Here is a 286,620-nt window from a genome sequence, read left to right on the forward strand (position 1 = left end):
ACTACCAAATCCATGCGTCGACCATTCAAGATGAGGTCGTTAACGCTGCTGGTTAGTGTTTCAATATGGGCCTGGTTGGGGTTTAAGGTTTACGGTGTACAGCGCGTACTGGTCAATAATCATAACAGTGTGTGATAGTGTAAATTGTGTGCATAATACGTGCTATGAAATTGGATAACGAATGTAGTTGCTCGTCTAATTACTACATCTGCGAAAAACAAAACAAAAAAATGCATCAACAACATCGAACTACACTTACGATTACCTACTACGGACAGTTCAAAGATAGTCATTTTGGTGTCAAGATGGTGTACTCAGTTACGGTTATCCATTAGTGCGAAATGCCCAATGGGTACACAGAATGTGAAAATTTGCTAGGGTGCGCAGCTAACTTCAGTGATGTGCGACGATCATCTGATTCTAGGATGTTTGCCTTGTGATGCCCATAAGGATGTTCGAACGATCATTAAAACCAAATGCATCAAATTCTAGTTCTCGTTCGCGATCACCTTACAATGAACACGTGACTCGTTAAATTCGCAATGCGCAGAAAAACATATCAAATCAAAGAGTGGCGTGTTGCACTGTGAATAAAAGAAAGCAACTTATTTTAAGTGTCGTTAAAAGAATTAACATTCAAAAATTGTTACATTGAAAACGAGGCCAATGTTATAATGAATTAAATGCAATGTAGTTGCTCCAGTTCTATTGGTTTAATTTTGTTGTAAAACTCAACAACTCTGACTGCAACACACGAGTTGAACAGCACTGTTTTATTTTGCGTTCGATAAAATAGTTTTCTGAAAAACTTGTAATCTTGTAGAATCATCGCTGTACTGTAATCCGTACATTTGATTAACCAAATTGTACCATTTTTCTTCCTTTCCCATGCAACTTCAACAGGCCTTCTTGGGCTGCCTCTGTGTGTCTTTGGTTCTAGCGGATGACTCGGTTGCCATTCGACAAAAGCGAAGCCCTGCTCCGTTCTTCTTCAACAAGGGTCACGACCACCACGAGCCAAAGTGTGTCTGGGAGAAAAAGTTGGCCTGGAAGGAGGATTGGAAGAAGGTCTGGGAGTCGAAAAAGGTAGAAGTGTGGAAGTCCGAGTGGAAAAAGCAACAGATCCCGGTCTGGAAGGTGGTGGAAGTTCCGATCTGGCGCGAAGTAAAGGTGCCAGACTGGAAGATCATCAAGAAACCGTACTGGAAGGAAACGGAAATACCAGCCTGGAAGGAGGTACAAGTGCCGGACTGGAAAAAGGTCAACAAGCCCGTCTGGCGCGAGGTGCAGGTCCCGGTTTGGAAGGAAGTGCAGGTACCGGAATGGAAACAGATTTGGGTGCCGGATACGGTCAAGGTCGGCATTCCTGGCGAGAAGTATCTGGGCAAGGATGAACACGGTTGGGAGTACACGAGCCATGATCTGTGGAAGAAGAAAATGGTCTGGAAGCCCCTGTGGAAGAAGGTCTGGAAGACGGTGAAGAAGGAGGAATGGAAGACGGAGAAGAAGCTTGAATGGAAGGAAGAGTGGGTGCAGATATGGCGCACCGAGAAGAAGCAGATCTGGGTGAAGAAGAAGGAGGAACTGTGGAAGGAGGAGAAGGTGGAGATTTGGCGCATCGAGAAAAAACAGGAGTGGGCGACCGAGAAGAAGCTCGAATGGAAGGAAGAATGGAAAGAGATCAAGGTCCCAGCCTGGAAGGAGATTCAGGTCCCTGCCTGGAAGAAGGTGTGGAAACCGGTTTGGGAGAAGGCCTGCGTACCAGTCAGCCACGGATGGCATTAGTCGGAAAAGCGCCCTAGATGTAGTAAGCACCCAGTAGAACACTTTCTACTGGTTAGAATGATAGATTGTTTTGTTTTCTATCGTTTTTCCCCTGTCCTTTATCTTCCCGTAATAGTTTGTTATGATTTCAACTTTTGTTTTGCGTCGTTTGCGTCGAGCGCCTATCTCAAATCGATCGTGCTACCGTCCATGCATTCTGTTTTTTTCATCCACAATCCGCTCTGTCTTTCACTTTTCATCATCTCCTTACTAACTACTATCGTTTTCCGACGCAGAAACGTCACAAAAGGTATTTTCATCTTCCATACGTTTGCGCTCATCTTCAACTGCGCTCGCACTTTTTTTTCCCGTGGGCAAATTATTACATCATCGCCCGTATGAAGCAGTTCCCACAGCTGCTTCCAACTCATTTGCAGACACGCGGGGGTTTCCCGATCTACGCGGTCCAACTTCCGACCTAGCTCAATTGTCCATCGTGCTGCCACCACCAGAAGGATGTACCGTGTACGACGTTGTACATGAGTTTTGTGGAAGAGGCGAGATTCGCTTCTTCCCATTGCAAAAGTTCAATTTTCATGTTCCAATCCAAGCCAAGGAGAGAAAAAACGAGAGAGAGAGAGAGAGAGAGAGAGAGAGTGGAGATCATTTTGCACAAACATGAGGGCAGACAAAAGGGTTTCTGGGTCTGGGAGTTGAAAAATAATGATTTCCTCCCTTTGTTTAAGAAGAAATGAAGACAAACGTCTTCATCGCGAATCAAGTACGGGAGCACAGCCATAACCGTGATGATGTTTTTCTTCATCTTTCATCGTGGACCACAGACAAAATGGTGAAGCTGTCTGGAATCATTGTTTTGCCACTTGCTCCAATCATCTGGTTGGTGTGTTGGAAGGCAGATGGGTAAGATAAAAGAGCCACAGTGTACGCTACCGTGCTCAAATCTCACACTCGACCTCTCACTTATGTCATCCGGTGTGTCTAGCGTGTGCTTTTTTGTTGCGTTAGCGATCGATAAATGATCGATTCATTGCAATTTGCAAGGTAATTTAACGTGTAACATGATAAGTTCGGATGCGCTTTTTTCGATCAACATGTTACTTCTCCGTGCCGATGAGATCACCGACGAACGGTTTGCACGAGCGAATGCTGTTTGTTATTTTTGAATTTATGGAATCGATGAGCGATTGAGGGGCTTACGAATCAAATCTGATTTTTACGCTCAACGTTGATGAGCATTTTTTTTTTTTACTTTTTCCTACCATTTGTCGATCTTACGTCGCTCAAGACGTTGAATTGCATTAGCGATAGCTACTTTTCTGCTCAAACGAATGCACTACGAATGCGGAAGTAGTGTTGCGAAATTGTACCCGCGGACAACACAGCGTTATTTTGATTGGACTGAAATGATCAAACGCTTTCTTTAATATTCTTTCTTCTTCCTACTTTTGCTACACGATCGATCGACTGACCCCCTTACTGTATGAAACGACAAAATGTAACGACCCGATGCTGTTCGTTTTCAGTCAATCAATTTAGTCAAAACATGAAAAACGATTGTTGAAAACTCAGAACAACTATCCCACCTGGTAGGCGATAAAAAAAAATCATACACTGAAGAAAAAAGGGGGGAAAAAAGTTTGTTTTTAGAATATAAAGTAAAGACTGTTTGTTGCAGGTAAATTCGAAGAAAATCATTGGGTTTTTTCAAAGCAGGACGCGATCAGGACAAAACGTACGACTGTTTGTGTATCTTCTTCTGCCATATCAAACAAAGTTACCGAACTCAAAATGCCTAACAAAGAACTATCGTAGAGCAATGAACTAACTGAAAGTTATTTGCAAATATGTTCAGAATCTTACACATTGCACACAGTAGTAGCGAGAACGAACGAAGACGTTCAAAACAGAAGTACCTCATGCAAACTATCACACTCATCGTACCTTTGTAAATAATTGTGTAAATAGTTGTTATCTCATTGATCAAGCGAATGCTCCATTTGTCAAATTAAAAATGAACTGTGAAACAAGAAACAACATTTCCGATGTCATCTTTTTTTGGTGGGGGGGGGGGAGGGGTTGGGGGGAAAGGTTGTATTTTGTGCCTGAAGTGTGAAAAAGGTTTAGCTGAAGTACCACCAACATGGTAAAGGCATCGATCTCCGCTGTGCGCTACAAAACAAATAAAAAAAAAACACGAAAGAAATTGAGTGAGAAACAGCTGGTATGTGAACCCGACATAAATCCACCCCATCGCATGAGCTTCCGGTTCCGGTAGATTCCGCATCGAGCATCGTTCGTTACGAATGGAAAGTTAAGAGATGAAAAATTTTATAAAGTAAGTAAGCAAAAAAGAAGTAAATGGACACAAAAGGCGAAGCATGAGGCTTTTTTTTTTTGTTTTTCTCGGGCTGCCCAAATGCGTATGAGCAGAAAGTGGAATTTCTATTAGATGCTCCATTAACAAAACCCATCCAAAAGGGTAAAGACGGCTGCCGGCTCTTTGGCGATGGCTGGTGCGTGTATGCGGCAACGATCACAAATCATTATCGCGTTTTGTGATACGCCGCAGCGGTGGCCTTCAGTGACGACGACAGCAACAGCCAATGCAATGCGCTTTGGCACGTTTATAGTAAATGGGGAAATGCACTGAGTTTTCTTTCCGCAAGCCGCAAATAGTCGCTCTTGATCTTCATTTGCGCGCAGTTGGCATTCACTCTGGAGTCGCGTTTACGCGTTTTCCCACGTCCCTTGCAGCTCGTTCGCAGGGAAGCGTGGAAAGCGTGGAGATGAGAAACGAACATAAAAAACGGCGCATTTTACGCCGTCCCGTATGGTATCGGTGGATAAGAAAACTGTGAGCGTTTTTCTACACCCTTTTTTTCGTCGCAGCTTCTACACTTTCATCTTGGGATGATCCAATGCGGGATGAGTAATGGAAAAACTGAAAGAAAAACGTGAAGTGTGACGTAAAAATGTTACATGCAATATCTCCATAAACCGTAATCAACGGAGTGAAAATTTCCGAAAAGGCAGTGAAAAGGTTTTCAGCACCCAAAATACAGACAACCGAATTTACATGGCACTTACACAATCGCTAAGCTGGATCGTAGTGTAGCAATGCTGGATAAGATGGCACGATTAATCGAAGTACAACAAGTGAGTAATATCATCATTCGGAAAATATAATTGTTTCAGAAAAACATAACTGTAGTGATCTGCCTTGTAAAAAAACGTAATGACTAAAATAGAAGTATCAAATAGCAGCAAAATACATTCCCACTGACGATTGACTGGAAGCCAGGTGATCGAATCTCACCGAACCGGGTTTCCGCACATATGACTCACTATCCATCTACGGGTGTATTGAAATCAAGGAAGTTAGGAAATGAAAGGCCAAGACCTTCCGAGGATGTAGTGCCAAATAAGAAGACCTGGTAGGAAACTAGTAATATATTTATCGGGCAAATCAATCTTCATCTATGACGATTTACAATACGCAATCATATCATACAAATTGTTCTTTGCTATGGTCTGCAAACTTTCATAGTATCATTTAAATACAAAATTGATACCAAAAATGTACAAAGCTGTGATATGGCACACTTTTCATTATTTCGTTTCATTATTCTTTCACAAATTGTTATTGGTCGGTAGGCTATCTAGTTTATAAGAGACTTTCTTCATTCATACAAGAGAGACACTTTATTCGCCTCTTCCCGTCATCCCGGTGGTGTAGGCGACAGGGGTGTCGGTTTTCAAACGGCTGGACCGGGGTTTCAAATTCCATCCGGACCGTCCCTCCGCATTGAGAACTATTCATCTACGTGCTATCGACAAGTCTAGTAAGCCATTCGATGCCTGGCGTGATCTGAGAAGGTCGTTAAGCCAAGAAGAAGACTTTTAAAGGCATGTTTAATATCACTTAGTCAACATTTATATTGAACACGAAAATCACTAGTCAAAACGAAAACAGAATTAAATGTATCGTTAAATTTCACCCTAGACGAGCGACTCGAGAAAAGCGTGAAATATTTCAACTTGTTGGCTCCATAAATTGCATGCAACGTTTTCTCACATGCTGAAATATGGCATTTTCTTGTTCGTTCAGACAAATTAATTACAAATTTTAACGAAGCTTTGTGCAGCTGAAGATTTTTAATTGATTTTTAGATACTTTTTCTGATAGAACTGGGCCAGGCCGCTGTTCTTTCAGACGTATTGCTGCTTTGTAAAGGTACAGCGGGTTAAATATGTATTTACTAAACTGTCGGTGCTCGGCGGTGATCGGGATGAAGCTCGACTGAATTATGTATCTAATGAAAAATCAACCATAGCCAATCAAACAACCAAATTGTAAATTAACAAAAGTCAACAAAAATCAAATTTGCTACCAACTCGACAAACTGCTACTAAACGCAGTGAAACAAATAAAGTTATTATGAACTTAATATACTTTGCAAATTCAGTTTGCAATAATCTAAAATAGAAACAAAACCTTTAACGTCGTTACTATCAAAAAGATGATTTTCAATTCAAACCAATGCGCCAAAAGTTCTGCAATTCGCATACATCAACACAGTGGGAAAAGTTTAAGTAATGGTGGACGGAAACCCATTGCTTGATAAAGCATCGAGAAACGAAAGAAAATAAATATTGGATTATTTTCATTTATTTTTAAATTTATTTCCTGTATTACCCGGGCATCCCGGTTGGAAAAAATATTTCATTATATGAACTAAAAATCACTAGACAGGAACTGTTATCAAACCTCTTGGTCCATCCAGGACCAGGACTGATTATAGGCCTGATTGTGGAACCCAACCGTCTTCTCAAACGTCACGTAATTGTCACTTTGGTATTATGACTTTTCGTTTGGCTATCCGTTTGGCTAAATCAGACGTTTGAAAGTCGATGAAAGATTGCCTGAACCAAACGGAAACGCGCGTTAAACCAAAAGTTTTCTGTCAGTCAAGTGCAACGGAAAGTAGAGTTTGCATTCATAAAAACCATGTTTAAGCGTAAATCGCTAGAAAAGTGTATATATTTTACTTGGATATGTTATGACAATCATTTTGAAGTCGTTTTAGTGATATTTGGTGGTTTACAGGAATTATTCTGAAGCAAAAACCACGACAGTCTGCTACGAAAAAATGTCCACCACAAAAAGTATATTATTAAACCAAACTGATTCATTAGTTAATAATTCTAGTCAAAATTTGCATTTAAGGATAGGTTTAATTCGAATGAAATCATCTGCGAATGTATTAATGAGTTCATTAGGATTTAATCCAGGATTAGTTGAGCTGCTTCGATTAATTGGCAATCGGTCTACATCTCGTCTACTAGTGAATGGACAACTATCCAACCCTTTTCCCATCCAGCATTCGGTAAGACAAGGGGATCCCTTGTCAATGCATCTTTTTATCCTATACCTACATCCACTCATCACTGAGCTCCAAGGAATTTGCAACGATCAGGATGACCTGATCAATGCATATGCCGACGATATCTCAACCTCGACAAAACAGTAGCACTGGACGTAGGACACATAACGCCAGCCAACCAGATGCAAATTCCTTTGCTTCGCACCGAAGAACGTCTTCGACTGCTGGGAATTTTGTTTTCGAACGATGTACGCAAAGCTATGAACAGCAATTGGGATATAGTTATCCAAATGTTTCGGCAGCTGATACGCTACCACATGATTAGAAACCTTAACCTGTGCCAAAAAATAACCCTTTTAAACAAGTTCCTCTTACGCAAAGTCGCTCGATGGATATCGCTACGATCACCTCACTCATCGGCAGCATCCTTTGGGATGGAAGTGGAGGAATAAGAGTACCCCTACAACAGCTGGTCACTGCCCTTCTATGCAATCGCTACGTGACACATAGGGAAAGCTTGTGTTTTGGAGCTAAATTCATCATGGACCCAAGTCAATCTCCCTTACCATCAAACTACCCATGTTTAAAAATTGTGGTCCAACACCTGGCAACTCTTCCAACCAAACATCGAACAGCAACATCATCCAAAGCTCTAATAGCTGAAGTAACGAAAGGTTTACCTGATTCTAAGGTTGCGTTGGAAACCCCTTCCAAACCGTGGAAAAAGGTTTGGAAAAACGTCAGTTGCAGAAGGCTTTCTTCCGAGCAAAGATCATGCCTGTTGCTGCTCATAAACAAAAAAATAACACATGCAGTTCACTTATACAACACGCAAAGAATACCGTCTCCGAAGTGCGCGTACTGTCCTTTGGATGAGACTTTGGAGCATAAATTCGCCTCATGTCCTAGGGTCGCTCCGGCATGGACGATGATGCAGCAAGCAATAAAAACCGTAATTCCCAATGTGATACTTAGCTTCAACGATTTGCATGTTCCTATTCTAGACGGAATAAGACCAGCGCATAGAACAATAGTTTTAAAGATTTTTGCAAATTATATCATCCACATCGCTGGAAACAACGATGCTGTGATTGATGTAACTATACTAGATTGTTATTTGTAATAATGTTTTTCCTGTTATATTTATAACACACAAACACACGAAATAAACGTTTTAAAAAAAATGTATGAACTGAGCAACCTGTACCTGTATGAAGGTATGCAAAAAGTCGACGAAACATTCGTCGACTCTAACGGGGGACCATAATACAAATTTGCTTTCCGCTTGGTTAGAGTCTTTCCGTCGGAAAGTTGTCCGTTTGGGTTTGACAATCAGGCCTATAGTCTTTTTTTCTTCTCCTTTGTGGTTCATTAGTTTGAATGCAAAGACCGGCTAGATCATGCCGGCCATCTAATGGATTACTAGACTTATTGATATCACTTAGTTGGATAGTCAGCCCTCAATACGGAAGAATGGTCAGGATGGAATTTAAACTTGCCGGCCATGCCGTGTAAAGACCGGCGCCGCTGTTACCTTTACTACCGGACTATACAATTATTCAGGTAGGGTTAAAACGAAAACAACGAAGCGAAAAATGGTGGCCCGAAATTTATTGGGGTTGCCATGCCAAAGGACAAAAAGAAGGAAAACTCCTAACCTCTTTAACACGAAACGAAGTAGTAATGCCAATTTACTCGATTTGTGGTTAGGCATGGTTTGTTGGAAATAATTTATGATTAATAAAATAAATAACTAAATAATTTCCAATGAATGCTATCTCCTCAGTACTTGATCGTCTTACATTCGTTCTCCTCTTTATTGGCCAAAGTTGTCAGCTTAGGAACTACACTTTCAGCAGTACTACTAGCCGCAATAAAATCAACCTGTTTTTCTCTTTCTGTGCGCTTCCCTCGGGCATATTTGTACATAAAAATTGTTTCACTCCATTCCGGTATGCGGTACCTTGGAAATAACTACCTTCAGCTAAACGTACAGCATCAAAACACAGTCGTAAAAGCTAACGCACAGCGTCTATCAGTAAACCTCCTGTCACCGACACCGAAGTGTGTGCACGCAGCTGACACCATGTAGAAAAGCGAACCCATTAAATAATAGTTTTCCAAAAACTCGTTTTTCTGCACGGCCGACTTATCTTGCCCGTAGCTTCCCGTAGGAAGAAGGAAACCTCCTATCCGTTCAACATTTCTCTACGTTCTCTACGGAGAACCCTCATATGTTTCGCGACGCGAGAGATTCAAACTAATGTTACGTGTTCACACGGCCAATGGAAAAAGGAGCGTACTATTTGCCGTTTCACCAATGTATGTTTCTGCACGTGTTTCTGCCCCCCCCCCTCCCCCCCCCCCCATCTACAGATTACTTCAATCACATATACTTCCTAATCAGATAAATGTGATTCGAATTCACGTATATGACCAGTTTACTTCCACCTAAAAAAAAAAGCAACACTCACATGCACATGAAAGAGTCATAGCTAGCGAAGGTAAAAGTAAGTCTCGGCGACACCTTTTCCCATTAGCTAACGGTCAATAATTTTTCGTTTATCACTGAGTGCTGACGCAACAAAAAAAAAACAAAAAATTAAAAGAAAACTAGATAAATACATAAGTGAAAATCGTGTCAGTCAGAAACAATGAAAGAATTAATAACAAAGATATTACGCAATTTTTTTTAAAAATGTTTGGTATGTTTGCAAACGGAACGCAAATAACTAAAGAAATTTAATAAAATAAAATAATAATTTATTAAATTTAATTTATTTAAATTAATTTTTAGTAATTTAATAAAATTGCTATTCACTTGAACCCCACTAAAACGTATCGCTATGAAACGAGTTATGCATTCCTCATCTTACATCCGCAGTTTTCTTTTCAATGTCAGGGTTACAATCCTCCGCTACGCATGATTATGCATTAACAAACTGCCGGTGTTGATAGATTAAAGTTCAATTATGTAAATTAATGTAGAGTTCAACGTAGCAAATTACTTACCGCTCTACGATTAATACCTAATGTGTAAACAACATTAGCCAATAATCAAGTAGTCAGGAATTTTATGCAAAAATAATTACAGCCTTTCCGACAGTTAATTTATTAAGTACTGTGTAAAGTTCTTACCGAATGAGAATTGATAAAGATTTCCTGTAACTTGGTTGTTTACTGAATGTAACAAATTTGTTGCGTAATTTATTTCATTTACAATTAATTATGACGGTTTAGGTGCCGTATTGTCAACATCGCTTGTGTTGAATAAATTTTGTGAACAAATTGATAAGGCATTTGCTCCTTATTCTTTGCTTCATCCCGGGCATACGCGGTTGTGGAGGGGTGGAGATGATGATGATGAGGATCGAGGTCGAGGATGTGCGTTCTGATGGTCCGGTACTATTGCTGTGGCTATTGTATTGATGGTAGTTGGTTATATCCGAATTCCGGCTATTGTGGTGTTGTGGCCGTTCTATTATTGACCTTTGTGTTTTGGTCTGGACTGCAAAAATTTGTTGCATAAATTATCGTGCAATTTTTATTCGAGTTATTTTTGTTTTTGATAAATATGTATTCTATTAAAAATACCATTTTCATGTGTTTATTTTTCATTTGTTCATTTCATTAGTCGCTCAATGTTGATTTTACTACGCTAAAGTATCTGTTTTAAGGATAGTGACGTAATTTACTTAAATTTAGAAATTTTCAAAAAATCAAATTTTTATAAAGAGCACCTTGACTGGTCTGAGTTTATTTTTATTTACTTGCTTAACTGATTGATGCTCGGTCAGATAGTACGGAGAAAGTATTAACGCTCTTGTCCATCTACGGGTAATACGTAAAAAGTGAGAAACTGGATATTGTTGTTGAATGTAGGTGAGGGTGTTATGCAATAGAATGCAAGATTAAATGTCCCTCATGACCCAATTATTTTGCTAAACACACACACACAACTAAAACAATAAAACTTTCGAAAAAGAAAAAAAAATATCAACACCTTTCAGCTTGCCAGTAGGCTTTGATTTACAAAAAAAAGTCATTTATTTAGATCATTCGTTACATTTGTGATAACACTAGGTAAAAGTAGCTAGAGCAGGAAGCGGTGATAATTTCATAACAGCACAACCCTCCAGGTATCTACTGCAGGAGCTGTGTCATCTATCACACTTCCCCACCCATAGTGCTGCGCTTTTCAAATGCTCCGTTTGCATTCATCGTACATCGAAAGTGAAAGTGTTTTTTTGCGGAGACACATTTTCCGCTCCTTTTAAAGAATCTGGTAGCGGATGAAATTTAAAAGTCAGGAACATAGGATGTCTTTTGCCCTTCCGTAGGAATGTCACGAACCATCGGTAACGAGCTTTTGCAGACGAAAGACTGAAAGCCTGTATAAGTTAATCAAACCAACCTTGGTAACGAGCTCAGTAACCCAGGCTTCCGTGCCGTGATGCATCTCCACGATGTGTTTGTGGTCTTTCGTTGGTGTTGGTGTATTTATGTTTGCAATTCATGTTTCTTCTATTACCTTTCTTCCGTCATTCGATTCCACTTGTATGGCACCGGTTGCACGATCCCGCAGGAGAGCTAACCAGTTATGAATGTCTGATCGAGCCTATGCAGTAGATTGTGGCCTATTTTGAGCCTTCTGACATCATGCAGCCAGTTCCTTTTTCCATTCGATTTTGTATCCGCTACCTGCGAATGCAGAGACTATTGCGTAATGCTTCCTTTTTTGCACTTTGCATTTGGCGAATTACGCTTTCCGTACAACTCTATCGCTTTGATTGGACTAGAAAACCACGCGGTAAATATTTTATTTTTATATTTTATTTTGTATTCAACTTTTTATAACTGTTAGAGGAGATTCCGTTCAAAGACTGAAAACAATAAAGCCAGAACCAAAACCAAACCCATTCTAGGTTGTTTAAAACATGATGAAATGACCAACATTATCGTATCATATTTGTACTTTGTATTTTATATAACCTTTTTGGTTATTATTTGGTTATACCAAAAGAAAAGACCCAAATCAAACCAACAAATTTGCTCTAGCTCTGGAGCGCGCGAGTCTCAGTCCTGTGAATTGTCATACTGCTGTGTGTGAAAAATAAAATGACTGCGCTTTTTCTTAAATGGTTTTTATCATTAGGCCAAATGAAGTTCATCTCCTTCCAAGTAATCCCCTTCCAATGCAATGCACTTCTTCCACCTCTTCTCCCACTCCTCGAAGCAGGTGGAAAACGCGGATGCTGGGATTTTTTTTAGTTCAGCCGTCGCTGCGGCTTCTATCTCCTCGATAGTGTCAAAACGGGATCCTCGAAGCGGCCGTTTTAGCTTGTCGAACAGCCAGAAGTCGGCTGGTGCCAAATCTGGCGGGTAACAGGTTGGCTGATAAGTCCCCGGTCTGACACATAGAATGCGCCGCTAGTATTAAATGCATATTATTTTTATATAGCACCAACCTTCAAATGATTCGTGTCAAAATTTGACGTCTGTATGTCAATTAGTTTGTGAGACAGAGCGTCTTTTGTCAAGCAACTTTTGGTTGCTTGACGAACGAAAAAAGAACAAGGAAAAAAAAGTGTTGTTCCACCAAGACAACGCACCGTGCTACAAGTCATTGAGAACGATGGCAAAAATTCATGAATTGGGCTTCGAATTGCTTCCCCACCCACCGTATTCTCCAGATCTGGCCCCCAGCGACTTTTTCTTGTTCTCAGACCTCAAAAGGATGCTCGCAGGGAAAAAATTTGGCTGCAATGAAGAGGTGGTCGCCGATACTGAGGCCTATTTTGAGGCAAAACCGAAGGAGTACTACCAAAATGGTATCAAAAAATTGGAAGGTCGTTATAATCGTTGTATCGCTCTTGAAGGGAACTATGTTGAATAATAAAAACGAATTTTGACAAAGAATGTGTTTTTCTTTGTAAGACCGGGGACTTATCAGCCAACCTGTTACGGCGGTTGCGGAACAATATGGGTGCCAGTTGTTGCGAAAAACTCACTCAAAATGATGGCCGTATGGAAGGGCACATTATCGTGGTGCGAAAACCAGCTGTTGTTTTTTCACAAATCTGTTGACTGAGGCTCTGGAAATCCCAACACTTTCCGAAAGGTCTCCTATCGTCAACCGACGATTGTTGACAACCAAATCCTTGATTTGGACGGCTTAGCGTCGTCGGTCGGGCCATCCACCACCTGGTGGACGGTCCTCGTCTTCGACCTTCTCAGGGTCATTCTTGAAAACACTGTACCATTTGGTGGTCTCCCTGGACAACATAGTCACTCCTAGTCGGGTTGATGTTGTGACTTGACGCGTGGCAGAACTGTCAAAAACATACATATTGACAAACGGAAAATAAAACCAAGGGCCTTCCTTTGGCGCGCGAAATTTGACATCTAATGTCATCTTACTTTTCGGACACCGTAGTACTTTATTTTAGTGAAAGCAATCGATTATTTTTTTAAGTTTTTCTATATAAAAATCAGCTGCCTGTATATCAGTTATCAGTGTACATAATTTAAAAAATGCAGGGATATAAACATACAGAGTCCATGTAAGACTTATCTAACTAGCCATTGTTTGGTTTTTACAATGTTTTTTACCCATCAACAATCAATGGATTGATAAGCCCACCAAATCCGTTTCTATTCATGTTTTGCAATATAGCATGCACTTCACTCAAAACATCAAAACTCATCATCTAATCAACTGGCAGTTATTAAATTCATACATGTGTGTATGCAGATTGGCCAAAACTGGCAAAAATTTTATTCCTTTTTGTGCCGAAACTAGAACTAATCTACCCACCTATTTTTACACTACACAAACTGTTGGTTTAATATGCATTTTTTTGCTATTGTATCAGGTGCGCAAATTAATAACGGCCGTTTTTTCATAAGTTTAATTTTACTCGTGGCTTTTTATTTGTAGAAATTGGGTCACTCAAAGTATTGACCATTATTATTTATTACTTTCTTTCACCTTTCGGGTAGATCGTGGATTCCTTTTCGGAAAAATGATACGTTTTTCGACGGATTCCATGTATCCAACCAATTCTAGATCTATTCATAGAAGGAGAACTGCTGGTTCTCCTCCTATGAACAGAATCATGCAGCAGAATAACTTTCTCGTGGCGTGATGAGTATTCTGGTCGTTTTTCACACACGGCTTAAACTCATCAATTGTTTCCGGTACCGTTCACCAGTCATTGTTTCTCCCGGTTTCAGAAGTTCGTAGTAGATGACGCCGAGCTGGTCCCACCAAATACTCAGCATAACTTTCGAGCTATGGATGTTTGGCCGAGCTGATGATGTTGGGGTATGGCCAGGGGATACCCATGATTTTTTGCGCTTAGGATTACTAAACAAAAGCGACTTTTCGTCTCCCGCCACGATTCTGTGCAGGAACCTCTTTCTGTTGTCCCGCTGGACCAGCCATTCACACATGAAGAATCTGCTTTCAATGTTCTGCGGCTACAACTCGTGTGGTATCCACTTGCTCTCCTTCTGTACCATGCATAACGCGTTCATATGGCCTGACGAGTTACGGCTGATAGCTTGTCTTGCGTTTGGCAATGATTTTACTCCAGTAAAGCCTTCAATTCTTCGTCAGCGAACGTTTTGGGCCTTCCTTCACGTTGAGCAACCTGCACGGCGAAATCACTGCTTCGAATTTCGAATCACTGCTTGAACCCTGGTCCTACCGTTTGAAGACCGGCACCGATGTCGCCTATACCACCGGGCAACTTAAAGCTATTTGTTATTGTATTACAACCGGAATTTTCTGCATATACTGCATACTATATGATGTATGCCATGCACTATTGATAATCAAGCAAACAATATATTTTTTATCTCGCGCACTACTTATTGCATTTGCGATATGTTAAAAAACAGAAATACATGATATTGTAGATATGTTTTGGCTGATACAACAAAGACAATCAATCCATACAGTACACTATGGCGTAACTGCTATATTATTTAACATATTATGTTTCAAGTGGACGTGTTGAATCGTGGAATGAAATAAGTCTGAAATAGGAACAAGGCTATGCAACCCGATAAAGTACATCATAATTCATAGTAAACTAGCACAATTTTAACGACTGGCACATGAATCGCTTTGATACTGACTATCTACTGTCCATATTCTGCTGTTTATTGCACTCAACCGATCCATATTGATTCAAATTGCAGTGTAAACCGTAATTTCACATTTTACTGACCTCCGATAACAGTTAGCGCACGTTTCGATAACGCCACTTGCATACATTGAAGACGTTAAACCTAATTACTTTATGATGCATTCAACGCTTTCCTTTAAACCGGGCTAACTGATGAACGTTATGAGCCGACCGATAATTTTTACTTTCGATTTGTGGATTCATCAAGCTACAGAAGTGTAGAAAAGCGCGCATTGGAGTTTAGCACTAATTTAGATTTCATATACTTCTCAAACGCTACCACGCTTAACCCGTTGATTTAGGCGCCGGTCTTCACACGGCTGGACCGGTGTTCAAATCCAATCCGAACCGTTCCCCCCTTAGTGAGGTCTGACTAACCAACTACGTGGTATCGGAGAGACTAGTAAGCCATCCGATGTCCGGTCTGACCTGTGAGAAGAACTTTATTATATGACGAACAACAAGCTTAAGCTATCATTGATTGCTTTTCATTTAATATAAGTACCTTGTATAATGTCATACTATTACTCCTAACATCACCGTTTGACCATTTATAGTGTAATCGATAACGCATGACTCAACAATACACGCGGTTCGGGTTCAAATCTGGCCTGGATTACGTTCTCCATGCAAAGCAGTGTCTATTTGAGGACATAATGGTAGATAGCTAACCTCTAGACAAAAATGGCAATAGAGACCAAAGCTGCGTAAAACTACTAAATTTATTTTTTTTTTAATTCCTAAATCTCTAAAATAAGAAGCTAAAATTACAAGCGTAAAATAATTCCCAAACATTGCCTAACAACTCGCCCGCCAACAGAAGACGCCCATAAGTGTAACATTTTGCGTTCATTTTGGAACCAAAACGAAAGTAAAAATCACGATCTTCGATACACAATTCTCTAATAACGGCCTTGAGGCACCATTTCTCCGTTTCACGTATTGTTGACATGCTCGAAGACAGGAGGAAAGCGGAGAGAGAAAACGGCTGCGTCACCGGCGCGGGCACATGTCACTTTTCACCCCCGAGTAGTGGTCAGTGCTCCTGCTTCCTTACTTGGTCACCACCGTACGTCAAGCAAGGCGTCTGAACTGGTCCCGTACAGTTGTCTGGATCAGTGTGTTTCGAGCGACGCCCCGATGATATAATATGTGTCCGTGGCAAAAAAAAAGAGTCGCGAATCGATTACGCAAACGACGGGTAGGAATCTGTACGTACGAGTGCGCGGGAACAACCTTGTTCCGATACCGGTACTTCAGCCAAGCTTCGAGAAGAAAGTACATATAAAACAAATGAAACTGCTGCACGGCAATGGAGAGAAAGGTGGAAATACTGTAACTGACACAGTTCAACACAGTTCCACAGAGAAAGAGTCTGGGCCGCAGAGAAGTGCACCATCATCTCATGGATGAGAATTGAGTGTCTTTATGAAGGCGGTCACATGTGAAATGTGTTTGAAGTTGCTGGTTCAAGATACCGGTTTACAGTGAAACTGAAAGTAAACTATAACGCTGTTGAAGTTCTGGTTTGATTCTTCATTTGAACATGATGATGCATGATTTTAATGTTACTATTTAAGAAGTAATAATATAATGTAATTATTTGTCGTTTTTCGACGAACCTGACATTATGTATCTATTTGTTTCATTTAATTTTCTTCTTGGTTTAACAATTTACTCAAGCCTCACTCACGGTCACGCCAAACGTCGTTTGGTTTGCTAAACATACTGATGCCACTTAATTTTATTTATGGAGAAAATGACACGATTGGAATTCGAGCAACGGTCCTATTTTTTATTTTAATTTAAAGCAACAAAATCAACTTTATTTACAGCAAAACCCCGATTCTTGTTTGACATATTTTACATTCTTTCATATAGTTTGTGATTAAGCTTTCCTGTACTGCATGCACGGGTACGTCTCTAATTGTGACTCCGGGTTCCTATGTTTCCGGTACATGTATGTAGAGTGTAGAGCGAATGTAGAGCACGCAGAAAAGACGATGTAAAAATAATATACATAACTTTGTTTTGAATCCCTACCAAAGCTACAGATAGAGTCTCCCAAGCATCACTCACAGCGCGGTGAACGAAAGCTCTTTCTCCAACGTGATCCAATGTCGCTGCGCTTGGGCGAACCAATACGCGCCAAAATTATTCAATCCCTACTCCCATAGCCATGAGGCTGAGATCACTCTGGGTGAGACTACCGGCAGTAGTATTTTCCCCATTTCTCCCACGACGCTCGACTGATTTCCGGTGGGGTGAACGATTGTTTATATATATTAAACGATCTGGCGGATGTAAACAATTGTCAGTCAGTTTCGAGCGGCTCCTACGAGAGGACTTCTTCGGGAAGGATGAAATCCCGCTGGAACAGAGTGGTTAGTGTAATATTTTTTTGAATTTTTTTACGCTTGTTTAATACAAAGTTTTCTTTGCTATCGGCACACACTGTCAATCGCTATCGAGAGTGAATAGTTCCAGTTGACGTAACTGACCAAGAAGATTAAAGTACAGATCATTCGAGTGCGTGATAAGTTCATTTGCATCCCTCTGTGATGTTTGGTTTGAATATGGTGTCATATTTGATTGAGTGAATGTCCGTTTGGTGTAAACCCACTTCCTACGCTCATGGCCACGGCTTGTTAATCAGTGAAAGTGTAAACAAAAACAAATGATTCATTCATTCACTTTGGATTTTACTTTAATTTACTAAAGAGTGATGAAGTTTTCCGTTGCCAATGCTTACATTGGTATATGGAAAAAGTTTGGTTAATTTATTTACTGCTGTGATTTCGCTATGCTGGAGATGCAGCAAATTAATTTACGATTTTGTTTGTACTTCACCTTCAAACAGTGTAGATTGAGATAAAAGTGGCACATTAAACTAGTTAATTTATTAAATATTTATCTGTTCATCTACATCATCTATTCTTCTTCTTGGCGAAACGACCTCTAAGGTCATGCCGGCCATCGAAATGGCTTTCTAGACTGCCGATACCACGTAGTTGGATAGTCAGTCCGCACTAAGGGGGGACGGTTCGAATTGGATTTGAACCCTGATCCTACCGTTTTGAAGATCGGCACCGCTGTCGCCTATACCACCGTCGGCCCGGTCATCAATCAGGGTGTAGAATAATTCTAAAATAATGTGGTATCTGAATAGTTAAACTAGAAATAGCTCAAGCTTGTGAATGCTGCACATATAGCACTTCATCATTGTACGTTAAACTTAATATACCAGAATGTTGATCAATTTAAATCCGCCAACTAAGGCACTTCTAAGGCAAATTTGTATTGAAAAAAAAAACCCTTAGTAGTGGTTATTAAGGCAATTTTATCAATAGGGATACATAAACTTAGACATCGTTCTACATAACATAAAACAAAACACAATTAGAATTTTACGAGTGACTTGAGTAAGGCAAACTTAGTAGATTTTCTTGTTATATTTTTTTAATGTGTTTTAACTCGTTTCATCATTAAAATAATAAAACACAAATTCAATAACGGTAATGATACCAACTTGGGTGCATATTTGACTTTCACTATCTCTTCAGAGGCGGTTAGACAAGTGTTATTACCCAAAATTAAATGATTAATCGACTCAAACGCTATGAATTTCGATACACTTCCTCGATGAACATCATCAAAATGAAAGCAAACGTGAGCGTCAGTGTTAATTATGAAAAATGTAAAGTTATAGTCTTGTTGGTATAAAAACGATGCAAAAACTAAGGAAATGCAACATTTTAATTAACAGAACCAACAACAGTATAAGCGATGATGTATTTAACAATAAGGAGCATCCCTTGGTTATTTATTTACTTTTTTGTGGTGCTGGAACAATCAAGATTAACCTTAAGATACGTTACGTAAGCAGCTTCTTTAATGTCGTAACTGGTAACAGACAATCTTTCCGTGATCTATCTATGATGCAAAGAGTTCTCACGTGTTTCTTATACCGTGCGTTTTTCTTTTTATTTTGCACGATACAAAACAACACACAAGCAATTGCCCTCTTCCGACTGTTCAGCGGAATCAGTGAATATAGCCTTTCACTGCTTTCAAAAGGCATTATGGATCGCTACAACATGGAAGCATGAATGATCCCATACCGCTTTGGCTCTTCATTCACGGCATTCGTTGGAACCAATATTACTGAAGTCATCAACTCCCACCACCCCCCTTCTATCAGTGAGCAACCTATTGTTTGCTGCTAAACGTGGTGCTACATTGATGGCGGTAAATGACGGCACGCTTCTCCCAGCACCGAAAGGATTGAAGCGTTGAATATATGTTGTGAAGTGCGTCGGTTTCATGCAACTCTAAACGGTAATATGGCTCGCTGTTTTCGATTCATCCACCACAGCTGTCGGATGTTTGCTAGTCGTTAAACTTTTAACATACAAACACACCTTTCGTTTACGATGTGGTTACGGCGTTGGTACGATAGGGGTAGTAGATTAAAAAGGAACACAAAACCGGTTTCGGTTATATAGAGCTAAGTACTGGCAACAATTTTTGAAAATAATATATACATCCAAAGCTCAAAGCTCATCTACCGGGGCGGCCCGGTGGTGATGGGACAATGGCGCCGGTCTTCGCCGGGGCTCAAATCCCAGTTGGACCGTTTGCTCCGTAATGAGAACTGATTATCCAACTACGTGGTCAGCAAGCATTGTAAGCCATTAAATGGCCATCGTGACCTAGAAGATCGCTAAGCCAGGAAGATGAAGAAGAATACATCCAAAGCTCCTGAACCAGTCATATTATGTAATACAAGACAGACATTCTAGTACAGAAAACATCCTCAACCGCGTGGGTGTAATGAGGATGAGGTAATACTCTCTTCGGTCAGTTTTACATTTTTCTCGCTATTTAAATGAGGCCCACTTGTGTGCAACTTACGAAATGAGTGCTTACAAACGTATTAAGTATCTTTGAATTGACGGTGACAAATTGAAAACTATTTCAAAGTTCAAACTAAAATTTACAAATTTTTATAACCCAAACTCGGCTATATTTAAACATGATATGAATCTATTATTTTCTTAAATTATTAATTTTTTTTATTTTTTCACGTACAGGCCGGCCTTACAGCTAGTTAAAAAATAATGCTTCCAAGGAAAAACAAATATTATCAGTCATGAGTGAGAAACCAATTTAAAAAATTTGCTTCTCCTACACATCTATTCAAACACACACTAAATTGTCTAATACGTCGCTAGAAAAAAAGGTGTCATATGTATGTAAAAATCGAGCAAAATGTGGGATATACTGCTAATTGAGCGTGCACGATTTCATGGATCGGTAAAAGAAACGCTCTATGATTTGCTTCCGCATTCGATGTTTGTTGTCACATCTATGATAACACTTTCTTCTTGTGTTGGCGTAACTAAACTGAAAGCACAAACAAAGACAACTTGCCTTTATCATTACACAACGGCAACGAACTGAGTACGGCCCTTGAGCTATGTATCACCTTTAATTGATGAGAACCATTGATAAAAAAATAGTGCTTTATCGTTAACTACTGCATTCACTACACTGCATGCTGTGGCTGATTCTTAATCTAATCTCATCCCACAAGCTCACTCACTCATCACTCTTGTTGGCCTGCTCTTTTAAAGAGCACGTCGTCGTGACATGAACCGGTCAACAATAGATTTCCAGGAAACTCGATCCCTGACTGCAGCTTCCCATCCGTGTGGGCACCCGATCTCCGATAGGTCACCATTCACCTGATCCAGCCAACGAACTCGCTGTGATCCCCGACGCCTCGTGACGAACTGGGGGTTCACTGACGAATACCTTCTTGGCGGGGCATTAGTCCGGCATCCTCATAACATGCCCCATCCATCGTATCCTGCCGGTCTTTGCTACCGTCAGGATGTCCAGTTCTCCGTATAGCTCAGCAAGATCGTGGTTCATCCTTCTCCTCCACACTCCATCACTCAAACACTCCAAGCGCGATTGCATCCTCCGCTCGGATGGTCCAAGACTCGTGGCCATATAGGACCACCGCGCGAATCAGTGTGCAATATATCTAAGTTAGGACAGTTCCAAGATAGCAGAACTCCTCTACTACCTCGAGGTTGTCGCCGTCGTCTAAAACGCTGCTTCCCACTCGGGCTCTATCGCGATCAGAGCCTCCGGCTGGCAGTTATTTCGTCTTCGTCGCATTGATCATCAATCCAATTCTTGCTGCTTCACGTTTCAGTCGGGTGTACGCCTCCCACAAACATTGAAAAACGATACTCTTTTGCTTCCTTTGCTTTTTATGTGTAGCTTATTTAATTGATAAGCTCTTAGAAATAACCAAAATAATTAGTCCGCTGTTCGCGCGCGCTTTCGAGATTCGTTTTTTCCGATCTTTGTCCGCTCGTGATTGATTTTCGACTGCTCGAAACTCGTTCCCTAACTGATCCCAGAGCAGGTTCGTCCGTCCCCTTTTTTGATCCTTTTTTATCTCTCCTTTTCTTCTTTGCGCCTCCTAACTTACAGGGCGTTGGGAACCTTTTAAAGTTTCCAACAATGGCAATGAGTTTTTAACGAATTAACTGGACAAGCATAACATAATGACGATTTGTCTTATTATTTTTTTTTAATTTCAGATAACTATCCTCCTGATAGTTCAGTTCCAAACTTTTGTAATCGATGCAAAAGCTGTTATCGATCAAAAGGCAGAAGAAACGCTTAATATAAACATACCAGAACAAGTGCAAAAGCGTATCGGTTATGACTACCCGGCTCCAGAAGCACCTGTAACGTTTGACGAGCATCATCATCATGTCGCTGAACCTCTGCCACTGTTACAACATGAAACTTTGCCTGAAGAACACCATCACGACCACGAAGAACATCTCCATTACGATGAACACCATCACCACGAAGAACACCACGACCCAGGGTATTGGAAAAAGAAACTGATTTGGAAGGAAGGCTGGAAAAAGATATGGAAACCCGGAAAGAAACAAATTTGGAAGCCCGACTGGAAAAAGATATGGAAACCAATCTGGGTCCCGACGGAAATACCAGTCTGGAAAGATATTCAGGTTCCTGCATGGAAACAAATCTGGAAACCAGTATGGAACGAGATACAGGTGCCAGCATGGAAAGAAATACAGGTGCCTGATTGGAAAAAAATTTGGAAACCAATCTGGGTACCGATCAAGGTGCCGGCATGGAAGGAAATACAGGTCCCTGCCTGGAAACAGATTTGGAAGCCAGTGTGGAAGGAGATACAGGTGCCGGACTGGAAGGAAGTGCATGTTCCCGCTTGGAAGCAGTACTGGTATCCCGAATGGATCAAAGTAGGCGTTCCTGGAGAGAAGTACCTCGGCAAAGACCACGACGGCTGGGAATATACCAGCCACGATCTATGGAAGAAAAAGCTAGTGTGGAAATCTGGTTGGAAGAAAATTTGGAAAACTGAACAGAAACAAATCTGGCGTACCGATAAAAAATTGGAATGGAAATCGGCCTGGAAACAGATATGGCATTCAGCCAAGAAGCAAGTGTGGGTTGAGGACAAAAAGCTTGGGTGGAAGGAAGCATGGAAGCAAATATGGCGCACGGAGAAGAAACAAATTTGGGTGCCGGAAAAGAAACTGGACTGGAAATCCGCCTGGGTGCAGATTTGGAAACCCAGCAAAAAACTAGTATGGGTGCCGGACAAGAAACTCGAATGGAAGGAAGCATGGAAACAAATATGGGTACCCGATTGGAAGGAAATTTGGTTACCGGCGTGGAAGAAGATCTGGAAGCCGGTCTGGATATCCGAGTGGTTCCCTTCACCCGATCACCACGATCACCATCATCACGAAGAACTAGAGCACGGTTGGGATCGAAAGGATGGTTCGAATCCGAAGGTGTTGTTCAAGCGTAGTGAGGCAGAGACTGCACAACCGAAGACTGTGGAAGGTCAACTTCCAAAGGTTTCTGCAACCATTACACCAGCAGTGGTCAAAACAGATAACACAGAAAACAAATCCGATTTTCGGTTTCCTTCCTAACTTATGCAATCTGCTTCTAAACGGATTGAAATACTATGATTAGGCTAATGAAACACAAAGTCAGTTTACTTGTCGATAAGATGTTATACTACCGAGTATTTAATTTTTAATTCAATATCTTTTAGGAATACGACGATGAATTAGTTTCACTCCGCAGTACGGAAATTGATGTTACTTTGGATTTGTTATCGTTATCTGCCATTTTAGTAAAATATCTGGAATGCATACGTTTGATACTTCTTGATACCGGTAAGCCGGGATGAACATGATCGCTTCAAACGCGCAAATGTAGGTGTTATTGCAAGGCACACGATAAAAGTATTTAAGAGAAAATAACAAATGTTGAAATTATTTTCAGTATTCATTGTTTTATCTATTTCATTGTTAACATCCCAAATATTCCTTAAGTGTTTTGTGGTGGACTAGAATAGGACACCGCGACACGAAATCGTGTACCACGTTTGTAGTGATGGGAACTCCAGAGTGGATTATTGAAACCACTCCTACTCCGACGTGTAAAAACCGGAGTTACTGTGGAAAAAATCCGAAGTAACTCCGGAGTGATTCCGGAGTAACATCAGAATTATTCCGGTGTTAATCCGATGTTATCCGGCGTGCACTGTGAAATCAGTTGCCGATAGCTGTTTTTACACCGGATTCAGGAGTGTTAAACGCTGACCCCTGCGTCGTGTGTACGACACATGGCAAAGATCCTTATTCAACGCATGCTTCATCGTGTTTGGGGTGAAGCATGCCACACCAATTTCACGCGAAAGAGCCCGAAGGCTGACCCGCAGATCCTGCTGCACTCGCCCCTACAATTCATGCAAGAACTCGTCGTTCCGTAAGCAATCCGACTGCATGCTATGATTCCTCCGTTGTACAACTGCCTCGAAATCTCCGTTGCAGGTTTCAACCTGCATGCATCATCATGATACACGTAATTCGCTTCCATAGTTCCAGCGTGTTCCACTGATTAAGTTCACTATAATTTTTTTCCACTGTTTCCAAATACTTGTGGTTTTCGAATGACGTACCGTTTGTTTTAATACGATAACTCAATCACGAACTATAAAAGAAATAGCCAAGTGTAAAATCTTGCATACTGTGTACAAGCGAGAGATGGAAAAGAATCAAGAAAAAATTTAGTTCTGTTATCCAGGAGATGATATTTCAGTTTTGATAGAAGAGTTCAAACTGGGTTCTGTGCCGACAGATCAGATTCGGAACAGAGTTGAAGCTGAATAAGCGAAATGGGAGAATATGTTTCCTACAATTTTTGGTGGCACCGAATTGTGCACTAAGGTAAATATTCGATTTCGGCTGAAGCTAAATCTCCCTTCTGTTTTTTGTCCAAAGCGCCCTGTAGCATACGCGATGCAGGCGTTCAAGTGTTATGAATACCTACTCCCGCTGCCTGAAGTTATTTTCGCCAAGTCAGCTCAGTGTTCAGTAAAATCGACTTGTTGCATATGTTTTTTACAAGTCGAAATAAAGGAGCGATATTGTTAGTTTTTGACAAGAAACACACATCGTGATTTATATCATTGCAATCGTTTACCACCGGATACAAAGATCGCTCCAGTCGCGTTCCAACAACTGATACATGCTATGCTCAACGGATTAACGGGTACATACAGCTCCCATGGACGACGTAGCTGTTGGTGGAAAAACGGAACGTGAGCACGATGAAAACCTTCTAAAGCTTTTCCGGCGCATAAAAGACTACGGGTATATGATCTGCGCGGAAAAATGTTTGTTTAAAATGGCGCAGATCGAATACTGGGGATTCAAAGTCGACATATAGGGTCTGAGGCCGTACCCGCCTTAAATTGAGGTTATTCGTGATATGCCGGCACCTACGAATGTGAGTGAGGTTCGGTCATTCTTGGGAACCGTGAACTACTAGGGAAAGTTTGTACGGAAGATAGGACAAATGCGATATCCAGTGGATGTATTGCTGAAGAACGAAAGCAGTTTTGTATGAACACGTGAGTGCGAAAAGTCTTTCATCAAGTTTAAAGAGTTGTTACTCTTCTGACTTGCGGACGCGTGTACGGAAGTAGTTGTTTCCGCAGATGCATCATCGGTGGGTCTAGGCGCGACCATAAGTCCGATACCGATGAGGATGGTCGATCTGCAGACCGGCCTTTGACCCTTGCTGCGAATTTTCTGGTCTAATAAAAGAATATACAGGAGATGTTTCAAAACGGTATTACCACGCATTCTAAGTCTCCGTGGAATGCCCCAATATGGGAAGTCCCTAAAAAGGAAGATTCGATGGGAAAAGAAAACTTTCGAATCGTTATAAACAATAGAAAATTAAATGAGTATAATATAGATGATAGTTTCCCAATCCCACAAGTGGAAGACATTCTCGATAATCGTGGTTGTGCCGAGTACTTTTCAATATCATATCTAAAGAGAGGATTCCATCAAATTGAAATGGAATCATAATCACAAGAAAAAACTGCATTTAGTACCGAATATAGCCATTATGAGTTTTTGCGAATGCCATTCGGATTAGAAAATGCGCCTTCGACGTTTCATAAGGTGAAATGAATCCGATTCTAGTGGAGACCTAATAGGGAAAATATGCTGCATACTACTGTGTCCGAAAAATAAAGTGACGTGACGTGTGACGTTTTTTCCATATTACATAAGTGACGTTTTTTTCTTAAATTGTTTTTTTTATTAGGCAAAATGAAGGTCACCCCTTCGAAGTAATCCCCTTCCGATGCAATGCACCTCTTCCACTTCTTCTCCCACTTCTCGAAGCAGGTGGAACAAGCGGATGCTGGAATGTCCTTTAGTTCAGCCGTCTCTGCAGCTTCTATCTCCTCGATATCGGTGGAAACGGTGTCCCCGAAGCGGCCGTTTTAGCTTGTCAGCTAAACAGCCAGAACAGCCATTTCGGCTGGTGCCAAATTTGATGAATACGGCGGTTACGAAACGATATGAGTGCCAGTTGTTACGAAAAACTCCCTCAAAACGATGGCCGTTGGGGTGGGCGCTTTATCGTGGTGCAAAAACCAGCTGTTGTTTTTCCAAAAATCCGACAGCTTTCGCCGGATGGATCACCTTGATTTTCGACCGGCTTTGGCGCGAAAATCAAAGATTTTTTTTCTTGGGCCTCGAGACTTCACCCGCTTCAACCCCAAGACATTTTTCAGGATGGTGCCTCGGTCAAGGCTTAGGATATCCCAACACTTTCCGAAAGGTCTCGTGTATCATCAACCGACGATTGTTGACCACCAAATCCTTGATTTGTGGATGCTCTCCCCAGACGGTCCTCGTCTTCGACCTTCTCACGGCCATTCTTTGTATCACTGTACCGTTTGTACACATCTTTCTTCGACATAGATTCTTCCCCAAAGGGTTTTTGTAACATCCGCAATGTTTCCGCAGCTCCACGCAGCATGCGCGCTGCTCCACAAACTTGGACATGGTCAATATGGATAAAAACACTAGGCATACATATTGACAAATGAAAAATAAAAACAAGGAGCTTCTTTGGCACCCAATGTCACCTTACTTTTCGGACACTGTAGTAAATATAGCAAGAAGTAAGAAATCTGTTTCTTTTTGTTTATTTATTGTTTAATATTTGCTATATAATATTTATTTACGAACTTTAAATACTTTCTTCAAGTTTTTTTCTTTTAAACGCATTTTCCTATAGTGTACTTTACTAGATACAATTAGCCTACAATTACAATTGTGCTGTCCATGTCTTGTACGCGGGATTAGCTAGATTGTTAATGATCCAAACTAGAGAATTTGTTTACTTTTGGAGGAGCTAATCCACTAGTTACTCGTACTGGATTACCAAATGGATATTCTGCTACATACCATGCATATATTCGACCACGAGCATCGCCTGTTTTTAGTAAATTAGAAGCAATATATAATTTTAATTCCGTTTCACAAAAAAAAAAAACATGTGTAGCGCCTTACGTTACTTACCAACATACAACGTGTGATGATCCTTCGATATGGCAAGTGCCGTGATACTTGCTGGCTCCACATTATTTTTATGATCGTACGCAGTGTGCAAAGTTAATTCAGTTCTAAAAACAAGTTTTCGTTCCCATTCCGCACCTAAAATAGCAGATGTTGTGTGTTAAACAAAGTAAGCATTAGTTTTCCTTTGACAATACTACTTTTTTAACATAAAATATTGAAAACGATAGTACGAACTGTGAAACTGCGCAGTATTGAAATAAAAAAGGTCATTGATGTTCTCAAATGGGGCGACCCGGTGGTGTACGCAACAAATGTGCCGGTCTTCAAATGGCAGGACCGGGGTGCAAATCCGAACCATCCCCCCGTAGTGAGTACTGACTATCTAAATACGTGGTATCGAAGAGTCTTTCTTAAGCCATTCGATGGCCGGCGTGACCTTTAGAAGTCGTTAAGCCAAGTAGACGATGTTCTTGAATAGTCCAGGGTAGTAGGACGTTGTGGTAATAACAGCGATTTCGCGCGAAGTGTCACCCTTTTCTGAAGCGTCACCCATAAAAATAAGGGTAATCAACCTTTGCCCGTAAAATTGAAACGACGTAAGTGTTCGGATGTTGCTCTTTGCTATGGGCAGCATTTCTTTTACTTTAACTTATAACTTAGACAATGTACGGGTATTACACATTAACAGATAACGCCCCGGCACGTCTGTTCCACGGCTGCTCCTGGACCCCAAGACAAAAAGTGGTTCATCGAGTGTCACACGCGAGAGAGACCCGTCAGATGATCGTGCTAACCAAAGTGTGTCACACTCCCCTGCAGACATTTTGAGCAGTTGCATACAACTGATTAGCTGCTGGGAATCGCCCTTTCTTGTTTACAGGGATAGATTACTTCGGCCCTATCATGGTATCGATGGGTCGAAGATCCGAAAAGAGATGGGGGTTCCTGTTAACCTGCCTTACCGTACGAGCCATACACATAGAGGTAGTGGGCTCCCTCTCGACTGAGGAATGCATACGCGAGTATGCGTAGCGAATTTCATCGCACATCGAGGCACCAATAAAGAGCACATCAGTAATCGGGGAACCAACTTCGTAGGAGCAAGCCGGGAGCTACTTGAGGCCATAAAGCAGGTGGACATGAACCAGCTGATCGAAGAAAAGGACTTGCCCAATACCAAATGGAAGTTGATTCCTCCAGCAGCTTAGCACTTCGGAGTTGCAAGGGAGAGAGAATGGTAGAAAGCATACCATTCGATCGTTTACCCACATTTGGCATCCTGAGCAGCATGCTCTTAGCAGTAGAGAGCATCATAAACAACCATCCGCTGACCCACGTTCCTCTCGGTACCGACGATGAGGCGCCTTGAATACCCTATATTACATTACATTGAACCACAACAAAGAAAAAACAATGCATTATAATGCTTAACTTATTCATATACTTACTTTCTAGTGATTCCTCGTTATTGTCTTTCATGTCAGTTTTATAATTCAAAGCCTTCTTTGATAGATCCTCCGCTGATAGCTGCGAATGCTTTGAAGAAAACTCTATTGACCATAGCTGCATAAAAGATTAATCGAAGCATTAATATAGGGCAGTAGTATTAAAATGGATTGTAAAGAAAGGAAATATGTTTAACAAATTAATTCAGAATCAAAATTATACAACCAAATCTAACATTCGCCGGTAAATACTAACTGCCAAACTGCATGTAAATTATGTGAGCTTTATATTGTAAATCTCAATGGAACTTGCTGTAAAGAAGTTGCGAACTTGCCGTGAACTTTTAACAGTACAATACATCATTCAAGCTACGGTACATGAAACGTAAACATAAAATATGACCAAAAACCATGTCAAAAAGTTTGCGCTTCATGTATCGATGGCTAGTGAAACGAATCTATTTTATAGGAGCTGTTTGTAATTTTATGGGTGAGATTTGTCGTCAAAGAATCGTGCCGTGTACTGGAGCCTACTCAGTTCGGACCAAAGTTTGCAACTAGTTCGCGCAATCTATAACCTAAGCAAAACTGAATGATTTTTCTAACGGAGTTGTTGTGTATGTCGTTCACTTTCATATCTTACTATTCAACTCCGGATAAAATCAACTCAATGAAGCTAGAAATTAAAGTCCTCTCGTGTTACTAATGCGGGCAGAGGAATGGTCCGGATGTTACTTGATAAGGATTCTTTGGCATAACAGCTACCAAGCTACCCCTATAATGTCTTACTGCATTAAATTTCAATAGTTAAACCTAAAAAGAACGGCCAGGACCTATTGCTAAAATGTTTTCATAAGATATACAATACAATAAGATAAAACTTTCTGGTAAAGAAGTAAAAATCTTTCTGCATGGTTAAGGAAAGAAATTTATTCATAATTACCCGCACTACACCGTCAGTCGATCCAGTGATGATGACATTTTTTGTATCCCATTCGCGAATACTTGAAAATGTTACACAAAGAATTTGCTGCATTCGATCAGAACTACCCATGCTTGTATTTACAACAGCTAATTGATGGCCATTGATAGACCATATGTGTAGCCAAGTGCCAGAGCATGTTGCAATATCACCCTATAAAACAAGTATAGCCTTGAATTAGATTATATTTTCTACTAACTTTGCCCCTAGTACAACGTATACAGCAAGCAACGTTTTGATATGCAATAAGCAAAGTTGCATACTGGTTACGAAGTACTGCGGGATTAGGACACGTTGAAGAGTGTTTTAACTAATAAAAGCAAAAATACTCATATAACTGTACACTTACCGTCAGTTCATTTATGCTTACTGCAGAAATTACTCCCATGTGTCCAACTAATTGACGAACGTATGTCAATCGCGCCAGATCCCATATTATCGCGGTTTGGTCGCGAGAACCACTCAAAATGATATTGTAGGCTGTGCTCGACGTCAGCGCAGTAACAGCATCCGAGTGGCCAAATAAGGTTTGTTTCAGGGATATTTTTTTCATCTTTGCGTCCATATTATACACAGATAAGACAGAACTAGTGCCAGCTATGATTAACAATTTTACACTTGGACATGTGCAGCATATTATATCGCCACAATTATCTACATTTTCCCACGTATGATAGGTTCGATCTGAATCATAACAACCAACACGCAAAGAATGATCAGCGCAACCCCAAGCTATATATCGGTTATATGATTTGGGTATCAACATTTTGTTTTGTTCAACTGATAATATATTTTTTTCGTGTTGTATTATCTGTCCAACCGGACCTTTTAGCTCTGAAATGAAAGGTGAAATCCATTGTTTACTGATAAGGATACATTTGATGCAGCTTACGCTCTTATTCCGTATTGAAATGTGAGAGTTTTGAAAGACAAACTACGTTTGAAACATGCTTCGAGCGTAATAACTTACCTTTGATGGGTTGTTGAGAGGATTTCAAATTGTTAAGGTGATAGAAAAATATTTTCTCGTAGTTTATCGCTGGTGTACCTCCGATTGGAGACTGTGGTGGTATCAGTGGGCTCACATCAACTAACATAGAAAACTGTTTAGTTGGAGTCATTCGCTTCGCTGGATGCTGCTTGCGGAATAATTGCTTAGGAATTTGACCAAAGTTATTTATGAAACCGATTGCAGCATTTTTCTGAAGAGGATCTTCGATGCTGCAAAACAACACCAAACAATGATGCATTACTATTTGCTTACAAAATTACATCGAATTAAAGAAACATACTTGTAAATATCGACATTTCCTTCGTAAAACAAATGATGGAATACGTTAACAGCATTAACTGCAGCCTGTCCTTGCTGCTTATACCCGAAGATAAGATCGATCCACTGTAAAGCAAAAGGTATTCTATTAGTAAAACAATTGATCTATCTTCCAATCACTACGCTTCCAACAATTATCATTATAGAGGAGGAAGTGCACTTACTAAATGTAGGTGACGGCTAACATAATCGCATTCAAGGGCTTCACGATGCATACGTATAAACTCGCGAGGATCATTTTTTGCCCATGGTGGCAGTACGACATGATTCAAAACTTCACCATTTTGTTTTGTCCCAAGATCAAAACTGTTTGAATTTTCTAAAAACTCCGGAAGGTAGAAAAACTCAGGTATTAATTCTTTTACGTCAGCCATGTTTTGTTTGGAAGCCGAGTACCAAGCTTCTTTAATACTGTGAAACATTCGATCGGCCAGATCGAAGTGTCCTCCTTGTAAACGTAGAAAATGTTGTGTAAATGGTTCTAGTCTTATTAAGTAAGAGCAGACTATCATGGCTGAGCTGTAATGGGTTCCGTAGTGATATGGAGGTGTGTCGCCTTGGGGATCGTCCCAATCTTTATAACGTTTGAGAAACTGTTCCAAACGTTCCTTAGTTTGAGCTCCCATAGGTTTTGATAAGTCTCGAAAATTTGCCGGTTCATTGAGGTCTAAAACGGCGGAATCATAATTTGCCAATATCCAAGGAAATACTGGATATTGCATCAAATCATTATACGAACGACCCGCTAGAGAGTTCAGGTGCATGAGGTATTGGAAGTTGGATATTTCACCACGCTAAATAGAAATAAAAAAAGGAAGAAAAAATTAATTAGCCTTGCTTAGCAGTGGTCAGTAAAAAAAAAGGTTTAAATTAGATTTTATGCCATGTGCAGTAACGGGTAGTGACAATAATAGAACAAAATAATGTAATTACAGTTAGCAAAAATCTATCCAATAAATAATGATTCGATTAATCAATTCCTAGAATATGCTCGAATAAAGAAATCAATTTATATTCCGTTTTCACTTTTGAATACACTTCACGAAAAAGCGGGTAAAATACAACACGCATCTCTACTTGTATTAAACGTGAAGGCTCGTCTACAAGAAAGCCTTTTCGAGAGCTAGGGTTTGCGTTCCCCTGTAATCGGACCAAATTACCTAGTATATATAGAAACTTTCGTTATAAGCATTATTGGATGATGTGTCTATCGATGCTTAACAGGATTAGACATTCTTGCAAGCATGCTAGACCCAAAATTAAATGATAAAACTCATACAAAGTAAGTAACTTAAATGTAATAAACAAAGCTCAGGTTTGCAAATTTGAACATTTTTTAAATATACACAAACTTACCACCCAGCGTTGAGTCACAGATGTTTCTCCAATCAAACTGCTTAAAAGGCCAGTATTTTGTTCTACATTTGCAGTTCTTTTCTGTCCTGCGACAGATTGTTGCGCATTATCTGCAATGTGTGTTGCCATGGTTGTCACTTTTTGAAATACTTTGTTACGCACTTTTTGAGGAAAACTCAACAAATAGTTTTGTCCGCTACCACAAAAAATTTCCAGTGCAATCGGCTGTAACAAATAACGTCGTTTGTGTATTTCACGGATATCTTCATAAAATATTTTGGAGGATTGTCTAATGTTGCGAGATCTGAAATATAAATCAAAAGTGGAAGGTGTTAAGGTATAGCATGCATGCTAAAGATTTGAAACATATTTTATAAGAAGATATATTTCTTAATAACATAGAAACAACCAATACTAATTTCAGACAGTTACTCTTTCAAGTAACCTACATTTCACTAAGCAGGCAAGAGTTGCCTATTTAACTATTATGAGCCTGAAAACGGGGCATTCCGGTGGTGTAGACGACAGTGGCGCCGGTCTTCAAACGGCATGACCGGGGTTCAAATCCCATCCGGACCTTCCCTCCGTAGTGAGGCCTGACTAACCAACTACGTGGTATCGGCAGTCTGGTAAGCCATTTCGATGGCCGGCATGACCTTAGAGGTCGTTAAGCCAAGAAGAAGAAGAACTAGCGGTTCAGAAATGACAGTCACCTTAATTTGGTTGCAGTTTTTTCATTTCACGCTGTACATTTAGAAACATCGCCAAAATAACATCTTCACGAAGGGAATGTATAGAAAAGCAAAGTCAGGTTTGTAATTACAACAGGAATTATTATTAAAGATTGGGAGTTAATTTTTTTTTTCGTAGGAACGGCCTGGCCTTATTACTTGACTAATGAATACTAAGTAGTGAGGTTAAGATTGTTTAGAAATTGCATTAGGCAAAATTATAAGTATGTTTAGATATATTTTTTATTTGACTCTTTTAATGTTGGGATTTAGAGAATTTACACAAGGATTATTTATGTGACAATAAGGCGGTGAGCCGTCAAATATAAATAAATCAGATTATTCATGCATCGCTGAAAAGTCGTTTTTTGAGGCGTTCAAGACACACAGTGTAAAAAGGGGATTACGAGAAGGTAGCCCACAAAATAAACCAACTTCCCTCACAACCAAAGGCATAGGCGAATTGCCATTGATTGGCTGCGGTGCTCGTTGGGTTAGTCATCTACCTATCACGCTCGGTCGAAGAATCATATTTCGGTCCGAGATCTCAAAAAGGATTAAATGGACGCTTCGGGCACTCATACTATATTCAAATAGAAAACGTAAAGAACTTACAAAGAACAGTTTGCTGAAGTAGTGCTGGGTAAAATAGGATCGAAGCTCTCCGGAGGCAATGAATCGATATCGTGTATTTCACGATTACAAAGCAAAGTAAATCCATCAACAATATAGCAGCAATCTTTTCCAAACAGCATCAAACCTTCGAATGTGTCTAGGCCTTGTATACGTGCTGTCCGAAAAATGTTAGATACCTATAAAAAAAACTAACGCATTAGAATCACATGATCAGGACTTTTACCCTGGGCAGTTTAATTTGCATTCAGTACGTCACCTTTTCTTTGTCTTCCAGCAGCCTCAACAATATTTGATTATCCGGCAATGAGAACGACAAATCCTCCTCATTTTCTATACAATATCCTTTCTCGTCTCCTTGTATTCTGAAATAAAGAAGCAAAATAAAAGGTAGTAAAACATAAGTAAGAAAAGTGTCATTATAGACCGATAGCGTTATTAATTACTGTTTTAATGTTTGGGTAACACTATACACTCTCAGCTATACTATTCGTTTCATCTTCGTAAACAAACTTACCGGCTGGTTTTTGAGTATTCCGATTTTTTGGCTGTGTTGCTACGCGATGATCCATTGCCTCCAGTGACATCACGCTCGAACTGCTCAGGAAACATGTTTTGATATAATCGCACAAACTTATTGTACTTCGCGCTGTCATAACTAACTGCTACACGGCTCTTGGGTTGTTTTTGATGAGCATGATCTTCGGTATCGACTACATCTACTTGATCAGTTGGCGGTGGGTAGTGTACATAAAACAACAAATTCTTCAACATCTTCTTTCGCATTCGATATGGCCCTTCCGTACTATCGAGGGTCCATTTGGTGAAATCAGCACAACATTCCGGACCCCATATACCTCGTTCTCGTATTAGCTCAGCTTCAACTTGTAACCAATCTTGATGAACGTACCGTTTGTTGTGCATATAACTATTTCCTTGCTGGGTCGAGCAAAAGTTCCAAAATTCCTTCACAAGTGCAATTTTTCCGTTCAGAATCTGTTTGTTGGTTTCATTGCCAAAGTCTTCGTTTAGCAATCCCTGTCTTTTGCAAGCTTCCTTCTTTAATTTTGTACGACTTGTGAGCCGTGTCAGACCACCAGTCACTTTTTGAATTTTAGATTGTATGCTATTATGCACGTCCCAAGGGTTTCGTGAGGTAGTATGCCGCTCCCTTTCAACGTATGTCAGCCAATGTTTGAAAGCTGAATCAAAAATTTGTTCATGCGTACACTCCATGTTCGGAGCACGAGAATTGTGAAACGGTTGTGTTAACGTCACTTTGAATATCTCTTCGATTACAGGTTTTTTGCAAACGTATAGTTCTTCCCAAACTCTGAAAGATATATTTTCCAACTTGGATGATGGGCCAACCGTCATTTCATCATCTGACATTTTTCGAGAATCGTATTCTTCATTTTCATTCTGTAACAGTGATTTCACATGCCACGTTGTCGTTCTTTCTTGGTCGAATTGAGCTGTACTGGATAAACTTATGTTTTCCCCCTTATAAAACTGCAGTATGCAGTAAGTTAAACACCCAATGAAATCTGGATCATGATTCCCAGCTCCAAAAACCAATAAACGATTACTCATTAGATTTTGTAAAATATCGACTAAACTTTCATTCACCGGAGGGGACGGGTATGCCAGAAGATAAAGTATGCAACGATTCAAGGAACGGTACAAGGAATCTAAAGAGCTCGCGCTTGTAATGTTCGTTCCACTACCACCTATACTGCTTACAGTATGTGCCGAGGCAGATGTAGATCCGCCATGCCGTTTCGCTTGTTTTAATAAACAAACGCAGTATTCAAAAATTTCTCGACCATCAATCAATAGCATTTGTTGCCACAGCTTATCGACAAAGCGAGCCGTTACATAAAAAACATTCGCTACCACATGTTCCTGCCCGCCAAACTTAACGAAAGTACTACTGACTGGAGCAGAAATTTGCCCTTCAACAGCAATATTTACCATGGACTCATTTTTCATCAGCAATAGAATAATATTTGTTAGGAAAATTTTTCGCTGATGTTCGGAAATATGGTTGCCCATTATAAAAAAGTCTAATACCATGTCTATTACGGGTGGGGATTTGGCGGAGTGCACCAAAACGAGTGAATCAATCACTAGGGTCTGTAAAATATTCATGACATGTGCAGTTATTTCTTCATCGATCCCCATTTTCACGAATATATGTTCATTTTCGAACGTATTTTTCTTAATTGTTTCGGGCGTATATGATGAACTCGTGTTTATTAACGCTGTTGGAGAACGTTCCACGGATGATGATATATCGTTATCAATATCAAACGTAGTTGAAGGTGTAAACAGTATAGCAATAAGTGAAGTAATAACTTCTCCACTCATAACAATTGGAGCAAAATCGGGAAGATGTTTGTAGAACGACATGAACAATGTCAATATTTCGCCGGGATGCGACTGTAACCAGTGATCTGCTATTTCCGGCGTTTTTTCTGCCAAATTTACGTCAGGTTTTTTGCAATGAACAATTGACCTTGTCAAGCTGAGCAAAATGCATATTGCTTCTGTGCAGAATGTTATTTTTTCTGTTGTGCAATTGGCACTCGTATGAGTGTTTGATGACCATAGAAAGGACCAGATTGATTCAAGATTATTATCTTTGGAGGGCATGATTGACGATTTTACCGGATATCCAATAATTAATGCGACTAGCAATGAAAACACCTCGGGCACATTGGTACGATGCAGTAGTAACCATTCCAGATAAGCGAATCCCATTGACTGCAGCGATGCTTGGTTTAGAATAAAACTATCCTCTAAACTTGAAATATTACCCGTTGCTCCTACAACTTGTGAAGGAAATTTTGATGAAAGCAAGATAGCATTTCGAGATTGCATGATTATTTCTGTGTGTTTCAAATATCCTTCATCGCCATTGGCACACTTTCCTTCTCGAAAGCGAGCAAGTATGGCATCACGTGTTAGCATTGTAACTAACATTCGAAAAGCCCAAACTGTCGTTGTAAAATGTAAATGTGGTTGCATGAACAATAGTACCCAATCCAGTCCTAGAACTCGGAACATTTCATCGCAAAATTTCCAATTGATGACATTATTTGCGCCATAAAATAAGTAGTGTAATACTTTTAGGCCTCGATTCCTTAGATGAACATGTCGATCCGTTAGATTTTCTGTGTCCTGTTCAGTACAACTTTCCATCTGCAAATACATGTGTAATAATCAAAGCATTATAATAAGCAAATGTATGATAACATAACATCAATGATGGTGCATGATGACTGATGCTGGCTTATATGTATGAGTTTTATATGAAAAAGAGGACAAGTTCAACTTTGTAATAAGGAACATAAATTAAAATGCATAGAAAAAATCTAAAATCATATTTGCAACCTTCAGAAGACAACTTTTTTTTTAAATATATAAATAAAACAAAATAAACATGTAAAGAACTATAACGAATAAAAGTAGTATCTAGAGTCTGCCTCCAACTCCCGTTGCAAGAGGACGTATTTCGCTCGAAAGCACCTTTGCGTATTTTTTATACGGCATATAGTTGTCATTGTTCTTCAGTGCGTTTGAGCAACCGGTGTTTCTTTGTTTCTCCATTATTCGTACGGAAAGTATGCTGTTAATCTTATCGATCGAGTAGCGATCGACGTGCGTTTCTAGTGTTGTGAGTGTGTCTATCGAACATTACGATAAGCGAGCGTATCGACGCTGCGCTTTCGCATCGATCGGCATGTATAGTCTAGTGTGTGTCTGTGAGTGTTTACTACGCGTGTAACGTGCATTTTGTAAGTGTTCTTAACATTACCGTTTTCTCCGGCGCAAAACCAAACTCGTTATCAAAACTGTCGTAATCAAGGCAAAAATTGGCGATCTTCACGTGACCATTGCATCCATTTATATCCCCCCGATATCCAACAATGAAAAGTTCAAAGAAGATCTTGGAAATTTAGCAGCGGTTTTGCCTGGACCGCTTTTGATCGTGGGAGATTTTAACTCCCAAGGAGTCTACTTGGGGTGTCCCGCAGCTGGAATTCCCGTTAAATATGACTTAACGAGGGACATCAACTGGACAAGATACGGCCAATAAGTAGCCACTTCGTTTTCTCTTGACTTAAAAGATTTGTCTCCAGTTCAGAAATACGAAAAACTAGTTTTAATTATAAACAAGTGTGCTCTTGAGGCCCAAACAAGACGCTCGCACCAAGCAAAAACATTCAAAAACCTCCCACTCCTTGGTGGGTCAAGGATTGCTTTGGAAAACGGCTAGAAGAATGGTTAGAGTCAAACAACCTTATCTCAAATACTCAGTTTGGTTTACGTAAAGCCGTAAAGTTCTGGTGGCTGCTTAGCGCTTTTGGTGACAGAAATAGAGCTTGCCCGAGCAAGCAAGCAGAATATGGGGTCTATCTTCCTAGACACACAAGGGGCATTTGACTCAGTTTCACCATAAAAGCTGTGTCAAAAGTTAGAAAGTGTGGGCATGGGACCAAATTTGAATAACCTCTTATTCAACCTTTAGTCTGTAAAAGTTATGAACTTCAACAATGGTCACGTGCAATTAATACGCACCAGTTTTCATGGACCAGCACAAGGGTCCTGCTTGAGCCCTTTGTTATATAACTTTTATGTTAGTGAGATAGACTCTTTATACAAATCGGTAAACTAAACTTTTTAAAATGCAGTTTGAAGTTGTGCTCCAATGCACAGTAGTAACTATCGATTTACGAAATTTTATAATAAAAAAAAATTAAAAAAAAAAACAATGGCAGCCTAATCGACCTTACACAATAAGCAAATCAACAAACCGATAACTCTTAAATTAAAAAATACCATTTAAGTATGAAGGTACTTACTGTAGGAATACTTTTCGCCATATATTGTCCAAACAGCAGTAAATCGTTGGATCTGGACTGATGAGACAGCAAAATTTGTACTATAGAATACAACGCTCTTTCTGCACCGTCGTCAGTTATATCTTCAATTATATGGAGAAGCTTTGTCATGCACTGAAAAGTAGAAAAAAAATATAATTTTTAAATTCAAACATTTCCCAAATTTTTCTATCCTTCCTTCTTTTTGGTTTCTCAATTTTCTACTAGTATTCTTTCCCAACGCATTTGGCTATTTGGCTTTTTTTGTAAAGATAACCAGAATATAAACATGCGTAACGGCAATATTAAAACAGCTTCAAAAATATTCTGCATGAACACGAAGGCACACGCGAACGCGTACGAGCTAAAAAACTAGGCCTATGTTTTTTATCCATTTGTTTGTCACAAGTCACAAACAGAATAACCACAAGGTCCACTCGATAGAGTAAACGTATGTTGAAAATAACGAATAAACTTACAGCTCTGACAGCGACCCACGCAGGACATTTACATTGTTCACAAACTCTAAGTTAGACATGCCAGGTTCTAACGTATCACAAACATCATTAAAATTACAGCACATAAAAAGGAACGAACAGGAAGATCCGAAAGCTATGCGCCGATCATTCACAGAGAGCAAGGACCGCGCTCGTAAAACGCGGGCAGGCGAGTAGCCACGCCACGAACAATCACCTGGCGTTCAACATCCTTTCCTCGAGGGGCTGGAGCCCAAGCAGCAGACAGCTGGTCCGGTAGTCAGGTCAATTCTTCTAAGCGCAGTCATAATACTCATCATAATACCCGGCGCCGCTGTTGCCTACAACACAGGGCCACTTACTCCGGAGCCAATTCCAGAATAAGTATTGATTCCAGAAGCGGAATCGGATTCGGAATCGATGTATTTCCGATTCTGCGTTTACTACAAGCAGAGGCTTCAATACAAGGTCTTTGATACGAAACTCTTTAACAGGTTGGCTGATAAGTCCACGGTCTGACACATAGATGGCGCCGCTAGTATTAAATGCATATTATTTTTATATAGCACCAACCTTCAAATGATTCGTGTCAAAATTTGACGTCTGTATGTCAATTAGTTTGTGAGATAGAGCGTCTTTTGTCAAACAACTTTTGGTTGCTTGACGAACGAAAAAAGAACGAAGAAGAAAAAAGTGTTGTTCCACCAAGACAACGCACCGTGCCACAAGTCATGGAGAACGATGACAAAAATTCATGAATTGGGCTTCGAATTGCTTCCCCACCCACCGTATTCTCCAGATCTGGCCACCAGCGACTTTTTTTTGTTCTCAGACCTCAAAAGGATGCTCGCAGGGAAAAAATTTGGCTGCAATGAAGAGGTGGTCGCCGAAACTGAGGCCTATTTTGAGGCAAAACCGAAGGAGTACTACCGAAATGGTATCAAAAAATTGAAAGGTCGTTATAATCGTTGTATCGCTCTTGAAGGGAACTATGTTGAATAATAAAAACGAATTTTGACAAAAAAATTTGTTTTTCTTTGTTAGACCGGGGACTCATCAGCCAACATGTTATACGAGGCAGCTGTCTGTCAGCTGCCTCGTTTATCAGTATTTACCACAAACGATTTATTTTGGCCTTTAGTTCGGTGACCTTTTCGTGGGAATCCACGCGGCTACTCAATCCGCTTATAGGAAGATTCGTTTCCGCATATTTTAACGTATTCTCAAGTTTATAACACGACAATCACCACCACCACCAACGCTTTGAAACACGTTATGGCCAAACAGTCAAACCAGCTTCCAACACAAAACTCGCAGATACAAAAGGTTAAACATCTTTTGAAACAGCAAATATAAGGCATTAAAAATTTCCACATGATATATACCCCAAACCAATTTCCACATGATAATATACGATACAACGTTTATGCTAACTTCAAAATTGCTCTTAAGCTACATACCTGCGATTCCTGCAGAATTCGAATATTGGCGAATTTTTCATTTGATTCTGTGCATAGTTCTAGAAAATGTTCCAACAAGGAACGAATCAGATCATTTGATTGGTCCAACCAAATTGGGAAGTCACACAACAAATCCTGTAATACGATAGGAAATTAAAATGTTAAACCATTGTTTTAGCTCAGTTTCATTTATCAAATGAACGTAATATGAAGCATATACAGGAATTTTCAGAACTTACCTGGAATGCCGTTATATTTGGTATGGTTGAACTTTCATGTCCGCTATGAACCGTGCCGACTAAATTGAATGTTAAATGCAAAATGTGTGAATTGAGTAGCGCTTTTTTCCGTTTGTACAACATCGCTAGTGTTTGATAAAAGCGACGTTGATTCATTTCTTGTCTTGCTAATTTACTAGTGCGCAAAATACACGTTAAAGCTTTAACAGCTGCGTATAAGCTTTCGATATTGTGTGACATCGCAACCAATCCTAGCAAAACGCTGCATCCTCCAACTGTATTTAACGACATTGACACTGGAAACGAATTAAATTTTCGAATACCCAGATATCCAACGAGTACTCCACCTAATGTACGTGCAGGACCAGTCAAATGCCCGGCAGCATTATGCATAACTAAAATGGGTGTAGCGTTCTCATGAGAGCTCATCCCGAGTTGTTTTGCAATTGCTTTGGCATCCGTACGATTGTACACCTTCCTTATTTTGTTTAATGTCATATACGAATAAGCTTTAGGATTGACACTAAACGCTATTCTGTATTCCGCCACTAACGGATTGATTTCTTCATTGTCTTCCAATCGAACGTCCTGGAATGAGCCTATGTAATGCGGTCCAAGCATATATATCCGAGCTATAGCGGACGCATCAAACGTCTGGAAAATGGATACCAATAAGCAACGGCTTAGACAAATGATGTTAACATTATCTAACTTACATCATCAATTAAATTGCAAACTCCTTGCTTCCAGATAAGTTTAGAATACTTGCGCCATAAAGGTGGGGTCCCAACGAATGCATGAAAATTACTTCTTCTAGCTGATGTCGATAATGAGCTGCAGATTGGATTGATTTTCTGCGAATGAACATGCCGGCCATCCACGTAGATAGAAACCTGGGATGATCTAGGAGACGTTTTTCCTACTGTTACTCCCACATGATGCCACTCGTTTTCTCGAATAAAAGTTGGACACCATACACGGGACATAAAATCATCTTTGTAAACATTGCAATATTCTGTAAAAAAAAAGAAGAATGAACTCATTGTTATTTGCATTTGTTAAATTAAAAACGTACATCTTACGTACGTTAAACGTACATCGATTAATTTAACTCTTAGATTTTGCATTACTTAAAAAATAAAAACCTAACTTTTTGCTAACGTGATGGACGAAAAATAAATAAATAAAATACTGTTTGCCTACACTTGTACAGATTGAAAAACTATAAAAGAATATAAGTTTTACTAACATATACTGAGATGGCTATTAAGTACGATACCTAAGTCACGAATACAATAGGTGCGTTCCAGTGTCAATTTTGTACTAAAAAAATACATTATCTCTAGTTTAGGCGAATGAAATTACACGACATTCCAAAGTACACAGAGGCAGCATATTACGAAAACACCAGGAACTAAAGGTACATTTGAGGCGTGAAAAAGGATTCGAAACAAAAATTGGAATAGGACTTTTGGATGGGTAAATTATCCATCAACTTCAGGTTTTTCAGCTGGATGAATCATTAGCCTTCAGAAGTACGATGTTACAGCTTGTCAAAGTTGTCTTATTGTTTGCTGTTTTCAAAAATGAGGAAATGGGGCAAAATTTCGTACGTTTATTTCCGGTGTATGATTAGGTGTGTAAATCAGGGAGTTTGGTAGTTGCAGTCAAACGTTGTCTGGACTAGGAATAAACCAGTGTAATTGTACCAGTTTTTTTGCAGTGTACATATTTCCGGTAGCTTATCTAAACAAACTAAAAACCATTAAAAAATATTATTTTTAATGGTTTTTCTTTTGTTTACTGTTATTATTCTACTTCTTAATATAGAGTTCAGTTCGAGTTCGAGTTGGCACACATGAGCAAGAGCAAGACAGGAGCAATGCATAGATGCTGTTCAACATCGTGCTGAAGTACGTCCCAAAATTCAAGGCTATCCGCAACGTAGAGAAAAAACTCGAAGTTCACGTAAACCTCATCTCTGAGTGCATACACTAAGCTGCGGTTTCTAACATGGAATGCCAAGTCCGTCAAGCCATTGACGGACTTGGCATTGCTTCAGTACTACAATACTACCGTAATTATCGTTGCTATCGCTAAAGCTCGAACCTACGCTTGTAAACGTGGGTTGAATGTTAGAGAAACGTCAGGACGCACATCCGGCAAGAAGATCGTGCGTACGTTGCGTCGTGCGATCGTTCTCTTTTCCTTCCAACCACCGAGGAGACAGGTCGAGACGAGTTAAAGTGCTCGTGTGCCCACTTGCGCTCAAAACAGCTGGACCGTGTCCAATAAACCATCGCAGCATACTGTCCGTGATAATGGTAGGGCTCCCAAATCGCTGCATTCTAACACGACATAGAAGTCATTACAAATAGCAGCACTCCGTTTGTGGTTGGAGGACTTCTAAATGCTCGTCGTTACCAGTTGGATAATTATCACAATAATTGCGATTTTTTTGTGACATATAATTTGAACATTCTTTTTTTATTTCGAACGCTTTTCCATGAATTTATAGAAAGTTCAAGAAGGTTTAAATTAAATTGAACTAACATTCTAAACTTGAAAGAGAAAATCGGTTCATACATTTTGGTGATACATTGAATGAGGTCACAATGAATCAGAGATGTAGACACCTTTCGTAATATGTTACCGCGTTGGTAGAAAGTTTCGAACTGCCGCGCTTCTCTCTTCACTAATCAATCTGTTCTTCCGACATGAGAGGGATAGGATTTTTTTCGTAAGAATTGCCTGGCCGTATTGACTTATGAATTCCACGAAGCCACGTAAGTCAGTCCACACTACGGGGGGACGGTCCAGATGGGATTTGAGCCTCGGTCCTGTCGTTTGAAGATCGGCGCCGCTGTCGCCTACACCACCGAGCCGCCCAGGGATAGGATAGTGCCTTACAAGGAAATGCAAATAATAGCGTATGGCGGGCCAACTATAGAGAATAGCGCAAGCGCTTATGAAATCCTCGACCACTGATATAATAACCCCCAATACTTTAGTGAATCAGCAAAAATAGACACAAGATCCTACAAAATAGTTACGGAAGTCGGTGCGATTGATATGGAAAATGTATATTAGCTGGATGAGGAGGTGAAAATGAAAACACTTTTTCATTTTCTTTTTACTTTTTACATTACTATTTTATGAAATTACTCAGTTTCTGCGCGCAAAAACCAATAGAAAATTATATTTTTAAAGTGGATAGACCAAGTAAAAGCCAAGCACTTAATGATTAACCACTATAAAAATATAATTTTCAAATACAACTTTAGTGTAATGTGAAATAGTTTCAAGTATTTCACCGGGACCGGTGGTGTAGGCGACAGCGGCACAGGTCTTCAAACGGCAGGACCCGGGGTTCAAATCCCATCCGGACCGTCCCCCCGTAGTGAGGACTGACTAACCAACTACGTGGTATCGGCAGTCTAATAAGCCTTTTCGATGGCCGGCATGACCTTAGAGGTCGTTAAGCCAAGAAGAAGAAGAAGAAATGAAGAAGAATAATCTAAATTAGTTCGGAGGAATATTTAGGATAGGATTAGGGAAAATGTATGTTTGAGAAATTTATGTGATTTTAAGTTTAATGTATCGCGGAAAAACTTTGTTACTTGGTAGTGGAGCTACGGAGGGGGAACCCCCAATAAATCAGCTTCTTTCATAACCAAATAACGGGTTAGTCCTTTACTACCTCTCACCCCCGGTCGGAGTGTAATATTAGGTTCCGAGAGCTCAGCAATAGCTAATTGCCTTGCTATGTAGGAAGCATTCACTATCGGTGCACTGTCACGGGTATTTTGTCTAAATTTACCAGTGGCCGGTTATTGGTGGCACACGCGGAAGGATCATGTACCAAAAACCATCCGGACCATTCCAACCTAACACAGACTGCTCATCCGGCTACATGGTCTAAATATGGCAGAAAGTCATAATACGGCAGGGTATAACCGATCAGGTCGATAACAAAAATGTCGTTATGTACGAGAGGATGTAAATAACTTAAATAAAAATTAAAAATAACCTAAAATAAATAAATAAGTTTTTTAACAGAAATATTAAGTTCCAAATTTTTCTAATGAGTAACCTTATAATTTAATAAACGTACCTTGTTTAAATGGAAATTCCTGGGTAGCAACCGATAACGATTTATCACTAGGTAAGATTGAAATACTGAACACGATCACCGACTCTTCGCTAGAACCATCATCTGAACGCAGTATATGAAAGAGTCTAATTGTGTTACCATCGGCCACCTCTCCGTTTGGATATCGTTCAATGCAAAACCATGTGCTGAAAGTTAAACCGTTGTTTGATGGAAATGTTCTGTTTCCTGAACCGATGCCACCCCCCACATTAGATTCGATTTGTGGGCCAATGCTGCTAGTATTTCTATTAATACTGTTTTGGAAAGCCGGAAATGAAGCTCCACCCAATACCATATTTCCAGTAATGCCAGAACCATTTACAGTTAACCCCGCAGTAACTGAACTATGCAGATGATGTGTTATAGATGAGTATTCTGAGTTCATATGACTTGGTGCAATATTCGGGAAAAATATACACGCAAACCCTTCGGTTGACATATCCATCTCGATGAATGGAGGCATCGTAAATGATCCTTGATATCTGAAATCACGCGGTGTAGTGATAGAAACTAACGTTTTTAAGCGAGTTAATGGCACCGGTGGTATGAAGTCTTCTAGGATGTAACTATCGTTTTCAGTTGAAAATTTAAGACCCAATCGAAGAAAAGTTCGCAATTCCTTTGGCATTAACGCTTGCACGGCCAATCGTTCAAAGATGTACTGCAGTGACATATGCAGAGGGTGCTGCTCATCAATCAAAGCTTCCTTGCAATACCGAACTATGCATTCGTTTAGTCCGTTGTCGCACATTATTTGCTGATTGCGTTCACTGCGAACACACGATTTTATAATATCCGATAAAAAATACTGCAATGCTATTGCTCTTTCGGTGAAGGCATTCCAAGTTACAGGATGATTATTGTCGTGTTGTGAACACTGTTCTTCAATGGAAGGAAGCAACTTCAACATGCACAAAACTACTGATGGATGAACGATTAAGTAATCGTTTAAACCGGACGATGGTGCAATGGAATTCAGCGCGCCATCATGATTAGATTCCTGTAACGAAATAAAGGAACAATAAATAAAAGAATATAACACTATACAAATACAGCAAAATTGTACAAAAAAATGCATTTGAAGAAATTGGTGTTGATTTTTTTCCCACCACAAAATAAACTTATTACGGCACTGGACCGTCATATTCAATTGCAAATAAAATAAAAATAAAATAAACTTATGCCAATTTGAACTGAATAACTGAATGACTGAACAGGTTTGTTCATTCGGAGCGCGAGCTAAAAAATAATGTCCTTTACGTGAGTTCATGTCGTAGAAATGTGCGATTATTCCTCCCGATTCACGGTCAGTCTTCCAAACGTTCATTCGTCACTCCCCGGGAAAATAAACGACACGCAAAATAAAAAAAAAAAAACATCAATTATGATCGCACACGAACCGTTTTGATCAATTTTTGTGTCATAGAAGTTTATAGCTGTGGGACCCATAAATTTTGCAAAATCAAGATACAGATTTAGAGATCCAGAGGAATTGAATTTTATTGTGACAATTTGTTTTCGGAGCTGCGCCAAGTGTTTTTGTCCATATTGACCATGTCCAAGTTTGTGGAACACCACGCATGTATAAAATTTTGTTTGAGCAATGATTTAAACGCTGCGGAAACATTGCGAATGTCACAAAAAGCCTTCGACCGACGTTACCCACGTCGTCCAAATCAAGGATTTGGTGGTCAACAATCGTCGGTTGACGATACAAGACCTTTCGGATAAAGACGATACAAGACCCATCCGACGAAAGCGGCTGGATTTGGGGAAAAACAATAGCTGGTTTTTGCACCACTACAATGCGCCCTCCCCATCTGGCCATCATTTTGAGGGAGTTTTTCGCAACAACTGGCACCCATATTGTTCCGCAACCGCCGTATTCACCAGCCGACTTCTGGCTGTTCAACAAGCTAAAACGGCCGCTTCGGGAACACCGTTTTGACAATATCGAGGATATAGAAGCTGCAGCGACTGGGGAACTAAAGGACATTCCAGCATCCGCATTTTCCAACTGCTTCGAGGAGTGGGAGAAAAGGTGGAAGAGGTGTATTGCATCGGAAGGGGATTACTTCGAAGGTGATGACCTTCATTTGGCCTAATAAAAAAAAACCGTTAAAGAAAAAAACGCAGACACTTTATTTTTCGGACACAGTAGTATGATACACAAAACGATAAAACATTGGACCAAGCGTAATAAAATGGATTACTATGGAGTAATATTAAAATTTTGGCACAACCGAGTTAAATAAAACAAACGTGTTCCGAATTTTTGTTGCATATTACTTTCTTTCCCTTCAAACTCCCCTTTCGAGCGTGACGTAATTTATGGACGCTCTCTATACAGAATGCTGAATGATAAATGACAACTCCTGGACTCAGAATATATAAAACTATGGGCAAAATTAAGTCAAGAGGACCAGACCATGACCGAAAACAACCGAGGTTGAAATCCCATTGAACAAAAAACAAAGAGAAGAAGAAAAACTTTTTTATTTGTTAAAGACGGCCTGAATGTATTGCTACGAACAGAGTAAAAATTTGGCATTAACGAAAACACATTGCGGACATTGAATAAAACAGACAGATTTCGTTCAAATAACAGATGATATGTAAGATGGTTTGTAAAGGAATGTAGATACTCACCGATACCACGTCTGTACATATTTTATTGTGTTGTAGAACTTCTACTTTTTGAGGACCATCAAACCCATCGAAGACAATTTCATATAAAATACGATAAATGATGCATACAGACCGAAGCGGTGGTAAAATTTCGTCACTCGTGTTGGGAAATAAAGCATCGCTAAAAATAAAATAGAAACAGAGCTTATATGAACAAGATATTCAAAAAAACTTTTTAAATATACACAAATCATGAAAAAAACTCAACCACACGAATACATTTGCTGTTATTACTCTTTTCTTACACGTTTTTCGTCATGCTTATCTTAAATGAGCCAGAAGCATAAAAGGTTCTATTTCAATTTGATGATTTGGATTACTGTTCTGCCTATGTGTAACAAGTTTCATAATGCGTTGCTTTATCCCATTTATTCAGTTCGATTAGGAACTACAATTATGTATCTTGCATGTCCAAAGTAAATCAATAAGTTAACTGCTGAAAATAATATCAAATATCAAAGATATGCAAATTTAAATCTACAGAAAACACAATGAAAAGCAAACTTTTTAATATCAATGAAATACAAGAACTCTTTACACTTTTTGATTGTGTTTAACTAACAAATTCAATCATGTCATGTCATTTATCTGTTCATGAATTTAACTATGTATGTAATGTATACAGGATTTTACAATTTAGTTTTGACTAGATACAGACATTTTTTGAAAAGCTCCGCATTGTACATTTGTTTAAAACATGTGTGATGTCAAAACTAGATCGTAAATCCTGAATATATAATTCGACAACATGCATCCATCAAGCAATTGAGACCATTTAATTCCTGCCCTCAAACCGGTGGAAAATCGCTTTAGTGAAATTAAATGTTCTCGATCAACTATCAGTTATTTCCATGTAAAAATATGTGATTCTAATAATAAATGGAGAGCTTGCGCTCTCCTAAAAATCGCCATTCTTCCAAAAATTACAATTGTTGTATAATGCAGGCAAGATCCACCACCAACCTCGTAATGCAATGTTTGATTGAAATATGTTGTTGCTTGTTGCTGTTCAACTCACCTTAATGATTCGTTATCCATGTTACTCATTGCCGTCTTGAAGATATTCGCATAGCCATCCACCAGCGATTGGTCTACAGTCAAAGGATCTCTCTGATGGAAACAACAATCCCCAATAGATTCATTTCTGGAAAAGCATCCCATGTCCCTAATAGCTTCCAAAAATAGTGTATTTGCTACCTGTTAGAAATGATTTTTTCAATGAATACAAAAACTATAGCTTTTACTACCAATTTTAAAGCCTCATTTACCTCATTTTGAAAGTACTTTGCATTTGCTGGTTCGAAGCGCATAGCAGCACTTAGTGTTTGACAAACAACAAGAAACAGACGAATGTGCATTTTACTAGGACCATCGCTAGATTGCTTAGGTCCAAATTGATTCTTCAACAAGTCCAACACGTTTACTACGTATACGAATCCACTAACCTGCAAACATAAGTATGGGTAAGACAACAGAAAATGAAATGTCGAAAGATACCAATTAAAGTTCAATCATTCGATTTACAGTAGCTTTTTATTATTTTTTTTTGGGGTAGACAAATTAGTTTTCAGGTTACAGGGTTACACAACAAAACTATAACATGTAGGCCAACCCATACTAAGCAAAGTGGTCGTCTAAATCCAATGATTTTTTATTTTTAAAAACACACATTTAATAATCTGTTGCATGAAAATAATTCAGCAGCGAAATGTAACTTATTTGACATTTTTTTATAATAATCGCCATCAGCTTAAATTATTTGGACATCTATATGTAATGGTGATGTTATATGTGAATGGAAAATAATTTACCTTTCGGAAAACAGATCTCGTCCGATGACTTTCCCTTAAACATTCAATCAATATTTGCAAAATTCGAATACGCATCAACACAGTGTTTGAGTGTAGGTCAGCTAATGAATTAATAGATTTCAAGAGGTGTAACATATCATCTTCACCTCCAACAGTTAACACAAGTTCTTTAACCAATTCTAAAAAGGGAAAACATGAGATAAGATACACACAAGTTATAACAAATGCATGTTGGAATGCATGACAAAACATACTCATAACAACTGGAGTGTTGAATTTATATTTCAACATGTCGTATATACACTTATTGCCACCGCTATTTTTAAATATGGTTGTATTATTCGCATTTCCATTCAGCAATTGAACGAGAGCTTCTATAACTAGCATTCCTAACGTTTCCTGCTCGTCTGTTGAAACCCGTGATGCTGTCATGTAAAAATAAATGCAATAAGCGATAAATTAATGACTGTTCATTTAAAGTTTTTTGACGAGAAAAACTACACAAGAAAACTATAACTATTTGTATTTACAATTTACGGATTTTTTTGACAACCTTCAAAATAAGTATTTTTAGGTTTTAGTTAAGCAATATTAACATAAATACCTGCTTTATGAGGCTGTTCCAATGTTCCATTATCAGAGCTACTGGATAAGTTTTCCGTATTCATATTTTCTTCGAGGAATTCTTTGTACCGTCTTATGCACGTAGCAAACACCTCTAAGACTCCAATTTCTCGATAAACATCAGCGAAAACACTATTGTGTCTGTAACAAGAAGTCAATGTCACAATGAAAATGTCAGAAAAAGTAACGCAAACACGTACCGTAAAAGACAGAGAAAAGTACGAGTGCACGCAATACTGATCTCTAAAAGTTGATTCGTTTTTAAAAGCACTGATAGAGCGATCAGCTCCTTACGGGGAATGAAGTTTAGCTGAAGCACTATAAATGCGATCAAATCGAAAAACTTGGTTTGTACTGCTCTTGGTTTTTGATGTATTTTTTCCGCAAACAAACTTAATGTGCTTTGAGATTCAATCACAAAATAGTTCACATCATCACTTGTGCAAATATCTTTAATTGCATCCAGTATCAAACAACAAACTAAAGCGTTTTCAGAACGTAGAAATACTGTTTGCAGAACCAAAAATGCGTTAATATTACGCAAACAAGCTGCTTTAGATGATCTTTGGGAAACACGAAATTCTTTCATCTGAAATTGAGCTTTGGAAACGTCCATTGCATGTAGCGATGGCACTTGAGCATATCCACAGTAGCACAGCGAAACAATCATGTTTATGAGCTTTTGAAACATTGTTTCATTGTACAGTTTATCATTGCCGTCACTATTCTCTATCCCTTGGTTCAATCTGTAACAAAAAAAAAACAATGATAAAGCTTACTCGATAAAAGATACTAATCTATCATTACTTTAGCAGGCAATCGATAAGAAACAGGTATCCTTGGCATTCCCTAAAATCATCCATCAACTTTTGTGAACAGAGCGATGATTGCTGTAAAAAGCCACAAATAGATAGCAACATTTCAACAATATCGAAGGGTTTGGAAGTTATAGTTCTTTGCATATTGTCAATACAGAGCGCCATGCATCCTTTCGCTGAAAAGAAAAAGTATTAAATTGGCATTTTTTTTCTAAATTCCAACACACGAAACTAATATCCTACCATGTACATAATCTAAGATTGCTTCAGTTAGGCCATACCGGGCCAAAGTATCAAGAACATCACCAGCTAACGAGCGCCACTTGAGGTTGCATGGTCCATACTGTGCAGTTACAGTAGAAAACAGTAAGCTCAAATCATCGACTCGTATTAGTTCTTCCGCAGTCAATGGATGTGAGGAAAGTTTCAACAATATCTAGAAAATGTAAAAAATTACAAATGCAACATAAGTAGGTTTTGAAATAGATGTTGGCATCAAATTTAAATTGAATTCGATTTTCATAGACGTCCGATTAAAGCTGTTAATGGAGGGAGTTCGTAAGAGTGTTTTATTCGTTATTATCCTATTGTAGTACACTGCATCATATTGACGTAAAAAAGAAATTTGAGGTTTTATCTCAGAGAAAAGCTATTACTGACACGACTTTGCTTTATCCTTTATAAAATCCTTGAATTAGATTATTTTTGCTCTAAATTATTATTTTTTATGAAACTGAATCACCAGACTAATTTACATAGCAAATTATACAAAATTATTTTGGATTCAGCGTTCTAGAACTACACTTAATACTTCCACTAGAATTCCACTAGAATAAATATTTGAAAAATAAAATACATAAATGACAAAACAAAAACTTACCTGTGAAAATACTCGAAATGAACTAATTTGTCTGTTCACATTACCATCTGAACATGTGTCATTGATAGAGCATGTTTCTTTTTCTTCTGGAAGATCCAAAAATAAGTAGATACATCGCACTAAAGTCGACGGCAGAGAAGCATTTATCATAATCTAAAACGAAATTTTAAAAATGTATTGTAATTTATTGGAATGTAACACACAATCGGTTCAAATCCCATCCGGACCTTCCCTCCGTAGTGAGGACTGACTAACCAACTACGTGGTATATCGGCAGTCTGGTAAGCCATTCCGATGGCCAGCATGACCTTAGAGGTCCTTAAGCCAAGAAGAAGAAGAACACACAATTCAAATTATAAACATAATGATAATACATTACTCCGTGCTCACAAGCTGCTTGCCAAGAACTCGTGTCGGACTTCAAATTGTATAGAAATTGAGTACTCCACATGTCTACAATCTTCTGTGTTTATTGAACTGTCTTCTTCTTCTTCTTCTTGGCTTAACGACCTGGTCAGGTCACGCTGGCCATCAAATTACTAGACTTGCCGATACCACGTAGTAGAATAGACCGTACTCCCTCACTACTGGGTACGGTCTGGATGGGATTTTTACCCCGGTCCTGCCCTTTGAAAACCAGCGCCGAGTCGCCCTGTATTGGACTGTCTAATAGACGAATTGCCACGATCGCAGTTATGGAATAAGCGCAGTTTCGGTAATGAAAAACAAAGTCGATGCTTGTGCATGTTATTATTAGAAAACTTACCTCTTGTAAGGAACTATCGTTGATTGTATTAATCATTAAATTGACAGCGGTCAGTAAAACTGCTCCATTCCCCGATTCTTCAATGCCATATACGTTATGCAGTTCCAAGAACGATGCAATTGTTTTTGATGCAGTTTCTGTGCTTCGATTCAATGCTCTGGAAAAATAGAATGATGTATGCGGTACTCAATAAAACGCGTACTGTTAGGTCGGTGATAACTTCTCTTAACTAATCTCTTAATTTATTGCTAGTGCAGGGATACTGGGTTCTTTGACATACACCATTACTCTACGTCTCTAGCACACTACCACAATATACAACTTGTATGGATTGCTACGGATTTTTTGACATCAACTTAACGTTCAAAGTTATTTTTTTCAGTTGTTGAATAATGAAGGCATAGGGCAAGTGGATGAACTCTGTTTGTCATGACAAATTGGTCTGCAAAACAATTTTCCCATATCCTTGATTTCGCAGATGAGCAAAATGTACATCTGACTGAAACATGAGACGCTTATGATTGTGTAGAAGATCAATGCAACTTCAAAGATCACTGAACTGAAGATCAAAGACAAACTACATGCGATCCGTTGAAAACTCTGAAGATGCTCCAACAGCGTACTACTCAGCATTTGGCTTCGAGCTCTATCCAACACAGTGCGTTCTTTTGTCACCAGCTTTCTCACCAGAACACACGATACGAGCTAACAACATCACCTGACACGAGCTGACAAAATCATGGAGGCTGACAATATCACGAGCGACTGTGCCACGAGAATCCTTCCACACACATCACACACTGAGAACATCATCGGATATCGGAGCACTCGAACAACGGATTGAGCAAATCTCCTGGACACTGAACGAAGTGACCTCGGTCGATCGACGCGCAGTTCTCGCTTGTTAGGTGTACAACCGACACATTATAGAAACAGAAACATAGGTATAAACTTAAGGTATAAATGATGCTGTCATGAATGCGTGTGCTTTATATAGAACTCAGCCCGCAGAATGAGTTGCCTTTACGGGTAAAACGGTATGAAACAATGAGAAACCAGGAGAAATTCACTCACGGGACGAGAGCGACACTTATGGCTTCAAAGGAAGGAAAGAGACAGTACGAGACTCTCGTGTATGTGTGTGATCGTGTTGGACTGCTCTGGTCAGAAAACTAGAAAAACATTGCAAATTATATAGGAAAAGGAATAAAACGAGGAGTGTTGTTTTGATCCGTCGTTGTTTACAAATAATAACCGCCATAGCATTCCGAACTATTTCACGTCAGTTTTAACGCCTTCGGTTCTATATTATAAACTGAGTGGTGCTGCTTCAGAACAAAGCTCAAGTCTCTGGCTCTAATTCGAAAATATGCCTTTTGACTACATTTTGGAAGACTTGACTCACAAGCAGTATTATACGTATGCTGGAGAACTACTTAAACAGTTTGTTGAAGAGTTTAGTAATGTGTTATGTATCAACCTTAGGAAAGTGACAATTGGGTCTCTGTCACTTTGACAGGATGATCGTTCCCGCGCGTCGTAATAATCTGCAGCATGCGACACCATTTTTTCTCTTGTTCAATCAGTTTCCTTCACATTGTTCTCGTTTGTATTTTTCCTTTAATGTTATAATAAAGTTATAGAACTCCTCGTAATAACTAAAACACAACACTTTTGGTGTCAGAAGTGGGATAGTACAGGATACGTGTCGGATACATCGGAGTCAGCGGTAAAGTGAGACACCGGCTGATACAACAATCGATACATCACACACACACATCCCAGAGCGAAAAGTGAGGTTAGCATCACCACGTACGGATAACTTTTCTTCAAGAATATAACTTTCACTATATGCCGTAAAGTGAGGAGAACGATGGAAAACCAGAACAAGGAACTGATAGAAGCATTCTCTGGAATGCTCACCCAGGCTATTAAGGCATCTATAGGGCCCGCCGTCGAACAAGTAAGTGCAACCCTACGTCGTCCAAGTGAAAATGTCGAAACTTCTCATCCAAAAGCACCGACTATCACAATGCCGGAGTACCGTGGCACCGAGGGATCAACCGTCGCCGACTACTTTGATCGAATAGAGTGGGCGCTACAACTGAGTAACATTCCGGAAGCACAGTACGCGGATTATGCTCGTGTGTCTCAACATGTCGTTAAAGTTTTTGATCGCACCAAGGCTGCCACAAGATATTGTTTACTCGGAACTACGCAAAACATTGGTAGCCCACTGGGACGATAAGAAGAACAAATATGTTGAAAGCGTTAAATATCGGACAATCGTACAGCAAAAGAGCGAAACAATAGCACAATATGTGCTACGCTTAAAGCAAGGGTCAGCCTTTTGCGAATATGGAGATTTTTTGGATCGCATGCTCGTTGAGCAAATGCTGCATGGCTTGCTAGAACGAGACATCTGCGATGAAATCATCGCAAAAAATCCATCCTCCTTCCAGGAAGCCCTCGACATAGCTCTCGCGTTAGAGGCAACGCACAATATAGCTCGGGATATCAAAACGACATCCACTCCCGAATCGACTAACAGACTAGGTTTTGAAAAACCAAATGTGAAGAAACCGCAGAAGTGCAGGAACACGCAAAACAAACTACATGCGAACGCACCACGAAACACACCATCTAGCAAGGCACACGGTAACCAACCTATTGCTTGTAATGGTTGTGGCGGTCAACACCCCAGAAGCGAGTGTCGTTTCCGTAGCGCTAAATGCAACATCTGTTACAAAAAGGGTCACATCTCCAAAGTTTGCAAATCGGGAAAGTTTAACCATAACAGATCGTCGCAAGATTATCCCTCACCGTTCAGTGGTACCGATCAAGTACAACGACTCAATCATATCCATAACATCCCGTCTAGTGAAAAGAAGATGGTGGATGTTAAGATCGATAGTAAATCACTCAAAATGGAACTGGATACGGGCGCACCTTGTGCTATTATAGCAGAAACCACCTTGCGGGCAATTAAACCACACTTGATCTTACAGCCGAGCGATCGACGATTCTCCAGTCACACCGGGCATCAGGTTAACTGTATCGGTCGTATGTGGGTAAACGTAACGATTGGTACAATCTCACGAAGGGAACAACTCTATGTAGTATCCGGAGTATACGATACTCTCATGGGGCGAGAATGGATTGCACACTTTGCAGATCAGATTGATTTGAATAATATGTTCTCAGCGCATACATCCATTCATTCAGTGATCGATAACACATTGAATCCAGATCGTGAAACAGCTAACGAGATTGTTGGACAGCTTTGCCAATGTCTTCAACGAAACTGCAGGTAAGCTTATAGGGCCCCCAGCAAGAGTGCACTTGCGGGAAAACGCAACCCCAGTGTTTGGTAAAGCACGTGACGTTCCTCACGCATTAAGGGATCGATATGCTGAGGAGATTGAAAAAAAGATAAGGTCCGGGTTTTACGAAAAGGTCGATTATTCAGAATGGGCATCACCAACACATGTAGTGGTGAAGAAAAATGGAAAGCTCAGAATAACCGGTAACTACAAACCCACGGTAAACCCACTTATGATCATAGATAAGCACCCGATTCCAAGAATTGAGGACATTTTTAACCGAATGAAAGGAGCTGCTCTCTTTTGTCATCTAGACGTCACCGATGCGTATACCCACCTCCCGATAGACAAACATTTCCGCCATGTTTCAACCTTGAACACAATAACACATGGACTTATTCGACCAACCAGAGCTGTATACGGTGCCGCCAACATACCAGCTATCTGGCAGCGTCGTATGGAAAAAGTTCTGCTAGGACTTACGAACGTCGTCAGCTTCTATGACGACATTATCGTCTTCGCAAAAGATTTTGAACAGCTCCTGCAAGCTTTAACAAACATCCTAGGCAGAATCAAAGAAAGAGGTTTGAAACTGAATAGATCGAAGTGTGTCTTTGCTACACCATCACTCGAGTGCTTAGGTCATCGTATTGATCGCGAAGGTCTTCACAAATCCACAAAACACATTGAAGCGATTCGAGATGCACCAAAACCGTCTACTCCCGAAGAACTCCAACTATTTCTTGGTAAAGCTACCTATTATTCCGCGTTCATACCCGACCTATCAACGAGAGCAAAAGCTTTACGCGAAATGCTGTCAGCAGAGTCTTTCCAGTGGACAACTGAATCTGAAAAAGCCTACCGCGATATCAAAAGCATCCTAGTTTCACCGCAGGTCCTTATGCAGTACGACCCAACACTACCCTTAGTGTTGGCAACTGACGCAAGTAAGACTGGGCTCGGAGCAGTACTTTCGCACCGGCTAAGTAACGGGACAGAACGACCCATAGTGTACGGAAGCAATACCATGTCAGCAACAGAGCAACGATACCCAGTTATCGATAAAGGAGCTCTCGCAATAGTGTGGGCCGTGAAAAAGTTTTTCAATTACCTGTTAATTGTAAGCAACGTTTGGCACACGTATAGTATAGTTACATTGATGTGACGTTTCACATCTAGGTTTAGTACATCTTGGTGACGGTCAGATGTATATATATATATATATATATATATATATATATATATATATATATATATATATATATATATATATATATATATATATATATATATATATATATATATATATATATATATCGAGTATACAAGCAATTTGATTGTAGTAGCAACTGGACAACAAATAAAGAACAGTGTGAAAACCAGCAAGTGTCTTTTGTGTCATATTTCGATCAACAGGTTATGGGCCCAGTCCAAGTGGCTTAAGGAAACGATGGCTTTCCAAATAGTGCTCCCACGTTTGGGAGAAGACAATTTTGAAATTTGAAAATTCCGGGTGGAGATGGAATTGATTCGGCAGGATTTGGCCAGCTACATCACAGAGGTCAAGCCGGAAATGCCGAATGCGAAATGGATAGCCGGTGATGCAAAAGCGCGTGATTAGTTCCACAGTTGAGGACAGCCAGGTAGTTTACATATTAAATAAAACTACAGCCAAAGAAATTTGGGACACTCTTTGCTCGGTGCATAGGAGTAGCGGTCTGCCGTCGGTTCTATGTGTGTTGAGAAAATTGTGTACGTTAAGGCTGAGTGAAGGTGGTAATCTTCCTGCTCATCTAAGTGAGATGGTGAAATTGCACACGCGACTTGAGATGGTGGGCGAAGGGCTGAAAGATCGTGTATTCATGGCAATGATTTTGTCCAGCCTCCCACCGTCATATGGTAACTTAATAGTTGCTTTGGAAAATCGGCCGGAGGTCGAACTGACGTCGGAATTTGCGATGAGTAAGTTGCGGGAAGAATTCAGACGTCGAACGGAAAATGAAGTCGGCAGTGCGTCACCGGAAGTTATAGCCCTTCACGCGAATTCACCAAAACGACACGGTCCAGTCTGCTATCATTGCCGGAAACCAGGGCATTTTCGGAAGGATTGCTAAAAGCGTAAAACAGGACAAAAAGCCGTTGCAAATTTTTCGTCGGTGAAGTGCGAAAATGGTTGGGTCATAGATAGCGGTGCGAGTAGGCATATGTGTGGTGACCCGAATCTAATAAAAGGTGTAGTGAAGCATCAGGCTAGTGATGTAGTTTCCATCACGTTGGCGGATGGGAAAATAATAAAATCCGCGGGAATCGGAAATGGTGTGATTCGTGGTATTAGTGACAAAGGAATTGCTTGCCAAATTGTGGTCAAAGACATTTTGTACGTTCCCAATTTAAACAGTAACCTATTGTCGGTGTCTCGTTTGTGTGCCGAGGGCTATAATGTTATGTTCACGAAAGATATGTGCAACATTATTAAGAACGACAAAATAGTGATGCAAGGTTTTTTGAACGGAAACATTTACGTGCAAAACCAAGAGTCGGCGTATATAGTGCGAACGGGACAGCATAACGATCATTGTTGGCATTTGTGGCATGAGCGTTTCGGGCATAGAGAACATTCCGCGATAAAGTTGCTGTTTGAAAATAATCTAGTGACAGGTGCGAAAGTGCGTTCGTGTCCGGAAAAGTTTACATGCGAAACGTGTGCGGAAGGCAAGCTTTCACGTGCAAAGTTTCCGAAAGCTTCAGAGCGTCAATCTAAAGAAATTTTAGATCTAGTGCACAGTGATGTATGCGGTCCAATGCCGAAAGAAAGACCAAGTGGAAATCGTTATTTCGTTACGCTGATTGACGATTTTAGCAGGTATACGACAGTTTACCTAGTTAAATCAAAGGCCGAGGTACCAGACAAGATAATCGATTTTGTGATTCTAATGCGTAACCAGTTTGGCAAGATACCGAAAATAATACGGTCAGATGGAGGTGGTGAGTTTTGTAACGAGAAATTAAGATCCTTTTATCGGAAGCAAGGCATTTTAATGCAAACATCCACTCCATACACGCCGCAACAGAATGGTGTAGCAGAAAGAAAAAATCGATATCTGGAAGAGATGGTGACGGCAATGTTGCTGGGTGCACAATTAGACACAAAATTCTGGGGAGAAGCAGTATTGTGTGCTAATTATTTGCAGAACAGATTGCCTTCAAGTTCGGTGAACGGTACTCCGTATGAAAGATGGTTCGGTACAAAACCACGGGTAGATCATCTTCGTGTGTTCGGTTGTGGTGCATGGGTGCATATTCCAAAAATAAAACGTGAAAAGTTTGCTAGCAAAGTTCGAAAGTTAAAATTCGTAGGATATTGTGAGCAACAAAAAGGTTACCGTTTTGTTGATCTGGCAAACGATCGAATCACAATAAGCCGTGATGTGAAGTTTTTGGAAAAAGAGAACAAACAGTCGGTCAGCACAAGTGAGTGTACAAAGCCAAGTGTCGTAGTTTACGAGGAAATTGGCGCAGAGCAAAATGCCGACGAGTGTATTGAGTCGAACGATCGCGATCATTCCATACGATCCTTTGGTTCTGAAGACTCATTGTTCCTTGATACAACTACTGGCTTTGCGGAACAAGTGGAAGACGACAACAACGAAGAGGAAGCAGTGTCATCAGTTCGGCAAAATCGAGGTAAGCGGCCTGCTTATTTGGACGACTACGTGGTTGGTATGGCGAAGGAAGTCGAAGACGAACCGAAAACGTGGCGTGCAGCAATGAATTCATCAAATGCGCGTTCCTGGAAGACAGCGATGGATGACGAAATCAAGTCGCATGCAAAGAACGGTACGTGGGATTTGGTGGAGCCGCCATCAGGTAAGAAAGTTATCGGAAGCCGTTGGGTTTTTAAAAAGAAAAGAACGAAAAAGGAGAAGTGATTCGTTTTAAAGCGCGGATTGTGGCGCAGGGATTCAGCCAGGTTTACGGTACCGATTACGATGAAACGTTTGCTCCCGTTACGCGTTACAATACAGTACGTACGCTGTTAGCAATTGCGGGAAGAGATAGATTATTTGCAAAAAAAAACCTTGATGTAGCTACAGCATATCTTCATGGAAGTATTGAGGAAGAAATATACATGCGTCAACCTCCTGGTTATGAAACGATCGGTCAAGAAGAAAAAGTTTGTCGTTTGAGGAGGAGCATTTATGGCTTAAAACAATCAGCCAGGTGCTGGAATAAAGCTTTTTGCAATGTAGTTGTAAAACTAGGGTTTGTTGCAAGTAAAGCAGATGCATGTCTATTCACGCGTGTGAACAAGAATTTCATAACATATTTGGTTGTATACGTAAACGATTTGCTAGTTGTTTGTAAAGAATGCGATAACAATACACCAAGATAATCAATCATGTATGAGTTTTGCAGGATCGGGAAAAACTACTAGAAGATCAAAGCATATAGAAACAAAACAAAGCTATGTGAAGGATTTGATTGAACAAAAAGTAGTGACCCTGCGGTATTGCCCTACTGAAAATATGTTGGCAGATATATGTACTAAACCCTTAGGATCGGTTAAGCATTCAAAGTTTTGTAAGGGTTTGAATCTTTTGTAGAGTGTGCAAAAGTTGAGGAGGAGTGTTAATTGTAAGCAACGTTTGGCACACCTCTAGTATAGTGACATTGTTAATTATAAGCAACGTTTGGCACACCTATAGTATAGTTACATTGATGTGACGTTTCACATCTAGGTTTAGTACATCGTGGTGACGGTCAGATGTGTATATATATATATATATATATATATATATATATATATATATATATATATATATATATATATATATATATATATATATATATATATATATATATATATATATATATATATATATATATATATCGAGTATACAAGCAATTTGATTGTAGTAGCAACTGGACAACAAATAAAGAACAGTGTGAAAACCAGCAAGTGTCTTTTGTGTCATATTTCGTTCAACATTACCTGTATGCACGGAAGTTTACCCTCATAACGGACCACAAACCACTGACGCAGATTCTGCATCCCGAAAAGTCGCTGCCAACACTTTGCATAAGCCGCATGGCAAACTACGCAGACTACCTAGCGCACTTTAATTTCGATGTGGTGTACCGATCGACAAACGCAAACAAAAATGCCGACTATTGTTCCCGCATACCTAGTTTCGGAAAACATTGTGATGTCCACAGCCTTTCTCTTCGCAGAAATGGGACGTAACTTATCACAATGTGGATATAAAGCACCTGAAGCAAAGTACAACATGGTCGCTAATTGTTTGCTGTATGAACACAGAGTAGTCATTCCAGATATCCTGCGTCCGGCAATACTTCAAGACCTTCAAGCAGCACATATCGGAATGGTGAAAATGAAGACAATCGCACGATCATATGTTTACTGGCCAGGGATTGACAAAGACATCGAACAGCTGGTCAAAGCTTGCCATGAATGCGCACAGACAGCAACAGCACTTCCTAAGTTTAATCAACACCACTGGGAGTACCCATCCAGTCCCTGCGAGCGTGTGCATATTGATTATGCTGGACCCGTTGCAGGCGCAATGTTGCTGAACATCGTCGACGCATATAGCAAGTGGGTTGAGGTGAAAGTAACACAATCACCTACAACTGAAGCAACGATAAAGATCCTTGATGAGCTTTTCGCATCATACGGAGCACCTCTCACCGTAGTGACAGATAATGGAACGCAATTCACTGCAGAAGGCTTCTGCAAATTTCTCCAACGTAGCGGTGTCAAGTTTCACAAACGTTCCGCACCATACCACCCGGCAACCAATGGCCAAGCAGAGCGGTACGTTCAAACTGTTAAGCGAGCTCTGAAGGCTATGCGTTCATCAAGCACCACACTGCAAGTTGATCTGAACAAATTCCTGCTACAATACCGCAAAGTTCCACACAGTGAAACCGGCGAATCTCCAGCGAAGCTCTTCCTTGGACGAAACATCCGTTCACATCTCGATTTGGTCCGTCCACAACCAATCCAGACAAGAACAGCTGAGAAACAACGAGTCGCTTTCCATCCATCTTATCGTACATTCGAGCCAGGGCAACTCGTCTATTGCCTCTCGGGTAACCCAAGATTGGATAAGTGGATCCGAGGCTCAGTGGTAACTCGTTTAGGCAATCTACACTACTCCATCGATAGCGATGGTAACCTCATGAAACGCCACGTAGACCAGATACGACCAACACGATACGACGACAGAACGGTTAACCAACGAAATGTACAGAAACCGTCTCAAACTCCAGCGGTACATCATCGCAGACGCTACTACGGGACAGCTGATTCTCCACCGACACCTCTGGTCTCCGAGTCCCCTCGTACAGAGTCAGCGTCAGCAGATTCATCCATGTCGTCCGATACACCGTATGGCACACCGACAGGAAGTCCGATCCGTGCCAGTGATACCCTGATCACCGTTCGTCGTTCAACAAGACAACGCCACCCGCCTTCACGATACTCACCGTAGTGTATCTCTAAGAAGGGAGGAGTGTTATGTATCAACCTTAGGAAAGTGACAATTGGGTCACTGTCACTTTGACAGGATGATCGTTCCCGCGCGTCGTAATAATCTGCAGCATGCGACACCATTTTTTCTCTTGTTCAATCAGTTTCCATCGCATTGTTCTCGTTTATATTTTTCCTTTAATGTTATAATAAAGTTATAGAACTCCTCGTAATAACTAAAACACAACATAAAGTTTATGGTGCAGGTCATGTAACCAGCAATGTGCACAACCTTTTACATATTGCAGCAGAAGTAAATAGGTTTGGACCGCTATCTACCTTTTCTATGTACCCTTTTGAACACAAGTTAAAGTCAATTAAAGATTGTATACGAGGTGGAAGTAAATTTTTACATCAATTGATAGGGAGATTAACAGAGTATGGAGAAATTAAATATGCTTCCGAGAGTCAGGTTCACCGATTTCCTTCAGCATCCATTAGAAAGGGAAAAACTATTGTTAATGTTACTTCCAGCTTTATGCTAAAGGAGGGAAATCGAGACGGTTGGTTTTTAACGCGTGATGGTCTAATTGTTAAATATAATGGTGTGATCAATCCGTCAGAAACATTAGTAATTGAAGGCTATCCTATGACAAAATTATCTCCAGCTTTTACTTATCCATGCAGCTCGGACATAATCTTTAACTATTATGGAGACATAAAAGATTTATCTTCTACTATAAGCATAATTCCCATTGAAAACATTAAATGTAAAATGGTAGCCGCTTCAATAGATAAGGGATACACCTTTCATTTTGCTACTCTCCTTCACACGCTTAACTAACAATATAAATTAAAACTATGTTTATAACAGACCAAATAATATAGACAGCAGCGATCATGGGATATAAGACGAACTTTTTCAAGAAGTGTATATGTACAACATGTGTGCTCTCTTCCTTTTTCCAAGTGATACTGAATTGTGATTGAAGATAGTTTTTCAATATAATAAAGATGTGTTCAGTTTATTTTACTTTGTTTTCAACGCTTCTAGAAAATATATACTTAAAACAAAATAAATGAATGTTCAATTAAACATTTACAAAAAAAGCTTAGTGTTCAGTCGTATGTTAGTAACGATTTTCTTCGTAAAAACGTGCGCTATACAACTGATTTATTAACTAAATAATATTCATCACGCAGTAGAGATCACTTTGAATCCAACCTAACTATTCTATTTCTGGTCAAAACTAGGTCTAATGAGTCATTATATGCCACATGTATGCATGCCTGGTAGACTTAAAGCCAAAGAGACCAAGGCATTTATCTGGCACTAAAACCATAAAACGGTCTGGGTCTACTCATAACATTAAACGCATGCCTTTAAATTTGCGACTGCTACTCCGTGTCTGGATTTTGTCGCTTCAACCCCATTTTCCGTAACGTTTTTACTTCGCATCGACCTTTACCATGATGCATTTTTTTTTTTTGTAAAAATTGTTTTACGTTTTCAATAGTCAGGCCGTTCAAATTGTTGCCTCCTGCGAGTTTTATCAATGTAATTATATGTATGTATTGAGAAAACTCTATTTTAGGGTCGGGATATCCTCTTCCTGTCCAACTACACTGGGCAAATAACTGCCTTTCGAACAACAGATCGATTATAATGCTTAGTCTCATTTCAACATCACTCGTTTGATGTAGTGCCCCATTTATCAAACAAACATTTTCCGCCAAAAAAATATTATCTCCTCCTAGTTTGGCATTAAAAGCATCCAAATCATCCTTGGATGCCATTTTTTGAATAGTGTACTCATTTAGTACACCATTTCTTTTGTACAGCGTGTTGAAAACAAGATGTATTTCTGCAGCTACTTTTAGATTGCCCTTTATAAGTATGTCTATTTTACTCTCAATCGTTTTTAGGTATTGGGCAATGGTTGGGTCCAACTTTGCAGGATGTGAAGCGGATGGATCTGGAATAGCAGGTATAGTAGGAGCTGATAGGTATGATGACGATGGTAAATCCGTGTAGGAGGTACCTAGGGCAATGGGAATGTGTCGAAGGGATGATGATCGTGGGTACGACGGAGGTGCAGGATCGATATATGTTTTAGTAGATGAATGGATTATTGTAACGGAGTTGGGATGTGCAGTAGGATGCTGCTGAAGGGATGATGATCGTGGGTACAACGGAGGTGCAGGATCGATACATGTTCCAGGCACTGAAGGGATTGTTGTGCTGGAGTTTGGATGTGCAATGGAATGCTGAAAGGATGTTGACCGTGGGTACAGTGGTGGAGAAGGATCTGATGCCGTAGAAATTGCAGGGATAATTACTTGGGAAATAATTTTAACCCCAGGAATCTGTCGTATGTATGATGTTCGTCGGTGTGGTGATGGAACAGGATTTGGTGTGAAGTCTGATGTGGGAATTATTGTGTTTGATCCTAAAGCAGGATTAAGTTGGGTCGAGAATGCTCTTGGCACCACCGGCGGATTAGTGAGAACTGACTACCCTTCTACGTGGTATCGGAGAGTCATAAGATGGCCGGCGACAAATTTCAGAAATTGGAAGTTTCGAATGAATGTTTTGTTGGAGGATAAAAGTTAGCTCGAATGTCTGGAAAAAGCAATTGAAAACGAGGATTATGCAAAAGAGCTCCCAGAGGACACAACGGCTGTCAGGGAGGAGAAAAATAAGAAATTCGAGTTGCACACCAGCTGAATTCGTAAATTCAAAAATATTCCTAGACATCGAATAGGAGAAGACCAACTTGACTATGTGAAAGACGAGCGAACGGCGATAGAGTCATGGGATGCCTTAAAGAACGCATTTGAACTTGTTGACACTGCAGGCAAACTTCTACACAAAAAGCAGTTCTAAGAACTGAGATTCAAAGACAGCGATGATGTGAAATCGTATCTGCTGTAGTTTGAAAAAGTACTTCGTGAAATGAAGGCATCTGGAGTTAAAACTGAAGAAGAAGATGTAGTATGGCAATCACTACTTGCGTTACCAAAATCATATAATGCCTTAATAACGGCTCTGAAAACATTACAGCCCGATCAGTTGAAATCAATGGAATATGTAAAGAAGCGGCTTGTGGACGAATCGGCAAAACGAGAAAATCAAACTGAAAACTCACAAAACTGTTCGAGCCACAAATTACGTTCGTAAAGTGGTTCTCAATATACACAGATCTTTTCGACACGGAAGCTGGACGGAAGCTTGGACACATCATCACATACACGGTATACCAACTATATACTTCCGAAGCTGCCGAAGGACATAAACTTCAAAGATACAATTTCTACGCTCAGCAAAATCTTCGGGGAACATGTTTCCATCTTCAGCAAACGGTATCATTGTCTACAGCTGGTGAAAACAGACACGGAAGATATCACATCATATGGTGAAAAAGTTAACCGAGCATGCGAAGATTTTGAATTCCAATAGATGAGCATCGACCAGTTCAAGCGCTTCATATTCGTTTGTGGTCTCAAGGGTCACAGTAACGCAGACACCCTGGCCAGACTCTTCACGCGGATCGAGAACGAAGCACCCGACTCACCCGCCACCTTACAGAATCTGATTGACGAATTTCAGCGCATTGTCAATTTAAAGGCAGACACATCCATCATAGAGAACAGTCTTCCTTTAAAGCATCAGTGTTTGCAGTTCCATCTAAGACCAATAGTCGTAATCAACAGTTCTCGAAACAGGACAACAGACAACCCCGTACACACTGCTGGTAGTGCGGCCAGATACACTATGCTCGTAATTGCCCATTCTCGAATCAAGGGTGTGTTGGAAATATTGGTGATGCACGAATCACCAGCATTACACTAACACTAATACTAACACAATAAGGATAGGAATAAAGTATCAGCTCAGTCTGCGTAAAACCATTAACCGCACCGGTACACTTTGCATTACCTCGCTGTGAATAGATTCCTCCACTCTTATAAGCCAACAGGGTGCAGAAGGGTGCGATAAGAAATGGAAGTGGATTCTGGAAGCGCAAATCAGATAACCAAGAACGTCAGAGAGAAGTTTACGCGATAAACAAGGAACGGATCACGTTCCACAAGGAACGGAAACAGCCAACGGATCACCGATAATGGTATACGGAGAGTCACTTCGTACACTTGCACTCAGCTTACGTCATTCGTTCCTATGGAATTTCGTCATCGCGGATGTAAGCTCAGCGATCATAGGATGTGATCGCTGATTTCTTACGCCATTACCATCTGCTGGTGGACTTTCGCCATCGCTGTTAAGTTGATGCCGAGACAGGCCTTCGAGTTTACGGACAACCCGACACCATGTTCCAAGCCACCGTCAAGGTATGTGACACTTCATCACCACTACTGTCCCATTTATTACAGGAGTTTCCCGATCTGACTGCGATACGTCCGCTGGATACTACCACGCAGTCAGAGTTTATGCACTGCATCGAAACCACCGGACCTCGTGCACGTCGACTCGCGCCTGATAAGTACGCCGCCGCATGTGCTGAGATCGAATCCCTAATACGTCTGGGTATTTACCAACCATCGAAAAGTTGTTGGGCCAGCCCCTTTCACATTACCGCGCATTACATTACCGTGATTACCACGCGCTGAACTCGCAGACGATCCCGGACCGGTATCCGTTACCATGCCTGCAGGACTTCACGATGCAGTTGAGTGGAAAAACTGTGTTTTCTAAGGTGGACCTACGAAAGGCGTATCATCAGATTGCTATTCATCCCGATGATGCTTCTAAGCCAGCGATCATCACCCCTTTCGAACTATTTGAGTTTACCACCATGATATTTGGATTACGCAATGCTACTCAAACGTTCCAAAGGTTGATCCACCACGTGCTACGAGGTTTGGACTTCGCGTTTCCATACATCGATGACATCATTGTTGCGTCTACGTCACTTGACCAACACCTGCAGCATCTGCGGCAGCTGTTTAGCCGCTTGGTCGAACATAATCTGACCATCAACGTCGCCAAATGCGAGTTTGGTAAATCGGAGATCTCATTCCTGGAGCATCGTGTCACCGCTGAAGGCATCCGACCACTGGAGGAAAAGGTTGAAGCCATCCGTCAATTTCAGAGACCGAACACCATCATGGAGTTGAATAAATTTTTTGCGATGATCAACTTTTATAGACGCTTATTCCGCATGCTCTTCAAACGCAAGGTCCTCTGCTAGAAATGGTTCCAGGCAACAAGCGACGTGATAGAACATCCCTCGTTTGGACTCCGGCCACTGACACCGCCTTCGAGGAGTGTAAACAACAGCTTGCTCAGGCCACCTTACTCACGCATCCTGTACCAACCGCCGAGTTATCGTTGTGGTGTGATGCTTCTGATCTTGAAGCCGGAGCTGCCTTAGTCCAAGTCGTCGACGGAGAGCTGCAACCGCTTGGTTTTTTTGCAAAGAAGTTCGACAAAGCGCAACGAAAATACTCAACGTACGACTGGGAGTTAGCAGCAGTGTACCTCGCCGTCCGACACTTTCGCCACTTCCTGGAAGGACGTTCGTTCCATGTCTACACGGATCATAAACCGCTGGTTTATGCGTTTCAACAGGCATTGGACAAGGCATCACCAAGGCAGACAAGGCACCTCGACTTCATCGGACAATTCATGAATGACATACGACACGTTACCGGTCCGGAAAACGATTCCCGGCTGCAATAGGACCTTGTACTGCGACTGTCCTACTGGTATAATCCATCCATACGTCACCAGGCCTTTCGGTCAGCATCTACTGGATGCAGTCCACAGTATGAGCCATCCGGGCGCAAGAACCGCCATCAAGCTCGCAACGGAAAGATTCATCTGGTTGAATGTTCGAAGCGAAACTAGAGATTTAGTCCGCAGCTGTATAAAATGCCAAGCAGCGAAAGTACATCGACATACGCAGAGCCCATTCATTCGCTACCCGTGACCTGAGAACCGATTCGTCCACATCAACATCGGCATCGTTGGGCCATTTCCGATAAGCAATGGTTATCGCTACTGCCTTCCCATTGTCGACCGATTCACGCGCTGACCGGAACCCATCCCTATAGTCGACATAACAGCACCGACGGTGGCATCAGCTCTGCTGAGCGGTTGGATCGCTCGTTTCAGCGTTCCCACATTCATTACAACCGATCAAGGACGTCAGTTCGAATCAACCCTTTTCGCCGAACTCACCAAGGTGTTGGGCATCAAACACCTTGGAACGACTGCCTGCTACCCGCAGTCGAATGGGCTCATCGAGCGTTGGCACCACACTTTGAAGGCAGCTTTATGTTGCAGAGACGCTACGCACTGGGCCGATGTGCTACCCATCATCCTGCTAGGACTGCGTACGGCCTATAAAGAGGACATCAAAGCCTCTCCAGCGGAGCTGTTCTACGGTATCACGCTTAAAATTCCCGTCGAATTTTTCTACAGCTGCCCGCAGACGAATCCACCTGACACCACTGAGTTCACACAGCAACTAAGGAAGGCGATGGAGAGCATGCAGCCAACGCAAACAGCCTGGCCCAACAGAAGAGCGACTTTCGTGCATTCGGACTTGCGTATATGCACTCATGTATTCGTCCGGAACGATACCGTTCGCCCAGCTCTCACTCCACCATGCCAAGGGCCATACGAAGTGTTGCAGCGTTCCAGCAAAACATTCCAGGTCTCGATCAATGGTAGACCAACCAACGCGACTAGAAAAAATGTCGCGACATAGACGAGGTGACAACAACGGAAATGGTAGAGGGTGTTTTGCGGGAGAGACATTGCCAAGCTCGAGCTTGGCAATGTTCGGCTGGAAACAAGAATAAAGCCATCTTTTAACGGGACACGAACAGCCTACATAAAGATGCCTGCTAAGGCAGCATCGCTAGTGGCTGCAGCCGGTGAAGTGGAGATAGACTGGTCTATCTGCCGTGTCCGCATCCTCCCCCAAACAAGGAGGTGTTTCCGCTGCTGGGAGTTCAACCATGTCCAGCGGGATTGCAAGGGCCCTGACAGACGGGACAACTGTCCCTTCTGGGACAGTTGTGTCCCTTCTGGGACAGTTGTGTCCCTTCTGTCCAACTGGGACTCACGCACTTAAGAACCAAACGATACGGTAAGCGGACGATTTTTTAGCCTTGCTTAAAAACCGCAAAAAGCCGTTCTTTGTGAATATTCATTAAGTTCCCCATCCGAAAAGTTTATGTTGGCTAAGTAGCCAACACCCATTGAAATCGCAGTGGCCTTGGACGGGAAATCAACGATCGCGAAATATTCCGGAACAATCAAAGTGATTGGGAAGATCGGAAACCGTCAGCACGAATGCATTTTGAAGAACGTACTTTTTATTCCTAACCTACGGTGTAATCTCTTCTCTATAAGGAAATTAGAGATGGCAGTAATGAAAGTAATTTTTGAGAACGATTCTGTTACAATTCTTCGTGGTTCGGAAGTGCTCGCGTGTGGAAGCCGTCATGGTCTCCAGTATGAAACGGATTTTTACCGTAAGAAAGGAAACAGCTCGGTGTTGTATTCGTGTGGAAAGATTCTTAAGTGTCATGAGATGTGGCACATGCGATATGGCCATCTAAGCGAGAAGAACTTGGAGAAGATTATGTCCCAGAATATGTTGAAGGGATTGCATTAGTGAGATGGTGATAAAGCTGAAACAATCTGTGAAACTTGTGTCCATGCGAAGCAAACGAGAATGCCATTTGGTGAACGTGCGGAAAAACGGGCGAAGCGTGTGTTAGAAGTGATACACATTGACGTATGTGGTCCCGTAACACCCGTTGATCATGATGGAAGCCGATTCTACGTAAGTTTCATTGACGATTGGAGCAGATTTGTTGTTGTGTATACCATACGTACGAAGGACGAGGCCTTCGGTTGCTTCAAATTATATGAAGCAATGGTTACTACCAAGTTCGGAGTGAACATTTCGCGTTTAGTGACATTCGACAAGTACTGTAAGCAGAAAGGTATCGTAATGCAGTGTACGATTACATACACACCGGAGCAGAATGGCGTGTCTGAGCGGATGAACCGCACCCTGGAAGAGAAGACCAGATCGATGCTATTCACGTCAGGAGTCGACAAGAAGTTTTGGTGTGAAGCGGTGGAAACAGCAGCATATCTTGTGAACAGGAGCCCAGCAAGTGCTATCAATGAAGGTAAGACGCCCAATGAACTATGGGAAGGGAGAAACCCAGATGTTTCGATTATGCGAGTTTGGGGTAGCCCTGCGTTCTGCCATATACCTAAAGAATACCGGTAAAGTTGGACAAAAAGGCATGGAAAGAAATTTTCCTTGGGTATCATTGCAACGGATACAGAGTTTGGGATCCAAACCGTGGTAAAGTAATTGCCGCTCGAGATGTCATCGTCAACGAGATCTGTGGTCTTCGCAAGGTAGTTGGAAAACAGAACCATTCTTCAACTGGAGCATGGGAAGACACGATTCGTGTGAGGCCTTCAATGGAGTCTGAGTGTCCGCCAGATCTGGATGCAGAAGTTCGAGCAGTAGCAGAAACAGGTGTGGACATTGAAGCTGTAGCGGATATAGACGAACCCGACTTGAACGAGACCGTCGATGAATTCGTGGATTGCGGACAGTTATTTGATGAAGGTGAAAGTTCAGCAGGAGTTAACCAGCAGGTGAAATAATAAGCAGAAGTAGTGTGTATAAGTTTCGTATATTGGATACAACCATCGGTTAAACCCATCATAATGTCATGTCCATGCCGAATAAAGGCTAGTGAGTTTACATTTAAACAAATAAAAAGTTGCAATAAAGTAACCATTCCTAAATGATAATAAACTGACGTAAACTGTTCTTAATTGTTGTTTATTGATACTGACGGTTATATATTTTTTTTTTTCATTGACCAATGTGCACATACCAAAATAATAATGATAAGTCATAATTTCTGAATTTAGTATTTAGAACTATGAGAATATTTAGAACTATGAGCTAAAATTTATTTTTTATAAACTAATTTGTATGTAAGTAGCTCCACAAAGAATTGATAAATATTCGAATAAACATGCACTATATGGCCAAACACATGAAAATTCAGAAAATTCAAATTTTAATATTCGTTACAGCCTCTTTAGACGGAGCGCATTCGTGATATTTAACAGATAATCTCAAGATAGATATATCTCTCTGTTAAAAAGTTCTCCATCAAGTAATATGTTCAAAATATGAACGATTCAGTTCGTTTTTTTTTTTATTTATAGAGGCTTTGAGTAAGGATCGGAGCCGTAGGTTCGAAGCCGTGGGTTCGGAGCCGTGGGTCCGGAGCCGTCTCCGGGTTGAAGTCGGAGCCGTGGGTGCGCTCCGTAACGCACATCACTAGTATGTTCATGAATGAGCGTTAATGAAACAGGAGAAGCTAGTGCTCCCTACCACCTTGCGCAGGAGGGCGTTAACTGTAGCACATATAAGCCATCCGGGAATGTCGACGATGAAGAACTTTTTATGACAGGGACTTTGGTGGCCAAATATGGATCGCGAAGTGGAGGATTTCGTTAGAAGTTGTCCAGAATGTCTACTCATTAGAACAGTCAATTGTCCACCTTTCATAACAATGACGGAGAACGGATGAAGGAGATACCAAATAATCCGTGAGACTACGTTTCTATCCTCCAACAGTTTGGTTGAAAGTGGTATGGGGGGTTAAGTTGATACACTGCACGCCGCTGAACCCAACGGAGAACGGTTTAGTTGAAAGGAGCATGCAGGAGTTAAACAAAATAGCGGCTATAGCAAAGGTAGGAAAACAAAATTGAAAGGAGGCACTAGCAGACTATGTTGCGGCGTACAATTCTTGGCCTCATCACATAACAAAAATTCCACCTGCGGAACTCATGTTTGGTAGAGCGGTTAGAAGTTTGTTACCGAACATGAAAGTTGAGTCATCCACCCAGCTGATGGATGAGGAGCTGCAAGAGCGGGACAGAACAGCAAAATTTCAGCGGAACTCGAAGGAGGATGCGAAACGTAGGGCTAATGAGATTAATATTGTAGTGGGCGATAAAGTCTTGATCATGCAGCAGAAAAAGGATAAAGAGGACACTATTTATAAAAACGCATTTCTTGAGGTAATTAAAATGACAGTAGCGAGGAGGGTGAGGGTAAGGGATTTAGAGAGTGGTAAAGAATATGTGCGTAGCGTCAAGCATTGCAATATGTTGAAAGGAATATGGATCATAAGGATGATACGAAGATAAAAATATTGGAGACATCGTTGGAAGCTGGGGAGGAGTTGGAGCAAAGCAACGTGCATGTTCTATCACCGGAGCGGAAGCTTGAAAATGGGGGGCCTGTCAAGGGGTTATTGCGAACTACCGTACCCGAGATAAGGAGTCGCGGTGTTAGGGAAATAAAGCGTCCAAGCAGGTATCTTGATTAAAGATCATTGTAGTGTCGTAAGTATAGGTAGTATGTAAGCGTATAGTAGAAGCGTTAGATGTAAGTACATGTATGTATTAGTAAGAAGGAGAATAAACCAGACAGTCATAAAACAGCACTTGTAGGAGCAACACCTAACTCCATAACAATCATGAAAAAGAAATACTTTGTTGCCTTTAAACGGTTTTTGCAAGGGGAGGATGTGGATCCTTAGGTTATGTATTGAGTGTGGAACAGCAACCGGCGAGAGGACGGCAGTCTTAGTTGAGCGTTGAATAAAAGAGGTTGTGCTTGCGAAATGGCGAACAGTGTGTATGGTGCAGCAGCAGCCAAATCACCACCACATGCACCACCAGAGGCTTGACCAACACCCACAGGTCTGCGGTAAAAACTTTATATAGATTACGTCAGACCTTTTCAAGGCCAATACTTCTTCCTCATAGTTGACGCGTATTCTCGATGGCCGGAGATCTTCAGTACAATGTCAAGAACAGCTAAGACCACAATTCAATGTCTCCGAGACTGCTTTGCTCGATTCGGTATACCACAAGTAATTGTGTCGGACACGGCCAGCATTTTCACCGGAGCAGAATTCCGTGACTACTGTAAAACCAACGGCATCCCATATATACGAACTGCTCCTTACCATCCACAGTCAAATGGGCAAGTGGAACGGTTTGTAGACACAATGAAGTGGGCTATCAAGAAAATTAATAAGGGAGAGCCTATGCAGGAAGCAATCGACACATTCTTGACATTATACCAATCATCAATCGACACCGAACGTAATATCAGGGCAGAAAACACCAAGTGGTCTTATGTTTTCAAGAAACATGAGAACCACACACAATTTACTACGTCCATATCAGAGAGGAGAAACCTCAGCACGACAAACAAAACCGTCATTTTCAGCAACTGTGCTTGCGTTTTCAGAAGAACATAATGATTGGTTATGTTACTAATGGCTACAAGATCTGGAACCCCAGAACGAAAGTAATGCTCAAGTCACGAGAAGTTGTATTTTACAAAACACAGCACGGTGGACACAGCTCTGACACAGTATCCACAAGGCCGGACGGGATCGCCAATTTGCTTATAAGTTACGAGACTATGGTTTTGACTATTACGTTAATACTGGCAGTGCACTCATGGCGGTGGTTTACAGGTTAAACGTAGGATGTGCATTTAACAATAGTGTTTGCATTGTTCTCTTGTCAGTGTTTGTAACAATACGATTGGAGGCTCGGAACCTGGAATTGTAGATCCCTTACATCTGATGGAAGCACCCGAATTCTACCAGATGAGGTCCAGGATCGCGGCATCGGGATAGCAGCACTTTAGGAGGTGCGCTGGAAGGGTACAATAGTGCGCCAGTACCGCAGCAACTGCACAATCTACCAAAGTGGTGGAGAAACGCGTGAGCTCGGTACGGAGTTCATGGTGCTAGGTGCGATGCAACAACGAGTGATTGGATGGTGGCCAGTCAACGAACGAATGCCTATATGGCAGGTTCTTCAATCTGAGCATCATAAATGTGCACAGTCCGCACCTTGGAAGCACCGATGACGAGAAGGAGCTCTTCTTTGTGCAGCTGGATAGGGAGAATGACCACTGCCCACAACATGATGTGAAGATCGTCATCGGAGACCTTCATGCTCAGGTCGGACGGGAGGAGGCATATAAACCAACAATTGGAAGCTTCAGCGTTCACCAGCCGACAAACGACAACGGCCTCAGGCTTATCAATTTTGCCTCCTCTAAGCACATGAGCATTCGCAGCACCTTTTTCCAGCACGCACCTCGGTTCAGCTACACCTGGAGATCACCACTACAAACCTATTTCCAAATCGACCACGTTCTAATAGACGGAAGACACGACTCGGATATTATCGACGTGAAAACGTACAGAGGCAAAAACGTCGACTCGGACCATTTCCTGGTAATCGTAAAGCTGCGCCAGAAACTCTCCGTGGTCAACAACTAACGGAGCAAGCCTACCCCAGGGCTCAATCTGGGTCGGTTGAGGCAAGCTGATGTGGCGGTGGGGTATGCAGCAGCGCTCGGGAAAGCGCTCTCGGACAACAATCCCGCATTGCCCCTCGGAGACTACTGTCGTATAGTGGAACGAGCCATCAGCACCGCAGCCGAACTGAAAATTGGCCGCTTACCACGCAGACAGCGAAAAGAATTCAACGAAGAGTGCACTCGTGCACTATGCGAGAAGAATGAAGCACGCGCCCTCATGCTTCAGCATGAAACCCGTGAGAACGGGGAAAACTACAAACGACTGAGGAAACAGCAGACCCTGCTCTTCCAAGACCAGAACAGTAGCTTTGAAGAGTCATATGAAAAGCTGGTGGAGCAACTCTCTCCGTCGGGGGACGCCCGCTCGTTTTACAGGAGGTTGAAAGAGGCATAGAGTGGATTTACTCCTAAAACCGCGATGTCAGGAGACGGAAATCTCCTGACATCTCCTGACGGAATTCAATTTCCGAAGTCATAAGGCCGAAACACGTTCTTCGCTTTTCGCTTTTCCAACAGAAGTGACGTCTCTCCTTTATTTCACCAGGTTGTTTCACATTTTGACATTTGATATATCCACGTTTGACAATTGCTTGACCAAGATATTTAACCGGTTTTGCTTGAAGCAGGATGTTTACACTTAAATACTCAGTTTGGTTTTCGTAAAGCCGTAAAGTTCTGGTGGCTGCTTAACGCTTTTGGTGACAGAAATAGAGCTTGCCCGTGCAGGCAAGCAGAACATGGGGTCTATCTTCCTAGACACACAAGGGGCATTTGACTCAGTTTCACCATACAAGCTGAGTCAAAAGTTAGAAAATGTGAGCCTGGGACCAAATTTGAATAACCTTTTATTCAACCTTTAGTCTGTAAAAGTTATGAACTTCAACAATGGTCACGTGCATTTAACACGCACCAGTTTTCATGGACTAGCTTGAGCCACTTGTTACATAACTTTTATGCTAGTACTTCACACATATGGGTCTTTGTTTTTTTTTTTTTGAGTAACAGTGTTATATTATGTACAAACCTTGGTTTGCTGTCGTGACAGTCTGTCATAACAATTAGGAATGGACAAGAACAAGAACATGGAGAATAAAGAGGACAGGCATCAAGAACAGACACGCTCGAGTTTTGGCTAGCCTAATAATAAAGAATAAAACATACAGCTTAAAAGCTTTTTAGCGAAAGTTATTGTTGTTTGGAGATATTGTCGATCAGAAGTAATGTGTACTTTTCATTTGGAATACCTTTTTATCTTTTAACTCTAACTAACCTAATTTTACCTTACAGTCAGTAACCTAACCTAACTAACCTAACTTTCAATTATTAACTAAGATTACTATGAAAAAATTGTTGGATAGGTGTAATTTCCTGCCCCTCAAAGCATATGACAGATGTCACCTGGGGAGGGAAGCATTGTCCAACTTTGATCATGAAGCGAAAACGATTCATTCCACCAAAGAATTTCGTTCAATAAACATACACGTTTAAAACGAAGACTGTACTGTGCCTTGCATTTCTTCCTTCCAACAGGTTATGGGCCTAGGGAATGTTCCAGGATAGGTTCCTCAGAAAGTTTTTGCGTGTGTGCGTGATAATATAGTTTTTGTTGGTTTTCTGACGTGAATCGTAGATTGTTAAAAATGGCTGATGCCGGAAAGTTTTCGTTTGTTCGATTGAACAATCAAAATTGTTAGGAAGGAAAATGACAGTTGGGGAACTGACGTACGAGGGAAAGCTGTCAGAACAATGGTTGGGACAGGTAGCTGTCAAAGATGGGTCAACCCGGCAGTAGCGAGATAAACGGGGAATAGGTGGCACCGTTTTAAAGTTTTGACGGAAATAAATAACTAAAACCATCACCAAGTATTCTCCGTGCTATTCATCTGGAAGTTGTGACAACATAAAAGCCTTTAAACGGTAAAAAGGTGAAATGGAACTGGATCGGAAGGATTGCTGCCAGGCTTGCAGTGATCAAGTGGATGATGCAACTTTTGTGGCGTGTGATAGTTGCGACTCATGGTGGCATTTTTCGTGCGTCGGTATAACGGAATCGCCGGAAGCCGTGCAAAAGCGGAAGTGGTTGTGCGTCGCGTGCACGGGCAGAGAGCGTTCTGGAGCGGTAAAAAAGACGCCGATCAAGCACGTGACGGCACCAACAGGTCCAGCAGCACATAACCTCAAACGGGTTGAGGTTATGATGCCCACGGTAGAAAGCGTCAATCTTTCTCCGCGTGAAACAAGCGACGGCGTTGTGGAAAATCCTAACCTCAAGTTGGTTGAGGTTACGAAACGCTTGGCGGAAGGCTTCAACCTGCACTCACGGAATACAACCGACAGCGTGGCGGCAAATTCTAACCTCACTCTTGCTAAGGGATCCGACAGTATGGCAAACAGGCTAGCCATAATGAAGCGACGGCAAGAAGCGGAGAGGAAACGGGTGGAACTGGAGTTGCAGCTGCGGTTCGTGAAGGAAGAGGAGCAGATTTTGGCTGAGGAACTGGGCGTGCAAGTGACCGCTGAGACAACGACAGTGATACCATCCTGTGCGGAGGGTGGTTCGATGGAACGTGTGAGACGTGAGGAGCGCGGTTATGCCCAGCAGGAGGTGAATGTGCATCGCAACATACCAACCGAATTACCCGTGTTTGCCGGGGACCCGGCGGACTGGCCAATATTCATCGCGCATTATGAGTATACTACGGACAAATTCGGCTTTTCCAACTGGGAAAATATGTTGCGTTTGCAAAAGGCGCTGAAGGGTCCCGCTCTAGAGGCAGTGCGTAGCCGTTTACTTTTGCCGGAAGTGGTACCGCAAGTGATAGCAACGCTGCGCTCACGTTATGGTCGGCCAACGCATCTCATCTCGGCGTTAATCGAGAAAGTGCGTAGGATGGCTGCACCCTGCATGAAGAAGCCCGACACCATCGTGGCGTTCGGTGAAGCGGTGCAAAGCATGGTGGACCATATGAAGACCGCTGGACGAGAGGAGCAAACGGGGGTGGCGTACACGGTTCAGGATGACCCGGATACCCAACGTGCTCAACATCTATTGGAGGTTACCACGGTTCGTGTTGGAAGACGTTTCGAGTCGGGTTTATTGTGGAAGGTGGATCATTCAGAGCTTCCTTCAAGCCTCGCTATGGCGAAACGTAGGTTTGATTGTTTGGAGAAAAGGATGGAACGAGATGGTCAAGCTGCAGGTACACCGTCAGATTCGCGAGCTGCTGGACGAACAGTATGTGCACAAGGCAACGAAACAGGAACTGTCGGAGGCTAACCCGAAACGAATTTGGTATTTACCAATAGGAGTGGTTACTAACCCAAACAAACCTGGAAAGGTGCGTTTGATTTGGGACGCTGCAGCTAAGGCACATGGCACATCACTTAACGACATGCTGCTTAAGGGTCCTGACGAGGTTATGTCTTGGCTCTACATTGTCTCATTTGGCTCTACATGTTCACCCGCGACAGCGCAGTATGTCAAGAACCGGAACGCGAAAGAGCATGCCGAGAAATTCCCACGTGCGGTTGAGGGAATCCTTGAGAGCACATATGTGGACGATTTCTTAGACAGCTTTGGGACGACGGAGGAGGCGTGTCGAGTGTCTAACGAGGTCCGGAAAGTATTCAGCAATGGCGGATTCGAGCTAAGGAATTGGAGCTCGAATAGTGCAGAGGTAATTAAACACCTCGGTGAGCAGAACAGCGGAAACATCAAATATTTATCAACCATGGGCATCCCCCATTCCTAATATCGAACGCGTATTAGGAATGCGTTGGCATCCTGCATCCGATACGTTGGGATTCTGCACACGGGCGTGTACGGTGATAGCTGACTTCCTAAAGGCAGAGCGGATTCCAACGAAGAGAGAGGTATTACGATGTGTGATGTCATTGTATGATCCTCTTGGGTTGTTGGCGATATTCGTGATTCACGGCAAAATCCTGATACAAGATCTATGGCGGACCGGCACGCAGTGGGATGAAGAAATAAATGGCATCCAATACAGCGAATGGCGCAGATGGATAGAACTTCTCCCAACGATTGGCGACATACGCATTCCGCGCTGTTACTTTACCGAAGCATCGAAGAAAACGTACGAGAATGCCGAATGGCATATATTCGTCGATGCCAGCCAGCACGCATATGCATGCGCTCTTTACAGGAACGCCATGCAATTCGTGTGACACGACGAGTGCTCTGGACTGATAGCACGGTCGCTCTGTCATGGATAAGAGCGGATCCCCGAAACTACAAACCCTTCGTTGCCCATAGAGTAGTCGAGATTCTGGAGAGCACGGCAGTGGATGAGTGGCGATGGGTTCCGACAGACCACAACCCAGCGGATGAGGCAACGAAGTGGAAGGGTAGGCCGAACTTCGACTACAACGGAATCTGGTTTCAAGGGCCGGAATTCTTGCTGAACGGAGAGGACGACTGGCCGCAACAAAGATCGACCGACACAGGCACGGGAGAAGAAATACGGCGGGTAAATCTTCACACCGAGGGCCCTAATACCAGACTGTTACTCATACCTTATGAACGGTTTAGCAGGCTGGAGAGACTGCAACGGACAATTGGGTGGCTTGTGCGTTATGTAGGCAACCTGGACAAGAAGATGAGAAGCGAGCCAGTTCTGGGAGGAGTTCTCAGCCACGAGGAACTCTATAAGGCTAACATCATCTTGTGGAAACAGACCCAGTGGACATTCTACTCGGAGGAAATTCGTGTCCTGAGCACCCAAAATGGCGATGAGGTACCCCGCGGGACGGTAGCTAAACAAAGCCGTATATACAAGCTATTGCCATTTCTGGATGAAGAAGGCGTTTTACGGATGCGAGGAAGAATAGGAGAAGCGGCGGAAGTACCCTATTCCGCAAAGTATCCAGTAATTCTACCGGGGAACTCTAAATTGGGTACTGATAGTAGAAGGGACAATTAGGAACAACTGGAAGAGGGGTATGGTAGAAGGAGTTATTACAGGAGTTGATGGGCATGTGCGACAAGCGTGGGTTCGCACCACCACAGGAACGCTAAGAAAACCGGTAGCGAAACTAGCATTACTCGACATAAATACAGGGTGACCATACATAGTTGGTCACGGGCTGGGGGAATGTTAGGAAGGAAAATGACAGTTGGGGAACTGACGTACGAGGGACAGCTGTCAGAACAATGGTTGGGACAGGTAGCTGTCAAAGATGGGTCAACCCGGCAGTAGCGAGATAAACGGGGAATAGGTGGCACCGTTTTAAAGTTTTGACGGAAATAAATAACTAAAACCATCACCAAGTATTCTCCGTGCTATTCATCTGGAAGTTGTGACAACAAAAATTATCAAAGCTGGAAGTTCCGAATGGAAATTCTTTTGATTCGGGAAGAGCTTTGGTACGTGATCGATGAACCAAAGGTCGAACCAGTGACGCATAAGTGAAATAAAGACGATAAAAGGGCTCGCGCAACCATCGGACTATGCGTGGAAGACAGCCAGCTTGGTATAGTAAGAAAGGCGGATTCAGCCAAGGAATTCTGGGATAAATTGCGCGATTATCATGAGAAGACCACAGAAACATCAAAAGTTTTCCTATTGAAGAAACTGTGTAACTTGAACCTAAGTGAAAACGGTGAAATGGAAAGCCATCTGATGCAGGTAGAAGAACTGTTTGACCGACTCACGATCGCGGGACAGGCAATAGAGGAATCATTAAAAATCGCTATGGTTTTGCGAAGCTTGCCGGAACCGTACGGAGGGCTTGTGACGGCGTTAGAGTCGCGTCCGGATACCGATTTGACGATGCAATAGGTGAAATCGAAGTTGATCGATGATTACGAGCGAAGAAAAGAGCGATATGGTAGTGTGGTCTGTGGTAGTGAATCAAGGGCAATGAAGGCTGCAGTAAAACATGTACCAGGAAACAAAAGAGTGTGTTTCAAATGCGGTAAGCCGGGACATTTTTAACGAAACTGTCGTCCCCGATTGGATTCACAAAATGGCGCTGAAGACAGAAAGAAACGCGAAAGGAAACACAAAGCCTACCAGGATGAGTATAGTAGCATGTGTTTCATGACCAGAGCAAACCAGTGTCGTGCATGGTTTGTTGACAGTGGTGCGAGCTGTCACATGACTAGCGATAAACATTTCTTTTGAAAGGCTGACAATGAAAAACGGACCAAGCGTTTTCATGGCCGATGTTAATAATGCAAAGGCAACCGGTTTTGGACATGGTTTGGTACGCTGTATTGATGGAAATGGTGGTATTGTAGTTACGCTTGTTACGCTGTAAAATGTTCTGTATATACCGTCGTTGATCACAGGACTATTTTCCGTTGACAAGCTAACCGCACTTGGATATACAGCGGTGTTAAAAGCTAATGGCTTTGAACACCGCTAATGTGAGATTCGAAATGAAAACGGCAAAGTGATGATCGTTGGTGAGCGTTGTGGGTGTTTTTACTAGCTAAATCTAGCTGAAGTGTCGAAAATCGCTAAGGAGAAAGTTCACACCGAAAAAGTGTCAGCATAGGTGGCACCGTCGACTTGGACACAGAGACATAGATGCCATTCGTAGAATAACGAACGAGGAATTGTGCACCGGAATAAGAGTTACGGACTGCGGCATTCGTCACACCTGTGAAGCATGCATCGAGGGTAAACTGACGCGGTATCCGTTTCCAGAAGCTGCGGGGATAAAATCGACCAAGATCTTGGATTTGGTTCACACCGATCTCTATGGCCCAATGCGGACTCTAACACCCGGAAAAAAGAAGTATGTGATGACCATTATAGGTGATTATAGTCGATTTTGTATTGTTTACTTGTTAGAGCGAAAATCCGATGCAGCTGATTAAATCAAGGAGTATGTTCGTTCGGTGGAAAATCGCTTCCGTCGAAAGCCACGGGTTATCAGATCAGATGGTGACGGCGAATAAGTAAACGAACATCTGTGTGCCTTCTACGCCGAGGAAGGTATCAAGGCTCAATACACGACAGCACACTCTCCACAACAAAACGGTGTGGCTGAGAGAAAAATTAGGTCTCTCGAGGAAATGGCCACAACGATGCTTCTGGACGCAGGGCTCGATAAGCGTTATTGGGGTGAAGCAGTTCTTATAGCTGCATACCTGCAGAATAGACTTCCTTCGATGTCTGTTGGTACGACCCCGTATGAGAAATCGTTTGGAAGGAAGCCAGAGTTAGGACATCTGAAAGTGTATGGTTGTCCAGCGTACGTGCACATTCCAGGGGTAAACAGAGGAAGGTTTGACAGTAAGGCTCGAAAGCTGACTTTCATAGGTTAATCCGACCAGCATAAAGGATACCGTTTCGTTAATACTGAAACGGACAGGAAAACAATCAGCCGAAATGCCAGATTCTTAGAAGACGATGACGTGGTTTAACAAAAGAAGCAGCCGACTGTAAAAGAAAATCGTGGATATGAAATGGCTGATAAACCGTCACAAGTAGAGGCTCGAGGTAATAATTCTGCGGAGTGCATTATTGAATACGACTTGTCATCTAATGCAGGAAATAGTGATGCTACGGAAGAGTTTCATCAAGAGTGTGAAGACGATGGAAGCGAGGATGGCAGATTCTTTGATAGTAATGATGTTGGTGAGAAGATTCCCTCAAGTTTCTAGATGAAGGATACGATCAGTTGGAACAAAATAATTCAGAATCCGTAAGACGTTCCCATCGCGTGAATCGTGGTAAACTACCTGTTATGCTGAATAATTACGTAGTAGGGATAGCGTCACATCCAGCTGATGAACCAACAAGATACATAGAGGCGATGTCAACCGTAGAACGAGCATCGTGGAAGCAAGCGATGGACAGTGACATCCAGTTGCACAACCAAAACAAGACGTGGGAATTGGTTCAGCTCCTCAAAGGAAAACGAGGTTCGAGGAAAGGAGGAGTTTGTGTGTCGGCTAAGGAAAAGCATTTACGGGCTGAAGCTCCGCTTCAGATCGATCCGCTACTGATCGTATCAATGCGGATTTAGTTTTTCTATTCTCTACTAAGGAGAGGCAACAAGGATGCAGACACCTAAGAGCAGGGTAAATGCACTGGACCTGTCGCTAAGTCCATTTGCAATTAGAAACATCGCTTTTCAAACCGCATGAAACTGAACAGCAGTGTGTGTGTGTATTTTACGCAGTTCTAGACGCTTGAAGGCATTGCGTTTCAACAGACCGGTAACCGGGAGAATGGACGGATAATTGTTTGCAGGATGCGAATCAGAAAAAAGCAACAATGGATTCGGCCCATGAAGCATGCGCTCGACAATTAGCGATTATGGTGTATAGTAAGTAGTAAGCGCGAGGAACCCACCGAGACGGGGCAGGACACCTTGTTTATTATCCATATCCATTATCTATTATTTATGGTTATTATCCATATCCATCGACACTGATGTCGAATCATTTCGGTTGAATGCTCATCTACAGCGTATAACTCTGGCTCAGACAAAAGTGTGTGGCTGCGGTGACGAATTCCACGATGTGGATCACCTTCTGTGGCTTTGCGTAGAATTTGAAACCACAAGACCCTCCTTGTTGAGTGCAGTCGAGCATATTGGGCGACGACCGGGTACTGAAATTAGAGAAGTGTTGGCCGCCAGTGACCTCCCCTACATGAGGATCATTTACCGATTCGCCAGAGACAACGTTCTCGTCCTATGATTCCGCGTCCCTGGTATCCTTTCAATCCTTATTCGTATTCTACCATTCCTTTTTTGTTAAATGTTGTGTTGTCTATGTCTAAGTGTATTTTTTGTAGTGCCACGGGTGATCCGATGACTGGGCAACAGCACTCGAGGGCGATTCCAACACTGCCGTAAAAGGGAGGTAGGCGCTATTTACAGTCCAGTGTTTTCTGGTCCAGTCCAGCTTTGACAAAACGAGTTTGACAGCGTTGGCGTTGGGTTTAGGGTGTTTGGCGGGTTCAGTCTCGAGAGTAGTGAAGTCTCTTTCGCTGCTGCGGGATAGAGCTTGCCGATCATCCTTAGATTGGACGCTGACTAGATTGAGGCTGGAATGTCGTTGCTGGACTGCACTGGAGAACACTGCACACAGGCAGATAAATGTGTGTGCTGTCCTAACATTTGTTTGTTTTGTTACAGTCCCGAATTGCCAAAAGTCGACAATAGTCAAAACATCAGAAACCGGAAACAATCAACCAGCCTTCACAACTTGGTAACTCACGTCCAGTGGCCTTGCGTAGATTCTTTGCTATGGAGGCGCAGGCAAATCAAGGTAGACTCAAGGGATTTGCCTCTACAACGGATATTTTGGCGAGCTACACACAAGGATCCTATACGGACTTTAGAGCTGACGACCGTAACTAATGGGGCTACGGCTGCGCCGTTTTTGGCGACCAGAACCCAGAAGACCAGAACCATAAGATCTGTTGCAGTTGGCTGAAGGTGAGCAAGAACTTTTTCCGTTGATCGTTTTTTGAAATCCATGGGTTTTCAGATGCATCGGACAAAGCTTACGGAACATGCATCTACATAAGATCGGTTGATGGAAATAGAAATGCTGATTTGCCACTGGTGACGAGTAAATCTAAGGTTGCTCCCATCACACCTACTACGATACCACGCAAGGAGCTGATGGCTGCGCTGCTTCGAACGAGGCTAACTGTCAAGGTTGTGGATGTTTTATTCCGGATAACATTCAGAAGTATCAACTTGTGGTCTGAAAGTCAGGTAGTACTGGCGTGGTTGAAGAAGCCGTTGGACCGTTTGGAGTTGTTTGTACGCAACAGAGTAGCAGAGATTACTTCTCAAAGTGAGTTTACATGGCTATATGTAGGGTAAATACATCAATCATCCCTGCGGACATCGTGTCAAGAGGACAGGCTGCTACGGAACTTTCGAAGAATGATCTTTGGTGGAACGGGCCAACATTCTATAGAGAATGTGTGATAGAAGCTAAGCCGTTAACAGATCTTCCAGATGCTGCTATCCCGGAACTACGCTCGTAGCTGAAGATTCATGTGGCTATGAGCAAAGAAGAATATCCTTTACTATTCATGTATGAGTCATTTCGTAAGATACAGAGAATAATGACATATGTTTTACGTTTTGTAGGCAACGCTAGGCATAAGAGAACTAAACAGAACTAAAGGAATCGTCAAAACGCATAGTACGAATAGTTCAGCAGATGGAACTAACAACTATCATAGCAGCGGTAAAGAAAGGTCGCCGCAATCATCGATTTGCGAATTCGAATTTGTTCATACAAGACGGGAGAGTATTGCCAGGCTAAGGAGATCACTTGGAAGTACATACCGCTTAATGCTCCACATTTTGGAGGAATATGGCAGGCTGGTGTTAAAAGTGTTAAGGTAGTACTGAAGAAAGTGTATAAAACAGCGTCCCTGACGATTTTTGAGTTCTACAGTTTTCTGTGTCAAATTGAAGCGATTTTGAACTCCAGGCCACTGTTGCTCATTCAACTGATCCGCTGGATCTAGAATGTTTGACTCCGACACACTTTATGATCAATCGATCTCTGGTAGGAATTGCAGAACCGTCGTACGTTGATGTTAATGAGAATCGTCTAAAGAGGGGGCAGAGAATAAATCGGTTACGAGACCAATTTTGGGCAAGGTGTTCTAAGGAGTATTTAAGCCAACTACAAGTCAGAAAAAGATGGACTACGCAAAAGGCTAATGTTAAACTGGAGATGTTAGTTTTAGTTACAGTTGTGGGAAAAGAAGCGCATTTAAAAACGTATCCATGGTCTGATGGTTTAGTACGTGTGGTTGATGTTTCCACTAAGGGTGGAACGTACAAGCGACCAATTCATAAGCTAGCGCCAATACCAGGATTACACGATTAGCTAGATACTTCTCGTCGAGGAGTATGTTCTGTCGTGGACGGAATAAATTATCTCTTAGACCCGAAAGAGTGAGAAGGAGAGAGAAAGCGAAAGAGAGGACTAGAGCTGTTCGTCCTGGATGGCTGTTTTGTGAGAGGTTACGACAGACGACGATCGACAGTCGGATGATGAAGTTGTACGCTGATTGTTGTACGCGACTTAGGCTGGTGTCATTGCTCGGTGGCATACAATTTTATCGTACGACCAAATTGGAAGGGGTGTCATTGTTCGGCAGTTTAGTCGTAAGACCATTTTCGGTTTGTGGCGATCGGATATAAACTGCAATAAAAAGTTCACCCTAGGTAAGCGCGTTAGCCTAAACTTAGCCTGGACACGAACAAGCGCCACCTAGGGAGTAACAAAGGAAACACAGAAAATGTATGCAGGGTAGCGGCTAGACGAGAACAAAAGGATCTGTTTTCACGGAAGAGACACAGTCCAGAACAAAAGAGGGAACAACAGGAAGCGACATCAGGATGGCTTGTGACACGTCCAGCCAAAAATAAAAACGGCGACATGTCCTCACCAAAAGGCAGTCCAGCTTCAACATCGACTTAGGAAGGACCTCCCGGTGGAACTAGAAGGAAGGAAGAACCCGTGACAACCAACCAAGAAGGAAGGAAGAACCCTAGACGCCCAACCAAGAAGGAAAGAAGACTCTTGACGCCAACTGGAAGGAAGGAAGAAGATAATAAAAATAGAGTGTTCAGCCCCTAACCTCTAAAGGTTTGACGTTTGAATGTAAACAAACGAAGGAGTGCTTTCTTTATACAGGCATTCTGTTACCAGAACAGTTCCAAGATTTTGGTGGCAGCACTGATAATTACGCCTCGTATCGGCAGTCCGGTTAGTATCCACTAAACTATGGTGCATCGGGTGAAATACCGAACTACTGAAATACTAAACTTCCGGTGCGATGGTAATTAATCTGTTTGGCTCAACATACAGGGTTTTCACCGGTTTTACTGACACATTCAGCGCGTTATAGAATCGTTCGAGCATACTATTGATTCGTTCGGCGCGGTATTGACGTCTTCGGATGATTGTATTGGTTTGATCGGCAGTGCTATTGACACCCTTGGTTGGCACATTTTTCTTCTGCTGTGATTGTATATAATTTTTTCATCGGGATGTTAACATACTGTCAAAACAAAAGTGTCATCGATTGGAGCGCCGGTAAATTGTTATTTTTTCAAGTGGCATCTCGTTACTGAATCCCGAAAAGCTTACATATCAATTTACTGTAAACTGCAAAGAAATAGATATTTTCGCAAAGAATTGGATACGTTTTTACATTTGCCTGGTAAGTTTTAAATAAGAAATCAAATTCAGCCTTTCTAGCTCTCATTTGTTTCTTTTTCAGCGCACTTTATGGGCTAATGAATTAGCTGTATCGAAAGATAAGCCGTCTGTACTGAGTATACGAACATTTGACCAGGTGATTGGAGTGTTATCCAGTTCTCGTAGTTCTCGTGGGCCACGTAAGGTGACCCTCTGCACCTCATCCGCAGGCCAGGTTGAAATCTGTCCAGTGCAAACACATCCGGTCAGGATATCTGCAGCGCCACGCTGTTCAGCTGGCTCGTGGTTCTTTCTCCTTTTCCACATCCCCTGCTCACACACCGCCAAAGAAAGTCCTTTGCACCCGGCGTTCGATAATTTATCATTATTATTTATTAATTTAATAATTATGTTAATAATAAAACTTACCAGACAAATGTAAAAACGTATCCAATTCTTTGCGAAAATTTCTATTTGTTTGCAGTAAATTGATATGTAAGCTTTTCGGGATTCAGTAACGAGTTGCCAGTTGCAAAATAACAATTTACCGGCGCTCCAATCGATGACACTTTTGTTTTGACAATATGTAAACATCCCGATGAAAAAATTACATACATTGACAACAGGAGAAAAATGAAGAAATCAAATCAATACAATCATCCGAAGATGTCGATAGCGCGCCGAACGAGTCAATAGTATCGAACTCGAACGATTTTGTAACGTGCTGAATGTGTCAATAAAACCGGTGAAAACCCTGTAAGAAACCGCCTGCCATTATAGTTGTACCGTTTTACTGTTGCTGTAGCAGATTTTTATGAAAAAGTCCTTGTTCACAAATCATCTGTTTACATTTTAATTTGTCACTTTCAGAAAAACGCGTTTATACAAGCGAGCTCAATTGGTTGCAAGGCACCGTGCAACGAAATCAACATTTTTTTATTTGGCGGCACGATCAAATTTGACGTTCAACCTCATGTGTTAAATCCCATACATTTCCCTTGCAACTAGTGGCATGCCACCGAGCAATGACACCAGCCTTAGTCGGATAGTGTGGTTAAATAAAGAGACACAAGAAGATAAATGTGGCCCATCCATTACTTGCACTGAGCAGATTATCCAGGAATCATGGCCCACGTTTCGGGATTCTTTTATGAGTATGATCGACGGACATCCAAATTTATCCGACGTGGATAAATTAACATATCTCAAGCGTGTGGTGTCTAAAGAAGCACAGCTCAAGTTTTAGAATCAATTAAAATAACTGCTGACAATTACGGTGTAGCCTGGGAGCTGTTAAAAAAGCGTTATGAAAATTAAAGAGGTGTTAGTGCAGCGTTATTTGGACGAGCTTTTGCGGTGCCATCGGTAAAACGCGAAACTTACGAAGAGATCACCATTTTGTTAGATGGATTTTAGCAAACCATCAAAATGATGGAAAACGTGGCCGTCCCGACGACAGGATGAAGCGTGCTCTTAGCTCATAGTTTTATTTATAATTAATCATGACGGTCCAGTGCCGTATTGTCAGCACCAATACGGCACTGTCAGTCAGTGTTGAATAAATTTTATAATCATATTGATAAGGTATTTCCTCCTTATTATTTGCCTTATCCCTGGCATACTCGTTTCGGTGTGCGAATTGCATTCGTATTTTTAGCTCATATGAAGTGTGCGAAATTAGACGGACGTACCTTAAAGGAATGGGAAAAGTTTCATCGAAGTGGGGAAGTGGCTGAATATTCCGAGCTAGTGACATTTCTTAGAGAACATGCCTCAGTTTCACGAGCTTTGCCTCGCACAAAGGCAAAGACTATGGATACGCATACTCCCATACTCTCAGGCCGACACAAATGGAATCAGGTTTGTGCTACCATCAGCGCAGGTGATAGTGTGGGAGAAAAGAATTGCGTATTCTGCAATAAGGGCAGTCATTCGGTCATTAAGTGTAACGTGTGTACAGTTAGTGTTGGTTCCACTCAGCCATCGTCGGTAGGCCACAGTGAACGAAAAAGTGGACCAGATCAACCAGTCAACACAGTAATGCTGACCCCAACTGACATCCAGCACTTGTGTGTACCAGCTACACCCATACTGCTGCCAACCGTATTAGTGAACATCAGATCATCAAACGGCAACCAGACGCTATCCCGAGCGGCGCTTTTGATGGAGGAGCGCAAATCAATTTGATAACGGAACGACTAGTGTAAAGGTTGCAAGCACCGAAAGGACGGAAACGGGAAACCGAACGGCCGTTTTCATATGTCTTGTATGTAACCAAGGCAGTACATGTGGAACTCGTCTCTGACCTATCCACCAATTCTTTTATCACCACACTTTAACGATTCGTAGCAAGGGGTGGCAAGCCAACTCGAGTTGAGTGCGACAACCCGGAAAACTTCAAAGGAGCTACAAACGCACTAAAAGAGTCGTATGAGCTTTTTCAAACCCAACAATCCGAACATGCCATATCGTCCTATTGCCATTCTGAAAGAATCGAGTTTAAAATTATCCCGCCATTTTCTCATAATATTGGCGGTTTATGGGAAGTAGCAATTAAGAGCTTAAAGAAACATCTCAAATCCACAATTGGCGCAGAAGTACTCTTAAAGGAAGACCTCGAAACGTTGCTGATTCAAATCGAAGATTGCTTAAATACGCGACCACTAACTCAACTATCTGCGGATCTGGAGGACATGGAATCCTTGACACCTGGACATTTCCTCGTTCATCGAAGTTTGGTGTCAGTCACAGAACCTTCTTATGAAAGCTTGAATGTGAATCGGGTCGATCGCTTCCAGAAAAATCACTAACTCATGCGTCGTATCTGGAAACGTTGGAAAAAGGATTACTTATCGGGACTACAACCGCGAACGAAATAGACAAGCCGGAGGGACAACACCAAAATTGGTACAATGGTCCTGTTAAAGGAAAACAACTTGCCGCCTTTTAGAGAGAGTGGTACAAATATATCAAGGCAAAGACGGATACGTTCGCATTCATGAGGTTTGCACAAAGGATGGAGTGTATCGTCGGGCGATTTCGAAAATTTGTATATTGCCATTGCAACCTTTGACAGACAGGATTATTGGAATTTAATCTTGAACTGCTAGTAGAAAGTTAACTTTCCACGGTGGGCGGTATGTTGAGTATTGAACTATAGAAAGTGTTGAACCATGTTGAATATTGAACTATAGATGATAGATTAGCATAGAAGGTTAGCTATAACAGTAGGCATAAGCATTATTGTATTAGTTTAAGGAATAAAATAAATTTTTGCAAATCAGAACCGAAACGGTATAGAGCTATATTTTTTCGGAGCTTTTTTCGCTACAACGAGCAACTCTTGAAGAATTACGTAGCAAGTTAGGAATGTTCGGTTGAGCGAAGGTGTTAGGTGTACAATCGAGTACAGTACCCCAGCGGAAAAAGGATAACCCTCATCAAACTGCCCAGCCCCGAAGACACAAAACTTAAAGCCATCGACATCGATGCAATCCAGCTCCATCCTAAGCGTAAGTAACTGAAGTTAATATAATTTTTTTAAAAAGCATCCGAAACATTAAATGAAAAATCAAAAAAGTGTAGCTTGAAAACTGTAATAATCAACGTTATAATATAATTTTTCAACAAGACGTTTTTCAACTCAACGTTCCACTACACACGCGTTTTTAAGTCGTTTCACAATCAAACACATTTTACCGTTGTTTTTTTACGCAAAGTCATTTCTATTTCTACACTAAACTATTCCTGACAAGAAACTCATTCGCCTTGCCACAGTTTAATTACCTACAGTGAGGTGATTATATGATCATTTGGTGTGAATAACTTCGGTTTCTGTACTGTGCTTCCGGTGATACCAACTCCACTGCTTCGTCATGGCTGACCAGTGCTTGTCGTGTGTACGTGCACATTCGCCGGAAGATCACATCTACAGGTGCGATGGCTACTGCAAGCGCTGGTTCCACCGCTCTTGTCTAGGAGTGAGCAATGTGGTGGTAAAGCAACTCACCAGAGAAGGATCTCAATTTCTGTGGTTGTGTTCCCAATGCTCTGAACACCGACGCAATGCGCGCTTGGCGGTTGTCTCTTAACTGACGTCTGCACTGGATAATCTTAAGGCTCAACTGAGTACAGAATTTGCGTCCCGCTTGGAAGCTGCTCCTGAGTTTTTCAAAAGAACGACAATCTCCTCATTCGACCAATTCAAGTCATCCACTCAACAGCCCGTTTATCCACTCAACAACCTTCATCTAATCGCCGACTGATACCCACACCAGTATCTACGAACACTCCGGATCCAAACGTCGCCTCATCGATCGTTCCCCACCGACCAGCACCTAACACTGCGTTCACCGTCCTGTCCTCCGTGCTCATTTCACCCCGCTTGAATTTTGCATACCAATCAATTATTGTTGATTTCCCTGGGGCAGAGTCCGGAAACTCATTATCAAGCCAAGTTTTTGCTTCCACTGTATTTTTTCCCTTCAGAAAACAGTATTTTATCAAAACACGAAATTCCTTTTTTTTCCATTTTTTTCACAATAACAAAAGTTGCTTGACAAAAGACGCTCTGTCTCACAAACACAAATTGACATACAGACGTCAAATTTTGACACGAATCATTTGAAGGTTGGTGCTATATAAAAATAATATGCATTTAATACTAGCGGCGCCATCTATGTGTCAGACCGGGGACTTATCAGCCAACCTGTTATACCTACAGTGTTGCTACTACTCATACGAGACAACAATTATTATATATAATGCGTGTGACGCGCATGTTTGTGTGATCCCCGTAACGATCCTCCAAAAAAACAGCTGTTCGCTCGCTATACCCGGTATTTCCTGCTTTGCCTTATACTTCGTTGTTACTCGGGATCTCGCATTGCTTTGTCATTTCCTAGTATTTCAATGATCGTATGTACTACTCTACTTTTGCTAGGGTGTTTATTTGTGTGCTATGTAATTCGCTTTCTTCCATCTCACTCGTATATTGACTGTCGGTCGATAATCGTGTTCTATTACTCTTCTCGCATACGGGCGGGTCTGGTCTATGAAATATGAAGTCAGTTAGTCATAGAATCAATGTATGAATCGCAATGGGAGGGAATTCGAAGCATGCTTTAATACATTACCCAAATGTGTTAAAGAATGCAATCATTTTATATTTCAGCTAGTACAAACCCCACCCTAGCGCTCTCAGTTGTTAGTTTTAACAAAAATTCACAGACAGATGATAATAAAAATAATAATAATGATTATGTAAACATCCTGCTTCAAGCAAAACCGGCTAAATATCTTGGTCAAGCACAATTGTCAAACGTGGATATGTCAAATGTCAAAATGTGAAACAACCTAGTAAAATAAAAAAGAGACTTCACTTCTGTTGGAAAAGCGAAAAGCAAAGAACGTGTTTCGGCCTTATGACTTCGGAAATTGGATTTAATTGAATTTTTTACAACTCAGAAGTGGGATTACCAGAGCCTATTAAGTGAACATTTTGAGCGTTCGTGAAAGGTGTAGTTTGTAGCCTTCTCCGCGAAGAGAGTGTTAGTCAAAATGTTGACAAAAGATGAAATGCTGTGCGCATTGGAACATGCAGCCATTTCTGTGCCGCTTACTGCTACCATCACACAAATACGTGAGCTGTATAAAACAACGATGGGAACCGGAGAAAGTGAAGTGCCAGCTGTTATTGGAAGTGCTAAATTGGAGAATGCAGTAGCTGTACATAGTGATCCGAATAGTGATAATGCTGCAGCCATGTTGTCAGATGAAAACAGCGCCGCCACCGCCATGTTGCCCGATGAGAGAGACGCCGCCGCAGCCATTTTGTACAGTGAAAAGAACAGTACGGTTCCACATGGTTTGAGCTTAGTCCGGAACTCAACAAACGCCATCACCGATGCAAATCACGAAATAGAGTTGCTGAAAAAGAAAATCGAGATTCTTGAGCTGCAACAGAAAATCGCAGCTCTAAAAGCCCCAGCTACTGTTTCTTCGGGGCTACAACCAGCAGTCATCAAATTCGAAGAATTTGTTGATACATTTGGTGGTGACAACAGTGATCACATTGAGCGGTGGTTTAAGGAACTGGAGCGAGTCTTCCTTCCATATAATATGGATGACACGAATAAGTTCCACTGTACACGTCGATTGCTTGCTGGAACGGCAGCTAAATTCGCGAAATCACTCGATGTTGCAACCTATCATGAGCTGAAAGATCGTTTGATACAAACTTTCAGCAAAATCAAATCGGTTTAAAGTACGTACAAGCAGCTTAGAGCACGACGACTTGCACGGAATGAATCCATTATCAGTTATATCCTGGACATGCAGACCTTGGCTTGAGATACACCGATCCCAGAAGAAGAATTGATGAATTGCAGCAGTTACTTAAACGATATGAACAAATTCGCCCACGTAATATTGCAACGCCGTCATCAGCCGGACCTATTAACCAACCAAATAAGGGCGGTAAAGAAGCAGGTGATACCCTGCAAACAAGATGCTACAATTGCTCAAAATATGGGCATTATCAAAGTTCCTGTCCTTCACCACGTCGACCGAACGGATCATGTTTTACGTGCCATGAGATGGGACATGTCAATCGGGACTGTCCTCGTCGTGTCTCATCAACTTCAGCAGCTGTTCAGCAAGATGGGGAATTAGAGTACGCTCAACCGATTCAGTCAATTCAGGAGGTAGGTCTAACTTTTATGCTTTCGAATGAACCAATTGGGCAAATTCCACATGTGGTGTCTCTTTTTGATTCAGGAAGCCCTAGGAGCTTTATAAACGAGGAATTAGTGCCCAAATGTTGCACAACGACACCGATACGTTCAGGGTATTGCGGACTTGGAAAAATTGGTACAGAAATTTGCAAATTACTGTTGAATTTATTATACTACCCAAACAAAGCATGTCGTGGTCTCTCATTATCGGTGAAGATGCTTTGCCTAAACTAAATGTCAGTCTCACATTGTTTAAGACTTATAAATATGATAAAACTGAACTTCTGAATTTAAAATCAAAAACTCATTCTTTTTTAATACCATGCGTTCGAAACCGATCAAAGATTTGGGCATTTCTAAGGACTTAGGAAGCAAAGTAATTTCAAAACAAGAAAACCCATCCCTTTCTGAATCCGATACTATTGAAGACGCATTTCTTGAAATATGTGCCATAGATGTTTCTAATGTTGTACACCGTACAACATTAGAAGGCCGTACCCTACATTTCGGTCCTTCGAACCGGATCAACGTGAGCGTTGGTCAGCAGCCACGGAACAACCGGACGGGTTGGTTCCTCATCGACGCCCAGTGAGCGAGGGAAGCTCCAACGCCAGCCCTTCAGCTGCGGCCATCCAACGGAACAACCGGACGGGTTGGTTCCTCATCGACACCCAGTGAGCGAGGGAAGCTCCAACGCCAGCCCTCCAGCTGCGGTCATCCCACGGAACAACCGGACGGGTTGGTTCCTCATCGACGCCTAGTGAGCGAGGGAAGCTCCAACGCCAGCCCTCCAGCTGCGGCCATCCCATGGAACAACCGGACGGGTTGTTTATTCATCGGTAACCTGTTATGCGGACACGTCGTAGTAGCCGATTAGCAAAAAAATCAGCAAGACGTGACAACGAAACGAGCCCGATGCCAGTCACACGTTCACCGCCTCCAGAAGAAGAAGCGTTTCGTATCCTCGAAGAGCATCAAGGCAGACAGATGGAACAAACGATACCTGTGGAGCCGCATCCCCAACTGCGACAAATGGCAGAGGTCAATCCGCCAGCGTTGTACCACCAGTCACAGTCAGGTCCAGACAAGTACATCTTAAGTCTGAGGACCAAGCACAAGCAAGTGCAACGCAAACTGGTGAATATGAACACCGAACCCCAGGATTTTGAGCTATCCCTAGTTCAGCGAGGTCAGCTACTCGAGTTGAAGGAGGTCCAAAGCCATCTCATGAACCACATTATCGAGCAAATGCCAGATGACGTGGAAGAGGACTTGGCTCAAGATGAAGCATTCCACACCCTGTATGCTACAAAAGCAGCAAAGGTTGCTGTCATCGACAAGAAGCCCACACTAGAAGCATCACCACCCGTTAGCATGCAACATCATCTGAGCATCCCCATGCCAGCATTTGACGGGCAATATGAACATTGGCCAAAGTTCAAGTCCTTGTTCTTGGACATCATGGCTCGAACCAATGAGTCTGATGCCGTAAAACTTCATCATCTGAACAAGGCTCTACAAGGAAAGGCAACTGGTATCCTGAATGCTTTACTCTTGAACGGCAACAACTTCCAAAGCGCGTGGGACGTTTTGGTGAAGCGTTTCGAAAACTCTCGGCTGATCGTCGAGAAGCACATCGCTGGATTACTGCAGCTGAAGCATGTTCCCAAACAGTCCGCCAAGGAACTACGGACGTTAGCGGAAACCTGCAAGAGCCATGTGGACGGATTGGTTTTCATGAAGCAATCCATCGACAGCACCAGCAATCTGTTCATCACTCACCTTCTCACATCATGCTTGGACGCCGAAACCAGGAAAACATGGGAAAGTTCGCTGGAACACGGAAAGTTTCCTGATCTCTACAAAACGCTCGACTTCATCCATCGTCAGTGCGAAGTGCTCGAAAGCTGTACATCCCAGGAAAAGCCCTTTCGTAAGACAGTGAGTACCAACGCCCTCACCTCTACCACAGCGGCCTCTACGTGTGCGTTATGCAACGACAACCATCCACTTCAGAAATGCCCGGATTTTCTTGCGTTGTCCGTTGCGGAGAAGGTGACCAAGGTGAGATCATGGAAATCAGCTTCAACTGTTTCGGCGCTGGACACAATGTCACCCAGTGCCCATCCAGTTGGTCGTGTCGTGTCTGCAAGCGACGTCATCACACCCTGCTGCATAAAGAGGAGCCCCGGGCAGCATCAGCGTCAATTCCACGAGTTGATGTCCAACAGCCATCATCGTGTGAGGCATCTACAACATCCCTCACAACAGCAGTGCCATCTACCGTGCTGTTGTCTACCGTAGTGCTCAACATAACGGACAGAGCAGGAATCAGCCATCCGGCAAGAGCTCTCTTGGACAGTGCGGCGCAGTCCAACTTCATCACAGGAAGGATGGCCCAGTTTTTGGGTTTGTCCAAGAAACTGATCAATCTCCCGTTGGCAGGCATCGGTGGCAGCACAGGGTCAAATGTGCGACATTCCGTCAAGACCACCATCCATTCGCGATGCTCAAGCTACGCCGCTTCGTTGGAATTGCTTGTGCTGCCGAAGTTGTCTGTGGACATGCCGACGCATGCAATCAACGTCAGCCATTGGAAGATTCCTGAAACCTGCATCCTGGCCGATCCATCCTTCAATCGACCAGGAACCATCGACATTATTTTGGGAGCAACACACTTCTTCGAGATTCTGAGGACAGGACGGCTCTCCTTAGGTGACAACATGCCAACTCTTCATGAAACTGAGTTTGGCTGGGTCGTCAGCCGCAGCACTACCATTGCCGCACCGTTATCACCAGTCATTTGTGCAATGGCTACACACACGAACGAGTTGGACAACCCATTATGGTGGCAGGGCCCTTCATGGATTCGTCAACCTGAGGACCAATGGCCGAAATCAGCAGTGTCATCAGTCTGTGAAGCAGCAGAAGCAGAGCAGCGTAGCACTACGGTGGCTTGTCCAGTCATCGAGAGATCGCCACATCGCATCTTTACATTATTTTCTTCATTCTCCAAACTCCGAAGAATCGTGGCATACTGGGTTCAGTATTTCAACCGGCGCTTCAAACGACGAGAATATGCCGGTACAGGACTCACAACCCAAGACTTGAAAGAAGCCGAAGAAGTGTTGTGCAGATTGGCACAAAAGGAGCATTTCGAGCAAGAATTGAAGGCGCTTCAGCGCAACGAGTCAATCCATTCATCATCGAAACTGAAATGGCTGCATCCGCAGCTCGGAGCAAACGGCATCATTCGTGTGGGAGGACGCCTGAGCAACTCAACTTTACCTGAAGACACCAAGCATCCAATAGTGGTTCCCAACGGTCATCCATTTGCTCACCTGCTGATGGATCATCTCCACAAAACACTTCTGCATGCGGGACCACAACTTATGCTGAGCACAAGTCGACAGAGGTATTGGATCTTGGGTGGCAGGAACACAGCTAAACGAATTTACCATCAGTATGTCACCTGTTTCCGTGCTAAACCTTCGACATCAGAGACATTAATGGCGGATGTACCAAGCAGCAGAGTAACACCAAGCCGGCCCTTTTCAATCACGGGGATTGATTACTGTGGTCCGGTGTTTGTGAAGGAACCACATCGACGAGCGGTTGCTACCAAGGCTTATGTAGCAATATTTGTGTGCTTCACTACACGCGCCGTACACATCGAACTCGTCTCCAGTCTGACAACGGAAGCTTTCATCTCAGCGTTACGTCGGTTCGTCGCTCGTCGCGGGCTTCCCGAGGAATTGCATTCTGATAATGCGACGAATTTCAAGGGCGCCAACAATCAGCTTAACGATCTATATAAGCTACTACGTACAAGAGAGCATCAGCAGAGTGTGCAGACCTGGACGCTGGAGAAGCAGATTACCTGGAAATTCATCCCACCGCGCGCCCCTAATTTTGGTGGAATATGGGAGGCTGCCGTGCGATCGATGAAACACCACCTGGTTCGAGTTTTGGGAACATCAACTTTGTCTTTCGAAGACATGGCAACGCTATTGGCTGAGATCGAGTGCTGCCTCAATTCTCGACCTCTCATCCCGATGACTGATGACCCCTGTGATGCAACAGCCCTCACCCCTGGACACTTGTTGATTGGGTCACATCTGCAGCATGTTCCAAATTCCGAGACGACGGATATTCCCGAGAACCGTCTGACTCATTGGCGTCATGTACAGCAACTAAAGCGCCATTTCTGGAAGAGATGGCACCAGGAGTACCTTCAGCAACTCCAACCGCGTTCGAAATGGAGAAAGGATGGCAACGCGGTCATAACCCCAGGTACACTAGTTATAGTTAAGGAGGATAATGTTCCACCAACATCATGGCCCTTAGCTCGAGTGATTGAGGTCCATCCGAGCAAAGATGGTAAAACTAGGGTAGCTACGTTACAGACCAGCACTAAAACCAAAGTTGTACGTCCTCTAGTTAGGTTATGCATATTACCCAAGGCAGATGAAAATTGTTAAAATTTGCCAATTTTAAGGTGGCAGAATGTTGGAAATAGAAGATGAAGGTAAGCAATCCGCATAACAACTCATGTATTTGCGGTCACGTCACGCCATCTAGTGGCAACTTAGCAAGGACAAAAGGGAGTATAGGAAACGACAAGTGGCTCCCTCTATGATCAATCGGAGAAAGGGGTGTTGTCCTAGATTTAAAGGACTAACTAGTATAAGGTGCGCACTCGAGGGAATAGTTATCCATCGCTAACAAATCATGTCGAGTGGCGATCAGGACCCTCCAAAAATAAACCAAAATTAAGTTCAACTTCAAGCAATTGAGTAGATATCGTATTCACATACACATTCGAAACTCTCTTGCACAGTCTTACGACTGTAGGTTGTACTTCATATCCCAGGTTGGTTTGTTGGCCTGTCCATCAACCGCTCCTGACACCCTTTCCTTTTCATCCGGTTTAGTCTGTTGGCTTGCCCATCGACTACTCTTGGCTTCCTCTCCACTCTCCCTCAAGGTGGCCTGTTGGCTTGCCCATCGACTACTCTTGGCTTCCTCTCCACTCTCCCTCAAGGTGGTCTGTTGGCTTGCCCATCGACCATTCTTCCTTCCCTCTTCCCATTCCAAAATTCCCGGAGTAGGCCGTACCCTACAACTAACTAGCTTACAAAATATTTGATTGTTATGAATTTCCTCGGCAGCTCCACCTGAAGTGTTAGCCGTATCATCCTTTGAAAATGTTCATTTCGCTAGATTCGTTCGGTTCGTCAAACACTAAACCTTTTCGATTAATCATTCGCCCTGGGATGCACAGGCTGTCGACGTTATCACTAAATTCTACACTCTCAGTGCCGAACTGAACGATATCCTGATCTTTAAGTAAAAAACAGCAGTTTCTCTCAGTATTTTGCAGTATGAAATTTTGACGAAGATAGAGAGTCACTGTTTTCCCGTCTTGCTTAGTTGTAGGATAGTTGATCGAGGCATTCGGAATTCACTCAACTCGGAAAGCCGATTAACGACCTGTTCCAATTTTCTCCATCCGCTTCGCGGCACGGTCTTTTTACACGGTAGATGACAGCAGTGTTACGGTACATAACAGCAACATTAAGTGTTCGTACAAGTCGTTAGGAAAATGCACCTTTAGTATCACCATAGCGACATAGTGAAGAAAAGAAGCGTATTCAGATCCCTTCCAGAAATGTGCACTATCGAGTGAACGCACCTTACGGAGGATCTCGGAAGGCAAAAGCAGCTTTTCCAGAGCTTTTGATATCTTCATGCGTTGCTCATCGATCATATTGAAGTGCAGCAGATCCGAAAGAGGTGTCGGTATTTTGCGTTGCCCACGATACTCGCCGTTTCTAAATTAAAGTTATAGTACGGGATGCACTATTGAATACGCCGGGAATAGTGCACTTCAAACACGCTCCGTATGCTCGCCTTATCTTCTTCATGCTGTTCGACAGCCACATCCTCCTGAAGATGCTCTATCTCTGCAGGAGAAGCAGTAACTTTGGACTCTGGCGACAATTCTTGTCCACTCGGCCCTGCTTTTGAAACATCGTTATCCACAGAGGTTAGTCTCAATTATTTGTTAAAACGGCGATAGAAACTACCAGTTTGACGAGCATGTTTAAGAATCGCATGCTAAATAATTTCAAAAATTACAATTTCCCTCGAAAAACGAACTTGATATGCAGAGATTTGAATTGAATTTAATATCTGATGACAAAAAGCATATTTATTTAAAGCAGTGTTTATTACATAAAACCATGCTCTAGCAAAAATCCTAAACCACGCTGCACGATAAGTGTAAGCAGTTCACACGAGACGCGGTTTTACATCACGGTAGTCAGAAAGAGAAAAAAAAAGTAGCAAGGAAAAAATACATGGTCAACGATGGAAGCGCAAGGGGAGGTGTAGTACGGCTATGGTTACATACTAAATAGCTTTAGTGTATATGACGTATGTAACGCGTGAGTGCGAGAGAGCGCGATATACATCTTTCATTCACATATAAAAAAAGCCCAGAATCGCGAATTTAATTTCCGCAAGCTAGACTATAGGAAATTTAATCAAATAATCTCCACTACTGACTGGACATTCTTAGATCACTTAAACTCCGTGGATGAAGCGGTAGAAAAGTTCATGAAAGTTACATTGGCAGCCTTCCCTCTGTGTTGTCCCCTTTCCAGAATCCGTCCCGCACCACCTTGGTCTAACACAACTCTCAGATCCTTGCGTTCCGACAGAACTCCACAAAAACTCCCTCATTTCCTACCGTTATGACACTTGGATCTTCAAATGCTGACAATGTCGCCGACATCTGTTCCCTCTTCGCAGGGCCAGCAATTTTTCTCGGCCTCTGGGCGATTTGTCCTCAACCTCATCATCTAACGATCCTCATGTTCCGGTTGATCTACCGAGTTACTTCTCCAGCATCATCGATGATATATCCGTCCTCAATGCCCTAAACTCGCTAAAAAAGTCTTACAGGCCTGGTACAGACGGAATTCCTGCATCTGTTCTAAAAAAGTGCAGTGTAACGTTGTTCCTCTTCTTAGAAAACTATTCCTCTTCGCCGTTCTTTTTCCCAATCCTCATTTCTTGCCGCACTTCTTCTTGATTGCATCGATGCCCCAGTAAAGATCCCCTCTTAATTGCCATCAACATGTTTAATTCCTCGTCCCATCACTTTGATTTCAACATATCCCTACTTTCTTTCCGTTCCCGGTTGTTACTAACCTCCTAATCTTTCCTTCACTTCCCTATTTTCTGTTTTCTTTTTTTCTAATGCTGCAACTTATTCTGCGTACCGTTTAGGTTTAGATTAGTTAAAGATTAGATATTAGACTACTTGTATAGCCAAGGGCAATCATATGAAATCCATGAAATGAAATGATAGTGTACTCTCCACAACGGCGCACTATGAGCCAGTGTGTCAATCTCAGGCCAACTTTATTTTTGTGGATGGGTTGGCCAGCAACGGTTTCCTTCAGCTCAACGCTATAAAAAATCATTTGGGGCGCCAGCTGGACTTAATTTTTGCAAATATGGCAGCTACTTTGGCAACCTCGACTATTAATCAATCGGATTCTACAATTATTAAGGGCGGCCCGGTGGTTTAGACGACAGCGGCGCCGGTCTTCAAACGGCAGGACCGGGGTTCAAATCCCATCCGGACCGTTCCCCCGTAGTGAGGTCTGACTAATCAACTACGTGGTATCGGCAGTCTAGAAAGCCATTTCGATGGCCGGCATGACCTTAGAGGTCGTTACGCCAAGAAGAAGAAGATCCTACAATTATCCATCCTGACTGTTACCATCCAGCACTCGAATGGTCAATGTCATTTACGACGCTTGTATAACCTACCGTATTCGACACCGCACCACGATTGAATTTTGCTAGAGCTAATTTTGCTGACATAGAAAATCGCATCACGGCTTTTGCTGCTGAATTTGAATGTTTTGATTTATTCCTCGATCGACGACGCAGTTTGTGCATTTGTTGAGTGTTTTCATTCAACCATTTCAACCAACCATAACCATTCTTTGTTACGCAGATGACTTAAAGATCTTTAAACCTATAGCGTCTACTGCTGACTGTATGTCGCTTCAAAACATTCTAAACCTCTTCAATGCCTGGTGCTTATCTAACCAACTAGTGTTATGTACCGAAAAATGTAACGTCATGTCGTTTAGTCGCTCCCATACTCCAGTTAGAAATGTTTATTCTTTCGGTGGAATAGTAATGCATCGAGTACAGTCTGTCAGAGATTTAGGTTTAACATACGATAGCAGATTATCTTTCCTCGAGCATATCGAAACGATCGTGAAAAAAGCTCGCAAATCGATGGGGTTAATAAAACGAATGACACCTTGTATAATCGATTCAGTGTACCTAAAAGCCCTGGGTTGTTCACTGGTCAGACCTACACTCGAATATTGTCTTGTTGTATGGTTTCCGGTTTCCAACTCATAGATCGACCGTAATACAGCGATCATTTACGCGATATGCTGTAAGAATCATGTCGGGTAAATGATCCAACTCATAGATCGACCGTAATACAGCGAGCATTTACGCGATATGCTGTAAGAATCATGTCGCGATGTGCTGTAAGAAAACTTTTGGGCCTCTGCCGGAATATGAGCAATGATGCCAGCTGTTAGGACTTGAGACCTTAGCAAAAAGACGCAGAGCATCCCAAATCATGTTTGTTGCTTTCCTTATGTCGAACGCCGTTGATGTTCCCAGTCTCGTATCATCCCTGCTTTTTTACCTACCAACTCGTTCTCTTGGACCCCGTCCTCCTCTTTTTGTTCCCATTCGGCGAATGGCTCCGATCCAGACTCCGCGATAATATTTCAATTAACTTAATATTTGTAATTAGTTGTAAACAATGTCCAATGTACGAGTTAGTATGAATTATTGTTGTTCAGGAAAAATCAGACAACATTGGGTGAATAAACTATACTAAAAAAAAATGAATCAATCAATCCAGATCCTGACATACGCTGATGATACAGACATCATTGGTCTGCGGGTCTACCAGGTAGCAGAGATCTACCAAAGGATCGACCAGGCGGCAGAAAACCTCGGGTTGCCGATTAACGAGGCAAAGACCAAATTGATGGTGGCACCATCAGCGGCCCTACCGCAAATTTGAAGTCGTCCAAAACTTCACCTATCTCGGGTTAAAAGTCAGCACCGAAAACAGCATAGAGACGGAGTTTTTGGAATTTTACAGCCTGAGGAAACACAACATCTCTGGGACTGTATCGTAGCTTTATAGTTCCAGTACTCACATACACCTCTGAGACATGGAGCCTGTCCAAAACAGCCGCGTTGGAGAAGAAGATTCTCAGAAGGATGGTTGGCCCTGTATGTGTGGAAGGACAATGGAGGAGCCGCTACAACGACGAGCTGTACGAGTTGTGCCCCTTTAACAAATACTTAAAACTATCTAATACTTATGAACAAACTAGTAACCAGAACAATCTATCAAACACCATACCAATGATTCTTTGTTATAGAAATTGTCGCTTCCCCTACATCGATTTACAGTAAACTCCACACAATCGAATTGGCATAGGGTATTGTTGTGATCGAAAAACAGTACTGACATGCAACAAATGTAATCCCCCTTGCTGGTTATCAACAAGGCGGCAAACATTCTTGCATAAACATGGACACTTGACCAAGAAACTTTCAACATAAACACTAAATCATTGCAGTATCATACGTACCTTCGCTTGATTTCTCTGGCTAATAATTGACTGATGTGATGGCAAAAAGCTGCCTGTCCTTCCCACGATAACGGTGGCGAAAATCCGTGCGGATTCGTGTTTTTTTTCTGGCTCGCATTATTTGCCACATTGCAATATAATGGTAGCATTTGATACAGTTTCGTATCCCGCTCAGCATCCGTCATTGACGATTTAAGATTGATAAACTCATCAAATAGTTTTCGAAGATGAAGCATTGCTAATTCCACATCCTCCTTGCCGCCTTCTTCTGGCGGTTCACCTCCTCGTAAGGGATTTGTTTCCTCTTGGTTCATCATGGTAAATGTTTCTCTATGAATTTCTGTAATAAAATTTTGTTTAAAAGAAAACACACACGCACATTATTTCTAGGTTTAATATGTACACACATTTGGTAGTATTCGAATAACGCTCCACCGACGCTAACTAGATATTAAAAAGCATTGTTGTATGTATTTACCTTTCACAACAATCCTGGTCCGATTATTGATTTAAATTCATTTTATAATTTTTCTCTACGCTCGATGGTATCCAGTATGATGCAAAAGATTAATGACACAATCAATCACCACATCTTTGCACAAGAATTCAATGGACCAATGTTGTCTAATTCTGAAAATCGATTTTTCCAAGTTACGAGGACAGCTAGGCGCATAATAAACACACACACAATTCACTTTTTGTTAAATGTATACTTGTACGACGTCGGGGGAATTTACATTTCGTACGCTATTAGCAGAGCTTTTAATTAATGAAATACAACTTTTCCCAGCAATGTCAACAAACAATACACCAAATTATTACGAAGCTTGTTTGATTTGCAGATTTTGTTTTCTTCCGTGTCTGATAAAATCATTCTTCACACTGGAGTAGAGGTATTATCATTATGGAACATTTCAGTGACTGACAGTTTCATAGCCCATTCTTTGAGAATTCTTCTCTGACTGTACGGATTTAAACAAATAGGCGAACTGATAAAATTCAAGGTCTATATAATGTGCATGTCCCTGACAAAATAACTAACGCCTTAGTTAGCACATTTACAAAGTTTTGGCACAATTGACAAAATCAATATAAAACAGACCACTATGTCACTGCTAAGGCAATTTTGTATTGAAAAGAACCTTAGTAGTGATTATTTAGGCAATTTTGTCAATAGGGGTAGCTTTCTTACATAGACCTCGATCGAAGCTGTCACTTTGGTTCCTGTGTTGTGGTACGGTGTCCAACATAAACCACGAGTTTGGGTTTTAGCTACGGCGCAAACAACTTTTTTATTGATAAAAAAGATGAAAGTTAAAGTTATCACAAGAAATCCGGATAAATATGTCCGCGAAACAAAGCAGGACATCCACAAATGTTTCCGCAATTACGATCGCGAATTACACCCGTTTCAAAGCACAAGGGAATACGTGCGTGCTTTGAATGCCACCAAATTGGAGAGAGTTTTTGCGAAGCCGTTCGTCGGGAACCTGGATGGGCATCGGGATGGCATTGCCGTTATGGCGAAGAGTTATTCAAAAATAGCGCTCATTGCAAGCGGCGCATACGACGGCGAGGTCAAAATATGGTATGTGGCGAACAGAAAATGTTTAGCAAGCGTCAATGCTCACTCTGGCTACTGCCGTGGAATTGCGTTTTGTGGCGACGGAAGCAGAATAATCACGATCGGAGATGATAAAAAGATAATGACATGGAGTTACGACCTTGATCGTCAAGAAGATGAAGCACCCAAGCCGGCTAATATGATAATAACGAAAAGTGTCCTAGCCTCTCTGTCGCATAGTTTCGATGGTCCGTGGTATGCAACCAGCGGGGAAACCTGCCACATATGGGACGAAAGTCGCAACGAACCGCTGAAGGAGCTGAGATGGGGCGTCGATTTGCTGCAGGATATCAAGTACAATCCAACTGAAACGTCCCTTCTCGCAGCTTGCGGTTCCGATCGTGGGATTATTCTATACGACCAGCGTGAAACGAAACCTGTTCGAAAGATAGTAATGACACTGCGCTCGAACCAACTTTCCTGGAATCCCATGCAAGCGTTCCATTTCACTGCGGCCAACGAAGACCACAATCTATATACCTACGATACGCGTAAACTAACGCAGCCTTTAAAAATACACCACGGTCACGTCGGTTCAGCAACATCGGTCGATTACGCCCCGACCGGTCGGGAATTCGTATCCGGAAGCTACGATAAAACCATCCGCATATTCGACGCTGCAAAGGCAAACAGCAGGGAAGTGTACCACACTAAACGAATGCAGCATGTAACGTGCGTTAACTGGAGCATGGATAATAAGTTCATCTTCTCCGGTTCTGACGAAATGAATCTTCGTGTATGGAAGGCAAACGCGGCAGAAAAAATTGGCTCGTTGCAGATGCGAGAAAAGAACGCGTTCAATTACAACACGGCGCTAAAGGAGAAATATGCTGCACATCCATCAATCCGGCGCATTGCTCAACACCGGCAGGTGCCTAAAATGGTGTACAACGAGCAGCACAAAACGCGTGCTGCCAAGCAAAGCGAGAAAAGAAAGGAGGAAAATAGACGACAAAACTCGAAACCCGGTACTGTACCGTACGTGCCAGAAGCGAAGAAGAAAGTCGTTAGCACGGAGTAGTTATTCTAAATCAGTGGTTGTATGCTTACGATTAATAAAAACTGTGTTGAAAGTATGTGTGTTAAGCCTACACATTTATTTTTTCAACCACTTACTCATTCATCCGGATACAGATCTACGCAAAAAAAAAAACATCGGAACCCGTTTCTGGCAAGCTGTTTGAAAGCATCATCTATGGCGTTTGTAAAAGATAATCCAAAAATTCAATAATTAATTTTACTAACTTCAGATATAGAATCCGACTGAGTTGTTTAACGTATTCGAACAGTTCAACAATTTTATTTTATATTTAGATGTATTGAACTGTCTCCACAACAACACTATAAATGATAATAAGAAACCCCTAGCGTAACTATGTCCGACCTTTTTTAAACAACGCAGTGTTAGGAATAATTAATCTATTAGTTTTCATAGTCAGATAATTGGCCAACTGTGTGACCACCCTTCAAACGAAAATCAAAACTATGATGGCATAAAAACTGGTCATACTTGAAAAAACGGAATTACGCAGGTATGATTGTAAGATAGCACCTTCGAAATAGTATTAAATTTTATCTATGCTGGGTCAACAAGTCAGCACAGGCTATTAACATACAAAAGTAGAAATAAGCGCAAGGGTGGTCCATTTCTTCTTTACCGCTGTAACTACTTGATGCGACGGATACGGCTGGAACTTCAAAGAAAATGTATAACCACAGCACTCACATACGCCTCTGAGACTTCGAACTTTTCCAAAATTGGAAAACTGTTTTAAAGAGGAGCTGTTTTAATTATGAGTTCTATGAGCTATACGAATATCATAGCTTTGTGTAGTGAATTCTGCTCTGGTACTGGATGGTCATGTCATGAAAATAGCACCAATCCATTTAGGCGGACAGCGTAGACAGAGCCAGAGTGGTAGACACAAGATGAGAATGGTTTTTATGTGTCTACCAAAAAAGTCGGAATACTGGATTGGCGGAATGGGTGGTTTAGAGGTGGTGGTTTAGAAAGTCAAGACCGATCAGGTAGTAAGACAGACCAACCACTGTTACTGCAATGCTTCTGTGATCCGCACTTTTGTAATCTACCTGCTTAAACATGTGAAAGTAATGTGTTCAAGAATGATTAGCTGCTAGGTTACCGCTAACAAACATGGGCATACTACTCATTATCCATATACTGGCAGTATAGTAGCTACTGCTGGTACATAACGAGAAGCGGTCATGTATATACCCTGGTCTGCCTTGCCTGGGTTTGTTTTTTTATCAGAGAGTTTCCTGAAAACAACACAGGATCAAATCGAAATCAATTACTGATGCATGGAAATGCAAATGATAGAATGCGACAAGCCAACTTTACAGAACAGTGCAAGCGAATATGAAAACCTAGATCATTGATATAGAAACACTCAATACATTAGCTATTCAGCAAAAATGCACACAGAATCAACAAAAATAGTTACGGAACGCGTGCAATTGGTATGGAAAATTAAATAGGACAGGTGGTTAAAATTTTTCCATATCAATTGCACGCGCTACGTAACTAACTATTGTTGGTGATTCTACATATATTTTGGCTTATTCGCTAATGTATTGGGAGTTTTTTTTATATCAACGATCGAGATTCTCATTTTCGCTAGCGCTGTTCTCTAAAGTTGGCTCACCTCACCCTATCATTTGCATTTATCTGTAATAATAATAATAATTACCCGGAAACTCTTGAAGCCTACTACCCTACGAGAGCAAAATTCTTCATTTAGGTTATAATTTTTCCTTTGTTTACTAAACCTTTGTTAACAGTAAACCGCTCATTTTACCTACATTAACCAGAGTTTAAATTATTTCATGAAGCAAAGAACGGATTTCGTTAAGTATTTCAGTCAATTTACTGTTTATTTTTGTTTTGTTTTAATTTTAAATTTCGTTCCATTTTTTTTCTGTGCTTGCTGCTGTAGTACTAGGGTATGGTTTGTTTAATTTTATTTTATTTTTATGTGAAACAATATTTGACTAGAGTTGAAATAATGTCTTAATAATGCTATTACCATTAGAATGTATGTGTCCTTCATTCCTAATTATTTTATAACATCTTTTTTTATTCGTTTCGTCCAGAAAGTGCCATAATTTTAGCGATCAAAGTATAATCTAGTAAAACCACGGCGTTTATATCTACCAACATAGGAAAAGCTTTACCCAAGCAAAAACAAAGAAAAACAAAAAAATTATCTAGGAGATGCAAGCTACCATTTTCTTCTATTTTGTCCGTAACGATAATTTAGGATTCCTTCTTATTCGACGCTACATCATTCGAAATGCTACTGCTGCTACTACTTTGCTGCTTCCTCATACGTTTACAACAACTTTGAGCAAATGTGTTTATAATCGAAATGATAAAGTAACAAATCATGAGAAACACAAAGTACTCGAATACACTAGCTAATATATTGCCTTGCGATGGGTTTACCGACTGTTTGTTATTATTTCGGTGGAGGCGTTGTTTTTGACTTTCGAAAAATCCTTTAAAAGGTTTCTGCAACCGTACACCTATCAATGGAATGAGTGCAAGAATGTCGATGAATTTATCTACTAGATTTTCATTGAACGATATGATAACGAATATTTTCTGTATATGCATCTTTATCACTGCTTTGCCGATGAGAGTAGCACCGAAAAACTTCCAAAACGGCACCAAGAAGTGGCCACAGGTGATACCGGCCAAATCAAACAATGGATTAGGAATCTGAAAGTGAGAAACATTTGTTACAATAATAAGCATCACGATATAATTGAGTCACTACATAATACTCACACTAGCGCATAGCAAAATACCGAAGAATCCTACACGTTCAACGATGTCCTCCATCATCAGTTTACCTTTGTCGAACAAACCAATTTTCTCTCCCTTTTCCTTACGTTTTTGTAGCTTTTCCAGCTCTTGTAGATTCTCCAATTCCTCGGTATTGTTGCCCGAAAGGCGAGCAGCTTTAGCCATAAAGTAGGGCGGAAGTTCTCCAAGTGCGGTACCAGCGCCCCACAGAAATGCTTCATAGCGAACCTTGGTCATAATAGACCATAGCGATGGAATGATAAGGTTCTTTGTGCCATTATCATCAGGGCAAAGTATTCTGGAGTGAGCGTGTAAAAGAGTAATCGTATTAGTTTCCCGGCATTTGGCAACTTACGCTAACAAATTCAAACAAATTAAGTAAATAAAAAAAAACCATACATACTCATTCGGATACGGTGGCTCCGGGAAGTCGAGAGAACCGCACTCGTACGCTGCCAAGGTGACACTGGCAATGTGCGGTCCTAAATATAATAGAAATGTATGTAATCCCGTCCCAAGCCCTACGGATGATAGCACACCTAAGCCTAGCCAGTACACTATAAAGAATCCTTTGGTTTTGATCGCTTCTATTAGCTTCTGATGTTGACCTGGCGTATAAATGGCGACTACGGTGCTACATAGTAAAACTAAAATAGCCATAAGTAGTGCCCTTTGGTGCAATAATCTAACGCAAGCAAAAGAGAAAGATAAAAGTGGACCTGATTAGTTTTCCCTTTTTCGATTAGCAACCATTTAACGCAGCATCTTACCTGTTCATGTTGGTTTTGATTAGAAATAATATTTCCAGGCCGGCATATTTTAGCGTTTTCATTGGCGATTTCCATAGTACTAACGATTTTATTTCTTTGGCAAATTTTTTATTGTCGTTCTTCTGCGATACCGTACTGTTATTGCTATTGCTGTTACCGTTTCGATTTGAGGTTGCATTAGTACTGTTCGGACTACCGGCGCTCTTTTTCCTCATCGCGTTACCAGCCCTGTGCTCCACGTGATTATTCTGCAGAAAGAAAAAAAAGAAAAATTTTTTTTAACATTTTGCGAAAAAATCAAAATCTTTATACCATAGCATAACAATACGGCACTGGACCTTAATAATGAAATGTAAATAAATATACCATAGCATAAAAGTAAAGCAAATAACTAAACTCAAATGTGCAGCACGCCAATGATAAGTATCAATAGGAAACAAACTACAAACATGAAGGAAGTTTGTGTGCGCTTGTATGTGCTAATGTTCAAATAAATTAAAGCATATTATGCCGTCACGATCCCTTGTAATTCTTCATTTCTGCTTTAAATCAATTCCGATTTGTTTTCTTTAGTTTAAGTACACTGGTAAGATGACAATACGGCGTCGAGCCGTCATACTTAATAAAAAAAAAGTATAAAACACTCTGGTAAGATTTTATTTATTATCTTTTATCAAGTTTTTTTACTTGAAATTTCATGAGGCATAAAATTTGCGGATTTACATCGAACCTTCTCTTCTTCTTATTTTCGGCTTAATGAACTACTAGGTTACGGCGGTATTCGATTGGCTTACTAGACTTGCTGACATAATCAGTCCTCATTCCGGAGTCCTATGGGGGAACGGTCTGAATAAGATTTAAATCTTGGTTCGGCCGTATGAAGACCGTCTTCTCTACCCCGCTAGCCAGCCAGCCCTCAAAACAACACCGTCTTGAGGCACGGTATCAAAAACTAGCCCATGTAATACCGTCGTAGAAAGCAATAATATGAACGGATAACCAATCTTTGGGGACAGCAGTTTGGGCTTGCGTTATTGTTAAAATCAGGTTAACTAGTTTTATCATTATCCTTTTTTTTAGTAACAACACATGCGTTGCTATTTCTATATTTGTAGTTTATATATAAATATGATGGACTTCTTCATATTGCGTTTTTCAACATGCACACACATACACACAAAACAAAAATCAATTGATTTTTGCCGTGGATTCAAATTCTGCTGGAATTCATTCCTTGTCTAAATGCCGGGGGGAGGGGGGGAAAGGCTACACTAACTACGGGTGTAACAAGTAGAAAATATCCAACGAAAACAACAAATGAAATGTTTAATGCTACTGCTAATGCTACATGTGTCTAAATACAACACAGGGATTGGGGGTTGGGTAAATTTGAAACTAAAATTGATTGTAAAGGTGCGATTGTAAAACGGTACATATCTCATGTGTTATGTGATTAGTTAATAGTTGCTCTTTCACCTGTTTGCTTTTAGAGAAGGAAGTTTGCTCGCAGCTATTATCCTCTTTGGCTGACTTCATCTTTTGACTAGTGAAAGGCTTGCAACTATTGTTTTCATTAACGATACTGTTTTCCCCGTATCTAGCATCGTCGTCACGTGATTTAGCACGTCTAGAAGCATTTGCATCATCAGCATTGCCATTGGTAGTCAGATTATCAGCTATATTTTTCATTTTCATCGGTTTCTTTTTCGATACAACCACCTTTTTCGGCATAACAATGAATTATTAGCTGCTTTAATTTTTGCAAACGTTTTCCCCTGCAGTGTGGCAGTTATACTGACGAATGAAACGTACAAAAGATTAGTATATAGGTAGTGTATAATTAATATACAAGATTTTTTTTACAGTTTCAACCAGAGATGAGCATCGAAAGTGACGGCTATAGCAACAATACAGTATTTAAATAGATTTTTTCTCGCAAACGATTGCTCTTAGCCTTATTAAACGTGTTTTTGTCAATTAAAATTATAACCGACCCAACAACAAACAACAAAAAACGCACCGTGCGGTGCATGAACGAAAAGCAGACGGCGGTCAGCAAAATTCTGCGACTAAGGGGCCAGTCGGTAAAGTGTTGAAGCAGAAATCGAGGGATACATAACATGTATCGATGTAGCGGATTTATTTAAGCACATAGCATATTTTATAAATATACTATTGACGGAAGCTTATGCTTAACGTTATCCGTTACAAAGCTAGCTGTAGCTTGCTTTGTTGCGAACGCCTCGGTTTTAATGTAGAACCCTTATTAGACAAAAAAGATTCTAGCCATCAAAATTACCAACAAGTAGCTTTAAAATATAACGGCTATAACATGATGGTGATCGTTCAAAATAAATAATCTAAATATGAATTGAATAAAAGTATTGCATGCAGAAAGCAAAAACTGAAACAATCAGTAAAAATAAATCGGCTCACGGACGGTATTGTTAACGAACGGAATACATTCTAATGACCCTAGACAAAGTGTGGTCTATTTCTAGAAAGTCTAATCGAAATTTAACTCAAAGAATGTTTCAGATCGTAACACCCATAGCTGTAGCACATATAACGTTTAGGCAACCGAACGGCACACCGTGCAAGAGACAGCGTTCCCCTTACTACGGGCCAAGCGTATACGGAAACAAGCGATTCGCAAAGCAACGCTAATGCGTAACAGAAATAGCCGAATCGCCTCTACCTCGCATGTAATGCAGATCGCACGGTATACTTTCACTTTTATTCAATTGCTTTAATGCTCACACTCGCTATAGATTTTACAAAGTTCGTTGGTATCCTGTTCCACAGTGTGAACTGTTGGGGTTTCCTCTTTCAGTGATGATGGATTGCTAAAAGGATTAGACAGATTTGGCAAGGAATTGTTTCAGCAAATCACTCCACTTTCCATTTCAATGAATCGTAGGCTGCCTTGCCAATTTAATTGTACGTCTGATTACATTACGAACCACGTTCAAATGGCGGTGTAAAATTCTCAAACGATGCTCATCCCTGTCTAACAAACAATCGTAAATTTCTGCATTGTCCTTTGTTTTCTTTTCGCATACAGTTGTTTGGTTGATCTAGCCACAATTAACAAAGAGCTTGCTCATATCGCCTTATCGCGTTTTGCAGTTTATCTGTACGAGCAGACTTTGCTTACACATAAAAGTATTTAATAGACTTGTCGGTCGCACTAATGGTCCTTCGATCCTTACATACAAAGTGCACACACTCACATATTTTATACATACACTATCCGACTCCTTCTTTAATCCCACACTTTGACAAAGCACAACCCACTAGAGCAAATCCGTGTTGCGGGACTGAAAACTGTGGTGGCGAGCAAATACTAAACGAGCTGTATCAACAAACACAGCGTGGATCGCGATGATTCGTGCTTTAGAATGTCGTACGATTAATTTCAATCAAGAATATCACTTTTTCAAAACAATCAGGCCACAGTGTGTTACGTGTTCAAAACATGTGACATCGGCGTCAAGATTTGTTGCTTGACGCAATTCCAGTTCAGTGGCAGATATGTTTGGGCTCCCAAGCAGCAAAAAATACTATGCAGGGCGCAAGATGAGATACCCCTGTTCATTTAATTATAACGAGGACACATCAGTCGAAAATATCTCGTTTGACGGACAAAGTGACTTTTTTGATTGATGATGAGGACAAATAGAGTGTTCGAAATCAAAACATGCACGCAACATGGCTCCTGGGTTGCCAGGTTTAGCTAGTGGTTCAGGGACTGATGTGGGAAAAGGTTATGTGAAAGCACCAGGCTACAGGAAATGTCTAACCATTGAAATCGATGCGAAACTGTCAAACAATCTCAAAATTACGAATCAAACGAGTACGAATCATTCAACTAAACATTCTATCCAAGTTCTACAAGACTGCAAGCGACGCTACTGATTCGCTTTTTGCTTCAGAAGCTGCCGCTTCGTCTTTTTCTCTTAGTTCTCGTCTCGTCCTGTTCCTTTCTCCGTTTAAATGAAAGAAATTTGCTTTTGGGCCCTCTCTTTCATTCTTCTTTCAATCACCGTTGATCCCTACATCACCGTTAGAATATTATATAATTATACCGTCAGAATATCTCATTAGACGTATAACTCCCTGGCCACACAAGTGCTTAAAAAAAGTGCCGGTGAGAGGGGGAATGGAGCGGGTGGGTCGTTTTTCAGTCTTTTGCCGTCGACTCTACAATAAAGCTGACCCTCCATGCTTCTCCAAGATACCATAAAGGACCCGGGAAATTTCAAACTGTTGAAATCGATGCAAAACTGTAAAAAAATATCAAAATTGAAATTTTGATTTTGATGAAATGAAAGCGTAACCCACTCATCTGGCGTATTTGCAGCTTAGATGTATTTCTCCTGGTTTCTCGCTATTTTGTACCGTTCTACACGCAAAAGGAACTCATCTTGCGGGCTTTGGTAACTCAATCATCCCTGCGGTCTGGGAACGATCGTTCTCTATCCATCTTGACAAAAATATTCGACACTTACAACTACGTATAGACGCTGCTTTATAAACAGTTGTTGTTGTGTGCTGTCAAAATTGTCAATCGCGCGATTCTGTTTCGTATTCCACTCGCTCTTCCTAATAACAAATACGGAGTATAAAGCTCATCGGAATCATTATTGATTATCTACAATGGGTGAAGAAGCAATTCCAGATCGTATATTAAAGTTTCTTCCACTTCGTTCTTTTATTCATCAAGACTTTTGGCATAAATATGCTGAGATTAAAATTGACATCGATCGTTTAGATGATTCCGGGCGTCCAATTCTCGGAACTATAGCAATGAAAAGTGGAACTTCGACAGTGCTGGAGGTTGCTTGCAGTTCTTTCAATGCGTGAGTTAAAAAGTATGAAACTTTCTTAAACAGCAGTAAAACGTTATGCTTGTTACTCTATTCTGTTTCTAGCACGTACCAAGATGACTCTATGCAAGGGTTTCGATGCAAAGGCATTCTATTGAATCATAATACATTGGAGTCATTTAGAATGTGTGATAAGAATTTGCTTCTACGAAAACAAGCTTTGCAGTTTTATCATGATTTGATGAAACAAGACACTATCCAGTGCAGCGCGGATTTGGTACATTTCATGTTGCTTTCATTCGCGGTTAGTATGTCCGATTTTTAATCCTTCAAATGACTGATTGATGTATCAACATTAAACAAGCAATTTTATTCTTTTCAGGATTTAAAAACATATAAATTCTTTCATTGGTTCGCATTTCCTGTGCCTACAGAATTGACCTATAAATACGACACTGATCAAATTATTCCGTCAAACTTGAATGAGAATTTGAGAGATAGCATTGCTCAGTTCTTGTACCAAAAGCCAATACCAAACGAACCGTTCTTTTTGTATCACACAACTAATGGCATTAAACTGTTATCAGAGTATATTCAACATAGCAATATCGTTAACAACTTTCATGAAGAGGATATGGAAAATTTATATTTCTGTTATTACGATCCATCGAGCGATGTGACTGCTGCCTCTGTGAGTTGGCACTTGCGGCAAATGCTTACATATCTTGTCGTAACAAGGTAAGTCACCAAAACATTGTCCTTTGTTGGGTTGGGACGAAATTCATAGAATGCTTGGCACTTTTTATTTCTCAACAGTCCTGCGCTAGCTGAACGTGCAATAGAATGCATTCGTGTCACTGGATATACAGCAGCTGAACTTCAGTTATCTCTAATGACAATACACCTTCCAAAACACGTAAAAGTTAGCGATCTTACACTTTGGGCAGGTTGGGAATCGGATAGAAATTGTAAATATTTGCCCCGATTGTCATCATTAAACGATAGCATGTCGCCCGAAAGGTAATCATTTCGTTCAAAGCGAATCCACCGCATATAACAATATTTTTTGTATGCTTTTTTAAGCCTCGCTGAAAATGCAGTTGATTTAAATCTGAAACTTATGAAGTGGCGCCTCATTCCTACACTCGATCTTGGAGCAATTAAACGAACCAAATGCCTTCTGTTAGGCGCCGGTACTCTGGGATGCAATGTTGCCCGATCATTATTGGTAAGAATTGTTATTTTATTTTAAAGATCTATTGTAAACCTCTAAACGCTTTCTGTTTGCAAAAGTGTTAGTACATTTCTGAGAAAAATATTGGAGTAATCTACACATTTTACATTAGATATATATTATAATCGTATTCAACTTTTTTTTTATAGGCGTGGGGTGTCACCAACATAACAATAGTAGATTGCGGTAAAGTTTCCCTGTCGAATCCAATTCGACAATCTTTGTATCGTTTTGAAGATGCTGTCAATGGAGGAAAACCGAAGGCTACAACCGCTGCTGAACGACTACAAGAAATCAATCCAGCTGCGGTAAATACTAACTAATAAAATTGTTTCAGTGAATGAAATAATATTTATGTTTGTAGAAAATAATTGGATTGAATCTAAAAATTCCAATGCCCGGACATCCAATCGGTCAAGGGGACGAAGTTGCAGATACAAGAGAATTATTACAAAAACTTGTAAGTCTTATTATGGATCATGATGTAATTTACTTGCTGACTGACTCACGTGAAAGTCGTTGGCTTCCAACAATGCTTGGTGCATTTTATAATAAGGTTAGTCGTACATAGATAGTTTCAATCACTAACATTACTCATTAAAAGTTAATAATTTCCGTATTTGTTACTATAGCAAGTTATAAATGCAGCCCTAGGGTTCGATTCTTATCTGGTTATGCGTCATGGCACAAAGAGCGCCGATAATGTTAATACGAAAGATGATGTTGGATCGCTATGTCCGGATGGATTCCGTAAGATCGATTGCGCTGATTTGGGATGCTATTTTTGCAATGATATCGTAGCTCCTGGAAATGTAAGTACATTATTGTATAACTTCGTGTTGGATTCTATTGTACGAACGTTGTACTATTCTTTTCTTTCCCATACGCTTCTATACAATATTCTTTGCAATTTCGTGATTAGTCAATGAAAGATCGTACGTTGGATCAACAGTGCACTGTGACGCGTCCGGCTGTATCAAATATGGCGGCAGCATTGGCTGTTGAGTTGATGGTTTCTCTAATTCAGCATGGGTAAGTTTAAAACAATTTTTAATTCCTATTTTTTATTATTTAATCATAAGAATTGTGCAAATAATTGACAATTAATTTAAATTAGATCTACTAGATCTTCTTGTCTTATGTGCTTGTCATTTAACTTTCGCTACTCAAACAATAACTTCATAGGATAAGTTATAAGAGTAACGCGTTCTTAACAATTAAATGCATAGAGCATGATAACGTTGGGGTAGGAGGAAATTGCCTCACTTTGAAGATTACCGTAACGGTTGAGATCAGTTCGATAGCTTTGCGAGCAAATCAATTCAGGCCGAGACCACACACGACCGAAACAGTCCGAAACGAAAAAAAAAATTTGATAGTAAATAATGCTCTTCCCTGGTTGTGGTGCAAAAAAATTAATTATTTAGATTTTTTTATATTATTAACCATATTTAGCAATACTCGCCGTCCTTTATGAATAAAAAAAACCATATTTCTGTACTTTATGGTGAAATACATTTTTTGAAAGGTCTGACTGGCCCCGGCCTTACACGATAAGGCTCTGGTTCAAATCTCTCCCGGACCGTTCTTTCGTAGTGAGGGCTGACTCTCTAACTATGTGATATCAGCAATTCTAGTAAGCCATTCGAATGCAGGTGTGGTCTATTAGGTCGTTTAGTCAAAAGAAGGAGACAAAGTTTCATATATATTTTCATATCATTGGCGTACCTGTTCTTGTGGAATAACATAAACACAGTTAAAGTCGTTGGCTATCAAAGTAAAACGAGAAACGAGAAAACGAGAGCACGGCTTCCTTAGGCCAACCCAAAAGCTTAGTGCTGAAAATCTGGTTCCGAACTAGAGATTCATTAGTCATATCGTAAAGAATATGGTAACCAGTCATTTTAACTGGTTACGATAGAGTTGCACGCGCCAAAATCGCTGTAGTACAACTACAGTACACAGTGTTAAAATTTGTGCAAACTTTGTCGACCTGGTAATCAGCCTCAATGAACGAAGATACACGAGACGTAAAGGACATGAGCTTATTTACGGTAGAGCGCTTGGGGGTAAAGCCATGTTGTTGGGGGATAATGGAGTTGTGGGCACACGAAAGTATAGTCTAATGGACGATAAACTTAAACACCATGCAGTGGTTATCATGCACATAGCCATCGTAACATAAATTCAAGGCAATGTTTGAAAAATAATAGTGGTTGCACTTTTGCGTCAGCAATAATATTCATAGATGCTTCTTCTATTACTTCCGCCTGTTACTACCTCTTCTTCTTCTTCTTGTTGGCTTAACGACCTCTAAGGCCACGAGGGCTATCAAATGGCTTACTAGACTGCCGAAACCACATAGTTGGAGAGACAGGTAGTTGGAGAGTCAGGTAGTTGGATAGCCAGCAGAACTCTTTGGTCGGATTCCACTCTTCGCTCTCATCGCAGCGACAGAGCTCGGGTCCTTTGTAGTTTCCATCGCACGCAATCAGCGTATCATTACCGCCTTTTTAAGCATGCGGCCTCTGCTTATCGTACTTACAATCGTGCTAGACACTCCTTATACCTTAGACGACTGCAACAGCGACTTCATTCGCATCCTAAACAATTCTGTAGTAGTAGTAGTAGTAGTAGTTTATTCGAGTGAAAATCAATATATACAATATACAAATATTACATTTTTTTAACGGGTTCGATCTCATCTTTCCTCGTTATTGTCAAGTTATTTATGACCTTGTCGATTCTGAAACGTTAAATTTACCGACTACTAACCTTATGTGTTATCCTTGTTTCATTTGGTCTAAATTAGATTCGAATCCATACGATTTATACTGACTTGAAATCCGCATTTGATCGTATTCCCTTATGCTCTGTTGTTCCAAAAACTGTCTGATATAGGTCTCGATAACACCCTTATCCATTGGCTGTTTTCTTTTCTTAATGATCGTTCCTATCTTGTTAACCATTGCAACAACTTTTCTTACTATTTCTCATCCGAAGCGGGTCCCCTGTTGTTTGTTCTATTTATCAACGATGTTTGTTCTGTCTTACCCTCCGACTGTTATTTGTACTTTGCTGATGACCAAAAAATATTCCTTCATATTTCTTCCTCAGTCGACTGTTAAACTCTTCTACGATTGTTGGATAGTTTCTTCTTTTGGTGTGTTTGTAATTTCCTTACCTTATGTCCCGAGAAATGTAATGTCATTTCGGTACCGCAATCCCATAATATTTTCTTACTACCTTTCCAACTCCCAAGTGTCTTGAGACCTTAGAGTCTGGCTTAATTGTGGCCTCACTTTCCGCCATCATGTCGATTTCGTTGGCGTTGGGTAGGATTTCGAGGCTGGAATTTGGTTCAGTTGTTTGGACGCCCTCCCTCAACAAGGAATCACACATCGATCGTATTGAGCAGGCTCAGAGGTCCTTCACCAGGTTCGTTTTTCGTAAACACTTCGGTGATCTGGCCTCTGACCTGCCTGCCTGCGATTACGAACCACGATGTTATACTTTGAGTCTAGAAACGTTGGAAGTTTGCCGCATGATTGCTTAATCGTCTTTAACAATCGGCGTAACAATCCTCTGGTGCGTGCCTTGCGTTTGTTCAATTCCTCGTATATATACATATATCTGTCCCTATCCTCCTATTGTGCTCGTATCCGATCCTCTCTCATTAATTCTTCTCTCCCTCTATTGTAATTTGCTACTGCCAACATAAGTTAAGTATAGTTTGTGCAGCGTTAGTGCAGACAAACTTTAAATAAATGAAATATTGAAATAAGAGTTGAACAGCAAGTCTAACTAAATAGAGTATAATTGGCCTTAGGTTAGTATTTAAAAAAAATAGTATTTTTTTTAGTAAAATAGTATTTTAAAACAGCTAAAATACTTATAAAACGTAGGACAAAATTGTTAAAAATTCGTCATCGAAGGCGAGATATCTTTAGATATTATGGTGTCTGGATTTCTGAGTCACCTCTGCTTCACCATGGATTTACGACCTGAGTTGGCTATCTAGATGGCTTACTAGAATTATTGATACCGCGTAGTCGGATAGTTAGTCTTCACTACGGAAGAACTGTCTAGATGGGATTTAAACTGCGGTCATGCCGTGTGAAGATTTAACAAAACAATTACATACATTAAATACATTAACGGCAGTAAAACTAAATTAAAAAACAAAATTCCAAAATTTCGGATGGAATAGAATTACTATACAGAAATGGAAAAACATATCGAGACCGACATTTTTGTTGCAGTTGGGCGGCAAAGAACTTACTGCTTGTTACAAGCAAAAAGCTTACAAGCAAAATCTTTTCTGGAAAGATGTTATGTACAAACAACGAAAAATGTTTGTTGTTCTCTAGGGTTAAGTGTTGGCCCAAGTGCTTAATTTTTCTGGTACCATAATACACAAGACCCATCATACTGATCAGTTAAAGCAGAACTAGTGAAGAGCACTGCTGGAATAAAGACTATTGCGGGAAAATTGAAAATATTCCGATCCTTCGATCCACGATCCTCTTTTTGGACATGGGACCGGATACCGATGACCATATATTCTACTTTTAAATGCCATAGTTGGTGACCAAATAATGCCAAATAATGGTGACTCCACCAATGTAACTTGTGTCAAAAACCCCAGCCTGGTAGATTAATGTAAATGAGAAGCGAATGTCAGTAGTATGCGCAGCAAACACATCTATAATATGTATAGGAAGAGTTCATATTAACTTAAAATAAAAAAAATTGTTTTATAAAAATCTATTAAAGTTTAAAAAATTTTAGCCAATAATATTAATGTCCAGATATCCGTATGAGCTAGGAAAATTCTGCCTGCTGCATTTAATTCTTTTGTTCATTTAAGCCAATATTTTACAAATTTTATTAATAAAATCATATGAAAAACTTGAAACAAAAATTATTTAGTTTATCTTACCCTAGGCTTAAATAATCGTTGTCAAAATCAGGAAATTATACAATTCAAAGCTTTCGGGTTTCCGTTTTAATGGCACTATAAGTTTTATTTGGGACATAAGTAGATAAAGCTAGAGCAGAGTTAAAGTTTGAGGTCTTAAGTACATCAGTTTATCTTTTTCATGTATATTTTTTATAACAAATCATGCGAACCCGTTCACAGAAATGCTCCCGCATACTACCGCATCCCTAAGTCGGATACTGAAAGGCAGCAACAAGAGCCAGACGGATTACTTGGAATTATACCTCACTCCATACGTGGTAACATTGCTACCCTACAAACGATGGCTACAGCTACAGAGCGTTACACAAACTGTGTTGCTTGTTCACTGTCGGTTCTCGAACGCTATGCCTCTAGCAAAGATGATTTTATAATTAATGTAATAAATGGGACAGAATCTCTTGAAACAGTGGCTGGCCTCAGCCAAATGATGTCCAGCATATTTGACGGCAACGATGCGAAGGTAAAATAATCGATAATCTAATCATCGATAACGATGTTAATCTATGTTATTTTTGTTACAGGATGCAATTGACTTTGAAAGTGATTTGTCGGATGACTCGTAACTGTTTAAGAAGTATTAAATAAACTACTATTTTTAACATTAACGCAAAAAGCTGCACATAAAATTTTCTAGTTACGTATATCTACAAAAAGCGCGTAGATTTGGAAATACAAACTATAAGGTAAATATTTCATGGGAAAAAATGCTTTATTGTATAGCCATTGGAAAGAAATCAATAGCAGGAAAAGTTTATGGCGTAACTTTGAAAACAATTGTATTGGTAGTTGTCCATAGTTGCACATTTAATTAAAAAATTATGGTCCGAATTTCTCTTTCATAAGATGCCTTTCGAAAGGAGCAAAGGAAAGTAGTAGAAAAGTTGTTGAAAAATATTGTATTCGTATGTTTATCGGTGTGGATATGTATCACTGATCGAAACGTATAAAGTTTTGATAGTAGGTTAAAGCTTATTTTCGACAATACGGCATACAACCGTCATACATATACATAAATAATAAATCCTATTTTCTTTGTTTTTTACACGATCGGTCCCGGTGGTAGAGGCGACAAATAGCAGAACCGGAGTATAAATCCCATTTGAACTGACCTGCTGATACGACGAATTTAAATAGTCAGTCCTTTGTAAGGTGGGTCTGGATTTGAACCCCGATCCTGTCGTATGAAGACCAGCGTCGTTGTCTGGCGCCACCAGGTCGACCTGACGTAAATGATAGCGGGGCTGCCGCCCGATTTTATGAAATTCTTGCGAATCTTTAATTCGTACTTGCTGTAGTCAGAGTTTTTTTTTTTTGTTTGGACCTGGTGAGGTTCGTTAAGCGTTTATCCTGCCCAATCCATGTTTCCCAGCACCTCAGTGGCACCAGCAGCTCAGTGGTTTAAGCTATTGATTAAAATTGATTAAACATCGTGAACTTTGAAACTGATTTGTCAAATAAACTAGTAAAGATCAAAAAGATTCACGTTATATTCATGGTTGTGCCATACAGTACATGAATTCAAAAGCATAGCGTTCAATCCCCAATGAATTTGAATGCTTTATGTCACTTCCTGATGCTTAAACTATACCTTCTTTATACGATTGATGTTTGATTGGTTTGAGATTAAAATAAAATCTATATGGCCTTATGTGCGCGAAGCAGATCTAGTTACTTGATGATAAAATGAATGTACAACGAATTGCTGCGTAGTGCTGCATGGTCTATAATGATGAAACGGTTACCAATCCAATCTGCTCTCTGACCGAAATCCACCATGCATCATAGTGAGTGGTGGGAAGCATCTTAAAAACCCCAGGTGGGAGATTTGCTCTCGCTGTGGACTTGTGCATGCAGTTACATAAAAAAAAACTCCAGCAATGGATGAGCGAAAAGATGCGCTAGCTGATCGTGGATGGAGAAGGGAAAACAGACCTATCGCTAGCTTGCTGTGCACGAAAAGCTATCGCACAAAAGTTTTCATCATTCATGAACATTCTTCTGTTAATTGTTATAGTGCAAAGACGTTGTTCAGTGCCACTTCTTGATCTTCACCGTACGGTGGTGGACTGCAGTACCAGCCGAACCTCTCTGGCGGATTTAAACAGCTTGGAATTAGCTTCAAAGCGTGTTGGAGTCGTGCATAACCAGCCATGGTTTAAAGAGATTCTGTTATCTTTGTGCTTGTGTTGTATCTATTGTTGACCTCAAGTGATATGTTGAAGTGAACATATATTTTAGTATAGTGTGGTGCGCAATATTTTGTGATGTGGAAAAAAATCGAAAGTAAGCTCGCAAAATTCATGTAAAACGTGTAAAATCCGCTCCAATTCTAAACGGTCAGCAAATCTACCGCCTTCAATTTGTTAACGGAAACAACGGTACAACAGAACTGCAAAAACTGGATGATTAAGGTATGTTAGGTAATGTTTAAGAGGGGCTTCGGTTTTGCCTAACCTAGCACGATCCAAGCATCAATTCTAGACTAGATCGATCGATCCCCTCGTAGCAAGGATCGTTGAGCAACAGCAAGTACTGTAGAGGGCAGCCGTAGATAAACTAGATCGTTACGCCAATTAAGACGTGAAGGGTTTTTATATATCTTTTTTTAGGTGTATTCGAAAAACATATGTTTGTGTCTTGGGGCAAACAAAACACCATTAGAACACGAAGTCACATTAGAAACATGTGTAAAAGTAAAAATAAAAGTAAAAGTATTTGATATTTAATTTTATACTTACCATTGCTGTATCCTGCTTACAAATGATACTTAAACCACGTTCGTAGGCATATTTCTGCTTAAAATATAGTCGTACATACTAACAATTTCCATTCAATGCATAAGCATACGGAACCACATACATGGCATTTGAACAACGATGGACCATTCTTTCTAGCGGCATAAATCTCTCCAAACAAACCAGTTTTCGGTTAGCTTTCTAGACTGGAAAGGTTTTTGTTTGCTGCAAGCTCATCGTTGCATCGATCTCTCTATTGCAACCCATTGAAGCACATTCCATTTCCACATTCACATTGCAAAAAGCAGACATGGTCATGAGATCAAAAAAGGGTAAAATGTCAACTAAATGGAAGCCAAAGGTCTGTACTAGGAATACGGCCATTCGCTAGATTCGCTCACGACCCTGACAGTTTCGCTTTGGAAAGTGTGGGGAAAATGTTAAAGCACGTGGTTGGTTGCTGTTTAGTAGAGGGTACATTTTTATCCAAACGATTTTTTGTTCAGACGGATAAATTTTGTCGATTTTGCTTTGCTGCCTTTATTTGAATTATTCGCTAGTTTTCTCCAGCGAAATTTTATTGATTTTTACAGTATAAATTTTTCTTTTTACCATTTTGTTGTATTTGCTTTAAAAGTTAAACTTAAAGTTTACTTTAGAAGTTACTTGCATTATCTTACAACTTTGCCTCTTTGCTATGGTTAGCCTATCAAATAAGTTGTATAATCAGTCAAAATATTTCATATCTTGGAACATAGGGCCAATAATGAAAGTATCTAAACTCCTTATATCCTTTGGTGTGCTGTTGGCCATTATTTTTATCAATATGTGTTCCTCACGGTGAGTTTCATCTACGTGGAAATTAATCATTGTAATACAGATTCGCTTTCGAGCTGTACTTCGACAGCGAACCTAAAATGTACAATAAGTACACGTTTCCTTTAAGATACCCTCGTGGTATGATAGTAAACGACTGCTATTATTTTTTCAATGATTGCATCTGTGCTCACTTCATTGCTACTTCTATTAGTGCCTTTGATTCAATAGAGGGAACGAAACCAAGAAAGAATGAAGATGGTTTGGTAACGTATTACCATACAAACAGAAAATTGTGCCTCGTTGCAACCTCGTTCACACCATCTGCCTTTCCAATGCTTCTTGCCACACCAGTACTGGCAAAAACAGAAGACAAAAATTCCCATGAAACAACAACACTGTGCATGACTGTTTGGCTGAATGAAGTTTTGATGCAACATTTTTTTGAGGGGGAGCCTTCTGCTTCGATAATACTTTGCATTAAGATTCAATCTTGCGGCATGCAACATTTGCTCTCACAGGCTCATTGCAGTGGAGATTCCACCATAGGCAAGCTTCTTGTTTTGTGCCCATCGTTTGATCATAGCTTTATCTGATGCTTCGTTACAACTTGGTTGGGCTCGCTAATCGCATAGTTCATGAACATTTGAAAACAATGCTCAATTTATTGTGTATCCACAATTTGTGATCAGCTTCATCAACGATTGCATACTTTTCATAAGGTGTTTTGCTGAAATTCGGTGTACTGCAAACTTATCATTGATTTAAAAGTTATCAATCATTTTCGAGAAGTGAAATTGTATAATATCAAAAGTTTCTTTAGTAGAACAGATTTATTATCCTGACTACTAAATTTACAAACGATACCTTTTATACAACTACGGTACTCGGAAAGTCAGCTTATAGTTTTACATCAATTTTGCAGCTGTCTTAAGATTTTTTTCTCTTTTCGTATAATTCAAAAGTAAAACTTTTTATTTGTAAGCATTCTTCTCTAGAATTTACGCCAGATGAAATAATGTGTAACATAAAGCGGAAGAATGTAAAATATATACACATATGGTATATTTAATACATTTTTTTTGGTAATATTTACCTTTGAAAGCATAATTCGTTTAAACAGTTTTTTTTATTTTCATTTAGAACAGCCTGACCGTATTGCTCGTTATATCAGTTTGAACAATGATAAATTAGTTACAGTAATTTAAAACTATTTAATTAGTAGTAAAATGGAATCAAGCGATATCTTTGCCTACAGCTTGAGACGGATGTATAAACGAGGGATAACGTCTTGATTACGTTATTCATCTTCTTTACTTTATAAAATTCAACTGGCACGAACTCACAAAACAACTGCTAATTATGTACTGTAACAATGGTAGAGCTTACATAAGAAATAATAAAAACCAACAAGTTCCCAGAGCTGCGTCTGCCTCCCGGTAGAAGACGTCTTAGTAGGGGTTGAATGCCGCTCAGTCGATTTCTAAATCTAACGTAATAATTGGTCTAGGTTGACTTGGAAGGCTGTGGGAGAGGTCAGCCCTAAGCAGAAATTGTCTGTAGGCTGTTGAAGATTGCTCGCGTTCGATTTGAAGATGACGCCAACCACTGTGGTTTATTGTGGATTGTAATCACAAAATTACTGTTCCCCACACATACCGGCACTAAATAGCCAGCCAAAATTATTCAACAAATGATACACTCTGGGACAATGATTCTATGTCTTGAATATGAGCACCAAGTACAATCGCTGGATTTGATTCGGGTTGATTAAAGCTGCTAAGAAAGTTTAAAAGTACATATATTATTTTACATTTATTTACATAATGTTCAGAGATAGCAGAGAAATATTCGATTACTTTAAACATTGTCAGGTTGATTTAAGACTGATGCTTTTATTTGTAATACTAAAAAACAAACAAGTTACAACAAGTTACAACAGTAAACATATTCACAACCTTATTTACTTTTGTTCACGAATGAATGTTATTTTTTTATTTTCTTTAGGTGTCAAATGTTTCAACAAGAATGATTTTCTCCATAAAATAGTTTTGTGCATGAAATGTTCTAAACAAAAAAGCCAACGTTACTTGCAACGAAGTGGGAGCATTTAACACCCTTGACGATTGTTTGCACCAGTTGGGCACTACTTTTTTTGCTGCGAACAAAAGGTAAGCAAGAACAATTATAAAGATTTTGGTAGACATTTCGAACATAATAGGTAAAAAGGAAAAATTGAAAATTAGCTATATGCATCGGCCAGGAAGATTTAAATTCATCTAGTCTTGTATCTATTTGATAACAACTTCTTACTAACAAACTAATAAAGTAAAAAAGATCAAACAATAGATCGGTTAAATATTACGCACCTGAAAAACTCTTTTTGCTCACTGTTGATTTGTTTTGTAACCACTTCATTTACCTTCATTTACACTTTATTTTTTGTAACCACTTCAAAATAATCATTTAATGTAATCTTTAAAAATTTCTTTTCCTTTTCATTCCCTAGAATCCTTCAAAATGGGACATTATACTTTGTTCATACGCTTAGGTAAGTAGTTTTATAGCCAATAAGGTTATTTATTTTCATGATAGCTTATCTTTTATTTGTGAGCATTTTGCTGTTTTGTTTGAATTGCTATCAAATACTGTGCATTGTATGTGAGTCACCAGAATTCATTGTAATTGAATCAAATCCCCAGAAATACGAATTATTAATATGAAATTCCGATTGTTTCGACGCAGTAGTGTACAATAATTGTTGGTGTATTAATGCTTAGTATTATTTTCATCTTTCCATTGTATCACTTTCACCAACTACCTAGTGTGTCCGGTTCTCGTAATTTTATCGGAACTTACGTCGATCGAAGGCAACTCTAAGAGCACGCAGAGGAACCTATTTCGCGTGCCATCGCGACGAGCTCCTCGAAGTGCATTGGTTGAGGAAAATGATAGCGGTACTGCAACCAATGCGTTCGCTGATGGTGAAATGGACAGTTACCAAGGTTTGGTTGGCCGTCCCGGTATTGACTTTCCAGTTCTAACACACATTCCGAAGACAATTTTCGATTGCAAAAATCATGGAAATGGTTACTTTGCCGATTTAGAAACACGTTGCCAGGTTAGTGCATAGTTTTAATTAACACAATTTCTTTCATAATCACCTATCAGCATTCGTACATAAATGTAAAATAGATAAAAACTCTTATTTTGCTTTGGCGTGTGATTTTTATATATTTTTTTTCCTCGGAAAGGTGTTTCATATATGCGACGATGGAAAAAAGATCTCGTTTCTTTGCCCAAACGGTACGATCTTTAGACAGCTTGATTTGATTTGCGACTGGTGGTTTAAAGTTGATTGTGCTGCGACACCGAACCATTTTGCCGAAAGTACCGAAATGCTTACTCAAGCGAAAAGAGCGCGCTTGCAAAGTAAGCATCCAGTACCCCAACCAATCACTCAAAGCGATGAAAGACTTACACTGAACATCCAGGACAAGCGGTTGCTGCTAGGAAACACGAACAATTTTCGGAATGCTAAAACGCCGGCACGTAATACCCTCGAACTGAACAGACGAATGGATCGAATCGTATCAGCCGAATCGAATGGTTTTGGTTCTACAAGAAATGGCAAAACTTTAAAAGATAATACTGATAAAACATATTCGGTGGATGAAATACAGGACACTGCACAAAGTGCGTCGTTTGCCTCAATAGCGAACAAAATGTTCAACACGTATTATGCGCAAGAACAGCTTTTGAAAGATCAAACTAACGTCAACAAACTAAGACGAACGGAGTCCAATGGGGAAGATTCACATCGTGATTACCTCTCGGCATTGTCAAAAGATGGACGAGATGAAAATATCAGCAGCAGCAGCAGCAGCAGCAGCAACAACAACAGACATGCGATGAATTACATGCCTTACACAACTGCACGAAAACTGAATCTAAATAGCAAAGTTACGCAATTTTACACTCCAACAGTACCCACGTTCACTACCAGTACGAGAACAACAACGGTGGGAGCAATAACTGAGGATGCCATGGTCACGACAAAGGCCACAACAATCAATGGTTTCATCAGCGGTGGACCCGTCGGATCCCAGAGCTTCAGCAACCAATTCACTCACCCAATACGGCGTGAAGGTACTGCCGACGAAGAGACGATAATGGATCATGCCATGGAAATTATGCAAACTATCAAAAATCTAAAAATTGACGAATCTGCAAGTAATGGCGATGCAGCGAAACAAACCATAGATGAAGTGATGGCTACCGCTTCCACCAATACATTCAACGGTCCGTCCATTACGTTCTCTACGATTGCATCGCCGGCAAAGACTTCCTTCGAGTTTTTGCAGCAACCATCGGGGATTGGTCCAAACATTGATCGTTTCAGAAGGATGCGCATTGTGTCCGAGCGTAGGCCCCAGGTTGATGTCGGACATCGATCACTCCTTACACGCACCACTTTAAATGAATACGATCGTCTGTTTCAAACGAGAAATAATGAAAACGGTGGAAACCATATAGACGATGTGCACGGTCACGATCACGATCAGTCGGAGACGGAGTTCTACATGGATTCGCAGATGGAACACGATCTGGAAGGTCAATCTTCAAGGTACCCCGTGTTTGGAATGTCAAACTCGACACAGATACGTGAACTGGCACAGATATTTACTCATGCCTTGTCGGCCTACCTTCAAGATCCTGTGACATTTCGTCGCATACTTACTGAAATTCGCCCGAAAGCACCAGGAACGCAAACGGCCAACAAATCGTTTACGCTCGAACGATCGCTCGCTACCGGCGAATTGGAGACTAATGTTCCATCCTTACTTGAAACTACCACATACTCGTCAGTCGATAACTCAATTCAAAACGCTCGTCTGCAGGATGGAGATAATTATGAAGTGCTAGACTTCTCCGATTTATCGACCACAACTACTACCGGCAACCCTTCGGAAAAAGAAACAACTGTTCTAGATACCACAACAACACTACCGACAACCACGGTTGATAGTAATACCGATTACAACAGGGTTAGCTTTAAACCAGAAGATATTTCCAGAAAGCAGGGTAAGAGTTTGTCGATCAAGTTTATAACTAACAGTCGCAATGAACTTGCCGATGAAGTGAACAGTGAACTAGGTACACCGGCTTCCTTCAGCTATACTAACCGCTTCGCGGATCAAGCCAGTGCAGAGGGTCAAAATAACAGAGAGGCTGGCGATGTCACATCGACCATAATAAACCGTTTGGACACAAAAGCACCAACAATTTCTAGTGCGTTGCCAACCGCAACAGCTAATGCTGTGACTGAACCAGTACCGGCTCCTCAATCGATTCTTAAACCACCGGTAATAACAAGCAGTCGGTATTCCGCGGAGATCAAGCCAAAAACCACCCTTGTACTGGAAGACGACGAACAGTTGCAACGGGCTCAAAGCGAATCGATCGTATCTAGCCAAAACAATCGACCAATTTACGAACGAAACAAGTACAGTGTCATTAGTTTGCATAATTTTAGGGACAATCCCACAACCGGAGTTACATCTGGCTCATTGGGGAACCAGACGCCCATCGCTACTGTCCAACCTGCTGCCAATTCGCAACAAGAAGCTAACGGGATAGTGCCATTATCTCGTACCACAATGTCTTATACAGTATTTTTTGATCCTTTAACTATTAACGATGAGCTAATGGAGTTGGAAAAACCAAAACCAACAGCAGCTCATATACCAGCAATTCATATGGTTCGACAATATGGATGGAACGGAACACTGCTCAAACCAGATGCTAGCACGCCTAATGTAGCAGCGGACGATTATTCTACGTCACTGATGAGTGAGAATTTGCGCGAAAATTCTACGCTTATGCAGAAGAAGGCAAACGAAATGTTTGGTGAGCTAAACGATGCACAGGCAGATAAACTGATGAGTGCAATTAAAATGGCCGATAAGGATAAGTCGATGCGTCGATTGATTTTGCTTTTGATACGTACTTGCGACGACACTCCAACCAGTACGAATGAAGAATCGCGCAAAGCATTGCTGGAAGCGCTAATCAACATTGGAGGTGTGATGAACACTCAAAGTGCGGATGATCTGCGCATCATATCGGACAGCCAAACGCGTGATGCAGACTATCGTCGGGGCAAAGAGATTGGGTACAATAGAGATACAAATTTGTTGTACGCTGGTTCGCCCGATAAATCGACCACTCCAAATATGGCGGCAACGACAGAAAACTATGCAAAAGTTTTGACGGGCTCAAACGATGGCAGCAACAGTGAAGAGCCGCGCGATAGTCAAGAACGCTTTAATAGTGAAGAATGGTTGAAAGGTAATGATGTGCAAACTACCGAGGCCACAACCAAGATGTCTTTGGCATCGGGCGAGGGACAAACCAACTATCTACCGAATACTGTCACCACCCAAGCCAGATGGGCATATGACTATGACAATACCAATCAGCCGCAATCGACCACCACACCGTACCCGTCTACAGTAGGGCAAACAACTGTTGATAGCAGTAGTTCAACTGTATTTACTACGAACGCAGAACCCACCGTGACTACTACATTAACAGCAAATCCTACTTCAGAATCGTCGGACAATCCTAGTTCAACAGCAATTCAAACTACTGTTGACGCAATCGATACAGAGTATAGATCAGTAGAGTCCCTAGAATCAGATAGCTCTTCCGAAATTAAGCCACCTTTTGTCGTATCTCAGCGTTTACCAAAAGACCTTTCAAGTTCACTAGGCTATCCTTCATCGAAAAAGAGCAAACACAATTCTGCACACAATTCTGATACGCGAGCGCTCGAGTTACTGAAATCGCTATACTCTTTGGCGGCGAGATGGGGCTAAATTTAGTTGGACGGATGTATGTATGTTTTACTCTCTGTTTTATGTAATTTGGACTCAGAGCAGGTTGTGAATGAATTGACAAATATGAATAAATTACAGCAAATCATCAACATTTGAATACATCTGTACCCAAATAGTAATAATCGGTAGAAAATATGCTGCGATCAGCCATGATATAAACGAGTTAGGATGATACAAGCAACCGCGGATAAGAATCTTGAAGGCAAATGCTAGCTTTTATGATTAGTTTCTGTGTAATTAATAATCCGGCCATATTTATCTTACATAATAATAAATCGAATCTAGACGAAAAGACATTTATTAAGCTCACAGCTTAACGAAGATGTGTATTTAAGCTAACGGAATGAATGATAACTTTAATCTCAAGCATTGTAACAAACACATAATTATATACATTTATACATATTTATATACTATATGATAGGTATAATAATTCATAAATTATTTAAACCACGTAATTATGCACACACACAATCCTATCATATCTTCTGTAACTGAAAAATGTTGTAACGATTTAAATTAAAAATTTGTTGACTGTACAAAACCTGTGTCCGGATATCTTTTTTATACATCACTTTATCGAAAATTAGACTATAAAAGTATTATCATGCATTAGGAAACTATGCTCAAATTAGATCCATCAACAGTATGCATGAATGAAACATTTTGAATTAAACACTCATGAGGTAAGTAAACGTTAAAAACCATTCGCTCTCTAGTTGCATTCTATTACCAAGTTGGGTTTTTCACAAGGGATAGTATTTACTAGTTTAAATGGAAAAGAGACATTCGTTGTAATGTGTTCTCTTGGTTTTCTTCCCAATAAAACAAAAATGTCAACTGAAACGATCGATGCTGTGGACAAAAAAAAATTCGGTATTTTTTTTCATTTTTGGCTTTATCTTACTTTCGTAGAAAAGACTAAACCACAGTTGCTGAAATGTTTGATAAATTTTAATTTTATTCTGGTACATAAAAATAATATTGTTTTCTTGATAATTTTTTTTTATTACGTCTTTCTGGTCATATCGACCTCTGGAGGAAGTCTTGCCCACATTTTACAAACCACAAACGAAGGAATAAAATGATCCATACAGTTGAAAATCGTATGAACACATGAAATGATCAATCGTAATGTAACATCATTTTCGACATCCAATTGTCTTAAATAAAAGCTTTGAATTGCTTTCAAATTTCTCAACTCATGATTGTTTTAAACTTCTTTATTCGGTTTAAAAAGTCATCCACTTGATTTTGCACATTATCATTTATTTTCCTGGTTCCACGAGTTAGAGTTTTGACAAAAATAGATACACACCAACTTGTCAGTTTACAAGTAATCCTTACGAACATTGTTCGGAGTTTTACGACAACTCTTAACAATGCTGAATATTAATACTATATCTGGATTTGAATTCATGTGCTGATGTTTTCAACATACTTTTATCGGCTTTAAACACTATTTTTACTCTAAATATTTCCACGTATTGAAGATTTTATTTATTTATTTGTTTACTTTTTTGCAATACGTTGCAAGCCCCTCCGCGTCAACTGTCGTTGAGTACTGCTACCCATTTGCAAACATGGTAGAATGTTTCGTAGAGCTAATTTACGATTTAGTGATTTCATTCGCATGCATCTTCGTCGTCCGACGACGAACTAGCCGGTATAGTAGAAAACCATGCTACTCGATCCTTGTTGACAACCCTGCAAGTAATATAAATTTATGCATAAGTAAAGCGCATGATTTTTTTTAAATAATTTTTTTTTAACTCATTTTAGAAGTAAAATAAAAAAATATAATTGTAAAAAATACAATTGTTCAAACGGTATGGTACGGTACAGTGTAGTTGTTTACTTTAAAATGATAATACTTCGATTTGACATAGTTGTTAGTTTGGCAATTATCAAAACTGCAGATTTACATCCTACAGGGGGCAGCCCAGTGGTAAAGGCGACAGCGGCACCGGTCCTCAAACGGCAGGACTGGGGTTCAAATCCTATCCAAACCGCCGAACCGTAGTGAAAACTGACTCTAAAACTACGTGGTATCGGCAAGTTTAGTAAGCCATTTCGACCTTAGGGTCGTTAAGCCAAGAAGAAGACATCCTGTGAATAGTAGCAAGATTGGACTGTAAGTAAGGACATGGACACTAACCGATTTTGGTTTTCCGTTATCTAATTTTTTAAATTCTTAATTGAATGTGATTACTCTTACCCATAGAAACCATACGAATCCTAAGCTACGAATTATTCAATTTCATATTATTGACTACATTTTCTGAAAACCTTATTTTAATCGCTGTTACATATTATATATTTGTTAAAAGATTTTCTCTCATTGCGAAATAAGCTACGATTCGACTATTTCTACACGATGCACTCCAAAGAATTTTTTTAAACCTATTTGAAGTACGTTGAATAAGATTACCGCTTGAAATCCCAACGCCACTACAAACTCTACCACTGTAATAGCCTGATATGATTATCCTATATGTATGTATTGTATATGTATGTATCATACATATACCCTGCATGTATGTATTCTATATGTATGATTATCCTGATATGTATATCTCATATTGAGCGGATTACCATTGGAAACTTCTAATTATAAACTTGTGTGTTTCCTTCCAGGATTATGATGATCCAAGGTGTTCAATCAATTCAATTCAAAAAGGTACTTGCAGAGCAATATGGTCTGGCTATCCTATATGAATAAAAAAAGGCGCTTGCAGGAAGACAAGGGTTCGAGTCTAATTTCTGTTGAATGAGGTGACCATGTGGTCTTTCCAGCAACGAATCTCATAAACGAAATAAATTTCGAATTGATTTGCCTTTTGCTATCCAATGTAACAAACAAATATATTTTTACCGATCATTCTTATTCGTCAATGAACATTTCTGTTTGAAGAGTAGTGCTCATACCTCATATAACTTGCTACAAATACTTGTTAAACAAATACAAATGCTTGTTAAAAAGAAAAATACGTGCTGAGGGGTTATCAACAAAAATTTAAACTCTTCTGTCAATGAACCTGGCATTACAATGCAAAAAAAAAGAAAGAAGGCCTTAGGCGGTAGCGGTGCCGAACCTTACACCACCGGAAGTCATCTTATCTCCAAGTTCCACTCCGAATTTTTAAACTTTTGTATTACTTTAAAACGAAATGAATTAAAGTTTACGATTTTTTTCCAAAACTGCCTGTAATTACTGCTTCATAGATTTCAAGGCCGCATATGGAATCCCGGCCAAATTAATCAGGCTTGTTAGAATGACCATGACCAACGTCACATGCCAGGTGAAGGTGAATGGAAAACTCTTAAGGTCCTTTGCTACCACCAAAGCCCTGCTCAACCCAGGTCGAGGATCGAGCTGGCGACAGAAAACCTCGGGTTGCAGATTAACGAGACAAAGACCAAATTGATGGTGGCACCATCAGCGGCCCTACTAAGAAATCCGGAACTACGTGGGGGTGATGTACGGATAGGTGATCGCAAATTTGAAGTCGTCCAAAACTTCACCTATCTCGGGTCAAAAGTCAGCACCGAAAACAGCATAGAGACGGAGTTGCGCTCTAGGATGCTTGCGGCCAGCCGGTCATTCTACAGCCTGAGGAAACATCTCACCTCAAAAAATCGTACCTTTATAGTCCCAGTACTCACATACGCCTCTGAGACATAGACTCTGTCCAAAAAAGACTAAGCCGCGTTCTTAGCCGCGTTCGAGAGGAAGATGCTCAAAAGGATCGTTGGCCCCGTATGTGTGGAAGGACAATGGAGGAGCCGCTACAACGACGAGCAGTACGACCTCACCGTCGTGCATCGAATTAGGCTCGCCATGGCACCAGACGACCCAGCTCAGAAAGTCCTTTTCGGCCGTCCACACGGACAGAGGAGGCGCGGTAGGCCCAGATTGAGGTGGGAGTATGGCGTGGAATCATCCGCCATCAAGGCCGGATGATTCCACGCCGGACCGTGAGCGGTTCCAGATTCTGCGACAGCAGGACAAGACCGCAAAGCGGTTGTAGCGTCTGATAAGTAAGTAAGTAAGCCTGTAACTACAGCAAATGCAAAATCTTTCATAGCTGGTTCCTGCATTTGATGAATAATTCAAAAGTATTCAAATACAAATGTATGTAGTTCTATAGTTTTAATGATAAGACTACGGAATGAAATCAACGAAAGTCAGCGAAAAAGGGTGTTTATCAACATATTGGAAATAGCTATTGAAGTACTAGTTTAAAAAATAAATCACACTTACGGCACATTGCGTTTGCTGGTATTAGTCGGCAAAGTCGAAGATACACGATAGTAATTCTGTTGTTCTTCCTCCGCAGCGTCCGGTATTTTCCTTTGCAGTGTCATCGTTTCTTGTATAGGAGCACAGGTTTTGCTACCTTCTTCTAGATCGAGATAGTAGCGCATATTGTTAGCGGAAGATTTACAATTTTCACATTCGCTTAGATAGTCCTCGTCAAGACTGTTGTCGTTCGGTAGGATATGTTCCCGCGGATTGGCACAGTTTGTGATCGTCGTCATCAGCACGGGCAATGGCAGAAGAATCGGTTGTCTGGTTGGATTACTGTTGGTCCCTCCATCATCACTATTCCCGTTTCCAGCAGCATGGTTTGTGCTTGTGGGCATTACGGTGGCTTCTATCGCGCTTTGCGCCGAACCGTGTGCAGCTGCTGTTGGATGATTGCTGTGTTCTGCTGTTGTAGTGTTGACACTACCGGACCGATTAATGGTATTGGAACTTGGCTGGTGGTTCGATTTTGAGCTTCTTCCAAATGCCATTGCGCTGTGCGATGCAACTGGTATGTTTATGATAGGGGGTATATGATTAACCGCTTCCGTAACCAGGCTTGTCTTGCGTCCATTGTTGTTGGGGAGATTTTTCGGCAACGTGTTACTGTCGTAGAGTACTTTTTCTTGCATTAAACCGTTGTCTACCACTTCGGACCTGTTGGATTTTGAGCCCTTACTGAGGTTGTACGACATCAAACTATCATTGCGCTGCTTCCTTTCGTAGTTGCGCGCTGCAGTGAACGAGTGTCTTGGTAGAGAATTTGAAAATCCACTGGACAAACCATTGTTGTTGCATACCTTAAGCACTCCACCAGTGTCATGGTTTACGTGGATGGGCGATTTTCGAAGTTCCCGCAGTTTGTTGCCGCCACAGTTGTTAGCATCGTTGACCTTTTCCGAGAGGGAAATGATTTTTTGATGTCCTAAATTAATATCGCGCAGTTGTTGCTGACTTACAGCAGCAGTACCAGCAGCAGCGGTGCCAATGGTTTTATTCAATGCTTGATTTTGGTGGGGATGTTGGTGCTGTTGCTGCTTCTTCGCTTTTGGGGGTAGAATGGGATTATGTGGACCACTGGCAGCTTCATCCATGTTCATGTTCAGTGAAGATTTTTTTATTAGAGTATGTGAACGCTCTTCGTTTTCGATTCCCGGCCGGTTTGTCAAGCGCGTAGACATTAGCTCATCCAACGGTAGTTGCGTGACTATTTTGCGTTCCGGTGCACCAATATGTGAGCTGTGATCTGAATGAGAACGATGTTGATAGTTATTTTGCTGCTTGGTCTTAACTCTATTTCCCCCAGTACCTGGAGCACCGTCAGCAAACGATGAAGTCGTTTTGCGATGTTCTTTTTCATGGTACCGTTGATTCATTAGTTCCATGTCATTTGCTCTTTTGGTTGGAGTTCTTTCCGTTCCGTAGCTGTCTCTCAACGTACCCAATGCATTACTTCTTTTACTCGCAACTAGAAGCTGATCACCATGTCCAGACATTTGTTTGTTGGAAGGATCGACTCGATTATGCATGATATCGGCTGATGTGCGTAAGCTGCGATAGCTATCGTCGCCAGAAATAGATGACGGACCCGAAGCCCTACCAGGAGCTGTGGACTGATAACCCGACAAGGCTTTGTGTTGTATTGGACATTGGCAAATCTTTCGATTACTAATTGTTGCATTACCACTTGCGGTTGTCAGAATTATGTTTGATGCTGGTGTAATATTTCCCGGCCCTGGCGCAGGCGTTCGCTGCGAACTTTGCTTGTCTCGGTTGTCTCCCGGCGTACGGTCTTGCTGCATTGGCGCAAATGTTGTTGCAGATTCCGAAGGTGTTGTCGCTGTAGTCGCTGTTGCGGCTGCCATAAAGTTTGTCTTGATTGGATTTATTATAGGATCCACAACGGAGAAATGGCGGGGAATCGTGCGATGATATTTCTTCCCCGTTACTCGATTTTTGATCACATCAGTAGGTTTATCCGAATAGTTGCTAAACTTACTGTCGCTTATCATATCATCGTTGAACATTGCTGGTACCGGGACGGATTGCATCAATGATTGTGAAATTGGAGATTGAGAAGATATTGGTAATTGTGAATTTTCCTCTGCACAGTTTCCAGCGACCGTTGGCTGACAATGGCGGTGATGACTAGCATCTACGAACTTGTCAGGCCCATCCGATAGACGGTTTGGATTATGAAAGATGGAAGAGCAATGCTTCTCTTTTGTGGCTATTCTATGCACTCCTGCTTCACCAAACTCTCCCGAACTAATGTTAACAGCAGCAACAGCTACTTGATGATGCGTAAAGTTACATTGATGAGCGTTGATGTTTAATTCGCAGCTGGAATTCATGCACAAATCGGACCCCACGCTGCTGAACGAAATCGGATTGCTTCCCGTGCAATGATGATTGCTACTTAAATTAACGTTTTCACAGAGGCTCCCATCATTTGCATCAATTATATCATTTTGGTGCATCAGATTTGATGAATGATGATTGTAAATGGTCATCGATGTGTCATCGTTTGTCTCACCATTATGCCTATCCCTTCCGTTTAAAACGGTTGAGCGCCCATTAATGCCGCTACCACGATTGCTGGAGGTTACGAATGGCGGATCATCATTGGTGATAGTGGCCACACTCCGTGCTCCCATGCTACTATCCGCACTGCCTATCTCAGTGACATTAGCAGCGGTTCCAGTACCGTTTATATTTATGCTTATTAAATTCGTAGTGTTTGCCGTAATGTTTGGTACAGCATCAGAATCTTGCACAACTCCGAGTGGAAAATTTCGCCCCGTGGATGTAGCGACGCTAAAATGAAGCAAATTAAAGGGGAAAAAAATAGTGTTATTTTTTTGCATTTGAGTTTTGTAATGAACAGAACATTGCCTCAAAACAATTAGTTTTTAATCTTCATATCATGACGCCTTTTTCCAAGAGTGCACAGATTATTTAAAGATGCATTAAATTTAAACTGGAGATCGATCCAATTGATGTATTTTTTTTGCATGTTAAAGGAAGATTTTTTTTTAAACTATACAGTATAAAGTTTCACTTTCTATTTTGCCGTACACTGAAACAAAGCGCTGGAATCAGTACGCAAACAATTGTGCGCTTGCCACGAAATCACTGTTCGCCGGCCGAGAACAGTCTCTCGAGTTTCAGATCAAGGTTTCAGTACACTTCAGTTGGTAATGCGATCGTTCGAGTGTTATGTGAAAAACAAATAAAGGTAAATAAACAAATAAAGGTAAAGAATTGACTCGTTTTTTTACCAATGAGCGAGGCCTCCACATTACTTAGAAATCTTGTATTAAGATTTTCAAGATGATTATGTTCAAGCTTCAATTTGCTCACAATTAAGGTTTGTTACTTTATGAAAATTAACGGAAAGTTCGAAGAGTTTGTTAGAATTTTTTTCGATGAAATAAATAGAAATATTTGGCTTATCCATGCAAAATTCACAAAAAGCAATTCCATAGCTATCTTTAAAATATACTTTCCACTACGTATTCTTACCTTACAGTACATGAACTTAGCGATTCTGCATGAGCGATGGCTATTGCCTCTTCATAAGGCGGTGGAGCTTCGCCCCTAGTGTAATACGCCCCAGGTGGTTTCCAAAGTTGGTAGTGCGGAGCGACAGCATGATCTACGTACGAATAATCCATATTCATCGTGCCTCCACCAAGATAGCCAATGCTACCTCCCATGTAGCCGACATTGTTAACCAAATTTCGTTGGTTTGGATCATCGATCACTTCGCGACCTTCTTGAGCACGAGTTTTGCGATGTCTTAAGCGACTGATAACGAAGAATAGCAGGGTCAACGAAAAGGTTACGATCACTCCAGTAGCTACTAGTCACATGCCGACGTCGTAGGTTTTATCGGCAGTGTTGCCTATTGTATCATCCAAGCAAATAAACTCACAGCATGAGCTACCAATCTGAAAGGATTTACAATCGTGAGGAGGCGAGCAAAGTACTGCTTTGCATGCCTTTGGATGACCATTGTCACATAAACATAAACGACAGGTATCCGATCCGGGCGGGACGTAATGAGCATCTATGAACGATAAGAAGAGATACAAAATATTTAACAACATCATATTTGCTGGCAAATCGTAGGATTAGCTGATTAGCTGAATTTGTTTCACCTTGCTCCACTTTCTTGCCATTTACATCTCGGCACTCCCCTGGTAGGGACACAACATTTCCATATGCACCTGCAAACGGTACAAATAAAGTAATAAATCTTCCAGCCGCGCAATGTACACATTCTAGTTTTCATTTAAGTTTTTCTAAAACTATTCAGATTGTAATAGAAAATTCAGAAGATGTGAAATTAATAACACTGATAAACATAAATCAACAATTATCATTGCTCGGTCACTTTTCATAGTTGTTTATACAACACGTACATACCGTTGATGGATGGTACTTGGAGTAGCAGTACATAACCACACCACAACCAGCATCCAACTGAGTACGAACCAAACTTTTTATTAACTTTCGTCGGTATTTTCGACATCGTGGTGAAATCCTACAAACTCAATGCAAATTCAGCTATAACAAAAATATCAATCACTTCTATTGCAAAGAAGTATCCAAATGATTGCAGCAGGGAAAACTATTTTTGCAACTAAGGATGTCCTATCAAGCTCTCGACGATTCGGAACGGATTGAATAGTTTTATGATGTACCGTAGCGATAACCTTTGGTTCACAATAATACAAAACTACTTTCCAACACTTTAGAATTTAGTGAAAAATGTCTGTTCTTATTTAACAAGGACAATCTATAACATTAATGCTACTGCCATTTCTACTACACTTGGGCTGGCATAGGCAATAACTGCGCAACCGCGGGGAAAATTTCTCGCACTCTCTTATATTAAAGTTCAAGATACAGTCGACACAACACACGGTGAAAACGTATGAACAGATGGACAACATTTCACAAAGGATAGAAAATCTTGCCATAGCACGTTTTCGAGAGAGTGAGGGTTTTCTTATTTTATTAATTATTACAGCGTTTATAATAGCAAATTAAATAACACAGAAGATTGTTTTGTACAGATTTGTTTTCGCTGCAATTTTTCTCCTGAGTGACATTTCATTCGGCAAATATCTTCTTCTTCTTGACTTAACGACCTACTAGATTATGCTGGCCGTCAAATGACTTACTAGAATCATTGTTACTAAGTAGTCGAATAGCCAATCCTCACTATGGCACAATGATTCGGATTGGATTTGATCCTCAACCCATCCGTGGTAAGACCGATACGCTGTCGCCTATACCACCGAACCTCGGCTAATATCATATACACCTAATTATGTTTGCTAGCAATTGTAGTCGACTTATTGTCATTGTATTATTTTGTAATTTAAACTGGCGGTTCATTTAACAGTTTCAAGCTAAATAAATTTACTCTGGACCGTAATAATCAAATGTAAATAAAAATAAATAAATTTACTACTGTGATCGAAAAATAAAGTGACTGCGTTTTTTCTTGAATGTTTGTTTTAATTAGTCAAAAGGTTAATTTTATTAGTCGGTTCAAAAGATCCAGAGGATAACGCAGATTTCGCATCTGTGGTAAGAATTCGTAGTAGTAATTAATCGCACCAAGATTCGAACGTACTACGCTCAGCTGCGTTGACGGTGACATTTTCAAAATAGTTTCTACATTTGCTGGGTCTGGTCGTAGGCCTTGCCCATCCAGCAAATGTCCAAGGTATCGGATATGGGGCTTCGAAAATGAACACTTTTTCGCTCGTAGTTTGAACCGAAACTTCTCGATACGAGAAAGAACTGCTTGCAGACTCTTCAAATGGCTTTTCATATGTGCACCACTTACGATGAAGTCGTCTATACAAACTGCAACACCTTCCAGGCCGCTCAGCATAGAGCCAACAATTTGCTGGAATGCACCAGGTGCAGTCTTTACTCCTGTTGAAACGATAAAGCCCCTTGTGAGTGTTGTCAAAATTGCCAACAACTCACGACTTTTTTCACGCACTTCCACCTGAAGGAACGCTTCTGCCAGGTCAATTTGGCTAAACACGACCGACTTTCCAATGGCTGTAAAGATGTCCTGAGGTATAACTGTTCTCGTCTATTCTCCATATTAATCAGCTAGGATGCATAGGTCCTCCGAAGAGACAGGGGGTTGCGGGAAAGGCCTTGCAAGCCACCCCCAATACTACTGATCAACAGATACAGACCCACGCCACGGAATAAGGACTACGATTCGAAACTCAAGACAAGGAACTGCAGATTCCTCACATCATCCGGAAGTACCCGTCTTCTTTCGGACGAAGCCCGCGGCTTTGGAGTAGTAGCACTACAGGAGGTGCACTGGAAAGAATTAACGGAGCACCCCTACTGCAGTGATTGAATGAAATACCATAGTGATGGAGAAAAGCATGAAATCGGTACGGCGTTCCTGGTCATAGGTGAGATGCGAAGGCGAGTGATCGGGTGGTGGACGATCAATGAGTGGATGTGCAGGTTGAGGATCCGCGGAAGGTTCTTCAATCTGAGCATTATCAATGTGCACAATCCGCACCTTGGAAGCACCGATGACGATAAAGACCGTTTTTATACGCAGTTGGAGGGGGAGTACCACCACTGCCCACACCACGACGTCAAGATTGTCATCGGAGATTTTAACGCTCAGGTCGGACGGGAGGAGATATTTAAACCCACCATAAGAAGTTTCAGTGCCCACCAGCTGACGAACGATAACGGGCTTCGGCTTGTGAACTTCGCCTCCTCCAAACACATGATCATTCGCAGCACCTTCTTCCAGTACGCACCTCACTTCAGTTACACCTGGAGATCACCAAAGCAGACATATTCCCAGATTGACCACATTCTTATCGATGGAACGCACTTCTCGGATATTATCGACATAAGGAGATATAGAGGAGCAAACGTCGGCTCAGATCATTTCCTGAATATGGTTAAGTTGCGCCAAAAACTCTACGTCGCCAATAAGCTGCGCTTTCAGCCTACCCCAAGGCTCAACATAGATCAGCTGAGGCAAGCTGATGTGGCAAGGGACTTCGCAAACGCGCTTGGGGAAGCGCTGCCGGAGGACACCACCGAGGCGTAGTCCCTCAATGACCACTGGCGTATGGTGTAGCAAGCCATCAGCAACACAGCCGAGCGATCAATTGGCCGCGTGACACGTAACCAGAGGAAGGAATGGTTTGATGATGAGTGCAGGCGAGCACAATCCGAGAAGAACGCAGCGCGTACCCGTGTGCTCCAGTGCGAGACCCGGCAGAACGTGGAAGGCAGCAGATCCGGCTCTTCCAGGATAAGAAGCGGAGTTTCGAAGAGTCGACACGGGGCGGTTTTACTCCCATGATCGCTATGTGCCTATCATGCCGCAGCGAGAAAGGAGAGATCCTGTCGGACGAGCGAGAGGTGATCAACTGGTGGAAGTGCTACTTCAACATTCACCTTAACGGAGCAGGAGGCACCGAACTAGTCGCAGGAAACAGAGGAGTGCAGAACTACGACAGCCAGCATGACAATGACGAGGTACCCCTATTACCCTGGACGAAGTCATCAGTGCCATCAAACATATGAAATGCAACAAATCAGCAGATAGCGATGGGCTGGTGGCTGAACTGTTCAAGATGGGTCCGGAGAGGATTTCCGCCATCATGCATCGGCTGATTGTTAAGATTTGGGATCAGGAAGAACTACCGGACGAATGGAAACTGGGTGTCATACACCCGGTGTGCAAAAAGGGCGACAAGATGGACTGTGCTAACTTCCGGGCCATCACAGTCCTGAATGCTGCCTATAAGATCCTGTCCCGAATACTCTTCTGTAGACTGGAGCCCCTTGTTACAGATTTCGTCGGAAGCTACCAAGCTGAATTTGTTGGAGGCAAATCGACCACCGACCAAATCTTCACTCTACGGCAGATCCTCTAAAAATGCCGGGAGCCTCAGATCCCTACGCACCACCTGTTCATTGACTTCAAGGCGACCTACGATACCATAGATCGAACCGAACTATGAAACATCATGCAGCAATACGGATTCCCTGGGAAGCTGGTACGGCTGCTAGAGGCCACTATAGACGGGGTGCAGTGCAAGGGGAGAGGGTCTGAGGCAAGGAAACGGACTCTCCTGTTTGTTGTTCAACATCGGAGGGTGTCATGCGAAGCGCGGGCTTCGACATCCGGTACACGATTTTCACTCGATCTCTCCAATTCCTTGGCTTCGCGGATGACATCGACATCATCGGACGGACAACGGTAGCGGTGTGCGAGGCGTACACCCGACTGAAACGCGAGGTCAATAGAATTGAATTGAGCATCAATGCGGCGAAAACAAAATACCTGCTTGCCGGAGGCTCTGACCTTGATAGAGCACTTCTCGGAAGCAGAGTATTAGTTGACGGCGACGATCTCGAGGTGGTAGAGGAGTTCTGCTACCTTGGTACGATCGTAACTTCGGACAACAACGTTAGCAGCGAAATCCGAAGGCGCATTGTTTAGGGGAATCGTGCCTACTACGGACTCCGCAAACTCCTGCGATCCAGAAGACTCCAACAACACATGAAATGCACGATTTACCGCACCTTGATATGTCCGGTAGTCCGCTACGGGTACGAGTCCAAGGACTATACTGACGGAGGACGCCAATGCACTCGCCATTTTCGAACGGCGGGTGATAAGGACTATCTTTGGCGGTGTGTGCGAGTAGGGCGTGTGGCGAAGGAGAATGAACCACGAACTAACTGAGCTGTTTGGTGGTGCTGATATCCTGACGGTAGTCAAAGCCGAATGATTGGAGACCAGGCCATTTCGACGCGACGTGCTCAATCCAGAGCAGGACCAAGAAGAAGAAGAAGCCAAGAAGAAGAGAAGATTCGGGAACCAAGACTTACGAAACTACGCATCATCATCCTATTCATTAACGCAAGTTCATTTTATATGAGACTGCGTTCTTGTAGCTGGGTCCGTATCCAACATGCGTTAACATGCACAAAGGGTCATTCTTAGCACAAACGGGATTAAAAACGAGTTTACTGCACCAAGATGGGGGTAAAGCAATGAGTCCGGGATTTTTTGGAGATCAGATCAGATTACATTACTAGAGGAATAGAGTTAGAGTTAGAGAGTTAATAGAGAACCAAAAGTTTACAGTCTTACTGAGCGGTTTGCGTTTTTCCAAAAACAAAAGTTAGGTGGGTTTTTATGTATAACTAACTGCTCTACCTTTTGTGTACCAAGGAGCAGGTATTTAATTCGATGTATCAGTGGAAGAAACGACCAGAGTGTTATCGAGTGTTTTTACTTGTTACATATTATACCTACATGTACCTACATCCCATACCTACGGATGGGATTTGAACCCCAGTCCTGCCGTTTGAAGACCGGCGCTGTTGTCGTCTTTACCACTGGGCAGCCCCTATTTATTTATGATATAGCGAGCACAAATAATATCACTCCTACTGTGAAATTAGCGGCGGACAATTCCCATTTTTTTATTTAGCAGCATCGATGTTCATGATGCAATTAAAACACCGGTAAAAATAGCACCTTCTGTTTGTCAACATTATCAGCACCTATCAACCTATCAATCAACCTATCAGCTTTGAGTACAATTCAGCTTGTCCAAAAATGTTGTGCACTGTTCGAGCACAGCTGTTTTGTATACACCCTGCTTCAACTTGCTTTGCTGTCAAGTTTTAAGATGATCCAACCTTGTCAATGCGTCTATATGAGTGTGTTGTTATGTGGTCTTGTGACCAGAGGAATCAGAAATTTGCAACCCGTGATTGTTTTCTTCGAACGTCCAGCGAAACAGTTCAACAAGAGGATTCCAATTCCGTTTGAATAAAATCTTGGTTTTCCAGAATGTCGTCGAAGGATCGAATCCCGATTTTCCCGTCGCGAGGGTACGTATTTGAAGGCCAGATTAAATGTATGAATCTCGATAGATCGATATGCGCATCGTGATGTTTTCCTATTCCAGCGCACAAATGCAAATGAAGGCTCGTCTTGCTGGTGCCCACAAGGGCCACGGACTCTTGAAAAAGAAGGCCGATGCGCTCCAGATGCGTTTTAGGATGATTTTAAGCAAAATTATCGAGGTAAGCTGACTGGAAACTATGCCACATAAGTACGTCGAAAAATAATTCCCTTTAACCTTTGCAACAGACCAAGACGTTGATGGGTGAAGTAATGAAAGAAGCGGCCTTCTCCCTGGCAGAGGCAAAGTTTGCTTCTGGAGACTTTAATCAAGTCGTACTACAAAATGTCACCAAGGCCCAGATCAAAATTCGCACCAAGAAGGATAATGTTGCTGGAGTTACGCTGCCAGTGTTCGAATCTTATCAGGATGGATCGGACACTTACGAACTGACCGGTTTGGCAAAAGGCGGACAACAGCTTCAGAAATTGAAAAAGAACTACCAAAGCGCTGTTAAGCTGCTAGTAGAGCTGGCATCGCTCCAAACATCGTTCGTTACGTTAGACGAGGTTATCAAAATTACCAACCGTCGTGTAAATGCGATTGAGCATGGTATGTTTGCATATGTTTAGCGAAAATGTAAAAGGCTATATGTAAAGCTTCTCATTGTATGAATTTCAGTTATTATTCCAAGAATTGATCGTACATTGGCCTACATCATCTCAGAGCTGGATGAGCTGGAACGTGAAGAATTCTATCGCCTGAAGAAAATTCAGGTTGGTAGACCCGAATACGCCTTCCATAATTGATGTATAATGTTATAAACACTTGTTTTGCTTTACTAAATAGGACAAAAAACGTATTGCCAAGAAGAAAGCGGAGGAAAAGCGGGCAGCTCTACTGCAGGAAGGCATCGATGTGCGCAGCCAAGCTAACATCCTAGACGAGGGAGATGATGATATTTTGTTCTAAAAGCTTCCCGGCCGTTCATTCCACAGTGCGATTTGATTGCGGCTAACATTTACGCCCCGTCCGGTTTTACGGCATACCGTTCAAGCTGCTGGCGCGTATTCACAAAAAAAACGATAATAGTTTCATCTTATTCATGTTCTGTTGAATTGTTATGTTTTAATGTTTCTAGAACTACACTTTCCGCATCTGTGTGTGTAATTGATTTTTTTACATTGCTGATGGTTTTGCGTTACGATTGGAAAGTGGCATAAACGTAAATAAAAGCACAAGATTCAACATTTGCCTGCAAACCATCACCTTTGTACAATCCAGCAATTGCATAGAACGAAATTTAAATTGTATTACATGCATCGATAAGAAGGATCAAATATAGATGTTATAAAATGTGTAGTCTAAAAATAAGATTCGTCTTCAATATTATGGCGATACGAAATATTGTTAAAGCGTTCAAGAAAGAATGCATATAATTCACGAAAAACGTTATTGGTAAATTTTAACTAATTACTAATGCAACAACACTCAACGCTGCATGTTGAAAGTGTATCACTTGCTTTCGCTTCTGTTCGCTTTGATTTACCTATAACGGCAAGGGATTCGATTTTGTACTAATTGATTGAATGTCTGTAGAAATGTATTTCGTATAGGTAAATTAAATGTTCCTTTATAGTCGTCTAAACCCTCACTTATCTTGTGCCATTGATCCGCATAAACAAATATGATTTAGAATACATAAATAACTATGGTATTATGCAGATAGTAACTTTATTTGCTGTCATATAGTTGCTAAACTAAGCATTAACTACAATGAATAATCATCACTTTCAACTGGAGGAATGCATCATCCCAACTTCTGCACCATCGGCAGCACTTGGTCCATCAGTCACAGCGCCGCACAAACATTCAACAAATGTGCCTTTGTTGCTTTCCTTCACTAAATAGTAAACCGTTTTCCTCGTATCCACCATAACTTCCTTCATAAGGTTGGCAAAAAATAACACGTGCTTTGGTCGCTCGCTGTATCGTTCGTATTGATCAAGACTATCTTGCAGTTTAAGCGTAAGGTCATAGTTTTTCTGAATTTGTTCCAATATTTGCTGTTCAGTGGGTGTCGACAGACTTTGACTAGCGAGCCATTCTTTGATTTTCATCTGAAAATGTTTGATGATTGCCAATATGTTCGACAACGCGTTCAACAGCCGAATCGAATCTTCTTTGTAATCACAATCTTGTATCGAAGCATATCTTAGTACCATTGCATGCAATTCACAGAAAACTTTCTCCTCACGGTTTAATTCATAATAAAGTTCATCGTAGCTGTTAGTTGTGGCAAGAAAAGTATCCCCGTATGTGATGAACAGGTTGAAAATGTTTACCACCTAAAACAAAGCAGGAAATTTATGTAAGAATACAATAGCAATTGTTTGTTATTCCATGCTTACCTGTAATGCTAGTTCGAAAATGTTACACCTTTTCATAAGATTTTGTTCTTGGTAAATAAGAAATTTAAGCAAACTTATCATTGCCGTCCATAATTCCTTCCAGTGATATGCGATTCGCACGCGACACCTTTTTTGGTAGATAATCACACGATGTATTATCCCAATGCATAGCAGATACAGTTCTATCGGGAACTTTTTCAGCAAATGTGATACGATGAACTCCACCAGAAGGTCTGTAAACAGTGAACGATGAATTGGAACAACTTGTAAATATTTGGCTGGGCCAATCTACAAACCAAAAGTATGCTTTTTTGTCTGTTAACTTACGCATGAATAATTTGCGTCAACGATTTGGATTGCATCCACATAATTGGAAAGATATTTTTATAGGTGCCACGTCATAAGGCGTGTATTGGTTTTTGCCAGATAAAAAAGACTCACCAAAAAGTCTAATGTTCTATGTCGGGTTTGTTTGTGAATACAAAATAGTTAGGGTACAAATAAATCCAGTAACAAAAATGCTAATTGATGGCCTGTTTGAAATGTATCTACGACAGTTAATTTTCCAAAATGTGTGTGTTTTTTATAGTAATGTTATAGTCGATTGAATGTTGCAGTACAAATGAATAAAAGTATAAACAATTTTGAAAAAAAACACTTACCAAGCAATGTAGTGGCCAAAGGTTGGGGTTTGGTCACTTTTTCCGACGTTAACTTTCTGTGCCTCATATGTGCTCGGTGCAATAAAACTTTAAAAGTAAGATTATTGTCATGCATCATAGAATTCGCATACTGATCCTCAGCTATGCATGTCAAAATTAGCAAACAAAGTTTCAAATTAATTGCACTCAAATCGTTTTTATGATCCTGCATCACGATCGAGCTGCAACAACAACAACGAAGCAAGTAAATGATAGCTGACAGTTTGTCGCAAGTAAAACAATAATGTACACTTCTTACCAGTATTGAAACAAAGCGACAAACAAATTGGTTGAGTATTGTGAAGCATCTAGGATGGCAGCCGCGGACAGATCGGGAGTCCCATCATTCACATTCAATGTATTGCACGGTGAAGGTGGCGTAGAATCAGCCTGCGTGTGTGCTAGAGTTGTTATGAAGTTTCTGTTTAGATGTATCGCTTCATAAAGTGCCAGAAGAAGTGCATTGTTTGCCCTGAAAATGGCAAGGGTTACGTTATAATGGAAAGATCAAAGAAATGAAATGAAATCTACTTACCTAATCTGTTGGCTTCTATAGCACAAATCATCGGAAATGAACATGTTTCCTACAATACTCGATAATGATGAGAACCACGAGGATGATGTTGGAAGTTCGGTAAGGCTCAAAAGATGTTGCTTGCAAAACATGGTCAATACGCAGGATATCACTTGTCCATAGCTAAATAAAATAAACGAATACAATTAATCAGATGCCTTGGCAGCATGGCCTGAAACTAACATTGCCATAGCAACCTACCCATTCAACGCAAACTCGTCCGCTAGGAGCGACAGTTCTACCACGTACGGATTACTTCCTTCGTGTTTTCGGTAGTTAACAAGTATAGTTAATAGCGTAACCACGTCGTGCCCGTGCAGATTTCGCAGACTGGAGTCGCTTAGCATGTTTTTAAATACCTCAAACATATTTTGTCCGATGATAAACTCTATAAGACAGTTTTCGTTAACATTGTCCATACCGGTAGCAATGATAAGTAACGTTTTCAAACAGAGATCTTTTGGACGATCAGACGGAATATTACTGGCCAATATCTCGTAAAGCTGCTTCATCAATTCGCGCATATCATCCTCAATGTCGCTTATGGTAATAAATGATGCGGGCATGCCACCGAGCCCTCCACAGTTGTTGGAATCGCTAACGCTGCCACACGTTCCAGGTATTACAAGTTTGCGGAAAAGTACATGAATAAACACACCGATCGTTTGCAATGCGTTGTGTATCCGTTTTGGACTTCCGGTCGAAAAAATTTTAATGCACTCGGTGAAAAACTGTTGTATGTTTCGTTTCGCGTTACTGTACTGTTCAGGAGTGAGCTTTAGCAACTCGTTTTCCAACGTTTCCATGTTGGGTTGCAGTAAAAAGAACTCCTCCCAAAACTGTGCATTCTGCTTTCTCGGATCTTCCCCGCGGCACAACAGTTCGTAGATGTGCACCACCTTTTCCTTTGGACGCTTCGTGCCCGATCCAGATCTTTTTCTTGATGCCATTGCAGCTGGATTCAGTGTGAATAATATTTTTGGTTTAGATATGTTGATGTAAAAAATTCGTAAAATTTTCTATCCGTGTATCCGCAGCGAACTTGGCTTCCACACTATTTGTTGATTACGTTTCAAGGTGATTACAGCTGTGGTCGTTCCATATGGTTTGACAAGACGTTTGACAGTGTTACAGGTACTCTCCGATATACACAATATACAAAATTTCATAATTTGGTTTGCTGGATTCGATGTACGCGAATTCTCGGTACAGTAATTTACCCAAACTGTCTGCTGAAACTTTTTTTGACAAAAAAATCTTAAGGCATCTCTTACAATTTGGTTATAACAGTGATATGAAACACTACACATATACATGCATACATGTATAGTAAAACACCCGAATAAAAACGCGCAGATAGGCCAATTATGTTGTGCAGAGATCATTTGACCGGAACCATTTTAAGTCATCAAAATATTTTTTCAACAACTGCTGAATGAAACAAATTACTTCTACTAGCACCATGTTCTCATCATGCGATGTTAGAGCGAGAATATTTAACAAAGGCGCTTCTTATTCTTCTTCTTCTTCTTCTTGGCTTAACGACCTTTAAGGTCATGCAAGCCATCGAAATGGCTTTCTAGACCACCGATACCACGTAGTTGGTTAGTTAGTCCTCACTACGGGGGGACGGTCCGGATGGGATTTGAGCCCAGGTCCTGCCGTTTGAAGACCAGCGCCGCTGTCGCCTCTATTATGTTTCATGCGCCACAAAAGCGCATGAAAACTTCAGATTATGTTCTTTAAAGTTTACAGTTGGATAGACTACGGGCCCTAAGTGTCGTAATTCTTCATGATGGGGGATCGTAATTAGATTTTATCCTTATTTTACCGATGGCGAACAAGTGAGCTAGTCAAGTCAAAATACTTTGCTCGTAATTCGAGGACTGGCTGTACTATCATGGATGAAAAGTTAAATGTTAGAAATACTCTAATTTGCAGTTTGTTATCCCTATTGACAAAATTTACATGTTAACCACTACTAAGGGATTTTTATATTAAAATTTACCTTTTTAGCGCCTTTGTTATTAGATTTTGTCGAGAGGGGCACCTCTTTTATATACACCTTGAGTTGCAAAAATATTTGGAATATCTAGCTGGCAGCGTTCATATCCCTATTATGTTATTAAGGCAATATTGTCGATAGGGATGTGGCAAACGCATATTTTCTTTTTTTTTACAATTGTTCTATTTGTATTGATAATATCGGTGGAATTGTGTTGATTGTGTGCTGTGGATATTTCTCCGATCTATTCTGAATTCCTCAATTATTGCAATTGTTGTCTGATATCCATTATTTTTATGCTTGACATAAGATCCGGTTAGTTTGGTGGTTAATAAAAATCAACTTTGTTTTGTAGTGAATCAGCCAAAGAGAGAATCTTTTCAGCATGGAGAAAAGAAATTATGAAACGAACAAATTGAAGGAATATGAATCAATTATCAGCTCCCAGAAAGAACATATTAATCGGTATGAAAGTCGACTTAAGGGTAAGTTGTTTATTGCTGTGCCGTGAATCAATACGAATGCGACTGCTCAAAGCCAATGTTTTAATCCAATTGTGTTGTTTTTCAGACATTATCGTAGCATATAAAGGCTTGGCCAAGGAAAAGGCAGCCTTGGAACAGTCGTTACAGACACTCAGCGCCGATAGTGATGGTGCAGGCAAAGCATCTTCTGTAAAACAAGAAGTGGCTGATGGTAAACAAGCGCCGGCGGTACCGAATGATGAGCAGGTCCAAAAACTAATGCAAAATTTAGCCACTATCACTGCTGAAAGAAATCGTATCGAAGAAGTGTTAAAGGGTGACAGAAATCAGCTTCGGCAACAATTAATAAGTAAGGATGCAACGATAGAGGAATTGACACGGCGTATCAAAGCATTGGAAAACAAATCGCATGCAGACTCGAGCGTGGGTAGTACGGGTGGGCCTGGTGAACGTCTTGCAAATGCTGGAACAAATGAAGAACACACTTTGAAAATAAGAGAGCTCAAGAAACGGTTAGATGATGAGCGTAACTTGAACGAACAGCTGGAGTTACAATTGGGTAATCTGAAGACACAGTTTTTACTAAACATCCCTGACCGTCAGGCGGAGCTGAAGAAACGTGCCGAAGAAAAGAACGCAAGTTCAAGGAACTTAAACTCGGAGAAAAATGTAAACAATTCAATGAATTTAACCGAATCGTTGCAAGATTTGCAAAAGGAAATGAATCATCTAAAGAAACAGTATGCAATTGCGGTGGCAGACGAAAAACAACGTGTACGTTTAGCAGAGGAAAACAGTAAGCGTTTGCGAGAGATTCATGAGGAACGTGTGTCCAACTTTGAATGCCGCATTAGAGAACTTAGCGAAATGGTTGGTAAGTATGATCGTTTGAAGGAGCAGGATAAGGCGCACATTTTGCAACTGAAAAACACTATTGCTAGCCTTCAAACAAAGTGTGTAGAAGAAAACAATGAAATTCCAAGCGATAATTTTGATCGTGAATCAATAGAAGACGGGTACGGCACTCGCCAAAAACAATTTGTAGTCGATCCTGCTGATAATCCCGATGATACTGGAGAAAAACAAGCTGATATAAATTTTTCCTCCAATACTGCTGTCCATGGCCAACAATTAGATGCACAAAGTGAGCTGGAAAATTATAAATGGCGTTATGAGCAGGCAATGGGAGAAAATCAGCGATTGAAAAAGGAACTGCTACTATGCCAAGAATGTGTAACGCAACTGAAACAAAAGCTTGATTCACAGAAACAATTAACTGCCCAGTTGGAATCCGATTTGCATCAAAAATTAACCGAGCATCAGATCGCTTTTAAAAACGAATCTGCCAAACATTCAGAAGCCATAAGCGCAATGCAAGCGTCGTTCGAGAGACAAATAGGGCATCTACAAGATTCGTTACAAAAACAACGGGAACGTTCGCTTGCCGTCATGGACGAAAAGGATGAAGAGATCAAAACGCTGCGAACGTCACTAGAAATTATTTCACTGTCATCGTCTTCCTCCGTCCGGCAGCAGGATTCTAGTAGTGAAAATATGACCGTGAAAGGCGATCGCAATCGTTGGAATGCCAGCAATGATTCTGCTGCAATGTTAACTCCCTTTAGTTCTTTAGCTGATGAACATCAGCATATACTTCATTATGCACAGGAAATTGCTCGCAAAAACGTAGAAATTAGTTCACTTCGTACTTCGAAAAATGTTACGGAATCTACGCTGCGGAAGCTTGCACAAGAAAAGATTATGATTGAACAAAGCTATAAAGAGCAAATATCCCAACTGGAAAGAGACATCGAACGCTTGCGAAGCAATAATCAACTGGAAGGATCGAATCTAGAGTATTTAAAAAACGTTGTGCTCAGTTTCCTTTTAACACGCGATGCTGAGAGCAAGAAACATATGACCAATGCGATAGCAGCAGTTTTGAAATTTGATGAAAATGAAATTCTAACTATAAATAATATTAAGCATTGAATAAACGGGCGTTACATATTAGCAGACGTTGTTGTTGACGTTACAGGGTTTACGAGTAGAATTAGACAAGTGCGAGGTATTTCTAGACAACGCTCAACATAAAGTGTACTACGGATAGGTAGAACTAGACAACCGTTGAATCTTCAAGTAGAACCGGACAGTCATATTTGGAATGGTTGGTGAAACAGTTGCAAGCATTTCGGGAACGCTTGGCAAATTTCAAACTCAAAAAATACCCGCTCCAATATACAGCTTATGTAATTACTAATTCTAAATAATTCCCACACGCACGTGTATTCTCATACCGAATATAATTACTATCAGAATGCATGACTTTCATTAAAAATGTGAGGTAGGAATAAAATAATTGCAATACCTGTTGAAATTTTATCTTTTGACAAAATGACAACAGACGTTTCTGTTTATAATCACTGAGTCGAGTTCTTGATACGGCTGTCATGCATATTTTAAAGAATCAAATATATTTACAGGGTTTTTCGAGGAAAACTAAACACATGCGAGGTATTTCTAGACAATGCTCAGCATAAAGTGGACAACGGATAGATAGAACTGGACAATGGTCAAATGGAACTGGACAAACGCTAAGATGAAGTAGACAATCGTCAAGTAAAACTGGACAGTTGTTGCTGAAGGTAACAAACCGGATATGAAACATTCGCCTTGATCGGTCCACGCAAAGAACTGACCGAATCCGAAACTCTCGCGCAGTTTTTTGGCGTTACCAGATTGACTTGGATCATACGGATAGGCCTATTGCTGGGTTGACCAGAACCAGTTCCTAACAGTATCTCCGCGTATCTGCTGATAACGCGTTGGGACGACAGGCTTCACCGGCTTTTCTAAGGCGAAGCGGGTTAACCTTTTTTCATGTGCTTGCCAGGAGAAGTATTTAAGCGTGTCACCAAAGTTTGGCTAGCGACTATTTCCCGGATCTCAGACCGATTGATCAACACCAGCTCTGTCTGGTCAGGTGAGATAACCTTTTTTCTGGACTACCCGCAGAAGTTTTTAACCGCGGATAAAAGCATAGCCGATGCCTAATACCTTCTCCTAATACATGCATGAGTTTTATGCATGTAAATTACAAAAAACGTGTATTTCACCGGTTACTTTTCAAATATTTGCCAAGCGTTACCCCCCACACGGTAGCAACCGTCTCATCAACCATTTCAAATATGACTGTCTAGTTCTACTTGAAGATTGTCCACTTCATCCTAGCGTCTATCCAGTTCAGCATGACCTAGAAACGGCCACGGTTATTTAGTCTTATCTATCCGTTGTCCACTTCATCTTGAGCGTTGTTTAGAAATACCTCGCACGTGTCTAGTCCTACTCGTAAACCCTGTAAAATATTTGCAATACCTGATCAAAGTTTTATTTTTTGACAAAATGATTATAAACAGACGTTTCTGTTTATGATCACTGAATCGAGTTGTAGCAGTTGTCATGGATATTTTACAGAATCAAAAATATTTAATCAGACATACGAAAATGCATATATATTTGTTTTACCGCTTTCAAACATATTTAAAGTACAAACTATATTACATCAAAGATCAAGGTCAAGGTAAGGATCAGACACATCGTGATACCCCTATCGACAAAATTGCCTTAATAACCACTAGTAAGGAACAATACGGCATTGGACCGAATTATAAACAAAAAAAAAAACTAGTAAGGGTTTTTTCTATACAAATTTCACTAAGTAGTGCCTTAGTTAGCGGATATACAAAGATTTTGTCAACAGGGATGTGAAGTTTTCAATGGATTTTGTTAATTTATTATTTATTTGTTAAATTAAAATTAAATTAATTAAACAATTTATTAAACGTTGAATGTTCATTTTCAACTTGAAGTAGAATAAAGTTTTTAACTTTACGTAATTCGAGAGCTTACTGAACAGCATTATGTAGATCTCCATCTAGATACCTTGATACTGACAACTAGTGTCATTCCTGCCAGAATGGTACAGCCTGTGTTGAAAATTTCTAAAATTTCTTTACAAAAAAAAACCGCTTGGGCGCGAAGGTAACGATCTTTCTTAATCCGATAGATAGCTTCTGTACACAATAAAGGAGTTCCCCATCACAATCCCCTGGGTAAGTGATATAGATCGCCATATGAATCCTTTCAGTAAGCCATATCGATCCATGCAAGTTCCGGTGAGACTATAGCTTAACGTTAAACCTTGAGACCGGCTTCGTAGACCATTGAAGCGTCTGCTGTTGTGTGAATGGCTTAAGTTGGTGAAGTGATGCGCAGTAGGTGGTAAACACTTTTTCACCTGCGCTGCGCATTATGCATTGACAATGATATTGAATAGCGCCTTGTGTGTAAAAATAAACTAATTTGACGTCTTTTAACAACTTGGCGACACTTCAGTAACAGCAAGGACAACCCAAATGTTCGTATTTTCGTTTTTCAGACAATTGCAACATCGCAGAGACTCAAACATGGAGAGCATGGATATCTCGTACAGCGATGATAAGACTGGCGAAGAAACTGATATGATCTGTAAGTAGCAATACCGGATTCATTGCCAACAAACCCATTAACTTTTCTCCATTCCTTTATTGGCGAATGACAGGTGATGAAGAACAGCATGAATGCTCTGATCATGAAAACATTGTAGTGCAACAATTAACCCACAACGGTGTGATGATCGAGCTCGACTCTCATAACGCTCCATGTGATGAATCATCACGAAACATTAATGCACAAAGCGTAAACACTCTGCTAAATAGCAGTTTCCCTACAGAACATAGCGAAAGCGTTCCGGAATCTGTACGATTTCCGCTCCAAGACGCTAAAGATTGCAATCAATTCCAGATTATCCCCAGGAATATCAATTCCATTGAACGTATGAAGGAAAACTTAATGACCACCGTAGATAGCCTTGAAATCTGTGGATCAGATAAGGAAAATATGTTTACGGACACATGTGAAGCACGGCTTAATGAATTTCCCATCGATGCAAAACGTGAAGGTTGTGTTTTTCCACTTGAAGATGCATTGGATTTTGCAGCTATCCAATCGTTTACTTCGAACTCTTCAATTCATGGAGAAAATTTTACACCAGCCAATGAATGTAAGTATGCTTCTTTGTTTGAAAAAATAGTCGTAGACAAAGTAGATTATATCAACTACTAGTATACAAAACAAATAGCAAAACCTCCTACTTAGTAAGTGCATTTAAACACAAAATATCCTATTTGACAATGTTTGATAACATTTAGAATAAATTAGACAGACAAAAGCAGAAAATGCATCACCTTGTATTTAAAGAAAAGTACACCAAAAGTGTAGGTTAGGTATGTTTTGTTGATGTCCATCAAGTACCGAACCTAGCACTACAAACGGAACAGTGAGGGTGAATGTCATCTGTTCGATCGCCCTTCTTTATGCTTCCCACGGATGGCCTTCACGAGCATGAGGGGAGCTGTATCGTCCTACATATATACATATTCGATAGGAAGAGAGATACAATTGTATGACAAGAAACTTTTCGCCTTGTGAAAAACAATTGATACTTCGATTGGTTCAGAACACCCAGAACGTGTACGGAAATAGGAGTAACGGTGAAATATGAGGCAAAAACTAATTCATGTTTTCTTGTGTTTTTTTTCTCTGTAGATAATTTTTCGGCGGCGGATTTCGATTGTTTACTGTCTCGAGGGTGTTCGCAGACTTCTTCAAGTACGGTAAAATCAGCTTTAGGTTCTGCATCGTCCTCTTCAAACCTTCCCAGAAACTCTGTGCTGGACAATTTTGACCCCCTTTTGCGACGGCAAACTATCGTTAAGGCAGAACACAGATCAGGCAGTGAAAACGTCGAAGGTGGCCCATCTGCTGCATGTCTGGCTTTGGTTAACAACATTTCACCGCTGCAAGAAAGTAACAGGAGTGCTAAGCAAATACCAGCGTGCCGTAAAATCGACGCTGACCGTTTCGATGGACAACAAGTAGACAGTGCACTACTCCTGCTGAATACGTCCGGTGGTTCATCGTTGATACCACTGCTAGAGCATCAGACTGGTAACGATTCCAAGGACAAACAAGATCTGAAAGAGATATCGAGCTGCCTTGACGATACTGCTGTAGATCCAAACTGTTCAGCAAATCCGGAAACAAGTCATAGTTCTCTCGAGAAAACTACAATAACTACAGAAGATAACGGAACCAGTGACTCGTCAAAGTGCTCGGAAAACCTATTGTTTTCAACCAGTGCTGATGGACAACAAGTTATAGAGTATGAGAGAGTGGAAAGTAACGAACCATTAGTGGCAATTTTGGATTCTGTTCAGAGTGCAGAGCATGTCCCACTCAACAGTACGGATTCACAAAAGTTATCCGAATTGAACCTCTCGGACTCTGCAAATACAAAAGGTGATAGTTTATCAGCCGTACAATTTCAGGAACTGAATATTGAAGGTGCACTACCAGCAGAGAAAGCAGCAGTGGAACTTATTGCAGAATCGACAGGAAAACTAAACAGCACTGTCATTTACACCGGCACTCCTAATGTAAGTATGCTGTATGACTTCGAGAAGCCCATGCATATAATTTTTATGTTTATCATTAGGCTCATGATGATTTAACGTTTTTCAAGGGAAATATGATTGCTGAACCGATTACTGAAAAACAAAACAGCGCCGTTAAAAATATGAGGTATTTATACACATTATTCGCAAATTAGTCTAAAACGATAATTACAACTTTATGTTTATTACTGTTAAACAGTGACGATCGATCGGTATCGGGCGAGGAAGGTTATGCTGAGGTTGGAAAGAAATGTAAAACTGAAGAGTAAGTTACAATTAACCAAGTTAAATTCAAATCCCGTCTGGATCGTTCCCCCGTATTGAGGAAAGTCTAGTAGCCATAGGTTTTAAGCAAAGGAGAATATTCTATAAAACTTTAAATAACAGCAAAGAAGCAATACGATTTACCAAACCTATTCGCTTAAATTTAAACACAAATATTTATTTCAAGTTTTTTGTGGATAAGTTTTAAATCTTTTTAAGGATATTTTCCGTTTGCTTTGACACTTCAAAATCAGGTTTTCTTTTATTTAACCGCGTGTGTGATGTGCACTGAAACGGTATGGATGGCATTGGATGCCTTTTTTTTACTATGAAGGGCAGGTGCTGCTGACAATAAGGCACTCATAATTAATTATAAATAAATAAGGGCAGGTGCTGCTAGTACTAAACCATCTCGTGGAATCCCTATAGGTTTTCCAGGAAAATATTTAGACACGCTATTACACATTGTAATATTTTTATCTTTTCAGAGTAAATTTCGCCGATATAGAGAAAAAGATGCTTGATATTGAACTCAGAGAAGAAAACATGTTAAAGCGGATCACGGAGAAAGATAAAACAATTTCCAAAATGAGGTATATGATCGAATTTGCTCGCATATTACTTCTATTTTCTATAATCGAAATATAATTTACAGCAACGTGGTTGAAGCGTACGAGCGAACCATAGCCGAGCTAATCTCGGAGAAGGAAATTTTAATCCGTAACCATGAGGAGGAATGCGAAAATCTAAAGCAAGACAATGAAATTAACGCACAGCATTTGGAATCGTTAGAGCAAACCTTCTCAAACTTGTATACGTAAGTATTCGTATGATGATAGTGTAAAATATTAGTTTTTTTTGTAAATTTATGAAATGATTGTTTTTCCTGTGTGTTGTAGAAAATATGAGCGCATGAAAAAGAACGCCATCAAATACAAAGAAAATGAGGATAAGTTATTAGAAAAGGTGATGAAGCTTGAAGAATGTCTCAGAGCGCAAGAACAGCGGTATGAAAAAATGAAAAGTCACGCTATGAGTCAACTGGAAATGTAAGTAAACGTTTATCTTTTTTTTTTTATCCATGTCAATACTTTCATTACTACTTCTGTCTTGTTCATTGTTTTTTTTTTAAAGATGAGCTAACAACCAAACGTGAGGTTAAACAAATCATTTAAAACTCCTCATTTTTAACACAATGCTCTCAGAATGTCTTTCCCATTTTAATCTGATGGTAATTTTTTTCGTTTATTTATAGAGGCTTTGAGTCTCTGAAACTACATTCGCCTCTCTACTGTATACTATCACAAAACTATTGCAAATGTGGCTTAACTATCTTTTAAAAATTTTGCGTTTATGGCTAGTGAAAAGATAAAACTATTGCTTAAATTTCTCTATTTAAGTTGCTAATGCGTAAAAATCTAATAAGGGAATTCTGATACAGTTTGTCGGATGAAAGGATGATTATGCGATTTTCGCATAATCGGTGTCTAGATGGCAGGTGGCTCGGTGTGTCGTGTATCCATGGCAAACGGTGAGGATTTGGTGGATGGTGATGTCAACGCCACAGAAGCTGCAGTATGGAAGACTGGATTTGTTGAGAATGGGTCAAGCGTGTATGTCCTATTCGAAGGCGGGATAAGATTCGTTGAAGGTGGCTGTATTCGTTTTTTTTTTCATGAAGCGGTGTGTGCTTGCTGTTGTGGAGTTTGTTGCTAAGGCTAGGTTGTGCCAGGTAATGTTTGGTGGTAAACCGGATGGCATCTCGGCGGGAGAGGGTGTTGTGTGGTTGTGTTGGACAAAGCCGACCTCTGTTGCAGAGATGGTCAGCTTTCTCGTTTCCGTTGTTTTCGGACTGATCAGGAATCCAGCTGAAAACGATTGACGGGAACGCAAGTATGGAAGCAAGGAATGTGGGGATCTTTGAAGGTGCCCCGTGTTCCAAGGCGGCCAGAACACTGGAACTGTCGGTGAAGATCGGTCGGTAAAGACGTTCGGTCGTTCAGTATGTAGCCTTTTCAGCAGAGAAAATGGAAGTGTGATTACTATTGGCAATTTGGCTACTTTTTCAGGTTCCCCTGGAGAGCGTTTCAGTTCCCAGTCTATTGCAGGTGTACGGTGATACCAAGAATGAATTCCCCGACGGGGTTTTTTAAATTATCGGTGGAAGTTGGTGGTTGGTCCTCACCAACCAGTCATAGTTCGGTGTTCGGTGGGGCGGCTCGGTGGTGTAGTCGACAGCGGTGCCGATCTTCAAACGGCGGGACCGGGGTTCAAATTCCATTCGAACCATTTGTGAGGACTGACTATCCAACTTCGGTGTTAGTTGTGTTGATGAGTGCGGTTGTGTCGACTCCTTTCTCAAGGTTTCTAGGAAGGATTCCACTTTCGTGAAGGAGGGAGTTAATCGGCCTGGTGATAATTACGTCAGTGGCTTAGCGGAGCGGACTGTGTGTTAAATGGGTTCTTCTCTCTTCTCGAAGGTTGCTCGCTTGCGTGAAAAAATCTCGATGTAGTAGAGTAGTTTGAATAGTAGCCAGGCGTTGATGATACGGTTCTGAGTTAAGCGGGAGGCCCGTACTTGGAAGACTCCGAGCACCCGGAACAGAACATCATTCTCCAAAGTGTAGGGGTTGGATAGTTCGGTGCCAATTAACACTCGAAATGTTCGGTCCGTGAGGAAACTTTCAATGAACTTGGTTAAAAAAATCCATGACATCCTCAGCGGGCAGCTGTTCAACGATAGCATGACGGCAGGTCCGGTCAAATGCTTTCCTAAGTTCTACTATTGCTAGGTCTATGTCGCTGTCTCTACTTGTGTCTGATAGTAAATTCTTTAATACCTTTAATAGGAAAAATCTCGCTGTATAATGGATTATTTCTCAGCTAGTTTTCTTGCAAAGTGGGATTGTTTACTTATTCATTGCTTATTCTACCTACACATGACTATACGCACTCCCTCTGTTGAAGTGCACCTTATCCCGGGTCCGGGATGACCCTGTTGTAGTTTCCTCTCTGGTTGTTGGGGTTAACGCTTGGCTGTGGAGACTTAGTGCTGGCTCCCAAGGTTACACACCTTTCGTATTCCGTCGGCATTCTGATGACGTCTGCGTCAGTCTACTTTGTGAAGTCATCCTTCATATCGGCTTTTATATTTTTATATGAATATATTTTATATTATATTCAGCAACGTGTGCAACGAGATATTGGGATATCGATATAGCGCTCAACTACAACGAAGGACATTTGGCTCATCGTAGAAACTGCGTAAAACATTATTCATAATTGACAGTTAAAGAAAAAGAGTAGGTTTTACCTACTCGTGTTGTATTTCATAATAATTATTATATAATTGTATTTTAACCCAAGTAAAACTACTTATCTAATGCCTTTTTTCTTTCGTATTTCTTGTTTTGGAAATTACAGTGCAAACACCAAAATAGACGAAGCTATCCGCAACCATTCCCAGGAAGTAGCAAAATTAAAGGCTCAGATAAAGAAAGAAGAAGTGTACCGAATTTCAATCAACGAGCAGTTGATTCAAAAATCAAAAGAGAATGAACAATTGGTTAAGATTTGCGACGAGCTAATCAGTGAAACTAATTGAAAGGTACGCACCATTGACATGGATCAAGTTTTCCTTTAAATATCCTTCAGTGCGCTTCTTGAAATGAATAGCAAAAGTAGAGAAAAAGATTCAGCGTTTCTTTTCTCCATCAGCCATTGAATGAAATGAAAGAGCGAAGGAGTTGTTCACCTTGTAGTAGTTTCGTGGTGTAATATCAAGTAGCTGCATTTCCTTCAACAAATTTGAGCATGTCTGAGTTGCAAGAACAATGAGATGGCAAACATTACTGATCGTTTTTCTTTAATTTAATTTTCCTTTTCAATTAAAAACCAGAAAACCCGAACTGTGTTGCTCTCTATTCCCATTTATTCTTAACAATAATCTTTACAACAAGCGAAACGTTAACTCACCAAATGGTCTCTCGTTCTATTATGCATCTTTTGTGCAAAACCCAATAATTAAACATTTATGTATTCGTTAACCAACTGAAAACATGGAACGGACCTTTCCATCTACTGCTTCTCGCATAATGTTTTCGATTCAATGTAATAAACTTGCATTGCTACTTGCTAGAAACTTACTGTAAATTATGAAAAACGCATATATTAATAAATAACTACGCAGCTATAATCGTATATTATTGTACGTGCAATTATTTGCCATTAGCGACATCCTGAAAGTATATTAGATATGAATGTATTTTCTTAAACCTTTTGTGTGTACGGTACACACTGCACTAAACACGGTGGTAGCTGATGTTAAATTTTAAGTGACAAATGTCAACAACAACGTGAAGAAAATACTAAGTATATAATCTTCCAATTATAAAACAAAAATCAAGAATCAAGGCTGGTGGCAAAGCTTCGTCGAATGCAATTTCATCTCAAGATTTCCAAACAATTATTTTCTTTGCTTCGGTTATGTAGTGTCACAATAACATTTTTAAGAAAAAAATGCATATGACGAAGCTGTGCTACTAGCCAGAATAAAAGTTGTTTTACATTCAAGTTTTTGTCATTGTTGCTTTTCGGTATTGACTTGATGTACTTGATGAATCCACTTGATTTAACCCCTAGTTGAATAAGCGTAGAAGAGTGGATAATTCAATACGATTTACTTACTATTTTTTCAGATTCTTAAAAAATAATACATTACACTTAAACTAGGGGTGGCCCGGAGGGGTATGCGACAACGGCGCCGGTCTTTATAGGGGTTTAAAATCCCATCCGAAGAGGCTCTGGATCTCTGAGACTAGAAACCATTTTTTTGGAAAACCTTGCCAGACACTAGATACTTACGCGAGGCAACGAGAAGAAAGCTGAAATCTGAATTTTGGACAGTTTCGCATCGATGTGAAACTTGTCTTCTTTACTTTTGGTTTTAATTGATTTTAATTAAATAATTTGTTACCTCACTGTTTTCTTTGAAACTATTTCATTTTCAACTAGTCTTAGATCTAACATTTAAATATGCTTTTTTTTATTAATGAAACGGAAAATTTCTGCTTTTCCTTTTCGCTACACAGTAACTGCACAAAAAGTGCTTAAAAATAATTTTTACCGCCTCGCACATTATTTTTTCACCAACAAATACCATGACCATCGGTTAAATTTGCCAGTGGAGCTCTGGTTTATCCAGAGGACTTATGTCAAATTGCTCTGTAATCCGCCTACCAGGTCTTCTATACTAGCTTTGTACAAAATTTACGGCATTTTTTTTTCGCAAAATCATAGTTACGATACGAGTTGTGCTTCGTATGGGAACGACTTTAAAAGGCGTTCTCAACTCGAAGCGCAAATCTGATTTTTTCGAAAAAATGCTGTGAGTTTTGTATGGGAATGTGTCAAAAATCGACAGCATTTTGACAGAAAAGCAAAGTTGCATTGTGTGTGGAACGCCCGTTAAAGGCACAGGGTTACGGGAAATTCCATACTGTTGAAATCGATGCCTCGCGTAGGTATCTTGAAATCGCTGAGATCAAGAGCCTCACAAAATAAACCAAAATGAAATAAAGTTATAAGCGAAAAAATCCCAAACCGCGAATTTTATAATAGCGATAATAATGTCAACATTTGTGCATCGGGTATTTTCCAGATTCACTTGTCAAAAAAGTCGTTTCAAATTAATGTAAACAAACAGAAGACATTACTGATACGGTGGCAACATTATTGCTTACATTTAGTTTGAGCGGTTGCTCTAATTCAAACTCAATTGTAGGAGAAATGCAGATAAAAAAAGTAACTAGGAACCGATTAAAAAATGCCCCTGCCCACAGCAATCATGTAAAGCGTCCCACCCAATTCTCACTCATGGTGTTAGTATGGTGCTGTATTGGAGGATGTATTTTCCGATCGGTTTCAGAGGTACAAGGTTTGCGAAAATACGCCTCTAGTGATATGCATCGTATGCGGTAAGAGTGTTGTTCAATGTAATATGAATTAGGCAAGTGTAGTGATGGTTTTTCTATGTTCATTTTTCAGGGAGAGAGTGCGTCAAATGTTTTACCATGCGTACGACGGCTATCTACAGTATGGAGCTCCGTACGACGAATTACGGCCGTTATCTTGCGATGGAATCGACACCTGGGGTAGTTATTCGCTCACCTTGATCGATGCACTCGATACGTTAGCAGTCATGGGGAACTACACTGAGTTTGGGCGCGTTGTGCAGCTCCTGCGTGATAGGTCCTTTGATGCAGATATCAACGTGTCAGTGTTTGAGACGAATATTCGCATAATTGGTGGACTACTGTCGGCGCACCTTCTATCACACCACGCCGATCTAGAATCCATGGGGCTTGTCATGCCAGGTTGGCCCTGTGAAGGTCCTTTGTTAGAAATGGCAGAAGATGTCGCTCAGCGTTTGTTGCCTGCATTCGATACCGCAACGGGTATGCCTTACGGTACGGTAAACCTGCGCCACGGTGTACCGTATGGGGAAACATCTGTAACCTGTACCGCCGGTATCGGAACGTTCATACTGGAATTTGGTACGCTAAGTAGATTAACGGGCAATCCCGTGTACGAGGACGTTGCCATGAATGCATTGTCCGCGTTGTACAAGCACCGGTCCCCAATAGGATTGTACGGGAATCATATCGATGTGCAAACCGGTCGCTGGATAGCTCAGGATGCTGGTATCGGAGCTGGAGTAGATTCCTATTTCGAATATCTGGTAAAGGGCTCAATTTTGCTTGAACAACCTGCGCTGATGGCCACTTTCCTGGAAAGTAAGTCATCGATTGATCGCTACCTGAAACGTGAGGATTGGTATGTTTGGGTGAGCATGAGCAAGGGACAGATCACACTGCCCGTATTCCAATCGCTCGAGGCGTACTGGCCCGGTTTATTGAGTTTGTATGGTAATACTAAGGAAGCGTTGCGAATACTACACAACTACCAGTCTGTGTGGCGTCAGTACGGATTTCTGCCGGAGTTTTACAATATTCCTACCGGAGAAGCTGGCGCAAATCGAGAAAACTATCCGTTGCGGCCCGAGCTAATCGAGTCGGTGATGTATCTGTACCGAGCCACCAGTGATCCGTTTTTGCTGCAAGTAGGCGAAAATATTCTCGAGAGTATAGAGCATAGCGCCAAAACGGCTTGTGGTTATGCTACGATACGGAATGTCCTAACACATCAACAAGAGGACCGTATGGAATCGTTTTTTTTGGCAGAAACTACCAAATATCTGTACCTTCTGTTCGATCCGAATAATGTTTTACACAACGATGGGAGCATCGGTCATGTTGTCAACGTAAGGAAGAATGACGATGATGCCACCATAGCCGAACGGCATGAATGTGTGGTAGGTGCTGGAGGTTACATTTTCAACACGGAAGCCCATCCAATCGATCCAACAGCTCTGCGGTGTTGTGAAGCAATTCATGGTAACATTTTTGCTGACAGAGCGTTCGGAGATCGCAACAAAGACAACTACCATCGCGGTGATCTATTTCTTTCAAAGGAGCAAAGAAAAAACCTCCATCAAACAGATAAAAAAGGTAGTCAACAGTTGTGGGATCGTCCCATCGGTAAAGAACCAACACTAGCTACCAACGCCGAGGTGGTAACAAGAGGCGGAGAAAGCATGAAAACCATAAGCCTGCCTACCGGCACTATGGAGCGAGATGTGGAGAAAGTAGATAGCATGACCAGTGATATAAAAACGGTTTCATCAACCGTGCCAGTTTTTACAAAAGCACTGAAATCTGATTCAATTCTGAACGGTAAGGAATATTCGCAAAAGTTCGATGATGTCAGCCAAGCCAGCACCTACTCATCATTGGAATCTGCCGAGACAGAAACATTATCAACCACAGGCTGTCCACCGAAAGACAAATGCAGTAGCACGGAAACAATCAAATATGTCCTATTTGGAACAGAGCGTATGGAAGAATTCTCTTCGTCAAACGAACAATCATGTGATGCTATGGTAAATCTAAAAACCATACCAAGTATTGAAAATAGTAAATATGATGAAGATAAAACAATGGGAACATTAATGAAACTGGTGCAGAGCATGTTTCATACAACAGCGGGTCAACATGAACAGAAAAAAACTAAATTTGATCGTGAAAAATTTTACCAACATTTGGCTAGGAAACGTTTGCTGGATGAAGAGAATAGTAGCAGCAGCAGCAGCAGCAACAGATACAACGCATCGACATCGTCTTCGACCAAAGAAGAAAAGCTTCACGAATTACTATTGTGTCATGCACAGCCGTACCTTAATCGTCTTACTCTCCTAGGTGAATTCTATTAGCCTGCTACGAAGACAACACTGGGTTTGCAATAAAATTGTTAGGAATCATTAAATTTTCAAACGCCTTGTGTACTCAGCTTCTTTTACTACAGAATTACTATAATATGTTTTTTTTTTTCGTTTATGGTTTGGCTTCAGTTCAGTTGAATTTTTGCAAATAGTCCACGGTTGTTTCGGAAATAGTATCACTTTTCTGACTTTCTATCTCGCAACCAAATGAGTCTGGTCAGTCCACTATATATGTATATTTTTCCTTTTTCCGACTGTAGCCTGGCGTTTAGGATAGCGTTTGATTTTATCTTTGTTGGGATGAAACGACTAGAAAGTATATTCGAAGTTTGGATTGATTTTTCGGAAGTTGAATCTTACATTACTCATATAAACACCATACACACAATTTACAATACATAATCGGACAAAAGTAAAATAATATATTTCATATTTAAGAAACAGCATACAAGTTACCGAAACTCTCTCTCTCTCTCTCTCTCTTGTATGACTTTAAATAAATCAAAAGCATCAACTTTTTTTCTGCTGTTATGTTTGAAGTTAATCTTTCATTGCAATTAAAAGTATAACATGTATGATAAAGATACCCAATTAATTTAACCATTATTAAAATGAATATAAGAGTGCACAACAAAATGAAAATGGTATCAGTTTCAGTTTTGCTGCATATAAGATTATTAGATGCAGTACAGGATGTTCTCCCGCAAATGTACTTACTAGCACGAGTGCGCAGGCATTACGCTATGAAGGATTCATTAAAGCACTTACAGTATTATTTTTCAAGTTTACCATCGGCGTAAAACTTGGGCTGAAAATCAAACAAACAAACAAAAAAAACTTGTATTACTTTTTAAAGAAACAAATAAAACACATGCTATTCGCAAAAAACATTATGGAAATCCCAAATGTGACATTTTCTTCATTTCTTAGTTGGGTGGAAAATTATTTCGGTATTTATTATAAATTAATAGAAAAAAAATGCATAAACGATAAGATTGTTGTATTTAAACACATACACAAGCGAGGCCAGACAAATTTATTACTATCTTTATTTCGTTCAAGATTTGGCATGCTAAATACGTTTGTGTCAACCTCGTTATGGCTTTGAATAATTCGAAAATAGTTAACTAAGTTTCTTATAACGCAAACGTTACACATTCTGGGTGATTGTATTGGTTGTACCGCAAAAGACAATTTAAAATGCACGTCACAGTATAGATAATGCAATTGAAGATATAATGATGAATGCTGCGACAAAGATAGTAATATGAAGCTCTAAAGATAAAAGTAATATTCACCCAGATGCTGTTAGACGTTCGTTATGAGTTTTATTTTAAATAATAATCTGCATTAAATAAATCAGAAAATAAATAAATTACGTCACATCTGAGCGAACCATTCATTGTTTATGAAGCTGTTCTACCACATTTAATACACGAGCGCTGAAAACAGAACTGGTTAGATACATGCAAGGGAAAGGGCGGGGTGAGACAAATAAGAAAAATGATCTAACAGAGGAAAGAAATGGCATTTTCTAAAACGTACAGCAAGAAATACGCTAAAGTGCTAAAGAATAAAAAGAATTGCATCTCAGATTGTGTTATTTATAGTTATATCAAAAGGAAAATCGCACCCGAGTAATACGGATTATGCATACGGACTTGAACCATGTATGTCGGAAATGGTAGGCCAAGATCTCCCGAGGTTGTATTGTCACGGAAGAAAAGAAGATTCCTTAAAACCAAACATATTCAAGGAGTTCTAGAACGATGAGTGTGAATGTATTGTTCTTCTGACATATTGATCCAGGATGTTTTAAATGTTTTAGTTCTAAATTGCTTTACAGGTGCCCTTTCTTACCTTTAAGGAACTGTAATTGACGATTAATTATAGTTAGCTAGCTTTTGGTTTTGGTTAAAAGGCGTATTTGACCATATCGGTTGTATAATGGCTTTTTAAGTTGATTAAACATGCAGTGCGGGGTAGTCAGTCAGTCCTTGCTACTGGTGAGCGGTATGGGTGGGATGCGAGATGGTTACTGAATAAAAAAAAAACTCCACCACATAGACATGCTTAACTGAACTAACCGAAGTTTAACTCAAGTTGCAAAATTCAAATCATCCTTTTCACTATATGTATGTACGTATACATGAAACTGTTTAGTTGTTAGGCTAATGCTGGCAAATTTATATAAAACAATCAAACGAAATTATCAATCGAATCAATTGTCTTCTTCTTCTTCTTGCCTTAACGACCGTAAGGTCACGCCGGCCATCGAATGGATTACTAGACTTGCACAGAAAGCACGTAGTTGGATCACTACGGGGGAACTGTCTGATGCCCATACAACCGGGCCCGAACCGGTCAAATCAAGCTTTAAGCTACAAAATTCTAATTTCTTACAACAGCACACAAACATTCACATCACGCATCATAGCACAAAAAAACCAAGCATTTGTATGATAAAACATAAGTATGTCTTATGGTTATCGTACATTGTCTTTCATCGTGCAATATCTAACCTATGAACTTTCAGCAGAATTACAGCAGAAAAAATAAATAATAATTTACAAACTTTTCTTAACGTTTTCGAATATCTCAACAAGATGTTTCTGATTGGTCTCTTTTTTATTATTGTTTATTACACGCATAACGTTGCATGTGCGTAATGCATTTTAAAATTCTGATTTGTAGAGCAATCCGTGATGTCAACGAATTCATAAACATTAGTAAAAGATAGAAAGAAGAGAATAAAGAATGATTAGAACAGATACGCATTATTAACAATTTGAAATACTTCGTACTACAAAACAGGTAACAGTTCTCTATGTAATGTATATAAATTATGGATTCCAGTTTAATGGAAACTGGTTTTTTAGTTTAATGAAAACATACAATAAATATCATCCACTTACTTCGTCGTGGGTAACGTTATCCTTAAGCGTTTCCTCATCGTCTCCCGAATCATCCTCGCCGGAACTTTCAGTAGAGTTTGCTGGTTTGTTGTTGTTACCGGCATGAGCTTTGTTCTGCAATATTGGTTTTCATTGTAGAAAAAACACATCATATAGAATATACAAAACCGTACAAAATTATAGTCGTTACTTACTCCATCACGCTTCATCGAGGTCAGGTTGTCGTAGCAATCAAGACATACGCGCAGAGGCTTATTACTTTGGCCCGGAAGAATAAACTTTTTCGATGAACATGGACCGCATACAACCGCTCCGCAATTTCGGCAGTGATGCTATGGGACCAGACAGTGACACATAATTATGAACAATATCACCCGTGCTTTCTACAGTGCGGTAGAAGTCGTTTTCCGACAAACTGCCGCTGTAGCTTTAAAATGATTCATAATAAACATGCATACATCTTTGTGCTTTTTCTACGTACCCTTCTGTTGATCATAGTAAACTGAGTCTTTTTACAGTGCATACAGATGGTTGCTTCGCTGTCGGGCACCCATACAGCAGCATGCGTTTCAACTGGTTTTTTCCCGCCTGTTATGAATAAGAAATTATCATGATAAGAACATGCTTCGGCTGCTTTACCATAGCTGCAAGCATACTTTTGCGCAACAAATCTTCGATACACTTGTTGATGTGTGCCATCCATTCTTGCTTTTCTGTTTGTGTCGCAGCATATACTGCGAACGACTTGGTTGCTGTACGTATCAGCCATCCATTTCTATATTCTGCACCGGAAAGAGAATGCGAAGCGCAATGATGCGTAAGTAATTGAAATTGCTAACAAGCTTTCTCCAAATTACAAATCCTTCACAATAGCTACTTACGCCCGTTATCTTCTAACGCCTGTAATTGAACTTCCTCGAGCGGGATTAAGTGTTGTTTGTTGTACTTTTTCTTGCCAATAACAATATTACCATAAACCAAAATATCGTTAAACAAGAAAAATTGCCGTGCTTTAGGGCGTTTGCGACACATTTTTGTAAGCACACCTTCGCCTACTAGCACACGTCCAGGAAGAAACAACGGCTGTCCGGATGTTCCGAAACAGTTTTCCACCATCTGTATCCGCCGCGCATTGGCTTCGCTGTTAACTTTATATATAAAAAAAGGGAAGAAAGTATAGCAGAACACAATATTAGTTGATTGACAGAGCTTATCATTATTTTGACTAATTTAAAGAGCTGCAAACTAAGCCAAAATCCTATTTCCTGTAAAAAAAACTTTCTATTTCTGCTCCGCAATTTTGTTGTCAAATTCGTGTTATTAGACGAAGCGATATAGGGCAGACAAGGAGGAGGTTACAGCAAAATGGGTATGAATCATATTAACACCATCGTCGTCATTGTCGTACTACATAGTTGCTCAATTAAGCATTGTACATTAAAATCTGTTGCACAGTTTCTTTGAACATTCGTTTGTTGAACTAGATTAAACAAGTAATATATTGCATTCCCGTAGCACACACAAAGAACAATCATGACGATGTTGAATCCAGCAAAATAACTCACCTAACTTGTCCACCATATTTGAACAGCACTGGTGTAGATATATTTATAATTATCACAACTTCGTACGAAAAAAGCAACTGTATTTGCTAAACTAAACAAACTCAAAACAAAACAACAACCAACTAGCTGGGCTAGGTATGGAAAATCTTTGCTGAAACTGCGAAGATAAATAAAATATTCGTGCTATTCCAGTGTTTGGTAAATTCCTCTGTCGGTGCTGTTCTGCTGACAGCGACGAGCGCAGCGATTCGTAACAATGGGTCTGACCAATAACGTTACAAATGCATGAGTGGTAATTCGCGAAACAAATCTTTAACAATTTTTATTCGATTTTCACTTGTTATAAGTTTTATGAAACAGTGGCATTAGGACACTATTGTAAGGTTAAATAAATAAAACAACAGAAAATTCAGCAATGATGAAAACTTTAGCCGCGGCTACACGTTGCACCCAACTAATAACAGGCGATGATGGATCACCCAACAGGGACTTCTCAGGCCGGAGCCACACACAACCGAAACAGTCCGTAACGAAACATCAAAATATAACGCTTCGTAACGCTTCTTTGATTGTTTCGTTGTTCTTGCGGGTTTGAGCGAAACAATCATATTTTCCAAAGTATCACTTAAACCAATAAGTACATTAAGTCATTTGGGTAATGACATCCAAAAACAATTGTAATTATTTTATTTATTTGTTATTTTATTATTTGCACCACAATTTGATAAATGCGTTATTTACTGTCAAATTTGATGTTTCGTTTAGGTCTGTTTTGGTTGTGTGTGGTCCCGATCCCGAATTACGATCGTCTACTCGGACACCATCAATCATCGGATTATCAACGTGTGCACACTGCTTAAGGTTACAGTTTCCTTTGTTAAAAAACGAGTTGATTTTCGTCCTTTTTAAGAGCCCAATGTAGGATAATTTTATGCTCAAATTTTCAATGAAATAGAGTGTTCACAGAACCAATGTATTAACCTATTTAAAACCGAAGACCCCAAGCTAGCCTGACGCCAAAAGAAGAAGAACATTTCAATCCGATTCGAAACATTGAACTCATCGCGATGTTATCACGGTACCAACCACCATCTGTCATTGAATTTGTATTTATTATTGGGCTAATCGTGTGGTAATCGTTTCCAAAGAATCTGTGAAGTATTCAATAAAAATTGTATAGTTTAAAAGTTTAGTGAACATAAAGCAATCCACTCCTACAATACTACCATCGATCGATGCATCGATGCGAACACCGCCTGGTGAAATATAGATGTTTCGCACCAATCCTCTGATAATAGTAAAATTTTTATGTGGTTGTTGCGTGGCCAATTACTCACCGACATAGATAACAAACAGAATTACATGTTTTTGGTCGGTGGCCTTTAAGCAACGCAATGAATTCCAACCAATCCGTTTCACGCCATAACAGCAATGTTGGCAATAAGTCAGTAAGCCAAACCTCTTCTGCAGCTACAACTCCTAGTTCTAGTAATAGTTTAATAGAACCATCGGAAGATTCTACCCTAAACAATGCCTCAAACCTATTCTACGGAGGAGAGCGTGTTACACCTGACACGGAAACGGTAAGCTATTTGGTTGTTTATTAACACACTATACTTAAATAATAGTCCTGCTAAATTATTCTTCACATAGTGTTGCATATGTATTGACATTTGTACTGCTTATAACAAACGGCTGGAGGTTTTAGCTATGAATTGAGGTGGGAAATATAAAAAAAAAACACAATTTAAGCGCAAATACTGCTGACACACAAGATTGTTTATCCTTTTTGTTTACCATTCATATCGCTCGGCTTTATCTTACCGTAAACGGATCATGTGTAATAAGCCAATGAACCACCACTTACAGTTTATACACTGCAGTGGCTGTTTGGGGCATTTTAAAATATTTTAACGTTTAGAGTTCAAATATTTTAACAAAATTATATTATAGAAAAGACCCTGGACAAGAGATGCCTAGGTAAGGCGTGTACATAAGCTGTTATTTCAAATCTATCCTTTGAGTCTCGTTTGTATCTGTTGGTTGTGGCCTCCGGTTTGTACTTGTCAATGGTTTAATGCTTGTCCTCGGAATATCAACTGTTGCATTTGTCCATTTTCCATGTGCGATATTTACTGATATTTGGTTGTATGATTTTGTTGAAGAAGGTTAAAGTTACAGTAAAAGTCTGAATTTGCGTAAAAAATCAATGAAAAGTTAGAGACAGTAAAAGAGCCAACGAAAAATAGACAGTTTTTGAGCGATTTACGACAGAACAAAAAGATCTACACAAATTCTGCTACTGCAAGTTATAAATGAAATAATTCTTTAGAGTGGAAAACAGAAAATGACTGACACATATTAATAGTATTCTTGTCTTGTATTGTCTTTTCTTTCATACAACAGCGAGATTTCAGCTTTCGAGAATTATGGGCGTTTACTGGACCCGGGTTTTTGATGTCTATTGCTTATCTAGACCCCGGGAACATTGAATCTGATTTGCAGAGCGGAATTGTAGCGAAATACAGCTTGCTATGGGTGCTACTAGGAGCTACACTGCTAGGACTAGCAATGCAACGTTTGGCTGTGAAGTGGGTAACATATTTTCAATGCATATTTCGATACAAGGATTGGCAAACGCTGTTCTAACCTGTGTGAACATTTTCTCGATTGTGGCAAACAAAGAATTGGAGTCGTTACAGGATTGGATCTTGCGGAGATGTGCCATAAACAGTACAAAACTGTGCCCCGAGTGATACTTTGGCTTATGGTGGAAGTCGCCATTATTGGATCCGACATGCAGGAAGTAATTGGAACAGCCATTGCTATCTATCTTCTGTCGTACAAACGGTGAGTGTTTCGTAGTTTTGCGCATTGCTCACTTTTCGCTAACCCAAATCACTGTTTCTCTGTTGCCAGAATACCTTTGTACATCGGTGTGTTGATAACTGTGTTAGATACAATGTCCTTTCTATTTTTGGACAAGTATAAGCTGAGGCGGCTGGAACTATTTTTCGGCTTTCTCATAACCACGATGGCTGTATCGTTCGGTTATCAGGTATTATTATTCGCATTTGCATGTGCAAAAAAGTTTGGCTTTTCACAGTTGGTTCGTTCTCTATTCAGTACGTTATTAGCGATACGCCACAAATGGAAGTAATTAAGGGTATGTTCATTCCCTGGTCATCCGACTATCGGCCCGGTACACTTTTGCAAGCTGTTGGGATTATTGGTGCCGTCATCATGCCACACAATTTGTACTTGCATTCAGCGCTTGTGAAGGTACGGGGAGCAGCTTTAAACCTTTCTTTTGTTCGCTATGTTAACTAACTATTGCATTAATTTATTTTAAGTCTCGAGAAATCAACCGAAATGAAGTGCGAGAGGTGAAAAAAGCCAACCGTTATTACTTTATCGAGGCAACGGTAGCGCTCGCCGTATCTTTTATCATCAACGTGTTTGTAGTTTCTGTATTTGCTCACGATTTGTATGGAAAATCAAATCAGGATGTGGTAAGTGAAATAAAAAAGCTAAACAGCTGGTTCAAAATTCTAATAACTCTGCTTCGATGTAAAGAATGTAAAGGCTAATTTAACTCGATATGCAAAAAATCAATAATCATTAAAGATTGACAGATGCAGCAATTCATCTTTTTCGGATGACATTCTCCATGCATTTGATGCGAATAATGCTACAGCAGATATTAATATCTACAAAGCTGGTCTGGTGCTGGGATGCTTTTACGGTGGTGTGTCAATGTACGTGTGGGCGATCGGTATATTGGCGGCCGGTCAAAGTTCCACGATGACTGGCACTTATGCAGGACAGTTTGCTATGGAAGTAAAGTATCGTTGTTCTGATTAATAATTCTTGTGGACATTTTTTTCTAATTTTTTTTTATTTCCGATTATTTTCTTTTTTCAGGGATTCCTTAATTTACAATGGGCGCGATGGAAACGGGTACTGTTCACCAGAACCGTAGCAATCATGCCAGCGTTCTACGTGGCATTTTTCAGCAGGCTAGAGGATCTTACCAAGATGAACGACATTTTGAATGCCGTTATGGCCTTGCAGCTTCCGTTCGCAGCAATACCCACCGTGGCATTTTCTTCAAGCGTGGGTATGTTTCCGCGAAATTGCCGTTTTATTGAATAAAATTTCTTACACATGCATATATTTCTTTTTTTTTTTAAACATAGCGCTAATGAAGAAAGAGTTCGTGAACGGCCCGTAAGGATTTGTGGTATTAAATTTTGCGCGTAGAACACATACCATTTCTGATTCATTTTACATTTACAGGATAGAGAAAGCAATCTCCATCACTCTCAGTTTCACTGTCATTGGTATCAATCTGTATTTCATTATTGCAAACTTACAGCAAGTAACGTTGACCGCTTTTATGATTTTTGGTGTTGGTAAGTTTGACTAAATCTTGCATAAAGTGCAAGTTACACCAAGTTGACGGTTTTTATTTGCCTTTTTTTTTGCAGCCATCTTCGGTACATTCTATATCGCTTTTAATATTTACCTTATTTTACACATGATGGTAAATTTAGGAAACAAGACAATAGCAACGAATTCGGTAAGTGAAATAAAATGTTTAAATTCAAAAGTAAAAACGGTAATATTAATGCATTCTTTTTTTTTCTTATAGCTCGTAAAACGTTATATCTTTGATGATGTTAATTTGTTTTCAAATATGGCAACGTTGGATAATGGCTTATGATCTTAGGGGGGTATCAACACCAGCTACTTGTGTTATGTAATTAGAGTAAATGCCGTGAATGTAATCTTTGTGAATAGCAAATATTAATGGAGAATTTGTATAGCAACGCGTATGCTGAAGTATGATTATGCGTGAAGTGCCTTAGAGGAGAAGTGAATTTTGAAACTTCTTACACTTTCCGTACGTTTTGTGTTATTTTATTGAATTTGTTTCATATAAAAGGAAACAAATTATAAAACGCACCTATATATATAATTAGGGCTGTGCAATAAACAAATCAGTAACCAATAATAGGGTGGCGCCGATCTTCGAACGGCATGACCGAGGTTCAAATCCCATCTGGACCTTCACCCCGTAGTGAGGACTGACTTTCCAACTACGTGGTATCGGCAAGTCCAGTAAGCCATTTGATGGCCGGCGTGACCTTAGCGGCCTAATGGCCAAGAAGATGTAACTAATAATCACATATAAAGCGTCACATGGTAATAAAACTATCGTGGAAAATTGGAATTACTACTACTACTTTTGTTTTGAACTTTTCTAAACCATCGTCAGTATTAAAAATCTCGGTAATATTGATTAAACAAAATTGAAGTAAGTTATTACTGAAACTCAAAAGACATTAGTCGGGGTCAGAGCCACCCGTTGGACGAACCACAATCATATGCTATGGCGCATTCATGGACCGGACACGGACCATGGCTTAGTATAGTTTTGTTTTCGAACTGGTGGTTGGTCGAACTCATACATGCTGTTACGCACTAACGAAATACATAAATTCAAACATCAACTATTTGAACTGGTTTCCTTGAAAGTTGTGTTCTATTCCGGGTCGAGTTCTTCGGTTCGATTCCGGATTCGTCACGACACAGGAGTAAATTGTAACCTTCATAACTTTAAAACAACATCTAACCATGCCGAAACAAACCTTTACAAGCTGCTAGAGTTTGTATTACCCTTATCAAATCTACTCGCCAAGAGGGAATTATATGTAATAGTGTAGCACAATTGTACTCCGGTACGAATGAAAATAAGAAGCATTGGCAAAAAGAAAATGTGGAAAAGTAAATTTATCTTTTTTTATAGGAACGGACTGGTCGTATTGTTTTTGACTTATTAATACCACGTAGTGAGGATAGTTAGTCCTCACTCCGGGATTCGGTCCGAATGGGATTTGAACTCCGTTCCTGTCGTGTAAAGACCGGCGCCGCTGACGCCTACACCACCGTGCCGATCGAAAAGTAAATTTCTCAATTACTTTACTTTTCCGATTTCTCACTTACTTTGCTTTTCTGAAGGGGGTAAACTTACCTGATTTATGTTTGTAACATTTTTTAACTCAACTAGATGTGCGGAATGCTCAGACAAAAGTGTGTGGCTGCGGTGACGGATTCCACAATGTGGATCACCTGCTGTGGTCCTGCGTGGAATTTGAAACCGCAAGACCCTCCTTGTTAAGGGTCTGCCAATATGCTCGAAGTCGAGCATAGTGGCAGACGACCGGGTACAGAAATTAGAGAAGTGTTGGCCACCAGTGACTTCCCCTACATGAGGATCATTTACGGATTCGCCAGAGACAACGGTCTTGTCCTATGATTCCACATCCCTAGTATCTTTTCAATCCTTATTCGTATTCCACCATTCCTTTTTTGTTAAATGTTGGGTTGTCTATGTCTTAAGTATTTTTCTTTGTAGTCCCACGGGTGATCCGATGACTGGGCAACAGCACTCGAGGGCGATTCCAACACTGCCGTAAAAGGGAGGCAGGCGCTATTTACAGTGCAGTGTTCTCTGGTCCAGTCCAGCTTTGACAAAACGAGTTTGACAACGTTGGCGTTGGGTTCGCAGTGTTTGGCGGGTTCAGTCTCGAGAGTAGTGAAGTCTCTTTCGCTGCTGCGGGATAGAGCTTGCCGATCATCCTTAGATTGTACGCTGACTAGATTGAGCTTGGAATGTCTTTGCTGGACTGTACTGGAGAACACTGCACGCAGGCAGAATGAATGTGTGAGCTATCCCTACCATTTTTTAGTTTTGTTACAGTCCCGAAATGGCAAAAAGTCGTCAATAGTCAAATCATCAGAAACCGGAAACAATCAACTAGCCTTCACAATAGTCACAACAATAGTACCGGACCAAACACTATTACACCCATCAGAACAACCAACATGCAACAACCAAAATAGGACTGGACATCAACCATTAACTACCCACCCATCCACAACCGATTATGCCCGGGATAAGGCAAAGAATAAGGAGGAAATGCCTTACCAATAAGATAATAAAATTTATTCAACACAAGCGGTGTTGACAATACGGCACTGGACCGTCATCATCAATTGTATAGATGAGCAAAATACTATTTAAAAAACAACCATTAGACTGGGTCTAATATTAACATTTTTACAAAAATACACATTTTATATTTGTAACTTCCTTAAACAAATTCATACACGAACAACATAAGGGTTCATGCTTTCGATCCTGTGACGTAATCTAAAAAGTAATCGTGATACAAATCTTTCGATCTGTTGATTGCAATTTTTGGAACATTTTTAATATTAAAATAATTCTTAAACATTTCTCTTGTGGATATCTTCGATGCCATTGACATCCGGTGATTTTTACCATACTTAACTTTCGGTGAACGAGGAATTTCTGGATTAAATACCATTTCCGAGCAGTCATAGTTTGTGTAAAACTCCGCAGGGGTTCTAAAAAAAAGGATAAAATTTCATTTCAACAATGTTGTTAATACGCATGAACCATTCCTTTAACATTCTCCAGCATCACTCTACTTACAATGTTCTTCCAGCATTGATCGGAACGGTGTCGGAATTATTCAGAACATTGGTTATCATTTTACGCATGGTCGGGTGATAGTGCCGTACCATGCAACTGCTTTCGTACAATGCGCTGCAATTTGCGTTCGCGAATTCGGGCTCATCATTGAATGGATCAAATTTTCCCGAACCTACGACGGCATCCGTATCAAGCAGGATGTCTAGCTTCTGGTTCATATGGATACAGCTTCGAATTAACGATATAAGACCTAGGGAACCGTTGGGCAGCACCTGTAGGCAAAGCGTTGAAAGACGTTTTACAAAGCTCACGTAACGATGGTATGTTACATTTCGACGACGTTTGAATAGAATGATGTCCAAAGTTTTCAAAATAGTTTCCATATCATCGTGGTTTTTGCCTGTTGATAATCAAAGGATAGGTGTGAGTAATCAAAAATAAGTTAGCATGTAGATCCACATGCAGATAATTTGTTTCGCGTTTGGCGTTTTACTGCTTACCTGCATTAACGTAGAGCAAATTTTTGTAAAAATGGGAATAGAATCTTGCCGGATCAATGTTAAGCACCTCGCCTTGTCCACTCAGTATGATGAACACTGTTTGGATGCAGTGCAGTTGCTCCCTGTATCCCAGCTCTACATTTTCCAGCAAATTGTTCAGCAGCTCAATCAGATCGGCATAAAACTCAATATTGATCGTGTGTGCAAATTTGGACAATCCTTCTAGTGTCACGCTCAAAACTTTGGACTCAGGGTATCGTTTCAGAATTTTGAAGTAAATCATAAAGGTTAACTTCGATATTTCAGTAAGCTTGCGACGCACGACTTGCTTACTTTCTTCGGCCTTTGTTTCAAAAATGTCTTTTTCAAGTTCTGCCAGCTTTTTCTTGCGCTTTCGCTCTTTGCGTGACATGTTGATAACGTACGATTTTTGCTTTTCTAGTTTTTGCTTTTTTAGCTCCAGCAGCACGTCATCGTTCATGTTGATGCGATTGATTTGCAAGTTTTTCAAACATGAAATAATCTCAGGGTATATGTTTTGTTGCTTTTTCTTTATCAGCATGTTAATATGACGAACGGTCTGCAATAAGAAATGTTTAAACATTGTTAAATATTGTGCCTTCTACGTACGATCCATCCATCTCACTTACATGATGCGTCAAATCTAAGCGCGTATCGGTTTTGAACAAGGAACTGAAGCAAGCGTGCACCATTTTACGTACGGTTTCCTTCGTGTTGTTCAGCATTAACACCAGCACCTGTACGATGTTTATACTGTAGTTGAAGTACGGATGTGCTAGTACCAAATCGCACATACACTGAACAGCCATTTCCAACAATTGGCGTGTTTCGATGGATTGCCTTTCCGAATGTTTCATCTTCCTGGTGTAATTACTTATGAGGCCCTCCATGTGTTTCAGCAATTGTTTATAGTAAGTGAGCAGCTTGTGTTCAAAATTAACACGTGCAAGTGTATCTTTCTTCACTGAAATGTACGATAAATAGATCAAAATTTCAATTTCAAGTTTCCTGCACATTTACATTACACTTTGCCACTTACACTTTTGTTGCTCCTTGTCAACAATTCCAATGCGATACTCTGGTACAATATCTTTGAATACTTCAACAAGCGAAATCATCGCTGTTTTACGAACCGCCAAGAGGTTGATAGACCCGTCTCGATTTGTTTCGTTTAGCAAGTCCAGCAAGGCACCCACATTTTCGATTCTCGCCTCAGGGTTTTCTAGAATTGCCGCACAGGTTGCACCTATGTAGAACTGTTTCTCTTTAATTTGCTCATCTCTTTTAAACAGGATATCGGTCAGCGACAACACTGCTGGCTCGTCAGGCTGTGCACCAGGGATATCTGCGTCTGCATCCGCAGCTGGATCGTTATTAGCTTCAGCTAAGCTTGCATCGTGCTTACTTTCCATCTGCTTAGGAGCGATTCGGCTAATAAGCCCTTTTCCTTTGACTTTTATGGGCAGTAAATGATTCACATTCTCATGGTTTTTCATTTCTGTCAGCACCCTCTTACGATAAATCTCTTCCATCGCTTCAATCTTGTCGGTAGGTGTGTTATGCATAATTTCTGTAGAACGAAACTTATTTTTCGGTCTTACGCCTGCGGAGGACTTGTTCTTTCCTTTTTTGAACACATGTGCTGAGTTCCATTCTAGAAACGAGTTAACATTTATTATTCACACATTGCAAATGTTGTCCCTGCTGTCGATATGAATTATTTACCTTTATTTGTAGGTTTGGCTTTCATAGGACTCTTCGCTGATTTAGCCATTTTAACACGGTACTTTTCCTATTTCTTTATATCAAATGGTGGTTTTGTTTACGCGACTGCAATCGGTGTAGCCACATGGATTTTATTTGCCGGGGTGTTTGACAGCAACGTTTGCACAGGTAGCACAGGTTGCACCAAAGTGGGTAAAGGCACTAGATCGGCTCATAGCTTTGACGCCTACGCCATATTGAATGAGAGTTTGACAGAAGTGGGTTCGATTGTGCTACTCACATCCCCAAAGTGGGTAACAAAATGGGTAAAGAGACTAGTTGGCTCATAGCTTTGGCGCCTTGGCCATACCAAGACAAAATATATGAAAAATATGCGTGATTATTGTTTAGTGGATAATAACAACACTAGCTGTACTGATTTAGTAAGGTTTACAACCGATAAAATGTATAAAATAATATGAAAATCTCAACAAACGCGTAGCACCCGCCAACGGTAATTTAATGATAATTTAAGGATTTCGTTGTTAAATATATGGAAAATACATCTGACTATTCTTTATTAAATGGAATGAACGAATATTTATCGATAAAAAAATGTTTACAGTCGAGATGGTACAGTAAAAAATATAAAAAAAATTAAGAAATGCTCCAGCTCATCCATATAACGACACGAGACGGTCGTTATATGGGTTATTAAGGGTTTCAAGTGTTGCGGTAAAGTGGTAAATTAAGTGTAAATTAATGTCTGGAGTATTACATGTAACATATTTCTTTCAATTAATCATCAAAAACGTTAAAAATATCCTCACGACTAGCTTTCACGAACATATTACACACATGCATTAACAATACTCTTGAGAAGAAATAATCTTAGCCACAGCCACAGCAACATAATTGATCTCAATTGTTATCTTTGATATGACGATTTTGATTTCCTCCTAACATGATGCCATCTGAGCCATCGTGTTAGCGCGCGAAGTTGATGCCCCCGTAAGTATGAAACCAAACCTCAACAAGACCGTATACTGGAAAAAAGAATGCTCCAAAGAGCAGTAACAACAACAAATCGATAGAAAAAAAAAAAATTATTTTGGTTTGACTAGTAAAACTGCTCGATTGGGCTTGTTAAGGTCTGCCTTAAAAATTGCCTTAAAATTACCTTTAATTGACCGCCACATTACCGTACAAACGCCACAGAGGTCAGCTTTTAACACAAAAAAGCCCCTAGAATCGTTTGGCAAACGCAAAAAAGTTGCATAACAAGATCAAGCATCCGACGGAGTCTGAAACGATCTGGTTCTTTTCGGATGAAAAGAGCTTTTGTCAGCATCAAAAACTGAACGTCCAAAATAACAGGTGGCTAGCCAACTGTGCTGCCGACGTTCCACTGAAGCCGCAAACCAAATTTCCACAAACGGTCATGGTGTTCGGGTGCGTGTCATCGGAAGGGGATGTGATGCCACCGCATTACTTCGAGCAGGGCCTGAGGCTGAACGCGGACCGCTATATGAAGCTGCTGGACACGGTCGTCAAGGCCTGGATAACCAAAGTGGCCAATGGTAGGCCGTATGTGTGGCAACAAGATTCGGCACCTTGTCATACGGCAACCAAATCGCAAAAAAGACTTACAGACAATTTTTACGGCTTTACCACCCCCAATGTTTGGCCTCCCAACCCCCTTGGTTAAGGATCCTCAACCCGAAGGAACTATTTCGTGTGGGACATGGTTGAAAGGGACACCAACTGCACGTCCTGCAACACAAAAACTGAATTAAAAAATTAATTACCCAGAGCTATGGTAGTCCGGGCTTGCTCCAGGTTCCGGAAGCAGATACAGGCGGTCATCGATGCCGAGGGTGGTTACTTAGAGTAATTTGTGCAGCCAACATGGTAAGCCAAACTTTGATTTTTCATTTGATTTATTGAAACAAAAAAATTCAATAAAGTTTTAGTAAGAAAATAAACTTTCTATTTAAATCATGTTTAGTTGTGATTTTTTTTTGTAAAATTAGTAATTTAAAATGAAAAATATGGCTCTTTACAGATTTATTTAAACTACATTATGAACAGGCTCCTTTAAATGATCAAACAAGTTAGTGAAACGTTTTTAAAAATTAATATTATACATAAGCTAGCTTTTACAACACTAAACAATAATTTCAAATAACTTTCCTCATTGAGACAAGAATGATTTATTTAAATAATATTTTTATGTCCTACGCATAATGGTCACAATCTACCGTGATTGTTCACACAAGCTTGCATGATATGAATCCCGTACAACTTGTGGGCCTTTATTTCTCTTTAGCGGAATCCTCAAATGAACGCTTTGTCGAGGGGGGTAACCTAACTTTCGGGTATGTTGGCTACATGGGAGGTGAAGGAAACCGAATGACAGAGCCAACGATATTGTGAATACTGTTGTCTTTTTCGCGCACATACAAATCTGACCAATCTCACTTCAAAACATGCACATTTACTTTCTCACGGGCACATGGCCTGGCGAAGAGTGAGAATGACGAAAAGCTGCGGATGGTTGGAAAAGGAGAACTGCTTGCAATCGAGCTTACCACTCGAGTAGCCGCTAACTCACTATCTGGCTAAATCCAATCGTTATCATAAGGTGCGAATTGGAAGGAAGAATTGGTTTTTATTGCTTTATGGAAGAAGAAGCTAATGTCGCGATACCGCTAGTAGCTATAGCAGAAAGTAGCTGGAACCTACTAAAGCTCCTACTTACATGACTCATGTCCCACCAGGAAGATGCTCGTCGGTGTAGTGTGACTACCGATTTATCTGTATTCCTACCGATTTTTGAAAAGCCTACCGATCCACAGATGGGCACTCTTAAACTAACGATTTTTCATTATTCCTAGCGAAAATAATAGATTTTTCTTAATATTGGTCAAGAAGTCATTAATGAGTGAGTCCAGCAGGATTTTTATTTGTTTGATGGAAATGAATAGCATTCTTGTGGCTCTTGATTACCTTTTGTTTGATATGTGAACCGAACGGAAACAGAAAATGGAAAGGATTATCAAGTTGAATGAATTATGTGTTACGCTAACTACAAAAGTTCAAAACCTCCGTGTGAGATGAAAAGAATGGAAATCATACCGATCAACTACCGGTAGGTTTTTTAACTTTCCTACTGACAACGAAGATAAACTTTAAGATTCCTAGCTGTGTCATGTCAATGTAGAATGGGAAGACGAACGAGAGAAGTAGCAATTCAACATATATTTCAAATATATGTTGAATTTCACTGGATTTGGTTTCTCAGTCGCATTCACTTGCGGTTGTAAAACGAAATATGGATGTAAGAAAGAATGGATAGTGATGATGTTTGTAATCCTCGATCACATTTATTTTCCCTGCTTATCAAGATTGCAAACAACATCATTCGAAGGAACGTTGGTGATATTATAAAGAAGATAAACATCTTTCTTTGTTTCTTTATTTGCCTGCTTCACTTTTTTCTGATATCCAATAAAATCATGTATGAACTGAAAAGAACTCGTCGTATTGATTACTTGTTTCATATATTGCATGCTGCTTAGAGATGTAGCATCAAGCAACGATAGTGTGGTCTACGTTATTAGCATAACCGTGCTGAATCTCGCCACGCACATGTTGTTATTTTATCTAATGTTTGATCGTTTGCGATCTAAATGAAATGCTCGAATTCTTAAAATATTGTTCACGGTGTTGCTAGCTTTTCATTTTCTAATATCTTCTTGTTGGCTTAACGACCTCTAAGCTCACGCCGGCCATCTAATGGCGTACTAGATCAGCAAGTCTATCAGGTAGTTGGATAGTAAGTCCTCACTACGGGGGAACGGTCCGGATGGGATTTGAACTCCATGCGAAGACCGGCGCCGCCGTTGCCTACACCAACGGCGCAGTATTTTTAGTTTCTAATATGTGTTTATTAATTTCAGATATTTAACAAAATTTTACTAATTACCCACAAATGTTTACCCTAGGAAGCTATAAAATGTGTTTTAGTAATTTGTATCTAACAATCGTAATACTTATTCTGCATGGAATATAGCACTGCTCAACACATAACAAACGCATTGTTTACGTTTGCTTCGGCCCCGCCTACTGCATGGAAATGATCAGGGAAACACAAGCATACTGTACTTACCAGCACTCGGCACACGATCAAGTACGACAAACTGTGCCAACGCAGTGATGCGATCGTACATAGCTGTTAGTTAGTAGAAACCATGTGGGATACCAACAACGACATGGTACAACGTGATAGGTTTTTCGAAAGTGAATGCATTGGATATCGGGCAGTGTGTGACAGATCGTTGGAAGTAGATGAATCTACAAATCGAAAATTGACTTTCGGCATCGAGCGTTTGTTAAGCATGCCCACATCTGCACAGCGCGAAATTAAACGATGCGAAACCTTCCTGTCCACTTCCTGCAATGAAGATGCACAAATTCAAAGTAAATGTGAATGTTGTGACGAATACAAAGGCAATGAGCTTTTGTCTAACTTATCTAAGTTTTTCATCAGTGACAGTGATAAGAGCATGGGAAGAGCGAAATACGGTGACAGTGTGTGTGAAACTAATGTGCCGGAATATAGCGAAACACGGGATTGTGTGACACTCGGATTACCATGTGAAAACGATACAAACTATTCCAAAGTAATACGTAAACCTCTACCATTGCGAATTGGAAATGCACAATTAGGTATGTGTTTTAATATTTTACTGTTTTACTGTTTTTTTAATATTAAAAAAAATGGATGTATTATCGGAAGTTCTATGAAGGATTACAGTTTAAATGCCTTAAATTAATGTTTAAAGATGAATTTAGAACTACTTCGTAAAGTATGAAATGTAGAATATAATTTAAATAGTTTATCACACGACAGAACCAGTGTCAATTTCTTACTGAGCCACTGATGGACGTAGGATAGACTACTTGGATGCCATTGAATAAGAAGTTGTTGAAGCAGGAAACGGTACATCAAGTTGATGTTAATAGATCGAAGGAAGGAAAAATTAGCAACCCAAAAAAAGCAATACGGCTAAAACAAACACACAAAAAAAATATGCTTAATCTTAACACAACTACGGTATAAAAAAGTAAAGAGGACGGTCTAACGGCCAAGTGGTATCGCCGTTTTTTAGTTCTTTTTTATCAGTTTTTCTCACGGCAGGAACATGTAACGAATAAAAGTTAGAAAAAGAAAAACTATTTTTTTTTTTGCCACGTAAAAAATGCTGAAGCCTTAAACAAACGGTATATGAATCGAAAACTCCAAGCAAATAATTAAAAAATAAAATAAAGATTAAAAAAACTGGAAACTTAAAAAGAGCGTTAACAAGCATTTGGCTCGACTACTTGCATTGTCCTGAGCATTGACAAATCAGTATTTTCGTTGGTAATGATCTTCTTTTTTTTAGTTGAATTGTTAACTGCTTGCCAAATTGGACATTTAAAAATAATACATTACGAAACTTATACAGTTCGAAGCGTAGTTCTTTTAAAATCCTCATGCTCATATGCGTCGGTCTTCAAACGGCAGGACCGGGGTTCAATTGCCATCCGGACCGCGTCCCCCCGTAGTGAGGACTGACTAACCTCACAACGTGATATTCATAAGTCAAGCAAGTAATACGGACCAGGCCGTTTTTAAGAAAAAATAATAATAAAAATATATAAAAGTTTATGCCTAGCCTTGTGTTATGCTCTCTTCATATTCTAATACATTTCATTCCTGATCTCCCTTACCTTAGAAGTTTTCCTCACTTTTCTTTGCACTCGCTTTTCGCAATGAATTAACCGATGAAGTTATCTCTAGTTACAAAAATGCAAACTATCAAAAAGCGTGTAATAATACGTTTTAAATAATGATATGTATGGACGTATGCGTCAATGCCCTATAAAGCAACATGTTCATCCCGAATCCTTGGTGATACTTATTACGATGGTACGTTTTCTGACTTTATATACGAAGAAACACAAATGACGCTAAAACTGGCACTCATTACAGAATTAAAACTCTTAGCATTTATTTACTCGGAACTATTTTCTGTTTTTTGCTTCGTGTGTGACCTAATCGTTTTGTAATATGTTGAAATTATGCTCTACCTACACATTTCTATGTTTTCTGGGAAGTGAGAATTGTATCAGTTTTGATAACGATTCGCATTAAATACGAAATAGGGGGGAAACAAAAAACTACAGCAGTTACAATATAATTTACTGTACTGAGTGTATCACGTTTATGTTTTCCGTTTTACATCAAGCTGTAACTATACAACGAGCGCGCATAGCATATGCCATAAATCAATTGTTATTCCGCAGAAGCACACGCATAGTTTACATCTTCCGAACGAATACTGTTTACGACATGAGTTACTGTTTGTTTGTTCAATTTTGAATATTTAGATTCCAGCGTAACGACCGTGATGCAAAGCACTTGTGCCTCTTACTTTCTAGCTGGTGGGCCGGTGGGAGTCGGTTTAGTCTGTCTTCTATTCCATCTGACTGGCTATCTGTGACTTATTGATTTACGCATAGTCGATTGGCTAAGCCGACCTTAAGCGCACACCTGCCGAGTTGTTACGTTGCTTTCAGGTATGGAAAGAAATATTTTATTTTTCATTATGTTCGCGCTCATTTTCCTACAGCCGACCGATACTATGGAGATGCACGGTTCGTCATTGTATTATAGCTCTGTTTGAGCACCTTCACTTCATATGTTTCTCTACGACCTTTATTCGAACAGCGTTCTATCGAAAACACTTGTGCAGTGTTGTGTTTGAACCAATCATTTTTAGTCACTGTTTTTTCGTTATTGCTGTGAAACATAATTAATTATATCCCAATAAACATTCCCATTCGGTATGCTGGGGAAGCCTTTCTAAAATTATCGTTTGTTTTGTTTACTAGATCCAGTGCGCCGTTCTAGCACTTTTGCTCCCTTTTTCCTATCGGATAATTGGTTAAACGGGTAGAGACCCATGAAGTCAAAAACCCCTATAATTCTATTAACAACACCAACCACATTTTCGGCAATGTTGTTCTTTTTTTTTTTGTATTTATTTTTCCTCCCCTTCCAGTTATGGTGTCGATTGATATCGTTCTACTGGGTCATTCTCACCTAGGAGGGGGTTGGATATCGTTCATTAGACTGTGCCATCTAGTGCCATCTCCAAAAGTGGATGAGTATAGATTGTTATTCAAGTCTAAATAATCGGACATGTTTGATTATGATGTTTACAAATTTAACATGAAAACAAAACAAAAAAAACAAACAACTAGCTGACGATAACAAACTGCACTTGGTAGGAAAGATGTCAAACTGTACATAATAATCATACTTGTTTCGAACAACGCTTGCTGCTTGCGGTTATGTTTATGAGTTTCCCACAAAACAAGTGTATACCTTAATGAGAGGTCAACAATCTCATTCGTTAAGGGCACGTTGTTTGACATGTTGATTACATGTTGATTACAAACAAGATTTGAAGTGTCTTACAAGGAAAGCCAATCGAATGTATTTTTGATCGAATGTTTGTTTTTGCTATTTGGTGATTTTTTTTAAAACCTGTATTTGGTCTTGTCAACGTGGTAAAATTAACCGATGCTGTTATCATATCAGGGGCTGACGTTTCAAGAAATGTTTTTTTTTATAGTTTAAAAATCACTTTTACACGCCTGAGCGTGAAGATAAAGTCACCATAACGCAATCCCTTGTTAATCCCTTGAACTTGTCGGTCCATAGCAGAATCCTCGTTTGTTCCAAATCACATGAACATCCTGTCAGGTCGGGCTTCCACTTAGCGAGCACTTGGGTGTCGAACTCTGTTTGTTTTTCGCAACTGCTGGCAAACTGAGTTATCGAGCGTACAAGCCTTCGAGCTTACGATTGTAAAATGTAAATAAATAAATTGTAAATTGCAAACTGTAACCAAAAAAGTAGAAAATAAAATCAGAGTTCAACACCCCGCAGGTTCCGTACCCATTAATGGAGCTCGATAAGTGGAAACCAGATCTAAGAAAATTCTCAAGAAAATTTATTCGGAAGTAGGCTACCAACCAAGATTTAAAATCAATGCCAGTTTGTCTGCAGCAAGTGAAGCAGCAAGAATTGGATTGATGATCAATGCGACGAAGACGAAATACCTGCTTGCCGGAGGCTCTGATCGTGAGCCCGAGTCCGAGTGGGAAGAAGCGTGTTAGCCGACGGCGACAACCTCGAGGCAGTAGAGGAGTTCTGCTATCTTGAGACTGTCTGTAACTTCAAATAACGATGTCAGCACCGAAACGTCGGTGACGCATTGTGCAGGAGAATCGTGCCTCTGCTGAGATCCAGAAGACTTCGAGACCGCACGAAATGTACGCACATAGATTAGCCCGATGGTCCTATATGGCCACGAGTCTTGGACCATCCGAGCGAAGGATGCAAACGCGCTTGGAGTGTTTGAGCGTCGCATCCTCCGTACCATCTTTGGCGGTGTGTTCGAGCATGGAGTGTGGAGGATAAGGATGAACCACGAGCTTGCTGAGCTGTACGGAGAACGAGACATCCTGACGGTAGCTTCTTTGCTGTTTTTGCGCTTCGTCCTAAGATTAAGGGTTAATGTGTTAATACTAAGGGTCTGGTCGTACGGTGTCATTCCCATAACATGAACAAGCCAACAGAGCCTGGCGAGTTTGCGCTATGGTGTGATCAACGCTGTAATGGGAAGCTCGTAATTTATTTATTTATTTATTTCATCGAACATACAAGTTTCTTAATGAAAAGCGTCTTATTAACTAACAAAGTGATAACCTAACGAGACGAATTGAACGATGTTGGACGCATACGTAGTCCCTCACAAAACGCAGATAAGTAACATACCATACCAAATTCATACATGTTGAAGTTTACATTAAATACGGTACACATTGCGTTCACTGGGTCCGATTAACCAAATGTAGTCCTGAAGCGAGCAGCCCAGATTATGTCTCGCTACCTTAGACTCCTAGAGGGCGCAAAAATGTTAACGAAGCTAAGGAGAGCTGGAGCATCTGTTTCTGGCTGGAGCATCTGGTTAGTCTGGGCGTCGATCGTAGGGTCTCCATGGGAGGAGTCTAATGGCAAATCGCGTAGCTTTTCGTTGTATTGTTTCTATGCGCTAGCGCTCCAGCGGTGTGCTGAGGGGCACCAAACAACACTTGCGTACTCTAAGCCTGATCGGACTAGGGAAACTCCTTTGTCATACGAAATACAATGCCTAGCATCTGATTACCACGATTGATTAGATTTGTCATGTGAGGTCTAAAGCTTAGCTGCTTGTCTAGAAAAACCCCTGAGTCTCTAACACATTTAGGACGTTGAAGTAAACTAATTGTAATACTAACAGTTGTAACAACTAAATCGGTCACTAATTCCATCATTATCTTTACACCTACATATATGGGCCGAAAGTAGACATGAGTGAAGAACTTGTTTCAAACTGTACTGTTATATGGTTCTTGAGCAGTGAGTGATTGAACTGCGTGGTATAAATGACTTAGTAGTAGGGTGCACAGTTAGCCAAAAAAGAAAAAGTAAGTAATCCGTAACATCACACGTGGTGGATTAGTCTATGGGCGGACCTGTTGGTCGCCAGGGGCCCAGCTGTTAGTCTTAGAGTGATTAAACCAAACCAACCCCCAAACCAAAGCAATGTTTTTACACAAAATCGTTACATATTTGAATTTATTTATTTATTATTAAGTATGACGGCACGTTGCCGTTATTGCTTTATTTGAATTTATAATACAGGATAATTTATAAGCGGAAGATTATATTCGTTTTTGTTTTAAAACTTTTATATTTGCTACAGGACAAGGCAATTACACATCCCTCCAAACAGCTGATTCGATCACATTTTCACACACGACGCCGACAACACCTCGTTTTGTAGACTCGTGGCATTGTGATACAGCAGCACCATTCACTGATAAATACAATGACTGTGCTTTATATAAAGCCCAATCGCCTGCAGTGGACATAAACAGTTTACGAACAAACAGCTGCGGTGTGTCTGCGACCTATAACAAATCAAGTACTCAAGCAATCATTTCGCGACGTAAGCGATCGTGGTCACGAGCAGTATTCAGCAGTTTACAACGCAAAGGACTCGAAAAGACATTTCAAGAACAAAAATATATCACTAAACCCGACAGAAAGCGCCTCGCCGCTACCCTAGGCCTGCATGATGCGCAGGTAACTACGGCATCATTCCTATTTGCTGCTATTGTGTGCAATGTGTTACACCGTGTAGTTAAACTTGTTTTTGTACAACATCTGCTACTAATCTCAAACTTATCTAAAACCAAAAGATATCTTACTGAAACTGTGTATGGCTTAGCAACATTTTCTAGTATTTTTCTTTGAGTCGAGTTCTGGCTTGCCTTTACTCGTAACTAGATAGTCAGTGCTGCGTGTTGGGAAATAGTTATTACGGGATTCGACATCAGATGCTGCTGTCGACCGGCCGGTACGGCACGGCAGGGCTACCTGCTCGACCACCGAACCGTCCGGATGTAACACCCGCTATACTTTCCCGCCAAATGAGTGTGCACCAGTATTGCATGAGCATATTCTAATTCCACCTGAACTTATTCATAAAACAAGTTTAAAGCTTTTTATAAATATATATTTCCTTTACTATTCGCTGCATGTTTAGATGTTATCTATATGACTGCATTATTCTAATAGAAGTAAAAATAGTTAGAAAGTAGTTTACATTACCGTTACATCGATCACAAATTGAATGTTTTTCTCTTTTATTTATTTTAGGTAAAGGTGTGGTTTCAAAATCGTCGCATGAAGTGGCGACATATGGTAAAAAACACTTCGTTACTTTCAATTCCTCACCATACAGAGGTTGAACAATCTCCGATAACGTCGCCGTCCTGCGTCAATGCTGAAGTGCCAGAAATGTTGGCTTTGGACGACAGAAATGAAGCAAATGAAGACGACGATGTAATAATTGATTAGAAGCCACGGTAAAAAAAAATGTGTTAAACTTAAAATGTGCAAAAAGTGCATATCCGTTAAATAAATTAACCTATTTTAAAATTACTTTATTCGAAACAAACAATCATTTTCGGCATCTTCAAAAAAAAACCTGGAAAAAACTGTCAATTCACTAATTAAGAGTATTGCTTTTGAAGCTTATTTCGCAAAATGAACAAATTGAAATGCTAGAAATATAATACACTCATTAAGCAATACCTCGCATGTAAGTCGGAGTAGGGTATGGAAGTCCTATATTAACCTTCAGGAGGTGTCGGACCATACCCGTATCAGTGTGGTATTGCTACATACACTGACTACAGAACGAGGCGTACACCAGACTGAAACGCGAGGCCAATAGAATTGGATTGAGCATCAATGCGACGAAGACAAAATACCTGCTTGCCGGAGGCTCTGACCGTGATAGAGCCCGACTCGGAAGCAGAGTATCAATTGACGGCGACGATCTCGAGGTGGTAGAGGAGTTCTGCTACCTTAGTACGATCGTAACTTCGGACAACAACGTAAGCAGCGAAATCCGAAGGCGCATTGTTCAGGGGAATCGCGTCTACTACGGACTCCACAAATTCCTGCGATCCAGAAGACTCCAACAACACATGAAATGCACGATTTACCGCACCTTGATACGTCCGGTAGTCCTCTACGGGTACGAGTCATGGACTATTATGACGGAGGACGCCAATGCACTCGCCATTTTCGAACGGCGGGTGCTAAGGACTATCTTTGGCGGTGTGTGCGAGCAGGGCGTGTGGCGAAGGAGCATAAACCATGAGCTAGCTGAGCTGTTTGGCGGTGCTGATATCCTGACGGTAGTCAAAGCCGGAAGGATACGTTGGCTGGGACACGTGATGAGGATGCCGGACTCATGCCCCACCACGAAGGTGCTCGTCAGCGACCCGTTCGGCACGAGACGTAGAGGAGATCAAGTGGAGGCTAACCTGTCGGAGATCGGATGCAGTCATAGATGGAGGACTGCAGCCCTACGACGTGCTCAATCCTGAGCAGGCCAATAAGAAGAAGAAGAGCACGAGATTACCTTTGTGTAATTCAAACATGGTTAATGTACGTAAAATTATTTTAGAAAAAGTTGATTGATTCTGTAGAAGGCTGAGATAGTCAGTCCTCATTACGGGGGGATGATTCCGATTTAAACCCCAGTCCTGCCGTTTCAAGACCGGCGCTGCTGTCTCCTACACCATCCGGCAACCCTTTCTATGACAATCATGGACGATTTATATGAACAGACGAGTTGTGGTAGAAACTCCAAATTGATAAAGAGTGATGGCCATTGGAAAATTTCATTGGTAGACAATAACTTTTGACTATGAATTTTTTTAAGGACTTAGGCATCTTGGCTCAGTAAGTTAGCAAATACACAAATATGAAAATAACATCCTGACAGAGGCGACTCTTCCTATAAGCGGACTGAGCGGCGACATGCGAGCGGCCGCGTAGAAGTCCAAAACGAATTGGTCCACCAACACCCTCATGAAGTTTGAATCGCCACATCCCTCCCGGGCAATGGGTTTAGGATTATAAGGATCTTCATCAAGGGTCCCCGCCTCTGCAGTATGATCACTATTTACTGTTGCTAACAAAAGATATCCAGCATAATGCGATATTGGTTGGATTTGGCAGTATCTACAGCAATATTGAAGTTGCATTGGTCTTTCCATCTGTATTTTCTCCCATGAAATGTTATAGTTTTCGTGAATGTTGGTATCATTTTCTCACTTTGAGATCATTTTTGATAACCTGGCACATACACAATCTATCTATACGAGGCAACGATAAAAAAGCTTCCCGTGACTCGCGGCCTTTATGTGTAAAATAATGGAGTTCACGTACACGTAAAAATGGAGTGGAGATAAATTCGTCCAAAACGGGGAAAGGACATATGATTTGGACTTCTTCTTCGTCTTGGCTTAACGGCCTCTAAGGTCATGCCGGCCATCGAAAGTTGGTTAGTCAGTCCTCACTACGGGGGGATGGTCTGGATGTGATTTGAACCCCGGTCCTGCCGTTTGAAGACCGGCGCCGCTGTCGTCTACTCCACCGGGCCGCCCCTGGACTATATCATGATATAGACTATATCAAGGATGAAGGGAATAGTTCCTAGTGGTTGAACTTGTCGGCATGACTTTTCGTTAGCTGCAGAAGGCATATACCTCCTCCCTTTCCGGATCACTGTCCGGATGGGATTCGATCACCGGTCCAGCCGTATTACGACCAACATCGCTATCGCTTTTCCTCCAACTTACTCCAGCGGCAAGACACAATCCAATGCGTCATGTTGCTCTAGAATGCTTAGCGCACCAACACTGGTAGCGCCCAAGAAGGAGACAAGCAGCAGACATCTCTTAGTATGCATTTTTTTTCTCTATGTTTTATCCTTGCTTTGGTACAATGATTGAAAAAGATTTCGTTTTGAATTATTTACCAAAAATCTGTAAACATTTCTTTCATCAACCAACAAAATGAATGGCGCAAACAAACAAAAAACCAGTTCTTGCGCTTGCCTTTTATAATTAGTTTCTTTCAGATAACGAATACTTTAATCCGCTGGCACCTTGTTTAAGGTAAAGCAAAGTTATATATTGTTTCGAAATTCATATAAGAAAACTATCTATTATTTGTGACTGCATAGGCTGTTGCGGGTGCGGCTATAATGGCAGCGAATCAGCAGCAAAAACACATTGCCAGTGTTATTTTAAGTGTTGCTGGTGCTGATGTGTTTGCGACTTTTTTGCTGCATTTTTTTCTGCTATTTCTGTTTTCTTGTTATTGCTGCTTTTACTGCTGCTGGCTATTGCCGCTGTTTCTGTTGCCGCTGTTGTTGCTTTTGCTGCTGCTGCTGCTGCTGCGGCGGCGGCGACGGCGGCGGCTGCTGCTGCGCATCTGCCAATGCTGCTTTAGCTTTGGTTGCATTAGCAATTAATCCTTCTCCTATACTTTCGGCTGCAGGATGTACTTGATATTATGATAAATATTGAACCTGGTTTTTTTTTTTAAATCTTACTTTAAAACGTTTTCAAAGATCATTTTATCAATATAATCTGCACGATTCGTTTCCGCGTTTGATAACGTGTGTTAAAATTCAGCATATATCCTTTCCCTTATCCGCAACGATCCCGTTTGTTCTTTCAGACGCTTCCATTGTGCAATGCTGGTCTCGAGATAACTCATCAGTAGTTGATGTTTCACTTTGTACGTCAGTTGGCAAGCCAATTCGCGAATCGTTTGCGTCAGCAAATGGCACAAAAGTGCCACGTACGCTCTCGAACGCTTTTCGAAATCCCAGTTTCGTATAAAGCCCACGGGAAGCATCGTTTTCAGGCCTGATGACAACAAATGGTATGTATCCCCTTTGGATTACCAACTTTGTCAGAGATTGTGCAAGTTGAATACCGTACCTAAAATTAAGAAAATAAACCAACAATGTGTGGTTAAATGCAATATTAGTGGTTATTATTGGTAGAAAAGTTTCCTCTATTCATTGCAGTTGTTACAAATTGTATGTAACGTACGTACCCTTTTCTTCGGAATTTCGGCTTAGTTTGCATAGAAAACATTCCGCCGTAGTAGGACTGCAAACTCCATGCTGCTAATTCATTGTCCGATTGATTGAACACGCCAAACCCTGGAAGCTGGCGGACTAATTTTTCAAACAGCTCAAGACTTTCGATATCACCAGCGGGGTACAAATCGTGAATGTCCTTCACATCGTCGATGCACAGTGGTTTCATGATCACTTCGTTCGCTGCTAACGGTTCCAGTGCTAAATCCAACTCAGACGGACATTCGTGTACGTAAATGTCACCGTAGATATGCCCATCTAACTTGCCATTCACTTTTTCCCGATATATCTCTTCCATCTTGAACATGATGCCTACATGGGTAAAGTTCATGTACAGTGGACTATGCCATTCAAAAAGAACGTCCTCGTCTTTAATCAGATCCATTCGCTCTAGTTTATCTGGCGGACAAAAAATACCTACGCTTTCATTTGTCCTATTATCCGGCTGGAAGAGTGTACAAGAAAGGCAAAACAAAACAAAACAAAACAAACAAAAAAAGTTTAACCATCACACTAAAACTGTTCTTTGATTGCTTGCTCTCGAAGCATAAATTGTAAAACAGTACACAACAAATAATAAATACCGTATATGTGCAGCCTGGAAAATGCAAACAGACGGGATCTTCTGGCCAAGTCTTTGCTCTGTAAAATTGAAATCGCCATACTCTATCATTCAGGTACGTTTTAATAGTTTGATGGAACTGTAATGTAAAGTAGGAAAATAAAAGATTTGATTTTTAGTTGTAACGTTTTTTTTATGGTGGACAAGAAGACTGCAAGACATACTTTTAAAGAATGAGGAAAATATTTTTCTAGTTCCTCCATCATTGCTGGTAGTTCGCATTCCTTAACGATCACGAAATTGTTTCCTTCTGGTACGATGTCCATCCTTCATCAGATGTTATGGTTCAGTTGAAATGTATTTCTGTAAGCGAAAAGTATGAACTTTTACTAGCCGCGTTATTTATCACAAATCGCACCCATATCGTACAATATATGCAGCGAGCAAGTGTTCATAAAGAAATAATTAAAATGAAAATCTTAAGCTTGTACAAGACACGTTGTGCTTAATGCTTTAATCTGCATAATTTGTTTTGCGTGCTCCAGTAGTAGATTTTTTTTTAATTTGAACTTGTGATTGAACTCTCTCATGACAAGGCACGATTCCACCGCAATAAAATGACATCATCGTGTTTTAAATGACGTAGGTCACTAAACACAAATACTGTTGTACGCAACTCCATCCTACGAAACACAAATATAACAAATATTCAGAAAGGAATACAACAACAAACAAATGTAATAATTTAAATCAAGGTCTTTTTTTAAATAAAAAATGTCATAGCAACTGTGATAAATTCATCAAAGCTAACAAACATAGCATAAATCAAGCAATGGCATACCAACATCAGTAGCAATGGCAAACCAGCATACTGGTTTTCATTTAACGTTGAAGTTTTTTTTTATTCATAGTAGGCATTGTTCAGTGAAAACGGAATGTAAAATATAATACACTATGTAGAGCATAGAATATAAATTATAACAAATTAAAAATAAATATAACAATACAAATACAAGAAATACGATATACATGATATAATTACTTGTGTGCTCTGGTATGTGGACTATACAATTTTTGTGAACTTTTAGGTGTTCAAATGTTTGTTTAACCTTTAACTTACCTAGTTACAGCAGAGTCCAAAGGGTATATTGTTAAATGTAGTTTTAAAATGGTCTAGTGAGGCCAAAACATACGCATGCTAACCAATAACGCACCGAAAATGTTCTACCTCAATCACAGTTAATACATATAGTCCAGTTTGTAGAAACACGTAGCCGAGATTTGCATCGAACAACCATCAATTATATCGCCCAGTGTATGTATTTTCCTCGCGGCATAAAGTTCCTACGAAAACACGCGAAGCCTAGCGCTCCATCTCGGAGCATGCGATAGACGAAGAACAAATTTCACACACTTGCACACTTTGGATGAATATCCTATCACTTTTATGTTATCTTACACACCTATGATTTCATGCTATAGGAGGTTCAGCTGTCCTTCAGAGCACTTTTATCCTGATACCAAATAACTGATTCGCGTTTTTCTTTAATGAACCATGAGACCGTAGCTCATTACGTCCAGACGCTGAACAAACCTGGGCTTTGCTTCACAGGTTAAATTTTGCGTTGCGCTTCCAAAGTTAGGAACGTGAACTCAAGAAATTCACACATCCAGCGGGGTGCCCTGTGGCACGCCTTTATACCCAGGTAGACAGAAAATCCGATTTAAACCCGAAATATCCTAAAGAATGACCGCAACACCGAAACGCCGACAACAGAGCGAGAATGCAAGGATCTTAAAACCGCATACGCTATGCTTTGACCAGGTTCTTTTATTTTATGCGACGGTGAGCCTATTATGTCGTTTCCCTGTCACCGTCATCTCGACTGGAAAACGGGTTGCACGTTCTATTGCGCAGACGCAATACGTACGTTACTGCAATTTCTCTTGCTGTCCTTGTTGAGAATCTCCCTTGCTAGCAAAAAAAATCCTCAAAGCTCTTTGGCGATGTAACACATGGAGCACAATACTTCATTAACGCATTAAAACACTAACGCTTCTTCATTGCAGTAGAATAATAATTGTTTGCAACCAGCACCAAGAATGCGTTTCGGTTTGGAAGAAGGCATATGGATTGGAATTTTCTGATACGAAAAATATTAAAATAAACAAACAAAAATATAACATCGCTTCGGTTTATTCCATGTATTCTGTTTGCATAAGGTAGATATGGCCCGATGGAAATACTCAATGGTTTGCGCACATTTCTCGTGCTCTTGCAAGGCGGTAACAATACAGCAGCTTCGATGTTGTTGTCAAATGAGTAATTAACTTACTTGTAATGCAAGAAAATTTGAAAAAACGCTATTTCTTCTTCACTAATGATTTTTCCATCTGCCTTTTTCTACCGGCCATACATCTCGTGTAGTCTGTTACATTAGGGGTGGTCCGATGGCCGAAGACCGGTCGTTTTTCCACGGTACGACCGAGACTCGAATTCCATCTACATGGCTAAAATTCCATCTACATGGCTAGGTAGGTTCTGAAAGCAACCAAGATTCGTTCACGCATAAGATCTTTTTTCTTCTTTTTTCTTCATGTTCTGAACGTGTTGTGGCCAATTTTACGGATTACAATATTTAAGCATTCCATCAAATGCACCATTCGCCAAACATCTTCCAAAATTTGAACATTTTGGGCTTCTTTGCGCTTGTGTGGTTTACGTTTGTAAACAAACATTGAAACAAACGGTCGATTGTCAAACAGGATGTAAAAATGCATTCAGCAAAAAACATATTGAACTATGCCGTTATCTGTACTGAATTCAGCTATTCATGATTCGCATCAACGCCATCTCTTTTGACAAAATTTATCTAAATCTGCAGACTAAGGCACTGCTAAGGCAAATTTGTATTGAAAAGGGCAATTTTGTTCAAATTGATTGATTATGTTGCAAGTTTAATACAAATTTGCCTTAGTTGGTGTATTTACATCGATTTTGTCAATAGGGTAGGGGCATTCCTATTGACAACATCTATTGAAAATCTGCAAACTAAGGCACTATCCTTTTGACAAAATCTATGTAAATCTGTCAACTAATTCACTACTAAGATAAATTTGTGTTGGAAAAGCCCTTACTAGTAGTTATAAAAACAATTTAGTTAATAGGAAACTAAGCATTTTTTAAACCCTTAATAGTGGTTATTAAGGCAATTTGTCAATAGGGAGCTCAGCGCGTGTATCAACCTTATGCGATACAGCAAAAGTGCTTGCACCCGATTTGTCAAAGTGAAACATGTCAAGGAATCATTTGTCAATTTGTTTTGGGTGAGCTCAGGCATGCATCGAATATCAATGTGAAATACATACAAAATGGCGTGCAGTCGTCATCGATTATAAAACTCTGTTATTTAAATAAAGTATATTTACCATAGCTTTTGGAAGTCACGTAGTGCACCAACGAAATTAACAATTTCGTACGACCGTTCTCGAAATAATACTATGCAGTAAATCTCACTATACGATCTGTTGGTTAATAAGCTGCTGAATTGTGTGAAGCAAAGCATAGTATTTAAGGGGTGAAATTCGTGTGATTGTGGTGTATCTCTAAACAGCTTAGGGCTTGTTTTCCAACCCACCGAATAAAGTGTAAAGCAGCATATTGTTTTTGTTGCCTGCAAATTGGATAAGTCTGTTAGATGAAATGTTCGAAGTGGATGCGATAATTAACTCCTTGTGAGCCACGTTAAACTATATATGTTTCGTAAAGTTTGTGTGTGCATGTCGTTGAATACTGGTCGGATTCGATTGTTTTTCGATTGACTGCAGCATTAAATAGGGAATCATTCATCTCTTTTGCGTTAATTGTTGAATGTATATCATGGAATGAAGCAGTCGAGTTATAGTGAAGATAATGTAAGTGTGCAATGAATACGCTGTACGCTGTATATTTGCTGATCGCTGTGTTGTCCTAATTTCAGCTGCACGACCGAGCTGACCGACCGAGCGCTGCAGAGCTACGTTCAATGGCAATGAGACAACAGCAACAAATCGACACACAACACCAAATGCTGGCAGCGAAGGAACAACGCTTACGGTTCCTCAAGTCCCAGGAAACACGTAATATTGTTTCCGTAGCCGAAGCAGAGCGTCTTCGCCGACTACGCGAGCGCGTAGAAGCCCAGGAGTCCAAGCTGCGGCGTCTGCGAGCTTTGCGTGGACAGGTAGATTTGCAGAAGACCTATAATGTTACGCTGGGCAACGATTTGGATTCGATAAGGGCGTTATTTAGTGAGAAGGAAAAGGAACTTACGCTAGCAGTAGCAAAAGTTGAAGCACTAACACGCCAACTGGAAGAGCTACGGCGCGATAGGCGGGGCGTCGGTACGAACGGCATTTCATACAACCTAAACACGAATTCTTTGAACAACAATGGATCGCCCGCCGGCAAGGAGTTGGAAAAACTGCGTTTGGAGCTTATTGTAAGATTACTATCAATCGTTCTAGTGTTCGGTATGCATAAAGTTCTATTTATTTTACAGTATCGGAATCAGTTATCAATGCAACAGAATGCTCGGCTGAATATGCAGAGGGAAGTATTGCAGCAGCGCCAGATAGAACTGCACTCGGTGGACAAGCGTATAGTCGAATTGCAAAGCCGCATTAACAAAAAAAGAATACTCAATGTGCAGAACTACAAACTAAACACGTCCAACAATAGCCAGGGAACGGGACAAAACCATGGTAAAACTATACCATCCAACGCGAATCATGCATTGCACGCAAGGTAATGTGAAACTGTACTGTCTTATTGACTTGTCCTGTTAACTCGAAACTATACCGTCTTATTCACAGATCCTCTTCGACGCATATCATTCCATCACACTCGCGAACTTTGAGCCGTGGCAATGTGGTAGCGGTGGAACCTTTTAATCACGTTCCTGTCAAATCATCACCTTTAGGGAATGGATCTAACCAGTCCTCATCTCCGTCTCCGTTGGTGAACGCGAATGAAAAAATTCCGCAGCCAATTGCCGGTTCGTCTGACTTTATGCAACATCAACAGCAACAACTTCAGTTACAAAATTATCAATGGGAACACGACAAGCATGGAATAATGATGGGCGGCGATGAGGCTATGTTATTGGCCCCGGAAAGCGATGAAAAGAAGCTAGCTGTCCGACAGCAGCAGCAGCAGCAACAACAACAGCAGCAGCAGCAGCAGCAGTATCGTACACGTTACGTAGAAAATGTTGGTATGATTGCATCCACTGAAGCGGCCACGGAGGATGATTCTGCTACTGGAAAAATAAGCTTTTCAGAATCGCAACCAAATATGAACGATTTTGAGATGAAAAACACTTCCAATCCAACGTCCATCTATGAAAACGAAAAAGGCGGGTTCGAATATTTCAACAACAACAGTTCGACAAGTGAAGGGGATTTAGATTCTGCGACCGGTATGACCAACGATAAAGGACAGTCGAGAGATAAAAGCATTGGAGCAACCAAGACAATTGGCAATAACCATGAAAAACATCAACTAACCAACTCAAACCACCCGAAAGCCAGCTACAATTTTCTACAAAACATTCCGTTGGGAAACTTGGTGGTGCCTCCAAGGAAACCAATCAACAGTGTGGCACCAACGCTTGCCATGAAACCCGTTCCGTCTACGACAGTCTCCACGAACACCGCAAGTGAAACCACAAGTGCAAAAATAACGAGTGTCACGCGAAAGGTTCCAGCAGGAATGGATAATAACGGTGGTGCAACGATAAATGAAGCTCAACAAACATCAAGTCCTACCAGCCCAAACAATAACAGCCGTCCGGCTCTGCCTCCAAAACCTAGTAAAGCGTCAGGGCTCGGAAATGGAGCCGGTACGGTGCCTGTTTCGGTTCATGGTACTGGAAGTGATGAGAATAGTAACGACACAACAAATGCCACTTTGGCGGGACCGTTAACGAGTAGCGAGAATGATTCTTCATCGGGCACGTCATTTGATATTCCGGATTTAAGCCTGCCGGCGACAAGTAGTAAACAATCGACAACAAATGATAAACTTCCTATCAAAGCTAAACCCTTGACTATCAGAAAACATCCATTTTTGGAGCAACCGAAGTTAAAGAATTTTACAAGTTCGTTCAATTCCAACAGTGGGACTGTTCTAACCACGGGACTCAATAAAACAGCAAATCCTTCTGCAATGCAACAACAGCAGGTAACAAACAAAAGAAAAGAGGGAGCTAGTGCTGGAACTGGCGATGGGGGAAATGATACTACCCAGTACGGTAGCTATGAAAACGATGGTATGCATGATAAAAAATCCACACCGGATGTTAGTGAGAACCACACGGGAAGAGATCATCCAATTGAGCGCTTAAAGAAACTTAAAGGTGGAAGTGCTAGTGGTAGCGATGGAACCGGGAACGCTGATAACGAAGTCACGAGACGGAAGCGTAATTTCATTGCGATAGCTCCAGACAGTCAGGGCAATTCTGGCACTGTTGGGGTTATGAACGGTGCAGCTGGAGCGTTAAGCGAAGGAAGCAAACATAAGCTGTCTCGTCGTGTTAGCTTTGATCCGTTAGCGCTTCTCTTGGACGCCAGTTTAGAAGGTGAACTTGAGTTGGTTGAGAAAACGGCCATGCAGGTACGTTATATGGGAATGAAAATTTCAAAATAAATTGCTATGTATGTATAATAATTTGTTTCTGTTTTCCATCAACAATGTAGGTAACTAATCCAAGTGCTGCCAATGATGAAGGCATTACTGCGTTGCATAATGCTATATGTGCTGGTCACTTTGAAATAGTCAAGTAAGTGATGGAAGCCTCATGTAGGAGTGCTACCACCTACTGTTGTACTGACGCTAACTATTCTTTTTTTTTTACAACAGATTTTTGGTAAACTTTGGATGCGATGTCAATGCACAGGATTCCGACGGCTGGACACCGTTGCACTGTGCAGCAAGTTGCAATAATTTACCGATGGTTAAATTTCTTGTCGAGTCTGGTGCGTGTTTATTTGCAGCAACGCTATCCGATCATGAAACACCTGCCGAGAAGTGTGAGGAAGACGAGGAAGGATTTGACGGCTGTTCAGAGTATCTTTACAGTACGTAATTTTTTGTGTTGTTTAATTTCATCGTCATTTCATTTCATCAAAATTGTACTGTGGAATTCCATTTCGACACAGAACAGCTTCTTGTATTATTAGACAAACATCATTTCCACACAATTTGTAGTGCGTAAAATTTTCCATTTATTTTGGCTCATTTTCATTGACAATTGTCGTTAGTGCTTTAAAAAAATCTGCTCTTATCCTAGTCGTTCGATAAATGACCCGAGACATTTTATTTCTGCGATCGAGACACCGTTGATCGGTTTCGGGTCGATGATCCGATGCGACGACTGCAACTTAAAGAACACCTACATAACATTGTTATACTTCTTAATAAGGTTTTTTTTTATCTATATCCACAGGTATACAAGAAAAGTTGGGTATATTGAACAATGGAGAAGTACATGCAGTTTTCGCGTACGAATCACAACAGCCTGATGAATTAAGCTTTTTTGTAAACGATAAGCTCACTATCATCCGGAAAGGAGATGAAGCCGAGCGAGAATGGTGGTGGGCACGCAATACCTTAGGAAAGGAAGGTTACGTTCCAAGGAACTTACTTGGGGTAAGTATTTGCTGCCGGGCTATTGTTATTGGAGTTGTCACTTATCTAAGGTTTTGTTTCAAATGTATTTCTAGCTTTATCCACGACTCGCTCCATCGTACACAGACGATAATTAGGATTGATACTAATACAAAAGAGTTTGCCAATACGAGGCTTCACAGTTCACTTCACAATGTGTGCTTCCCTGATAACGGAAAATTAACCCATTCATTTCAATTTTGTTAAAATTCTATACTTTAGGAAACATTCTAGAAAAAAAGTTCTTCTATGTAGGTCTTCTAAAGGTGGTGGTCCATGGCTGCCGTAGACATAAATGTTTGCATATTTTTAACCAACCCATGGATATTATGCCATCTTTGTTTTGACAATTTCTATCTCCAATGTAGTTTTACATTATACCGAGTCTCCAATGTACTCTTACAGAACGAAGAATCTTTTTGTAAAATCCGAACCATATATATCATAGCCATGATTTGTAAGCGATCCACCAAAATTAATCTACTTCTATGATCGATAATTAGAGCCTTTGTGCATTCTTCGACAATTGGGCATATCTGCTCCAAATCAATGTTGTAAATATGCACAATTTTGTCTACGCATCACTGATATCAAGTTAAAGACGACGCATTGTTATTGGATCGCTGGAAAACAGGATTGTATGAAAAATCGGTAAACTTGGTCTTTTTTTGGTGCATACGATGCGTCAAAGCACCAAGCATAGGACGTTGCAATTGCTTAAAAAGCTAGAAAATGGTGTATGGCATTGTGGCTTGAACTGTAAAATCCCGTAAAATTTATCATGCAGGTGGTGTGTGTTGTATAAATCTTGGATGCCGTTAAGCGATCCGTTGCTCGTTGCGTTCGATAATAAAGATATGTTCAATATATGTTGGTCCGCTAAACATGTACTCCATTATAGACATTAAAATGCATTATATACACATAACATATTTCGATGGTAGTGTTAGGCGGTTTACATATTCTTTAAATAAATACTGCCATACAAAGGCAAGCGTTATATTTAGCAGAATAGTTGTTTATAAAGCAAGCATGGCCAACAAAAATCAAATCAAACACAGGACAAATCAGCAATGGTTATGAAAAATTCCAACCATTAAAGTATTTCACAAAAGCAAAGTTATTGAAAATAAAAAAAAAACTGTATCGAAATTGAGCTCAATAGAATTAGAAATATTCGTTAAACACATGCCACCTTCCTTCATTGGTGCAGGGTATCATATCGTCGTAACTTTTTTTTTTATTGTTGGGACAGTTGTAGTTGTAGATTATTTCGACTCATATTCAGTTAAAATATGACATAAGATGAATAAACTCGACAAGATTCTTTTGAAGCTATGATTGATGAGAGACTCGTGTAGAGATGTTAATTTCGATCATGATAAATTTATAAAATGTATAATCTCCATACATAACCATAATTGGACATAACATTTTTCACATCTCTATAACTAGACAGAATCTCATGTGCAAAGAATGTTTTAAAGCAAAGATGTTTAAGTATTTAATATTTGTAAGCAATGTAGCACGAGTGCAATCTAGAACATGCTCCTGATTTAGTCGAAAATAGTTTCAATTTGTTGATGGTAAATTTAAACAAAAAGGAATAAAAAAAACTTAATTTCATAGCTAAATCACTTTTATGAAAAACATGGAAGTCGATCGGCTTTTAACGCTTACGCCCAAAATTGCTTCTGCATGACACACTATAGTAATTAAATAATTATTGTTTTGAGAAGCATATATTCCTCCCATACTCGAATGCATAAACGCTACCTGAACTTGAAGAATGCATCAGTTCGTTATGCTCGGCTGTTAACCACGGTGATGGCATCCTGCTGCTCGGAGGCTTAACCAGCCAGACACATCCTGCTCGGCTGTTCAGCCTGATCCGGACTTGCCGTTTTTGTCTTATGAGCCGCGAACGCGCTCCGCGCTTTCTGTACAGTTTGCTGACAGGATGCATCAAAGCGCGTCCCTTCAGCAGAATTGCTTTTAAAACTCCCTGGGACGAGTTTTGGAATTCGTTTTTGAGTACAGTGTTGCCGCATCCGCCTACGCTCTTTTCGGGAATTTTTGAGATTGGGTTTTTACCCAGCCTGTTGGAAAACCTAATGGTTATTTCTGGTACACAAAAAAGGCGACAAATCTAACGCATCTAACTATCGCGGCATCAGATCACTTAGAGCCAACGCAAAAAAAATCGAGCTGCTCATGTACAGGCTACTTCTTGCTGCGAACTACCTCAGCACCGCTCAGCACAGGGTTTGTCCCCAAGCGTTCGACTTCCACCTATCTGGTTGAGTTTCGCATTCGTTGCTGCTCGCCAAGCCTCAGGTTCTTGGTCTTCCGGGACAAATGCTGAACTGGATGCGGTCCTAGCTCACCGACCGTTCGTATCTTGTGAAGATGGGGGACTAAACCTCTCGACGTATCAACGGGTCTTCAGAAGTGCCACAAGGGAGCAACCTTGGTCCGCTTCTCTTCGTGATATTCTTGAACGACGTCACATGTGTGCTTCCTCCTGACAGCCACCTGCTTTACTCGGATGACGCCTGGTGCTATACGAATGGCTTGGAGATATGCGTCGATAAGTGCGTTGTGGTTACGTTTGCCAGAAAGCATAAGCCCTTGATCTGCACGTATACCATCAACGACACTGCCCTTGTCCGTAAAAGCTGCGTCAGAGAAGTAGGAGTGCTCCTTGACGATAAGTTGAGCTTCCATGACCAGCTGGAGCACATCGTCGCTAAGGGCAATCAGCTAGTTGGCATTCTGAAGAAGCTTGCAAGCGATATTACAGACCCGATTGTCGTTAAGATGCTGTACTGCTCCTTAGATCGGTCTGTGGTGTAATACTCATCCGTGGTATGGTGGCCTATATTGACACGCTCGTTGACTCGTCTGGAATCCATCCAGCGTAAATTTACACGATTTGCGCTGCTTGGCTGGAGTGTCCAAGTAGACTACAATGGACTCTGCGCGTTACTTGGCCTGGAGTCGCTGAAACAGCGGAATTGTAACGCGCAGATACTTTTTGTCGCAGGTCTACTTGACAATCGTATCGGCTCGCCGACGCTGCTCTCGGCAATCAACATTTACACCCCGGTTAGATCACTCCGTGCTAGATCACTTCTTGACGTATGGGAACGTCGTATTCGTTTTGGCGCCTCTGATCCGTTCCTTGTCATGTGCTACAAATTCGTGTGTGATCGTTTTGAACCAGACCTGCCGCGCTCTGCATTCCTTAATTGTACACGCACAGTGCGGGCCATTACTTTGATAATGTAAAAATGTAAATGTTAAGTGTAAATGTAAAACGTAAAAATAAGTCGCTCCAAGGGGGCCACATATGGTCCGTAGAATTCAACAAAATAAAATAACAAATAACATTACCTGGGTACTGAATTAATTTCCTTTTTTCGGCACAGAATCTGTAGATGTTTGGTTGCTCTGACCTTTTCTTTTAAGTCGTGTGTACAGAGGAACAGTTCTGATGTAAATTGATCATTCCTGTCATGTTACCACATCAGTGTCGTTACTTACCATCGTATTATAGCAGGGACGTAAAGATTTATATATCTTCTTCTATATATCATCAGTAAGATTTTGTTTTCATTCAAGAAAGAGTTTATTAAATAAAACTCGACTAAATTATCTCTTTTTTTACACTTTTTGTTACTTCTTTTCTTATGATCATTTGTACACGTACACATGCTTATGCTATTATCAGCACAGCTTGATTCTTATGAAATTAACTTATGCCAAGTATGAAAATTAACCTGATTTATATCTATGTATTTGAAGGTTTGCTTATTGGTATAACCTTGAGTCTCTTGAGATTTATAGAAGTGGCCGATTTCTGCACATCCGATGGGATTATAATCGGCTGGGATAGAACTACACGCGGTGATTGTGTTCGCTGTGACACTGTATCCGAGTTCTATGAATAAACACAAATTGGTTGGTTGAGGTACAAAGATAAATTAATCATTTCATTGTGCACCATGCCTTGTCGTGACGATTGCTCTTTCACAGAGGTCATATAGTAAATCACTATTGTTTTAATAAGCTACTACTTACGTTAGCTATCTCAGCATTTGTTTCAACAACTGTCCCTTCTATGGTGATGCTGCTCGTAGGGATATTTGGTGTTAAAATGACACCAGTTCCACCCGAACTGATGGTTTGCGGCTGTTTCTGTACTTTTGGCTGTTGCTGTAACGCGGTTTTGGATTGCACTGTGGTGCATCGACCACCAGTCGTTGCTATCAGTGTTGTACCAGCAGCAGCTGCATTGATTCCGCTAGCTATTCCACTGCTACCAACACTCACAGATGCTATGGATGGTTGGTGTGCCAGTTTGCTTGCTGAGGTGGATGGTACAGTTTGAACCTTCAACACATTATTACGAAGTAACACCGTTTGAATTTGACCGGGTATTCCGCCGACGACGTTTGTTCGCGAGATTTCTCTTCCTGTCGTTGCAGTAGACACGGTTTGCTTTAAATTAGATACGAGCATTATATGATATTCGTTTCACAATCCACATTGTACGTTACGAACCACATTGGCTGCATTTGGCTGTCCCAACACATGACTGTTATTGTTTGAATTTGCTGTAAAAACCATAGAGCTGGATGGAGTGGATTTGCTGGCTCCGCTATTACTGCTCAAATGAGCAGTGCTCACCGTGATGGCTTGATTTGCACCGATCGATGCATTGTTGGCAATTAAAACTGGTTTTCCTCCTATATGCGCTATATTTAAGCTGTTTGCATTCATCAAGCTTTGCGCGCCCACAAAGAAAAGAAAAACGCTCGATATAGAAACTATAATAAAAAAAAAAAAAATACGCAAACCAACTAAACTCACCTCAATGAAGAAGCTCCTTTAACCTTTGCCGAGCCAATGTTGTGAACGCCTATGATTTTGGCATTTAAAAATTCCCCACTCACATTTACCGTAGAGGGCAGCGAGGTTTTGGGACTGAATACCGTGCTTTGCTGCTGGGACACAGAAGCAGCAGGACCGGTGCCAAAAGCGTTAGGGTTGTGTGTTGTGGTGGTAAGTAGTTTTACCTTTGTGCCTTGCTGTACTAGTTTGGCAGTAGGCGAACTTGCAATGTGGCTGAGAAAGGAAGTGGCCGATCCAGCGGTGGTAGGATTGATTTCACTTAAATTTCCCTTTCTACTCGTCACAATAATCGAACCGCCGCCTGGCTGGAAACATTCTGTAGTGCAAATAGAGACATTTTTTAGCAGATGGATCTTGAAATAAGCATATTAAGTATGTTGTAACAATACGTACCACCTGATTTTGACGATGAAACAATGGTTACAGGAAGGTTCGTTGGTCGTATTCCGGAAGCCGTTGATGCAACGGATATAATGTTTCTTGTCTGGGGCAAAACTGTATATTGATGGCCAACACTCACAACAGCAGACGATGATCCACCTGTGATCGATTTTCCAGTAACCGAACTGACAGTATTCGATCCTGTACCGAACTGTAAAAACTGTTGCCCGGCTTTGGTGGTGCCGGCAAGCTTTAAAATTGTATTCACACCCCCACCAGCATTATTGGTTGTTCCAGTAATGCTAGGTTTTTGCAGCAAGCTTTCGAGCGGAATCAGCTGACCGGCGCTGATGTTAGAGTTAACAAGCATTTTAGAGTTAATTTGACCCGAGGAAAGATTGCTGTTGATTTGAGCTATTTGCTGCGCGGACGATCCTCTTGCTACTTCAGTTTTAATTACAGTCGTAGCACCGGACGCCGTTTTAACCACCCGCATAGTTGCGTTTTTAACAGCGGACGGCGTAACTGTTCCCGGATTATTTGACACAGTAACAGCTACCGCAGTCCCAGGATTCAGCGTACCATGGCCCTCGCTTGTTGTGAGTATTGTTGTTGATGGATTCATTTTTATCATCTTTACACTGGTTGCGGCTGCTGCTGGGTTCATCACGCTTTGCGGGCTTACGGTAACGGCAGATCTGATTGCCGATTGGGTTGGTTTTGAGCGGGTAGGAGTTATTTTGACAATTTTTGATGATAAAGTCTTAATGTTGGAATTAGCATTTTGGTTAATTTTAAACGTTGGAACGGTGGTTTGATTTTCCAACACGTACGATGCGCCTGGAGCTTTGTATTGCTTCGTATCGCTTGCTTGCCCCTTGGCCAAGTTCGTCGCATTCGCTGCCACTACAGCAGTGGGGGAAACGATTTGATTGTTTGCTAAAGAATTTTTCTGATTTTGTGAAAGCAAGTTTTGGATAATTTGTCTCTGCTTAGCTGGTGTTAGTACGGACTGTTGGCCTTTGGCAAGCGTGATTGTGCTAAACAGATTCGACGCAGGCTTTACAATGCGGTTGGTAGCGATTGGAGTGCCGGGTGTCGTAATAGTAGATGTACTGGCTGATTTGATTGCTACCACCGTCGGTACGGTACTGCCTTCACTAGCGGATGATGCATTCGCCTTGCCAGCACTCACCATCATCTTTTGCGAAAAAACGGTTGCAGGAAGATTGGTTTGTATGATCGATGAAGTATTAGTGCTTTGCTTCAAAGCCGATGGTCCAATGGAGGTACTGTAGATAGGTTTTCCTATTGTTGCCGTTATTAACGTACTGCCTCCCTTCATCGTTTGGATTGTACTTGCACCGGCAGAACTCGCAAATGAAGCATTGTTAAGCGCCAGCTGTGTGGCTTTAGGTTGAGCAGCTAACTGCGGGGATAGGATCGAGGCGGATTGCCCACAAGCCAATATTTGACTTTTGGGGGCTACATTACAGATGCTCGAGTTGTTCACCTGCCGGATCGATACAATCGTACCTCCAACGGTTGAACCAATTTTAATACCATCTTTTGGAGATGAAACGAATGAACCTGCTGGTGGGGTATGGGAAGAAACCGCAGTTCCTACAGATTGAACGATTATCGGTTTCGTGTTGGACAGTCTCGTAATATCGACTACGGGCTGCTTAACATTCGGAGCACCGGAGGACGGCGAAATTGTTGCTTTTGGGGAAGACACAATAGCTGATACTAACAACTTTTTTGGAGATATCGGATTGACGTTGAGTAACGAGTCTTGCGACAATGCTTCATCCACTGTTGAACATTCGATACCAGTGTTTGATGTTGCCGATGTGTTTGCCAATGTGAGTGAAGATTTGGGAATCTGAATCGTTCGAACGTTACTTCCCGAAGATGAAATCAAAGTAACCGCGTTGCATAGCTTACTGGAAGCTTTGAACGTCACATCCGTACCACAATCCCGAGACACTGGTGTTTGATGCTCCTTAACGATACACATTTTGCTTTGATCAGCTAGACCTACATTAGCGTCGTCCGTTGTAATGCCCGTAGTCGTGGTGGTTATGAAACTGTTGTCGTTTTTAGCATCGTTACAAGATTGTAGTACGGAGATGTTTTCCGGTGCGGAGAGAGTGGTTTGCTTTTTTAATAAGGACGTTGTAGCCTTTACCCCAGTAACGGTAGCAATGTTGGCGGTTGGATTCTCTGCACTGCTTATCGATGTGGCTGTATTTACCACCGGATCCATTATGCTACTGTAGATCGTTGCTGAAGCATCTAGATCCATCTCACACGCGATATTGTTTGAGGCAAAACTATCTGCCGTAGAACCGCTCTCATTAAGCATGTCGTGTTGTTTTGCCGAATTGGATGACGACAGATTTTCTTTCGATTGTCTCAGCGATTTTCTAACAGTGGACTTTTTATGCTTGGTGAATCCTTGGTATTGCATGTGCAACCGTTCAAACTCCTGCTCCGTGCGATTTCGGTGCAGATAAATCCAAATTTTGCGCTTGGCATCATACTTCACGCAAGGATCACGTTCCGTGTGCATTCGATCCAGTGCCCCACTGACGATGGTCTGCAGAATTTGATCTGTAGCAGTTGGTGATATGTACTGCGAGGATTTGAGTAGTTCGCAAATGTCTGCTCTTGTGCCTTCACCGTTCGGTAGTCTAGCAGTTGCATCACGGACTAAGGTTAGTATGGTAACGAAATTGGGACGATTCGCTACGAGCATATTGTGACCGCGGGCTTTTGAGATACCGGGTGCTTGTGTATAAATCCCCTTCACCGGCCCTACTACACTGTCGTATGAGTGTTGCTTGTAGGTGAAAGCCATATGCGGGTTTTCGTATCGTCGTTTTTCCTGTTCACGAAAACTTTGTATTTCTTCGTCAGTGGCTTTTCGTACGGACCAGTCGGTCGGGAAAAGAGGAGGAGGTGTCGTTGCTGACCGTTCCTGTATCGATCCATCCTCCTCGGAAGCAGTGACAGTCTTGGCCGTTAGTATTGATGTAGGAGAATCGTTCATTAATGAAAGCAAATTATCTCCTGCTACTGGCAATGATGATACGGATGACATGGACGATGAGGACGAATAGGAGGGAGAAAATGGCAAATGTTTAGACCCAGCCGTTGATCTACTTCTGCTCTTTGGCGAAGCAGTGGCAAGCGCACCGCAGTCATTTAACGTGACATTGTTCGCACAGCTTGAATTGTTAGCCGTAATAGAGTTCATTCCCGTTAGTTTGTTCATTTCTTGTTTTCTACTTTGCCAGTATGCGCAAAGCGGTACTAGTCGGCTGTCAGCATCACGAGACGCCCCGATCCATTGCAATATGTTAATAGCCACCTTATGCTCGATGTACGGAACAAAATCTTCGGGCTGGTTTGGAAATTCTCCTGCCAGAAACTGTACTGCGGATTGTAGTGTCTCATTCCATTCGCCATTATTTTGATACTGTTCATACCAAACATTACGTTCCGCGACCGAACTCTTGGTCCAAGCTTCCAGTTTTAGCTGCAGTTCTGGCAATGTTGATCGATGATCGGGATTGGAGCAAAACAGGTCGCGAACAACCGAAAGGAAACAGGCATGCAGTCCATTGCTAAACAAACAATTCATAGAGTTTTGCTCCACAGTGCTTGAATCATCATTTTCCATCAATGAAGCAGCGTCCAGCAACGACGCATTTGATAAAGTCTGTAAAGCTTGAGACGTGCCAACTGTTGTCGTTAAATATGTTTCACTAGCACCTGCAACTTCTTCAATCGTGTTCGAACTTCTTTTGCTTTCTTTTGCGGACAACACGTCGCATTTTTCTTCAACGTTGTCATTCAAATTAGAATCAAAATATTCGTTTGATGGATTTTCCTCTTTCAAAACCACATTCAACCCGCCAGTTGGTTCCGTTTTGACCGTAGCGTTGTCCATACTTTCTTCGCCACAGATGGCTTCGAGGATCGAAGGTTTTGAATCTGTTTGATCTTGAGACGATCGATGTGTTTTGAACGATTTTTGTGACTTTACTCTTCCCTTCATCCCCGCCGAATGTTCTTTCGCGGAGTCCGAAATATATACCTTCGGTAGGGGCAATATTCTTCGATACCCGGCCGCTATTTGTGTGCGACTGACAACATCCTTTAATTTCATATTGTCCAAATCTAGCTCAGGATGCTCAGGTTCCTCCATTTTGCGTTTTCTGTGTTGTTGTATCAATTTTCTGTAATGTTCCTCAGTAACAACATACAGCTTTGGTGCGTTAAATATGGTTCCATCGATTGTATTTCCTGCTGCCCCATTCACTCCACTCCCAATCATGCCAGGTTTCTTCATGGGAATATTACTACAACTCGACACAGCGGCCGTTTGAACGCTTGCTTGTTCACCAGACTGTGAACCGGTGCTCACCATTCGCCGTTGTTTCCGTACCGCTCCAGTTGGTAGAGCATGCATGCAATCTTCTTCGTCAGACAGTGTCAATGATAAACCAACTTCATCACAGATACTAATAATTTCAGCCAAATATCGTTTTTTCGACATAACAAGTGACTTAACCATCGAGGAGGAAATATTGCCATCGTAATCCAATTGCCGGCGGCGACCATAATTGTACGTAATTCTGCCAGCGGTTGGTAGAGCACGTTCATCGTTCGAGTGTAACTCACTAAACAAAACAGCTTCCCGGGATAACATCACATTTTGCGCTAAACGCGACATTCGCTGTAGTTCTATCATTCTCTTATCCTTCGTTGTAAGTTTTGCTAAATTGTGCTGCAACTTGGCCACATCGAAACGAAAGCATCCATTTGATAGCTTGCTACGAAAATCATCCATTGGTTCTTTACCAAATCGATGCAACTCATGCGACAACAAACTGTGCACCAATGTTGTTGCTTCCACTCTATCATCTTTGACGACTGGTAGTAACTTTGCCAATTTCTGTTGAGTAGTTCGAGGCAGCGTATCCCACAGTTCGAAGGAAAAAAACTCTTCGAATATAGCGCCACTGTCGCACAAATCCTTTGGCAACATAAATTTGTTGCTCAGCATACAGCTTCTTTCCAACAGGCTTGCATTGCTTTCATCTGAATCACTGTCCGAGCTGGATGCGTACGCATTACCCGTAGCGTCGAAGGATTTAGCGGCCCTCCTGGCCAATTCAAAGTTTCGACCCATGTTGTTTTGCTTTTCTAACACTAATAACAGATGTACCGATGTTTTGCTTTTTCAACACCAATAACAGATGCACCGTGTGCGATGCACCGTGTTACGATGCAAGGTTGCCTGTGAATTATAGACTTCGTTTAACCAATGTATTCCGCTTTTATCATTTTATCTGCGGAGACAGACAAACCTTTTCAATACTGTTGCAAAATTGAGTTACAGTAATTTTGTTACACCGTAGGCTGCTTTGCTCAATCTTAGCTCTCACTTGTATTGGTTGTGTATGATTTAACAATATTTGCCACACAAAATATATAATCAACGCATTTAGCAGCGTTCTATGACAATGCAATAGTTCCAGTATTTTCCACGTGCTATCGTTAATGTTCTTGTTTTTCCAATTTTACTCTGCAACCAAACATGGAAAATGTTTCCGATCGTAGCTTCATGTACAGGTTGCCAGCCAATTTTTTGACAGCATCTTTATTGTGTTGAAAAAATGAGCACCCTTGGACATTCGATTTGACAATACGAGGCGGAAAAAAATAACAACAAAACGTGTGCAGAACAGGTCATCCAACATGCGCTTTAAGCCGCCATTTATAAATTTTTGACAGCGTATGGCATAAATTGACGGAATATGCTGTTACTGCATTTTGCTGTTGTCTAACGTTCTTCACTGTTCACTGTTATATTCGTTCTGAACTATAACACATATTTTTGTGGTTTTCAGCCATAACCGGAGCTGTAACAATATTCCATAATGTCTCTAATCACGCTACCAGTGCACACGTAAATGGTATGTAAGAACTAAGTGAAATTCTGAAAATGTCGTACAAACCGAAACATTTTTCAAATGCTTTTTTGAATACCATATGTATATGTTACCCGGATTGGGATTTTGCACATGCAAGCAATTAAAAGAGAATTTAACTATTTAGATTAGAACAATTAACTATTTAGAAATTATAACAATGAGCAGTTACTACGATCATATTGCACTGATCAGTAATAACACAATGTTGTTGTTGTTGTTGTTGTTACTTGCAACAAGGGTAGTTGGCACATGCGCAGTTCAGTTTGCATGAAAGTCAGTTCTAAATGCTAGCCTAACCATGTCCCATTCAGAAATGATTCAACAATACCACATGGCATGTTGCGTTGCGAACAAGTGTTTAGTGTCGGTGGATCATTAGCATCGTTTCATTAATAATCAACAATCGGAAAGCATCGTTGCAGGATTGGTTGCATCGATGCAGATCGATGACGAATGACGATTTGTTTTCGTAGAATTAACTAAAGGTAAGAAAAAATCTGAAGCATCCGTTTTGTGCTTTCCGGAACTACATAAAATAGCTGAGCAAAGGGAACTCTATTTTTAACTGGTAACAATATGTATGCAAGTACAGTGGGAAAGTGCTGTTGGAAGTCGGCGGTAGTGTGTTTCGATTAACCCGGGCCCAGCAGTGAGGCAATGAAAGTTAAGTGTTTAGCGCTTGCGCGGTTTTTAAACAACAGGAAGAAACGCGCGATTTGTGATTTATCTACTAGTTAAAAAGTGGTATTTTGAGGTCTCAAGTATAGTTATTTACACAAAAAAATTAAACAGTGTGATAAACGATGTAAAAAAGTAAGATTGACCGTTTGAATGATAATTCGAATCATCAAGTGTTTTATGAAGGCTAGGCCTGCGTGTATGATTCATTAATTTCACTGTGTTGTGACTTTGTACATGAATGAAGATGTGAAGGTGTGAAAGTTTATTTTCCATTTAAAATATGTAGCGGTGTTAAATGTTATGAATTACTGATATGGAATGTACGATTTCATGTACGTGTACCTTTTTCAGTTAGTGCTAGAGAAGAGTATACTCCAAAACATTGAACCATTGCAGTTTGTTCCTATGAAAAGGTCATGTTCTATAGATATTTGTGTCGAAAGCTAAGTTAATAATGTATCTATTGTGCAACGAAATGCCAAAGTATAAATAGACCTATAAAATACCACTTTTTACTAGTAGATAATCAATGTTCTACGCAGGATTAAATTGCTAGTTTTGATTAAAAATGTAAAAAAGGCTCTAGAGGCGCTGGTCTTCACACAGCAGGACTAGTTACTGAATCCCATCCAGATCGTTTCCCCAAACGCAGGATTTAATATCTACCTACGGGCAAACTAAATCTAGAAAGTAAGTAATAATAATCTTTTGTGTTACATAGCCAAATATGAAACAGAACAATCTTATGAGTGAAGAGTTGGTTTACAACTCCACTTCAATTGCCCATCGTGCATCGTGCCCGTTGGTGTAGGCGTCGGTCTTCAAACGGCAGGACCGGGATTAAAATCCCATCCCGACCTTCCCTCTGTAGTGAGGATTGACTAACCAACTACGTGGTATCGGCAGTCTAGTAAGCCATTTCGATGGCCGGCATAACCTTAGAGGTCGTATAGCCAAGAAGAAGAAGAAGAAGACCCTGTGTACTCTGCACAGTAGACAATATCCCGATGATACTTTGAAATGTCCTTTTTAAAGAAAGTTTTGCCGAAATGAAATCTGCACAGCAATATAAGTTAATATAAGTTTCTTTAGGTCTGACACAAGCGACTACGTGCGAACAGTTCGATAAGGACGATTTTAACATCCACCGTTCATTGCATATGATTTTAGTTAATTTGTTAAAACAGCTTAACAAATAATACCTGTATACTATGAAACAATGTTCCTACAAATCTAATGATTCGACAGCTTTGGTAGCGTCACAACGGTGACTTTCACGATATATAGGCACCGGCCCTATTGCTTTGTGTATTGTTAAACATTTAAGCTATTTGAAATAGTGGCATGCAACGTATCATACAAGTAAAGCATAACATAAGCATGTGTACCGAAATTTTTTGAGACAAATCTACGAAAAAAGAGACACTATATGTATCATGTGTTTCTCCGCGATTCATCCTGCATTTAGGCCGGGAAAATTAGAAATGTTTGTGTAGTAATAGTGCTGTGTTGAATGCGATGAACAAAAGGGGGAGTATGTCGTGAAGAGACAAATGCATACCGCTCAAATGTGTTTTTGAAACAATGTGGAACGAATCACTTCAAACAGAGACAAGTTAAATAATATATGGGCCAGTATGGGCGAAAGAGTGCGTCGATTGATGAGAATGGACCCACCACGAGTAAAGTAGTTAGCATTGTGAGAAATCCTTATGTGATGTGAGCTCTCCTTATAAGATTCTGCGCACTGATACTTTCAGGCGAGAATACTGTTACCAACACACTTTTACTAGCATTCTCAATTCCCATACAGTGAGAAGCTAAACAAAAGTAATGAAAATAGAAAGTGTAAAATTAGAGACTTATCAACAACCTGGTGTAGAGATTTAAAGTGTGTTACTACTGCAAGCTAGTATAACACAAAAAGTTAAAGAAGTTAACAACAAATCAATAAAAACAAGACATGCATTACATAGTGAGCGTAGCTTTCGATACGATTGCTGGTGTTGATGAATGCTGTACTAGCATTGTAGATATTTAATGTTTTATTGAACTTTGTCACAATGCCATAGACGTGGTGTACTGCATACACTGGAAGGACATTAGCTTCGAAGGAGCGAATTATGTGAATGAAGCTGGTACAAAGGTACTAAGGACGCTCATCAAGTTGATTTAACTAAGTTCGAAGCTAACTTGTCTGCAGCGAGCATTGCAAAAGACGGATGCAGCAAACTGTAGCATAGCATTGCCAGCGTTATTCATCACGTAAAATAGGGTTTCTTAAGATGCATGCAACCGACCTATGGAACGGGCAGTGATATATGCTGTTGCGGTATTTTATACCGGCCAGGTACCATGAAATGCGTTTGTTGTTTGCAGTGGCAATGCTTTGTGAATACTAGCAAAAGTGTTGTGTTGTGCGAGATAGGGTGAAAAGATGGATGCAAAACTGAGACAAATCTTGATAGAGAAAATGATGCCAACAGTTCCTCGCAATCAGAAAAATAAACATTGATGGAGCGAACGCACCACCTAGTTTCCGTGCTGCTTGTGCTGAAATAATGGTAGTAACAGTTAGCAAGTATAGCTTTAGATAAGATGGATCCGCCTCCGCCAGACTCAGCAGAACATCAACCGTCAAAAAGCCTTTCGACAGGCTTTCCAATCGGTAAGCCACTAGCAATTGCCTTTAACTATGGTGTGGAATCGTGATGTGGTGGAAGTACACGTGAAAATATTCTGAAAACTCTACCAACTAAAATCATGTGCCCTACACTACACTGCGTGTGTATCGTGCAATTGTACCTAGCGAAAATGAAAATATGACACCTTGATATGTGGATGAGTGTTTCTTGAATTGGTCATTTCTTTTTCTTGTTCCTTTACACTTACTAGGAGATCTTCTGGTTAATATTTCGAGCTCAAACCAAGGACGAAATAAGAACAAGCTTAAAGATGTGCTTTCATCGGGAAACAAATTGATCGGTGCATTTCACACATCCGACGCATCATACTCATTAGCATCTCGGATATCTTCAGAAGGTGGCGAGCAACAACAACAGCCTGAGCAGCATAATCAATTTCTTGGCATATTAAACAAGTCATTTTCACGCAACAAATCGCCGGGAACAAAAAAGTGGACCGAAGGTGAAGACACTAGCTCCGCTGACAAACGTGTGCCAAATCATTCAGGAGGTGGTGGTGAACAGGCTGGTGGAAAAGTGAGAGTGCTTCGCCCTCATAAGAAAAGTTCATCGCGTTCGTTTTTCCTCAAGCGGCAGCATTCTTTATCCGATGTATGGCAAACCACTCTGAGGTCCACAACGGCAATGACTCAAGCAGCGGCAAAAATGGATGACACCGAATTAGTAGGAGGTACTGTTCGTGGCGATGTTAGTATCGGAGGTGGCATGGCCGGAACAGCAATTGGAACAGGGTTGACCGATGGACAGATGAGCAATGCTGGCATTGGAGCTGGCTCGGAACCGATGGGAGCAACAGGTGGTGGAGCAATCAATATAGGCGGCACAACGATACCGATTGCCCCGAAGAAACCTACTAGGCGTGCAGGAGTAAAGCCGCAACCTGATCGACCCATGCGAGCCTTGTTCTGTCTGACTCGTACTAACCCTTTACGAAAGCTATGTATCGCAATAGTAGAATGGAAGTGAGTATTGTGAAGCATCAGGAAGTGGTGTCGGTTTGCCTAATGCGTCTAATGTACGATTGATGTCTGTTGTTTTTAGGCCCTTTGAATACTTGATCCTGCTGACCATCTTTGCCAACTGTGTTGCCTTAGCTGTATACACCCCTTTTCCAAACAGTGATTCCAATAGCACAAATGCAGCGCTGGAAAAGATCGAGTATATATTTTTAGTAATTTTTACAGCGGAGTGTATAATGAAGTTGATCGCTTACGGGTTCATACTGCATCCAGGATCGTACCTACGTAATGGATGGAATATACTTGATTTTACCATTGTTGTTATAGGGTAGGTATGGGTTGGTACATAGCCAAGTCCCAGCAAATTTTGGCCAACGGAACTTGAGTAAACTAAAAACTGTTTTCCAGAATGATATCCACTGCACTTTCCAACCTAATGAAGGAGGGTTTCGATGTGAAAGCTCTTCGTGCGTTTCGTGTTCTTCGACCATTACGTTTAGTATCCGGAGTACCTAGTTTGCAAGTTGTCCTGAATTCCATCTTACGTGCCATGGTGCCTTTGCTACACATAGCCCTATTGGTGTTGTTTGTGATAATCATCTATGCTATCATTGGACTCGAGCTTTTCTCCGGAAAACTACACAAATCCTGCTTCCACAATGAGACCGGTACGTAATAGCAACGGCCTGTGCATGATATGAATATCTAGCCACAGAAGTCAGAAATTCTTTATCGATTGGTTCATTCGCAGGAGAGATAATGGATGACCCGCATCCGTGTGGAGAGGATGGCTTTCATTGTGACACCATATCGCCGGAAATGGTATGCCGATATTACTGGGAAGGTCCTAACTTCGGAATTACCAACTTTGACAACTTCGGACTATCGATGTTGACAGTTTTTCAATGCGTTACACTGGAAGGATGGACCGATATGCTGTACTACGTAAATATGACCTGCTCGCGTGCCCGTACATATGTATACCGAATGATTGTTTTCTTCCTTTTCCGGTTGCCAGATTGAAGATGCGATGGGTAGCAGCTGGCAATGGGTGTACTTCATTTCGATGGTCATTCTTGGGGCGTTTTTCGTGATGAACCTTATTCTTGGTGTGCTTAGTGGTGAGTTCTCCAAAGAACGTACGAAAGCAAAAAATCGTGGAGATTTCCAAAAGCTGCGCGAAAAGCAACAGATCGAGGAAGATCTTCGCGGCTATCTAGACTGGATCACGCAAGCCGAGGACATCGATCCGGACAATGATGCAAGCGGAATGCCGGAGGGAAAGATGAAAAACACAATCGAGCTGGACTCTTCTGACAATGTTGGTGAGGATGGAGAAGTTCAGCATGAGTCCTGGTTTGCGAGAAAACGAAAATCGATCGACCGTGTTAATCGACGACTACGACGAGCGTGTCGTAAAGCAGTGAAATCGCAAGCATTCTATTGGCTTATTATCATATTGGTGTTCTTAAACACTGGCGTATTAGCTACGGAACACTACAGACAACCACCGTGGTTGGACGATTTTCAGGGTAAGCTTTTTTGTTGTGATTTTCACATTGAAAACCTGTTGCATACCACACTGTTACTGAATTGAGTGAATTGTATTGTATTGTATTAATCTATTTATTTCGTCTTAATCATCATCGTAGAATACACAAACATGTTTTTCGTGGCACTGTTTACCATGGAAATGCTTCTGAAAATGTACAGCTTAGGTTTCCAGGGATACTTTGTGTCTTTATTCAATCGCTTCGACTGTTTTGTCGTGATTGGTAGCATAGGCGAGATGATATTAACAAGCACTCAAATCATGCCTCCTCTCGGGGTATCCGTCCTGCGATGCGTCCGATTGTTACGTGTGTTCAAAGTGACTAAGTGAGTGTCAGTTTTAGTTGAATTTCCCACGAAAGTAAGGTGGATTCGTTTGGATTGATACTGATACCATGTTTGTTTTGTTGCTTCACTATTTTTCTCAGGTACTGGCAATCTCTATCGAATTTAGTAGCATCGTTATTGAATTCTATTCAATCCATTGCCTCGCTGCTGCTTCTGCTGTTTTTGTTTATCGTTATATTTGCACTGCTTGGCATGCAAGTGTTTGGTGGAAAGTTTAACTTTAACAGTTCCGTTGATAAACCCCGCTCAAACTTTGACAGCTTTGTTCAAAGCTTGCTGACGGTATTTCAGGTGAGTGATTTGGAGTAGTTTGCACGTATATGCCTACAGATTCCTGTACTGTCTTTTCCTCATTTTCTCAGATACTGACCGGCGAAGATTGGAATACAGTTATGTATGATGGAATTCAAGCGTATGGAGGGGTAGCCTCTCTTGGTATAATTGCTAGCATTTACTTCATTATTCTGTTCATTTGCGGCAACTGTATCCTTTTAAAACAGCTAATTACATTTTGCAGTATATAACAATTCGAATTATTTTGCTACACCACCGATGCACCAACATGCACCGTTTTCCTTGACCAATATCGATCGAAAGATATTCTGTTGAACGTTTTCTTAGCCATTGCGGTGGACAATTTAGCAGACGCGGATTCGCTTACAACAGTTGAAAAGGAAGAAGGAGAAAATGCCGAGGGCGAGGAGGAGAAATTATCTCATGAGCCAACGCCAACAGAGCACGGGGATGATGGGTTTATGGATCACGATAAAGACAATCTAGATTCTGACAATGACCCAATGAACATGTGAGTTACTTTGGTATTTAAATTAGGTTTATGTTTCAAGCTGTATGATGAATTGTACATTTTACTGATATTATGCTTATGCCCGTAAAGTTCTGATGAGTATGATGGCCATGATTCGGATTCCAAGACGCCGGTTGCCGAAGACGACGAAGGATATGAAGAACAAGACACTCCAGGTAGGTAATGTTAAGAAAAGGTAGATTATTTTTGTTAATTCTTCTGTGCCTCTACAACCTCTAGAGAGACACTTAGAAGACACATAGAAGAGTGTGTTTGTGTGAGTAAACTATCGAAAAGCTTACTAACATGAAACACATTTGAATTTTTTACAGGTGAGACATTTGATGAGCCTCCCATTGCTTCTGCTCGACCCCGTCGCTTATCGGAGCTCAGTGTGAAGAAATCGAAAAAGCCCATTCCAAAATCAAACGCTCTGCTTATATTCTCTCCTACAAACAGGTAATTTTTAACAGGCACTCAGCAAATGTACCGGTTTCGGCGAAAATGGGAACTAACTACGGTATTAAACAGAGTTCCCATTTTCAGTTCTAGTAAGCTCGTTCATTTTGCTGAGTGCTCCAAGTTTATGAACCTAACATGTTTCTTTGTTTCTGTTTACCTTTGTTACAACATTTTACAATACAGATTCACAGGATGGTGGGCTAAGAGTGGCTAGACCACGTCGAATGTCTGAGTTGAATGTGATCAATACGATTCTACCAATACCGGAGGGTTCAGCATTTTTTATATTGTCAAAGACAAACAGGTTGAGAATAGAGGATAGCCTTGAATTAGCCATAATAGCATTGCAATTGCTTACACCTTCCTGGACCAATGTAAATGAACGACGCCAAATTTAGCTTTCCTTGAGAGCTGTGCCTGTGCTCTTTACCTTTCCTTGTAAAAGAGATGAAAAAGTATTTGCTAGATATTGTGTTAACATATGATCTTCTCTTTACTAATTGGTTTTGCAATTGGTATAGTTTGACCAAGTTTTCCAACTTAATAAGATGCTATCGATTCCCTTTAATTTTTTCTCTAACATTTTACTTGCTGGTCGCCGCTGTAAAAGAAGCCCACATTAATCATTGTTACTAATTCGTGAATGAATTGACAATTAACCTACCTTCTGCGTAATGATAACTGTATATACCTGTATCCGCCTGTATCCACAGACTAAACGAAAAATTAATATCCGTTTGTGATAACAATCAAGATAATCTTTTGATGTATCCTTTTCTCACCAGATTTCGCATATTCTGCCACTGGCTATGTAATCATAGCACATTTGGCAACATTATCCTCGTATGCATTATGTTTTCATCGGCCATGTTAGCAGCAGAAGACCCGCTTAATGCCAACAGTGAAAGGAACCAAATATTAAACTACTTCGACTACTTCTTCACGTCCGTGTTCACAATCGAGCTGCTGTTGAAGCTGGTTTCATACGGATTTTTGTTCCACGATGGTGCATTCTGTCGATCAGCATTTAACTTGCTAGATCTGTTAGTTGTATGTGTATCACTGATATCAATGTTCTTTAGGTAAGCTAGATCATAAGTGAATTGAGTGCAGCTTTTGGATAACTTGAACATGTGTGCTTCGTTTTAGTTCCGGTGCCATCTCTGTGATAAAAATATTGCGTGTACTCCGTGTTCTCCGACCATTACGTGCAATTAATCGTGCAAAAGGATTGAAGGTAAGCTGTGTAGGCCAAAGTGTTGGTTTGGGTTTACTGTGTGCGAATAAGCGAGAAACATATGCTGGAACACATCTTCTCTTCTGTGTCGCGTATCATTCTTCCACGGTGATGCAATTGCATATGAGACAAACTGCTGGTTTGGGACAGCGGTTTCGACATAAATATGCAAAATTCGTTCTTGCGATGCATGCCTTAGAATATGAAGTATTTACTCTACGATCGCGGCGTAACAATCCGGCTTTCAGTAGAGCGTTGATATGAAACCACGGTAAAATTCGAACCAACATTGATCCAATGTGTGATTTAGGCCTAACACTAATTTTACAAACTATAATATACTAAAGCCAACGAACATTACACAAGTGTAATATTTTTTTTTTGTTCCGTAACGGATGTAATAGCTCCTTACCATTGCTTCAAAAACATTTCTACGCAATTTGTTTGCCTAGATTGAGCTGAACTGTATGTTTCGTTCAGATCCATGCATTTTGTAGCCATTATTTAACTTTACGATTCTTCTATATAATTCTCAGCATGTTGTGCAATGCGTTATAGTAGCAGTAAAGACCATCGGCAATATTGTGCTGGTGACTTGCTTGCTACAGTTTATGTTCGCCGTTATCGGAGTGCAGTTGTATAAGGTAGGACGCAAAAATGCGGCCCGACATGGTTATACCTCGTTATACCTTGCGATTTGTGTTTGATTTGGAGTTTCGTTTACTTTGAGTTGTTCTTTAGTTCAGATTTATACTTGTGTTTTCCTGATATTGTGTTTTCCACTTTTACATTATTCAACGCTATTCGGTGTCCCACACAAGGGCGCAGTATTATTAATTTTCCTTTGGTGTTGTTGATGTTTTCTTCAATTATGATTTTAATCAAAGCTTTTATTTTCAGCTATAATTAGCTTCCATTTATTTTTATTCCCTTTGCGAATATCTAAACCGAACGCTTTTTTTTTTTTTTTGAGTTTTATGTCAGTTTCAGTTGTTTATTTTTACTTCGTGGCTTCGTCCCGTCTCGACCTACATACACAGCTCCGGTCGGAAACATTTTCTGTTTACAGCATTGCTTAAAGCAGAAACTGCTTTTGCAGTAACGATTTTAATGAAGGTTGCAATACAGACCCATACATGTTTTGTCGCATAATGAAAAGATAAATGCGACAAATGTAAATGCGCATACATAGAACGAGGTTCAAATGTGGAGTAAAAAGTCAAGAATACAGTAAAAGGAAAAACTCACAACATGAACTTTTACACTAAATTTGATTTGTTGCTTCATATTTGACGATTAACTTTACAGGACGATAGATTAATTTGACTACAGCTTACAATGGAAAAGCGAAACAGTTTTCTATTGTGTATATTAGGTAGCAAGTATTACTACATTGGTTTTTGAACTTTATTCAAGACTTCAAGATTATAGAGCACGGTATTATTACACAATTACACATATACGCTATGATAACTTATGCCAGTAGCTTTGAAGGATCTCCGACGTTGCTATATGCAGGGTTCGGCAAGCAATTATGGATGGAAAATCTTAAACCTATGAATTATTTACAAAAATACAACCCTATTTAACTATCATTCTTTCCCGTAAAATCAAACTTTTCTCAGTACGTAGTTAAATGTGTGATAGTTGCCATAAAAACGATCGGCAACATTATGCTAGTGACGTACCTCTTGCAGTTTATGTTTGCTGTGATTGGAGTACAATTGTTTAAGGTAATTGATAGCACATTTATTGGCTGTTACTGTTTCACATTAGCCGTCTAGTTAGGTCTATGATATTATCTACTTTTGCAACCTACACACCTATGTTATTTTCATTTTCCCTACTGTTTATGATGTTTTGTTTCTAATATCCCATAGAATCATCAAACAAGATGTTAATTTAGTTGTTCGAAGTAGAGCTTGACAATTTATTCTCTCGATTCACGTGTTTTGTTAAATAGTAGTAAAAATGTTGTCTACATATACAGTTTTAGTTTGCTCATTTATGTAAATAGATATATGTATAAACGCATAGTAATTACAAATAATTTTGGTTGTTAATGTTGTTTAACCGTTGTGGTTTGTGTCATCTTTACACTTTTTTTTCTGACACGTTATTTTTACTCTTTGGCGATCGTATAATTAGAGGAAATTATTCATGGATATTAATTAAATATTTGTGTTTAAACATCAGGAAGATTTTGAATGGATTTTACAAGCTATGTGTAGTTAGTTTTGGATTATTTTTTATGAGCCACCTACATTTGTTTACAAGTACAGAATTCGAATAATCGCTGGTTTTGTTAAATTGCTTGCTCATGCGTAAAACAACGTGTACACAAATATTTTGCATGCCGAAATGCATGTCGATGAAATGGAAATCGATAAAAAAGCTATGAAAATACGCTATTGGCGGTTTTTAGAACACAAGTTACGGGATTTAATTTTGCACAGATTTTTGGAAGATACAGTCAATTTAAATGTGTTTGAAGCAGATATGTCAAGTTGCAGCATTTAGTACCTAATATGTGTGGTTTTTCGAATATCTTACAAATCGGTTTTTTTGTCTCAAGTGGATACGATTTGGGTGTGTTTAAAATTTTTGATAAGAAAAAGAAATTTAAAGACATCAACAGTATTTATTGGAATAATTTTAAAAAAATTCTTACGCATACCTTGTTGTATTTTCTTGGTTACCAAAATTTCTAAATTTTGTTTGCGTGGTACAATTACACTAATACTAAAGGAAACAAGCCATTCATAAATGTAACCTACGATTTATTTCGTGTGCAACAACACGACGTGGATAGTAGCATAACACTGATGTTTTTGGTATATCATCAATAGCACATGTGTAACGTAACGCAAGAAAAGAGAAGCAAGGAAATCATTGGTCATCTCAATCATGAACATCCTATATAGCCCCTAAAATTTTGATTAAAAATCTTCCACCTTCGCTATCTTCACCACTGATATGGATGAATTTCTGTAAGTACATATATGAGGACAGCTGATCAAACAATCAGTCAATCACTTTGACGCATTACTCTTTATAATACAGCTCTGATTCATAAACTAAGGCGCTATTTTGTTTAAAAGAAATCATAATGATTTTGGTAAAGTTTTCACGTTACATTTTCTAATCAGAAGTAGGGTGCTCGCTAGCCCTGTTGCCGTATGCCATTTAGGTTGTCACGTACAGCAAAGCAAGGAATGAATAGTGATGTGCACTACCAATTCTAGACATGATGTTGATTTGCATGTAAAGCGTTTGATTAGTGTGCAAGCTGTTTATTAGTTTACTTTGCTTTCTAGTTGATTGTTCCTGTTTAATAGCACTAATTGTGTATTTCTGTATGGGCTTGGATTGTTTTAGAATGTTTTGTGTTATATGTGTGTTTGTATTTCATGTCGATAGTTTACCCTAAGCGTAGTCTAGCTTGCACTTATATCACACCTAATCTTTATTTGTTACTGTGAATGTTAAGCTTGTTGAGATTTTACATGTATGAACGGTTCATGTATGTTGTGCTTTTGTTATACGCTATATATTTTAAACTGCAAAACTGGAAGTAGACACAGTGAATATTGTAGCTGAAAAAACCTTTAACTGGTGTGAATTAAAATAGTCAAGTTTAGTTGTATGAAATTATACCAAAATTATGAAAACTAACATTTGTTTTGTTTAATTTAGGGCAAATTCTTCTCATGCTCTGATGGCTCGAAAATGCAAGAATCAGAATGCCAGTGAGTATTCAGGAAATTGGAGATGTGCAGCTGAGTGTGAGTTTTATTAAGATGCAAAACGTTTCTTTTTTAGTGGCACTTATCTGGTATACGAGGATGGTAACGTAGATAAGCCTGTTTCAAAAGAGAGATATTGGTCTAGAAATCGTTTTCACTTTGACGACGTTTCAAAAGCCATGCTTACTCTCTTCACCGTATCTACATTTGAAGGATGGCCTGGGTAAGTTGTTGAATGAGTTTTTTTTTATTAATATCTTTTTGTTTTATTAAATTCAAATTGTCTGCCTCTCCGGGCTACACAATGTATATGCTTAAACTAGGGTAGGAAGGGAAATTATGATAAGGAGTCATTAGAGGTAAAGGTTTTTTTATGAAGTAAAGGTAGTGGACTCTAGAGGACGAGTTCGGAAGTGGGAAATAGGAAAGTTGAAGTCGAACAGCTCGTGATCTCTGTTGAAAGAAATGCAACCTCTTAACCAAGGATCATTCTGGTCAAAAACCGAACGGCGGGAAGGGATAAATATGGGTGGTCTACCACGAAGTCAGGGACGAGAAGAGGACATACAGGGGTATAGAAGATAGAAGTGAAGGAACGTCGAGTTCAGAGGAAAGGATACATGCGATGAAGTAGGACTGCCCGTGCGAATGTCGGGATCTAATATCTATTAAACCCAACATACGGCAGCGGAGAGAATATGAGGGCACAGGAATGATGTAACCGTGTAGAAATCTGCGGACAGCGAGGCGCGTAAACTTCCTCTGAACCCTCTCTATCCTCAACATAGCGGTTGCTCCGGTTGGGATCCACAATATGCTTGCATAACGGAGAACGGAGCGAACCCACTCAGATATGTGGCATAATTGACAAGGAAGGTTTATAATTTAGTAGTATCTGGGATGACCTATGATGATGCATTCTTATGCAACTAACAATAATGCATGTAATTTTTATTAAATTACCATATTCCAATACTGGAGTCGGTCCGTTGGCTTTGAGCCTTGACTAACAAACATTATGAGTTGAGGTAGAATGCTTCCGGTTGTGGGGTAGCAGGTCTCGAACGTGTAGTGTGTATTTTAAGATCCTTTTGTTAAATTCAGATGCGTTTAATTTAACCATTTTTCGGAAATTTTACATCATTTTACCTTTTTCATACAGGTTGCTGTATGTGTCGATTGATTCCCATGAAGAAGATTCCGGACCAATACACAATTTCCGCCCAATCGTTGCGGCATATTACATCATATACATCATCATAATAGCATTCTTCATGGTAAACATCTTCGTCGGTTTCGTTATCGTCACATTCCAAAATGAAGGCGAGCAGGAGTATAAAAACTGCGATCTGGATAAGAATCAACGCAATTGTATAGAGTTTGCGTTGAAGGCAAAACCGATACGACGGTACATACCGAAACACAGGATACAATACAAAGTGTGGTGGTTTGTTACATCGCAACCATTTGAGTATATGATATTTATACTGATCATGATCAACACGATAACCCTTTCGATGAAATTTTATCGCCAACCCGAAATTTACACAGAAGTACTCGATTTGTTAAATCTAATCTTCACGGCGGTATTTGCGCTGGAGTTCGTTTTTAAATTAGCGGCGTTTAGGTTTAAGGTAAATAGTATTGCATTGCAAAAGTTTCAAGCGCGATCGTTCCCCTTTGTGAGCCGGTACATTAATTTTTGTTCTCCTTACAGAACTATTTTGGAGATGCATGGAACGTATTCGATTTTATAATTGTACTCGGCAGTTTCATCGACATCGTATACTCAGAAGTTAACATTAGTAAAGGAATGAAGGTGGGTAGAGTTAATGATAAATTGAGTTTGAATGAAACTCTTGCAATAACAGATTTTTGACTTCCGAACGTTCTTCACGCACTTTAGGGTGGATCTAGTATTATTTCAATTAACTTCTTCCGACTATTTCGAGTAATGCGGTTGGTAAAACTGCTGGCCAGGGGTGAAGGAATCCGTACACTGCTATGGACATTTATCAAATCCTTTCAAGCACTGCCGTACGTTGCATTACTGATTGTGATGTTGTTCTTCATCTACGCTGTAATTGGCATGCAGGTAAGCTACACTTTCATAACAGAAACAACCTTTGCATTGTTAATAGTTCCAAAATCTTCAAAACACGTCGCACCGAATCTAAATTTGATCTTCTCAATTCCATTCTAGGTGTTTGGAAAGATTGCTATGGACGATGACACATCGATACATCGAAACAATAACTTTCAAACGTTTCCACAAGCTGTTTTGGTACTTTTTCGATCAGCCACCGGTGAGGCTTGGCAAGACATTATGCTCGATTGCTCTGCTCGTCCCGGAGAGGTGAACTGCGATGCGAAATCGGATGACGCAGGCTCACCGGACGGATGCGGCTCAAACATTGCCTTCCCATACTTCATCTCATTCTACGTGCTCTGTTCGTTCCTCATCATAAACCTGTTTGTGGCTGTCATTATGGATAACTTCGACTATCTTACGCGCGATTGGTCCATCCTGGGACCACACCATCTGGACGAGTTTGTGCGACTGTGGAGCGAATATGATCCCGATGCGAAGGGCCGCATCAAGCATCTCGACGTGGTAACATTGTTGCGCAAAATATCGCCACCGCTCGGGTTCGGTAAGCTTTGTCCCCACCGAGTCGCCTGTAAGCGGTTGGTATCGATGAACATGCCACTAAACAGTGATGGTACGGTGCTGTTCAATGCGACACTGTTTGCGGTGGTGCGCACCTCGCTGAAAATTAAAACCGAGGGCAACATCGACGATGCTAATGCAGAATTACGAAACACAATCAAACAGATATGGAAACGAACGAACCCTAAACTGTTGGACCAGGTCGTTCCACCGCCAGGAGTGGACGATGAGGTTACCGTAGGTAAATTTTATGCAACATTTTTGATACAGGATTACTTCAGACGGTTCAAAAAACGAAAAGAAAACGATAATAAGCTCAACAGCGATCAGAATAAACGGCGCACCATGACTCTGCAGGCTGGGTTGAGAACATTGCACGAAGCAGGTCCAGAACTGAAGCGAGCTATCTCGGGAAACCTAGAGGAAATTGGTGATGACAATCCGGAGCCATCGCATCGGGTATGGGACGACGGCTAGCAAGCTAGAAAATAGAGATATTGTTGATAAATGTTTACTTTACCCATTCTCAAATCCTCGCCTTTCCAGCGTAATCATACCCTCTTTGGTAATGTTTGGTCGTCCATTAGACGTCCGGGTCCGTTTGGAACGAAGCAAAAATGGAGCTCAAACAATAACAAAATGTCTGCCACATCCATGGCTGCTTCTGCTGCTATGCATACCGTTTTATCAGGACCTAACGATGGGTCAAGCCAAACAGATATGAAGCCAAAACTGAACTGTGTCAACAGTTCCAACACGTACAATCATGTAGCCGAAAGCATCCTTCATGCCGTGCACGATGATCCCCTGGGACGAAGCTTCGGCAATGGAGTTGGAACGGGAAACGCAGGAAATCCGGGCGACATTCCGCTGCGTCCGCTCGTCTTTGACGATTCGTCGAATTTAAAAAGGGTGACTGCCAAGTAAGCTTCCTAGATTGCTGCTAGTGATTTTATGAACTATAACTGATTTCTTTGTTTTTTATTCAATCACTGTGCTCCCACGCCTACGAAGTGCTACTAGTATTAACATCGGCTCGCACAACAAATCGAACATGAAAACAATTGGTAAGTATATTACTCGATAATTAGTTTTAAAACATGTTTTTTGCACCTGCACAAGTAATTGAACACAAGGGGAACACAAATGTAGCGACGTGGCGTTTCTGTCGTAAATTTTTAACACATGATAGTGAAATTCATCTTAGGAACAAGCCAAAACAGTCAACTCTCTCATTATCTCCATATTAGATTGTTTTAGTCTCTGGTCAAAAAACGTGTTATTGCATTTGTATGATATGCACCTATAGCCTGTGGTGCATCTACTTATTCCAGATAATATAAGATATCGTACAGGATGTGTGTACAACAAATCTTGTATTTGGGGTTAGATTTTACTAAAATGTATCCATTTTTAGATAGCGTACTTAGACGTCGGTTCCGACCCAAGGAACACAAGATGCTTGTTATGAAAAATGTACCCTCTTCTAAAGATTTTCATTATGCTAAAAACTTGCTAACCAAAGTATTAGCTATGAGAGGGTTGACTGTAGTATACAGCATATGATGCAATTATTGTCGTTTGCAGACATTTTTTTCCCTTGGCTTCAATTGTCTAGAATGACATTTTTTCTTGTTTGATACAAATATCATTGATGCACAGATTCAGCACATGGTAACACCATCCACAATGAAGGCGTGGACAGATAACAGCATCGCCTGTTCCTTGAGAGCCCAACTATGCAAAGCAACAGAATATTAACAATGTGGCTTTCTATGGGTGCGTAAATATGGATTGGTATGGGCGAGCAAATGAAACATATGTTTTTCTGTGTGTTGGATTATTGTTTTAAAAAAATATTTCAACGAAACCCTTAATGTTGTATGATATTAGTGAAAGGTGTCACATGATTTGTGGAACAAGTAATGGTAAATTAATTATTATCTTTTATTTTACACAACATTTTAATTTTATTAGCTATCTGGTTTAATGTAGTTGCGATGGTCATTATGTTTGTACGTGTTTTTATTTATTTGGGTTTTATTCGACAAAGATTCTCTTTTTTGTTTAACCGATGTGCTTGACCAACTTGATATTCCTTGTTTTCAGTTTCCCTGTATCTTGTTGAATGGTTAAGTTGCGGTTGATGTAATTTCTTGTTATGCTTTTTAGAGGAAATTTATTCGTGTACTTTATTTACTAGTCACGTGGCCCCACACAACATGGTGTACTCAACAGTGTCATGCAAGAATGCTTAGAGATAAAAAAAACTGTGTATGTTTTATTTCCTTTTCAAATAGCATCTTTTGCCAATGGTTAAGCATTCCGCCGATGGTTGAAGAATGCTTGTTTTGTTTGGAACAAGGTGTCCAACTTTATGCCCTGTTCAATGGCACTCTGATCTTGTGCGTTGATGCAAAGGTAATATGTTTTGTATTTTAATTGCTTTCAGATAACCAAGTTGCTAATTATGAAGAAGACCGTCTTATCCATTCAACGCCAAGCAGTCCACAAGAAACCCATAAGATGACTGGCGAAGTTATAGGATCGGCCGAAAGCCTCGTGGGCAGAGTAAGTGCACATGGAGTAAAATAGCAGTGTAGTAGTGATGTGAAATTGATGTTTAAGCGACGGGTCGTAAATTTTCTTCATTCTCTCAACAATGTTGTTTCGCAATGGACTATTTTTTGCAGGTGCTGGCCCAACAGGGACTGGGCAAATATTGTGATCTCGATTTAGTGCATTGTGCTCAAATGGAAATGCAAGAGGCGCTAGACATGACCCAGGAGGAGATGGATTTAGCGGCTCACGAGCTGATGTTAGAGGAACGTTTTAACAGAAAGAATGGCGCACCTGCAAAAGGCCAAACCAAGCGTGGAACCAATACTAGGAACAATAAGAATCATCAACCACTATTATAGCACCAAAATAGCATAATAAGCCAGTTCTTCGTCGTCAGCGAACATCTTTTATATGAAAATAATAACTCTCATTTCCTCATTAAATGCTAGCTCTAAAATTTGGTTAACTGTTTATGTTTGCAATCAATTTTGCTTACTTGTAGTAATCCTTTCCCCCAAATTGCCTGCGATTTATTCATACATCCTTCAGCAGCACAACGCGCACATTGCGCAGGTTGAATGTGTCAATCATTTGCTCGATTATCCAAAATCGTGAAACTATAACTTTTGTGTCATCAAAACGAAAATAAAAACAATGTATCCAGATCAAATAATATGAGACAGATCGTAATGACATCACACGGGAAAGAAAATGTGAATAAAAGAAAATAAATGGAGGCAAACGTTCACTACACCATATAATAGACACATAAATCTGATATTCAACCATTTGCAACTTAGCACGATCTATGTCGGAAATGAGATTTGAGAGTAATACAAGCATTGTTAAGAAGGAAAAATTGCAATACAAAAAAGGGCATCAAACATTATATAACGGACTGTTTTTGTTGTTGTATTGTTGAGAAATTTTTGGCAAAACATTTTCACGCAAAACACTACATAAGTTTCGTACTCATAAATCATACTTTCGAACTTTGCTGTAGTCTTAGTTTGTAAAAGTTAGTGCGAAGTAAGTATCAGTCTCGATCTATATCTGTTAACTGTTCTTATCACACCCTGGCAAACTTAGTGAATTTTCCGGAGAACGGATCTGGGGGGTTTCGAAACCCATTAAACCTATTGTCCCTTCCACGCAATCGAGGTGGACTTAATCTTCACATTGCGGGGAAAATCGGGGCTCAGCGCATCGATTGTGATGGGAATCCCCCGAATATAGGCTCCATTGCCGAAACGTATCCGTGCCTTCGGGCGGGAATCCAGCAGCTCGCTTACCATCCGGTACTTACTGTCTCAACTAAAAGTTTGCGGCAAATGATGGTCGACAGACTTCCAGACTGCAAAATGGCTATGGAGTCACGTTCCACGGATTGGCGATAGATTTGGAAAAACGTCAATAGCTATAGACTTTCGTCAGAAAAAACACTCGGCGCTGTATTTGCTGGTGCACAACAACTCTTAGAGGCTCTCTTTAACAACTCTCCAGAGGCATGTTTAAGGTGACAGCGGCGCCGATCTTCACAAGACAAGACCGGAGTTTAGTTCTTTTCCAGACCGGTCCCCTGTAGTGAGAACTTTTCTATGTGTGTTTTCTTATAATGTGTGCTATTTCGTCCCGTAAGCCGTATTTTGTGTTTTCCTAGATCTGGTATGGTAACATTGCATGCTCCAACGCGAGATCCGGCAGAAAGTGGCACACTACAGACGACTAAGAAGGCAGCAGATCCTTCAAGGACAAGAAGCGGAGTTTTGAAGAGTCGGACGAGCCACTATTGCAGCAGATATCCCAGTCGGGGGAAACTCGCAAGTTCTACAGGATTTTGAATGCGGCACGGGGCGGTTTTACTCCCATGATCGCTATGTGCCTACCATGCCGCAGCGAGAAAGGAGAGATCCTGTCGGACGAGCGAGAGGTGATCAACTGGTGGAAGTGCTACTTCAACAGACACCTTAACGGAGCAGCTGCAGGAGGCACCGAACTAGTCGCAGGAAACAGAGGAGTGCAGAACTACGACAGCCAGCATGACGATGACGAGGTACTCCCGCCATCATTGCCATCATACAGCTGAAAGGTAATAAATCAGCTGGCAGCGATAGGCTGGTGGCCGAACTGTTCAAGATGGGTTCGGAGAGGTTTTCCGCCATCATGTATCGGCTGATTGTTAAGATTTGGGATCAAAAAGAACTATCGAACGAATGGAAACTGGGTGTCATACACCCGGTGAACAAAAAGGGCGACAAGATGGACTGTGCTAACTTCCGGGCCATCACAGTCCTGAATGCTGCCTATAAGATCCTGTCCCGAATACTCTTCTGCAGACTGGAGCTCCTTGTTACAGATTTTGTCGCTACCAAGCTGGATTTGTTGGAGGCAAATCGACCACCGACCAAATCTTCACTCTACGGCAGATCCTCCAAAAATGCCGGGTGCACCAGATCCCTACACACCACCTCTTCATTGACTTCTAGGCGGCCTACGATACCATGGGTCGAACCGAACTATGGAACATCATGCAGCAGTACGGATTCCCTGGGAAGCTGGTACGGCTGCTAAAGGCCACTATGGACGGGGTGCAGTGCAAGGTGAGAGGGTCTGAGGCAAGGAGACGGACTCTCCTGTTTGTTGTTCAACATCGCTCTGGGGGGTGTCATGCGAAGCGCGGGCTTCGACATCCGGGGCACAATTTTCACCCGATCTCTCCAATTCCTTTGGCTTCGCGGATGTCATCGACATCATCGGACGGACACCAACGGAGGTGTGCGAGGCGTACACCCGACTGAAACGTGAAGCAGCCAGAATTGGATTGATGATCAATGCGGCGAAGACAAAATAACAGGTTGGCTGATAAGTCCCCGGTCTAACAAAGAAAAACACATTTTTTTGTCAAAATTCGTTTCTATTATTCAACATAATTCCCTTCAAGAGCGATACAACGATTATAACGACCTTCCAATTTTTTGATACCATTTTGGTAGTACTCCTTCGGTTTTGCCTCAAAATAGGCCTTCATTGCAGCCAAATTTTTTCCCTGCGAGCATCCTTTTGAGGTCTGAGAACAAGAAAAAGTCGCTGGGGGCCAGATCTGGAGAATATGGTGGGTGGGGAAGCAATTCAAAGCCCAATTCATGAATTTTTGCCATCGTTCTCAATGACTTGTGGCACGGTGCGTTGTCTTGGTGGAACAACACTTTTTTCTTCTTCGTTCTTTTTGTTGAACGAAATATGACACAAAAGACACTTGCTGGTTTTCACACTGTTCTTTATTTGTTGTCCAGTTGCTACTACAATCAAATTGCTTGTATACTCGATATATATATATATACATCTGACCGTCACCAAGATGTACTAAACCTAGATGTGAAACGTCACATCAATGTAACTATACTATAGGTGTGCCAAACGTTGCTTATAATTAACAATGTTACTATACTAGAGGTGTGCCAAACGTTGCTTACAATTAACACTCCTCCTCAACTTTTGCACACTCTACAAAAGATTCAAACCCTTACAAAACTTTGAATGCTTAACCGATCCTAAGGGTTTAGTAAATATATCTGCCAACATATTTTCAGTAGGACAATACCGCAGGGTCACTACCTTTTGTTCAATCAAATCCTTCACATAGCTTTGTTTTGTTTCTATATGCTTTGATCTTCTAGTAGTTTTTCCCGATCCTGCAAAACTCATACATGATTGATTATCTTGGTGTATTGTTATCGCATTCTTTACAAACAACTAGCAAATCGTTTACGTATACAACCAAATATGTTATGAAATTCTTGTTCACACGCGTGAATAGCATGCATCTGCCTTACTTGCAACAAACCCTAGTTTTACTACATTGCAAAAAGCTTTATTCCAGCACCTGGCTGATTGTTTTAAGCCATAAATGCTCCTCCTCAAACGACAAACTTTTTCTTCTTGACCGATTGTTTCATAACCAGGAGGTTGACGCATGTATATTTCTTCCTCAATACTTCCATGAAGATATGCTGTAGCTACATCAAGATGTTTTGCAAACAATTTATCTCTTCCTGCAATCGCAAGCAACGTGCGTACCGTATTGTATCTAGTAACCGGAGCAAACGTTTCGTCGTAATCGGTGCCGTAAACTTGGCTAAAGCCCTGCGCCACAATCCGCGCTTTAAAACGAATCACTTCTCCTTTTTCGTTCTTTTTCTTTTTGAAAACCCAACGGCTTCCGATAACTTTCTTACCTGATGGCGGCTCCACCAAATCCCACGTACCGTTATTTGTATGCGACTTGATTTCGTCATCCATCGCTGTCTTCCAGGAACGCACATTTGATGAATTCATTGCTGCACGCCACGTTTTCGGTTCGTCTTCGACTTCCTTCGCCATACCAACCACGTAGTCGTCCAAATAAGCAGGCCGCTTTCCTCGATTTTGCCGAACTGATGACACTGCTTCCTCTTCGTTGTTGTCGTCTTCCACTTGTTCCGCAAAGCCAGTAGTTGTATCAAGGAACAATGAGTCTTCAGAACCAAAGGATCGTATGGAATGATCGCGATCGTTCGACTCAATACACTCGTCAGCATTTTGCTCTGCGCCAATTTCCTCGTAAACTACGACACTTGGCTTTGTACACTCACTTGTGCTGACCGACTGTTTGTTCTCTTTTTCCAAAAACTTCACATCACGGCTTATTGTGATTCGATCGTTTGCCAGATCAACAAAACGGTAACCTTTTTGTTGATCACAATATCCTACGAATTTTAACTTTCGAGCTTTGCTAGCAAACTTTTCACGTTTTATTTTTGGAATATGCACCCATGCACCACAACCGAACACACGAAGATGATCTACCCGTGGTTTTGTACCGAACCACCTTTCATACGGGGTACCGTTCACCGAACTTGAAGGCAATCTGTTCTGCAAATAATTAGCACACAATACTGCTTCTCCCCAGAATTTTGTGTCTAATTTTGCACCCAGCAACATTGCCGTCACCATCTCTTCCAGATATCGATTTTTTCTTTCTGCTACACCATTCTGTTGCGGCGTGTATGGAGTGGATGTTTGCATTAAAATGCCTTGCTTCCGATAAAAGGATCTTAATTTCTCGTTACAAAACTCACCACCTCCATCTGACTGTATTATTTTCGGTATCTTGCCAAACTGGTTACGCATTAGAATCACAAAATCGATTATCTTGTCTGGTACCTCGGTCTTTGATTTAACTAGGTAAACTGTCGTATACCGGCTAAAATCGTCAATCAGCGTAACGAAATAACGATTTCCACTTGGTGTTTCCTTCGGCATTGGACCGCATACATCACTGTGCACTAGATCTAAAATTTCTTTAGATTGACGCTCTGAAGCTTTCGGAAACTTTGCACGTGAAAGCTTGCCTTCCGCACACGTTTCGCATGTAAACTTTTCCGGACACGAACGCACTTTCGCACCTGTCACTAGATTGTTTTCAAACAGCAACTTAATCGCGGAATGTTCTCTATGCCCGAAACGCTCATGCCACAAATGCCAACAATGATCGTTATGCTGTCCCGTTCGCACTATATACGCCGACTCTTGGTTTTGCACGTAAATGTTTCCGTTCAAAAAACCTTGCATCACTATTTTGTCGTTCTTAATAATGTTGCACATATCTTTCGTGAACATAACATTATAGCCCTCGGCACACAAACGAGACACCGACAATAGGTTACTGTTCAAATTGGGAACGTACAAAATGTCTTTGACCACAATTTGGAAAGCAATTCCTTTGTCACTCATACCACGAATCACACCTTTTCCGATTCCCGCGGATTTTATTATTTTCCCATCCGCCAACGTGATAGAAACTACATCACTAGCCTGATGCTTCACTACACCTTTTATTAGATTCGGGTCACCACACATATGCCTACTCGCACCGCTATCTATGACCCAACCATTTTCGCAGTTCACCGACGAAAAATTTGCAACGGCTTTTTGTCCTGTTTTACGCTTCTTTAGCAAGAAGCAATCCTTCCGAAAATGCCCTGGTTTCCGGCAATGATAGCAGACTCAACCGTATCGTTTTGGTGAATTCGCGTGAAGGGCTTTAACTTCCGGTGACGCACTGCCGACTTCATTTTCCGTTCGACGTCTGAATTCTTCCCGCAACTTACTCATCGCAAATTCCGACGTCAGTTCGGCCTCCGGCCGATTTTCCAAAGCAACTATTAAGTTACCATATGACGGTGGGAGGCTGGACAAAATCATTGCCATGAATACACGATCTTTCAGCCCTTCGCCCACCATCTCAAGTCGCGTGTGCAATTTCACCATCTCACTTAGATGAGCAGGAAGATTGCCACCTTCACTCAGCCTTAACGTACACAATTTTCTCAACACACATAGAACCGACGGCAGACCGCTACTCTCATGCACCGAGCAAAGAGTGTCCCAAATTTCTTTGGCTGTAGTTTTATTTAATATGTAAACTACCTGGCTGTCCTCAACCGTGGAACTAATCACTGCACGCGCTTTTGCATCACCGGCTATCCATTTCGCATTCGGCATTTCCGGCTTGACCTCTGTGATGTAGCTGGCCAAATCCTGCCGAATCAATTCCATCTCCACCCGGAATTTCCAAATTTCAAAATTGTCTTCTCCCAAACGTGGGAGCACTATTTGGAAAGCCATTGTTTTCTTAAGCCACTTGGACTGGGCCCATAACCTGTTGAACGAAATATGACACAAAAGACACTTGCTGGTTTTCACACTGTTCTTTATTTGTTGTCCAGTTGCTACTACAATCAAATTGCTTGTATACTCGATATATATATATATATACATCTGACCGTCACCAAGATGTACTAAACCTAGATGTGAAACGTCACATCAATGTAACTATACTATAGGTGTGCCAAACGTTGCTTATAATTAACAATGTTACTATACTAGAGGTGTGCCAAACGTTGCTTACAATTAACACTTTTTTCGTTCGTCAAGCAACCAAAAGATGCTTGACAAAAGACGCTCTGTCTCACAAACTAATTGACATACAGACGTCAAATTTTGACACGATTCATTTGAAGGTTGGTGCTATATTAAAATAATATGCATTTAATACTAGCGGCGCCATCTATGTGTCAGACCGGGGACTTATCGGCCAACCTGTTACCTGCATGCCGGAGGCTCTGACCGTAATAGAGCTCGACTCGGAAGCAGAGTATCAGTTGACGGCGACGATCTCGAGGAGATAGAGGAGTTCTGCTACCTTGGAACGATCGTAACTTCGGACAACAACGTAAGCAGCGAAATCCGAAGGCGCATTGTTCAGGGGAATCGTGCTTACTACGGACTCCGAAAAACTCCTGCGATTCAGAAGACTCCAACAACACACAAAATGCACCATTTATCGCACCTTGATACGTCCGGTAGTCCTCTACAGGTACAAGTCCAAGGACTATGCTGACGGAGGACGCCAATGCGCTCGCCATTTTCGAACGGCGGATGCTAGGGACTAACTTCGTAACCGAACGTATCGTGTGAAATTTCGGAATCACACCTCTCGACCTTTCATAAGCACCTCAGGAGTTCCTCAGGGCAGCAATCTGGGACCACTGCTGTTTATTTTATACAATAACGACGTATGCTCTTTTCTACCTGACAACTGCTATTTGCTATACGCTGACGATGTCAAACTGTTTATGCCCGTAAAATCTACCAAAGATTGAACTAAACTACAGCAAGCAGTCTCGGTGTTCAACAACTGGTGCGTCCTCAACTGTTTGTCTCTACGTACCGAAAAGTGTTTCGTTTTGTCCTTTACGCGTGCGAAATCAATGGTTAATTATGATTATGAACTGCACAAATGCGCGACCTAGGTGTTTTACTTGACCAACAATTGTCCCTCGGACTTCATTGCGACAACGTTATCAACCGCGCCAATAGAACTCTAGAATTAATATTCAAACTGACTCGTGACTTTGACGACTCCCGGTGTTTAAAAGCTCTTTATTGCTCGCTGGTTAGATCGCTCGTCGAATATTGCTCACCTGTGTGCTGTCCACACACTAACGAATGGATAAACGGATTTGAGGCTGTACAAAGAAAGTTCACACGTTTCGCGATTCGTAAGTTAGGATGGGCCGATAATTCTTCCCTCCCATCCATACACTGAGCGTTGTCAACTGTTAGGCCTCGAGTTTCTGGAAAATCGGCGATAATTGCATCAAGCCACATTCATAGCAGGACTTTTTTTAGGGACTATCGACGATCTCTACTAATTAGAAGAACTTAGATTTAATGTCCCCAGACTATCCGCCAGACATCACCTAATGTTACTTGTTACGCGCTCGCGCACGGAGTATTGATATAATGCTCCCCCAAAATCCATGATACACTGGTTCAACACGCATACGCTCATGTTTGACTTCAATATGCCTCTTTCCACGTTTAAAAATCTGTTACGCATCCGACTAACTACGAACTAATTATCTGTACATTACATATGTTTTAACTTATAAGTCTTGTAAAACTGTAATCCTCCTGCTTTGTTAAGCCGTAAACGGCGGACGATCAATAAACAATAATAATAATAGTAATAATAATAATAATAATAATAATAATAATAATGTTTTCCACAATTAATCTTTAATATTTAGTAAAATTTTGATGAAATAAATTATAACCAATGATGATAACAAATATCAATTAGGTAAAATATATACACAATGTCAATTACAAATGAACTATGTGTGCAAAACCAAAAGCACTATGTAAATATAAAGAAAACGCAATGCCCTACTCATTCTTACAAATCTATGCTAAGCGATTTTAAGAATTAAGTTTAAAAATATCCATTCTAATAGTAAACGACGACATCGTGCCATTGCGTCATGTTTACTGTCCGAAAATAGCACCATAGGCTGTTTGAAACGCCGGTCAACACTCAGCACCTTCAGACACGCTTCTTGGACACTATGAGATGATGTAGCATTGCTAACATGCCAAACTATACAATTTTCTTCTAGCATTTTTTTAAAAAGCTACTGTCTCCTATTTTTATTTTAGCTACCGTTATAAATTACTTACCATACTGTTTGCTTAATCCAATTTCATCCAAAAGTTGTGCACAGCTCCACAAATAAAACATTAAACATAGAATATTTCTGATTGGCAAGCAATGATACACCAAACACAAAGTGCAAATTTTTAGCCACATTCTTACACACTGTGGCGCACCTGAATTACAACCACATCCACGGGGCGTGAGAATCTTGGATGACAAACCATTGGGATGAATACCGGATAGTATTAAAAGACGCTCGGAAAATGTTGGCGCGTAAGCTAAACATCAGTCGTTCATTGGATCTCGTGAAAAACGGTTACGATGGGTGATTGTTCGTGATCGTAGCACGTTTGCAAATTTCTCTCTCTCTCTCTTACTCTCGTGCGTCCATCCGTTTGTGGTTGTGTTTGCTTTTATTCTTGGATTGAAAGCAACTCTCCTGCCGACAACTCTGAGACGCACAAATTGGTGCAGTGTGTGTGTGTGTGCGATTTTGTTCTTCTTCTTTGATTCTGCTGTTGAATAGCTTGACCGACAGCAACAGTTGGCAAGTTGTAGAAAAGCAGAATATCTTTATTTCATAATGTGAGCCATCGCGTCGCGTTGTGTAACAAATTATTAGAATTGTGCGGTAAATCATCCGATATAGTGCCAAGTGTTAGTTTAGCTTCAGTGTAAATCAGATTCTGCACGAACATACTTGCTGCGTCCATTCGTGGTAGGAAGGTGTCTGCGCTTGCTGAATGCAGCATGGAAAACGATACAAAAATATCTAGTTCAGCAAAAGTGTCACCGATGCAGCCGTCTGGTGAAAACTTACGAAAACCTGGCACAACGGTGGCGGCACCTACCGAAAATGCCACTCCCCAGGTACCACCAGCTGGCGCCGAGGATCCTTCGTTGGGCGATGGAACAGGAGCCAACAATCAACCGAAGCGTCCGCTGAGGCGTCCGGGGAAAGTGATACCTGATCGTCCGCAGCGTGTATTTTACTGTCTCACATTGAAAAATCCGCTCCGAAAGCTGTGTATCAAAGTGGTAGAATGGAAGTATGTGACAAATCATTTGGCGGTAGTGTTGTGGTTTAATTTAAATACGAATTTTCACCGACAAGTGTGTACCATGCATGCAACGCACCTGCATGTTTCTTTTTAGTATATCTTTTTGGTGTGATTTTTCGTACGAAGCGTGTGTCTCGTTGCAAAGTGCGGTTGGCAAGAAACATGTTAATAATCTTTATATCGATTATATTAAGGTTCTCAAAACCATAACTAAAGATTACTTTGCATTGAAGCATGTGTGTGGTATGTGTGCTAAGAATACTTTGTATATCATCTTCCGTTGAGTGTTCGTTTAAGAAACGCATTATGGTGACGAGACCTGCAGAAAACTACGGCACATGATTGCCAAGCATCATACAACGGTTTTGCCAAATTGTAGTAAGAATTTGGTGAATGTATTGTTGTAGCCGTGAGCCAGTTGACTCGAATCACTAAAATTAAAACACATTATTTTTTTATGATTTTCAGTTAGGATAAATAGTAGTTAGAAGATTAAACATAATTAATCAATCACCAATTAGTAGAAAAGAGTGATTTTGATTACTTAGGCAAAAAAGGGTTACTTCTATGCTTTGCGGTTGAGTAATTCGTTATATTTTTTTGTAATGAATGACTCAAACAAAGGTAAACGAAACAAGTGATACAATTTTAACTTCAACAACATTGCACATGACCTAGCATTGATCTTCGACAATTGATACCATCACCATAACCATACCATAAAACCATAAAACTAGCTATTGTCATGTTTTCTAAAACAAGTACCGTTTTTTTTTTGTACAAAATTGGCGTGTTTTGATTTCTGTGGAAATCATGCAATTTTGCTAGAGAAAAACATACAAATTTGCTGCGTTCCACATGTACAATTGCTGCGAATTTAGCCAAAGTTAATAGCGTTCACACGTATGTACGAGGATTTACGGCATGTGAGAGTCCAGATTGGTCACAATCGCACTCTGTTCACGCATCTAAAATCGACTTACAATGCTATATGAACGTACACATCCTTTACACCGCATCGTTTCACACTTCATTACTGACTGTTTTTCTTACAATTATATTGTGAGTCATTGTTTACTGTTAAGATGGAAATTGCTGAGTAGAATTCAGCCTCCTATTGCTTTATAGTTCGGATAAACTTTTAAGCTGATCTATTCACTTTTTGTGTTAAATTTAAAAATATAATTTTATATATTAGATCCTTACAATATTTTTGTTTATGATTTCTATTTAACTTTTTAAACAAATTTTTTGCAGCGTATTTATCACTACCACGGGTTGTAATCCCTATACAGTTTGGTGTTTATTACCTCTGAAAGGATGGAAGTCCATGGCCTGCTCATAGTAACGCGTGTGCAAAATTAACTGTAGTGTACATTACAGTGCAGTACAATGAGCACAAAAACAATTATAAATGAACGAAGGAGACTGCACACACATGATTTTTTTTTCTCGTAAACTGGCTGGCTAATATTACAAATCGACAAAAAAGTGTTGATCATTCTATTTCTATGCTTAAAGATTTTGATCACATGCCAGCTTGCAAAGTGGATGTGCTGAAGTGCACCTGACTTCAAACTGGTTTAATTTTACGACTCACAGAGCAATGATCTGAGCTCATTCGGAGTGGATTCGCTCAATTTGTGTGGAAGACAATCGTCAACAAATTTCAAATCCATTTATAAATTTATACAATTTTTTTTAATTCTAGAACAAATAAAGACGTCTTGACCGTTAGCAAAAATAGCATGAAATATGTTTGTTTTACAGTACGGTGTCAAGCCCGCTCATACCACTAAATCAACTAAATAAATTTACATGCATGCAATACGGCGTACTCCATAAAAATGATCCACACAAATACTGCTAATGCTTCTCTTTTTTAATCGTGTGTCTTTCTTCTACAGACCGTTTGAATATCTCATTCTGTTAACTATTTTTGCAAATTGTGTTGCTTTAGCAACGTACACTCCTTTCCCAAATGGCGACTCCAATGCAACTAATGCGATGTTGGAAAAGGTGGAACACATATTTCTTATCATTTTCACGCTCGAGTGTGTGATGAAATTAATTGCATACGGTTTTATCATGCACCCTGGCGCATATCTTCGAAGTCGGTGGAATATGTTGGATTTCACTATTGTTCTAATCGGGTAAGTTGAAGAAACAGGCTTGACTTTCACTGCCAAATTCATTTAATAATATAGTCTTCACCCGCGTTACGTGGTGTTCAGCTTACGCGAATCCTGAGATAGGCGGGCGGGATAGCGGGCATCAACGAATAAATTTCAATTGTGCATATTAATTGATACATGGAAAATAGAGTTTCCCTGGTCCACATCTGCGAATCCGCATATTCGAGTAGTTACTGTAATAATAGTGTACAATTGAGGAGGTGGACGGCAGGATGGGGCCAAGATCTCAAGAGATTCTAGAAAGAAAGAAAAAGAACACAAGGGTATGAGTAGGTGCTCGATTTTGACCTAAAATCAAGCTACTATAAACAGTCTGTCCCTACGATTAATGCAGGTAATAGAATAATATATAGTACTGCCATGAAAGCAAAAAGATAAACGTATCAAGAAGTGGTACAATTTTACGCACACCGCATGGAAGAGTAAGATAATTTTATTTATTCAATAAAAAACGGCCGTATTTCAATGTAGTAAAATATTAATGTTGAAGAAATTTGCTTTATAAGCTACTGTGTTATTTGTTACAAGTATTAAATACTTCATTTATTTTTTTTAACTTTGATAATCGTAGGATGATAAGCACCACGTTATCCAGTATTATGAAGGACGGTTTCGATGTTAAAGCGCTAAGAGCATTCCGTGTACTGCGCCCACTGCGGTTAGTTTCCGGAGTACCAAGTAAGTAGCAATGCATCAAGATTCCTTGTTAATATAATTTGCTTACTTCATTTTATATATCTCAGCTATCACTTGTGTGGCCTAGAAAACGAAATTCAAATAGTTTTACTAAAATATGATCCTCGGACGGCTTTAAGATTATTCGGTTATAAGAAAGTAAAATTTAAGGAACAATGAGCAAACTGTTAGAATGTGGAGCATTAATAGATGAATAGAGTTCAAATCGGTGGATACAATTGAAAATGAGAATAGAATACCATAGGGCATATGATGACTAGAAAATATTGATAGTATTCGAAAGGTTGGTAGGACAAACTATTTCGTCTTCGTTAAACCGAGAAACACCGTCTTTCAAATGACATGATGCATTCCATTTGGACCGATCCCCCTTAGTGAGGTTGCTCCCAGTTAAAGTGCCGCCGTTCGCCGCGATGGCTTATCATATTTATTACCACGCCTGGTACTCCTTGTACCAGGCCTTTTTGGTAGACTACAAAATCGACTACATTCACATCCTAAGCGTTTTTGAACACATGTAAACAAGCAGCGTCAATTATCTTCCACACCTTCTGTTATGCTATTTAGACTCGATGTCCACTGATAACGCTACCGACAGCTTGTTAATGTTTGAACACACTATTCTGTGCGTAGCATGCCCCGGGGATTTAAACGGGAATTTAAGTGCAAATTAAAAACAGAACCGAGGCCTCAGGAAATCTTCATCATGCGATCGTACCCTTAAGTAAGGCAGCTATCGAAGGTGGGAAGGGAGGGTGGTGGTGGGAGGGGGGGGGGGAGAGGTATGTGATCCTTGATAAGCTTTGCGGTCTTGACCTGCCGCAGCAGAATCCGGAACCGCTCACGGTACGGCGTGGAATCATCCGGCCTTGATGGCGGATGATTCCACGCCATTCTCCCACCTCAATCTGGGCCTACCACGCCTCCTCTGTCCGTGTGGACGGCCTAAAAGGACTTTCTGAGCTGGGTAGTCCTGTGTCATGCGTATAACATGGCAAGCCCATCAAATCCTGGCGAGCCTAATTCGCTGCACGACGGTGAGGTCGTCATAAAGTTCGTACAGCTCGTCGTTGTAGTGGCTCCTTCATTGTCCTTCCACACACACACGGGTCCAACGATCCTTCTAAGCATCTTCCTCTCGAACGCGGCTAAGAGGGCTTCGTCTGTTTTGGACAGGATCCATGTCTCAGAGGCGTATGTGAGTACTGGGACTATAAAGGTACGATACAGTCCAAGCTTCGACCGTCGCGACAGGTTTTTTGAGGTGAGATGTAGCAAAGGACCCTGAGAGTTTTCATTCACCTTCACCTGGCATGTGAAGTTGCTCATAGTCATTCTGACAAGCCTTATCAGTTTGGTTGGTATTCTAAAAGAGCTCATGTCCTCGTTGAGTTTTACCCTGGCTACGCTATCATATGCGGCCTTGAAATCTCTTGAAGAGATGGTACGTGTTCAACTGCTGTTCAGCCATCTTCTTGAAGATTTGCTGCATGGTGAAGATCTGGTCAGTGGTAGATTTTCCGTTTCGGAATCCTCTTTGATAGTTTCCAATTATCCATTCAACGAATGGGACTAGCTTATCCTGAAAGATTAGGCAGAATATTTTATGAATTAAGATATCGTACGATGCTTTGTACAGTGGGGTCTCGTGTGCTCCGTTCTAGTCCTCTTCTAATCCTTGATTTTTCAATTTTAAAATTTTTATTTTTCCCTATCCCGGAGACGGAGACATTAAAGAGTTATGTGCCCGTCTCCGATTCTCATCTAGTACATCCTTTCCTTCTTCATAACTTTCAACTGTTTTAACGCATAGTTTTAATCCTTCTCGATTTCAATAGCTGTAAGTTAGTTTTTGAGTATAGTTAGTGTAGACAAACTCATAACACATATAATAATACTTATAATATAACCGGGAGCGGCCAGGTGGTGTAGGCGACAGCGGCACCGGTCTTCAAGGCAGGACCGGGGTTCAAATCCCATACGGATCGTCCCCCCGTGGTGAGCCCTGACTAACCAACTACATGGTATCGGCAGTCTAGTAAGCCATTTCGATGGCCGGCATGACGTTAGAGGTCGTTAAGCCAATAAGAAGAAGAATAATACTAATTATAATAGTAATATCAAAAGAAGATTTCAATTCTATTTTATTTTTTTTTAGTATTGTGATTTGATTTTGTATCATAATCGCAAGACATTTCGTCCTTGTTTTAAATTATCCATAGATGGAAATGAGCTTCTTCTTCTTCATCTTCTTATTGAGCTGTCCAGGATTGGGCACGTCGCGTCGACATGGCCAGGCCTCCAATTTGTTTCCATGAATCTCGGTCTAAGGCTGCAGCCCTCCATCCACGGCTGCATCCGATCTCCGACAAGTCAGACTCCACTTGATCCAGCCAACGAGCTCGCTGTGCTCCTCTACGCCTCGTGTCGAACGGGTCGCTGACGAGCACCTTCTTGGTGGGGCATTAGTCCGGCATCCTCATCACGTACCCCAGTCAACGTATCCTTCCGGCTTTGACTACCGTCAGGATATCAGCACCGCCAAACAGCTCAGCTAGCTCGTGGTTCATTCTCCTTCGCCACACGCCTTGCTCACACACACCGCCAAAGATAGTCCTTAGCACCCGCCGTTCGAAAATGGCGATTGCATTGGCGTCCTCCGTCAGCATAGTCCTTGGACTCGTACCTGTAGAGGACTACCGGACGTATCAAGGTGCGATAAATCGTGCATTTCCGATTACGATCGTACCAAGGTAGCAGAACTCCTCTACCACCTCGAGATCGTCGCCGTCAACTGATACTCTGCTTCCGAGTCGAGTTCTATCACGGTCAGAGCCTCTGGCAAGCAGGTATTTTGTCTTTGTTGCATTGATGCTCAATCCAATTATATTGGCCTCGCTTTTCAATCGGGTGTACGCCTCGCACACCGCCGCAGTTGTCCGTCCGATGATGTCGATGTCATCCGCGAAGCCAAGGAATTGGAGAGATCAGGTGAAAATCGTGCCCCGGATGTCGAAGCCAGCGCTTCGCATGACACTCTCCAGAGCGATGTTGAACAACAAACAGGAGAGTCCGTCTTTTTGCCTCAGACCCTGGTGAGATTCGAACAATTCCGACAGCATGCTCGAAACTCTCACCTTGCACTGCATCCCGTCCATAGTGGCCTTTAGCAGCCGTACCAGCTTTCCAGGAAATCCGTACTGCTGCATGGTGTTCCATAGCTCATTTCGATAGCCCAGTCTCCATAGTCCAGTCTCGTCATTTCCATAGTCCAGTCTCGTAGGCCCTCCGACGAGACAGGGGGTTGGGGGAGAGGCCTTGCCAGCCACAACAAATACCATTGCAACGCAAGGAATCCAAGAAATTTCGAATCGGATCAACAGATACAGACCCACGCCACGGAATAAGGACTTCGATTGGAAACTCGGGACAGGGAACTGCAGATCCCTCACATCACCCGGAAGTACTCGCATTCTTTCGGACGAAGTGAGGGCCCGCGGCCCAGGGCTCCTTTCCAGGTGCGCTGGAAAGGAGTAACGGAACGTCCCTACCGCAATGATTGCATGATCTACCAAAGTGGTGGAGAAAAGCATGAACTCGGTACGGCGTTCCTGGTCATAGGTGAGATGCGAAAGCTAGTGATCGGGTGGTGGCAGATCAATGAACGGATGTGCAGGTTGAGGGTCCGCGGAAGGTTCTTCAATCTGAGCATTATCAATGTGCACAGTCCGCACCTTGGAAGCACCGATGACGATAAAGACAGTTTTTATCCGCAGTTGGAGAGGGAGTACGACCGCTGCCCACACCACGACGTCAAGATTGTCATCGGAGATTTTAACGCTCAGGTCGGACGGGAAGAGATATTTAAACCCACGATAGGAAATTCCAGTGCCCACCAGCTGACGATCGATAACGGGCTTGGGCTTGTGAACTTCGCCTCCTCCAAGCACATGACCATTCGCAGCACCTTCTTCCAGCACGCACCTCGCTTCAGTTACACCTGGAGATCACCACAGCAGACATATTTCCAGATTGACCACATTCTTATCGATGGAACGCGCTTCTCGGATATTATCAACGTAAGGACCTATAGAGCAGCAAACGTCGGCTCAGATGATTTCCTAGTTATGGTAAAGTTGCGCCAAAAACTCTGCGTCGTCAATAAGCTGCGCTTTCAGCCTACCCCAAGGTTCAACATAGATCGGCTGAGGCAAGCTGATTGGGCGAGGGACTTAGCAAACGCGCATGGATAAGCGCTGCCGGAGGACACCACCCCCGAGGCGATGTCTCTTAATGACCCCTGGCGTATGGTGGAGCAAGCCATCAGCAACACAGCCGAACGAACAATTGGCCGCGTGACACGTAACCAGAGGAAGGAATCGTTTGATGGAGAAGAACGCAGCGCGTACCCGCGTAAACTCGCATGTTCTTCAGGATGTTGAATGCGGCACGGGGCGGTTTTACTCCCATGATCGCTATGCGCCGCAGCGAGGCAGAAGATATTCTGTCGGACGAGCGAGATGTTCGATTTCGAGACACATTGATTCGCCCGGTGGTCCTATATGGCCACGAGTCTTGGACCATCCGAGCGGAGGATGCAAACGCGCTTGGAGTGTTTGAGCGTCGCATCCTCCGGACCATTTTTCGCGGTGTATTCGAGCATGGAGTGTGAAGGAGAAGGATGAACCCCGAGTTTGCTGAGCTATACGGAGAATCGGACATCCTTACGATAGCAAAGACCGGCAGGATACGATGCCTGGGGCATGTTATAAGAATGCCAAACTCATGCCCCGCCAAGAAGGTATTCGTCAGCGTCCCGCAGTTCGGCACAAGGCGTCGGGGAGCACAGCGAGTTCGTTGGCTGGATCAGGTGAAGGGTGACCTGGCGGAGATCGGCTGCCTACATGGATGGGAAGCTGCAGCGAGGGATCGAGCTTCCTAGAGATCTATTGTTGACCGGGCCATGTCACGGTGACGGGCTCTTTAAAAGAGCAGGCCGACATGAGTGAGTGTGTGAGTGAGTGAGTTTAACTTATCCAGGGCTACAAGTTAGAACTTGGGGCGGCCCGGTGGTATTGACAACGTCGACACCGGTCTTCAAACGACAGGGCCGGGGTTCGAATCTATCCAACTGACAATCCAACTACTTGGTATCGGAAAGTCTAGTAAGCCAATCGATGGCCGGCGGTGTGACCTTAGAGTTAGAGGTCGTAAAGCCATGATGAAGAAGAAGAATTAAACATCCTGATTTTTAAGTACGGTTTATTGTGGTAAATAGTCTAGTATTATTTATGTGCCTATTAATGTAATGATGGTAATTTTGGTGTTTCTATATGGCAGGAGCAATTGGATAGACTTTCTTTTTCCTTATCAAAACAAGTTTTTCCGCTGGTACAAAACAGGCATAATTATACAGCAAAAACTCTCAAACACTCATTTGACAAGTAGTCGAGCAGTGAAAGCTAAAACTCGACAAGGTCAGTAACGAATTCGAACATGATCAGCAAGTTTCATCCCGTAACCGCCACACTGTATTCGATTGGTTGGTTATTAAGTTTATAGAGACTTTGACTCATTTAACTTCATTAAACAAAAAATCGGGAAAATTACAATGCAAATTTTTCCGATACGCCATTTCAAAATTAAACTGGAGGGATCGTACCAATCTGCCGCACTATAACGAACGCCTGTTACTGTTAGCTTTACAACCGCTAGAAAAACGACGAAAGATCGTACAGGCCACATTTATAGCAGGTTTAATACTAGGGACAATGGATGCACTATCACTACTTAATAAGATCAGTCTTAGTCCCTCGCTTAACATCTCGATAACATGCAATATGGCGCACACATACCAATGAGTGCAATGACGCGTTGATTTAACGAATATTCAGGTCACTTCGTTGTGACCTGAATGTCACTTGTGGAGTATAATTATTTACTATTGAAGCGTGAGAAGGTGAAGAAAATGATTGTCCGCATGGTATACAAGAGACAAAAATTCGAAATAGGGATAGCAAAAAGTGAAAGAGCAAAACTAATTGAGGTCGGTTAACCGACTTCTGTAACCGAAAAGTATTTCACTACAGTGAAATATGGCTGCCAAAGTATTGCAGATTTGTTACTTCATCTTTATATTTTACATATGAGCTTCCATTGTTTTTAATTGTTATTATTTCATAGTCATTATTACATGTTCAAGGGATTTACTAAGTCTACATGGACAGCATAACCAATATTACATTATAAGTTTAATTAACATAATAGATGTTACTAAATGTAGTTAATATTCTTTTTTTTATTTTCAGGCCTTCAAGTTGTACTTAATTCCATTCTACGAGCAATGGTACCATTGTTACACATAGCTTTGTTAGTGTTGTTTGTAATAATCATTTATGCGATCGTGGGTCTAGAGCTATTTTCTGGAAAAATGCATAAGACTTGCTTCCACAATATTACAGGTAAAAACGATAGTGAACCATTATGAAGGTGAAGTTTTATGTTTCTTCCTGAATATATCCTAGTTTTCGATAGTGTGGTTCTTTGTTTTCTTAATCTTAACTGTAGTCGAATCTCGATTTCCTAAGAAAGGGGCTGTAATTCTCAAAACAAAGGTGGAGAGTAACTTTGTGTAACAATCTAATTGGCCCAGTAGCAAAAACAAACAATCTAAAATGTATTGAATATCTTTAATTTAATTTTATATAATTTTATGATCTGCGACCTCAGAGGACATGATGGAAGACCCGACACCGTGTGGTGAAGGCGGTTTCCAGTGTAGTTCTATTGGTACACATTGGATCTGTCGCTACTATTGGGAAGGACCTAATGCCGGTATTACGAATTTTGATAACTTTGGTTTATCGATGCTTACGGTGTTTCAGTGCATCACCTTAGAAGGATGGACAGATATGCTGTACTATGTGAGTATATATACGTTAACGTTGGTTATCTAAAATAAAAACAAAAATCAGGAAGTATTCCGAAATTGAATTAATATAAGTACATTCAGTAAGTGGCACTTACAATGAAAGTTATTGTGCACATATTGCTTATTGGATTAAATGATTCCTCTATAATGTAAGTTCATTATGTTTTACTTTTGCACATGTGATAGATCGAAGATGCGATGGGAAGCAATTGGCAATGGATATACTTTGTATCGATGGTGATACTGGGAGCTTTTTTCGTCATGAACCTTATTCTCGGTGTTTTGAGCGGTGAGTTTTCCAAAGAACGTACCAAAGCAAAGAGCCGTGGTGATTTTCAGAAGCTTCGCGAAAAGCAACGAATCGAGGAAGATCTTAAAGGATACTTGGACTGGATTACCCAGGCAGAAGATATCGACACTTATCAAGACCCGCCCTCACCTGGAAAGATGATTTCGGAAGGATTTATGAAGGGAACTAAGGCGATGCTCGCCGGCACTGGATCGACAGGTCTAGTAGGAGTATCGTCTGACTCAACGGAAGTACACAGCTGCGCCGAAGCTAACATGGACTATGCACTGCCAATCGCCGAATCGTGGCATAGTCGGTATTTTCGAACATGGGATCGCTTGAATCGTAAGATGCGACGGTCATGCCGTAAGGCGGTCAAGTCGCAAGCATTTTACTGGCTTATCATCATTCTGGTATTTCTGAACACGGGTGTACTGGCCACTGAGCATTACCATCAACCGCAATGGCTGGATGACTTCCAAGGTAAGGGTGCTGGGTGACACAGCAGAATGATCTCTATGATCTCTCTTCCTTTCCGGTCGATCCAGTGGAGAACGACCGTAAAGTTGCTCGATTTAAAAGAAAGCTATATGTTACTATTTTAGATTTAGTGGTATAATTGTAAAGCACCATTGCACCAGTTGCACCGTGACTAAGGCAGTAAGGTTTACACTTCCCATGCAAACTGTGTCCGTTATGACATGATCATACGATTTCAAGCCAGCAATTTTGAGCAGGATAGTATAGCACAGCGTTGTTAGCCATATGGTGGATATCACAAATTGGATGGCCGGATACTATTTGCACTATTGTACGCACGCAAGCACAAAACCACGCATGTAAGCAAGCATTACTGCTATAAAACCAACCCATTCAATGCTTTTATCGATTAAAAAGGAACCCATTTTCTTTTTCAACATCAAATCCAATGCTTTAGTATTAGTTTCTCCTATGCATAGTATGTACTCCTGCATACGAACGGTCCATCATACATAGCTTCGATTGGAATGTTTGAATGCTTAAAAAACTGAAAAGAATAAATTGCAGAGAAAAGGTTTACGTGTGCAAACCATATGCATGCCACTAATAACAGTTTATTGTGGTTGGTGAGGCTGCTGGCATTTCAAAATACCTAAACAGCCTTATTATACCTTCTGTTTTTAAACTTTCCTTTCAGAGTACACCAACATGTTCTTTGTTGCACTATTTTCACTGGAAATGTTTCTCAAAATGTACAGCCTAGGGTTGCAGGGATATTATGTATCGTTATTCAATCGCTTCGACTGCTTCGTCGTTATTGGCAGTGTTGTCGAAGTACTGCTGACTAATACGCAGTTGATGCCTCCGCTCGGCATATCTGTCTTACGCTGTGTGCGACTGTTACGCGTCTTCAAAGTTACCAAGTACGAATATTGTTCATTAGTTAATTTAGCCATTCTTTTTATTAGATGGACACAATTCATTTTGATTTCTTCTACTCGTTATAGATACTGGCAGTCACTGTCGAATCTCGTTGCATCATTGCTTAACTCTATACAATCAATTGCATCACTGTTACTGTTACTGTTTCTATTTATTGTAATATTTGCTCTTCTGGGAATGCAAGTATTTGGAGGGCGGTTCATCTTTAATTCCATGGACAATAAGCCTCGTTCTAATTTTGACAGCTTTGTACAAAGTCTACTGACCGTGTTTCAGGTATGTCAACTATTTTTATAAATACTGCATGCTTTGATCATTTTGATTATGTTAATGTATTCTATACTATTGTTCCAAACAGATCCTCACCGGTGAAGACTGGGTAAGTTACGAGCAAAACAATTGTTTTTTTTTACTCTACAAAACGAATTTCTGGATGACCCTCCCTTTTGCAGAATGCTGTTATGTACGATGGTATCCAAGCTTATGGAGGGGTAGCATCATTTGGAATTCTGGCTAGCATCTATTTCATTATTCTTTTTATCTGCGGAAACTGTATCCTTTAAAAATATGTGAAGCAATACTTTCGTATTTAATTTTCCAGCCAGTACTTCTTCGCAGAAAATTGGGAGCGGCACCGAATACCACTGATACGATGTGATTATGACTCGTGTATCATCCGGTCCATTCCTCTACCCATTATAATCTTCGTAATGTTTATATTTGTACAACACTCCTTAACATCCACCCGTAACACAGATATTTTGTTAAATGTTTTCCTTGCCATCGCCGTTGACAACCTAGCCGATGCCGAATCATTGACAGCTGTCGAAAAGGAAGATGATCCTGATACAGAGCTGGATATTTTGACCGAAAAGTCTGACAACGAACTGGGTGATCGAGAGAACGACAACGAGGATGACGAGGACCTTGATGAAACCGAAGACCCTGAAGAACCGGAAGATGATGACGGGCATGGTTATGATAATGAGCAATCCAGTCGAGCGTATGGATCTCGTTTTAAGAAAATGGAGGAACCTATCGTGGAAAAGAATAGTAAAAAGTTCGGGACATTTGGGATTTCTTTAATTTGGCTCTCTGTACAAGATCGGAATGATGTTGCCACTGTGTCTGATCTCGTGCTAAGCCACATTTCTGAATAGTGCAACTATTTCATTACTAATCGTTCGTTGTGTTTAACCGTGTTTTGCTTTCCAGTGCAAATGTCACGAAATCCACCATCAGTACCAGCAACACTAAAACTGCATCAGCAACGTTAGAAGAGACGAAAAAAACGCGCATCAGTAGAGTAGTGATTCAAGGTATTCAATAACATGTCCATGTGGGTGTATTGCATTAACTGTTCGTTATATGTGTTGTATTATTCCATGCTACATTATTAACACAACGTTCAGGTGTGAGCATTTTTTCCACAAAAAAAAAATAATCAAATGAATGTTTATCATTTGTATAGAGCTTTGATCTTCAGTTCTGTATGATACTAACGGTACGCTCCATTAAGACATCTCTATCAACATAGTATCATTCACTAATGATTACATTGACTGTTTACTTTATTGCTATAGTTAAAATTGTAATGTTGCAGTGACATTTAGTCATTAAAACGTAAAGATAGTTTACGTTACGTGTATAGTAGCTGTACACTATAGCAAAACAGTCATATATGGAGCATAACTCATTATAGTCCAGTGTTGAAAAGAATTTATTTACAATTAATTATGACGTCAAAGTGCCGTATTTTATCAACACCGAAGGTGATGATAAAATTATATGAATATATTGATAAGACATTTCCTCCTTATTCTTTGCCTTATCACGGGCATATTCGGCTGTGGATGGGTGGGTAATTCATGGTTGATGTCCAGTCCTATTTTGGTTGTTGTATGTTGGTGGTTCAGATGGAAGTAGTTGTGGTTGGTCCGGTACAGTTGTTGTGGCTGTTGGGATGCTGGTTGATTGATTCCTGTTTGTGATGAGTTGGCTCTTGTCGACTTTTTACCATTTCGGGATTGTAACAAAACTAAAAAATGGTAGAACATCACACCCACATTTGTCAGCCTGCGTGCAGTGTTCTCCAGTGCAGTCCAGCTATGGCATTCCAAGCTCAATATAGTCAGCGTCCAATCTAAGAATGATCGGCAAGCTCTATCCCGCAACAGCGAAAGCGACTTCACTATTCTCGAAACTGAACCCCCCAAAACACTCCGAACCCAACGCCAACGTTGTCAAACTCGTTTTGTCAAAGCTGGACTGGACCAGAGAAGCACTGTAAATAGCGCCTACCTCCATTTTACGGCAGTGTTGGAATCGCCCTCGAATGCTGTTGCCCAGTCATCGGATCACCCGTATCACTACAAAGAAAAACACTTAAGAAATAGACAACCCAACATTTAACAAAAAAGGAATGGTGGAATACGAATAAGGATTAAAAGGATACTTGGGATGTGGAATCATAGGACAAGACCGTTGTTCCTGGCGAATCGGTAAATGATCCTCATGTAGGGGAAGTCACTGGTGGCCAACACTTCTCTAATTTAAGTACCCGTTCGTTTGCCAATATGCTCGACTGCGCTCAACAAGGAGGGTCTTGCGGTTTCAAATTCCACGCAGGACCACAGAAGGTGATCCACATCGTGGAATCTGTCACCGCAGTCACACACTTTTGTCTGAGCCAGAGTTATACGCTGCAAATGAGCATTCAACGCAAAATGATTCGACATCAGTCGAGACATCATTCGTATGAACGCCCGGTCTACAGAGAGCCCATTGAACCAAGGTCGCAGGGACATTTGCGCAGCAAAGAAAACGCCTCCCACATGCTTTTCCAACGAGACAGGAAAAGTTGCTGTGGAAAACGAAGGAACTCCTACGTTTAGATATGTAGGTCGGTCGTAAAAGGTGCCTTCTTGGACGCCTGCTTTAACCTGTTTTGGCTAGTTCTCATTTCCGGGAATTCCACAATGAGAAGGGTCCCGAGTAAGCGAGATCCATTAAGCTAAGCAGTTCAATGATTTTAATTGTGAGGAAATCCTGACTCTTAACATACTTCGGGGATCTCATAGCACTAAGGCTACCAGTGAAGGTGATTTTCTAGTCCGAAGGTCCTGCTGCTATCATCAATAGTGCGTAAAATATTGCGGCTAGCTCTGCGGTGTAAATGGCTCTGCATGGCTGCCTCAATTTGAAAACTGCTTCGGTGCACTCGCTAAAAAACCGAAGCCAGAGCCTCAGAGGATGATCGATCAGTGTAGATACTGGCTTATTTGGTCTAAATGACTATACTTGTTCATGAAAATGTACGGAACTACCCACGGGCGAAAATCATTCGGTATGATCTTAATTTCCTCGCGCAGCGAGAAATCTGTCGTTAAATGGAACTGTAGTTTTCAGGAAGGGCAGCACGATTTATTGCCTGTGGAGCGCTAAGATGCATTAGTAGTTCAAAATTTTCTATTATCAAGGGATTTGATCTAAATTTCAATACGCAGTTTGAGCGGCATCACTCTGTTCCTCACTTCTAGGGACGTATTGTGTGTGGATTTTATGCTCCCTAGAGCGAGTCTAAGACAGCAGTAGTGTAGCCTTTCAAGCTTGAGTATAAGCGTATTGGATGCCCAATCGAAGCATGTGCTTCCACAGCAGTGTTGGAAAGTCTGATCTTTAATTTATAACTTACTTACTTACTTAACAGGCGCTACAACCGTTTTGCGGTCTTGGCTTGCCGCAGGAGAGTCCGGTACCGCTCACGGTCCCGCGGCGTCGTCCGCCAATCCATTACCCAGGCCTTGATGGCGGATGATTCCACGCCATCCTCCCTCCTCAATCTGGGCCTACCACGCCTCCTCTGTCCGTGTGGACGGCCTAAACGGACTTTGTGAGCTGGATGGTCTGGTGCCATTCGTATAACATGGCCAGCACATCGGAGCCAGTCGAGCCTAATTCGCTGCTCGACGGTGAGGTCGTCATACAGTTCGTACAGCTCGTCGTTGTAGCGGCTCCTCCATTGTCCTTCCACACATTCGGGGTCAACGATCCTTCTGAGCATCTTCCTCTCGAACGCGGCTAAGAGGGCTTCGTCTGTTTTGGACAGGATCCATGTCCTAGAGGCGTATGTGAGTACTGGGACTATAAAGGTACGATACATTCCCAGCTTCGACCGTCGCGACAGGTTTTTTTAGGTGAGATGTTTCCTCAGGCTGTAGAACGATCGGTTGGCCGCCAGCATCCTAGCGCGCAACTCCGTCTCTATGCTTTTTTCGGTGCTGAATTTTGACCCGAGATCGGTGAAGTTTTGGAGGACTTCAAATTTGCGGTCACCTATCGGTGATGCTTGCACAGTTTAGTATTTTCGTTTTTAGAGCATCCCACCTTTCGCTCGCAGTTTCGTACATCGTTTGTGCTAGAAGAGACTCGTCTAATGCGACTTTGAATGCCTGTTGGACATTGCTGTCCTTTAGATAGCCCGTGTTGAATCGAGGCTGCGTGTTTTCGCAACCCTCATTGGCGCCCTACAACCAGATTGTTCGCAACCGCGAACTGGACCAACTTACTACCATTGTCGTTACTGTGCTCATGTAGATTGTGAAAACCAATGTATCGGCGGTACATTGGCTCCCTACCGACTTTTGCATTGAAGTCCCCCAGGATGATTTTGAGGTCATGTCTGGGGCAACTATCCATGATTTTGGTGAGGCGGCCGTAGAAAAGATCCTTCTCCGTGCATAGCCTATCATCTATAGCTCTGAAGCTCATGATAACGCATTAGTTTAGATTAGATTAGGCGAATGCGACGCATTATTAATTAGATAAATTAATTTATAACTACTTTTTATAATTATCTTTACCACAGCACTACACTTATACTACACTACTCTTCCTCTTGGGCAATTTAATCTAAAAAGCACAATTTTAATCTAAAACAATCCACAACGATAATTTCGACACCATCTTCAGAAACTTGTAATATGCCAACATTATCTGGAAGTAGTGTCCTTTGTCCGTATAAATCATTAAAATGTTGTCCATGCGTCATTGAGTGTGCATTATTATTATTTGTATTAGTGTTCTAAGCTAATGTTTGACAAGCTGTTTGATTAATTGTGCCAATTTTTAATAGCTAAACCAACGCTGCTTCCTCGACGTTTATCACGCATAGGCTTAAAAGTGAAAAAATATCGCGAGCCGCCCAAAAATGCGCTTTTTATCTTGTCCAACACCAACAGGTGACCAATTGAACTTCTTTTTTCATGTAGTTTGTTTGGCCTGGCAGCATCTTGTTAATCTTTTTACGCTAATATTTGTACACAAATTAAAGTGAATGGGTTGATTATGGTTGCTGTGTCACTGATTGTAAATGTATGTACTGTTTAATATGGCACGGTGAATGATTTATAGTTTCTGTTTTTATCACACCTAAATTACACAATGCACGTAAATTGTTTTACCATTGGCTAATGAAAAAAAAAAATAAAATTAAAAAAACAGGAGGGAAATGATATGATTAGGTTGTCTACTGTTTCCGGTCCGACATTTGTTATTGTTCCATTATTCCAGATCACTGTGAAGCGATTGAAATTCCGAACGATCGCACTTCCGCTCACACAACATACGCCAAACGATTATCGGAGGCCGTGGTATCCAGCAGCCCCATACCTATATCAGATGAAAAGTCACTCTTTCTATTGAAGCCTACCAACAGGTTAAGAGTGTTATTATATGACCTTTATTTGAGTTGCTTCTAAGTAAACGAATAATCCATTGATAATCTACTTTGCACTGGTCACGTTGCGGCACCTTGATTGTTATGTTCGGCATTTGTTCTAGCCATGCACACGTTAACAAAAAGATGTTGTAATTGATTCATTGCACTTGAATGTGTAAAATCTTCGTAAATGTTAGTAATTTTGTGCGTTTCAAATCACTGACATCTAAATGCGTGCCGCGAATAGGTTGCAACACTACCAGTTTCTAATGTATCCCTTTTTGTGCTTTTTCATTTACACTTTCAATTTGAACAGATTTCGACAGTTTTGCCACTGGTTATGTAATCATACCGTGTTCGGTAACATAATTCTGTTGTGCATCATGCTTTCATCCGTAATGCTTGCTGCAGAGGACCCGCTGAACGCCAACTCGGAGCGAAATCAAATTTTGAATCAATTCGATTTCTTCTTTACCGCCGTATTTGCTATCGAGCTCATTTTGAAGGTTATTGCGTATGGATTTATACTGCACAAGGGTGCCTTTTGCCGGTCAGCCTTCAATTTGCTCGATCTGTTAGTGGTCAGTGTTTCGTTGGTGTCAATGCTGTTCAGGTAGGTAATAGTAGAGTATGAAGTTGAAGTCACGCTGCGAAACGAAACAAACTTTAATATCAATTCCAGCTCAGGAACAATATCTGTGGTCAAAATTTTACGAGTCCTACGAGTGCTAAGGCCATTGAGGGCTATTAACAGAGCAAAAGGATTGAAGGTAACGGGTAAACTCATTTTCGCCGTTTTTACTCAATAACATCATTTTAATAATAACATTAAGTATATGCAATGCATACTACAACTTTATCAAATGGTATGATTTGTGAATAGGAATTCATTATGTATATTTTAAACTATGTCCAACCATTTAAAAGTCTTTCTTTTTTAACTGTAGATTTTTCATTAATAAATTTAAAAATCTTTCTGCAAATACATCCCATATTTTACTTATAGCTATAGATAAATAAGACAAGTTAAAAAGCTTCTTATGTAAAGTTAAATAACTTATGAAAAGCTTTGTATAAACTCAAATTTAATAATTAAATTGTTTTTCTTTAAATCCTTATTTATTTCTAGCCATGTACAGTCAAACCGTCCCTAGAGAAATTAAAAAAAAAAACTTAATTGTTTCTTTTATTTTTGCAGCACGTTGTGCAATGTGTAATAGTGGCAGTAAAAACCATCGGAAACATTGTCCTGGTTACATTTTTGTTGCAATTCATGTTCGCAGTGATCGGGGTACAGCTGTTTAAGGTATGAACGATGAGTATATAAAATGCTGCTTAATGTAACTTAATACAAATACAAAATATATTTTTCCACCGGCAGTAATATTGGTCATATTTATAAATGCTTCACCGCACCAAAATATTGTTGTTGAACACCATTTTTTTTTCGTTTTTTATAGAGGCTTTGAGTCTTAGAGACTCAAAGCCACAGACATTCGCCTCACTACTGTATAAAAAAGTGGTATTTTCTAATGCAAAACTATTGCAGGTGTATCTTAAATAATATGGAACACTATTGCGATAATGGCATATGATAATGCATTAATGAAAACTATTGCTTAAATTTCTCTATATAAATGACTGATCCGTAAAAATCGAATAAGGCGGTTCTGATGAAGTTTGTCGGGTGATAGAGTTGTCGTGTAATCGGGGTCTAGTTGGCAGGTGGCTCGGTGTGTCGTGTATCCATGGCAATCGGTGAGGATGTCGCGGACGGTGATATCAACACCACAGAAGCTGCAGAGTGGAGGACTAGATTTTTGTAGGAGGTAGGAGTGTGTAAGGCGGGAAAGGACACGCGGGAGATTGGATGGTGCTGGATTTGGTATCTTCCCATGAAGCGGTGTTGTGTTTGATGGGACGGAGTTTGTTGCTTAGGTTCAGGTTGTGCCATGTGGAGTTCCAGTGTTGGGAGATAATGCCATGTGAAGTTCCAGTGTTGGGTTCCAGGTGTTGGTGAAGCGAATGGCATGGAGCGGACGGAGTGACCCGGAATTCAACATAAAACGATTTCGGATGAGGAAGGGATGTCGTCAAGGAGTTGAATGTGGGGGTCTTTGGAGGTACCGTGTTCCAAGGCAGCCAGAACACTAACACTGTCGGTGAAAATGACGTTCGGTGGGTCGGTCTGTAGTCCTTCGTCGGCGACTAATTGAATCGCTATTGCTTCGACGGAGAAGATGTAAGTGTGATTAGGGAGTTTGATGGCGCAGTTATCGTTGGTGGAGTGGATTCCACAGCCGGCTGAGTCCAGATAAACGGAGCCGTCTGGAAAGATATGATGAAAATGTGTGTATTTAGTCTGTATTAAGTGAGTAAAGGTACTTTTGGCGATGTGGCTGTTTTTTCCGGTTCTCCGGAGAGAGCTTTTAAATTCCCAGTCTATGGCAGGTGTACGGAGATGTAAGGAACGAATTCCCCGGCGGGTGGATAGGATGATCGGTGGTATTTGTTGTTTGGTGAGTGTTTGTAGTTCTGCGTTTGCTCTGGTGATGAGTACAGTAACGTCGAGCCCTTTCTCAAGGATCCGAGCTGCAGCTTCCACTAGTCGGTTGGTGATGATATGTTTCCAATGGAACATTGGAGGCCGCTTTCGCAGAGGAGGGAGGGAGTTAATTGGCTTGGTGACGAATGCGCCAGTAGCATAGCGGATGGCTGTGTGGTAAACGGGTGCTACTCTCTTCTCGAAGTTTACTCGCTCGCATGAAACAATCTCGATGTAGGAGAGATGTTTGAGTAGTAGCCAGGCGTTGATGATGCGGTTTTGGGTTATACGAGAGGCCCGAGCTTTGCCGGCTCCTAGCATCCGGAACAGGTTCAGCCGGTTGTTTGCTTCCTTCTGAACTCTGTAGGAATGAAGAATAAAGGAAAGGCGACTGTCGAAGGTTACGCCGAGGTTGTCGCCAGTCCGTCCTTTGGGTATTTGATTGGTCGTCGGGTTTTGCAAGGCATGTGGTTACAAATGTGGAAGATTTTGGATTTAATATGCGATATTTCATAAGCTGTCCTCCTCGACCACTGTCGAATCCTGTCAACTCCTGTTTGCAGGAGTTTCCGAGATTCGCACGCGGAACGAGAAGACGATAATATCGTCTGCGGTTGAACAAGAAATGTAATATTGGTGCAGGTGTAAACGAGCTGCAAAATGTTCTATTTCTTTTCAGGGTAAATTCTTTTCCTGTTCAGACCGCTCTAAATACGAAGAAGCTGAATGTCAGTGAGTACATTTTGTAATGATGATGTGATGTGAGAAGAAGTGACATTTATCGATCCATCTAACTCCCTCTAACAGCGGAACATATTTAGTTTTCGAGGATGGAAATGTGGATAAACCGGTGTCTAAAGAAAGAGAATGGTCCAACAATCGTTTCCACTTCGATGACGTTCAAAAAGCTATGCTTACGCTCTTTACCGTTTCCACGTTCGAAGGATGGCCCTCGTAAGTATCCTTTCGTACCTTTCCATAGCACACGTCTTTTCACGCTTTTGTGTTTTATTTATAGTCTTCTTTACGTGTCGATTGACTCACACACGGAAAACTTTGGACCCATATACAACTATCGACCACTGGTTGCGACGTACTACATCATTTACATCATTGTGATTGCCTTTTTTATGGTAAACATTTTTGTCGGTTTCGTTATCGTCACATTTCAAAACGAAGGAGAACAAGAATACAAAAACTGTGATCTCGATAAAAATCAGCGCAACTGCATCGAGTTTGCCCTTAAGGCTAAACCAGTGCGACGTTACATCCCGAATGACGATCGGATCCAGTATAAGGTTTGGTGGTTCGTTACGTCGCAGCTTTTTGAATATACCATCTTTATACTAATCATGATGAACACCATTACACTGTCGATGAAATTTTATCGCCAACCACAGCCCTACACCGAATGGTTAGATTTTTTAAACTTACTGTTCACAGCAGTGTTTGCGTTGGAGTTTGTGTTTAAGCTTGCCGCATTCAGATTTCAGGTAAAGTTTTCTAATGACATACTACACTTCACGACGGGTTAGCTAATGAACTGTTAAATTTACTTTTTGCGACTACGCATCATCTCTAGAACTATTTCGGAGACGCTTGGAATGTTTTTGATTTTATCATCGTTTTGGGTAGCTTCATCGATATTGTTTATTCGGAAGTAACGACCAGCAGTGGAACAAAGGTAAACATTGAGGGAGTTTGTAATACGTTTTCATTGTGAAAAATTGTGAAGTGAGGTTAAAAGTATTCAATCTATTCCTATTCTTGCAGGGAGCGTCAACCATCATATCAATAAATTTCTTCCGCTTGTTCCGTGTTATGCGACTTATTAAATTACTAGCGCGTGGTGAAGGCATACGCACACTTCTCTGGACATTTATAAAATCATTTCAAGCTCTGCCGTATGTAGCGTTGCTGATAGTGATGCTTTTCTTTATTTATGCCGTCATAGGAATGCAAGTAGGTTCATTATCATAATTCGACGTACATTATTGTGTACATGACAGTCGCCAACAGAGTCAACCGCATTTTGATTTTATTTTTTAGGTTTTTGGCCGTATTGCGTTAGATGATGATACAGCAATACATAGGAATAATAATTTCCAAACATTTCCTCAAGCCATTTTGGTTTTGTTTAGATCAGCCACCGGTATGTTGTCGAACATTTTTGCTTCATTGTGACTAGTTGTATGTGGGATAGTCATGGAATCATATTTGTATTTATTGCATAGATTTTTGTCTGTTTATGAAGCTAATACCAGGTTCACTTAAAAGATACGTTTTTGTGCTAAAGTAACATAGACAAAGCTAATTTTGTGGTTTCTTGTTTGTTTGTTGAGCTTTGTTACGCTTCTCTAGTACCGATTTGGTTTGGTAGTGCTATTTTCCCTTAAATTTTTTTCATGTCATTTACGATGGATGCTCACACATGCTCATAATATGATTTTTCTTTAGGTGAAGCCTGGCAAGACATTATGCTCGATTGCTCTGCTCGTGAAGAGGTACGGTGCGATGAAAATTCCGAGGATAAAGAATCTAAGGAGGGTTGTGGATCCAATTTTGCCTTCCCATACTTCATCTCATTCTACGTGCTCTGTTCGTTCCTCATCATAAACCTGTTTGTGGCTGTCATTATGGATAACTTCGACTATCTTACGCGCGATTGGTCCATCCTGGGACCACACCATCTGGACGAGTTTGTGCGATTGTGGAGCGAATATGATCCCGATGCGAAGGGCCGCATCAAGCATCTCGACGTGGTAACATTGTTGCGCAAAATATCGCCACCGCTCGGGTTCGGTAAGCTTTGTCCCCACCGAGTAGCCTGTAAGCGGTTGGTATCGATGAACATGCCACTGAACAGTGATGGTACGGTGCTGTTCAATGCGACACTGTTTGCGGTGGTGCGCACCTCGCTGAAAATTAAAACCGAGGGCAACATCGACGAAGCGAACCTTGAGCTAAGACACATAATCAAACAGATATGGAAGCGAACTAGCAACAAACTACTTGATCAAGTAGTACCTCCTCCTGGCATAGAGGACGAAGTGACTGTTGGAAAGTTTTACGCCACCTATCTAATACAGGACTACTTCAGGAGGTTCAAAAAACGGAAAAACTATGATCGTAACACTGAAACAACTTCTCATATGACCTTATTGGCGGGGTTGCGTATACTTCACAAAACTGGACCAAAAATCAGACGAAAAATTTCCGGAACGCTGCATGAGAGCGCTTCTTCCATAAATCCAGAACCGGCGCATCGGGTAAAATATTCTCAATTTATTTTATTCTTAAATACATATATATGCATCTTTACACACCTTTTCAGACAATTAAAACTGAGATAAATTTGCTTTGAAAATTAAGTTTAATTCGTGATTTCATAAAAAACGGTCTTTTTTTATTTCAAATTTTTTCCACATTTTTTTTTAAAAGCAATGGTCCAAAATAAAAATGAAACACAAAACAATGATGTTGTAAAGTTTATATAGGCTACCATTGCACTAGTTTGTTGGTGTCTAATGGACAAACAATAGACGTGTTACAACAATAATCGATGATGTGGATTGATCATTAATGGTTTTTAATGCTTATTTAATTAAACTATTTCAGCGCAACCATAAACTATTCGGGATTACCTGGCCAACATCCTACACGTTTAAGAAACGCTATTTTACGAATGGTACGAAACATGGTCGAAATAGTATATAACAGGAAGTAATACCGATTTATGTTTCATTTCGTATCCAGACACTACAATAAGCTCAACGCAAACACAACGCCCTCCGACTCGACCGCCACGAACGTATGCAACGCTAAACAAAGGAATACGGGATGTCAATAAAACGTTAATGTATGGTTTTCGAATGATGCATGATCACGATCAGCTGAATGAAATATTTTCCAGTGACAATGATAACGGAGCAAATGACACCGATGGTCCGTTGAAGCCATTGTGCTTCGGGGAAATATATTCGACGCAGACTAGTCGTGTGGTAAATGCTGCCGAAAACGAAACTTAAGCTACTGCTTTGACACAGTTTTGCTGATTACACTAACGTATAGTTTTTTGTTTTGGAATGTTTGTTGCATACGCAGTGAGAGTGTTACGATAATTAAAATAAAATACTAAAACACCACAAAAAAACCTTACTACATTGTTTTCTAGTAATATCACGCGTGGCTGCTGGATTAAATGAATGGAATGGATTGTTGGGAGTAGCAAAGCAGTTTAACTTACGTGAAACGTCGTTTGAGATGCCATGGTCAAACTAATGCCAAACCGAATGGTAGAACTGTATCGACCAGATCGGAAATGTATTTCAAAAGCCTACATTTAGGCGCTTGAAAAAAGCTGATATTGTGGTGAATTTGTAAGTTTAATTGTTTTCTTTAATCCGTGAACCCTGTACAAAATATGAAACGACACTCGATTGATTATTGATTGTTTTATTTTTTATTTCGTCATGACGGCCAGGCCGTATTCCATAAAATCTATTCTTATATCTAGCTTAACAATTCATTAAAATAATATCCTATTTAGATGGTAGACATTTCCTTCTCCCTCAGTTCAAGTTCACCTTATCCCGGGTGAGCTCGGTTGTGGATGTTGTTGCTGCCAGGTATGGTTCTAAAGTTGTCCTCTCGATGTCTGCTAAGGGGTTGGCGCCTCTTTGGTGCAACGTGCCGTGGACACTATCAACTGGCTCCTAAGATCTCCATGTCGTTGCAAGCATTTAGATGTTGTGGCTGGCGCCAACCTTGGAGTCGGCGCTACCTATACGTTGAAGATGTGCATTCATCGCATAATGGTTCGTCATTACTCTCGACATCATGTGAATAAACGCACGATCTACCGGGAGCCTGTGAAACCAGGGACGCAGGGAAACCTGTGGTGAGATGGAGTGCAGGAACCTCCAGAGTTCGTCTTCATCGCACATGGTCTGTCTGCGGATTACTGATTGATTATTACTGATGCATTTTTGTTACTAGCCCTTCGGAACAATGAATGATTGAACAATTCAATGGAACCAGCGAAGTCTAAATAGTAATATCCCCGTACTTTTTATCCTAAACAGTGACACAATTAACACACCAAAGCAACGTTCGATCATATTTATACTTGCCTATTAACAAATCACATAATTTCTTTCAGTTTTAGTTCATTTTATTCTCACGTTCATTAGCTCCTCAGGATCGGGAATCTTTGGAGAATAGAGAATTGTTCGGGGAAAACACTCTCTGGTGACAAACCTCAAGAAGGCTAACGATCGATATTTTTATATTATATTAACCGTTGACATTATTCAACAAACTTAAACACAGCCTCACACGTATGAGGTTCTGATGAACTTTTTCAGGTGATAGGATTGTCGTGTAATCGGTGTCTAGTTGGCAGGTGGCTCGGTATGTCGTGTATCCATGGCAATCGGTAAGGATGTGGCGGACGGTGATGTCAACGCCACAGAAGCTGCAGAGCGGAGGACTAGATTTTTCTAAGAGGTACAGTGAACTATTAATCGAACAACTAACTGAAAATTAAGCGCGTGACATCACTGAAGTCACAGCGCAATATCACAATATCACAAGTCCCTTCTCGATCACGATTAGTGAAAACCCTACACTATGTTCCACAGTAAACGGTAAACTGATTACAACGTCGTAAACAATAAAAGGATTACAACTTCTTGGGTTCAGAACCCTGTGTTCTGACCCGTGGGTTCAGAGCCATAGGTTTGGAGTCTTAGCAATGGTCTTGGAGTAGGTGCACTCATGACCATTGCTTACCACACAACAATATTAATCCTTCACAGGCCCCGATCAATCATGCTTCGCGGTTTGTGGGAAGTTCATATTTCGGATTTGATAAAACATACAAACAACAATTTCAATCCTCTTGGTGTATCTTTATTTAGCAATGAATTGATTTCAATGCTGCACTGTCTAACAAAGATGACTTGCATGTTAAAGACACATTTGCCATTTTGCATGGTACATTTTGTCTAGTTAAATTGGTATCGGAAAGAGTCCACTTTTGATTTTTTTTTTAAATAAAACTGGACAGATGGAAAAATGTACGTATAAGTACATTCATTTTAATCTTACTTTTATCACTTATTGAGCATTCCTTTGTGAAGTGATGCAACTTGATCAACGAATGTAAAGTTAGCAAAGTTACTTCACTCGTACCACGGCACTGTTTAACGTACTAATTACCAAAAACAGATTGAAATTGAGAAGAAAAAAAAAAACATAACCTTTGAATACTCATTATCTAGTGCCAAATAAATAAGACAGAAATATAAATAAGTATAAATAGTACGGACACAAAAAAACTCACATTAACACTACATATAATATAACGTTAAAAGCTACATCTTGGCTTATCGAGTTCGATGGTAGACAGTCACGAAATATGTTTTGCAACCGTTCCCATCAATCCTAGATATTGGAAGTTTTGTCTTATTGAGAGTGTAGATCAAAACCAAGTGTATGTGTATTTGTGTATGTGTGCATGTGTGTGTGTTTCTGATTCACTTAGTGATTTCTCTCTCAGACGCCAGTCGCTTTCATTTATACTTCGTTGCACTCCAAGTACAACTGTCGGCAATCGAATCCAGAACGTCCATTCCTTCCGGCCTCATAAAAGCTTTCGAATGATTTGCCAGTTTGTCGCTCCAGAATGTAGCTTGTAGCATACCTGAAACAGAGCATGATAGCAGGTAAAAGTAAGTGCGCGTTCAGTGTTTCATTATCGTCAAGCAAGTATCCAACTAAACGGGTGGTGCAAAAATCATAAAACACTTACGAGCCTAATTGACAGAATATGCTCGAACCGCCAATCGCTCCCATGCAGTCGATATTCGCCTCGCAGAGAAACTTTTGCATGCAACGATCATCGGCATTGCGTGTGCTGCGTACGTAGCCCTTCATCATGCTCAAACTGGCAACGGTAGCATCACTGATGACGTCCTTCTTTCCTAGATTCCGTGCGGTCAATGAACGATGGGAAAACGACGTTTTCAGGGCATCCAGCAGGTTTACGACAATGTTAATGAACTGCAACGATAAACAACAATACATGGTATATCGTGTTTGCTAAAAAGGGCTACAAGATCCCGAAAGCACACTGTAACACAGCTGAGCAAAAGATTTTAAGCATTAAGTTTACATTTACATGCCAAACCATTCCAGGTGATTTTGTCAAAGATCGTCATAAACGCAAATCGCTTTCTATCATTTTTAATGTTGTTTTAGATTTTGATGAAGACAACAAATATCCTCAAAAGACTTTCAATCTGAATTTGTTTTTTGAAACTGCTAAGAAGTACATATTGTAATACGGATTAACTGATTTGAGCAAAACATAAATCATCAAAAAGAGGCACACGGATACAGAGACGAAACATTTTCCAAGCAAAGGTGCTCTTATTTCGTTTATGACACGAGACTCATCCATAAATTACAGTAAAATAATTAGTATTAGTGAGCGACTATTGATGTACATTATCTCGAAGCTCTAATACAAACATAACCTATGTTGCCATATAAATTAATGTAGAGGTGTGATGTTTCTTTTTACATAAAAGAGAAATAATTGTATTTTACACTCTATAACTAAAGCATACTACGTACGGCATAAACACTAAGTAATGTACAAATACGTACCTCGCCAGCCTGTTTTGCCATCGTATTTACTTGGTCCGGATCTTTGGCGCCAAACATGGCTGTGAAAACTGCAGCTAGAACGTTCTAAATGTTCAGAGGAAACAATTTAAATTAAACTACACTTTTCGAAGGCTAAACTTACTACAAAATGAAGAATAAGCAGACGATAGAGAGCATAGCAATGCAACCGAAGTCAAGTAGTAGCTTTGATGCTATTAAGTTTAGGTCAGGGATGATAAGTTAAACCATGCGGAATTATGGCAGAATTATGGACGAAGTGCATTTTTTAACAGTTTAATCAACTTACTAATGAAGCCTTAATTACATTATCAAAACAATTTACAACTCCACATACAAGGTTTTACTTGTTTATCGTTATTTTGCGTTTTAAATCGTTGTAGTTCGTGGGCAATTATAAACAAAATGGTTATTGGATACCTTATTTAAGGCAGCATCATTTTACATCTGTAGAACAACATTGTATTTTGCAAAACAAAAATCTGTCCCTTGGGAGAAATGAAAAATATCTTCCTCTTCGGCACTACCATAACGAACGGTCATGTCTGCCAATTTTAGGCTTCAAAGAAACATTGCAATTTGCAAGGTAACATGATATCAATGGCCAACATTACAAATTTGTGTGAAACTTTAATTTATTGCTAGATTCAGTTGTTTGGCTAGTTTCTCTACCTTCCAAATATCTTATTACGAGGGCTGACAATAAAGTAAGGTCTCCAACGCTGCAACTTCGCCGGATCACGCGCTAGGCGAAAACTGGCAACACCGCCGTGTTCCTTGGTTCCCCCACTACCACTTTTCTGCTGGGTGAGGCTTCCCCGACCGCTCAGTCTTGGCTGAGCAGCCGTCAACAAAAAAATACGTTTTTTGAGTGCGAAAAAGGTGACACCTATTGAAATCCATCGTCAACTAGTTGAAGTTTACGGGGAAAAGTGTATGGACATAAAAAAACGTGCGTAAGTGGAGCCGCGAGTTCAATTCCGGGCGCACTAATGTTCACGACGAGGAGAGAAGTGGCCGACCGTCGGTCTCGGATGCGATTGTTCAAGCAGTGGAGGCAGAAATGCTCAAAAACCGCCGTGCGACAATTAGGGACTTGGAAGAGAAGCTTGGAGGAGTGTGTAGCAGCGTAACAATCCGTCATATCCTTGTGAACAACTTGCAGTATCACAAAGTTTCTGCCCGATGGGTGCCGAAACAGCTGACCGAAGACCACATGACCACCACACCTGGGCTGCGCAAGGCGGACGGAGAGTGGTATTCTGCCGGCATAGACAAGTTCATCGTGCGGATGCGCAAGGTGTTGGAAAAAATGGCGATTATGTAGAAAAGTAGCCAAGACCTTGGCGTTTCCAACGGTGTATCGCTTTTTGTAAATAAATGTCAATTTCCATGAAAAAAAAAAATTGGAGACATTACTTTATTGTCAGCCCTCGTACAATGCTACCTGACAGGAAGCTTTGTGTGCGATGTTTTGTATCAAACGGTAACGGTTTTTATAAGTACAACTAAAATCATCAATCGAAGCTATGGCCGCTAAAGTAGTGTGAAGCAAGCGTATGGATAAATTATAAAACTATTGCATTGTGATGGGCATACGAAGAGCAAAGCAAGTATTAGTAAAGCGTGTTGGAATTGGATTATGCGATTGGTTTTGTTGATTGTTTTTGCTATATATGATGTATGTAAGTAGTTATTTTACTTAATCACACTAATTAGATCATCCATCACCTACGTTTGCCAATCTCGTACCCCCGTTAGCATTCATTTGCTTACCTGCATTGGCGATCCACCATTGTCGACCTTATCAATGCCATCTCCGGCACCGCCGCCGCCAAGCAGGGTAGTAATAATTTTCAACCCAACCGAAATCACATTGGCCCACGGTGACTGTCCGAACGATGACACACCGTTGTCAATGTCGTCGGATTTGGTCGGCACATTTCCTCCGCCACCGCCTCCTCCGTTGAAAATCATTTGCATCAGCAGTCCCAGCATGTTGGACCAAGAAAATCCGCCTTCCTGTATCTGGTTGGTCTGTATCTCATCGATGTCATCGAGAGCCACCTTTTTGATGGCGTTCGGTTTTTCCGCAAACTTTCTCTGCTCCACGGTGTGTTGTTGATACTGTTGCGGATATGCCCAGGTGCAGATCACCAGATTACTTAACACAAGCCCCAAAAGAAGCATGTTTTGTCCCATTTTGTGATTCATCTTGCTGGAATTAAAAAGCAAAGTGCAATGGTTGCGTGATTTCTTTTGTAATGTTGTATGTAAGTCATTGATGCTTCATCAATTTCAAACAAATATAATGCTTTATTAAACATATTCAAATGAGTTTCAATCTAGCAACTGAACTAATAATTACACTTATCATACTAGGTACAAACCTAAACAGTTTATCCTCAATAGTATTAACCTTTTTTTATTCTTAAAAAAATCGTCATCTCAAGCATTATTTTTGCAAATTTAAAAATCATTGTTAAAAAAAAAAAAACAGTCAGCTACGTTCCAAAATAGCACCTTCACTTCCTCCAGGCACTCAAAAATCCGGCACAACGACAAGGAATAAAACGACGACCATGACATAATATCCACAAGAAAAAACTTTCTCTTTTCCGACGCATCAAAATCGATCCACGAATCACGTATGAGCTTAAACCGTAATGTTTTCGCTCAACCGCTGCGTACACAAAACAGATAGTGTGAATCAACATGTTTTACTTGGAATGTCGAACATAATTAAGAAAAATATTCATGATGAAAAAAAATAAATAAATAAAAAGTATACGAATGCGTAAAGAATGTGAAACTCACAATTTGTTTTACGGCGTGCAAGTTTTAGAATAGGCACGACCTAGAAATTAACACGAAACCCGGTGCCCCAGAAACTTCCTGTGGGGCTGGTTAGCACTCTTTTGAGTTCATTTCTTTTCGGGTCAAATATCTTTTCAGTCACTAACCTGCTCAATAACGGGCGGTTTTTTTATGAAGGGGTTTAAATTAAACGCCTTTTCTTAGGATTATTTACTTTTTGTAAAATGGTATTCAAGTGTAATGTGTAAAAACAAAACAACTTGTATTCCTTGACATGCATCGTCATGGACAAAAAACTTATACTTAAAAACCCCCCATTATGATACTAATATTGACACTTTGAATGATTAAATAATATAAGTACAAAAATGTATCATAATTATCACCACGAAATGATATTGAGCGTTGAATTCTTTAGAAACGTGTAAATTTCCCATCAAGAGCCAAAGCGCGGAGCCGCCTTTGGAGGCTGCCGCTGTAGGGTAATGTGGATCTCCAATGCATGACGAATATAAGAGACAAGAGAGACAAAATATCACTGCCAGCAAAAGAGAAAGTTCCAATCATTGACCACCGTAATTTCCGCAAAAGAAAAAAAAAAGGGTCAGGATCCCATTCGATTATAACTCAACTCTTGTTGTTTGTACCGCTTCGCCGATCGTACTTGGTTCGATATTTTTATTCAAAATATAATAAGCATTAAAGTAAAACACTTTAAACAATTAAACCGTTTAAATTGTACCGTTTCACAGCAATGGTTTTGCATTTTTTATGTGAAAAAAAAAATATGAGTACAACAGCTTCGGCAGTAATGAATGCCATGGCATTGGAAACCCCGTTCTATAACCTAAATAAAAGATAACTGTAAAGAGGCTTTCCCGTGTTCCCATAACTGTAGACGGTCGGGTCGGTCGATCTAGGATTCATATACATTTTCTACCATTTTATTGGTGAAACTTTTTTCCCAGAACGGTTATTCGGTTTTTGGTGCATACACAACTAACACGTGGAATGAATGGATTTCTGTTCGATTACACAGCACAGCACAGTTCATTAACGCATGTTTTGATAGAAAACAAAATCCAGGAATGCTCGTACGTATTAATGCACTAAGTGCATATCTGTATACAAACAGCTCCGTACTGCTTAACCAGCAACACTTATCACATTTTATCAACATTTTGCTACAAATTTCACCACATGCCCTATACCTGCGCCATTTTTATAGCCACTGTTCAGCACAAGATGCTTTCGAAAAAACTTTCTCTTGGTCATACAAAACGAAATCAAGGCGGGTCGGATACACAAACCGTATATATTGACTACAGTAGGAAATGAAACACCATCAGACGAAGTGCGCTTTACAACTTTAACAAATCTGCGTCCTAACAAGAACAAACCTTGTTTTTTTTTTAAATTTCGTTTTACTTCCGATCGCAAAAATACGGTCCACGGATACGGCTTTCGTCGTTGATGGTATGAAAGCACGATGCACCGTCGTTATGCACCCCACCGGTGGTTCTTTTCTGCACAAACTTCACTGTACGTCTAAGAGACGCATTGCCTTGAACTTGCCTTTTTATAACATGACCCACTTCTTTGGTTTGCTTTCTTCTTTCTTCTTTCTTGGTGTGTGTTTTACAGTTACCAAGGCGCTCGACCTCTCATCAACGGCAACAGCAGCATCAACAAGGCAACGTTTTATGCCGCGATCGCACACGGATCGAAGAATGCGCATAAAACTGGAGAGAGAAAGCGAGAGCGCGCAGGAGAAAAAATGTATACCGAAGAAGCTTGGAAAAGATTGAACTATACGCACAGACACACACACACATACACATCAACGCACACATACACCAATGCGTTTGTAACAGGATAGAAAGATAATGTTGCAGATGGATCAAAGCGAGAGAAAGAAGCGTACTGCGTACAAAATGTAAGCTGATTGAGCTCAATTCCCTTCTCTTAATCCACCGACCCAAACCAAACCCGGCTAAATTATTCAACTACCCGTGCAAGAAATCCTATCCAGTACTGCCTGCCGATGAATCAGGTCCCTTTACACTTGTATTACAAAATGTCGAAAAGCAAATTGAAAAAAGGAATATATTTTTTTTTAATATGCTACCTAATGTTAAACACAGAGCACGATATATACAAATTTACTAGCCAATCAACTCATATGAGTTTCTTGTAATAACAATATTCTATTCACGTAATGTAGAACGTAATTCCAAAGGATTTATTTTTGCAACGATTTTAAATCTCTAAATCACTCCCTGGACCAAAAGCTTAAGCAAAGAATAAGCAAAAATCAAACAGTGGCCCGTTCCTCGCTTGTACCATAATTGATATTTCTCGTTCCATTTTCTGAGCCGCTGTTTTTTTTTAACCGATTGTAGCACATACGTTACGGGTAAACGAGCATAATAACAGCTGCACGGTCGTCCGCCCATTGAAGACTCTAGACACACTAAAATTGTACAGTTAAAAAATAACTCGGCAGGTCACTAATTGAATCTAATTTGCAAGTAATTATCGCCGTATTGTTGGCTGTCCAACAGTGTAACAGTGTAATTTCTACATGTCAAAAATATGATTTTTAGTAAAATGGCAAGGCAGGAAGGTTCATTAGGAAAAAAAACTTTTAAAAAAATCAGATTACCATCACTCAAGAGAATAATTGTTGCAAAACTTCTATCTTAAACGATTTATTTAAACAAATTTTTAGCTTTACATATCACCCAAAAGGGATTTTCATTGTAGTTTGAATAACAAACTGTTAAAAGTACTGATGGGAACACTTGAAACGAACGGGCTAATTGATTGTTCATGACTGCGCGCCGGATGATGCGTGCAGATGCAGACACAGAATAAAAATGCAAGAACACTTCTAACTGTACTTTAACTGCAATTAAGGCGAAAGAATGTTGAGAATTGCAAATAATAATTCTCACAATAGAGCCAATTCTTTAAGGGTAACATTCCCTGTTTGTGTGTGCGCAGTTCGATGACCGGCTGCTAGACACTACTAATCGCAACATGAAAGATGCTGTTCCCCAAAGCATGAGAAACATTCGTAGAACAATTTAACGCGTCTTCCTAGTCAAGCGGTAATTTACTTACATTCATACTGGCTAATGCATGATTTAAGAGTTGTCTCGACTATATACGATTGATTCGAATGACAGTTGTTTTATCTCTAGGAAAGTTGTTTTAAAAAACTAATCTAGGAATTCCTAATGTCTAGTTATCTACACTAGATATTTATCATTTCAACACTAATCGCTGCATATGTTCACGACAGTTAATTTATATCGATTCATTCTATCATAATATCACATTTTGTATGAGTGTTTTATGAGAGACAGTCCGGATGAGATTCGATACATGATACTGCTGATCCGGCTTGAAAGATCGGCGCCGCTACCTTCTCGCCCACCGGATTCCTATGTATCTTCTTCTTCTTTTTCTAGGACACCGGAAGACCATCGATTGGCTAGCTTGACTTGCTGATAACACGTAGTTGTATAGTCAGTCCTTACTACGGACGAACGGTCTAAATGGGATATTGTAATTTTCTGTTGGACTGGGCTGGTTTGGTGATAGACGCGACAGCGGCGCCGATCTTTACACGGCGCGACAGAGTTCAAATATCATACGGACCGTTCCTCGTGGTGAGGACTTGACTATTCAACTACGTTTTATTAATAAAGTATAGTAAACCATTAGATGGCCGGCATGGCCTAGTAGGTCGGTAAGACAAGACCCAAAGATCGTATAACACCAAGTAAAAGTTACCGTCTACATCTTTGAAAAGCGTTAAAAGTTGTTGTGTGTAACAAGATGAAAAAAAAGAAACAGTTCATCAACAGTTTTTACTTACCAGTTTGTGATTTTCATACTCTGCAAGAAACGGCTCCCGTTCGTGAATGTATAAAATCTGCTTTTTTCACTAACCAAGAGCTGGAACTTTCCATTATTTAGCTGGCATGATTCTATATGTAATGCGTAATCAGAAAACAACTGGCACGCACATAAAGGGATAAGAAATAAATTATTTGCCGCATCGAATTGATGTCGATTTTGCACATGCATTCGTATTGACCGGCTACCGATTATTTAACCATTGTTGCAAATCTATATCCTAATGCCCCCATAATCTAATATCTCAATAAGTTATTGAGGTTCCTCAATCTCCAATCGTCAATAAGTAAGTTCTCGTACAGAGAGACTTTTTAAATCATGTGCCATAAATATTGATTTCAATGTCTCAAATAAAATTTAAATTGCTTTCAAAACATGTCATAGAATTGCAGGAAATAAACTCTGTTTGCTTTTTGTAATTATAATTGCTTGCATTGAACACCACACTTTACCATCCATTAACTATCAGTATCAACACCAGTTTTGACAAAGTCTTTTCCTCTTCTTTGGTTCTTTGGTCTTCTTTCATTGACTATTACGGTTCATCATTCATTGTAATGAAAATGAATTTTTGCATTTTATGTATTTTGTTGCTAATAGATTTTTTTAAATTAAAATTCTCTAAATTTATTGCATAGTTCAATCGCATCGCAATGGATGATAGCAGTATGACAGATCTGGCCCTAAAATAGTAAATGCTTACATTTAAGAAATAATCTATTATACTGCAAATAATGGGATTGATATGAAATTATCCATTGCTGATTTAAATGCTGATTTAAATGGTTTAACGTTAAGCATAGTTAAACGTGTTATAATCTATGAAAATGAAATGCTCTGCTTATAATAGCAGTTACAAGTTTATAAACATAATAAAACGCAACAACAAAAATTAAAAATGATAGAGATATGACAAAAGTAATAACCAGGACGAATTAACCTCTCTGTAAGATCTTTGTTCTAGTCCAAAACTTCATCAAAACCGGATAAATAATTTAAAAAACAAAAAAAATGTTTGAAAAATTTTCGACCCACAAAAGTTTAACTGTATTATTTGCACAGCTAACCGATCTAAACAGGTAAAAATAACCTAGAGTTGAAAAATTTTTGTTTAAAGATTTATTGTTTGAATTTTAAAGTTGATGAATGGTGTGGAATTTTAGTGATTCAGTCATATTTTCATTAGAATCGAAAAATCTACTAATAAATAATTTCATTCTTCATCTAATGAAAGGAACGTGCTTTCAAAATGTTTAGCTAAATTTTCCAAAACAAAACCGAAGTAAATTCGTTGAAAACTGGCTTCAAAATCTTATTTTAGAGCATCAGGTGCAATAGCAGATAGTCTTTATTTTGCTGGCGGTCGCTTTAGTTAGTATATCGCTGATTGTGAATGGTAACTTCTTCTTCTTCTTGGCTTAACGACCTCTCTAAGGTTACGCCGACCATCGAAATGGCTTACAAGACTGCCGATACCACGTAGCTGGTTAGTCAGTCCTCACAACGAGGGGACGCTCCGGGTGAGATTTTAACCCCGGTCTTGCCGTTTTAAGACCGTCGCCGCTGTCGCCTATACCACCGGGGCGCCCACGTTAATGGTAACTGATTACTGATATATAGCATATTAAGGCATTAGCAATCTAAGGCCATGCCCACCTAAACTGAAACTTATATGGCATTCAAGCATTGTCTATATTTTAAAACGATGCCCTTCAGGTGAGTGCAGCTGTTGTGCTGTTAAGATTATTCCGAAATAGCTTCAACATTTGAAGCTATTTGAAAAAGTGTGCAACATTTAACGCACGAGTGGATATGCCATCATTTATTTCAGTGCGAGCATCGCTTTGTCTGATTTACTCATCCAGATGGAAAAAAGAGTTAGCAGGCTGAGTTACTCAAAGTTATTTTTATAACATGGACTATTTGCCGAAGTTTGACAAACCCCTTCATGTTACCAACTGGTAACGCTAGCACCACCATGGTAGCTTTTGCGTATTTAGTATGTTGAATAAAAAATAAAAATAAAAAAAATGCTATATCTTTTAAGAAAATATGCTTAACAACATCATGAACAGGAGAACCGCCATACCGCCCAACCAAACATCTAATTGGAAAAATCGGATACAATAAAGAATAGTTCCCCACTAGTTCCAGCGAAATATACACATTATTAGTATTGACATGCAGTTATAAGTTTAATGTATATGTTGGGTTGAGTTAAGTTTTGCTTATTATTTTTCTGCGTGAACCTCTACTATCTGGTTTGAAATATTACAAACGTTCAATTGACTAGTGTCTTCACATGTTTGACGGAGTATTGTAATAGGATGATAATTGTTACACATTATTGACATTCATGCATTGAACCATGCTTTATATTACATACCATACTATTTTTACTTTTTCACATTGAATTTAATCATACAACTTTTCTACTTTTTGTTATTGTCATCAGTTGTTTTTAAAGCATTCTACTATCCTTTTTTCTGAATACGTATATAACTCTTTCCCTTTTTTTCTACTGTCTCTGTCTGCTTCTCTCTCACTAGCTTTGCTGTGCTTATGCAAACGATATGTGGATATAACACATGTATGCTCACATCTTGAAATGTACGTTTATCAAGTTTAAATCAAATCTCTAATAATACATAATAACATACACGTCGAAGTTTTTCTTGAGTAATATGGCATAATATATGACAAATGCACATAATGTCACATCCTCAACTGCTCCTCATTTCTTCGCAATGGACTGGTCATCGATTTATTTGTAGCAGAAATGATAGTATTTGTACCACAGTTATTTACAGCTCGTTAGCGTGCCAATTTTTTGTTTATTGGATGCGTGGACTTTTCAGATCATTAGCTTTCAACAGAAACCCTCAGTTAATTTTATTTACGATTGTAAAAACAAAAATGTACGTTTGGAAACATGATCTATTTTTGGGGGATGGATGCATGCATTTTTAGATCAAGTTTTAAAGTAAACCCTAACGTATAGGGACCATGATATTATCTATTGAATTACATTTTGTAGCTCGCCATAATTTAGCAATTATATGCATTGAACACATCTATAGGCTTTTAGACATCTGCAAAGCTCGTACTTAACATCCATTATTTATCGCACTGTGCAGTGTTTACCGAATATCTGTTTTTATTCCTTTGTTTAACTAGAACCACTTCTTTAGCCAAACCTCAAGTTTTGAAATAAATGACTCATTTGACTTTGTCAAATATTGCAAAAGAGAGAGAGAGAGAAAAAAACAATAAAAACCAAACATTGATTCATGCCCACTTCAAAACAAATACATCACGTAAATCATTTCAAAACAAAACACAAAAAACTCCAACTAAAAACATCAATCGGGTATCAACGTAATTTACATAACTAGGTAATTATACACGGAAATCATAAATTTTTAAACACAAAATTATGGTCAATTAGAAACGAAAACAGGAGTTAACAATCCCGTTCGGGGCTAAAGAGTAGTTATGCTAAGTATCATTATACCGGCATTGTTGAATTTTGTTTCATGTGTAATGTTGTATGTAATTGAAGGTTATGTTCTCAGGGTGTCAACCAAAACTTTGAGTATTGTATCAATTCAATACAATTCGATCCACAGCAAACAACACACTACATGACGTTAAACACAGCTTTACTTATTACCGGATTTAATACCAAGAATGGCTTCCGCAACTCCCAGGAAGTATACCATTTGCGCTATACCAAACAGAGGCGCAATGACAATCATACGACACAGACCTCCTTTGAAAAATGCAGTTACACCCTCGTGCTTCAAAGTTTTGCTGTAGATGTGCAAAAAAACAGAATTAGTTACCAATCTCAAAGTACGAACTCGAGGCAGTCGAGTTCGTAGTCGAGGCATCATGATTTACTTACCCAATACAATCTGCGACTCCATTGAATTGCATTTCACCTTCAACTTTCTTCAATGCCTGAAGACGTGTTTTAACTACATCGAACGGATTCACAGCCAAAGCTGCCATCGAACCAGCAGCACAACCACTCAAAAAGGAACACCTAAAATTATAATTTCCATTAGTGTCCTATTATTGGAAAAAATTTGCGCTTTATTTACCAAAATACAGCCTCATTACTTCCATCGTCACGACGTGGCCCAAGTGCGTTCAGGGTAGCAAACAATGGGAAATATACAACCGAAAAGGAAACGTCGCGAAGCATCGTTGCACCAGTTCCCTTATATAATCCTGTTATTCCCTTGGTACGGATGAGCTCCATAGCTATGGAAGTAGCGGACACTTTCGGCATGGTCTTTCCTACTGCTTTAGCCTGCGACAAAACACAAACAAAGATCGTAAGTATACAATTCAAACGTTGACGAGAACGCTGTAAGAAAGCGTTTACACAACTTACCTGTGCAGCAACACGGCCAGCATCTTGCATTTGAATTTTCAACAGTTCCATCGGTGTAGTTATTACAATTTGACACAAACCAGCTAACCCACCAGCGGCCATCTGGCGAGTGATTGGCAGCGTGCTAGAAAAAATGTTACACAAAAAAAGGCCATTGCAGATTTCGTTTACGTTTGCTTGGGTAAGACTCTTATTTCCAAAGAGTTGTATGCAACTACATACTATGAACATGTTCACTTACCCATTGGATGTGGTCAAATGATGTCGGAAAAAGTCATTGGCAGCCAATTTTATAGCTTTTTCTGGGGTAATCAGCAAAATGTTAACCGCAGACCCGCGATACATACCAAAGTATCCTTCGGCACGGTAAGTTTTCTTAAAACAGTCAAGCCTGAAACAATGTAGATACTGATCATTTTAACACATGCAACAAATTTTGATTTATCATAACCTAGTATAGTTTTTTGTTGTTGCTCAAATCTAAGGCGCAAAGACATGCGTATAGCAGTTTAGTTAAGTTTGAAATTTATACTTGAGAATCTTCTCCAGATTTGTTTGTAGAGTAAGATTAGTTGTGCTAAATTTGCGTTTAGAAATGAATGAATTAAGTCAGTAGCAATAAAGACGCCAGCCAGATATAGATCTATCGAAAAAAAAAACCGGTACAAAAACTAACTGTGGATTCATAGTGAACAACAAGTAAATATTACGAAAAAAACAATGCAAATTTGATTTACCTTTTCAATATAAATAACATTATAAACTAACGAAATATGGTAAAAGGTAAAATAAATGTATTTTTCACAATTTGTAGTGAACATAAATGGTTACTTCAACCGAGCGTGACTGTGAAAAGGAAACGAATAAGGAGGAAATATCTAATTATTAATGTTTATTGTTTCAGTCACATATGGAGTTGACAATACAGCGACGTGCCGTCGAATATTGAATAATAAAAAAGACATAAATTGTTTTTTTTTTATTCATAAGGGACGGCCAGGCCGTATTGCTTACAGTTAACTTAACAGTAAGATACTCCTTTCATCTTTGCTGGGAGACATTTCCTTCTCCGAGCCGTGAAAGGGCACCTTATCTTTGCTGGGAGACATTTCCTTCTCCGAGCCGTGAAAGGGCACCATATCCCGGGTGTGCTCGGTTCTTCCGTTGCGTATATTCCGTCATCCAAAGCCCAGGTCGTGTTCATAGCGAGGGTCATTTCATGTGAGGGAACCTTATCACGGGGTGTGTGTGGGCGTTTCTATGCTCTTAATCCTGATGTTAGCGGGGGTCTTGATCGTTTTCCATTTCGAAGGTTCCTTGATTGTGTCCTTCTTCTCCCTTTCGCTGGTTTGGCCATCCATAGCAACGGTCGGTGCAACTTCTTCCATGTGGTACCCAACCCTTCAAGCATCGTACTCATTCATACATTCATTCTTTCATACATCCATTTATCCATCATCAGTCATACAAGCGAGGTACAACACATATAAGACAGACAAACAGTGGGAGTAGAGGGAGGAGGGGGATCACACTAATAATTCGTTAGTACGGCGAAAAAGAAAGATTGTTCTCAGGTAGACCTCGTCGAAGTCTCTCACTAGGTCCCGAATCGAAATGTTTGGCCGAGATCCGAGACCGCAGCCACATACTTTGGAGTCAACCAGTCCTATACGCTGGAGATGCACGCCTAAAGCGAAATGATTAGACCTAAGCCTAGACATCATTCGAATGAACGCACGATCACCTGAGATGCCGTGGAGCCAAGGCTTCAAGGACATTTGGGGAGTGATCGAATATAGAAACAACTCTGCCAACGAGCCATGCACAGAGACTGTATTGCACTGTGGGAGACTGTGGAGAGACTGTGGGAAAAAGGAACCTTCTGAAGCACCCTTTTTGGTCAATTTTTCTGCCTTTTCAATGCCAGCAATAACGCAATGTGCAGGCAGCCAAACAAGAGATATCCGGAATGATTTCTCAAACAATGAGCTTAAGACCTTTAATATTTCTTTTACGAAGTAGTCCGGGCTCTTAAAAGCCTTCACAGATTTTAAAGCTTCGACAGCGCTTAAACTGTCGGAGGATATAAAATATTCATTTGGAGGACAAGGACTTATAATCAACAAGGCGTAAAAGATTGCGGCGAGCTCCGCTACATATATCGAGCATGGCTGGCGTAGTTGGAAATATGCCTCGGACACAATGCAATGATGAAAATCAGTCAGTATAAAAATGGTTGCTGTTCCAATGACCATACTTTTCCACAAAAATGCTGGGAATTGCTGTCCTGCGAAGACTGTCGGGGATAGACTTAGTTTGCTCTCTCAACGAGGTGTCTACTCTAAACCGGGAACTGCAGGACCCTGGTAAGCTGGCACGATTTAAATTTGCTTGAGTGCTAGGGTGTATCTTTGCAGTTTCGAATGTTCTCGATTATCAATGGGTTTGATACTGTAGATCGTACGAGAAGGCGAAGCGAGAATAGCTCAAAACGCAGCGGAAGGAGCATCACTCCACACATCACTTCGAGCGACATCGTGTGGGTTGATTTCATACAACCCAATGCGATTCTTAGACAACGGTACTGGATACGTTCAAGACGGATCAGATGCGACTTGGATGCCCAATGGAAGTATATGTATAGTATAGTATCCATATACCAAGAAGGACAGTATCGTTGTCTTATATAGCTTAAGAATATCTGATGCGTGTGCACTCCACCAGAATCCTGTTATGGTTCTGAGAAAGTTTATTGTTCTGGTAAATGTTTTAACAAGATAGTCAATATGTGCCCTCCACACATTCTTGCTATCGAACCAAATGCCTAGGTAACGAAAAGATCTGCCAATGGAATCTTTTTGTTATACATATGTATATCAAAGTGGGCGATTATCAGGTATTTGCGTCTATTATTCTCTGTACCATAGAAAAACGAGAAAATGAGCATTTCCGTTTTCCCGGGTGAAAACTCGATACCTAGGTTTCTGGCTCACAACTTCTAGGTTGTCCAGTGTGGTTTGAAAAGGACTTTGAAGGTCGGTGATGTTGGTGCTGACTACTGATACAACACCGTCATCAGCCAATTGCCGTAAGCTGCATCCGGGAGCTAGGCATGTATTATTAATATATCGTTGATATAGAAGTTGTACAGCAAGGGATTCAGGCAGGACCCTTGTGGTAGTCCAGTAGGGCCAGTTTCTACTGGCCCTTCGAATTTTCAGAAGGTCATTGTCGAAATTCATCGCCTTTTCCGAAAGGAGGTTGAAAACGATGTTATTTAATTTCGGGCTTAAGCCCACAGCTTCTAACTTTTGACACAGCACATGTACTAATACTGAGTCAAAAGCCCCCATGACGTCAAGAAATAGAGAGGCCAACGAATTGATACTTACATATAAATAAAAATCGGCTACTTACATTGAATTGTACATTTTTTCTCCATTTGGGCCAACTTGTTGATTTTGCAAACGAGTCTTAACAAGATCCAAAGGAAACACGCACGAAACACCAATTATACCGGCAATGCCACCATTGACAATTTTTGGTAATAATCTGAAAAAAAAAATTAAAATCATTTTAAAACATCGTTACGGCATATAGCACAAGTACAGAAAAAAGTTTATGTTAAATTGTAAACATGAATTAGTTTGAGTTAGTAAATAAACTTAGATGGGATGATGGGACTTTCTTCTTCTTGATTTAACGATTCATGTCGGCTATCGAAATGGCTTACTAGACTGCCGATATCACGTAGTTGGTTAGTCACTCCTCACTACGAGGGGACGGTCCGGATGGGATTTGAACCCCGGTCCTGCCGTTTGAATAGGCCGCCCCGTGGTGAATGATAGGACCACACCACGGTATTTTGCTCCCCGCAACCGTACCTTTTAAGTGTTTTGCTTATGATTATATCTACATATAATAAATGATGAATATTTTTCCTCATGCATGGGTAAATCGTTCTGCAAATCGTAATTAGAAAGCGACTTTGGAAAGATTCTAATGAAGAAATTAGACATATTTGAGAATAATCTCCGTTGGTGAAGAATGCTCATTGAAGTTGCTCATTTTGTCTTATTTCGCTAAAGCAAAAAGAGATCCTCAAAAACAAATCTATTGATGCATGTGTATGAAACAATGTGAATACAAGTGTAACTAAACTACATGTGAGAGTAAGTAAATAAATAGGCGCGCAATAAGTTATTCATTTTAGTAGTTTTCTTAAGTGGATGTAAAGCAAATCTTATGTGAAATACATTAATGTTTTTGGTGAAGATGAAACAATAAAATTATTTATAACAAAATTTGTTCAGATCAGATAGATCATAGATTGATAGATAGATCATAGATCAGATAGATTGTCAACCACAAAAAAAAAAACTCGCAAAGGCGACACGATTTCATTCCAACGTTATGAACAGTCGTAATTCTTAATAATATGAACTATTCTCATTTTTGTTTTACAAACCACTTATTTACATCCATAAAAGAGACACAAACAGTAGCGTAGATTAGTTTACAAAGATAAAACTATAGGAATCGTTAATTTGATAACAAATGCACATGCTTGAATCATACAGTGCTGAACAATAGATTATAACCACTTTCATACCCGGTTTTAAAGTGCTGGGTATAGCTTTACCAAAATTTGGTAGAATTCATCACCATCTGAACTATCTACAGCAGTTTTGTTTTCATCCGTAAGCTCTTAAATGATTGCGTAAGAATAAAAACAAACTGTATAAATTTAAAATTGTAGAAACCTCGAAAAAGTTATTTTTTTATCAGCAGCACTAGCCAGTTCTATAGCGTTAAAAAAAGTAACAAGGAGATGCCCAAAACTGCAAAATATTCTTTGATTTTAGTTTTAAAAATTATTATCGGTCTT

At 40.6% G+C, this 286,620-nt stretch overlaps 24 protein-coding genes across 32 annotated transcripts in view; 14 read left to right on the forward strand and 10 right to left on the reverse strand.

Annotated features, from left to right (window-relative positions):
- The window catches only part of LOC126560679 (golgin subfamily A member 6-like protein 6), a 1,986-nt gene extending 116 nt beyond the window's left edge, over nucleotides 1–1,870 (forward strand). Inside the window, exon 2 of the mRNA XM_050216635.1 lies at nucleotides 904–1,870. Within this exon, the coding sequence (XP_050072592.1) occupies nucleotides 904–1,785 (882 nt within the window). The 3' untranslated portion in view covers nucleotides 1,786–1,870. The remainder of the gene's footprint in view (nucleotides 1–903) is intronic.
- A 15,582-nt stretch (nucleotides 1,871–17,452) lies between these two features.
- Nucleotides 17,453–23,385, forward strand: LOC126564635 (uncharacterized). The gene is made up of 2 exons (XM_050221719.1): nucleotides 17,453–17,748; nucleotides 21,985–23,385. The coding sequence occupies exons 1-2, from the start codon at nucleotides 17,725–17,727 to the stop codon at nucleotides 23,383–23,385; spliced, it is 1,425 nt and encodes a 474-aa protein (XP_050077676.1). The 5' UTR covers nucleotides 17,453–17,724.
- A 3,723-nt stretch (nucleotides 23,386–27,108) lies between these two features.
- Nucleotides 27,109–103,821, reverse strand: LOC126560680 (WD repeat and FYVE domain-containing protein 3). The gene is made up of 29 exons (XM_050216636.1): nucleotides 103,508–103,821; nucleotides 52,630–52,786; nucleotides 51,864–52,016; nucleotides 51,227–51,419; nucleotides 50,973–51,159; nucleotides 50,366–50,911; nucleotides 50,146–50,306; nucleotides 49,796–49,948; nucleotides 49,542–49,720; nucleotides 48,999–49,175; nucleotides 48,749–48,927; nucleotides 47,692–47,851; nucleotides 45,004–46,042; nucleotides 41,606–41,904; nucleotides 40,890–41,543; nucleotides 40,651–40,785; nucleotides 38,697–38,849; nucleotides 34,346–37,032; nucleotides 34,088–34,193; nucleotides 33,811–34,007; nucleotides 32,465–32,768; nucleotides 31,273–31,902; nucleotides 31,071–31,174; nucleotides 30,749–30,999; nucleotides 30,128–30,612; nucleotides 29,740–29,931; nucleotides 28,800–28,914; nucleotides 27,352–27,486; nucleotides 27,109–27,265 (listed from the first exon to the last, which is right to left on the reverse strand). Exons 1-29 carry the CDS (start codon nucleotides 103,819–103,821, stop codon nucleotides 27,144–27,146), a joined length of 10,167 nt encoding a protein of 3,388 aa, XP_050072593.1. The 3' UTR covers nucleotides 27,109–27,143.
- A 965-nt stretch (nucleotides 103,822–104,786) lies between these two features.
- LOC126564694 (DDB1- and CUL4-associated factor 13) lies at nucleotides 104,787–106,156 on the forward strand. Its single transcript, XM_050221784.1, has one exon. The coding sequence runs from the start codon at nucleotides 104,815–104,817 to the stop codon at nucleotides 106,150–106,152; it is 1,338 nt and encodes a 445-aa protein (XP_050077741.1). The 5' UTR covers nucleotides 104,787–104,814; the 3' UTR covers nucleotides 106,153–106,156.
- A 2,252-nt stretch (nucleotides 106,157–108,408) lies between these two features.
- On the reverse strand, nucleotides 108,409–111,461 carry LOC126565855 (vacuole membrane protein 1). Its single transcript, XM_050223064.1, has 5 exons — nucleotides 111,207–111,461; nucleotides 109,731–109,978; nucleotides 109,364–109,645; nucleotides 108,943–109,258; nucleotides 108,409–108,873 (listed from the first exon to the last, which is right to left on the reverse strand). Exons 1-5 carry the CDS (start codon nucleotides 111,459–111,461, stop codon nucleotides 108,409–108,411), a joined length of 1,566 nt encoding a protein of 521 aa, XP_050079021.1.
- A 2,900-nt stretch (nucleotides 111,462–114,361) lies between these two features.
- On the forward strand, nucleotides 114,362–121,365 carry LOC126565827 (uncharacterized). Its single transcript, XM_050223037.1, has 11 exons — nucleotides 114,362–114,592; nucleotides 114,665–114,863; nucleotides 114,942–115,297; nucleotides 115,376–115,579; nucleotides 115,643–115,787; nucleotides 115,943–116,101; nucleotides 116,158–116,349; nucleotides 116,426–116,605; nucleotides 116,716–116,825; nucleotides 120,937–121,237; nucleotides 121,299–121,365. The coding sequence occupies exons 1-11, from the start codon at nucleotides 114,390–114,392 to the stop codon at nucleotides 121,338–121,340; spliced, it is 2,091 nt and encodes a 696-aa protein (XP_050078994.1). The 5' UTR covers nucleotides 114,362–114,389; the 3' UTR covers nucleotides 121,341–121,365.
- A 5,483-nt stretch (nucleotides 121,366–126,848) lies between these two features.
- Nucleotides 126,849–131,216, forward strand: LOC126563875 (serine-rich adhesin for platelets). Its single transcript, XM_050220657.1, has 3 exons — nucleotides 126,849–126,879; nucleotides 127,154–127,449; nucleotides 127,583–131,216. The coding sequence occupies exons 1-3, from the start codon at nucleotides 126,849–126,851 to the stop codon at nucleotides 131,207–131,209; spliced, it is 3,954 nt and encodes a 1,317-aa protein (XP_050076614.1). The 3' UTR covers nucleotides 131,210–131,216.
- On the reverse strand, nucleotides 129,968–150,128 carry LOC126564207 (armadillo-like helical domain-containing protein 3). Of its 2 annotated transcripts, XM_050221183.1 has the most exons (7): nucleotides 149,377–150,128; nucleotides 149,137–149,298; nucleotides 148,861–149,073; nucleotides 148,563–148,783; nucleotides 147,901–148,133; nucleotides 147,281–147,837; nucleotides 129,968–129,977 (listed from the first exon to the last, which is right to left on the reverse strand). In XM_050221183.1, the coding sequence occupies exons 1-6, from the start codon at nucleotides 150,123–150,125 to the stop codon at nucleotides 147,283–147,285; spliced, it is 2,133 nt and encodes a 710-aa protein (XP_050077140.1). In that variant the 5' UTR covers nucleotides 150,126–150,128; the 3' UTR covers nucleotides 129,968–129,977; nucleotides 147,281–147,282. The 2 variants fall into 2 exon arrangements, with proteins under 2 accessions (XP_050077140.1, XP_050077139.1); XM_050221182.1 differs by lacking the exon at nucleotides 129,968–129,977 and having other exon boundaries at nucleotides 147,211–147,837.
- LOC126564009 (uncharacterized) lies at nucleotides 132,821–139,772 on the reverse strand. Its single transcript, XM_050220907.1, has 4 exons — nucleotides 139,703–139,772; nucleotides 139,065–139,611; nucleotides 135,495–138,356; nucleotides 132,821–132,937 (listed from the first exon to the last, which is right to left on the reverse strand). Exons 2-4 carry the CDS (start codon nucleotides 139,256–139,258, stop codon nucleotides 132,856–132,858), a joined length of 3,138 nt encoding a protein of 1,045 aa, XP_050076864.1. The 5' UTR covers nucleotides 139,259–139,611; nucleotides 139,703–139,772; the 3' UTR covers nucleotides 132,821–132,855.
- Nucleotides 145,286–146,463, forward strand: LOC126565286 (V-type proton ATPase subunit D 1). Its single transcript, XM_050222450.1, has 5 exons — nucleotides 145,286–145,475; nucleotides 145,553–145,670; nucleotides 145,738–146,101; nucleotides 146,171–146,265; nucleotides 146,339–146,463. Exons 1-5 carry the CDS (start codon nucleotides 145,435–145,437, stop codon nucleotides 146,459–146,461), a joined length of 741 nt encoding a protein of 246 aa, XP_050078407.1. The 5' UTR covers nucleotides 145,286–145,434; the 3' UTR covers nucleotides 146,462–146,463.
- A 1,399-nt stretch (nucleotides 150,129–151,527) lies between the features above and the next one.
- LOC126564258 (GRIP and coiled-coil domain-containing protein 1) lies at nucleotides 151,528–153,660 on the forward strand. Its single transcript, XM_050221255.1, has 2 exons — nucleotides 151,528–151,665; nucleotides 151,751–153,660. The coding sequence occupies exons 1-2, from the start codon at nucleotides 151,566–151,568 to the stop codon at nucleotides 153,655–153,657; spliced, it is 2,007 nt and encodes a 668-aa protein (XP_050077212.1). The 5' UTR covers nucleotides 151,528–151,565; the 3' UTR covers nucleotides 153,658–153,660.
- A 2,337-nt stretch (nucleotides 153,661–155,997) lies between these two features.
- On the forward strand, nucleotides 155,998–162,094 carry LOC126564188 (dentin sialophosphoprotein). The gene is made up of 9 exons (XM_050221153.1): nucleotides 155,998–156,192; nucleotides 156,266–156,766; nucleotides 157,312–158,201; nucleotides 158,261–158,346; nucleotides 158,419–158,484; nucleotides 158,972–159,076; nucleotides 159,139–159,300; nucleotides 159,383–159,532; nucleotides 161,907–162,094. Exons 1-9 carry the CDS (start codon nucleotides 156,081–156,083, stop codon nucleotides 162,085–162,087), a joined length of 2,253 nt encoding a protein of 750 aa, XP_050077110.1. The 5' UTR covers nucleotides 155,998–156,080; the 3' UTR covers nucleotides 162,088–162,094.
- Nucleotides 162,095–164,270: 2,176 nt separating this feature from the next.
- Nucleotides 164,271–166,812, forward strand: LOC126560681 (ER degradation-enhancing alpha-mannosidase-like protein 2). The gene is made up of 2 exons (XM_050216637.1): nucleotides 164,271–164,458; nucleotides 164,529–166,812. Exons 1-2 carry the CDS (start codon nucleotides 164,271–164,273, stop codon nucleotides 166,810–166,812), a joined length of 2,472 nt encoding a protein of 823 aa, XP_050072594.1.
- A 566-nt stretch (nucleotides 166,813–167,378) lies between these two features.
- Nucleotides 167,379–171,395, reverse strand: LOC126565240 (pleckstrin homology domain-containing family F member 2). The gene is made up of 7 exons (XM_050222398.1): nucleotides 171,302–171,395; nucleotides 170,618–170,884; nucleotides 170,393–170,518; nucleotides 170,218–170,324; nucleotides 169,931–170,068; nucleotides 169,737–169,850; nucleotides 167,379–167,629 (listed from the first exon to the last, which is right to left on the reverse strand). The coding sequence occupies exons 1-7, from the start codon at nucleotides 171,315–171,317 to the stop codon at nucleotides 167,594–167,596; spliced, it is 804 nt and encodes a 267-aa protein (XP_050078355.1). The 5' UTR covers nucleotides 171,318–171,395; the 3' UTR covers nucleotides 167,379–167,593.
- A 1,222-nt stretch (nucleotides 171,396–172,617) lies between these two features.
- Nucleotides 172,618–176,043, forward strand: LOC126564425 (protein Malvolio). Its single transcript, XM_050221468.1, has 12 exons — nucleotides 172,618–172,884; nucleotides 173,708–173,892; nucleotides 173,987–174,151; nucleotides 174,221–174,359; nucleotides 174,428–174,583; nucleotides 174,655–174,813; nucleotides 174,929–175,141; nucleotides 175,226–175,421; nucleotides 175,501–175,531; nucleotides 175,601–175,716; nucleotides 175,792–175,883; nucleotides 175,956–176,043. The coding sequence occupies exons 1-12, from the start codon at nucleotides 172,696–172,698 to the stop codon at nucleotides 176,025–176,027; spliced, it is 1,713 nt and encodes a 570-aa protein (XP_050077425.1). The 5' UTR covers nucleotides 172,618–172,695; the 3' UTR covers nucleotides 176,028–176,043.
- A 2,451-nt stretch (nucleotides 176,044–178,494) lies between these two features.
- Nucleotides 178,495–181,121, reverse strand: LOC126560682 (nucleolar complex protein 3 homolog). The gene is made up of 6 exons (XM_050216639.1): nucleotides 181,073–181,121; nucleotides 180,387–181,001; nucleotides 179,977–180,311; nucleotides 179,327–179,906; nucleotides 178,827–179,226; nucleotides 178,495–178,738 (listed from the first exon to the last, which is right to left on the reverse strand). The coding sequence occupies exons 1-6, from the start codon at nucleotides 181,119–181,121 to the stop codon at nucleotides 178,495–178,497; spliced, it is 2,223 nt and encodes a 740-aa protein (XP_050072596.1).
- A 4,183-nt stretch (nucleotides 181,122–185,304) lies between these two features.
- LOC126564989 (hematopoietically-expressed homeobox protein hhex-like) lies at nucleotides 185,305–192,077 on the forward strand. The gene is made up of 3 exons (XM_050222123.1): nucleotides 185,305–185,782; nucleotides 190,918–191,300; nucleotides 191,877–192,077. The coding sequence occupies exons 1-3, from the start codon at nucleotides 185,305–185,307 to the stop codon at nucleotides 192,075–192,077; spliced, it is 1,062 nt and encodes a 353-aa protein (XP_050078080.1).
- Nucleotides 192,078–194,984: 2,907 nt separating this feature from the next.
- Nucleotides 194,985–196,616, reverse strand: LOC126564980 (uncharacterized). Its single transcript, XM_050222113.1, has 4 exons — nucleotides 196,480–196,616; nucleotides 196,278–196,394; nucleotides 195,648–196,138; nucleotides 194,985–195,529 (listed from the first exon to the last, which is right to left on the reverse strand). Exons 1-4 carry the CDS (start codon nucleotides 196,579–196,581, stop codon nucleotides 195,214–195,216), a joined length of 1,026 nt encoding a protein of 341 aa, XP_050078070.1. The 5' UTR covers nucleotides 196,582–196,616; the 3' UTR covers nucleotides 194,985–195,213.
- Nucleotides 196,617–200,063: 3,447 nt separating this feature from the next.
- LOC126563979 (putative mediator of RNA polymerase II transcription subunit 26) lies at nucleotides 200,064–204,133 on the forward strand. The gene is made up of 8 exons (XM_050220861.1): nucleotides 200,064–200,176; nucleotides 200,236–200,736; nucleotides 200,797–201,041; nucleotides 201,110–202,910; nucleotides 202,994–203,076; nucleotides 203,157–203,374; nucleotides 203,743–203,945; nucleotides 204,020–204,133. Exons 1-8 carry the CDS (start codon nucleotides 200,141–200,143, stop codon nucleotides 204,059–204,061), a joined length of 3,129 nt encoding a protein of 1,042 aa, XP_050076818.1. The 5' UTR covers nucleotides 200,064–200,140; the 3' UTR covers nucleotides 204,062–204,133.
- A 3,623-nt stretch (nucleotides 204,134–207,756) lies between these two features.
- On the reverse strand, nucleotides 207,757–214,464 carry LOC126560683 (nuclear factor related to kappa-B-binding protein). Its single transcript, XM_050216640.1, has 5 exons — nucleotides 209,274–214,464; nucleotides 208,839–209,196; nucleotides 208,530–208,752; nucleotides 208,047–208,466; nucleotides 207,757–207,906 (listed from the first exon to the last, which is right to left on the reverse strand). Exons 1-5 carry the CDS (start codon nucleotides 214,462–214,464, stop codon nucleotides 207,757–207,759), a joined length of 6,342 nt encoding a protein of 2,113 aa, XP_050072597.1.
- Nucleotides 214,465–218,510: 4,046 nt separating this feature from the next.
- Nucleotides 218,511–233,480, forward strand: LOC126563756 (muscle calcium channel subunit alpha-1). 7 transcript variants are annotated; one of them, XR_007607077.1, is made up of 26 exons: nucleotides 218,511–218,618; nucleotides 218,846–219,617; nucleotides 219,697–219,942; nucleotides 220,023–220,282; nucleotides 220,366–220,559; nucleotides 220,633–221,146; nucleotides 221,267–221,492; nucleotides 221,594–221,804; nucleotides 221,876–221,996; nucleotides 222,111–222,318; nucleotides 222,409–222,494; nucleotides 222,651–222,777; nucleotides 223,566–223,862; nucleotides 223,930–224,017; nucleotides 224,554–224,661; nucleotides 225,643–225,750; nucleotides 227,714–227,766; nucleotides 227,840–227,986; nucleotides 228,926–229,397; nucleotides 229,481–229,582; nucleotides 229,670–229,858; nucleotides 229,967–230,893; nucleotides 230,981–231,357; nucleotides 231,449–231,501; nucleotides 232,097–232,213; nucleotides 232,887–233,007. XR_007607077.1 is itself a non-coding variant. In XM_050220458.1 (26 exons), the coding sequence occupies exons 1-26, from the start codon at nucleotides 218,549–218,551 to the stop codon at nucleotides 233,353–233,355; spliced, it is 6,303 nt and encodes a 2,100-aa protein (XP_050076415.1). In that variant the 5' UTR covers nucleotides 218,511–218,548; the 3' UTR covers nucleotides 233,356–233,480. The 7 variants fall into 7 exon arrangements, 6 of the variants coding, with proteins under 6 accessions (XP_050076415.1, XP_050076416.1, XP_050076417.1 ...); XM_050220458.1 differs by lacking the exon at nucleotides 232,097–232,213 and adding an exon at nucleotides 233,128–233,480 and having other exon boundaries at nucleotides 232,887–233,005; XM_050220459.1 differs by lacking the exons at nucleotides 218,511–218,618; nucleotides 222,651–222,777; nucleotides 232,097–232,213 and adding exons at nucleotides 222,964–223,084; nucleotides 233,128–233,480 and having other exon boundaries at nucleotides 219,164–219,617; nucleotides 232,887–233,005.
- Nucleotides 233,481–242,786: 9,306 nt separating this feature from the next.
- On the forward strand, nucleotides 242,787–266,922 carry LOC126565779 (muscle calcium channel subunit alpha-1-like). Its single transcript, XM_050222987.1, has 25 exons — nucleotides 242,787–243,085; nucleotides 245,005–245,250; nucleotides 245,864–245,970; nucleotides 252,297–252,449; nucleotides 252,718–252,911; nucleotides 253,106–253,691; nucleotides 254,386–254,611; nucleotides 254,696–254,906; nucleotides 254,989–255,009; nucleotides 255,083–255,182; nucleotides 255,387–255,690; nucleotides 255,846–255,949; nucleotides 260,202–260,346; nucleotides 260,666–260,962; nucleotides 261,032–261,119; nucleotides 261,548–261,655; nucleotides 263,574–263,626; nucleotides 263,702–263,848; nucleotides 263,913–264,387; nucleotides 264,477–264,578; nucleotides 264,668–264,856; nucleotides 264,944–265,046; nucleotides 265,352–266,163; nucleotides 266,513–266,582; nucleotides 266,651–266,922. The coding sequence occupies exons 1-25, from the start codon at nucleotides 242,787–242,789 to the stop codon at nucleotides 266,920–266,922; spliced, it is 5,412 nt and encodes a 1,803-aa protein (XP_050078944.1).
- A 2,551-nt stretch (nucleotides 266,923–269,473) lies between these two features.
- LOC126565138 (uncharacterized) lies at nucleotides 269,474–272,823 on the reverse strand. 2 transcript variants are annotated; one of them, XM_050222284.1, is made up of 4 exons: nucleotides 272,363–272,823; nucleotides 270,569–270,652; nucleotides 269,709–269,959; nucleotides 269,474–269,600 (listed from the first exon to the last, which is right to left on the reverse strand). In XM_050222284.1, exons 1-4 carry the CDS (start codon nucleotides 272,798–272,800, stop codon nucleotides 269,474–269,476), a joined length of 900 nt encoding a protein of 299 aa, XP_050078241.1. In that variant the 5' UTR covers nucleotides 272,801–272,823. The 2 variants fall into 2 exon arrangements, with proteins under 2 accessions (XP_050078241.1, XP_050078243.1); XM_050222286.1 differs by lacking the exon at nucleotides 270,569–270,652.
- An 8,124-nt stretch (nucleotides 272,824–280,947) lies between these two features.
- LOC126564934 (mitochondrial glutamate carrier 1-like) overlaps nucleotides 280,948–286,620 on the reverse strand; it is a 6,338-nt gene continuing 665 nt past the window's right edge. Inside the window, exons 2-7 of the mRNA XM_050222061.1 lie at nucleotides 285,150–285,284; nucleotides 281,974–282,123; nucleotides 281,733–281,856; nucleotides 281,437–281,648; nucleotides 281,238–281,378; nucleotides 280,948–281,143 (exon numbers count right to left, since the gene is read on the reverse strand). Coding sequence (XP_050078018.1) covers nucleotides 280,993–281,143; nucleotides 281,238–281,378; nucleotides 281,437–281,648; nucleotides 281,733–281,856; nucleotides 281,974–282,123; nucleotides 285,150–285,284 — 913 coding nt within the window. The 3' untranslated portion in view covers nucleotides 280,948–280,992. The remainder of the gene's footprint in view (nucleotides 281,144–281,237; nucleotides 281,379–281,436; nucleotides 281,649–281,732; nucleotides 281,857–281,973; nucleotides 282,124–285,149; nucleotides 285,285–286,620) is intronic.

This window comes from Anopheles maculipalpis, chromosome 3RL (assembly GCF_943734695.1).
Source record: "Anopheles maculipalpis chromosome 3RL, idAnoMacuDA_375_x, whole genome shotgun sequence".
NCBI classification, from domain to species: domain Eukaryota; kingdom Metazoa; phylum Arthropoda; class Insecta; order Diptera; family Culicidae; genus Anopheles; species Anopheles maculipalpis.

Coding starts and splice junctions, on each gene's coding strand:
- LOC126564635 (XM_050221719.1), top strand. CDS start 17,725: ATGAAATCCCGCTGGAACAGAGTG. Junction 17,749..21,984: donor AATCCCGCTGGAACAGAGTG/GTTAGTGTAATA, acceptor TTTTAATTTCAG/ATAACTATCCTCCTGATAGT.
- LOC126560680 (XM_050216636.1), bottom strand. CDS start 103,821: ATGAACCAAGAGGAAACAAATCCCTTACGAGGAGGTGAACCGCCAGAA. Junction 47,852..48,748: donor ATGGATAACGAATCATTAAG/GTGAGTTGAACA, acceptor TTTTATTTTTAG/CGATGCTTTATTTCCCAACA. Junction 34,194..34,345: donor GAATACTCAAAAACCAGCCG/GTAAGTTTGTTT, acceptor TCTTTATTTCAG/AATACAAGGAGACGAGAAAG.
- LOC126564694 (XM_050221784.1), top strand. CDS start 104,815: ATGAAAGTTAAAGTTATCACAAGAAATCCGGATAAATATGTCCGCGAA.
- LOC126565855 (XM_050223064.1), bottom strand. CDS start 111,461: ATGCCGAAAAAGGTGGTTGTATCGAAAAAGAAACCGATGAAAATGAAA. Junction 109,979..111,206: donor CCTTCTCTAAAAGCAAACAG/GTGAAAGAGCAA, acceptor TTCTTTCTGCAG/AATAATCACGTGGAGCACAG. Junction 109,646..109,730: donor ATCAAAACCAACATGAACAG/GTAAGATGCTGC, acceptor TGCTTGCGTTAG/ATTATTGCACCAAAGGGCAC.
- LOC126565827 (XM_050223037.1), top strand. CDS start 114,390: ATGGGTGAAGAAGCAATTCCAGATCGTATATTAAAGTTTCTTCCACTT. Junction 115,788..115,942: donor ATGTTGCCCGATCATTATTG/GTAAGAATTGTT, acceptor TTTTTTTTATAG/GCGTGGGGTGTCACCAACAT. Junction 116,826..120,936: donor GTTTCTCTAATTCAGCATGG/GTAAGTTTAAAA, acceptor ACCCGTTCACAG/AAATGCTCCCGCATACTACC.
- LOC126563875 (XM_050220657.1), top strand. CDS start 126,849: ATGGGACATTATACTTTGTTCATACGCTTAG. Junction 126,880..127,153: donor TACTTTGTTCATACGCTTAG/GTAAGTAGTTTT, acceptor CCAACTACCTAG/TGTGTCCGGTTCTCGTAATT. Junction 127,450..127,582: donor ATTTAGAAACACGTTGCCAG/GTTAGTGCATAG, acceptor TTCCTCGGAAAG/GTGTTTCATATATGCGACGA.
- LOC126564009 (XM_050220907.1), bottom strand. CDS start 139,258: ATGGGAGGTAGCATTGGCTATCTTGGTGGAGGCACGATGAATATGGAT. Junction 138,357..139,064: donor CTAAGTTCATGTACTGTAAG/GTAAGAATACGT, acceptor GCTTCATTTTAG/CGTCGCTACATCCACGGGGC. Junction 132,938..135,494: donor ACCAGCAAACGCAATGTGCC/GTAAGTGTGATT, acceptor TATTACTTGCAG/GGTTGTCAACAAGGATCGAG.
- LOC126565286 (XM_050222450.1), top strand. CDS start 145,435: ATGTCGTCGAAGGATCGAATCCCGATTTTCCCGTCGCGAGG. Junction 145,476..145,552: donor CCGATTTTCCCGTCGCGAGG/GTACGTATTTGA, acceptor TTCCTATTCCAG/CGCACAAATGCAAATGAAGG. Junction 145,671..145,737: donor TTTTAAGCAAAATTATCGAG/GTAAGCTGACTG, acceptor CCTTTGCAACAG/ACCAAGACGTTGATGGGTGA.
- LOC126564207 (XM_050221183.1), bottom strand. CDS start 150,125: ATGGCATCAAGAAAAAGATCTGGATCGGGCACGAAGCGTCCAAAGGAA. Junction 149,074..149,136: donor TATAGAAGCCAACAGATTAG/GTAAGTAGATTT, acceptor TGCCATTTTCAG/GGCAAACAATGCACTTCTTC. Junction 148,784..148,860: donor GTCGCTTTGTTTCAATACTG/GTAAGAAGTGTA, acceptor TTGTTGTTGCAG/CTCGATCGTGATGCAGGATC.
- LOC126564258 (XM_050221255.1), top strand. CDS start 151,566: ATGGAGAAAAGAAATTATGAAACGAACAAATTGAAGGAATATGAATCA. Junction 151,666..151,750: donor GTATGAAAGTCGACTTAAGG/GTAAGTTGTTTA, acceptor GTTGTTTTTCAG/ACATTATCGTAGCATATAAA.
- LOC126564188 (XM_050221153.1), top strand. CDS start 156,081: ATGTTCGTATTTTCGTTTTTCAGACAATTGCAACATCGCAGAGACTCA. Junction 156,767..157,311: donor TTTTACACCAGCCAATGAAT/GTAAGTATGCTT, acceptor TTTTCTCTGTAG/ATAATTTTTCGGCGGCGGAT. Junction 158,347..158,418: donor AGCGCCGTTAAAAATATGAG/GTATTTATACAC, acceptor ACTGTTAAACAG/TGACGATCGATCGGTATCGG.
- LOC126560681 (XM_050216637.1), top strand. CDS start 164,271: ATGCAGATAAAAAAAGTAACTAGGAACCGATTAAAAAATGCCCCTGCC. Junction 164,459..164,528: donor AGTGATATGCATCGTATGCG/GTAAGAGTGTTG, acceptor TTCATTTTTCAG/GGAGAGAGTGCGTCAAATGT.
- LOC126565240 (XM_050222398.1), bottom strand. Junction 170,069..170,217: donor TTACTATGATCAACAGAAGG/GTACGTAGAAAA, acceptor CTGGTCCCATAG/CATCACTGCCGAAATTGCGG. Junction 169,851..169,930: donor CCTCGATGAAGCGTGATGGA/GTAAGTAACGAC, acceptor CCAATATTGCAG/AACAAAGCTCATGCCGGTAA.
- LOC126564425 (XM_050221468.1), top strand. CDS start 172,696: ATGAATTCCAACCAATCCGTTTCACGCCATAACAGCAATGTTGGCAAT. Junction 175,422..175,500: donor GGCATTTTCTTCAAGCGTGG/GTATGTTTCCGC, acceptor TTTTAAACATAG/CGCTAATGAAGAAAGAGTTC. Junction 175,884..175,955: donor AGACAATAGCAACGAATTCG/GTAAGTGAAATA, acceptor TTTTTCTTATAG/CTCGTAAAACGTTATATCTT.
- LOC126560682 (XM_050216639.1), bottom strand. CDS start 181,121: ATGGCTAAATCAGCGAAGAGTCCTATGAAAGCCAAACCTACAAATAAA. Junction 179,907..179,976: donor GCTTAGATTTGACGCATCAT/GTAAGTGAGATG, acceptor TTCTTATTGCAG/ACCGTTCGTCATATTAACAT. Junction 179,227..179,326: donor TTTGCTCTACGTTAATGCAG/GTAAGCAGTAAA, acceptor GATTATCAACAG/GCAAAAACCACGATGATATG.
- LOC126564989 (XM_050222123.1), top strand. CDS start 185,305: ATGTGGGATACCAACAACGACATGGTACAACGTGATAGGTTTTTCGAA. Junction 185,783..190,917: donor AATTGGAAATGCACAATTAG/GTATGTGTTTTA, acceptor TATTTGCTACAG/GACAAGGCAATTACACATCC. Junction 191,301..191,876: donor TAGGCCTGCATGATGCGCAG/GTAACTACGGCA, acceptor TATTTATTTTAG/GTAAAGGTGTGGTTTCAAAA.
- LOC126564980 (XM_050222113.1), bottom strand. CDS start 196,581: ATGGACATCGTACCAGAAGGAAACAATTTCGTGATCGTTAAGGAATGC. Junction 196,395..196,479: donor ATTTTCCTCATTCTTTAAAA/GTATGTCTTGCA, acceptor TTTACATTACAG/TTCCATCAAACTATTAAAAC. Junction 195,530..195,647: donor CCGAAATTCCGAAGAAAAGG/GTACGTACGTTA, acceptor TCTTAATTTTAG/GTACGGTATTCAACTTGCAC.
- LOC126563979 (XM_050220861.1), top strand. CDS start 200,141: ATGAAGCAGTCGAGTTATAGTGAAGATAATGTAAGT. Junction 200,177..200,235: donor ATAGTGAAGATAATGTAAGT/GTGCAATGAATA, acceptor TCCTAATTTCAG/CTGCACGACCGAGCTGACCG. Junction 200,737..200,796: donor AACTGCGTTTGGAGCTTATT/GTAAGATTACTA, acceptor TTTATTTTACAG/TATCGGAATCAGTTATCAAT.
- LOC126560683 (XM_050216640.1), bottom strand. CDS start 214,464: ATGGGTCGAAACTTTGAATTGGCCAGGAGGGCCGCTAAATCCTTCGAC. Junction 208,467..208,529: donor AGCCAAATGCAGCCAATGTG/GTTCGTAACGTA, acceptor TCTAATTTAAAG/CAAACCGTGTCTACTGCAAC. Junction 207,907..208,046: donor CAAATGCTGAGATAGCTAAC/GTAAGTAGTAGC, acceptor GTTTATTCATAG/AACTCGGATACAGTGTCACA.
- LOC126563756 (XM_050220458.1), top strand. CDS start 218,549: ATGGATCCGCCTCCGCCAGACTCAGCAGAACATCAACCGTCAAAAAGC. Junction 221,805..221,875: donor GCTTGCTGACGGTATTTCAG/GTGAGTGATTTG, acceptor TCATTTTCTCAG/ATACTGACCGGCGAAGATTG. Junction 222,778..223,565: donor ATATTCTCTCCTACAAACAG/GTAATTTTTAAC, acceptor TTTTCTCACCAG/ATTTCGCATATTCTGCCACT.
- LOC126565779 (XM_050222987.1), top strand. CDS start 242,787: ATGGAAAACGATACAAAAATATCTAGTTCAGCAAAAGTGTCACCGATG. Junction 254,907..254,988: donor GTCTACTGACCGTGTTTCAG/GTATGTCAACTA, acceptor TGTTCCAAACAG/ATCCTCACCGGTGAAGACTG. Junction 266,583..266,650: donor GAAACGCTATTTTACGAATG/GTACGAAACATG, acceptor TTTCGTATCCAG/ACACTACAATAAGCTCAACG.
- LOC126565138 (XM_050222284.1), bottom strand. CDS start 272,800: ATGAATCACAAAATGGGACAAAACATGCTTCTTTTGGGGCTTGTGTTA. Junction 270,653..272,362: donor ATGGTGGATCGCCAATGCAG/GTAAGCAAATGA, acceptor CTGAACATTTAG/AACGTTCTAGCTGCAGTTTT. Junction 269,601..269,708: donor ATATTCTGTCAATTAGGCTC/GTAAGTGTTTTA, acceptor GCTCTGTTTCAG/GTATGCTACAAGCTACATTC.